The 288,358-nt window shown below is 47.0% G+C and overlaps 2 protein-coding genes and 1 long non-coding RNA gene across 3 annotated transcripts; 1 reads left to right on the top strand and 2 right to left on the bottom strand.

Annotated features, from left to right (window-relative positions):
• Positions 1–18,655: 18,655 nt before the first annotated feature.
• Positions 18,656–28,308, top strand: LOC116991871 (CD97 antigen-like). Its single transcript, XM_033050847.1, has 8 exons — positions 18,656–18,835; positions 19,802–20,005; positions 20,404–20,624; positions 21,136–21,236; positions 22,180–22,258; positions 23,418–23,586; positions 25,262–25,366; positions 27,971–28,308. Exons 1-8 carry the CDS (start codon positions 18,824–18,826, stop codon positions 28,019–28,021), a joined length of 942 nt encoding a protein of 313 aa, XP_032906738.1. The 5' UTR covers positions 18,656–18,823; the 3' UTR covers positions 28,022–28,308.
• Positions 28,309–97,784: 69,476 nt separating this feature from the next.
• On the bottom strand, positions 97,785–228,935 carry LOC116991870 (adhesion G protein-coupled receptor E1-like). Its single transcript, XM_033050846.1, has 12 exons — positions 228,878–228,935; positions 208,669–208,853; positions 205,105–205,263; positions 189,657–189,857; positions 177,785–178,005; positions 169,342–169,408; positions 168,670–168,761; positions 163,367–163,535; positions 147,141–147,230; positions 104,126–104,217; positions 99,561–99,729; positions 97,785–97,892 (listed from the first exon to the last, which is right to left on the bottom strand). Exons 2-12 carry the CDS (start codon positions 208,804–208,806, stop codon positions 97,785–97,787), a joined length of 1,506 nt encoding a protein of 501 aa, XP_032906737.1. The 5' UTR covers positions 208,807–208,853; positions 228,878–228,935.
• Positions 228,936–228,953: 18 nt separating this feature from the next.
• Positions 228,954–258,295, bottom strand: LOC116966055. Its single transcript, XR_004409885.1, has 3 exons — positions 258,262–258,295; positions 256,935–257,112; positions 228,954–228,997 (listed from the first exon to the last, which is right to left on the bottom strand). It is a non-coding gene; the product is annotated as an uncharacterized LOC116966055 (long non-coding RNA).
• Between the last annotated feature and the right edge of the window lie 30,063 nt (positions 258,296–288,358).

Here is a 288,358-nt window from a genome sequence, read left to right as displayed (position 1 = left end):
AGGTAAGGGGGGGGGGGGGGGGGGGGGGTTGATAAGCAACGTGGTTGGACAAAGGCCAGAGATGACAAGACAAAAGGTCTGAGATTATGATAGAAGTGTGAATTGTGAAGCTTGGAGTAGGGAGGTGTGTGATTGGAATCAACCTGCAGATCAGTGTAGTTTGTAAGAATGGGGCAAACTTATATATTTAATGTTTGTAATACATAGGTAATTGTATTCAACTGTGTAATTTGTAGTGAAAACATTTGTGAAGTGTATTGTGTTTTAATTAGGATTGTAAACATTAGACCTTGTTTAGATCTGTAATTTTAGAAATAACTTTCTTTCTGAGAATAGGGAACATGTGTTTTGTTTGTATGTATTGTATGATCGCTGTGTGTCTCTTATATTTTGAGGGGAGATCTCTGAGAATAGAGCCCACTTTTCTGTGTTTTCACTTTGTTGAAATGAAATGATTCTAAAACAAAGAAGGTAAAAACCACGAGACAAACCAAGGGTTGTAAATAGAGGCCAGAAAGGGGAGATTCATGTGACTACCACTGTTGTAAATCACTGAAAGGACTCAGTTGATTGGTTAATGCAAATAAGCTAATGTATAGTAAACCATAATGATTGGTTAATAGTTTGCTGCGAGATTTTGACTTTGCTGGGAGCGAGTTGAGCACAGGCTCTGAGAAGGAACCTGCTGGTGCTGTTTTACACCAAAGTGTTTGTTTTACACCGCACATATACAAAACGTTGGAGTAACTCAGCGGGTCGGACTTGTTGAGGGGCTTTAGCTGCGGGAAGTCGTTGGAGTCACTTCGGAGATTCTAGAGGCCCATGGCTTCAGAGAGCGGTGGGGCTGAGGGTGGTGGGTGGCAGACTGTAGGTAAGGAAAGGGGGGGCTCTAAGAGAGAGGCATCGAGCGAAAGACCCGAAATGTCAGGAGACGAAGGAAGTAAAGTTAGGAGAACTAGAATTATTGAAGAATTCGTCGTGCTGTTTAAAGTTAAAGGAGTAAATCAAGGAGATGCAGGATTTAGAGCAGTGAATCCATTATAAATTACCACCGCTTTGGAGAGCCAGATAGGCAGGGATTTTCAGGCTAAGATTCTGTATAATGGGATGTTAAGAGTTTGTTGCAAAGACAGAAAACAGTTTAATGATGCTAGGGGTGTGGGGAAATTGGTGGTCAAGGTGGAGAGTTTGGTCCCTAGAGGAAGACAGCAGGGAATAAAGGGAGTGGTGTATGGGATGTATGATGGCTTGTCTGAGAAGGAGATCTTAGAAAATGTTAAGGGGGCCCAGGCAACTGATGTTGTGAGATGTAAGAGTAGGATGGAGTCAGGTACCCGCCGGTCCTGCTTACGTTCAAAGATGGAGTACTGCCACAGAGAGTGTTTCTTGGGAGTATGGCGTATCAAGTGAGGGAGTACATTAAACCACCGTTGCGCTGTTATAACTGTCAGAGGTTTGGACATGTTGCTGGGTCTTGTCGGGGTAAAAGAAAGTGCGCAAAGTGCGGTGGAGATCATGTAATACAAAATTGCAAGGCAGAGGCTCCTAAGTGCCCTAACTGTGATGGGGATCATGCAGCAGGGTTTCATGGTTGTGAGCGCTTTGTTCAGGCGAAGCGAGTGCAGGAAGTGAAGGATCAGAACAACGTGTCATATGCAGAGGCAGCTCAAAGGGTGGCTAGAGAACGCGGAGATGTGAGCGCTGGGACTAGAGTGGTGCTAGGAAGCCAGATCACTGTGCCAAACTTGCCGTCGGCTTTTCCATCTGACATGTTGATTTTTAATAAGGAGTAATTTCTGTCTTTTGTTTCTGATGTGCTGGTAGGAGCTAAGAAAGCAGCTAACCGGTCAGATATCATCAGGTTAGTGGTGGGGGCAGCTGAAAGGTTCCTCAGTGTAAAGCAGTTGCCAGAAAAGTTGCATCAATACATGACAGAGAGTCAGTGTATGGAGAGGTCACAGTTGTCGAGAGCTAGCAGTATGGAGTATGTCAGTGAGGTGGATGATGGTGATCCTCATTAACACCATAATGTTTTATACACTTCAATGGAACGCCCGGAGTCTGATTGGAAATGGTCAAGAGTTAAAGAGATTTGTTGATGAATTTAAAGAAGCACCAGAACTAATATGTATCCAAGAGACATGGTTAAAGCCCTGTCTAGAATTTGTAATCCCAGGTTATGAATGTGTGCGATTAGATAGGTCTGATAGATCAGGTGGGGGTTGTGCAACTTTTGTTAAGACTGGGTTGCAGTATAGGAAAGTTGACATTAATTCTAATCTTGAGGTTTTGGCTGTGGAAGTTAGGAGCGGCCAGAATTCTATCACTGTGATAAATTATTATAACCCCTGTCAACCCTTGATATTGTCAGATTTTGATGAGATAATGGAGAAGGTAAGGTGTCCTGTTATATGGATTGGAGACTTTAATGCGCATAATCCTTTATGGGGTAGTGATCACAGGAATAAAAATGGTGTTATTGTTGAAGAATTTCTAGACAAGTATGAGTTGGTATTGTTAAATGATGGAAGGCCGTCTAGGTATAATATTGTGAGAAACACCTGCAGCCACATAGATTTATCAATTGCTTCATCAAATTTAGCAAGAATTGGTGAATGGGATGTAATGGATAGATATACACTGGGTAGTGATCATTATCCAATTTTATGTAGGTTTGGTAGGGATTTGAGGAGAGAAGTGGAAAAGAAAGTCCCTAGATATAACTTTTTTCAGGCCAAATGGGATAAATTCCAAGAGAAGGCTCAAAGTTTAGTTGGAGAGGTTAATAGTGAGGGTTCTGTAGATAGTTGGAATACTTCCATTAGCCTCATGATTCATGAGGCAGCTTGTTGTACTATTCCTGTGAAGCAGGAACCTAGGTCCCGTATGTCTGTTCCTTGGTGGAATAAAGAATGTGATGAAGCTGTAAGGAATAGGAATATAGCCTATCGAAAATTAAGAAAGTATCCAATTTTGGTCAATGCAATGGAGTACAAGCGGCTAAGGGCAGTAGCAAGACGAGTTGTAAAGGATGCAAAGAGGAATAGTTGGAGGAAGTTTTGTGGTACGCTAGGCCCGGAAACTCCAGTAAGGCACTTGTGGTCAGCTGTGCGTAGAATGTCAGGAGTATACAAAAGAAGTTTGTTACCAGTGTTGCAGAAGGGTGAGGTGGTAGCAGTCTCCAATAAGGAAAAAGCAGACATGTGTGTTGACAGTTTTCAAGCAGTGCATAGATCAGAGAGCATGGGAGTGGAGAGGTGTAGAAAGAGAACTGAGCTGATGGCAGTTAATCAGTGGAAGCTGGAGAGGAGTTTAGTAAATGATAATACCTTTAATCTGTTTTTTACCATAAAAGAGTTGAAGGATGCAATTATGTCTGGGGCAAATACCACCCCGGGGAGAGATAGGTTGTCGTATGAGTTATTTAAACATCTGGATGATATTGTACTTGATGAAATCTTAGCTTTGTTTAATACTGTGTGGGCAGAGGGTTATTTACCAAAGGAATGGAAACATGCAGTCGTGGTCCCTATTTTAAAACCAGGCAAAGAGGCATCTGACCCTAGTTCATATCGCCCTATAGCGCTCACAGCAGTGCTCTGTAAAATTATGGAGAGGATGGTAACCAACAGACTAGTTTATTTTTTAGAAACCAGAGGACTACTTGTTGATGTACAGAATGGCTTTAGGAATGGAAGGTCTACAATGGAGTCTGTATCAGTTTTGGATCAGGATATTAAAAGGGCATTTAGAAGCAAGGAAACAGTAGTGAGTGTATTCCTTGATATTGAGAAGGCATATGATTCTTTGTGGAAGGAGGGATTAATGATTAAAATTTTTGACTTGGGAGTCAGGGGACGAATGTTCAACTGGATTAAGGATTTTTTATTGAATAGAACAATACAAGTAATGGTTGGTAGTGTCAGCTCAGAGACTGTAGAAATAGAGAATGGAACCCCGCAGGGAAGTGTTATCAGTCCAGTTTTATTTAATATCATGATAAACGACATATTTTGTAAATTAGAGAGAGGATTTGGTCTGTCTTTGTTTGCAGATGACGGGGCCATCTGGAAAAGAGGTCGTAATGTAGAGTTTGTTTTAAAACAGATTCAAAGAGTGTTAGTGTCTGTAGAGGAATGGGGGAACACATGGGGCTTTAAAATCTCTGCCTCTAAGACTAAATATATGGTATTTGGTTTTAAAAGAAAGTTACCTAAGTTAGGGCTGTATATGTATGGGTCTCTATTGGAGAAGGTAAAGGTTTTTAAGTTTTTGGGTGTTTGGTTTGAAGAGCGTATGACTTGGGCTGTGCATGTAGGTAAAATTGTGTTGAAGTGTGGAAAAGTTCTGAATGTTATGAGAAGTCTGGTTGGGTGTGAGTGGGGGGCCAACAGGGAGACAATGCTGCTAATTTATCAGGCCATGATCAGATCTTCTCTTGACTATGGGTGTTTTGTGTATGGGTCTGTGTCTAAAACTGTTCTGGCTAGGCTAGATGTGTTGCAGGCAAAGGCTTTGAGGCTTTGCTGTGGAGCCTTCAGGACTTCCCCAGTCCCTGCCCTGATTGTTGAAATGGGAGAAATGCCCTTATGGTTAAGGCGCATTAAGCTAGGGTTACATTACTGGGCTAAACTCTGTGGGTGTAATGATACCTTCCCAGCAAGGTGTTTGTTGCAAGAGGTTGATGATGGTAACAAATATAACACATTTTTTGTCATTATAAATCAGTGGGCTAAGAAGCTGGGTTTGGAACAAGGGGGTATTATAGAGCATACAATATGGCTACCTGTGCCCTATTGGGTTCTTCCTGAACTGTTTATTGAGCTTGCTTTTCTTCAGGAAAAAGATAAGCGCGAGGTGACTCCAAGAATAGTGGAATATCTTAATTCAATCAGTGAGAGCACTTTGATTGTTTTTACAGATGGATCTAAAGATCCAGTTAGTGGGAGAGCTGGGTTTGGAGTGTATGTGGAGCAGCTTGGGTTGAAGATTGGCCGGCGCATTTCTGATGGAAGCTCTGTTCTCACGACTGAATTAATGGCAATTCAATGGGCTCTATGGTGGATTGAGGAAGCCTGTTTTAGTGAAGTCATTATCTGTTCTGATTCTGCAGCTGCTCTTGAAACTTTAAGAGTAGGGAAATCTAAAGTTCGTCCTGACATTCTAAATGAAATCATTAGTGTGTTTTCTAGAATTGGGTTTGCGTGTAACATCACTTTTTGCTGGGTTCCCGGGCATGCTGGGGTGAGGGGGAATGAGCAGGTGGACCTCATAGCAAAGGAGAGTTTAAGAAGAGAAATAGATATCCATGTATTATTGGGGAGAGTGGAACTGAGAGAAATAATTAAAGAGGGCTTAACAAAAGAATGGCAGAGAGGATGGGAAATGGAAGTCAGGGGTAGGCACTACTTTTCTATACAATCTGAAGTTAGGAAAATATGTTTCTGTACATCTCTGTCCCGTAGGGACTCAGTTAAACTGTGTAGATTGAGGTTGGGACACTGTGGGTTAAATTACTATTTGTGCATTGTAGGGAAACATGTTTCTGGCTTGTGTGAATGTGGGAGTAATGAGACAGTTAAGCATGTTTTCCTAGAATGTAAAAAGTACAGGGTAGAAAGAGAAGTATTGTTTGTTAGACTGACAGGACTTGGAGTTGAGGCTTTTTCTGTTTCATCTTTGTTTGGACACAGTGAGAAACATCAACTGATATCCAGGGCTGTTCTTCAATTCCTGCAAGTTACAGGACTGTATGTAAGGATTTAGTTCAAACTTTGACCTGTGGAGGGCAGTAATACGCTTAGCAGCGTCTAAACTGCCGGAATCCTACAAGAAGAAGAAGTATAGTTTGCTGCACCCTCTGTACCATGATTGTCTAATACCTATATAATGCCTTGATTTTGTACCAGAGAGAGAGTTCTCTTGACCTGCCATAGGGCTGTTGGCTCTGTGTTGGAGGATTCAGAGAATTATCGCAGCGCTGAAATAAAGAAATATTGCTGAGACCAGTGGTACACAAACTGCTGGAGAAACTCAGCGGGTGCCGCAGCATCTATGGAGCGAAGGAAATAGGTAACGTTTCGGGCCAAAACCCTTCTTCAGACCCTTCTTCGTGCTGAGACCAGTGTTTGAGTCAAGTTTTCTTGAACTAGATTGACTTAAAAGAATCCGATTTGTCAACCTCGGGTGCTGTGTGGTGTTTGCATATTCTCCCTGTGACAATGTAGGTTTCTCTGGGTTTTCTCCCACATTCTAAAGACATACAGATCTGTAGGTCAACTGGCTTCTGTAAAATGTCCCTCGTGTGTATGGGTGATCGATGGTCTGCGTGGACTCAGTGGGCCGAAATGTTCCATGCTGTATTTCTAAAATAATCAGATCGTAAGAAGAAAGGCAGGAATAGACATGTTTGTGTAAATTCCAATGTAAAAAGACCCATCAAATTTACTCTGCCATACAATCATGTCTGATCTACAGTGCCCTCCATAATGTTTGGGACAAAGACACATAACTTATTTATTTGCCTCTGTACTCCACAATTTGAGATTTGTAATAGCAAAAAATCACATGTGGTTAAAGTGCACATTGTCAGATATTATTAAAGGCCATTTTTATACATTTTGGTTTCACCATGTAACAATTACAGCAGTGTTTATGCATAGTTCCCCCCATATCAGGGCACCAGAATGTTTGGGACACAACAATGTCATGTAAATGAAAGTAGTCATGTTTAGTATTTTGTTGCATATCCTTTGCATGTAATGACTGCTTGAAGTCTGCGATTCATGGACATCACCAGTTGCTGGGTGCCTTCTCTGGTGATGCTCTGCCAGGCTCTGCAATGCAGCCATCTTTAGCTTATGCTTGTTTTGGGGGCTAGTCCCCTTCAGTTTTCTCTTCAGCATATAAAAGGTATGCTCAATTGGGTTCAGATCAGGTGATTGACTTGGCCACTCAAGAATTCGCTTTGAAAAACTCCTTTGATGCTTTAGCAGTATGTTTGGGATCATTGTCTTGCTGTAGAATGAACCGCCGGCTAATGAGTTTTGAGGCATTTGTTTGAACTTGAGCAGATAGAATGTTTCCATACACTTCAGAATTCATTATGCTACTACCATCAGCAGATATATCATCAATGAAGATAAGTGAGCCAGTACCTTCAGCAGCCATACACACCTAGGCCATAACACCCCCACCACTGTGTTTCACAGATGAGGTGGTATGCTTTGGATCTTGGGCAGTTCCTTCTCTCCTCTTTACTTTGCTCTTGCCATCACTCTGATATGTTAATCTTCATCTCATTTGTCCACAAGACCTTTTTCTAGAACGGTGGTTGCTCTTTTAAGTACTTCTTGGCAAACTGTAACCTGGCCATCCTGTTTTTGGAGCTAACCAATAGTTTGCATCTTGCAGTGAAGCCTTTGTATTTCTGTTCATGAAGTCTTCTGCAAGCAGTGGTCATTGACAAATCCACACCTGACTCCTGAAGAGCATTTCTGATCTGTCGGACAGGTGTTTGGGGATTTTTCTTTATCATGGAGAGAATGATTCTGTCATCAGCTGTGGAGGTCTTCCTTGGCCTGCCAGTCCCTTTGCGATTAGTGAGCTCACCAGTGCTCTCTTTCTTCTTAATGATGTTCCAAACATTTGATTTTGGTCAGCCTAAAGTTTGGCTCTAACAGTTTTGTTCTTGTTTCTCAGTCTCATAATGGCTTCTTTGACGTTCATTGGCACGACTCATGTTGATAAACAGCAATAAAAGTTTCCAAAGGTGATGGAAAGACCGGAGGAAAGATTAGGTGCTGAGAGCTCTCTTATACCTGGATTAAGGAGACAATTAAACACACCTGAGCAATTACAAACACATGTGAAGCTATGTGTCCCAAACATTACGGTGCCCTGAAATGGGGGGAACTATGTATAAACACTGCTGTAATTTCTGCATGGTGAAACCAAAATGTATAAAAATGGCCTTTAATAAAATCCGACAATGTGCACTTTAACCACATGTGATTTTTTTAAATATTACAAATCTCAAATTGTGGAGTAGAGGCAAATAAATAAATGATGGGTCTTTGTCCCAAACATTATGGGACTGTATCTCTCCCTCCTAACCAATTCTCCTGCCTTCTCCCCATAACATCTGACACCTGAACTAATCAAGAATCTATCTATCTCTGCCTTAAAAATATTCACTCTTGGCCTTTATAGTCTTCTGCATTCCACACATTCACCGCTCTCTGACTAAAGAAATTCCTCATCGCCTTCCTGAAAGAACGCCCTTTAATTCTGAGCCTGTGACCTCTAGTTCTAGACTCTCCCCCTCTTGTAAACATCCACTCCACATACACTCTATCCAAGCCTTTCACTATTCCGTATGACTCAATGAAGTCCCCTCTCATTCATCTAAATTCCAGCGACTACAGGCCCTTTGCCGCCACAAGCTCATCATAGGTTAACCTACTCATTCCTGGGATCATTCTCGTGGACCCTCTCTAGAGCCAGCACACCCTTCCTCAGATATGGTGCCCAAAATTGCTTACAATTGAATTGAAGTAAAATATTTGGAAAATTTGGGGTCAAGAAATGTTGTCTTTGCAGGAATTCAGATACTAAAGGGCCTGTCCCACCAGCATGCGTATGCATACGTCTAGCGCGACCAAACGTGGTCGCTTGAGGCGTACAGCCGCGCTGGGCCGGTCCAGCTTCGATCGCCGGAGGCGTATGGAGTTGTGCGGGGCTGGTCCAGACATCGCGCGGGGCTCCAAAATGCACTGTCCGAAAATCCCGCGTGCCAACGGCCTGTCGGCCCGCAGGCGCATCGAGGGCGTACGCAGCGTCTTGATGTCGTACGTAGCGTCTTGACAGCGTTCACCTAGCGCGTGGCGTTTCGCGATGACGTCACCGCCCGAAGCTGTGCGACGTCCAAATTCAATCGGCCTGCTTCCTGCCCAGCTGATTGGTGAGTATGATGTCGGGACCAGCCCCGCACAACTCCATTCACCTCCGCGGTTCGAATTGGGACCGGCCCCGCGAGGCCGTATGCCTCAAGCGACCGCGTTTGGTCGCGCTAGACGCATGCAATCGCATGCTGGTGGGACAGGCCCTTAATTCATTATTACTTTATTCAAATTAAGGTAATTAAAATTGCTTTGACAACCAAGTTCCCATTTTGTTGCATTATTTAAAATGCTGAAATTTAATTATGGGTATTTAAAAAAAATTAAAACCAGTTTATCAGTTAACCACACTGCTGAATACCATTCATGGAAAATAGAGGTTCAGTCATCAGATTTTATACATGGATATTCATTAGTCTTTCAGCATTGTGGTCATATACACAAATTGAATTAAACAACTGCAAATTTACCAATATCACAAAATGTGTCACTTGTGTCACCTTACCAGGTTATCTTTAACATCAAAGCTGCCTCATCTGCCTTGTGTGAAAAGGATAGTGGGGAGAGGACAAATGGTTATCAAAAATTACTGCAGGACCTTGATCAGCTGGGCAAATGGACTGAGGAAACACAAATGGAGTTTCAGAAAAGTGTGAGATGTTGCGTATTGGGAAGTCAAACCAGGGCAAGACCTTCATATAAATGGTACGGCCTTGGGGTGAGCTGCAGAGCAGAGTGGTCGAGGAGAACATGTACACAGTTCCTTGAAAGTGGAGTTATAGATTGGTAGAGTGGTGAAGAAGGCTTTTGGCACATTGGCCTGCATCAGTCATAGTATTGGATGAATATTATTAAGCTGGAAAGAGTGCAGAGCAGATTTATGAGAATATTGCCAGGATTCGAGGGCCTGAACTATATGGAGATATTGAGCAAACTAGAATTTTATTCCTTGGGGTGATCTTATAGAGATAGTGGTTGAGGAAGGGACTATAACTGCATTTAAAAGGCACTCAGACAGGTACATGGATAGGAAAGGTTTCGAGGGATCTGGGCCGAATGGGACTTGCTTAGATGGGGTATTGAATTGAATTGAATAAATTTTATTAACCAAATTTGTACGCAAGGAATTTGCCTTGGTGCTTTGCTCGCAACAACACGATATACAGTAGACAATTAAAAATTAAAAATTATAATTTAAACATGTGAAGAATTAAATAAAATACCAGAGCACATGGAGGCTACAGACTTTTGACTGTTGAGTATAGGTACTGCTCGTGCTAAAAAGCTGTTTTTATGTCTGGCTGTGGCGGTTTTGTGGAGGAATGTGCTTCAAACAGTTAATGGCCAGGGTGAGAGGGGTCAGAGATGATCTTACCCGCTCGTTTCCTGGCCCTTGCAGTGTACAGTTCGTCAATGGGGGGGAAGTTGCAGCCAATAACCTTCTCAGCTGATCGAATGATGCGCTGCAGCCTCCAGATGTCGTGCTTGGTGGCTGAGCCAAACCAGACCATGATGGAGAAGGTGAGGACAGACTCTATGATGGCCGTATAAAACTGGACCGTCATTGCCTGTGGCAGATTGTGTTTTCTCAGCTGCTGCAGGAAGTACATTCTCTGTTGGGCCTTTTTGACTGTGCAGTGTATGATGGCCTCCCATTTAAGGATACTGGAGATGATGGTTGCAAGGAACTTAAATTACTCCTCAGACGTGACTGTGATGTTGTTGATGGTGAGTGGGGGGAGCGCTCCTAAAGTCTACAATCAATTCCACCGTCTTAAGAGCATTGAGCTCCAGGTTGTTGCGATGGCACCAGCACGCCAGCTGTGACACTTTCTGTCTGAAGGCAGATTCCTCCCCATCCTGGATCAGTCCAATCGGGTAGACACAAAATGTTGGAGTAACTCAGTGGGTGAGGCAGCATCTCTGGAGAGAAGGAATGGGCGATGTTTCGGGTCGAGATGCTTCTTCAGACCCTTCTTGACCCAAAACGTTGCCCATTCCTTCTCTCCAGCGATGCTGCCCCTCCCGCCATGCCACTCCAGCATTCCGTGTTTACCCTCAAACCAGCATCTGTAGTTTTTTCCTATACATGGAGTAAACTCTATGTGCAAATATCTGTAACTCATCTATTTCCCACTGTACACTTTGACAGCCGTCTTCACTGACCACAACTCCATCAATTTTCGTGGCATCTGAAAACTTAGTAGCCAACCCATTTAAGTCTGCATCATTCATATATATATGTGTGTGTAAGAAAGAACTGCAAATGCTGGTCTAAATCGAAGGTAGACACAAAATGCTGGAGTAACTCAGCGGGACAGGCAGCATCTCTGGAGACAAGGAATGGGTGACCCTTCGGGTCGAGACCCTTCTTCAGATTGATGTCAGGGGAGGGGGCGGGACAAAGATAGAATGTAGTCAGAGACAGTAAGTTTAGTGGGAAAACGGAGAATGGGAAGGGGATGAAGAGAGAAACCAAGGGCTGTCCGAAGTTAGAGAAGTCAATTTCAAACTACCCAAGCGAAATATGAGGTGCTGTTCCTCCAATTTGTACTGGGCCTCACTCTGACAATGTAGGAGGCTCAGGACAGAAAGGTCAGATTGGGAATGGGAGGGGTAGTTGAAATGCTGAGCCACCGGGAGATCAGATAGGTTAAGACGGACTGAGTGGAGGTGTTCAGTGAAATAATCGCCGAGCCTGCACTTGGTCTCACCGATGTAGAGAAGTTGATACCTGGAATAGCGGATACAGTAGATGAGGTTGGAGGAGGTGCAAGTGAACCTCTGCCTCATCTGGAAAGACTGTTTGGGTCTTTGGAAGGAGTCAAGGGGGGAGGTAAAAGGACATGCGTTGCATCTTCTGCAGTTGCAGGGGAAAGTGTGGTTTGGGTGGGAAGGGACGAATTGACCAGGGAGCTTTGGAGGGAACGGTCTCTGCGGAAAGAAGAAAGGTGTGGAGATGGGTAGATGTGGCCAGTAGTGGGATCCTGTTGGAGGATTATAAGCTGTATGCGACGGCTGATGGGGTGGAAGGTGAGGACAAGGTGAAGACAATTTCCTTGTTACGAATGGGGGGAGGGGGAGTAAGAGCGGAGCTGCGGGATATCGAGGAGGCCCTAGTGAGAGCCTCATCTATAAAAGAAAAGAGGGGAACCCCCATTTCCTAATGAATGAGGACATTTCCGATGCCCTGGTATGGAACATCTCATCCTGGGAGCAGATACGGAGTACACGGAGGAATTGGGAGTATCCCTGATTTTCCTTCTTATCCACGGATGCACTACCTTCCCTGATTTACTCTTTTGCCAAACTGGGATGAACAATTGTTGTAGTTCATCCATGCAGTCCATGCTGGCAGACAGGAAGCAAAGAGTAGGAGTAAACGGGTCTTTTTCACAATGGCAGGCAGTGACTAGTGGGGTACCGCAAGGCTCAGTGCTGGGACCCCAGCTATTTACAATATATATTAATGATTTGGACGAGGGAATTGAAAGGTTCAAAAAAAAAGGTTCAAAGGTTATTTATTAGTCACATACACCTAGGTGTAGTGAAATGCTTCTTGCAACATCTCCAAGTTTGCGGATGACACGAAGCTGGGGGGCAGTGTTAGCTGTGAGGAGGATGCTAGGAGGCTGCAAGGTGACTTGGATAAGCTGGGTGAGTGGGCAAATGCATGGCAGATGCAGTATAGAAACATAGAAAATAGGTGCAGGAGTAGGCCATTCAGCCTTTCGAGCCTGCACTGCCATTCAATATGATCATGGCTGATCATCCAATGTGGATAAATGTGAGGTTATCCACTTTGGTGGCAAAAACAGGAAAGTAGACTATTATCTGAATGGTGGCCGATTAGGAAAAGGGGAGATGCAACGAGACCTGGGTGTCATGGTACACCAGTCATTAAAAGTAGGCATGCAGGTGCAGCAGGCAGTGAAGAAAGCGAATGGTATGTTAGCATTCATAGCAAAAGGATTTGAGTATAGGAGCAAGGAGGTTCTACTGCAGTTGTACAGGGTCTTGGTGAGACCACACCTGGAGTATTGCATAGTTTTGGTCTATTGATCGATATCTGGACTACTGACCGACATCTATTACAAACCTACTGACTCCCATAGCTATCTTGACTACACTTCTTCCCACCCTGCTTCCTGTAAAGACTCTATCCCCTACTCCTTATTCCGCCATCTACGCTGTATCTGCACCCAGGATGAGGTGTTCCATACCAGGGCATCGGAGATGTCCTCATTCTTTAGGAAACGGGGGGTTCCCCTCTTCCTAGCATAGCAAAAGGATTTGAGTATAGGTTCATAGCAAAAGGATTTGAGTATAGGAGCAGGGAGGTTCTACTGCAGGTGTACAGGGTCTTGGTGAGACCACCCCTGGAGTATTGCGTACAGTTTTGGTCTCCTAATCTGAGGAAAGACATTCTTGCCATAGAGGGAGTACAGAGAAGGTTCACCAGACTGATTCCTGGGATGGCAGGACTTTCATATGAAGAAAGACTGGATAGACTCGGCTTGTACTCGCTATAATTTAGAAGATTGACGGGGGATCTTATAGAAACGTACAAAATTCTTAAGGGGTTGGACAGGCTAGATGCAGGAAGATTGTTCCCGATGTTGGGGAAGTCCAGAACAAGGGGTCACAGTTTAAGGATAAGGGGGAATTCTTTTAGGACCGAGATGAGCAAAACATTTTTTTTTTTTTTAAATTATTTTTATTAGAAGTACGGTAAATTACAATAACACACAACACATATATCTTAATACATTTTTTGTACCGCTTCATTTTTTTTTTAAGCTTTAAGAAAAAGATAGAAGTAAGGAAAGTAAAGAAGGTGCGCAAGAGTCGTGAAGTGCAAGAGAGTGTTGGGAAAAGAAAGCCCCTTAGAAAAGAAGTTAGAGAAGGAAGTAAAGTAAGAAAGTAGACCCTAGAAAAGAAAGAAAAAGAAAGCAAAACATTTTTAACACAGAGAGAGGTGAATCTCTGGAATTCTCTGCCACAGAAGGTAGTTGGCGGCGCGACTCACCCGTTGCAGCGGCCCCTACAGCCTGTCTGTCTTTTTTTTATTTTTTGTCTAGTTAAATGTAGTGTTTGGTGTTTTTTAACACTGGTTTTAAATGTGTATATGTGGGGGGCGGGGAGGGGGAAACCGTTTAAAATCTCTTCCCTGTCTGTAGCAATGTTACAAAATTTTGAGATTTTAAAAATCAAGTCTGCAATTTATCCCATCAGATAAAGCATAAAAATAAGTTTAATTTGACACCTAATTCAATTTCATATCTCAAGTATTTAAAAAGTTATGGCCATTTTCATACTCGGAAATTAGCATCTTGTTCCCTATTGATTTTCTATGGAGATAACAAAAAAGTTGTGATCGTGGACAGTCAAAAGCCCATCACTTTCTTAAAAATTAAGGGAACTGAATGAAATTTTCAGTTATCATAGATTGAAGCATTCTGAAACAAATATAAAATAATCTTACTTGGATGACCTGAAATTAAAGCATATAATTAGTTAGTTACCCAATTGTAGCTAATTCCAAACTTCAATTACTAGATCTAAACATCTATCTATTTCTTAATAAATGATTAACATTTTTAAATAGCCTAAGTGTCCAAATAATATTCACAAATAATTCACAATAAAACATGATTTTTAAATCTCATTTACATTAATTTATAGGCCAAATGGAAGGAATTTAGTGTTCAATTGCTGTAAATTAAAGTCCATTTAAATCAGCTTTCTAGTGGGATCCTGTGAACGCGCTGGTTTAGAACGTTCACATTGCGGTAGATTTGTGCCTCAAATGCCCAGAAAAATACTGCGGGATATAATGGGCCCAAAATGAGCTTCTCGCAATATTAAACTTTGTATAAAGGGATCTTAAGAAGCCCTTTTTAACGTAAAAATAAGCAGCATACCTTCCGTTTTCCCCTGTATGAGATCCGTCCCGTTGTCGGCGGTCGGGGGTTTAGAGGTTAATATTTAAACTACTATAACAAGTAAGGAAAGCCCTTAAAACTAATAATAGCTCAAGCGAGGGAATCTGCCAGCAATTTTTCGTTAATAATTAACTAGGCTGAAAAACCGCGATTTGAACAGCCTAGGGAAAATCGCGTTTTAAACCCGCCCCCCTCTAAACGGCGCCAAAATCGCGCACACGAGCTGGGACAGATTTTCAGCGACGCTTCAGGTAGGCTTTGCAACATACCTACTGTCTGGGAGACCCGACCTTTTCCCTGTCGGGTCTCCGTTGTCGTTGGGGCCTAGCACCGTGGAGCGGCCTCCAGCCTGAACGACCCGGGAGCTCGGGAAACTGCGGAGCAGCGGACTACTCACCATCGTGGGGCTGGCCGGCCTCGGTGCGTGGGGAGCGGTGGTGACTCGCTGATGCGACTCGACTCCTGGGGCCCGGAGGCTCCAGCAACGCAGCCGCAGGTCCGGTGGACTGGGACATCGGGAGCTCGCGGGTCCGGGGGGAGAGAGAGGCCGCTTCCCGGAGCTCCCGCACTTCTCCAGCCCGTGTCGTGGGGTTGGAACGACCGGAGCGGGGTCATACATCGCCCGGCACGGCTTCATGGCCGTGGGACATTCCAGCGCCCGCCGGGGGCTCCAACTTTGTGACTTTTAGACCGGGAGCGGGGCCGTAAATCGCCCGGCACGGCCTAAAATGGCCGTGGGACTTATCATCGCCCGCCTGGAGCTTCGACATCGGGAGAGACATGGAGAACAGGGGAGAGAAAAGACTTTGCCTTCCATCACAGTGGGTCCACTGTGATGGATGTTTGTGTGAACTAAATTGTGTGTATGTCTAGGAATTGTCTTTGTTTGTATGGCTGTGGAAACAGAATTTCGTTTGAGCCTCACTGAGGCTCAAATGACAATAAATTGTATTGTATTGTATTGTAGTTGAGGCCAGTTCTTTGGCTATATTTAAGAGGGAGTTAGATGTGGCCCTTGTGGCTAAAGGGGTCGGGGGTATGGAGATAAGGCTACTGAGTTGGATGATCAGCCATGATCATATTGAATGGCGGTGCAGGCTCGAAGGGTCGAATGGCCTACTCCTGCACCTATTTTCTATGTTTCTATGTTTCTATGATTCTTTACAGGAAGCAGGGTGAGAAGAAGTGTAGTCAAGATAGCTACAGGAGTCGGTAGGTTTGCAGTAGATGTCAGTCAATAGTCTGTTTCCTGTGATGGAGACAGTGAGATCTAGAAACGGAGGGAGATGTCAGAGATGGTCCAAGTGAATTTGAGTGCAGGATGGAAATTAGTGGTGAAATTGATGGAAGTCAGTGAGTTCTACATGGGTGCAGGAGGTAGCACCAATGCAGTCGGCAATGAAGCAGGGGTAGAGTTCGGGGATAGGGCCAGTGTATGCCTGGAACAGGGATTGTTCGACATACCCTACAAAGAGGCAGGCATAGCTAGGGCCCATGCGAGTGCCCATAGCTACGTTGGTGGAGTTGTGGTCAGTGAAGAAGGCTGGCAAAGTGTAGAGCGGGAAATAGACAAATTACAGATATTGGCAGATCGAGTTTAATCGATGTATAGGAAGAAACTGCAGATGCTGGTTTGAGTCGAGGGTAGACACGGAATGCTGGAGTGGCTCGGCGGGAGGGGCAGCATCTCTGGAGAGAAGGAATGGGTCACTTTTCGGGTCAAGAAGGATCTGAAAAAGGGTTTCAACCCGAAATGTCGCCCATTCCTTCTGTCCAGAGATGCTGCCTCACCCACTGAGTTACTCCAGAATTTTGTGGAGTCTACCTTCGATTTAAACCAGCATCTGCAGTTCTTTCTTACACGTTCAGTCCAATCAGGGTTGTGTCATCCGCAAACTTGAGAAACTTGACAGAAGAGTGTGTGGGGGTGCAGTGGTTGGTGTAGAGAGAGTAGAGGAGAGGGGAGAGGACGCAGTCTTGCGGTGCTCCTATGCTGAGGGTCTGCGGGTCCGGGATAGAGAATTGGTTAGCAGACAGGAAACAAAGAGTAGGAACAAGAATGGGGTCCCTGTCAGAATGGCAGGCAGTGGCGAGTGGAGTGCTGCAAGGCTCAGCGCTGGGGGCACATCTATTTACAATATATATTAATGATTTAGATGATGGGATTAAAAGGTATACTCACAAATTTGCAGATGACGCAAAGCTGGGTGGCAGTGTGAACTGCAAAGAGGATGCTCGGAGGTTGCAGGGTAACTTGGGACAGGTTGAGTGAGTGGGAAGATGCATGGCAGATGCAGTATAATGTAGATAAATGTGAGGTTATCCACTTTGGCGACAAGAACAAGGAGGAAGATAATTATCTCAATGGTGTCAGATTAGGAAAAAGGGAAGTGCAATGAGACCTGGGTGTCCTTGTACACCAGACACTGAAAGTAAACCTGTAGGTATAGCAGTCAGTGAAGAAAGCTAATGGCATGTTGGCTTTCATAACGAGAGGAGTTGAGTATAGGAGTAAAGAGGCCCTTCTGCAGTTGTACAGGACCCTGGTGAGACCACATCTGGAGTATTGTGTGCAGTTTTGGTCTCCTAGTCTGAGGAAGGACATCCTTGCTATTGAGGTGGTGCAGCGTAGGTACACAAGGTTAATCCCTGGGATGGCGGGACTGTCATATGAGGAAAGGTTGGAAAGACTGCCCTTGTATTTACTGGAATTTAGATGGATGAGAGGGGATCTTGTAGAAACATATAAAATTATAAAAGGACTGAACAAGCTAGTTGCAAGGAAAATGTTCCCAATGTTGGGGGAAGTCCAGAACCAGGGGGCACAGTCTAAGAATAACGGGGAGGCCATTTAAAACTGAGATGAGAAAAAACTTTTTCACCCAGAGAGTTGTGAATTAGACACAAAATGCTGGAGTAACTCAGCGGGACAGGCAGGATCTCTGGAGAGAAGGAATGGGTGACGTTTCGGGTCGAGACCCTTCTTCAGACTTGGAGAGGTTGAGTAAGTTGAGACTCTACTCCTTAGAGTGCAGGAGGATGAGGGGTGATCTTACAAGAATGTACAAAATCATGAGAGGAATAGATCAGGTAGATGCATAGAGTCTCTTGCCCAGAGTAGGGGAATTGAGAATTGTGGTTTAAGGTGAGGGGAGGAAAGGTTTAATAGGAACCTGAGGGGTAACGTTTTCATACTGAGAGTGATGGGTATATGGACCGAGCTGCCAAGTAGAGGCAGGTACAATGACAACATTTAAAAGGGGTGGCACGGTGGCACAGCAGTAGAGTTGCTGCCTCACAGCACCAGGTTCGATCCTGACTACGGGTGCTGTCTGTACGGAGTTTGTACATTCTCCCCGTGACTTATGTAGGATTTCTCCAGGGAGCTCCGGTTTCCTTTCACACTCCAAAGACGTTCAGGTTTGTAGGTTAATTGGCTTTGGTAAAAATGGTAAAATTGTCCTAAGTTTGTGTAGGATAGTGCTCGCGTACGGAGTGATCGCTGGTCGGCGCGGACTCGGTGGGCCGAAGGGCCTGTTTCAACACCGTATCGTTAAACATTTGGGCAGGTACATGGATAGGACAGGTTTAGAGGGATAAGGGCCAAACGCGGACAGGTGGGACAAACATAGATGGGGCATGTTGGTCGGCATGGGCAAGTTGGGCCGAAGGGCCTGTTTCCACACAATGTGACTCTAAATGGAATCCAGTTTAGGATTGGATCTGCCTGGATAACATGCAGAACAATGACAGATAATGATAATAATAAGCCAATAATATTATTATTATTAATAACGCTGATGGTTTTCCTTCCCCCACTCTCGGCAGACCAACAAGGACAGTTTTTACATCACGTGTGTGTACTGGAGTCACAGCCGGGCTGGGAGTTGGTGGTCGACAGAGGGCTGTGACCTGGCCGGTTACAACGCCACACACACTGTGTGTAAAGCCAGCCATCTCTCCAGCTTTGCCATCCTCATGGCTCTCAAGGTAGGTGGGGTGGCAAGGAAACACGGGCAGTGGGGATGGAGGGGTAGGCATGGCGGGGGTGGGGGGGTGGGTCATCGAAACTAAATCAGTCATTGTGGTCACGGTGGCGCAGCGGTAGAGTTGTAAAATGCAGAGACCCGGGTTCGATCCCGACTACGGGCGCTGTCTATACGGAGTTTGTACGTTCTCCCTGTGACCTGCGAGGGTTTTCTCCGGGTGCTCCGATTTCCTCCAACATTCCAAAGACGTACAGGTTTGTAGGTTAATTGGCTTGGTAAATGTAAAAATTGTCCCTAGTGGGTGCAGGATGGTGTTAATGTGCGGGGATCGCTGGTCAGTGCAGACTCGGTGGGCCGAAGGGCCTGTTTCCGCGCTGTACCTCGAAACTAAACTAAAACTAAACTCAGGCAGCATCTCTGGATAGAAGGGACGGATGACATTTCGGGTCGAGACCCTTCTTCAGACTGGTTAGGGAAAAGGGAAATGCGAGATATAGTCGATGATGTAGCTCTAGAAATAAAGAGCAATGAATGAAAGATATGCAAAAAAGTGACGCAGATAAAGGAAACAGGCCATTGTTAGCTGTTAGTTGGGAGTAAACGAGACCTTTGTCCGCTCTAGAGCGTACCTCCACTTTCCAAACATGGCCGCTGCACCAAGATGGCAGCAGACGGAGGAGATTAGGGTTGCCGGGGTAACGGGCCTTCAAGGCCAAGATAAGCCTGCACTCAGGAGTGCAGTGTGGGGGACTCTAGAGCCCTCCGTGAACGCTGGTCGCCACAGGGGGTCGAACGCATTGTAGATCAAAGATGGCACGATTGTATTATAATGATTGCCTGATGTAATGTGACTATTGAACATTTTGTGGTGCACTGTAAAATGCAAATACTGAATAAAGTCCTTGTTACAAAGGGAAAAACAAACTGTGACTGACTGTGTGACGGTGTGTCTGTCGTGTGCCCACAGGAGCTGCCAGCCGTGTTTGAGGTGGAGATAATCACATACGTGGGTCTGAGCGCCTCTCTGCTCTGCCTGCTGCTGGCCATCGCCACCTTCTACATCTGCCCCTCCCTGAAGGACACTCGCTGCTGCATCCACCGCCACCTCTGTCTCTCCCTCTTCATGGCCGACTTCATCTTCCTGCTGGGCATCTCTCAGACTGGCAACCCGGTGAGTGGGTGGGTGAGGGCACCGTGCCCCATAATAGTGGGCATGAGGGGGGTGGGCAATACCCCCCTCCCAGGAGATACCCCTGGACATCCCCTCATGGAGACAGCGCTGGCCATCTGCCCCCTCCCCCCCCTTGCTCCCCTTCTCCCTGCACCCCTCTCTCCCTGTCCTTGGCACCTCACTCCCCCCTCATCCCTACTCCTCCCTCATCCCCACACCCGCCTCACTCTCACTCCCCCTCCCTCCCCCTTAAACCCCCCACTCCCCCTCTTACTCCCCCACTCCCCCCTCACTCTCCCCCCTCACCCTCTTAGACCCTCTTCGCCCTTTCTCCCTTGCTCCCCACCCCCCCCCTCCCCACTGTCCTGACCCCTTCCTCTCTCCCGTTGCCCCCACAGGTTCTGTGTGCAGTGATCGCCGCGACGCTGCACTATCTGTTCCTGGCGGTCTTCGTGTGGATGTTTCTAGAAGGCGTGCAGCTCTACCTGCTGGTGGAGGTGGTGTTCGCCACCAAGGTCCCATTCGAGCGCCACATCTACTGGATCGGCTACGGACTGCCTGCCGCCATCGTCGCCACCTGTGCCGGCATCTACGTGCACGGATATGGCACCCCCACCGCGTGAGTCTGCACTTTCACCCCACCCCCCTGGGGAACCTCGCATCCACAGTATCCACCCATCACTCTCATGGCTTTGTCCAACCCCTGGGAACCATTTTGCCACAGTGGGCGGCACGGCGGTGCAACGGTAGAGTTGCTGCCTCACAGCGCCAGAGACCCGGGTTCAATCCTGACTACGGGCGCTCGCTGTACGGAGTTTGTACGTTCTCCCCGTGACCTGCGTGGGTTTTCTCCAAGATTTTCGGTGTCCTCCCACACTCCAAAGACGTACAGGTTTGTAGGTTAATTGGCCTCAGTAATGTTGTAAATTGTCCCTAGTGGGGCGTAGGATAGTGTTAGTGTGCGGGGATCGCTGTTCGGCGCGGACCCGGTGGGCCGAAGGGCCTGTTTCCATGCTGTATCTCTAAACTAAAAACATAAGTCAGGGTGGTGGGATGAGGGGTTTGGAGGGGTACAGGGCAGTGCCAGCTGGTGCCCACGGTCCTGACCATCTGATGTCCTCTCGTTGCAGGTGCTGGCTCTCAACGCAACATTACTTCACCTGCAGTTTCTTTGTGCCAGCTATCTTCATCTGCGTCGTAAGTTGTACCCAAATGCCAACTACCGTGACCGGTATTGAGGGAGTGCAGCGTCATATGCTGAGAGAATGGTGCAGCTGGGCTTGTACATTCTGGAGTTTAGAAGGATGAGAGGTTATCTTATTGAAACATATACGATTATTAAGGGTTTGGACACGCTAGAGGCAGGAAACGTGTTCCCGATGTTGGGAGTGTCCAGAACCAGGGGTCACAGTTTAAGAATAAGGGGTAAGCATTTAGAACGGAGATAAGGAAACACTTTTTCACACAGAGAGTTGTGAGTCTGTGGAATTCTCTGCCTCAGAGGGCGGTGGAGGCTAGTTCTCTGGATGCTTTCAAGAGAGAACTAGATAGGGCTCTTAAAGATAGCGGAGTCAGGGGATATGGGGAGAAGGCAGGAACGGGGTACTGATTGGGCCATGATCACAATGGTCGACTCCTGCACCTATTGTCTATTGTCCCTGTGTGCTGGGCACGTCGGTGGAGGGGAGGGGGCAGGATGAAGGGACGGCTGGTTTAGAGGGTTCGCTGGAGGGAGGGGGGGGCAGAGGGCATTCGGAACATGAGGCTGCGACGGCGGAGAGGGTGAGTGTGAAAGAGGGCGAGGGAGAGGTGTGAGCGGAGGGGGAAGTGGAGGGATGGAGAGGGTGATGAAGGAAGACGGAGAGAGGGAGCTCGGTGGAGGGAGACAGATGGAGGGGAGAGGGAATGGCGGAGGGTGGTGACGAGAGGAGAGGGAGCAAAGGTAATGGGGGGAGAGGTGGTGGGAGGGAGGGCTTGTTTCTACACTGTATCACTCTATGACTCTTGTAGGGGGATTCAGGACCCACCAACACCTCCCCAGTGCCCTTGCCGGTGGTCCATTGAGACCCTACCTCTGCCTTCAGCCTGACCTCCCACAGCATCCATTGTAAATTGGGGGTTGTTAGTTTGGGATGTCTCAGATCATTTATTTATCTTTTTCTTTTCTCTGCAAGTTAACCTGATCATCTTGTGCAGAACGCTGATGAAATTGTCAAACTTTATTTCGGACCAGCCAAAATTGAACAAGAACAGGTAAATTGTAGACACTGGGAACTGCAGATGCTGTGTCTTACAAAGAAAGACACAAAGTGCTGGAGTAACTCAGCGGGTCAGGCAGCATCTCCGGAGGACGTGGATAGGTGACGTTTGGGGCCGGGACTCTCCTTCAAGCTGATTGTAGGAGGGGGGAGAAAGCTGGGAGAGAGATGGGGGCGGAACAAAGCCTGGTTAGTGATAGGTGGATACAGGTCAGGGGTTGTGATTGTAAATATGGAGATGAGAGTGTGATTGCAAGTGTGAGTGTGATTATATGGTGGCCAATTAGGAAAGGGGGAGATGCAACGAGACCTGGGTGTCATGGTACACCAGTCATTAAAAGTAGGCATGCAGGTGCAGCAGGCAGTGAAGAAGGCGAATGGTATGTTAGCATTCATAGCAAAAGGATTTGAGTATAGGAGCAGGGAGGTTCTACTGCAGTTGTACAGGGTCTTGGTGAGACCACACCTGGAGTATTGCGTACAGTTTTGGTCTCCTAATCTGAGGGAAGACATTCTTGCCATAGAGGGAGTACAGAGAAGGTTCACCAGATTAATTGCTGGGATGTCAGGACTTTCATATGAAGAAAGACTGGATAGACTCGGTTTGTACTCGCTAGAATTTAGAAGATTGAGGGGGGATCTTATAGAAACTTACAAAATTCTTAAGGGGTTGGACAGGCTAGATGCAGGAAGATTGTTCCCGATGTTGGGGAAGTCCAGAACAAGGGGTCACAGTTTAAGGATAAAGGGGAAATCTTTTAGGACCGAGATGAGGAAAACTTTTTTCACACAGAGTGGTGAATCTCTGGAATTCTCTCCCGCAGAAGGTAGTTGAGGCCAGTTAATTGGCTAGATTTAAGAGGGAGTTAGATGTGGCCCTTGTGGCTAAAGGGATCAGGGGGTATGGAGAGAAGGCAGGTACAGGATACTGAGTTGGATGATCAGCCATGATCATATTGAATGGCGGTGCAGGATCGAAGGGCCGAATGGCCTACTCCTGCACCTATTTTCTATGTTTCTATGTTTCTATAAGTGTGAATGTGATTATAAGTGTGAGTGTGATTACATGCGAGTGTGATTATAAGTGTGAGTGTGATTCTAAGTGTGTGAGTGTGATGTTCAACTGTTTTCTCACCATGGACCATTGTTTACAGAGTGTTTACCCTGACTGCCCTTGGGCAACTGGTGATTCTGGGCTCCACCTGGATATTTGGTGGATTATTCATTGAAAACGCAACCATCCCGATGATGTACATCTTCAGCATCCTCAATAGCTTCCAGGGGATGTTCATCTTCATCACGCACTGTCTCATGAGGAAGAAGGTATGGCCACAATCCCTTGAGTCAACTATCATGTGCTGCTTCCACACCAAGGTGACCGATCTACTGGGCTTTTGTGGCCAACTGCAGCTTGGTCTGTAAAATGGCGCCATGTTGGTGGCACAGCGGTAGAGTTGCTGTCTCACGGCGCCAGAGACCTGGGTTCGATCCTGACTACGGGTGCTGTCTGTACGGAGTTTGCACGTTCTCGTCACCTGCGTGGGTTTTCTCCGGGTGCTCCGGTTTCCTCCCACACTCCAAAGACGTACAGGTTTGTAGGTTAATTGGCTTTGGTAAAATTATAAATTGTCCCTTGAGCATATAGGACAGTGTTAGTGTGCGGGGATCGCTGGTCGGTGTGGACTCGGTTGGCCGAAGGGCCTGTTTTGTGCTTTATCCATAAACTAAACTAAATAAAAAACTGAACTTAATGGAGCATCTTGCATGTGAGCTGTTGTGTACAGTCTGTACTAACTGAGGGATGGTGCTTTTTTATAGTTTTGTTTGGAGATACAGCATGGAAACAGGCCCTTCGGCCCACTGAGTCCACGCCAACCAGCGATCCCTGTACTCTAACACTATCCAACACACACAAGGGACAATTTACAATTTTACCAAACCAATTAACCTGCAAACCTGCATGTCTTTGGAGTGTGGGAGGAAACCGGAGCACCCGGAGAAAACCTACGCAGGTCACGGGGAGAATGTACAAACTCCGTAGTCAGGATTGAACCCGGGTCTCTGGTGCTGTGAGGCAGCAACTCTACCGCTACACCACCGTACCACCCTCTTATGGTTCTTTGCTGTCGAGTATGCACTGCATGGTGAAATTCTGTAGCACAATCGACAGATGCATAGTCGCCATATTTTGGTGAGGTTTACAAACAAAAATGTCCAAATTCCAAAGTCGGGTCCATGTGCTGGATGTACTTGAACCCCCCTTCACCCCCCCCCCCCCCCCCCCCCCCCCCCCCCCCCCCTGATCCAGGTAAAATCATGAGAGGAATAGGTCGGATGGATACACAGAGTCTTCTACCCAGAGTAGAGGAATCGAGGACTAGAGGACATAGTTTCAAGGTTAAGGGGTATAGATTTAATAGGAATCCGAGGGGTTACTTTTACCACACAGAGGGTGGTGGGTATATGGAACAAGCTGCCAGAGGAGGTAGTTGAGGCTGGGATTATCCCATCGTTTAAGAAACAGTTGGACAGATACATGGATTGGACAGGTTTTGACAGTTATGGACCAAGAACAGGTAAGTGAGACTAGGATAGCTGGGACATTGTTGGCCAGTGTGGGCGAGGTGGGCCAAGGCCTGTTTCCAGACTGTATCACTCCATGACTAAGTAAGCCCCAGATAAGGCCAGGTAAGACCCAGGTGAGGCCAGGTAAGACCAGTTAAGCCCAGGTAAGGCTAGTTACGTCCAGGCAAGCCCCAGGTAAGACCAGGTGAGGCCCAGGTTGCTGCAGGCTGGCGAACCCACATCCCTCTCCTCGCCCGACCAATGTCCGGTGCTAGTCTCGCTGATCTGCGCCTATCTACTTTGTGATTATTGGCATGAAAGCTCATTGTTAACGGAACAAAAATACGAAGCTGAGGTCAGGATCGCTGGCCTGACCCTGCCTGGTGTTTGTCGGAGGCTCCAATATGAATCTTGTGTGTCTTTGTACCAACAGGTGAGAGAGTGCTACCAGCGGGGCTTCACAAAATGCTTCACGAAGTGCTTCGCTGGGCCGGTTAGATGGACACCAGTTGCTGCCTCCACCTCCTCCTCCAACCAGGTACAAGCTTGAAAGCTTTTGGTGCGGGAGAACTTTGAAGGCAGCCATTTTCTTGATTAGTACGGGTGTCAGGGGTTACGGGGAGAAGGCAGGAGAATGGGGTTCGGAGGGAGAGATAGATCAGCCATGATTGAATGGCGGAGTAGACTCGATGGGCCGAATGTCCTAATTCTGCTCCTATCACTTATGACCTTATCCATCTTTCTGTTCCTCTTGTCATCGCCAAGGCTTGTACTGAGGCCAAGGACAGTCACAAAATGCTGGAGTAACTCAGCGGGACAGGTGGCATCTCCGGAGGGAAGGAATGGGTGACATTTCGGGTCGAGACTGCTGCAATCTCCACCCCCATCCTAGTTCTCCGACTAGTTCTACTGTCCTCCTGATTAAATATTACTAGTTGTATGCCACATAGGCACCTTCCCCACAGCTAACAATGAACCATTCTACATTTCCTTATCACCATTGGCTTTGGTTTTTCTGCTGCAAAAACTGAAGGCAGAGGGTGAAGAGGAATCTTACTGCAACTAAGAATCTGCTTTTAAAAAAATCGGCAGGAAGAAGTCGACTGGGCTTATGTTCACCAGAATTTACAAGTATGAGAGGGGATCTTAAAGAAACATGGAAAATTCTTAAGGGATTGGACAGGCATCAGATGCAGGAAAAATGTTCCCCATGTTGGGAGAGTCCAGATCCAGGGGTCACACAGTTTAAGAATAAGGGGATGGCCATTTAGGACTGAAATGCAGAAAAACTTTTTCACCAAAAATTTGTGAATCTGTGGAATTCTCTGCCACAGAAGGCAGTGGAGGCCAATTCACTGGATGTTTTCATGAGAGAGTTAAGCCCCTGTCCCACTTTCCCAGGTTACTCTCAAACTCTCCCAAGTTTTCCCCTTGATTCGTACTCGGGGAATGTTGGTAGCGAGCTCATAGGTGCCCGTAGGAGTCCGTAGATGTTTCCTAGCGGCTCGTAATGCCAGCCGTAGGAACTCGGGGCATCAGGTAAGTCGAGACTTTTTTCAACATGTTGAAAAATGTCCACGAGTAAAAGAAATAGCCCCAAGTACCCACGGCTGGCTATTACCGTAATTCTCTGAGTTTGAATCAAGGGTAAAACTCGGGAGAATTCGTGGTAACTCAGGAAAGGGGGACAGGGCCTTTAGATTTAGCTCTCATGGCTAACAGAAACAAGGGATATAGGAAGAAAGCAGGAAGGGGGTACTGATTCTGGATGATCAGCCATGATTGTACTGAATGGCGGTGCTGGCTTGATGGGCCGAATGGCCTACTTCTGAAGCCTACTTTCTATGTTTCTTTCAAAGATACAATATGCCACACCATGATACAATATGCCAGCACTGTGAGATATTGTATCATGGTGTGGTCAGCAGCAGACAGGAGAGCCCTGCAGAGTGATTAAAACGGCCCAGAAAATCATCGCCTGCCCTCTGCCTTCCCTGGAAGACATCTCCAGCTCTCGGTGCCTCTGTAGATCCAGGAAAATAATCAAAGCCCCCCCCCATCCAGGACAGTTCCTGTTCATCCCCATGCCCTCTGGTAGGCGGTACAGGTGCGTCAAAAGCCGGACAAACAGACTCAGGAACAGGAAGGTAGACAAAAAAGCTGGAGAAACTCAGTGGATGCAGCAGCATCTATGGAGCGAAGGAAATGGGCAACGTTTCGGGCCGAAACCCTTCTTCTGACTCGGGAACAGTTTCTTTCCCTGGGCCATCAGAACTAAATTCCTCAAATATCCACACGTTATGAGAGATGCTGTCATCCATTCCACTATAAAACAGACCACTCAGCTAATATTTCTTCTTTCTTATTTCTTTTAAAGTATTTATTACATTTAAAGTGTAATATTCTCCCATTGCAATGTTCTACCTAGGTGTGACATATAATTTATCTACTATTTCAACCAGTTAAATAATGTATTGGATGTAACTGGATGTGTTTTTCACACAGAGAGTGGTGAATCTGTGGAATTCTCTGCCACAGAAGGTAGTTGAGGCCAGTTCATTGGCTATATTTAAGAGGGAGTTATATGTGGCCCTTGTGGCTAAATGGATCAGGGGGTATGAAAAGAAGGCAGGTATGGGATACTGAATTGGATGATCAGCCATGATAGAAACATAGAAACATAGGTGCAGGAGTAGGCCATTCGGCCCTTCGAGCCTGCACCGCCATTCAATATGATCATGGCTGATCATCCAACTCAGTATCCTGTCCTTGCCTTCTCTCCATACCCCCTGAGGGCCACATCTAACTCCCTCTTAAATATAACCAATGAACTGGCCTCAACTACCTTCTGTGGCAGAGAGTTTCAGATATGATCATATTAAATGGTGGTGCAGGCTCGAAGGGCCGAATGGCCTACTCCTGCACCTATTTTCTATGTTTCTATCTTGTTTTAACTGATCAGGAGTACCTCTCCAAATTTAGTTGTATTTCTAAGAACAATGACAATAAAGGCTTGTTATTGTTATTATTGTTATGATTATTAAACAGGGAACCGCAGATGCTGGTTTAAAAAAAAGGTGTGAAGGTTTGTAAAGTTGGATGGTTCCTGTCACACTGACCTGCTGCTTGTCTCTGTCCCCAGGTTAGGAGAAGTGTCCAGGAAACAGAGTCAACTTTGGGAGACCCCCAGTGAGGGGACGGAGGAGACGATGGAGCGTGGTGGGCCGTCCTGTGCCAGCCAACACCCCTCACCCGCGTATATCCTCGCATGCTCCCGCACCCTCACCCTCACCGGCCCATGGGTGCCCAGGGTCACACAGAGTCACTTCTCTTTAGTCGCTGTGTTGCTCCAGTTCCTGACCCCCCCCAAGCAGTGCCGCAGGGGTTTGGCGAGGAGTTCATCCGAGCACCCCTCTCCCCCACGTATCTGGGGCGACACGATGGCGCAGCGGTAGAGTTGCTGCCTCACAGCGCCAGAGACCCGGGTTCAATCCAGACGGTCTGTACGGAGTTTGTACATTCCACCCGTGACCTGCACGGGTTTTCTCTGAGATATTCTGTTTCCTTCCACAATCCAAAGACGTGCAGGTTTGTAGGTTAATTGGCTTGGTGTAATTGTAAAGTATCCCTAGTGTGTGCGGGATAGTGTTAGTGTGCGGAGATCGATGGCCGGTGGGCCGAAGGGCCTGTTTCCGCGCTGTATCTCGAACCTAAGCTAATACGTCATTCCACAGGGATGGAGACCAGAAACTTGAGCCACAACCCTTGACACTGTCTCACCAAGGCCAGTTGGACTAGACCATGGGCTAGACGACCATGTGGCCACCTTAGACCTCCCTGACCATTGAGATCTTGGCTACGTATCTCAAGATCCTCTAGTTCCTCATATTCCCAACTCACAAAGATGCCTGGCAAGAGACTATTTAACTATATAATTGCAGAGCACCTCACACCAAGGGACTAATCCTTCTTTCATCTGATGCTGGTTATTGGAACTACTGGGCTGTTTGTAAGAAAATAATTTTGCTGTGCATTTGTAACTGTAACAATATAGCACCATCGAACCATTGAGAACGGGAGCCTAATTGCAAACTTTAGTGACTTTAGCGAGACAGGCAGCATCTCTGGAGCAAGGAATAAGTGATGTTTCTTCAGAAGAAGGGTCTCGACCCGAAATGCACCCATTCCTTCTCTCCAGAGATGCTGCCTGTCCCGCTGAGTTACTCCAGCTTTTTGTGTCCATCTTCGGTTTAAACCAGCATCTGCAGTTCCTTCCGACACACATACTTTAATGGGTTTGTTTGACATACTCAGCATTTGGTCATGCCTGAACCATGGAAATCTCTTCCCTTCAGTGTAAGAGCATGGATCGCAGCAGATTTAATGACAACCGCTGATCAGATGAGCTGTGTTTATAAATTCAATTATAATTCTTCGTAGGCATGTTAAAAGTACATGTTGAATGTGAATCACTGAGAGAGGGGAGAGAGACAGAAGCAGAGAGGCCATTGAAGGGTTAAAAGAAAAAAAGACTATGTCGGAAGGAACTGCAGATGCTGGTTTAATCCCAAAGTGCTGGAGTGACTCAGCGGGACAGGCAACGTCTCTGGAGAGAAGGAATCGGTGACGTTTGGGGTCGAGACCCGTCCTCAGACCGAGAGTCAGGGGAGAGGGAAACTAGAGGTGTGAAAAGGTACATAACAAATCAGAGCCGGCACCGACGACCAAGGAAAGGTGGAGCCCACAATGGTCCATTGTTGGCTGTGGAAGAGGTGATAACGAAGGGACATGGACGGATTTCTCCAGAGATGCTGCCTGACCCGCGATGTTACTCCAGTTTATTGTGTCTGTCTTCAAAGAGGCTGTTTGGATTTCGAAGTAGAATTAGTCGGCTGTAAGAAGAACTAAAAACGTGTCTTTTACGGGGAAGGGTAAACTGAACTAAGATTAAAATGAATGAAAGAATGTCGTACGGGTAGCGTAAGAATGAACTTTAATATTGATGTATATATATGTTATAGAAGATTCTATGTTAAGATATGAGCTATTAAATATCACTAAAATATTGATCATGATTTAAAATATGCTTGCAGAATGAAATAAATATTTCAATATAAACCAGGTCATCATTATTTTACATGCCACAAGATGGTACGTACATGGTCATTGCATTATTGTATCCTCATAAGTTCATAGGCCATTCGGCCCATCAAGTCTACCCCGCCATTCCATCATGGCTCCTAACCCCATTCTCCTGCCTTCTCCCCGTAACCTCTGACACCCATACTAATCAAGAATCCATCTACCTCTGCCTTAAAAATATCCATTCTGTGGCAAAGAATTCCACAGATTCACCACCCTCTGACGAAAGAAATTCCTTCCCATCTCCTTCCTAAAAGAACGTCCTTCAATGCTGAGGTTATGGACTCTGGTCCTAGACTCTGCCTCTAGAGGAGAAAAGCTTTGTGTTGCATGCTGTCTAAACACATAAACATATAAATATAAGTGTACGGGTGATCGCTGGTCGGTGCGGACTCAGTGGGCCAAAGAGCCTGTTCCCACACAGTATCTACAATCAAGTCAAGTGTTTTATTGTCATGTGTCCCAGACAGAACAATGACATTCTGACTTGCAGCAGCACAACACAATATGGAAACAGTACACTGTGGACAATATAATAAACGAGAAATAAAAGGTGTGTCTGTATACACACACATACACACACACACTAGGGATAATTTACAGAAGCCAATTAACCTACAAACCGGCACGTCTCTGGAGTGTGGGACTCCTCCCCTCTCTCCATCTCCCCCTCCTCACCCCTCTCCCTCTCCTCCTCCCGCCCCCTCACTCACCCCCATCCCCCTCTCTGCCACCACCCCCAACCGCCCTTCCCTCTCTCCACCCACCCCCTTCCCCTACCCCTCTCTCCCCACTCTTCCACCACTCCGCCCTACCCTTCCCCACTCTTCCCCCTTTCTCCCCCTACCCCTCTCCCCTCCCTCCACTCGCCCCCTACCCCTTTCCCCCTCCCTCCACACTCTTCCCCCTTCCCCCTCTCCCTCCATCCTCCCACTCTCCCCACCCCTCTCCTCCTCCCGTCCCCCCCTCTCCATCTCCCTCTCTCCTCACCCCTCTCCATCCTCCCCTTCCACCTACTCCTCTCTCCCTCCTCCACCTCTCTCCCTCCCCCACCCCTCCCTCTCCCCCACCCCTCTTTCCCCCCTCTCCCACCCCCTACCCCTCTCTCCCCCCACCCACCTACCTCCTCTATAATCTTTCTCTCTCCCCCCCTCCCTCTCCTCCCCCCGCTCTCTCTCCCCCCCTCTCTCTCTCTCCCCCTCTACTGCAACAAGTGAAGGCTTCCACTGATTGTCGCCAGAAGCTTGTGTCCTTTTCAGGACGGACGATGACAGCGATGTCAACATTTGAAACATGGAAGATGGACACGAAAGAAGACTAATCTAATCCAACTTTATTCGCACCCAATTATTATCGAATCCCCTCTATTTCTAACATTCCACTTAAAGATGTGAAACAATAAATAGACCATAGACAATAGGTGCAGGAGTAGGCCATTCGGCTCTTCAAGCTAGCACCGCCATTCAATGTGATAATGGCTGATCATCCACAATCAGTACCCCGTTCCTGCCTTCTCCCCATATCCCCTGACTATCTTCAAGAGCCCTATCTAGCTCTCTCTTGAAAGTTTCCAGAGAACCGGCCTCCACCGCCCTCTGAGACAGGGAATTCCACAGACTCACAACTCTCTGTGTGAAGAAGTGTTTCCTCGTCTCCGTTCTAAATGGCTTACTCCTTATTCATAAACTGTGGCCCCTGGTTCTGGACTCCCCCAACATCGGGAACATGTTTCCTGCCTCTTGCGTGTCCAAACCCTTAATAATCTTATATGTTTCAATAAGATCACCTCTCATCCTTCTAAACTCCAGAGTATACAAGCCCAGCCGCTCTATTCTCTCAGCATATGACAGTCCTGCCATCCCGGGAATTAACCTTGTGAACCTACGCTGCATTCCCTCACATTTTATCGTTAGAATTTTCCACAAAGATGTTCGAGCAATTATTGGCGTTGAGCAGAGTAGACTTACCGAGGAGATGAAGCCAGTAAACTCACTTCATTCCAAAATCTCTCTGTCTCTCTCAGTCTCTCAGTCTTTCAGTCTCAAAGCCTCTCAGCCTCTCCCCGTCTCTCTCACTCAAAGTCTCTCAGGGTCCCAATCTCTCTCGGTCTCCCAGTCTCACAACCTCTCACAGTCTCTCCCAGTCTCACCGTCTCTCTGTCTCAGCCTCTCTCAATCTCCCCGTCTCTCTGTCTCTTCCTTGCCCCTGGTGTGATCACATGGAGGAGGCGATCAGTGGTGATCTCAGGGTCACCGCGGTGGGAGACTCGTGAGGGGGAGACTTCCCGCCTGGTTCTCTACGGGTTCATGAGTGGAGTCAACGTCTCCAAAATCTGAAGATCCATGTCCCCGTTGTACCACAACTGGTATTCCCAGTCCACAGACTTTAGAGAACTCCCACAAGCTTCACAACCCTGGACGTCCAAACGTGTCCTGTTCATAAGTGATTGGAGCAGAATTAGGCCATTCAGCCCATCAAGTCTACTCCGTCATTTAATCATGGCTGATCTATCTCTCCCTCCTAACCACATTTTCCTGCCTTCACCCCATAATTCCTGACACCCGTACTAAAGATAGAAACAGAGAGAGAGAGTTCCCCTTCTCCTGGCCACTAGGCAATGCCATTTCTGCGGTGGTGCAGCGGTAGAGTTGCTGCCTGACAGCGCCAGGGACCGGGTTCAATCCTGATTACAGATGCTGTCTGTGTGGAGTTTGTACGTTCTCCCCGTGGCCTGCGCCGGTTTTCTCCGGGTGCTCCGGTCTCCCACACTCCAAAGACGTGCAGGTTTGTAGGTTAATTGTCTTGGTATAGATGTAAATTGTCCCTAGGATAGTGTTAGTGTGCGGGGATCGCTGGACGGCGCGGACTCGGTGGGCCGAAGGGCCTGTTTCCGCGCGGTATCTCTACACTAAACTGAACTAAACTGACAGTGGCTTCACTCCGGATGCGGGAGTGGTACTGAGTGAGTGATGTTCACAGCCTCACTCACACAGCCACTCACTGAGCCAGTCTTTTGTGGTTTCTTTTGTAAACCAGCATCTGCAGTTCCTCATTTCTACAGTGATGTTTGTTGCTCAATATTAAAATTCCATCAGCAATAACCATCATCCAGAATCCATAACCCCCCCCCCCCACTGATAGTTTGGGTGAAGATACGTTAATATCTTAATACCGTAGATATGAAGTTTCAGTAATTAATATCTATGGGCCAGTATAAATGTAGCTGCAGAATGGTCTGTAGTGTTACTGACGCAGTGATAAACTGCAGCTCTGTACGAAAGGACTACCAACAGCATCAATCTTGTGTGAAGTTGTGGTCCCCCACATTACAGGAAGGATGTTTAGTTTGGAGATACAGCGCGGAAACAGGCCCTTCGGCCCACCGAGGCTGCACCGACCAGCGATCCCCGCACACTAACACACACTAGGGACAATTTACAATTTTACCAAGGCAATTAACCTACAAACCTGTACGTCCATGGAGTGTGGGAGGAAGCCGTAGATCTCGGAGAAAACCCACGCAGGTCACGGGGAGAACGTGCAAACTCCGTACAGACAGCACCCGTAATCGGGATCAAACCCAGGTCTCTTGAATATTAATGATTTGGACGAGGAGATTGAAGGATTTGTGACAAAGTTTGCAGATGATACGAAAATAGGTGGAGGGGCAGGTAGTGTAGAGAAAGCAAGGACTCTGCAGAAGGACTTGGACAGGTTGGTAGAGTGGGCAGATGGAATATAGTGGAGCAAAGTGTGGAGTCATGCATTTTGGTCGTAGGAATAAAGGCGTAGACTATTTTCTAAGTGGGGAGAGAATCCAGAAATCGGAGGTGCAAAGGGACTTGGGAGAGCTGGTGCAGGAACCCCAAAATGTTAATCTGCAGGTTGAATCTGTAGTAAAGAAAGCAAACTCATGTATTTCAAGAGGGTTTGTATACAAAAACGGGGATGTAATGTTGAGCCTCTATAAGGTACTGGTCAGGCCGCATTTGGAATTTTGTGAGCAATTTTGGGCACCATATCTGAGGAAGGATATGGTGGCTCTGGAAAGGGTCCAGAGGAGGTTTACAAGAATGATCACAGGAATTAGTAGGTTAACCTATGATTAGTATTTGTCGGCACTGGGCCTGTACTCGCTGGAGTTTAGAAGAATGAGGGGAGACCTCATTGAAATGTACAGAATAGCGAAAGGCCCGGATAGAGTGGATGTGGAGAGGATGTTTCCACTGGTGGGAGAGTCTAGGACTAGAGGTCTTAGCCTCAGAATTAGAGGACCCCTTGGACAGGTTGGGTGAGTGGGCAGATGCATGACAGATGATGTTTAATGCGGATAAATGTGAGGTTATCCACTGTGGTAGCAAAAACAGGAAGGCAGATTACTATCTAAATGGCGTCAAGTTGGGAAAAGGGGAAGTACAACAGGATCTGGGGGTCTTTGTACATCAGTCTATGAAAGTAAGCATGCAGGTACAGCAGGCAGTGAAGAAAGCGAATGGCATGTTGGCCTTTATAACAAGAGGAATCGAATATAGAAGCAAAGGAGTCCTTCTGCAGTTGTACAGAGCCCGAGTGAAATCACACCTGGAGTATTGTGTGCAGTTTTGGTCCACTAATTTGAGGAAGGACATTCTTGCTATTGAGGGAGTGCAGCGTAGGTTTACAAGGTTAATTCCCGGGATGGCGCGACTGTCATATGCTGAGAGAATGGAGCAGCTGGGCTTTTACACTCGGAAGTTTAGAAGGATGAGAGGATATCTCATTGAAACATATAAGATTGTTAAGGGCTTGGACACACTAGAGGCAGGAAACATGTTCCCGATGTTGGGGGAGTCCAGAACCAGGGGCCACAGGTTAAGAATAAGGAGTAAGCCATTTAGAACGGAGACGAGGAAGGAACGGGGTACTGATTGGGAATGATCAAATTGATTGGCAGTGCTGGCTCGAAGGGCCAAATGGCTTACTCCTGCACCTATTGTCTATTGTCTATTTCATGTTCCCTCGGGATTGGAGATAATTAGTGATAATAGTGGCACGGTGGTGGAGCGGTAGAGTTGCTACCTCACAGCGCCAGAGACCTGGGTTCGATCCTTACTCAGGATGCTGTCTGTATGGAGTTTGGTCGATGGCCCTGTGACCGCGTAGGTTTTCTCCATGTGCCCCAGTTTATTTATTTTTTATTAGAAGCAGTGTACAAAAATATAAGCATCGGCATATGACATAATACAGTTATTGTACAGCTTCGATTTTAATTTTTAGCTAAAGTTAAGAGAAACGTTTCTAAAGACGTTCAGGGTTGTAGGTTAATTGACTTCTGTAAATTACCCTGGCGTGTAGGATAGAATTAGTGTACGAGTTGGTTGATGGTTGGTGTGAACTCGGTTCACTGGACGTTCGCTGGTCAGCATGGACTCGGTGGGCCAAAGGACCTGTTTCCATGCTGTATCTCTAAATTAAACTAAACTAAACTAGTGTACGGGACGATCGCTGGTCAGCAGGGACTCAGTGGGCCAAAGGGCCTGGTTCCATGCTGTATATCTGAACGAAACTAAACAAAACTAAAATAACTATTCCACTCCAGTTCTGCTGATATCGAGGTGGCTCGAGGCTGACGTGAAACTTGAAGCACATGATTTCTGCTTTCCAGTTCAACAAACCTGCATGTTAGCTCCTGTTGTGCAATGTATCACTGATGGGGACGAGTCAAGTATAGAAGTGAGCTCGACCGATTGACCAAATGGTGCCAGCACAATAACCTGGCTCTCAACACCAGCAAAACCAAGGAACTGATTGTGGACTTTGGAAACGGTAGGATAGGGACACACAATCCCGTTTATGTTAATGGGATGATGGCTGGAGAGGGTCAAGAACTTCAAATTCCTGGGCGTGCATATTTCCGAAGATCTTTCCTGGTCCCAGCACACTGATGCAATTATAAAGAAAGCACATCAATGTGCTTCCTGAGAAGATTATGGAGTCGGTATGTCAAAGAGGACTCTTTCGAACTTCGCACAGAGAGCACTCTGACTGGTTGCAGCGTGGCTTGGTTCTGCAACTTGAGCGTCCCGGAGCGGAAAAGAAAGCAGAAAGTTGTGACCTCTGCCCATCATCATCGGCACTGACCTTCCCACCATTGAAGGGATATATCACAGTCGCTGCCTCAAAATGGTTGCCAACATCATCAAGGACCCACACCATCCTGGCCACACACTCATCTCTCCGCTGCCATCAGGTACAAGGTACAGGAGCCTCAAATCTGGTACATCCAGGTTCAGGAACAGCTACTTCCCCATAGCCATCAGACTATTAAACTAGCCATCAAACAAACTCTGAACTATAACAGCCTATTGCGCTTTATCTGTTTATTTATGTGTGTATATATACGGTCTATGCTATATAGACACTGAACTGTTCTGTATTTATGGCTACTATATTCTGTTGTGCTGCAGCAAGCAAGAATTTCATTGTCCTACCTGGGACACATGACCATAAACCATGACCTTGACTTGACCTGCCTGTTGGAGTGTTATTTGTAGAGCATCACCCTGGCGTGTAGGATAGAATTAGTGTACGAGTTGGTTGATGGTTGGTTGATGCATTCATTTGATGACGCTTGATGCATTCATTTGATTAACGTTCTCGCCCACTTCTGCTTTGCTAGCAAGACCTGAACGAATCTCCAACCATTTCGCCACAGAGCAGTCTTGCTCGAGAGATATAGTCCCATCACACTATGTGCCGCTTCTCGATCATTCTAGAAGCATCTAGAAGCTGCACTCCCACCCCAACGCAGAAGTAACGAGAAGACGTCGTCGTCGGAAGCTTCTGGAAGCTGAAAGCACCCGTCGTCTCTTTCGTTGGAGTGTGCACCATCCATAAAGCTTCAAGTTGTTATCACTGAGGTAACTCGCTCAATAAGTGACAATAAGTGACAATGACACTGTGCTGGCACCATTTGGTCAATCGGTTCGACCGGTGATGCTGAAGTTCTTGATCTGACCACAGTTAAAAACTAAATTCCAGCATAAACCCAGAGCACTAACATGGGCAGAAGCTGCACAGTGAACGGTAGGGCTCTGGGGAGGGTGTAGAGCAGGGGGGACTGGTAGTATAGGTAGACAAAATGCTGGAGTAACTCAGCGGGACAGGCAGCATCTCGAGAGACGGATGGGTGACGTTTCGGGTCGAGACGAGTCTTTAAACTGTTTGACAGGCGTGCTACTGGTACATAGTTCCTTGAAAGTGGCGTCACAATAGATAGGGTGGTCAAAAAGCCTTTTGGTTCAATGGCCTTTGTCCATCAGGGCATTGAGCATGGAAGTTGGGAGGTCGTGTTGCAGTTGTACAATATGTTGGTGAGGCCGCATTAAGAGTGCTGTGTTCAGTTCTGGTCACCGTGTTACAGGAAAGATATTGTCAATCTGGAAATGGTGCAGAGAAGATTTACAAGGATGTTGCCAGGACTAGAGGGTGTGAGCTATAGGGAGAGGTTGAGCAGGCTGGGACTCTATTCCTTGGAGCACAGGAGGATGAGGGGTGATCTTATAGAGGTGTCATGAGAGGAATAAATTGGGTAGACGCACAGAGTCTCTTGCCCAGAGTAGGTGAATCGAGGACCAGAGGACATGGGTTTAAGGTGAGGGGGGGGGGGGGAAGATTTAATAGGAACCTGAGGGGTTAACTTTTACATGCAACGGGGTGGGGCTGTATGGAACAAGCTGCCAGAGGAGGAAGTTGAGGCAGGGACTATCTTAACAATAATATAATCATAATAATATATCTTTTATTGTCATTGCACGTCAGTGCAACGAGATTTAGTGTGCAGCTCCACTGATGTACAAGAAAGGTAAATAAATACAATACATAAATAAACAAGCTGAATTGATTGACGTGACCATCTGAGGGAGACTGTCCAAAGGGGGTGGGTGGGGGGCACTCATTAGGGCCGGTTCAGAGCCGCTATAGCTCTTGGGATAAAACTGTTCCTGAGTCTGGAGGTTCGGGCGTAGAAGGCCTTGTAACGTCTGCCGGAGGGAAGTAGTTGAAACAGACCGTGGCAGGGGTGTGATGAGTCCTTATGGATGCTGAGGGCCTTCCTGAGGCACCGCGTGTGGTAGATGCCCTCCAAGGCTGGTAGCTCTGTCCCGATGATCCTCTGCGCTCTGTTGACGACGCGCTGAAGAGCTCTCCTCTCCGCCTCCGTGCAGCTGAGATACCACACAGAGATGCCATACGTTAGTATGCTCTCTGTGGTGCAGCGGTAGAACGTTGTCAGCAGCTGTTGGGGCAGACCAGTCTTTTTTAATGTCCTCAGGAAGAACAGTCGTTGCTGTGCCTTCATAACGTTGAAGGAACATTTAGACAGGTACATGGATAGGACAGGTTTGGAGGGATATGGACCAAGCGCAGGCAAGTGGGACTAGTGTAGATGGGGCATATTGGTCGGTATGGGCGTTGGGCTGAAGGGCCTGTTTCCACACTGTATCACTCTATGACATGGTGAAAACACACAACAGGTCAGGCAGACTCCATGGAGAGAGAAACAGAGATCATGCTTCAGGGTCTGAAGATGGGTCTCGACCAGAAACATCACCTATTCCTTTTCTCCAGAGATGCTGCCTGTCCCGCTGAGTTACCCCAGCATTTTGTGCCTATCATTGGTGTAAACCAGCATCTACAGTTCCTTCCTACACACTTCAAGTTTCAGGGCCAGCTTCAGAGCTGGGGAGTGGCGGAAACTAAGTTAGTAGCCAAGAAATCGGGCAGAGGGGTGAGAGGAATGAAGGGAATATCTTTGATGGGGTGAGACGGACAAGTAAATGTTTTGGTTTGAATGATTGGGATCAGTCTGAAGAAGGATCCCGACCTGAAACGTCACCTATCCACGTTCTCCAGAGATGCTGCCTGACCCGATGAGCTACTCCAGCACTTTGTGTCTATCTTTGGTATAAACCAGTATTTTCAGTTCCTTGTTTAAGAAAGAACTGCAGATGCTGGAAAAATCGAAGGTAGTCAAAATTGCCGGAGTAATTCAGCGGTGAGGCAGCATCTCTGGAGAGAAGGAATGGGTGACGTTTCGGGTCGAGACACTTCTTCAGACTGATGTTGGGGGTTTCTACATCCAGTAAACCTGCTTTGTTAACTGTTGCCGACCTGAGCCATTCTTATTTCCCACATAATGACGGAATGCAGTAACACAATCCAGTTTTGCAGGAAAAATATAACTGGAAACATAGATACTGTAATATAATTTGGTTTAGATAGACACAAAGTGCTGGAGTAACTCAGCAGGTCACTTTAGTCTATTAAAATAGGATCAGAATATGTTTCTTTGTGTTTAACTATACAGTATATCTGTCCAAATGTCTTGTGAAAGTCATATTTATATCAACAACTTCAGTTCACCCCAAAAATGTACAGGTTTGTAGGTTAAAATGGCTTGGTATCATTGTAAATTGTCCCGAGTATGTAGGATATAGCGTTCGTGTGCAGGTGGGATTGCCAACTGTCCCGTATTAGCCGGGACATCCCGTATATTGGGTTAAATTGGTTTGTTCCGTACGGGACCGCCCCTGTCCCGTATTTGACTGCTACTACTCGGGTCGAGGGGACTGTCGGGTCGGAGCGCTGTGTCCGGCCCCGCCTCACCCGTCCCGACGTAGTGCAGCCCATGGAGTGCAGCAGCAGCAGCAGCGCCTCGCCCGTGGCCTCGTCGGTTGGCAGCCCGGCCAGCTGTCCGACCTTCGGACCTTCGCTTACCGCCGACAACACCACCCCTCCTTCTCATGGCCGATCATCGGTTCATGAGTTGGATGGGGTACTGGACTTTGCTCGCAACGTCGCGTGGCTCGGGCCAAGGCTCCTCAGCTGACCTGCCGGCTGGGCTTTGTATGCAGTCCAGCATCCGGGCCAACTCATTCACACAGCCACGGCCGAGTCAGTCAACGAACGGCCGTTGGGTATTTGTCCCGTGTTTTGACCTTTTGTCCCTTATTTGGGAGTGAGAAAGTTGGCAACCCTATGTGCAGAGTTAGTATAGCTGGATGGCATGGACTTTGTGGGCTGAAGGGCGTATTTCCATGGTGTATCTCAAAACTAAACTAATCTAAGCTGCCTCTGGCAGCTCACTCCAGATACAGATTACCCTCTGAGAGAAAAAATTGCCCCTGATGCCACTCTAAGAGTGCTGTGTGTATTTGTGGTCACCCAGCTACGGGAAGAATGTCATTAAGTTGGAAAGGGTGAAGACGAGATTCACCAGGGTGTTACTGTACCTGAACTTGCGGGCTTGAGATATAGGGAGAGGTTGGATAGGCTGGGACTTTGTTCATTAAAGCGTAGGGGGATGTGGTGACCTTATTGAGGTGTACAAGATCATGAGGGGTATGAATAAATTGAACGGTAACATTATTTTCCCCAGGGTATAGGATTCTAAAACTAGAGTGTGTCGGCTTAAGGTGAGGGGAGTGATCCAATAGGGACTTCAGGGCAACTTTTTCACTCAGAGGGAAGTCCATATTTTAGTTTACTTTGGAGTTACAGTGTGGAAAGAGGACTTTCGGCCCACCGAGCCGGCGCCGACCAGCGATCCCCGTACATGAACACTATCCTACACACACTGGGAACATTTTACAATTGTACCAAGCCAGTGGGTGAGGGAAGGGAGGGGAAGGCAGGACTACATCTTGATTAGTGCGGGTGTCAGAGGTTATGGGGAGAAGGCAGGAGAATGGGGTTAGGAGGGAGAGATAGATCAGCCATGATTGAATGGTGGAGTGGACTTGAATGACCAAATGGCCTAATTCTGCTCCTATCACGTTTATATTCTTATAATCTTATAAAGTGTTTGTAGAAGTTACTAGCTGATAAACTGAGTTATTCAACAGTTTGAAGAAGGGTTCCGACTCAAAACATCACCTATTCCTTTCTGCAAAGATGCTGCCACATCTGCTGAGTTCCTCCAGCATTTTTGTCTACCTTCGATTTTTCCAGCATCTACAGTTCTTTCTTAAACATAGTTAGGGCATCTGAGTTAGCATGGCCAAGTTGGGCCGAGGGGCCTGTTTCTGTGCTTTATAGCCAATGAGAACTGACATCCTCTCCACATCCACTCTATCCAAGCCTTTCACTATTCTGTACGTTTCACTGAGGTCCCCCCTCATTCATCTAAACCCCAGCGGGTACAGGCCCAGTGCCGTCAAACACTCATCATAGGTTAACCTACTCACTCCTGGGATAATTCTTGTAAACCTCCTCTGGACCCTCTCCAGAGCCAGCACATCCTTCCTCAGATATGGTGCCCAAAATTGCTCACAATACTTCAAACGCCGCCTTGCCAGCACCTTATAGAGCCTCAGCATTACATCCCTGTGTGTTGTCAGTTTGCACTGCAAGCTTTGGGTGAAAGCACCACATATGATTCTGATAGATTCACTGATACTGAACTTGCATTTACATAGCGCCGGTCAAGACTTTAGAAGGACGAGGGTGGACCGCTTGAAACTTACCGAATAGTGAAAGGCCTGGATATATGAGATGAGGAGGAATTTCTTTAGTCAGACGGTGGTGAATCTGTGGAATTCTTTGCCACAAAAGGCTGTGGAGGCCAAGACATTGGGTATTTTTAAAGTGGAGATTGATAGGTTGTTAATTAGTACACGTGTCAAAGGTTATGGGGAGAAGGCGGGAGATGGGGTTGAGATAGAAAGATTGTTTAGTTTAGAGATACAGCACAGAAACAGGTCCTTCGGCCCACCGAGTCCGCGCCGAATATCGATCATCCGTTCACACTAATTCTATATAATCCCACTTTCTCATCCACCCCCTACACACGAGGGTACAATTTACTTGTACGTCTTTGGGATGTGGGAGGAAACCGGAGCACGCGGAGAAAACCCACGCGGTCACAGGGAGAAGGTACAAACGAGGTCGGGATTGAACCTGGGTCTGTGGCGCTGTGAGGTGGTGACTCTACCCACTGTGCCACGGTCACGGAGAGCCACCACAGTGTAGCCGGGCCACATTGAAGGCCGTATCCACGCCGCCCCCCCCCCCCCCTCCCCGTCACCTTTGCCGTGTCGGCGCTGGGCATCGCCGTGGGATGGGATTTGCTGAAATTCTTCTCAACCACCAGCAGGTCCGCGGTGATCCAGAGCCGGAGCCGGAGCCGCCTGGGAGGATGCGGAGGGAGAGTGGACGCCTGCTTCACGGTGAGTCAGCTGCTTCCCCACCCACCCCTCAATGCACGGCACCATCCACATATCCCTGCCCCATCGAAAAATAGTCCCGGAGAAACAGTCCTCCAGGTTTCCCAAAGCCCGTTATCACCACCCTTGGGTGGGGGGGTGGGACTAACCCCCCCCCCCCCCACCACAACCACACCCACACTCCCACCCACACCCCCACACCCACAACAACTCACACTCACACACCCCCATCCCCACACCCACACCCCCACCACAAACCTTTTCACCCAGTGAGTTGTGAATATGTGGAATTCTCTGGCACAGAAGTCAGTGGAGGCCAATTCACTGGATGTTTTCAAGAGAGAGTTAGATTTAGCTCTTAGGGCTAACAGAATCAAGGGGTATGAGGGAAAAAGCCGGAACGGGGTACTGAATTTGGATGATCAGCCATGATGATATTGAATGGCGGTGCTGGCTCGAAGGGCCGAATGGCCTACTCCTGCACCTAATTTCTATGTTTCTATGAGTTGTAGCACTGATGAATTTCATTGCAATAATAACTTACACAATACACTAATCTAATTTGAGCATTGTTTCCTCTATAATATTTTCTCTCATGATATGAATCATTCTACAAAGACAAGACGTGATGGATAGGCTTTGTGTTGCATCGAGCGAGCGTGAGACTGGTCAGCTCATTTTGCTCAGTGTCTTGTTCACACGATAATGTTGCAACAAGCGCTGTGTGGATTTCCTCCTTTGATGCGGGATAGTTATCTAAATCAACATGTAGAGGAACCAACGAGAGAGCAGGCTATTTTAGACTGGGTATTGAGTAATGAGGAAGGGTAGGTTAGCAGTCTTGTTGTACGTGCCCCCTTGGGCAAGAGTGACCATAATATGGTTGAGTTCTTCATTAGGATGGAGAGTGACATTGTTAATTCAGAAACAATTGTTCTGAACTTAAAGAAAGGTAACTTTGAGGGTATGAGACGTGAATTGGCCAAGATTGACTGGCAATTAATTCTAAAAGGGTTGACGGTGGATATGCAATGGAAGACATTTAAAGACTGCATGGATGAACTACAAAAATTGTTCATCCCAGTTTGGCAAAAGAATAAATCAGGGAAGGTAGTGCATCCGTGGATAACAAGGGAAATCAGGGATAGTATCAAAGCGAAGGATGATGCGTACAAATTAGCCAGAAAAAGCAGCATACCGGAGGACTGGGAGTAATTCAGAGACCAGCAGAGGAGGACAAAGGGCTTAATTAGGAAAGGAAAAATAGATTATGAAAGAAAACTGGCAGGGAACATAAAAACTGACTGCAAAAGTTTTTATAGATATGTGAAAAGAAAGAGATTAGTTAAAACAATTGTAGGTCCCTTGCAGTCAGAAACAGGTGAGTTGATCATGGGGAACAAGGATATGGCGGACCAATTGAATAACTACTTTGGTTCCGTCTTCACTAAGGAAGACATAAATAATCTGCCGGAAATAGCAGGGGACCGCGGGTCAAAGGAGTTGGAGGAATTGAGTGAAATCCAGGTTAGCCGGGAAGTGGTGTTGGGTAAATTAAATGGATTAAAGGCCGATAAATCCCCAGGGCCAGATAGGCTGCATCCCAGAGTACTTAAGGAAGTAGCTCCAGAAATAGTGGATGCATTAGTAATAATCTTTCAAAACTCTTTAGATTCTGGAGTAGTTCCTGAGGATTGGCGGGTAACAAACGTAACCCCACTTTTTAAGAAGGGAGGGAGAGAGAAAACGGGGAATTACAGACCAGTTAGTCTAACATCGGTAGTGGGGAAACTGCTAGAGTCAGTTATTAAAGATGGGATAGCAGCACATTTGGAAAGTGGTGAAATCATTGGACAAAGTCAGCATGGATTTACAAAAGGTAAATCATGTCTGACGAATCTTATAGAATTCTTCGAGGATGCAACTAGTAGCGTGGATAGGGGAGAACCAGTGGATGTGGTGTATCTGGACTTCCAGAAGGCTTTCGACAAGGTCCCACATAAGAGATTAGTATACAAACTTAAAGCACACGGCATTGGGGGTTCAGTATTGATGTGGATAGAGAACTGACTGGCAAACAGGAAGCAAAGAGTAGGAGTAAACGGGTCCTTTTCACAATGGCAGGCAGTGACTAGTGGGGTACCGCAAGGCTCAGTGCTGGGACCCCAGCTATTTACAATATATATTAATGATCTGGATGAGGGAATTGAAGGCAATATCTCCAAGTTTGCAGATGACACTAAGCTGGGGGGCAGGGTTAGCTGTGAGGAGGATGCTAGCGGACTGCAAGGTGACTTGGATAGGTTGGGTGAGTGGGCAAATGTTTGGCTGATGCAGTATATTGTGGATAAATGTGAGGTTATCCATTTTGGTGGCAAAAACAGGAAAGCAGACTATTATCTAAATGGTGGCCGACTAGGAAAAGGGGAGATGCAGCGAGACCTGGGTGTCATGGTACACCAGTCATTGAAAGTAGGCATGCAGGTGCAGCAGGCAGTGAAGAAAGCGAATGGTATGTTAGCTTTCATAGCAAAAGGATTTGAGTATAGGAGCAGGGAGGTTCTACTGCAGTTGTACAGGGTCTTGGTGAGACCACACCTGGAGTATTGCGTACAGTTTTGGTCTCCAAATCTGAGGAAGGACATTATTGCCCTAGAGGGAGTGCAGAGAAGGTTCACCAGACTGATTCCTGGGATGTCAGGACTGTCTTATGAAGAAAGACTGGATAGACTTGGTTTATACTCTCTAGAATTTAGGAGATTGAGAGGGGATCTTATAGAAACTTATAAAATTCTTAAGGGGTTGGACAGGCTAGATGCAGGAAGATTGCTCCCGATGTTGGGGAAGTCCAGGACAAGGGGTCACAGCTTAAGGATAAGGGGGAAATCCTTTAAAACCGAGATGAGAAGAACTTTTTTTCACACAGAGAGTGGTGAATCTCTGGAACTCTCTGCCACAGAGGGTAGTCGAGGCCAGTTCATTGGCTATATTTAAGAGGGAGTTAGATGTGGCCCTTGTGGCTAAGGGGATCAGAGGGTATGGAGAGAAGGCAGGTACGGGATACTGAGTTGGATGATCAGCCATGATCATATTGAATGGCGGTGCAGGCTCGAAGAGCCGAATGGCCTACTCCTGCACCTAATTTCTATGTTTCTATGTTTCTATGATGCAATCTTTGAAGTGTTGTAAGATGTAAACATGGTGATGGTTGTGAAATAGCCTCTGTGAGAAAATACAGTGAATCCTCGTTTTAACGCACCTCTATAGGACGGATAGGAAGGAACGTTAGAAGGATCACTGGAGTTTCGAAGGGTGAGGGGGGACCTCATTGAAATGTACGGAACAGTGAAAGGCTTGGATAGAGTGGATGTGGAGAGGATGTTTCCACTAGTGGGAGAGTCTGGGACGAGAGGTCGTGTTCTTGGTTTTGGTTTCTTGGTCCTCCAAAATATTCCAAATGGAATTTAAACTGGAGGTGGTGGAGGGAGGACTTAAGTCAGAAAGGGTTATTGGGAAGAAAGAGCTACTTTGAGGTCACAGCCTCAGAATTAAAGGACGCTCCTTTAGGTCAGTCAGCATGGACTCAGTGTACCGAAGGGCTTGTTTCAGTGCTGTATCTCTCTATCCACCTCTACCTTATTGCTCTCCAACCCACCAACTACGAGCAGCATGGTGGCGCAGCGGTAGAGTTGCTGCCTCACAGCGCCAGTGACCTGGGTTCCATCCTGACTATGGGTGCTGTCTGTACGGAGTTTGTACCTTCCTCCCTGTGACCATGTGGGTTTTCCCCGGGTGCTCCGGTTTCCTCCCACACTCCAAAGACGTGCGGGTTTGTAGTTTAATTGGCTTTGGTAAAAAATTATAATTGTCCCTAGTATATGTCGGATAGAGCCAGTGTGTGAGGATCGCTGGTCGGCACGGACTCGGTGGGCCGAAGGGCCTATTTCCGTGCTGTGCCTCCAAAGTCTAAAATAACTGAATCTTTGGCCTAGATCTTGTTGGTTAGGCTGTTGGTTTAGTTTAGAGATAGAGCGTGGAAAAAGGCTCTTCGGCCCACTGAATCCACACCAACCAGCGATCCCCGTACATCAGCAATACCTTACACACACTGGGGACAATTTTACATTTATACCATGCCAATTATCATACAAACCCGTACATCTTTGGACTGTGGGAGGAAACCGAAGATCTTGGAGAAAACACGCGGTCACGGGGAGAACGTACAAACTCCGTAAAGGCAGCACCCATAGTCAGGATCGAACACGGTTCTCTGGCGCTGTGAGGCAGCAACTCTACCGCAGAACCATTGGGCCGCCCTTGGGTATCTTCTATTGTTAAATTTTATATAAAAATACTTTAAATCTATCGTTTGTGAACTGTTCAGGTTGGATCTAAACTATCAATTTATTTTTCCAGCTATTTTCTATTTGATCATTTGGATTGAACACATTCTTCAATCTGGTGAGTTGAATGTTTGTCCCGACATCTGTGCTAACCTTCCTCGATGCCAAACTATGATGAACATTCTGGGATTTAATTAAATCATTTTAATTAACACAACAGCCCTTGAATTCTGATTCTGAATCTGATAAGGAGTAAGCCATTTAGAGCGGAGACGAGGAAACATTTTTTCTCACAGAGAGTTGTGAGTCTGTGGAATTCTCTGCCTCAGAGGGCGGTGGAGGTGGGTTCTCTGGATACTTTCAAGAGAGAGCTAGGTAGGGCTCTTAAAGATAGCGGAGTCAGGGGAAATGGGGAGAAGGCAGGAACGGGGTACTGATTGGAGATGATCAGCCATGATCACGTTGAATGGCGGTGCTGGCTCAAAGGGCCGAATGGCCTACTCCTGCACCTATTGCCTATTGTCCTTCCTCACAAATACAGTAACCCCTCATTGTAACGGCCTTCTTTATAACGGGTTTTGGTTACAGCAGACTGATCTACCGGCTACCTTCACTGCCCCGGTTCGTGCTGCCGCCGCCGGCCCTCACCGACTTCCCGGCCACTTCCACACTGTGCCCGCCACCAGCGCCGACCCCAACCCGCACTATGGCCACCCACGGGCCGTGACCATCCACTCCGCCGATCCTCGCCTCTCCCCCGACCACCATCAAAAGGCCGGTGGCGTCAACTCATCCAGACTCCAGGACCAGTCTGGGTACAGAAGTGTGAAAACCCACACCGCCAGATTCAGGGACCGTTTCTTCCCAGCTGTTATCAGGCAACTGAACCATCCAACCGCCAACTAGAGAGCGATCCTGAGCTACTATCTACCTCATTGGTGTCCCTCAGCGTATCTTTGACAATAGACAATAGGTGCAAGCCCTTCGAGCCTGCACCCCCATTCACTGTGATCATAGCTGATCATCCACTTTCAGTAGCCCGTTCCTGCCTGCTCACCATACCTGACTTTGCTATCTTTAAGAGCCCTATCTAACTCTTTCTTGAAAGCATCCAGCGAACTGGCCTCCACTGCCTTCTGAGGCAGAGAATTCCACAGATTCTCTGGGTGAAAAAGTTTTTCCTCATCTCTGTTTTAAATGGCCGACCCCTTTTTCTTAAACTGTGGCCCCTGGTTCTGATGAGCCTTTACTGGCTTTACCTTGCACTAAACGTTATTCCTTTATCATGTATCTATACACTGTAAATTGCTCGATTGTAATCATGCATTGTCTTTCCGCTGACTGGTTAGCCCGCAACTAAAGCTTTTCACTGTACCGAGGTACACGTGACAATAAACTAAACTGAACTTGACTGAACTGAGAAGTATCTCGACCCTAAATGACACATCCATCTTCTCCAGTAATGCTGCCTCAACCACTGAGCTGCCCCAGCATATTGTGTCATTTAGTGCATTAACCAGCAATGGCAGTTGTTTGTTGCTACTACTTATAATAATCTGAAGAAGTGTCTCGACCCGAAATGTCACCCATTCCTTCTCTCCAGAGATGCTGCCTGTCCCACTGAGTTACTCCAGCTTTTTTGTCTGTCTTCGGTTTAAACCAGCGTCTGCAGTTCCTTCCTACACTCTGTAATCTCTTACTCTGTTATAGTGTACAACCGGCAATAGCGGACATTCAATCATCCCCCCGTGGTTCATTATAACAAGGGTTTACTGTACATTAGATAAATTGATGACAAAACACATCTCAATTATCGTCCCATCATACCTGAGCCATCTCGGCACGGACTTTACCATCGTGGAGCTGCCTGCGGCCTTCGCCGAGGATCACCTGAAGAGGTGCCCCGACTGCTGGGCCTGTGGACTTGGCATCGCGAAGCCGCCGTCTCCGGTGGGATACGGCCGATTCGGGAATTCCGAGTCGCGGGGTGTTCCCGATCCGTCCCAACGTCGGAGTTTCCATCGTCCCGGCGAGAGGGCCTGTACATTTGGCCGTGCGTAGTGGTGACTGCGGAGGGTTCAGGGCCCCGACCACGGGTCCACAGAACGAGGAAGACTGACTGACTTAATGTTTGTGCCTTCCATCACAGCAGGAGGTGCTGGTCCCACTGTGGTGGATGTTCTGTGTGTTATGTTTATTTTTGGTTGTGTATTGTGTTCTTTCTTTCTTGCTGGGAGAGGACCTGCTCATCCACCCAGCTTGCCCTTGAGTAAAACTACACAATGCAGATGGCACCACTCAACCTCGATTGCTGTGAAAACCACTTAATGTAATGTAGACACAAAATGTTGGAGAAACTCAGCGGGTGAGGCAGCATCTGTGGAGCGAAGGAATAGGTGACGTTTCGGGTCGAGACCCTTCTTCAGACTGATTTGGTGGGGGGCAGGAAGAAGAAAGGAGGAGGCAGAGACAGCGGGCTGTGGGAGAGCTAGGAAGGGGAGGGAAAGGAGGGAGAAAGCAAGGACTACCTGAAATTGGAGAAGTCAATGTAATGTAATGACTGTGATTCTAACTGAACTGAAGGGAATGTCTGTCGCTTCTGCTTTACAGAGGAGTCACAGATCAGGGGAGTACTGGGGTCTATAGTCCCTCTCCCCTGCACGTACAGCGGTAGTGTACTGTACACAACCTGCTGGGGTTGAGGGAATTGTTCTTTGTTCCGCTGCTCCAACGAGCTTTTCCAATTTGAGGCGACAAGCACGATCCGTCCTGAATTATGCTCCAAATATGAACTGCGTGGAGACTTAAGGAAGGGCAACGTGTCCCTGATCATAAAGGACCTGGAGAAGAAGGATGAGGGAGTATACTGTTGCCGCATCATGGTATCTGGCCATTAACACTATCCTAAACATGAGGGACAATTTACAAATTTACTGAAGCCAAATAACCCACAAATCTGCACGTCTTTGGAGCGTGGGAGGAAACTTCAGCAGCCGGAGAAAACTTACGCAGGTCACAGAGAGAACGTGCAAACTCCGTACAGACAGCACATGTAGTCAGGATGGAACCCGGGTCTCTGGCGCTGTGAGGCAGCAACTCTACTGCAGCGCCACCGTGCCGCTCTCGATCCTGATATCTAAGGGGAGGTTGGTCTCACATCGGAATTTCAAACTTTAGGGGCAGTATGGTGGCACAGCTGGTTCCGACTACTGGCAGTCACGACCACCCTGCCACTGTACCCCCTGTCACTATGCCACTGTGTTACTGTGCCCCCTGTCACTATGTCACCCCAGCCACTGTGCCCCCTGTCACTATGCCACCCCAGCCACTGTGCCCCCTGTTACTGTGCCACCCCAGCCACTGTGCCACCCCAACTACTGTCATTGTGCCACCCCAACCACTGTGTCAATCTTACCACCATGCCACTGTGTTACTGCGCCCCCTGTCACCATGCCACTGTGTTACTGTGCCCCCTGTCACTGTGCCACCCCAGCCACTGTGCCCCCTGTCACTATGCCACCCCAGCCACTGTGCCCCCTGTCATTATGCCACCCCTGTCACTGTGCCACCCACAGCCACTATGCCACCCCAGCCACTGTGCCACTGTGTTACTGTGCCCCCTGTCAATCTTTCACTGTGCCACCCCTACCACTGTGCCACCCTACCACTGCCACCTTCACCACTCTGTCTGTGCCCTGGGGAATGATCCCATCCCGAGTCTAAATCCAAAATGCTTTCTTTGTTCTCCAGATGAAACGACTGTCAGCTATGGAACCATTAATGCCACCACGGAACAATCTACCAAAGCTCCCGATCAGGTGAGAACATGGCCACGATTCTCCCACCACCTCTCCAGCTCCCATCCTTCCCTCCCTCAGCCCCGGCATCTGTCCCCACCGTTAGAGTGGAGGCTGTGCAAGGAATCCTGTTGCAGTTGGCCTCAACATTTGATCTTCCTCCCGTCAGTACTCACTCCTCACGGTCTCAAGGCTCACTCCGCCGATACGCATAAAAACATAGACAATAGGTACGGGAGTAGGCCATTCGGCCCTTCGAGCCAGCACTGCCATTCAATATGATCATTGCTGATCATCCATAATCAGGACCCAGTTCCTGCTTTTTCACCCTTATCCCCTGATTCAGTTTGCTCTAAGAGCTAACTCCAACTCTCTCCTGAATACATACACATGCTTCTTGTTATACCAACTGACCAATTCACTGATTCTCAGTCCAATTGAGCAACAGCCAAGGAATTGCATTTGCTGGAATTTGGAGAAAAAATACAAAGTGCTGGAGGAACTCAGCGGGTCAGGCAGCATCTGTGGAGCCTGAAACGTCATCTATCCATTCCTTCCACAGATGCTGCCTGACCTACTGAGTACTTCCAGCACATTGTGCTTTGAGCATCTGGTTCTCTGCCCAGAATATCAAGAGCTTCCCCTACATTGTGCATCTACCCTCATCTTCCTTTTAGTTTAGTTTAGTTTAGTTTAGTTCAGTGATGCAGCCTGGAAACTGGCCCTTCGGCCCAGCGAGTCAGTGCTGACCATCGATCACTCGTTCACACACTAGTTCTATGTTATCCTACTTTCTCATCCATTCCCTACACACTGGGGGCCAATTAACCTACAAAACCGCACGTCTTTGGGATGTGAGGAGCAGACCGGGGAAAATCCACGCGGTCACCGGGAAAACGTGCAAACTCCGCACTGACAGCGCCCAAGGTCAGGATCGAACCTGGATCTCTGGTGCTGTGCGGCAGGGCTCTACCAGCTGTGGTGCTGTACTGAACCTTTAGGAGTAGCGTCTGACCTGTGCTATAATGCAACCCCCACCAATGCAACCTTCTGCAGCATGGGTGCCGGTCACGGGGAGAAAGAAAGTGATTAACACATTGTTTGCCTTGTTTAGCATAGTTTACTTTAGAGATATATTGTGGAAACAGGTCCTTCGGCCCACTGAGTCCAAGCTGACCAACAATCATCCATGCACTCGTTCCATCCTACACACTTGCGATAAGTTACAGAAGCCAATTAACCTTCAAACCTGCACGTCTTTGGAGTGTGGGAAGAAACCGGAGCGCCCGGAGAAAACCCACTCGGTCACGGGGAGAAGGCACAATCTTTGCACGGAAAGCAACCGTAGTCAGGATCGAACCTGGATCTCTGGCGCTGTGAGGCAGCAACTCCACGGTGACTAGTTTGTGTACAAAGTCATGAGAGGAATAGATCGGGTGGATGCACAGGGTCTCTTGCCCAGAGTAGGGGAATCGAGGACCAGAGGACATAGTTCAAGGTGAAGGGGAAACGATTTAATGGGAATCTGAGGGGTGACTTTTTTACACAGAGGGTGGTGGGTGTATGGAACAAGCTGCCAGAGGAGGGAGTTGAGGCTGGGACTAACCGAACGTTTAAGAAACAGTTGGACAGGTACATGGATAGGACAGGTTTGGAGGAATATGGACCAAACACGGGCAGGTGAGACTAGTGTAGCTGGGACATGTTGGCCGGTGGGCAAGTTGGGCCGAAGGGCCTGTTTCCATGAGTCTACCACCACACCACCACACTGCCCAAATGTATCTGGCCGATAAAGGTGGGCACGGGCAAAACCGATGCCAGGGCCGGCAAAAGGGAATGAATTAAAAATCCTCGGTCTATAGACACAACCAGCTGGAGTAACTCGGGTTGAGACCCTTTCTCCTGACATTTCTGGTCGGGCCACGTGACAACTCTCAGACACCTCCTTCTACCTATCCATGGACTCGCTGCTAATAGTAAGATTAAACGAGAACTTACCAGTTTGAAGTTTGATCTGTATTTTATGAGGAGTTACGATGAGGGATTACGTGAAGAACCCGCTCAGTGCGCAGGCGCGGCATACTTCCAAGCAGCGGTGTGGAATCACAGATAGACACAGTTATTTTGAAGTAAACATAGTAAAGATAAGGAGACATCAATTTATTAGTTTGATCCATATAATGAGGGTGGGAGCGGAGGGCACGTAATCCCTCATCGTAACTCCTCATAAAATACAGATCAAACTTCAAACTGGTAAGTTCTCGTTTAATCTTACTATTTTACTTCGGAGTCACGTGAGTGACTACGTGAAGATTTCAAAGCTCTGTGATTTCAAACCGTGTAACAGTTTCATTTCACTCACTGCCAAAGTTCTTGAGGGAGGAAGTGTTATCGTAATGAACCAATGAGTCTATTTGTAGAAAAAACACAATGGTATTTTTTAAACAATAACAACAAAGAATTAAGTTGCTCCCCTGGGCTTAAATTAAATATTTGCAGTTTGTAAATCTTTACTGCAAATAAACCAGGTTTTGCCAACGGCTTATTATAAAATTTCTGAACGGTCTTTTCCCTTCCCACCATCCTGCTGTAGCCAGGATGTGGTGTATAGGCATGTCCATTCTTTAGCCGTCGACATGGATGCTGCCCTGGTGGAATAAAATTTGTACATGTTAGTGTTTATCCCAGCAGTTTCTAGCACCTGCTTGAGCCATCTCGCAATGGTTTGGCTCGTACCCCACCATAAGGTTTTTGTGACTGACCCACAAGGCTTTTCATCTCCCTCGAATATTCTGGTTGTGTCTATGTAGGATAGTAGGTAGGTCATGGCACATAACCGTGGTTCTGGTGGGTAAGCCACGACTGGATTAGGTGTTCCTGGTCTGCTCTGTTTGACCAGTCGCTGGATAACGACAGATCTGGTCTGGAGCTGTGATCATGTTGTCCAGTCGCAATAGGTGTAGTGACTGGACCCTCTGAGCGGATACAAGTGCCATCAACATGAGCGTCTTTAGTGTAGCTTGCTCGAGGCCGGGGGATCTGGCTGGTGGCCATTCCCTGAGATATGTCAGGACCACACTGATATCCCAAATATGGGTATACCTGGGCTTAGGGCTTGATATTGTAAATGCCCTTCATCAGTTTTACCACCAGTGGATGGGATCCCATCGCCTGTTGTCCTGCCGCTGGTTTGAGATAAGCAGAAAGAGCACTCTGCGCTGTGTTGATGGCACTGTAGTTGATCCCTACATCGTGGTGTAGATGGCCAGGAACTCCAGTATGTTGGTGGCTGTAGCTGTTGCGTATGTTGTCCATGTTTCCTGGCAGTACTTCTCCCTTTTTTGATGCTGGTTAAGTACTGCCTCTTGGTGGATGTTCGAAGGGATGCCGACATGGTGGTGATGGTTTGTTTGGACAATCCCAGTTCCAGGTAAGGTCTGTTCAAACTTGCAACCCTGGCGTTTAATTTTCTCATGGCATGGGTGTTTAGCTTACCTGGTAGGTAAGTAGCTGATAGCCAAATATGTCTTTCGACATACCATTGCCAAATCATGTTGACCAATTTGTCGCATGATAATGATTTTATGCCACCCATATGGTTAATATAAGCCATCACCTGGATAACCCATCACCGGGTTATCAATTTGTAACCGAACATGCAAGTGCTGCATATTAGATACATATGCTTTTAAACCATAAAAGGCGCCCAACATCTCTAGATAGTTAGTGCCCAGTGTAAGTAGTAATGATGACTCTAGTTTAGTCCATCTACCATTTGTGCTGGATATGGAGTTAGTCGCTCCCCAGCCTTGAGCACTGGCATCTGTTTGAATAACTAAAGTAGGGTTAGTGATAAAGATAGGGCTGAAACTATGCCAAACGTTTTCTGCCCACCACTGTAGCTCTGATATAGCTTCAGTGGGTAAGTTCATGACACGATCATAGTGACCTGTATGTCGTTTTATTGCCCGTACCTTTGCTCTCTGTAAAAAAATATTATTTTTTTTTGATAGTGCAAAGGTCCGAATTGTGTAGCCGGAAATGCTGCTATCATTTCCCCAATTACTCTTGCTACTTGTCGAATAGTTGGTCGCTCGTTGACCATTAATTTGTTGCATGATTGTGCTAATTCAACCATTTTTGCCTTTGGCAAGGTAACAGTCATATGGACTGAGTTAATTGTGAAGCCCAGGTAGTCCATGATAGTGGATGGCTTCAACTTAGATTTATCTGGATGTAGGACGAACCCGAGTTTCGAGGAGCTGTTTTGTAGCTGATACTGCTGCCACAGCCAATTCCATCGTTTTCCCTACTATGAGAATATCCTCCAGATAAGCCATGACAATATGTTTTTGTTTTCTTAGTATTGCCATGGCTGGGTTCAATATTTTGGTGAATAATCTTGGGCTGAAGTTCGCCCATAGAGCAATGCTTTGTACCATCCAGATAAATTTTAGGTATCTGCGATGATCCTTGTATATGGGTACTAGATAGTAAGCATCTTTAAGATAAATGCTTGCCATGAAGTGTCCTTTGGAATTCAGTTGTTTGGCAGTAACATATGTCTCCATTTTGAAATGTATATACTTAACAAATTTGTTTAGTGATGTTAAGTCAATGATGATGCGACAGACACCATCTTTTTTGGTTTTAGTGAATATATTCGATACAATTTCCAAAGGTTCATGTTTGGTCTTTTTGATGACCCCCTTTGTGATAAGTCTCACCAGTTCAGCTTGTCCCTCACGTTTCTCTTTGACGGAGGGAGAAATACCCTTTGGGGCCATTGTTGAACTGGCGGCGTTTTTTCTGACATGAATTGTATTTTATATCCTGTAATGTTGTTGAGTATATACTTGTCACTCGTGACCATACCCCATGCTTCTTTAAACAAGTGTAATCTCCCCCCTGTTAATAAAGCACCCTTATTCTTTATATGCTGGTAGGGACCAGACCCACCTACCTCCATGGTTATTGGCGATTCTGTTTCTTCATTTTCCTGAAGATTTTGTTCTGACGTGCTGGCGATGTTGGGGGGAGGCACATTTTCCAGAGGGTCCGCTGCGGGCCCTGATCTGAAAGATCTTTGGGGATAATGTGCGGACCCCAAGCGTTCACCAGTCCCATATTGCGGAAGTCGACTGGTGGATGCCGTGGGGTGCTGCCACTTGGGTATCGGAGGTCTTGGTTTGCTCGTCCCGGGGCCTGCCCTCATTAGGCCGAAGGTTTTTGATGCTTCCTGCATCTCCTTCAGTTGTTATTGAAATCTTTCCCAAATGGCAGCGCGTCCGTCTCCGCAGCTGGGGCTTTACACAAGCCAGCAAATTTGGGATTGAGGGCAGGTCTTATGTTTCCCTCCAGCGATTGTTGATCTCAAATTGTGTGGTACACATTAATGCCAGCACATCCTGCTGGCAGGTATCCATCTCCGTGGTCTCCACGGAACGAGCAAAGGCTGTGATGGCTGACGTCAGGAGCCTTAGGATCCGCTGTAGCTTGAGTTCTTGGGTCTGGATGTGTGACCCACATGCCCCCAGATTTGGCTGTTGACACTTTTTACTTTGAGGGCCTCACCGTTTTCTGGTGCTGTGTTGTTTCAGCACCTCAGCGAGCACCTTTTCCAGTAATGGTTGATGCTGGCCGCCATTCTTGGTTCCAGCGGTGCTCCAGCCCGTGAGGTTGCTACAAGCGGTCCATCACACCCAACAGCTCTTCATGTTCCTGCACCCCTGGCATACTCCCGAATTCGTCCGCCTGCCCCTGTTCCAGACCAGCCCAGCCCTGGTCACCAATGCTAGCCTCCAGTAATGAGGGAGCAAAGGGCAGTGCATGAGGCACTGTGGAGGGTGTGCCTGACCTCCCTCCGCGAGAGCGCTCTTTCTGCGCATCTCGCTGGAGCTGCTCCAATTGCTGTTGGATGCAGCTCAGGCGGCTGTCTCTCCTCCATTTAGGTTGAGACATGTCCCCGTCCGACGAATCGGACGCCACCGGCCGGATGCCTGTTCGGATGGCTAGACATCCAGCCCGCAGTTCAGGCACTAGCGGGACTGGGCTCGGCGCGGTGATGGGGATAGCGGGGCGACCGGTAATTGTTCCTACCGCCTGTTGCTGCCCCCCCTGCAATGGAACGCTCCTCCGCTGGAGTCGAGCGGGGGACAGGTTCTTCTGGAGCTTTTGTGCCTTGTGTAGCGAGAGCGCCCCTCAAGCAGCGCGTCTCGCAGGCATCTGCTCCATGAGCCGCTCCAGCGGCTCAGGCGGCTCTCTCTCCCCCCCGTGCGGGTGGAGAGACGTCCCGTCCGACATAGGGAACACCTGCCGGATGCCTCTCGAGTGGCTATGCGTCCAGCCCGCTGCTTCAGGTACTAGCGGGCTGGCCTCGGCACGGTGTCGGGGAATTACGGAACACCGGGTCGCTCCTACCGCCGTTGCTGCCCCCCTCCCCAACGGGAAAACGGGGGACAGTTTTGTTCCAGAGCCTTTTTCTCTGCCTGTAAAAACACAAGCAGAAAAAGGCTCACCTGTAAAAGAAAACCCGACCTCAGGATACTCACCTGACGGTCCGGTTCATGCTGTAACGGGACAGCCTAGCTCCCGTTGCAAGCCGCTGTTGCACTGCTGGCGTAATGCCGCGCCTGCGCACTGAGCGGGTTCTTCACGTAGTCACTCACGTGACTCCGAAGTAAAATCCTCGGTCGAAACCTCTTACATGTATCCTTTCCCTCAAAACATCAGATAGACGCGGCCGTGATCCTAGATATCGTAATCGAGACCCGAAGCTTCAAGGAGAAAGCATGCATCAGATCTGCCGCAGGAGGACCGGACAAGGTGAGGTGACACCCTATCCTGCAGGATCTTTACACAGAGGCAACATTTCATTCTCAACCACATTTAATCGGCCAAGTGTCCATAACATCCTTCAACTTCACGGGAAGGAGAAGTGAACCAACTGCAGTGTTCGACACAAAATGCTGGAGTAACTCAGCGGGACAGGCAGCATCTCTGGAGAGAAGGAATGGGTGATGGGTCGAGGCCCGAATCGTCACCCATTCCTTCTCTCCAGAGATGCTGCCTGTCCCGCTGAGTTACTCCAGCATTTAGTGTCTACCTTTGGTTTAAACCAGCATCTGCAGTTCCTTCCCACACACACACAACATCAGTATTCTCTCCACGGCTGTCAATTTACATCAGACCTTTAATTTTAGATACAGTGTTTAATTTGGAGATACAGTGTGGAAACAGGCCCTTCAGCCCATCAAGTCCTCGCCAACCAGCGATCCCCAGCACTGTCCTACACACACTAGAGACAATTTACATTTATACCAAACCAATTAACCTGCAAACCTGTACGTCTTTGGAGTGTGGCTGGAAATCAAAGATTTCGGAGAAAACCCACGCAAGTCCCGGGGAGAACGTTCAAACTCTGTACAGACAGCACCCGCAGTCAGGATTGAACCTGGGTCTCTGGTGCTGTGAGGCAGCAACTCTACCGCTGCGCCACCATGACACCCATCTTCCTTATCATTTTCAAAGTTTTGTACAAATCTTACAATTGTTCCATGTTTTGTTTCCTCTAACATGGAAGAAGGACACGCAGGCTCCGCTCCCAGACATTGTAAAGAAGACTCAACTCTTCAAGGACAAAGCATGCAACAGTTCAGATGCTGGAATTGCAATGGAGGTGAGCTCTCTCTGCACGCACTATCCTGCAGCAGTTTTAGGCCAGGCACCATTTCATTCATTTAGTTTGAGAGATGCAGCATTCAAACAGGCCCTTCGGCCCATTGAGTCCATGCCGACCATCATCTCCTTTATACCCCCTTTAAACTTTGACCCTCTCACTTTAAAGCCATGCCCTCTAGTTTAGTTTAGTTCAGTTTAGAGATACAGTGTGGAAACAGGCCTTTCAGCCCACCGAGTCCGTGCTGACCAGCGATCCCCACACATTAACGCTATCCTACACACACTCGGGACAATTTTTACATTTGCCAGGCCAATTAACCTACAAATAACCTTCAAACCTGTACGTCTTTGGAGTGTGGGAGGAAACCGAAGATCTCGGAGAAAACCCATGCAGGTCACGTGGAGAACGTACAAACCTTGTACATACAGCGCCCATCGTCGGGATCGAACCGGGGTCTCCGGCGCTGCACTCAGGCTCCGCTCCCAGACATTCATTTAGTTTGAGAGATGCAGCATTCAAACAGGCCCTTCGGCTGTAAGGCAGCAACTCTACCTCTGCGCCACCGTGACCGCCCGTAGTCTTGGACATTTAGTCCGAGGGTCACCAATGAGGTAGATAGTAGGCTGATACAAAAAGCTGGAGTAACTCAGCGGGACAGGCAGCATCACTGGGGAGAAGGAATTGGTGACGTTCCGGGTCAAGACCCTCCCTCAGACTGAACCAGAGTTCAGGAGTGCTCTCTGGCTGGGTCATCTTGGTCGGCATGGACGAGATGGGCCGAAGGGCCACTTTCTGTGTCACGTGACTCTGTGACGCCAAGACTTTCAGCGCTCGGCACAATATGAAAGTGAAGCATGGCCAAAATTTTCAAGAGAGAGTTAGATTTAGCTCCTCGGGCAAACATAATCAAGCAATATGGGGAGTTAGCAGGAACAGGGTATTGATTCTGGATGATCAGTCATGATCATATTGAATGGTGGTGTTGGTTCGAAGGGCCGAATGGCCTACTCCTGCACCTATTGTCTGTGTTTCAATGAGGTGTATGATTCTGATGACCCATGGTCAGTCAGTCATGACTGAGGGGGGCCTACGAGCACTCTGATGAATTTCATTGCAATAATAACTCACACAATACACTAATAGACACATAGAAAATAGGTGCAGGAGTAGGCCATTCGGCCCTTCGAACCAACACCGCCATTCAATATTATCATGGCTGATCATCCCACCCAATATCCTGTACCTGCCATCTCTCCATACACCCTGATCCCTTCAGCCACAAGGGCCACATCTAACTCCCTCTTAAATATAGCCAATGAACTGGCCTCAACTACATTATGTGGCTGAGAATTCCACAGATTCACCACTCTCTGTGTGAAAAATGTTTTTCTCATCTCGGTCCTAAAAGATTTCCCCCTTATCCTTAAACTGTGACCCCTTGTTCTGGACTTCCCCAACATCGGGAACAATCTTCCTGCATCTAGCCTGTCCAACCCCTTAAGAATTTTGTAAGTTTCTATAAGATCCCCTCTCAATCTTCTAAATTCTAGCGAGTACAAGCCGAGTCTATCCAGTCTTTCTTCATATGAAAGTCCTGACATCCCAGGAATCAGTCTGGTGAACCTTCTCTGTACTCCCTCTATGGCAAGAATGTCCTTCCTCAGATTAGGGTTAATCTAATCTGATCATTGTTTCCACTAAAATATCTGCTCTTGTGATATGAATCATTCCGCAAAGACAAAGTGTGATGGATTTAAAAATGTTTTATGTTTATGTAACAACACGGCCTCTCCTCTCGCAAGGCGCTCAGTAATTTCTCCCAGTCGGTGTTGGCCAGCCCGGAGCTCCCTGAAGAAGCAGCAGCAGCAGGCAGCACTTGGACACCTGCTGCAGGCCATGGAGGTTGCCATCGCTGACGCTGCCCTCAACCTACTCCTCAACAACAAGACGCGCTATTCGTCGCCCACCATCGGTAAGGGCCACAGTGGCGCAGCGGTAGAGTTGCTGCCTTGCAGCGCCGGAGAACGGGTTCACCTGCACAACATCTGTCCATTGACTTATCTGTACAACATCTGTCCATTGATTGACCTGTACAACATCTCTCTATGTGTAGAAAAGAACTGCAGATGCTGGTTTAAATTGAAGACAGACACAAAATGCCGGAGTTACTCAGCGGGACAGGCAGCATCAGTCTGAAGAAAGGTCTCGACCCGAAACGTCACCCATTCCTTCTCTTCAGAGATGCTGCCTGTCCCGCTGAGTTACACCAGCATTTTGTGCCTATCTTCACTGCTGACTCACCTGTCCATCACCTCACCATTGACTCACCTGTCCAACTGCTCACCACGTGTAACCTGTCCCCTTTGCCCGCAGCGGTTGATGTGGCTTCTCTACAGAAGGACAAAGTGACGGAGAGTTCCATCACCTCCCTGACCGCCTACAGCAGCGTCTTGGTGGCCCGCTCCCTCTCGCTGTTGGGACAGGACGATCACGGTACCTGCCCGCTCTCCTTACCCCATCCGCAGAGCAGAGGGCAGCCTGCCAGCCTTCCCCTGGGTCGGATAGTAGGGGGTCAGATGAGGGGGGACCTCATTGAAACACACAGAATAGTGAAAGGCCTGGATAGAGTGGATGTGGATGTGGATATTTCCACTAGTGGGAGAGTCTTGGACTAGAGGGCACAGCCTCAGAATTAAAGGACGTTCTGTTCGGAAGGAGATGAGGAAGAATTTCTTTAGTCAGAGGGTGGTGAATCTGTGGAATTCTTTGCCACAGTAGGCTGTGGAGGCCACGTCAGTGGATATTATTAAGGCAGAGATAGATAGATTCTTGATTAGTACGGGTGTCAGAGGTTATGGGGAGAACGGGGTTAGGAGAGAGAGATAAATCAGCCATGATTGAATGGCGGAGTAGACTTGATGGGCTAGTCCTATCACTATGACCTTATGATCTTCTCACCTGGGCCAGCCCTGAGCTGCTCTGCTCACCGGGAAGTCCCATAATGCCGAGCCAGTCCAGGCCACAGCAGTGGAGACCGCCATCACTGTTCACCCACGTCCAGGCCCCTGCTCTGACCACGATGGACATCCGTGGACTGTACCAACTCGATTCAAAGGCAGAGTGAATGAATTTGGGAGGGGGTGAGCAGGGTGGGAGGGAGGCAGAGTTTCCGGGTGGAACCCAGGGACAGCTATGACAGCCCAGGAAGGGAGGTTATGGAGGGGTTGAATAGTGGATGGAGGTTGATGAGGGTCTGGTGGTAGATGCAGGAACCATGGGAGTCTGGTGGGATGAGGTGGGGATGGGGCGGGATGAGGTTTAATGAGGTTTGCTGAGGTTTGGGGTTGAGCATGAGGTGGGATGGGGATGGGGTGGGATGAGGTTTGATGGGATGGGATGGGTTAGATGGGATGGGTTGAGGTTTAATGAGGTTTGCTGAGGTGGGATGAGGTGGGATGATGTTTGCTGAGGTTTGGGCTTGAGCATGAGGTGGGATGGGGTGAGATGGAGATGGGGTAGGATGAGATGGGGATGGGGTGGGATGAGGTTAGATGGGTGGGATGAGATGGGGATGGGGTGGGATGAGGTTAGATGGGTGGGATGAGATGGGGATGGGGTGGGATGAGGTTAGATGGGTGGGATGAGATGGGGATGGGGTGGGATGAGATTAGCTGGAGTGGGGATGAGTAGTTTCGAGGTGGTAGTGCTTTCTACATGGAGCCCAATCAGACTTCCTCTCTCTCACACACGAGGTGGGACAGAGAACGCTCTCCTCACCTTCCTGGCTTACAGAGAGCTGGAGACCATCATGGAGCCAACGTTGGCGCAGGAGGGAGGCAGAAACTGCGCCAGTGTGAAGTTCAATTCAAAGGTGGTGACGGTGACCAAAGTGGGCGGCAAGAGGCAGGGTCTGACACCAACCCTCAACATCACCTTCCGTGTGAAGGAGGAGGTGAGCCCGCACTCAGCGGTGGGGCAAGGCAGACGGCAGTCACGGCGGACACTGAGATCCCTGCGCAATAAACCCATTCCACCATCTTCTATGCTTCCACCAGTGGGGGAGTCTAGGACCAGAGGCCACAGCTTCTGAGCGGTCACGGTGGCGCAGCGGAGACCCGGGTTCGATCCCGACTATTGGTGCCGTATGTACGGAGTTTGTACCCCGTGACCAGCGTGGGTTTTCTCCGAGATCTTCGGTTTCCTCCCACACTCCAAAGACCTTCAGGTTTCAGTGTGTGTGTAAAAATTGTCCCCAGTGTGTGTAGGATAGTGTTAATGTGCGGGGGTCGCTGCGGACCCGGTGGGCCGAAGGGCCTGTTTCCGCGCAGTATCTCTAAACTAAAAAAAGTAAACTAAAGCTTCAGATCAAAAGGTTGAACCTTTAGAAAGGAAATGTTGCTTTAAGTGTAGAGATGTAGAGATTTCAGATTGTGGAGCAATTGTAATATGCGACTGTAGATCTGCTTCTATGGACCAGCACTCAAATGCGCTTCACCCCCACCGTCCACATCTTTGGACACCCTGTGCGCAGGGGAGAGGGTAGGGCGGTCGAAGATGTCCTGGTTGGGTTGCACCTGGGCCTGGCCAAGCTGCGCCAGGCTGAAGAGGGCTCTGCCCGAGCCGGCTGCCTGCCCTTTTTCCGCGGTTACCTCCGCGCCCGGGTGGTGTTGGAGAGGGACTACGCGCTGTCCACGGGCACCTGGGGGATTTCCAGAACCGCTGGGCACCGCGGAGGGTGGAATGTGTCTTTAATAAGGATGGCGATATAGTTACTTGAAAATTGAGTGATTAGATAATTTGGTGATGTTGTATTATGCTGCTGGGTGCGTTACCACTGGTTTAGTTTGTAAAATATTATTTAGCACACCTGGTTTAGTTTGTAAAATATTATTTAATAATAAGTGAATAAATTATTTTTGATTTTTAAAACTATCGTCGCCTGGGTTGGATGCCAGCTTTGGAAACTTGTGCAATAAATCGATCTTCTATGTTTCCACTGGTGGGAGAGTCCAGGACCTCACCGCACGGTCATAGTGTGGGTGTGTGTGTTTGAGTGTGTGTATGTGTGTGTGTGTGTGTGTGTGTGTGTGTGTGTGTGTGTGTGTGTGTGTGTGTGTGTGTGTGTGTGTGTGTGTGTGCATGTGCGTGTGTGTAAGGGAGGTGTAATACTCAGGTGTGCTTGTTTCCAGCCGGGCGATGATGGCAATAGGAAGAGACACTGCGGCACCTGGATGGGCAACGGCTGGGCAACACAGCAGGAGAGCAGCGGCAACAAGACTCACGCCACCTGTACCTACAACACCCTGTCCAGCTTTGCCCTGCTGCTGGCTCAGTACAAAATGGTGAGATGGGTGGAGAGCGGGCATGGAGCTGGGCATCGGGCAGCCGCTTGGCCCACGGTCCGGCAGCGCAGGAACACAGGCAGCAGGCACACGGGCGCCACACAGTGGAGTAGCTGGTAGCGTTGCTGCCTCACAACGCCAGTGACACAGGTTCAATCCTGACCTCTGGTGCTGTCCCCATGTAAATACAGGGACACTTTAGTTTAGTTTAGTTCAGTTTAACTTCTTTTAATTTAGATGTTTCCTTTCTTTCAGTTTAGTTTAGTTTAATTTATTTTAAATTGGTTTGGTTTATTTTAATTTAGTTTAGTTTAGTTTAAATCATTTTATTTTATTTTAGTTTTGTTTAAATACTTTCACTTTTAGTTGAGTTGAGTTTAAATTTGTTTTGTTTATTGTCACATGCATCGAATAGCGTTTTTGTTGCGTGCTATCCAGTCAGTGGAAAGTCTTCACAAAAGTTTGCATGTTCACCCCGTAACCGCGTGGGTTTCCTCCGGGTGCTCCCGTTTCCTCCCACATCCCAAAGACGTGCGGGTTTGGAGGTTAATTGTAAATTGCCCCCAGTGTGTGAGATGTGAGAGTGGGATAACATAAAACTATTGGCCAGGTTCTATCGTGACCTCGGTAAGCTCGCTCTGTGGAGTTTAGTTTAAATTAGTTTCATTTAGATTAGTTTTGTTCCACATAGTTCCGTTTAATTTAGACAATAGACAATAGGTGCAGGAGTAGGCCATTCGGCCCTTCGAGCCAGCACCACCATTCAATGTGATCATGGCTGATCATCCACAATCATTACCCCGTTCCTGCTCTCTCTCCATATCCCTTGATTCCGTTAGCGCCAAGAGATAAATCCTGCCTTCTCCCCATATCCCCCTGACTCCGCTATCTTCAAGAGCCCTATCTAGCTCTCTCTTGAAAGTATCCCGAGAACCGGCCTCCACAGAGGAATTCCACATTCACAACTGTGTGAAAAGGTGTTTCCTCGTCTCCGTTCTAAATGGCCTACCCCTTATTCTTAAACTGTGGCCCCTGGTTCTGAACTCCCCCAACATCGGGAACTTGTTTCCTGCCTCTAGCGTGTCCAAACCCTTAATGACTTTATATGTTCAATGAGATACCCTCTCATCCTTCTAAACTCCAGAGTGTACAATTTTGTTCAGTTTAGTTTCATTTAAATTTGTTTCATTTCATTTTGTTACTTTTACAGTCAGTTGCCCATAGCCCACCGAGTCCACGCCGACTACTGATCACATGTACACTAGTTCCATGTTATCCCACTTTCGCATCCTACATTCCAGGGGCACTTTGAGGAAACCTACAGACCGAGACAAAATGTCACCCATCCTTTTTCTCTGAAGATGCTGCCGTTGAATTACTCCACAATGTAAACCAGCATCTGAGGAAGGATTTCGACCCGAAACATCACCAATTCCTTCGCTCCATAGATGCTGCCTGACCCACTGAGTTACACCAGCATTCTGTGCATATCTTCAGTGTAAACCAGCATCTGCTGTTCCTTCCAACACATTTCGTCTGAACTGCTGATACTGGTTTAGAAAATAACCTCACAAAGTACTGGAAGGTGGACAAAAATGCTGGAGGAACTCAGCGGGGAGGCAGCATCTACGGAGCGAAGGAAATAGGCGACGTTTCAGGTCGAGACCCTTCTTCAGACTCACAAAGTACTGGAGTAATTTGGTGTGGTTTGTGCTGCATCGTAAACTTGGACCATTTACATTGCGGTTGCCTGATGTTGATCTGTGTTGCCCTCAGGACCCGGTGCACAGTACCGCCCTCTGGTGGATCACTCTGCTGGTGCTGCCCGTATCTCTCCTCCTCCTCTTGTTGTCTGTAGCAACCTTCTTCTGGTGCAAGGCCATCCGCGGTCCCAACACGCTGATCCGAGCGCACCTCTGCCTCAACCTCTTCCTGGCCGAGCTGCTCTTCCTCATCACCATGTTCATCAAACGGCAATCGGTAACGTGTGGGTGACGGGTGCGGGGTGGGTGGGTGACGGGTGCGGGGTGGGTGAGGTGTGCGGGGTGTGTGAGGGGTGCGGGGTGGATGAGGGAAGGGTGTGTGGTGGGTGGGTGTGGGTGAGGGGTGGGTGTGGGGTGAGGGTGCGTGTAGGGTGAGGTGCATGAGGGGTAAGTTTGGGTGTGGGGTGCATGTGATGTGAGATGGGGTGGGTGTTGTGTGGGGTGAGGGTTGAGTGTGGGGTGAGGGTGCATGGGGGTGAGGTAGGTATTGGGCAGGGGGCATGGAGTGTGTTGGGTTGAGGGTGGGTGAGAGTGGGCAGGGATGGGTTGGCTGTTTGGGTGGGTGGCCTTGATTGGATGGGGGTGTAGGATTGGTGGAGTAGGTGAGGGGTGGGTGAAGGGTGGGTATTGGGTGGTCTCCAGTGGGCATGCAGTGACCACTGTTGTCTCTGCAGATGGTGTGTGCGTTGGTGCTGGGTAGTCTGCACTACCTGCTGCTGGTGGCGTTCAGCTGGATGCTGCTGGAGGCCGTACACCTGTGGCTGATGGTGCTCAACCTGAAGGTGGTGAACTTCACCCGCACACGCGTGATGAAGCGGCGATACATGTACACTGTCGCCTACCTGTGCCCCGCGCTGGTGGTGACCGTGGCAGCCTCTGTCAACATCTGCGGCTACTGGAGACATGACCGGTCAGTATGACACACACCGTCACACACGGTGACACACACGGTGACACACACGGTGACACACGGTGACACACACGGTGACACACACCGTCACACACGGTGACACCCACGGTCACACACGGTGACTCACACCGTCACACACGGTGATACACACGGTGACACACACGGTGACACACACGGTGACACACGGTGACACACACAGTGATACACACCGTCACACACGGTGACACACACCGTCACACACGGTGACACCCACCGTCACACACGGTGACACACACCGTCACACACGGTGACACACACGGTGACACACACTATCAAACACGGTGACACACACAGTGATACACTCCGTCACACACGGTGATACACACCGTCACACACGGTGATACACGGTGACACACACAGTGATACACACCGTCACACACGGTGACACACACCGTCACACACGGTGATACACACGGTCACACACGGTGATACACGGTGACACACACAGTGATACACACCGTCACACACGGTGACACACACCGTCACACACGGTGACACACACCGTCACACACGGTGACACACACAGTGATACACTCCGTCACACACGGTGATACACACCGTCACACACGGTGATACACACTGCCACACACGGTGCTACACACCGCCACACACGGTGATATACACCGCCACACACGGTGACACACCGCGCCACACACGGTGATACACACCGTCACACACAGTGACACACACTGCCACGCACAGACTGAAGAAGGGTCTCGACCTGTAATGTCACCTCTCCATGTTCACCAGAGATGCTGCCTGACCCGTTGAGTTACTCTGCGTCTATCTTCATTGCCGTTATCACCGTGGCTGTGAGAAGTTGTGATGCAAGACTTTAACAGAAGCCCCAGAAGATTATAAAAAAATACTCATTACTTTTGAAAATCCCTTTGATAGATGAAGAAATGTTTCTTTATTTACAGGTGTTGGCTGGATCCGGGGAATGGGTTTAGGTGGAGTTTGTTCGGTCCGATGTGCTTCGTGGCTTTGGTAAGGTTTGAAGGAGTGATACGGTAGTGGGAGAGTTGAAGGTGGTGCCTCCGTGTGTGTGACCCTCCCATGGCGGGTGACTGCCTGTGGTCAGTCCATGGGTGACCACTGTTTGGACATGTCACCGGCCATGATTGCACAAACTGCTGGCTGCTGGTCGTGTTCCTCTCTCCCGCCCTTTCATCGGCGGTCACTCGAAACGTGTATCACCGTGGAGGACTCCTGTGTGTGACTTTGTTTAACGTGGAGGGACTGGTGCTCAGACAGCCACCCCACGGTCCTTGACAGATCTGGGTCAGGATCCAACTAAACTCCCATAAAATCTCCACCAACTCTTTCTACACCATTTAAAGCATCTAATCTCCCCCTCACACTAGCCCCTGTCTTTTGGTCTGCTTTGGACTAAACCAGTACATTCCCTCCCTCTTTGGAAACTTGAATCCTCTTTTAACCCAGTCTATTATTAGCTACTTGTTGCACAGAGATTTTTATTTTTCATCGGGGTGAAGTTTGCACCAAGTATGTCTATGAGTACCCTGGTGTCATGTTGAATATTTCATTTGTGGACTGCTCCTCAGTCCATGTTTTACAGTGTATGAATGTGTATGTGAGAGTGTGTGTATGAGTGCGTGTGTGTGCGTGTGTGTGTGCGCGTGTGTGTATCGGTGTCAATAGACATTAGACAATAGGTGCAGGAGTAGGCCATTCAGCCCTTCGAGCCAGCACCGCCATTCACTGTGATCATGGCTGATCATCCCCAATCAGTACCCCGTTCCTGCCTTCTCCCCATATCCCCTATTGTATATGTTTCTATGAGTTGTAGCATTCTGTTGTTTCTATGTTTCTCTGATGAGGCAGAGTAAGTGGACCAGGCACGAATAGTATATCAAGGCCTGTCCATTGGGGCGGCTATCCCCCGCTATCTTTAAGAGCCTTATCTTGATCTCTCTTGAAAGTATCCAGAGAATCTGCCTCCACTTGAGGCAGATGTGCTGTCCGTACAGACAGCACCCGTGGTCAGCTTTGAGCCCGGGACTCTGGCGCTATCAAGCAGCATCTCTACCGCTGCGCCACCGTGCATAAATACAATCAAGCCAAACTCAAGTACAACAATACGAGTGAAGAGAAAACTACCAGAGTGCAGAATATAGTTTCTCAGCTTTGTAGTGTAGCAGTTCCACAATGAGATTGGAAGATCACACAGTACTCTTGCTTATGGAAAGACTGTTAATTAGTCTGATAGCAGAGAGGAAGAAGCTGTTCCTGAGTCTGGTGGTAGGTGCTTCATAGAACACAGTACAGCACAAGAACAGGCCCTTTGGCCCACAATATCTGTGCCAAACATGATGCCAAGACCAGCTCCTATCCACCTACGCATGCTCCATATCTCTCCATTCGCTCAGCATCCATTTGCCTGACCAAAAGCTTTTGTATCTTCTGTCTGACGGGAGTGTGGAGAATAAGGGAAGTGGAGGCTGGTGAATCTGTGGAATTCATTGCCACAGACGGCGGTGGAGGCCGAGTCAATGGATATCTTCAAGGCGGAGATAGATAGATTCTTGATCAGTACGGGTGTCAGAGGTTATGTGGAAAAGGCAGGAGAATGGGGTTAAGGAGAAATAGATCAGCCATGTGTAGGAAGGAACTGCTGATGCTGGTTTAAACCGAAGGTAGACATAAAAAGCTGGAGTAACTCAGCGGGACAGGCAGTATCTCTGGAGAGAAGGAATGAGTGACATTTCGGGTCGAGACTGGTGGAGGGAATCTAAAGAAGGGTCTCGACTCAAAAACGTCACCCATTCCTTCTCTCCAGAGATGCTGCCTGATCCGCTGAGTTACTCCAGCATTTTGTGTACATCTTCAATAGAGCAGCCATGATTGAATGGCGGAGTAGACTTGATGGGCCGAATGGCCTAATTCTGCTTCTATCAGATGAGCATGAAAGTTTACGATGGAACGACTAGGGTGGGAAAGGTGTTTGGAAAAGTATTGGAGTTATTGGAACTATAATTACGGTGCTGCTGTGTTGCAGGTTAACACGGTTTTGTTTGTCATGATCATATGGAACTTGAGGAATATCAAGACTGCCCTGAACACCAATGTTTCAACCGTCAATGATTCCAGGTACGTATGAAACCTCACAAGAAACAGGGGGAAACAGAGGCCAACCATCGTAGGGTTGCTGGGTCCACTCAGCTGCAGTGAAGATATTGAGCGCTAGCCAACAATAACTGAGGAGATACTCAGCGGGTCAGGCATCATTTCTAGAGAAGGAATAGATGACGTTTCAAGTCGAGACCCTTCTTCAGACCCTTCTTCAGGGGAAAGGGAAACAGAGATATTGATGGTGATGTAGAGAGATATAGATCATACTAGACTAAGCGGGCATGTTCACACGGGAGGGCTGGTCCCCCAATGCAAAATTCCACCTCTCCACCAATTCCAATATTGCTGGCCAGTGGGGGGAGTGGGTTCTGGAGCACTAGTGTGGGTATTGTGGGCTGAAGGGACTGGTTTCCAGAGGGCTAGTATGGACATCATGGGCCGAATGGATTCCTGGACTGGCAGCTCAGTCACTCAGGTCCGGTGGGCAGGCAGCTCAGTCACTAAGGCCCGGTGGGCTGGCAGCTCAGTCACTCAGGTCTGGTGGGCTGGCAGCTCAGAAACTGCCAGAAATTCTGCCCAAAACAAGTGAGAGACTCTGTGAGAGCGAGAAGGGGGAGAGGGTGGAGAATCAATTTTAGACATTTTTCAGCTTTTTCTGCAAATCACAGCAATGAAGGAGGAAAGTCTATCCTGGCCTGGATCGCACAGGGCGCAAATGAAGGGAGGGAGAAAAATACTGGGGTGGGGTTTAATACTTGCAGGAGGAATACTTACTGATGGGCCGAAGGGACTGCTGGGCTAGTACAGGCCTGTTGGGCCGAAGGGGGTCTCCTAAAAAAAATCTGATTGAAATCTCAGTGAAAGGCACTTTTTCTGGGCTTTTCCTGGCCTGGCACGGGCCTTTTGGCCCAAATGCTCCTCCTGGGCTAATACGGGCATTTTGGGCAAAGGGGACTGTTTTCTCGGCTTATAGGAGCCATGTGGGCTGAAATTAGTGGTTTCAGGCAGGCTAAACAACTCATTTCATTTCATTTCCAATTGCATTGCAGTTTCAAGCACAGGACGGGCTGAATAGCTCATTGCATTTTCATTTTACATTCATTGCCATTGCAGTTTCAAGCACAGGGCAGGCCAAGCCAAACAGCTGATTGCATTTTCACTTCATTTCCATTATTGCACTTTCAAGCACAGGGCATGGTCACCAAACAGCTGATTGCATTTTCATTTCATTTCCATTGCCATTGCACTTTCAAGCACAGGGCAGGCCAAGCCAAACAGCTGATTGCATTTTCACTTCATTTCCATTGCCATTGCACTTTCAAGCACAGGGCAGGCTCAAGCCAAACAGCTCATTGGATTTTCACTTAATTTCCATTGCCATTGCAGTTTCAAGCACAGGGCAGGCCAAACAACTCATTTCATTTTCATTAATGGCTAACAAATCATTTATTCACGTGCATTGCATATTCACAGTGTTCTGTAGATTCCCAGCTCAGACAGAGAGTCGTGACCTCTCCCTCACTATCTTGCAGACAGACTGAGCCATGCCCACACTTCCGGGTTTTATAGCCCCTCCCCTCCCACCGGAAGGGGTTTGGCCTTCATGGCGGTGATTGACAGGATAGAGAATCTCAAGATTTTTTAAACACTAATATGTCTTTTATTTTTCATCGATGGGAAAAATCCTCGGGGCCTGCGCAGCGGAGGAGGACTCTGAGTAAGATGGCCAAAAAAATCACAGCCATATGTGGTAGCGTTTTTTCTAAAATCAAAGCACAGTGCAAACAGGAAGTGGTCAAGATGAGATTTTTAATTATATAGATATATAGAACATATATAGATCGCTTCGCCCAACACCTCCGCTCAGTTCGCAATAACCAACCTGATCTCCCGGTGGCTCAGCAGTTCAACTCCCCCTCCCATTCCGAATCCGACCTTTCCGTCCTGGGCCTCCTCCATGGCCAGAGTGAGTCCCACCGCAAATTGGGGGAGCAGCACCTTATATATTTGCTTGGGCAGCTTACACCCCAGCAATATGACCATTGACTTCTCCAATTTCAGGTGGTCCTTGCTTTCTCCCTCCTTCCCCTCCCCTTCCCAGCTCTCCCACAGCCCACTGTCTCCACCTCTTTTCTTTTTCCCGCCCCCCATCCCACATCAGACTGAAGAAGGGTCTCGACCAGAAACGTCGCTTATTCCTTCGCTCCATAGATACTACCTCACCCGCTGTGTTTCTCCAGCATTTTTGTCTACCTTCGATTTTTCCAACATCTGCAGTTCTTTCTTAAAAATAAATAGAACAAATGAATGATATGCAAAAAAGTAATGATGATAAAGGATACAGGCCATTGTTTCCTTCTCTCCAGTGATGCTGCCTGATCCATTGAGTTACTCCAGCTTGTTGTGTCTATCTTTGGTTTAAACCAGCATCTGCAGTTCCTTCCCTCATGTTCCCAGTTCAGTTTAGTTTATTGTCACGTGTACCGAGGTACAGTGAAAAGCTTTTGTTGCGTGCTATCCAGTCAGCGGAAAGACAATACGTGATTACAATCGAGCCATTTACAGTGTACAGATACATGATAAGGGAATAACGTTTAGTGCAAGGTAAAGCCAGCAAAGTCCGATCAAGGATAGTCTGAGAGTCACCAGTCAGATAGATAGTAGTTAGACACAAAATGCTGGAGTAACTCAGCGGGACAGGAAGCATCTCTGGGGAGAAGGAACGGGTGATGTTTCGGGTCGAGACCCTTCTTCATACTTGGTGTGAGTGACCACTTCTTTAGACTGAGAGTCGGGGAGAGGGAGACGAGAGAGAGGGGAAGGAATGTAGGGGGTCGAGGGGATTTTGGGCATGGTTCACTGCTGGGTTGAGGTCCTCACCCTGTCTTTGTACATCACCAGGATACGGACCTTCAAGGCCATGGCCCAATTCATTGTGTTGGGCTGCTCATCGGATCTTTGGACTTTTCCAGCTGAACAAGGACGCCAGTAGTATTGTCGTACATATTCATGGTTGTAAACGGCTCCCAGGGAGTGTACATCTTCCTGGTCCACTGCCTGCTGAACCAGCAGGTAATCTGCTCTCACCCTCACGCTATTCTACTCTGACCGTAACACTCACAGCATTCGGTACATTGTTCACTACATTCTACAGCTTTAGTTTAGTTTGCTTTAGAGATACAGTGCAAAAACAGGCCCTTTGGCCCATCCAGTCCACGCTGACCAACGATCAACACCAGCACGCTATCCTAGCATTACATGGATAGGACACAGAGAGTGGTGAGTCTGTGGAATTCTCTGCCTCAGAGGGCGGTGGAGGCAGGTTCTCTGGACTCAGTCTTGAATGGTGGTGCTGGCTCGAAGGGCTCAAAACTCCTGCACCTATTGTCTATTGCCTATTGTCTATTGTCTATTGACAGGGATATGGACCAAACGCGGGCAAGTGGGACGAGTGCAGCTGGGACATGTTGGCCGGTGTGGGCAAGTTGGGCCGAAGGGCCTGTTTCCACATATATCACTCTATGACTCTCTGATTCTATCCAAAGCATTAGGGACAATTTACATTTTTTACTGAAGCCAATTAACCTACAAACCTGTACGTCTTTGGATTGTGGGAGGAAACGGGAGAACCCGGAGAAAATCCACACGGTCACTGGGAGAATGTGCAAACTCCGTACAGACAGCACCCGTAGTCAGGATCGAACCCGGGTCTCTGGCGCTGTGAGGCAACAACTCTACCGCTGCACCACCGTGTCGCCCTTCACCGACAACAGAATTCATCAGTTCATGAGAACAGAATTAGACCATTCAGCCCATCAAGTCCACTCTACCCTTCAATCATGGCTGATCTACCTTCCCACTTGACCCCGTTCTCTTGCCCTCTCACCATAATCTTTGATCCCCATACTAATCAAGAATCTGTCATTCTCTGCTTTAAAAATAACCAATGTCTTGGCCTCCACAGCTGTCGGTGTCAACGAATTCCACAGATTCACCACCGACTAAAGAAATTCCTCCTCATCTCCTTCTTAAAGGAAGGTCCTTTAATTCTGAATCAATAGTTTGGAAGTATATAGTGGCAATGTAGGTAGGATGACACAAGGACTCAGCGGGTCAGGCAGCATCTCTGGAGGACGTGGATAGGTGACCGTTAGGGGCAGAAAACTGGAAGAGGTAGGAGGCAGGACATGTACAATACATGTACCACATGTTTGGCGGCACAGTGGCGCAGGAGTAGAGGCACCGCCTCATAGCCCAAGAGACCCGGGTTCTATCCTGACCTCAGGTGCTGTCTGTGTGGAGTTTGCACGTCTCCCTGTGACCGCATGGATTTTCCTCCGGCTGTTCCGGTTTCCTCCCACATTTCAAAGACGTGCGGGTTTGTAGGTTAATTGGCCCTCTGTAAATTGCCCCATAGTGTGCAGGGAGTGGTTGAGAAAATGGGATAACAGAAATGGTGTGAACGGGTGATCGATGGTTGGCATGGACTCAGTGGGCCGAAGGGCCTGTTTCCCCGCTGCATGTCTAAACTTTACCTTGCACTAAACACTAGTAGTTCCGTGCGGGGATCGCTGGTCGGCGTGGACTGGTTGGGCAAAAGGGCCTGTTTCCACGCTGTATCTCTAAACTTTTCCTTGCACTAAACATTATTCCTTTATCATGTATCTTTACACTGTAAATGGATCGATTGAAATCATGTATTGTATTTCCGCTGACAGGAAAGCACGCAACAAAAGTTTTTCACTGTACCTCTGTACACGTGACAATAAACTAAACTGAACTGAACTAAAACATTAAGTGGGCAGCACGGTGGCGCAGTGGTACAGTTGCTGCCTTACAGCGTATGCAGCATCAGAGACCAGGTTCCGATTTCAACTACGGGTGCTGTCTGTACGGAGTTTGTACATTCTCCCCGTGACCCGCGAGGGTTCCTCCCACACTCCGAAGACGTGCAGGTTTGTAGGTTAATTGGCTTGGTGTATGTGTAAATTGTCCCTAGTGTGTGTAGGATAGTGTTAGTGTGCGGGGATCGCTGGTCGGTGCGGACAGGGTGGGCTGAGGGGCCTATTTCCGCGCTGTGTCTCTAAACTAAAAGACTAAAGAACAATAATAATCTACGGTTCGCTTTCACGTCGTCAGTGTACGGTCTCGTGGCGATGTTTTTGTGCTGATTTGTTTATTTACGCTACCTTCTGTGGGCAGGTGAGGAGAGAATACAGCAACTGGTTCAGCCGTATGTGCCGGAGGAAGAAGGCAGAAGCGGCAGACATCCCCTCCCCCATCGCCATGAGTGGCGGTGAGTGCCGATGACCAAACGCGCATGGTGCATTGCCGCAGCGAACCCCAGCCAGCTGCTGTGACAAGCGCTGCACTGATGCCCCCCTCCAATGCTCCAACACACCCCTCCATTCCTTCCTCCCCTTCCTGCACCATGGTGCAGCGGTAGACTTGCTGCCTCACAGCGCCAAAGACCTGTGTTCCATCCTGACTACGGATGCTGTCTGTACGGAGTTTGCATGTTCTCCCTGTGAACACGGCGGTTTTCTCCAGGTGTTCCGGTTTCCTCCCACATTCTAAAGACGTGCAGGTTCGTAGGTTAATTGGCTTTGGTAAAAGATTGTAAATTGACCCCAGTGTGTGGGATAGTGTTTGTGTACGGGGATCGCTGGTCGGCGCGAATTCGATGGGCCGTAGGGCCTGTTTCTGTGCTGTATCTCTAAACTAAACATCCTCGTAAATCTTCTCTGTGCTCGGATTATTATGATGCTTGGACATGGCAGGTAAAATCTGTCACGTTACATTAGAATTTAGAAGATTGAGGGGGGGTCTTATAGAAACTTACAAAATTCTTAAGGGGTTGGACAGGCTAGATGCAGGAAGATTATTCCCGATGTTGAGGAAGTCCAGAACTAGGGGTCACAGTTTAAGGATAAGAGGGAAGTCTTTTAGGACCGAGATGAGAAAATCATTTTTTACACAGAGTGGTGAATCTGTGGAATTCTCTGCCACAGAAGGTAGTTGAGGCCAGTTCTTTGGCTATATTTAAGAGGGAGTTAGATGTGGCCCTTGTGGCTAAAGGGATCAGGGGGTATGGAGAGAAGGCAGGGATGGGATACTGAGTTGGATGATCAGCCATGATCATATCGAATGGGGGTGCAGGCTCGAAGGGCCGAATGGCCTACTCCTGCACATATTTTCTATGTCATTTGGTTTTATTCGAAGGTAGACACAAAATGCTGGAGTAACTCAGCGGGACAGGCAGCATCTCCGGAGAGAAGGAATGGGTGACGTTTCGGGTCAAGCCCCTTCTTCAGACTGATGTCAGGGGAGTGGGCGGGACAGATAGAATGTAGGCGGAGACAGTAAGACTGGTGGGAGAACTGGGAAGGGGAAGGGGATGGAGAGAGAAAGCAAGGACTATCTGAAGTTAGAGAAGTCAATGTTTAAACCAGCATCTGCAGTTCTTTCTTACACATATTTGGTTTTATTCTCAGGTTTTGAAGACTGTGAATAGTCAGACAACTCAGTCGGACATTTAGTGGGTGAATATGGACTCTGAAGGATGAGCCAGTCTGCGTCTTCAGCTCTAGACTCTTCCAGCAGTGAATTATCATTTTGTACCAACCATCCATGAATCCCACGGAGTTCAAACAAACATGCAGATGCTGCTAGTCTGAAATAAACACCGGAAATACACAACAAGTCAGGCAGCATCTGGAGAAAGAGGAAAGGTTAGCGTTTCAGGTTGAAGACTCTTCATAGAGTCATACAGCATGAAAACAGGCCCTTCGGTCCAACTCATCCATGCTGACCAAGATGCCCTATCTAAGATCGTTCCAAATGCCCATGTTTGGCTCTTATCTTTCTCAATCTAAATCTTTCCTATCAATCTCTCTCTCTTTCCCTCCCTCCCACTCTCCCTCTCTCCTGTCTCTCAGTCTCTGTCTTTCTCTCTGTGTCTCTCTCCCTCTCCCTCCCAATCTCTCTCGCTCTTGTTCTCTCCCATTCTCTCGTTCTCTTATTCTCTCTCTCTCCCCCCTCCTTCTCTCCCCCCCAACCTCTCCCTCTCTCACTCACTCTCTCCACCCTCTCTCTCTGTCTCTCTCTCTCTCTCCAGAGATGCTGACTGACTTGTTGAGTAATCCCAGAATATTCAGTGTTTATTTCAGACAGGTTTAAATTAATGGCCTTCTCCTGTCTTGCTGGAGCCGGTACCTTGAGTGAGTGTTCCCTCTGTATCCTGGCATTCCCTGGAGTCCATTCCCAAGCGATCATTCCCTCAGTATCCCGACAATCCGTGGAGCCAATTCCTGAGTGATCATCCCCTCAGGATGCTGGCGCTCCGTGGTATTTTCTGAAGCCGTCTTGTTAATTAATCTTCGTGTGAATGGGTGGTTTCATAAACTCATGTGATAGCAGCAGAATGTGGCCATTCGGCCCATCAAGTCTACTCCGCTATTCAATCGTGGCTGATCTATCTCTCCCCCCCAACCCCATTCTGCAGCCTTGTCCCCATAACCCCTGACACCCGTACTAATCAATAATCTATCTATCTCTGCATTAAAAATATCCATTGACGTGGCCTCCCCCGCCGTCTGTTGCAATGAGTCCCACAGATTCCCCAGCTTTGGTGTGGCTCATTAACTGTAGCTTTACCTGGTTAATCTCCTCCTCGGCATCTCCTGAGCTTCCATTCAATTGACCACACAAACACAAGGAATTGCAGATGCTGGAATCTTGTTAGATACAACGTGCTGGAGTAACACAACGGATCTGGCAGCATCTCTGGAGGACATGGATATGTAGCGTTTCGCTTTTAGTTGAGTTGAGTTTAGTTTAGAGATGCAGCGCGGAAACAAGCCCCTCGTTCTCCCCGTGACCTGCGTGGGTTTCCTCCCACACTCCAAAGACGTACAGGTTTGTTGATTAATTGGCTTGATGGAACTGTAAAAACTGTCCCTAGTGTGGTTAGGATAGTGTTGGTGTGCGGGGATTGTTGGTCGGTGCTGACTCGGTGGGCCGAATGGCCTTATTTCCATGCTGTATCTCTAAACTAAACTAAACTCGAAACGTCACTATCCATGTCCTCCAGAGATGCTTCCTGACACGTTGCATTACTCCAGCGGTTTGTGTTCTAACAAGATTCCAACATCTGCACTTCCTGGTGTCTATGTGGTCAATGGTGACCATGCCCCCGTAGTCAGGATGGAACCCGGGTCTCTGGCGCTGTGAGGCAGCAACTCTACCGCTGTGCCACCGTGCCACCTAGTAATCAACTTCTATACTCAATATCCTGACTGATGAAGGCCTGCATGGCAAAAGCCTTGTACGCCACTCTATCCACAGTACCTCTGACACCACTTCCAGAGAAGTCCAGATCAGAGTTCCGATCACCGGCGTGGGGGAAGCTGAGATCCCCCCCCCCCCCCCCCCCCCCCCGATGCAGGAGCTTGATCGCCCCGACGAGGAGGGCTCGACCGCTGGTTACGGGAGCCAAGATCTTCCCGTCAGCGGAAGGCTCGAGGCCCCCGACCGCCGGAGAACAAAGAAAGGAAAAGATTGAACCTTCCATCACAGTGAGGAATGTGGAGGAGTCACTGTGGTGGATGTTTATGGTGAAATGTATTTTGTGTGTTGTGTTGCTTTTTATTGGTATGACTGTATTTCAAATGAAATTCCGCATATGTTGCAAATATTGTATTGTATCTACGCGTACTAGCAAGTCCCACTGCTCCATAACCCATCCCAGAAACCTAGTGTTTACTGAGAAAGATGAAAACGGTCTTGACCTACCACCTACATTTGCAAAACCTGATTGGAGATCCACAGTATATATTTTATTAGACATTACTTGCACTAAACGTTATTCCCTTTATCTTGTATCTGTACACTGTGGACGGCTTGTTTGTAATCATGTACAGACTATTCGCTAACTGGATAGCACGCAACAAAAAAGCTTTTCACTGTACCTCGGTACACGTGACAATGAACTAAACTAAAGCTATCCTGGTTTGTCTATGTTTAGGAAAGAACTGCAGATGCTGGAAAAATCAAAGGGAGCAAAAAATGCTGGAGAAACTCAGCGGGTGAGGCAGCATCTATGGAGAGAAGGAGTAGGCGACGTTTCGGGTCGAGACCCTTCTTCAGACAGAACTGTCTGAGGTTATGGGGAGAAGGCAGGAGAAGGGGGTTAGGAGGGAGAGATAGATCGTGGAATATAAGCCATGATCTTGGTGAATGTTCTAGACCAGCCATGATTGAATGGCGGAATAGACTTGATGGGCCGATTGGCCTATGAACGTCTTCTTTGCCACAGAACCCCCGTTCCATGAAGAATGAGGACATCTCCGATGCCCTGGGTTGGGAAACCTCATCCTGGGTGCAGATGTGACGTAGACGGAGGTGTTGGGAGTATGGGATGGAGTCCTTACAGGAAGCAGGGTGGGAAGAAGTGTAGTCCAGATAGCCATGGGATTCAGTGGGTTTATAGTAGATGTCGGTCAGTAGTCTATCACCTGTGATGGAGATAGTGAGGTCTAGAAATGGTAGGGAAATGTCGGAAATGTTCCGGGTGTATTTGAGTGCCGGATGGAAGTTAGTGGTGAAATGGATGCAGTCAATGAGTAGCGTGTGGGTGCAGGAGGTAGCACCAATGCAGTCATCGATGTAGCGGAAGTAGACTTTGGGGATAGGGCCATGGTACGCCTTGAACAAGGATTGTTTGACATACCCAACAAAGAGACAGGCATAGCTAGGGCCCATGCGCATGCCCATAGCTACGCCTTGTATTTGGAGGAAATGGGAGGAGTCAAACGAAAAGTTATTAAGGATAAGGACCAGCTCTGCTAGGCGGAGGAGAGTATCAGTAGACGGGGAGGTGTGGTCTCACTAGGACTCTGTACAACTGCAGAGGACCTCTTTGCTCCTATACTCAACTCCTCTTGATATGAAGGCCAACATGCCATTCGCTTTCTTCACTGCCTGATGTACATGCATGTTTAAGAAAGAACTGCAGATGCTGGATAATCGAAGGTGAACAAAAATGCTGGAGAAACTCTGCGGGTGAGGCAGCATCTACGGAGAGAAGGAAATTGGCGACGTTTCGGGTCGAGACCCTTCCTGCTGTACCTGCATGCTTACTTTAATTGACTGATGAACAAGGATCCCCCAGATCCCGTTATACTTCCCCCTTTCCCCAACTTGACACCATGTATACAATAATCTGCCTTCCTGTTTTTGCTACCAAAGTGGATAACCTCACATTTATCCACATTAAACTACATCTGCCATGCATCTGCCCACTCACCCAACCTGTCCAAGTCACCCTGCATTCTCATAGCATCCTCATCACAGTTCACACTCATCGCCGATCCCCAGTTTTGTGTAATCAGCAAAATTGCTAATGTTGCTTTGATTCCCTTCATCTAAATCATTGATGCATATTGTAAATAGCTGCAGTCCCAGCACCGAGCCTTGCGGTACCCCACTAGTCACTGCCTGCCATTCTGAAAGGGACCCGTTAATCCCTACTCTTTGTTTCCTGAACCAAAATTTTGCCCAATAATCTCCTATGTGGACCCTTATGAAATGCTTTCTGTAAATTCAGGTACACTACGTCCACTGGCTCCCCCTCGCCCATTTTCCTTGTCACATCCTCAAAACATTCCAGAAGATTATTCAAGCATGATTTTCCCTTTGTAAATCCATGCTGACTCAGACCGATTCTGCTATCCAAATGTGCCGCTATTTCATCTTTTCTGATTGACTGCAGCAACTTCCCCACCACCGATGTCAGGCAAACTGGTCTATAATTCCCTGTTTGCTTTCTCACACCTTTCTTAAAAAGTAGGATAATATTAGCTACCTTCCAATCCACATTGACTGATCGTGAATCGGTAGAACATTGGAAAATCAACTCCAATGCATCCACGATTTCTAGAGCCACTCCTGATGTACCCTGGGATGCAGACCACCGACCCTGGGGATTTATCAGCCTTCAGTCCCATCAGTCTACCTAACACCATTTCCTGCCTAATGTGGATTTCCTTCAGTCCCTCCGCCACCCCAGATCCTCTGGCCAATAGTACATCAGGAAGATTGTTTGTGTCCTCCTTAGTGAAGACGGATCCAAAGTCCATGTTCAACTCATCTGCCATTTCCTTGTTCCCCATAATAAACACACCCTTTTTCAGTCTTCAAGGGTCCAACTTTGGTCTTAACTACGTGTTTCCTCTTCACATACCTAAAAAAGCTTTTACTATCCTCCTTTATATTCTTGGCAAACTCAAGTGTGAATGGATGCTGCACGGCAGCCTTTGCTGACTGCTGTCGCCGATGTCGCTTCTTTCCTGAAATACTTTACTTCCAGCAGGTTACTTCAAGGGAGAAGTAAGGAAAAGCAAAGCTGTGGTAATGCAACTATTATTTATTCATGCACACTTTATTACCGATACTATCCCGATCCAATATATTTGCAACATCTTAAGTCATCGTATCAAGATCCGATTGACATAGAGTTTTGGGGGCAATCCTTCTGACACACTCCATGTTTAGTATGCACTGCGCTATGGGGCATAAAATGAAATCATTTTATTTACATATGCAGAGAAATACTATGGAAGCGTTGAGTAACATATTGTGTGCAATGCAGAAAACACAATTCCTGGTGACTAATAGCATCTAAATAACCCTTCCCCTTGTTCACGATTACAACGGAATGAATAGAATCTAGTCAATGCAGAATGTTTGCATTTGTTCTTGAAGGTTCAAAGGGAAGGACGGCTGTATTTGGCAGAAAGTCTCAGCGAAGGAGGAAATATTTTGATACAAGGTACACAAAAAAGCTGGAGAAACTCAGCGGGTGCAGCAGCATCTATGGAGCGAAGGAAATAGGCAACGTTTCGGGCCGAAACCCTTCTTCAGACGATATTTTGATACAGTTCGGGGAACATTCACTGGAATGATACATTATCTGTATTAAGAGAGATGGATGCGTTCATAGAAAAATAGAAACATAGAAAATAGGTGCAGGAGTAGACCATTCGGCCCTTCGAGCCTGCACCGCCATTCAATATGATCATGGCTGATCATCCAATTCAGAATCCTGTACCTGCCTTCTCTCCATACCCCCTGATCCCTTTAGCCATAAGGGCCACATCTAACTCCCCCTTAAATATAGCCAATGAACTGGCCTCAACTACCTTCTGTGGCAGAGAATTCCACAGATTCACCACTCTCTGTGTGAAAAATGTTTTTCTCATCTCGGTCCTAAAAGACTTCCCCCTTATGCTTAAACTGTGACCCCTTGTCCTGTACTTCCCCAACATCGGGAACAATCTTCCTGCATCTAGCCTGTCTAACCCCTTAAGAATTTTGTAAGTTTCTATAAGATCCCCCCTCAATCTTCTAAATTCTAGCGAGTACAAGCCGAGTCTATCCAGTCTTTCTTCATATGAAAGTCCTGCCATCCCAGGAATCAGTCTGGTGAACTTTCTCTGTACTCCCTCTATGGCAAGAATGTCTTTCCTTTGCACCACAGTTGCCCAGTCGTCCTTTGAAATGACAATTTAAACAATTATCTTTCTTAAAATGCATGGACATTGCAATACGTTTGCCCATTGTAACACGTTTGCCCATCGCTTCTCTTCGGTTCAACCCGCTTTTGAGTAATGTGAATCCAGTAAATCCTTTCACGTTCCACACTGAACCAATTAAGCCTCCATGTGTGTGTTTATTCGTTGGTGTGTGTGTGAGTGTGTGTGTGTGTGGTAGAGCCTTGAACGCTCTTTTCATGGACTGCACACAATATTATAGAGCACAGCTTTAAATCAACACTCTCCAAACACCATCCATGTGTGGAGTATGTGTGCACAAATGTTTATCGTCCCTTACCATAGTCATATTTCTGTGCGATGACACGATGAGCCAGGAGCAACACTACAAATATTATAAGAAGCACGGATCTCATCTTCGCTTCCCAATCAGGATCAAATAATGCGCGGAGACATTGTGTCTGATGGTAGACTTTGCTCTATATGTATTGTGGGGCGGTGCCTTGAGTTGGCGAGCATGGTGGTGCACGCGTGTGGTTGATTTGTTCCATGAAGCGCCCGCCAGTCTGACTATTCCTCACTGGCTCAGGAACATTGAGCAGATGCCAGCGTGTGTTACCTAGCTGACATGAAGTGGTCAGCAATAAATATGTGTCCTTGTTCCACATTTCAAGATTGGCCCGTCACACCAACTCCAGCCGCTAAAAGAGCCCGAACGTCAAACATCCAGACACGACTCCTTCCGCACAGCATTGGTGTCCACATGATTCTTGCAACGTGTCCGGGCGCAATGAATTAGATCTTCAACAAGAATATTAGAACTGTTCTCAATTCATACAGCAGTACATACAACACAGCACACTTCCCATTGCATTGTATTTGCAAAGGACTTTAGGCCAAAGATGTGCATTCTTTAGCAGTGCTTCTCCGCTTGTGTTTATCGTAATCGTCAGATGTATTGCCAGTGTGTTTCACACTAAATAACATACACAGAGAGTCACAAAGTGTACAGAAAAGCACGAAAAGCACCTGGACCCGATGGTATACCCGGCCGTGTTCTAAAAACCTGTGCGGACCAACTGGCGGGAGTTTTCACGGACATTTTCAACCTCTCACTTCTGAGGTCTGAGGTCCCCACCTGCTTTAAAAGGGCATCAATTATACCGGTGCCCAAGAAGAGTAAGGTGACGTGCCTCAATGACTATCGACCAGTAGCACTAACGCCGGTGGTGATGAAGTGCTTTGAGAGGTTGATCATGGAGCAAATCAACTCCTACATCGACAAAAACCTGGACCCACTGCAGTTCGCGTACCGCCACAACAGATCAACGGTGGATGCGATCTCGCTGGCCCTCCACTCCGCACTGGACCACTTGGACAACAAAAACTCATATGTCAGGCTGTTATTCATTGATTACAGCTCGGCATTTAACACAATCATCCCCTCCAAACTGGTTACCAAACTCGCAGAACTGGGTCTCTGCGCATCCCTCTGCAACTGGATCCTCGACTTCCTCGTCCACAGACCACAGTCTGTTCGTATTGGTGGAAATGTGTCAGCCTCAATAACAATCAGCACGGGAGCACCTCAAGGCTGCGTGCTCAGCCCCCTGCTGCACCCACTCTATACCCATGACTGCGTAGCGAACCACAGTGCGAACTCCATCATCAAGTTCGCTGACGACACCACTATTGTGGGGCGTATCACTGATGGGGATGAGTCAGAGTACAGAAGAGAGATCGAGCAACTGTCCATATGGTGCCAGCGCAATAACCTGGCCCTCAACGCCAACAAAACCAAGGAACTGATTGTGGACTTTGGAAGGAGTAGGAGGGGGACCCACAGCCCCATTTATATCAACGGGTCAATGGTTGAAAGGGTCAAGAACTTCAAATTCCTGGGGGTGCACATCTCTGAAGATCTTTCCTGGTCCGAGAACACTAACGCAATTATCAAAAAAGCTCATCAGCGCCTCTACTTCCTGAGAAGATTACGGAGAGTTGGATTGTCAAGGAAGACTCTCTCTAACTTCTACAGGTGCACAGTCGAGAGCATGCTGACCGGTTGCATCGTGGCTTGGTTCGGAAATTTGAGCGCCCTGGAGAGGAAAAGACTACAAAAAGTAGTAAACACTGCCCAGTCCATCATCGGCTCTGACCTTCCTTCCATCGAGGGGATTTATCGCAGTCGCTCCCTCAAAAAGGCTGGCAGTATCATCAAAGACCCACACCATCCTGGCCACACACTCATCTCCCTGCTACCTTCAGGTAGAAGGTACAGGAGCCTGAAGACTGCAACAACCAGGTTCAGGAATAGCTACTTCCCCTCAGCCATCAGGCTATTAAACCTGGCTCGGACAAAACTCTGATTATTAGCAACCACTTTCTGTTATTTGCACTACCAGTTTATTTATTCATGTGTGTATATATTTATATCATGGTATATGGACACATTTATCTGTTTTGTAGTAAATGCCTACTATTTTCTGTGTGCTTAAGCAAAGCAAGAATTTCATTGTCCTATACAGGGACACATGACAATAAACTCACTTGAACTTGAACTTGAATGTGGCCGATTGGCTCACAATTCCAAGGCCATGATAACTTTCCTTCTGCTGTGGTCCTATTTACTAGCACTTGATCCACAGGGCTATGTGTTGGCACTTCCAGTGGTCGGATCAAGTGGAGTGAGAATGTCTGCCTCCACTACCCCTCATTCTCTGTTTTCCAGTTACCAATATTTCACACTTTCATATCCCCTCCCCCCCCCCAACCTTTGATTAAAGCTGTCACGTTGAATACCTGCCAAGTTTGTAAGTTGCCCAACTTACCGCCATGCCCATTTTCGCCACCTCCAACGGGATCCCACCACTGGCCCACATCTTCCCATCTCCTCCCTTGTCTGCTTTACGCAGAGACCGCTCCCTACATAACTCCCTGGTCAATTTGTCCACCCAAACCACCCTCTCCCCAGGTACTTTCCCTTGCAGCCGCAGGAGATGCTACACTTGTCGCTTTACCTCCCCCCTTGACTCCATCCAAGGACCCAAGCAGTCTCTCCAGGAGTGGAAGAGGTTCACCTGCACCTCCTGCAACCTCATCTATTGCATCCGCTGCTCTAGATGTCAGCTGCTCTACATCGGTGAGACCAAGCGTAGGCTTGGCGATCGCTTCGCCCAACACCTCCGCTCAGTTCTCAATAACCAACCTGATCTCCCGGTGGCTCAGCACTTCAACTCCTCCTCCCATTCCAAATCCAACCATTCTGTCCTGGGCCTCCTCCATGGCCAGAGTGAGCCCCACCCTAAATTGGAGGAGCAGCACCTCATATTTCGCTTGGGTAGTTTACACCCCAGGGGTATGAACCAGACACCTCTCATGGCCGAAAGTGTTACTGAACGCTGGGGAAACATGTCATGGTATGATTTATTCCTGGGGCCCCTGAATTTAGTGGACAGGCTGAAAGATTATCCGGTCCCGGTGGTTCTTCATCCATCGAGACCTTGTGTCATTTTCTTGCCAAAACTGATTCCACTCCGTCCTCCCTCTCACTATATCCTGCGTTTCGAAACATGACCGGATTCTTTGTTTCTCCTGATCTGTTAATGTAGAACCAAAACAATGATGTAATTATCTCACATTTCTGCGCCCGATCGGTAGTGAGTTCGCGTTTGAATTTCCTCCAAAGTTCATGTTAGTGTGATATTGTCACTGAAGGATGAAAACTCAATTGCCACTTGGAACATGTTTTCTTTCGCGGGTAAATACTGAAGGTAGATTTATAGGAGGTTTGTGCACTGAAGATGATCCATAAACTGTACGGAATGTTCTGTGATGTAATTAATACAATTTAGTTACTATGCAACAAATAGCTGGAATAAACTTCCTGAAGATTTAAGACTTGCCTCAACTTTGACCACTTTTAAAACAAGACTGAAAACTTTTATGTTTACTTTAGCTTTCAGCTAAATCTTAACTACATTGCACTCTTAACTTTTGCACTTTTTATAAAGCATTTTTAATTTTGCTTTATTTTCTTTTAATTCTTCTATTTTATTTCATTTTATTATTTCATTTTATTGTATGACATGTTTTTATGTGAAGCACTTTGAGTCTGCCTCGTGTATGAAATGTGCTATATAAATAAAGTTGCCTTGCCTTGCCTTGCCTAGTAATCTCCCTCTCGACCCACGTGCCAGCCATGTTTCTGCCTCTGATTGTGTAATATTACTCATTAACTGTAAACTCCATCTGTCGCATCTTCATCGTCAAGATACATCAATGACTGATATCATTAGAGAGGACCCAAAGAGGAGAGAAGTATTGCTAAGGTGTGCATATCAGTGAGGAGAGGCGAAACACTACTGCGCCTACTACAAACCCAATGCTACATACAGTTACATTGACTACACCCGTCTCTTGCAAGAATAGAAACATAGAAAATAGGTGCATGAGTAGGCCATTCGGCCCTTCGAGCCTGCAATGCCATTCGATATGATCATGGCTGATCATCCAACTCAGTATCCCATCCCTGCCTTCTCTCCATACCCCCTGACCCTTTAGCCACAAGGGCCACATCTAACTCCCTCTTAAATATAGCCAATGAACTGGCCTCAACTACCTTCTGTGGCAGAGAATTCCACAGATTCACCACTCTCTGTGTAAAAAATGATTTTCTCATCTCGGTCCTAAAAGACTTCCCTCTTATCCTTAAACTGTGACCCCTAGTTCTGGACTCCCCCAACATCGGGAATAATCTTCCTGCATCTAGCCTGTCCAACCCCTTAAGAATTTTGTACGTTTCTATAAGATCCCCCCTCAATCTTCTGAATTCTAGCGTGTACAAGCCGAGTCTATCCAGTCTTTCTTCATATGAAAGTCCTAACATCCCAGGAATTAGTCTGGTGAACTTTCTCTGTACTCCCTCTATGGCAAGAATGTCTTTCCTCAGATTGGGAGACCAAAACTGTACGCAATACTCCAGGTGTGGTCTCAGCAAGACCCTGTACAACTGCAGTAGAACCTCCCTGCTCCTATACTCAAATCCTTTTGCTATGCTACCCATTACTCCGTTGTGGAGGGATCTGGATCAATCTGCACGTCCCCCCACCCTCAGATAGAAATGTCCAGTGCTCCTGTTCTTTCAACCTTGCAGCCACTATCTCCAATACATCGTTCTCCGACAGTTCCGCCACTCTATCGTGATTCCAGCATCACTCACATCTTTTAAGATTAGCTGGCACCTTTTCCGCTGCAGCTCATGGTTTCATAGTCCCCTTCTTCCCAAATACTACTTCCCAGTTACTTGCCCTTTAAACACAGGAGATGTGGCAGCTGCCCCGGCACCTCCTCCCTCATCTCCATCGAGCTACCACATCAAGCCTACTGTGCATGACTGATGATCACATGCTCCTCCGTCAACCTCCTCTACTGCATTTGGTCCTCCCCATGTGGCCAGCTTTACGTCAACCAGACAAAACGTAAGGAGGGGATGGATTCGACGAACAGTAGCGCACAATTCTCCAACCTCTCCTGCCTGACAAATCTACTGGACTTCTTTGAACAATTAAATAGCAGGACAGACAAGGGAGAGTCAGTAGATGTTTTTTTCTTAGATTTTCAGAACGCCTTTGATAAGTTGTCACGTTAGGCTGCTTGGGAAGACGAGAGCACAAGGTTTCAAAGGGCAGGTACTAGCATTGATAGCAGGTTGGCTGGATGGCAGAAGACAAAGTGTGGCACTAAAGGGGGGGGGGGGGGGTTAGTCTGATGTGCTGCCAGTGAGAGTGGAGTTCCGCAGGGGGTCCGCTACCCTTTACATTATATTCAGGAAGAAAGGTGTGGTCTATTTATGAAGTGGGGAGAGAATCCTGAAATCGGAAGTGCAAAGGGACTTGGGAATGCTGGTGCAGGATTCCCAAAAAGTCAATCTGCAAGTCAAATCAGTAGTAAAGAAAGCAAATTCAATGCTAGCATGTATTTCAAGAGGGTTTGTATACAAAAGCCAGTATGTAATGCTGTGGCTCTCTTAGCTAGTGGTAAGGCCACATATGATATATTGTGACCAATTTTGGGAACCATATCCGAGGAACGATGTTCTGGCTCTGGGGACTGTCCAGGTTTACAAGAATGATCCCATGAATGAGTTGGTTAAACTATGATGTGCGTTTATGCACTCACTGGAGTTTAGATGAATGACTGGAGACCTAATTGAAACATACAGAATAGTAAAAAGCTTGAGTGGAGTGGATGTGGAGAGGATGTTTCCACTAGTGGGAGAGTCTAGGACTAGAGATCGTAACCTCATATTTACAGGACGGTCTATTAGGATGGAGATGAGGAGACACTTCTGTTGTCAGAGGGTGGTGAATCAGTGGAATTATTTCCCACTCAAGGCTGTAGAGGCCTTGTCAGTGGATATTTTGAAGGCCGACACAGAAAGATATCTAATTAGTACAGTTGTCAGTGGTTATGGAGAGAGGGCAGTTGAATGGGGTTAGGAGGAAGAGATAGATCAGCCATAATTGAACGGGTGCAGACTTGATGGACCGAATGGCCTAATTCTATTCCTATCACATGTCCTCATTAACTTATGTCTTATGACTTTCCTATTTGAGAGCTGCCAGGTGTCTTAACATTGTGAGTCACTTTGTCTTCTTTCTCATGGTACCTTTTCCCGAAATCTGAATCTTGATAGATATGGTGGTTTATCGTAATACCTGTATCTGTATCGCTGCATCTCAATAGATATGGATATGTTTGCTTTTGGGTAGACGGAGGCTGATGAGGGCTGGATTACCTGTTTTGGTCATGTGATGGAGTTTTGTGAAGATTCACGAGGGCAATGTCGTGGAAATGGCTTTGTGTTGCGAAGCTGAGGGTTACAGGTCACGTCTCTTTTCCGGATGCTTTTGAGTAGTGGTGCCGAAGGGATTAGTTCTGGGTCCATTGCTGTTTGTGATTTAGATCAACTATTTGGATGCAACAGTACAAGACTCGATTAATACTTTGGACTCGATTATAAAATAGTCGGTCTGTCAGCTGGGCAACTGGGCTGAAGAGTGGCAAATGGAGTTTCATGCAGATAATTGCAACATGTTGCAGTTTGGGAAGGCATACCGGCCCACGTCCTTCATAGCGAATGGGAAGGCATTGGAGAGTGTTGCCCAAATTCAGTTGCCCAAATACATAGATGCCCAGAACTGTCACCAATGGTAGGTAATGTGCTAAAGAAGGCATTGGTACATTGACCTTCCTTCATCAGTCAGGATATTGTATAAAATATACCGCTGATGTGGTGAAATGCGATACTCCTTTCACCACATTAACAATCGCATGCAACACATCATCCTCTAACGTTTTCGCCAATTCAAACAGGATCCTATCACTAGTCACATCTTCCCATTTCTACCCCTTTATGTTTTCCGCAGCTACAACAACTCCCTGGTTTACACAACCCTCCCTCTCCAAACCACACCCTCCCGGGAACTTTGTCCTGCAAATGCAGGCGATACAACATGTGTCCATACACCTCCTCACGCGACTCCATTCAGAGACCCTGACAGTCCTGTCACATGTCATAGGCTCACTCGGATTTCCTCCAACCTCATCTACTGTATCTGTTGTTCTTGTTGTGGGCTCCAATATGTCCCCACGACCATGCACACGCTGGGCAATCATTTTGCTGAACACTTACGCCCCGGTCCACCTTGGTCTACATGATCAGCTGCATGCCAAACAATTTAACTTCCCTTACCTTTCTGTCCTGGGCCACTTCCACTTTAGGGCACTAAATCTGTAACCTCCCTTTGATCTGGTATTTTGTTGGTTCACATGCTTGATCAATGGTGTTTTATCACTAATGTCTTATTATTATTAGTGTTTAGTGTTTTCTGAGTCATTCGTAACTGTCGATGCAGGAAGATTGTTCCCGATGTTGGGGAAGTCCAGAACAAGGGGACACAGTTTCAGGAAAAGGGGAAATCTTTTCGGACTGAAATGAGAAAAACATTTTTTACACAGAGAGTGGTGAATCTCTGGAATTCTCTGCCACAGAATGTAGTTGAGGCCAGTTCATTGACGATATTTAAGAGGGAGTTAGATGTGGCCCTTGTGGCTAAAGGGATCAGGGGGTATGGAGAGAAGGCAGGTACAGGATACTGATTAGATATTCTGGTTGAAGATCTAATTCATTGCGCCTGGGCACGTTGCAAGAATCACGTGGACACGAATGCCGTGTGGAAGGAGTCGTGTCTGCTAGTTTGACGTGCGGGCTCTTTTAGCGGCTGGAGTCGGTGTGACGGGCCAATCTAGGAATGGGGAACAAGGACACATATTTATTGATGACCACTTCATGTCAGCTAGGTAAAAGATGCTGGCATCTGCTCGGTGTTCCTGTGCCAGTGAGGAATAGTCAGACTGGCGGGCGCTTCATGGAACAAACCAACCACACGCGTGCACTATCATGCTCGCCAACTCTAGGCACCACCTCACAATACATATAGAGCAATGTCTGCCATCAGACACATTATTTGATCCTGATCGGGAAGCGAAGATGAGATCCGTGCTTCTTGTAATCTTTGCAGTGTTGCTCCTGGCTCATCATGTCATCGCACAAACTAACTTCGGTAAGGGACGATAAACATTTGTGCACACATACTCCACACATGGATGGTGTTTGGAGAGCGTTGATTTAAAGCTGTGCTCTATAATATTGTGTGCAGTCCATGAAAAGAGCGTTCAAGGCTCGACCACACACACACACACACACACACACACACACACACACACACACACCAACGAATAAACACACACATGGAGGCTTAATCGGTTCAGTGTGGAACGTGAAAGGATTTACCGGATTCACATCACTCAAAAGCGGGTGGAACCGAAGAGAAGCGGTGGGCAAACATGCACGTGTCCACATAAACATAATATATTACAATTTCCATGCAATTTAAGAAAGATCGTTGTTTATATTGTCATTTCAAAGGGCGACTGGGGTGCAAAGGAACGCATCCATCTCTCTTAATACAGATAATGTATCATTCTATTGAATTTTCCCCGAACTGAATCAAAAGATTTCCTCCTTCGCTGAGACTTTCTGCCAAATACAGCCGTCCTTTCCTTTGGACCTTCAAGAACAAATGCAAACATTCTACATTGACTAGATTCTATTCATTCCGTTGTAATCGTGAACAAGGGGAAGGGTTATTGAGATGATATTTAGGAAACCCGAACGGAAACCTCTGGAGACTTTGCGCCGCACCCAAGGTTTCCGTGCGGTTCCCGGAGGTTGCATGTGGTTGCCGGAGGTTGCAGGTAGTGGAAGCAGGTAGGGAGACTGACAAAAACCTCCGGGAACCGCACGGAAACCTTGGGTGGGGCGCAAAGTCTCCAGAGGTTTCCGTTCAGGTTTCCTAAGTGGGACAGGGTTGTGTTGTGTTTTCCGCATTGCACACATAATGTTATTCAACGCTTCTATAGTATTTCGCTGCATATGTAAATAAAATGATTTACCGACTATTTATTCAGCTTTCATTTTCTTCCCTACAGCTGAATGCATTGGTTGGCATGGATATTGTATGACGTATTGCCCCGATTACACTAGGCAAATCGGATATTGCGACACCACAAGATGTTGCAAATATATTTGATCGGGATAGTATCGGTAATAAAGTGTGCATGAATAAATAATAGTTGCATTACCACAGCTTTGCTTTTCCTTGCTTCTCTTTTGAAGTAACCTGCTGGAAGTAAAGTATTTCAGGAAAGAAGTGAACATCGGCAACAGCAGTCAGCAAAGGCTGCCGTGCAGCATCCATTCACATTTGGCTTTGCCAAGAATATAAAGGAGGATAGTGAAAGCTTCTTTAGGTATGTGAAGAGGAAACACGTAGTTAAGACCAAAGTTGGACCCTTGAAGACTGAAAAAGGGTGTGTTTATTATGGGGAACAAGGAAATGGCAGATGAGTTGAACATGGATCCGTCTTCACTAAGGAGGACACAAACAATCTTCCTGATGTACTATTGGCCAGAGGATCTGGGGTGGCGGAGGGACTGAAGGAAATCCACATTAGGCAGGAAATGGTGTTAGGTAGACTGATGGGACTGAAGGCTGATAAATCCCCAGGGTCGGTGGTCTGCATCCCAGGGTACATCAGGAGTGGCTCTAGAAATCGTGGATGCATTGGAGTTGATTTTCCAATGTTCTACCGATTCACGATCAGTCAATGTGGATTGGAAGGTAGCTAATATTATCCTACTTTTTAAGAAAGATGTGAGAGAGCAAACAGGGAATTATAGACCAGTTTGCCTGACATCGGTGGTGGGGAAGATGCTGCAGTCAATCAGAAAAGATGAAATAGCGGCACATTTGGATAGCAGAATCGGTCTGAGTCAGCATGGATTTACGAAGGGAAAATCATGCTTGAATAATCTTCTGGAATCTTTTGAGGATGTGACAAGGAAAATGGGCGAGGCGGAGCCAGTGGATGTAGTGTACCTGGACTTTCAGAAAGCATTTCATAAGGGTCCACATAGGAGATTATTGGGCAAAATTTTGGCTCAGGAAACAAAGAGTAGGGATTTACGGGTCTCTTTCAGAATGGCAGGCAGTGACTAGTGGGGTACCGCAAGGCTCAATGCTGGGACTGCAGCTATTTACAATATGCATCAATGATTTAGATGCAGAGATTCAAAACAACATTAGCAATTTTGCTGATAACACAAAACTGGGTGACAGTGTGAACTATGAGGAGGATGCTATGAGAATGCAGGGTGACTTGGACAGGTTGGGGGAGTGGGCAGATGCATGGCAGATGTAGTTTAATGTGGATAAATGTGAGGTTATCTACTTTGGTGGCAAAAACAGGAAGGCAGATTGTTATCTAAATGATGCCAAGTTGGGGAAAGGGGGAAGTACAACAGGATCTGGGGGATCCTTGTTCATCGGTCAATGAAAGTAAGCATGCAGGTACAGCAGGAAGGGTCTCGACCTGAAACGTCGCCAGTTTCCTTCTCTTCTAGATGCTGCCTCACCCGCTGAGTTTCTCCAGCATTTTTGTCTACCTTCGATTATCCAGCATCTGCAGTTCTTTCTTAAACATGCATGTACATCAGGCAGTGAAGAAAGCGAATGGCATGTTGGCCTTCATATCAAGAGGAGTTAAGTATAGGAGCAAAGAGGTCCTTCTGCAGTTGTACAGAGTCCTAGTGAGACCACACCTCCCCGTCTACTGATACTCTCCTCCGCCTAGCAGAGCTGGTCCTTATCCTTAATAACTTTTTGTTTGACTCCTCCCATTTCCTCCAAATACAAGGCATAGTTATGGGCATGCGCATGGGCCCTAGCTATGCCTGTCTCTTTGTTGGGTATGTCAAACAATCCTTGTTCAAGGCGTACCGTGGCCCTATCCCCAAACTCTACCTCCGCTACATCGACGACTGCATTGGTGCTACCTCCTGCACCCACACGCTACTCATTGACTGCATCCATTTCACCACTAACATCCATCCGGCACTCAAATACACCCGGACCATTTCCGACATTTCCCTACCATTTCTAGACCTCACTATCTCCATCACAGGTGATAAACTACTGACCGACATCTACTATAAACCCACTGACTCTCATGGCTATCTGGACTACACTTCTTCCCACCCTGCTTCCGGGAAGGACTCCATCCCCTACTCCCAACACCTCCGTCTACGTTGCATCTGCACCCAGGATGAGGTTTTCCAACCCAGGGCATCGGAGATGTCCTCCTTCTTCAGGGAACGGGGGTTCTGTGGCAAAGAAGAAGTTCATAGGCCAATCGGCCCATCAAGTCTACTCCGCCATTCAATCATGGCTGATCCAGATCATTCACCAAGATCATGGCTCATATTCCACGATCTATCTCTCCCTCCTAACCCCATTCTCCTGCCTTCTCCCCATAACCTCAGACAGTTCTGTCTGAAGAAGGGTCTCGACCCGAAACGTCGCCTACTCCTTCTCTCCATAGATGCTGCCTCACCCGCTGAGTTTCTCCAGCATTTTTGTCTACCTTTGATTTATCCAGCATCTGCAGTTCTTTCCTAAACATAGACAAACCAGGATAGCTTTCGTTTAGTTTATTGTCACGTGTACCGAGGTACAGTGAAAAGCTTTTTTGTTGCGTGCTATCCAGTTAGCGAATAGTCTGTACATGATTACAATCAAGCCGTCCACAGTGTACAGGCAGAAGATAAAGGGAATAACGTTTAGTGCAAGTAATGTCTAATAAAATATATACTGTGGATCTCCAATGAGGTAGATGGTAGGTCATCTTTCTCAGTAAACGCTAGGTTTCTGGGATGGGTTGTGGAGCAGAGGGACTTGGTCGTACATGTAGATACAATACAATAATACTTTATTAGCCAAATATGTTTTGCAACATATGCGGAATTTCATTTGCAATACAGTCATACCAATCAAAAGCAACACAATACACAAAATACATTTCACTATAAACATCCACCACAGTGACTCCTCCACATTCCTCACTGTGACGGAAGGTTCAATCTTTTCCCTTCTTTGTTCTCCGGGGGCCTCGAGCCTTCCGTTGACGGGACGATCTTGACTCCCGTAACCAGCGGTCGAGCCCTCCTCGTCGGGGCGATCAAGCTCCTGCATCGGGGGGGGAGGGGGGGTGGGATGGGGAATCTCAGCTCCCCCGCACCGGCAATCGGACCCCCGATCGGGGCTTCCCTGGAAGTGGTGTCAGAGGTACTGTGGATAGAGTGGCGTACAAGGCTTTTGCCATGCAGGCCTTCATCAGTCAGGATATTGAGTATAGGTTGATTACTAGGTGGCACGGTGGCACAGCGGTAGAGTTGCTGCCTCACAGCGCCAGAGACTCGGGTTCCATCCTGACTACGGGGGCATGGTCACCATTGACCACATAGACACCAGGAAGTGCAGATGCTGGAATCTTGTTATAACACAAACCGCTGGAGTAATGCAACGTGTCAGGAAGCATCTCTGGAGGACATGGATAGGTGACGTTTCGAGTTTAGTTTAGTTTAGAGATGCAGCATGGAAATAAGGCCATTCGGCCCACCGAGTCAGCACCGACCAACAATCCCCGCACACCAACACTATCCTAACCACACTAGGGACAGTTTTTACAGTTCCATCAAGCCAATTAACCAACAAACCTGTACGTCTTTGGAGTGTGGGAGGAAACCCACGCAGGTCACGGGGAGAACGAGGGGCTTGTTTCCGCGCTGCATCTCTAAACTAAACTCAACTCAACTAAAAGCGAAACGCCACCTATCCATGTCCTCCAGAGATGCTGCCAGATCCGTTGTGTTACTCCAGCACTTTGTGTTCTAACAAGATTCCAGCATCTGCAATTCCTTGTGTTTGTGTGGTCAATTGAATGGAAGCTCAGGAGTGCCGAGGAGGAGATTAACCAGGTAAAGCTACAGTTAATGAGCCACACCAAAGCTGGGGAATCTGTGGGACTCATTGCAACAGGCGGCGGGGGAGGCCAAGTCAATGGATATTTTTAAGGCAGATATAGATAGATTATTGATTAGTACGGGTGTCAGGGGTTATGGGGACAAAGGTGGAGAATGGGGTTGGGGGGGAGAGATAGATCAGCCACGATTGAATGGCGGAGTAGACTTGATGGGCCGAATGGTCTCATTCTGCTGCTATCACTTATGAATTAATGAAACCACCCTTTCACACCATGAAGATTAATTAACAAGACGGCTTCAGAAAATAGCTCGGAGCGCCAGGATCCTGAGGGAATGATCACTCAGGAATTGGCTCCACGGATTGTCGGGATACTGTGGGAATGATCGCTTGGGAATGGACCAGGGAATGCCGGGATTCAGAGGGAACACTCACTCAAGGTACCGGCTCCAGCAAGACAGGAGCAGGCCATTAATTTAAACCTGTCTGAAATAAACACTGAATAATCTGGGATTACTCAACAAGTCAGTCAGCATCTCTGGAGAGAGAGAGAGAGACAGAGAGAGAGGGTGGAGAGAGAGAGTGAGGGAGAGAGAGGTTGGGGGGAGAGGAGAGAGGGAGGGGGAGAGAGAGAGAGATTGGGAGAGAACAAGAGCAAGAGAGTTTGAGAGAAAGAGGGAGAGGGGAGAGAGATGGAGAGAGAAAGACACTGAGAGACAGCAGAGAGGGGGAGAGAGAGAAAGAGAGAGAGATTGCTATAGGCCGTGGGCCGAGCATCAAAAATGTGTCGATAAATCAAATTTTGTGACCCATGTCTCGGAACTACATAAAGTTTTGCACAGATTTAGATGAAATATAATTGGGAAGGAAGTCATAACTCGTCAGTGGCAAAAATTGCACATTAATTAATTAAACTAATTAGAAAATGAGATCAGAAAAGTAAGCGCCATCTAGTGTCCAATGCCCATATTACTCACCGGCCTACGACAGGCCCAACCGACCGACCGACTGACCCTGACCCTAACACTAACCTTACCCTGACCCTAACCCTAATCCTGACCCTAACCCTAATCCTAGCCCAGCTGTACATTTGTTATTTATCATTTTTATTTAACAGTTCACATCATGACTTTATAAAGATAAATCAATTGAAAAACAAATTGATCAGCAAGGTGAGCATTACCTTTATTCCTTGGAAACCTTATTATTGCTACTGATGTAATGAGGAGGCAGCCATGATCCCAGGGTCCTCGCTGCCTTGCGACCATAAAACAAAGCGCGGGATTGGTCAATTTGTGTCCGACCTCAATGTCAAACGTGCATTGATTGGACAATTACTACTCTGAAAATTGGAAGTTTTAGTCATATTTAAACAAAATGTGCAGGTTTTGTTCTTGACGAGTTTCAGGTATGATTTATATAATATTTTTACACAATATGTGAAAAATTCAGGTAGTTCCGTGAGTTGGGTCACGAACCTGAAGGAAAAAACTCCTCGGCCCACAGCCTAATAGGAACGATTTAGATTGAGAAAGATAATTGGGCAATTGGGATGATCTTAGATAGGGCATCTTGGTCAGCATGGATGAGTTGGGCCGAAGGGCCTGTTTCCATGCTGTATGACTCTATGAAGAGTCTTCAACCTGAAACGCTAACCTTTCCTCTTTCTCCAGACGCTGCCTGACCTGTTGAGTATTTCCGGTGTTTATTTCAGACTTGCAGCATCTGCAGGTTTGTTTGAACTCCGTGGGATTCATGGATGGTTGGTACAAAATGATGATTCACTGCTGGAAGAGTCTGCAGCTGAAGACGCTGACTGGCTCATCATTCAGAGCCCATATTCTCCCACGCAATGTCCGACTGAGTTGTCTGACTATCCACAGTCTTCGAAACCTGAGAATAAAACCAAATATGTGTAAGAAAGAACTGCAGATGCTGGTTTAAACATTGACTTCTCTAACTTCACATAGTCCTTGCTTTCTCTCTCCATCCCCTTCCCCTTCACAGTTCTCCCACCAGTCTTACTGTCTCCGCCTACATTCTATCTGTCCCGCCCACTCCCCTGACATCAGTCTGAAGAAGGGGGCTCGACCCGAAACGTCGCCCATTCCTTCTCTCCAGAGATGCTGCCTGTCCCGCTGAGTTACTCCAGCATTTTGTGTCTTCCTTCGAATAAAACCAAATGACAGACTTTACCTGCCATGTCCAAGCATCATAATAATCTGAGCACAGGGAAGATTTACGAGGATGTTTAGTTTAGAGATACAGTGCGGAAACAGGCCCTTCAACCCACCAAGTCCATGCCGACCAGCGATCCCCGTACACAAACACTATCACACACACTAGGGTCAATTTACAATCTTTTACCAAAGCCAATTAAGGATGTGGGAGGAAACCGGAGCACCGGGAGAAACCCATGTGTTCACATGGAGAACATGCAAACTCCGTACAGACAGCACCCGTAGTCAGGATGGAACTCGGGTCTTTGGCGCTGTGAGGCAGCAACTTTACCGCTGCACCACGGTGCAGGAAGGGGAGGAAGGAATGGAGGGGTGTGTTGGAGCATTGGAGAGGGGGCATCAGTGCAGCGCATGTCACAGCAGCTGGCTGGGGTTCGCTGCGGCAATACACCATGCGCGTTTGGTCATCGGCACTCACCGTCACTCATGGCGATGGGGGAGGGGATGTCTGCCACCTCTGCCTTCTTCCTCAGACACATACGGCTGAACCAGTTGCTGTATTCTCTCCTCACCTGCCCACAGAAGGTAGCGTAAATAAACAAATCAGCACAAAAACATCGCCACGAGACCGTACACTGACGACGTGAAAGCGAACCGTAGATTATTAATGTTCTTTAGATTTTTACTTAGAGATACAGCGCGGAAACACTCAGTCCTTGTCACTTGAAAATCTGAGTCCTTGTGTCATCCAACCTTATAGAAACTTACAAAATTCTTAAGGGGTTGGACAGGCTAGATGCAGGAAGATTGTTCCCGATGTTGGGGAAGTCCAGGACAAGGGGGTCACAGTTTAAGGATAAGGGGGAAATCCTTTAGGACCGAGATGAGAAAAACATTTTTCACTCAGAGAGTGGTGAATCTCTGGAATTCTCTGCCACAGAAGGTAGTTGAGGCCAGTTCATTGGCTATATTTAAGAGGGAGTTAGATGTGGCCCTTGTGGCTAAAGGGATCAGGGGGTATGGAGAGAAGGCAGGTACAGGATACTAAGTTGGATGATCAGCCATGATCATATTGAATGGTGGTGCAGGCTCGAAGGGCCGAATGGCCTACTCCTGCACCTATTTTCTATGTTTCCATGTTTCTACCTACATTGCCATTGTATACTTCCAAACTATTGATTCAGAATTAAAGGACGTTCTTTTAAGGAGATGAGGAGGAATTTCTTTAGCCAGAGGGTGGTGAATCTGTGGAATTCATTGACACACACGGCTGTGGAGGCCAAGACATTGGTTATTTATAAAGCAGAGAATGATGGATTCTTGATTAGTATGGGGGTCAAAGGTTCTGGTGAGAGGGCAAGAGAATGGGGTCAAGAGGGAAGACAGATCAGCCATGATTGAATGGTAGAGTGGACTTGATGGGCCGAATGGTCTAATTCTGTTCTCATGAACTGATGAATTCTGTTGTCGGTGAAGGGTGGCATGGTGGCACAGCGGTAGAGTTGTTGCCTCACACGCCAGAGACCCGGGTTCGATCCTGACTACGGGTGCTGTCTGTACATTTTCTCCGTGACCGTGTGGGTTTTCTCCAGGTGCTCCTGATTCCTCCCACACTCCAAAGACGTACAGGTTTGTAGGTTAATTGGCTTCGGTAAAAAATGTAAATTGTCCCTAATGCTTTGGATAGAATCACAGTCATAGAGTGATACAGTGTGGAAACAGGCCCTTCGGCCCAACTTGCCCACACCGGTCAACATCTCCCGGCTACACTCGTCCAACCTGCCCATGTTTGGTCCATATCCCTGTCAATAGACAATAGACAATAGGTGCAGGAGTAGGCCATTCGGCCCTTCAAGCCAGCACCGCCATTCAATGTGATCATGGCTGATCACCCACAATCAGTACCCCGTTCCTGCCTTCTCCCCATATCCCCTAACTCCACTATCTTTAAGAGCCCTATCAAGCTCTCTGTTGAAAGCATCCAGAGAACCGGCCTCCACCGCCCTCTGAGGCAGAGAATTCCACAGGCTCACCACTCTCTGTGTCCTATCCATGTAATGCTAGGATAGTGTGCTGGTGTTGATCGTTGGTCAGCGTGGACTGGATGGGCCAAAGTGCCTGTTTTTGCACTGTATCTCTAAAGCAAACTAAACTAAAGCTGTAGAATGTAGTGAACAATGTACCGAATGCTGTGAGTGTTACGGTCAGAGCAGAATAGTGTGAGGGTGAGAGCAGATTACCTGCTGGTTCAGCAGGCAGTGGACCAGGAAGATGAACACTCCCTGGGAGCCGTTTACAACCATGAATATGCACGACAATACTATGGTGTCCTCGTTCAGCTGGAAAAGTCCAATGACCCATGAGCAGCCCAACACAACGAATTGAACCATGGTCTTGAAGGTTCGTATCCTGGTGATGTACAAAGACAGGGTGAGGACCTCAACTCAGCAGTGAACTAGGCCCAAAATCCCCTCGACCCCCTACATTCCTTCCCCTCTCTCTCGTCTCCCACTCTCCGACTCTCAGTCTGAAGAAGTGGTCACATACACCAAGTATGAAGAAGGGTCTCGACCCGAAACATCACCCGTTCCTTCTCCCCAGCGATGCTTCCTGTCCCGCTGAGTTACTCCAGCATTTTGTGTCTAACTACTATCTACCTCACTGGTGACTCTCAGACTATCCTTGATCGGACTTTGCTGGCTTTACCTTGCACTAAACGTTATTCCCTTATCATGTATCTGTACACTGTAAATGGCTCGATCGTAATCACGTATTGTCTTTCCACTGACTGGATAGCACGCAACAAAAGCTTTTCACTGTACCTCGATGCACGTGACAATAAACTAAACTAAACTGGGAACATGAGGGAAGGAACTGCAGATGCTGGTTTAAACCAAAGATAGACACAACAAGCTGGAGTAACTCAATGGATCAGGCAGCATCACTGGAGAGAAGGAAACAATGGCCTGTTTCCTTTATCATCATTACTTTTTTGCATATCATTCATTTGTTCTATTTATTTTTAAGAAAGAACTGCAGATGTTGGAAAAATCGAAGGTAGACAAAAATGCTGGAGAAACACAGCGGGTGAGGTAGTATCTATGGAGCGAAGGAATAAGCGACGTTTCTGGTCGAGACCCTTCTTCAGACTGATGTGGGGTGGGGCGGGAAAACGAAAGGAAGAGGTGGAGACAGTGGGCTTTGGGAGAGCTGGGAAGGGGAGGGGAAGAAAGGAGAAAGCAAGGACTACCTGAAATTGGAGAAGTCAATGTTCATACCGCTGGGGTGTAAACTACCCAAGCAAAATATGAGACGCTGCTCCTCCAATTTGCGGTGGGACTCACTCTGGCCATGGAGGAGGCCCAGGACAGAAAGGTCGGATTCGGAATGGGATGGGGAGTTGAAGTGCTGAGCCACCGGGAGATCAGGTTGGTTATTGCGAACTGAGCGGAGGTGTTGTGTGAAGCGATCTATATTACTAAAACTCTGATCTTGACCGCTTTTGGCCCACTGTGCTGCCATTTCCAACAGAACGCCGCCACCTACGGCCGTCATTTTTGGCCACCTCGCTCAGAGCCTCCCTCCGCCTTCCGGGTGTGGAGGGTTTTTCCCATCGATGACAAATCAGAGAGATACTAATGATTTTAAAAAAGCACCGTTCTCTCTGCTGCCCCTGCTGGAGGGAGGGGGAGGGACTATAAAGCCAGGAAGTGTTGTACCTCACTCAGTCTCTGCAAGCTGGAAGAAGCCAAGGGTCACGTCTCTCTGAGCTCTGAATAACACTGAACAAATGTCTACACAACTGTGTACCCTTAATGTGGTTTGAAAATGAAAATATGGTTTGTTTCAAGTAAAAAGACACTGCCTGCAAATGGTTGTTTGGGTGCTTTGGCTTGAAGTTGAAAGGCACTACTTACTGCAAATGGTGGCTTGGGTGCTTTGGCTTGAAGTTGAAAGGCACTACTTACTGCAAATGGTGGCTTGGGTGCTTTGGCTAGAAGTTGAAAGGCACTACTTACTGCAAATGGTAAAATGAGGTTGAAAGGCGCTACTTACTGCAAATGGTGGCTTGGGTGCTTTAGCTTGAAGTTCAAAGGCACTACTTACTGCAAATGGTGGCTTGGGTGCTTTGGCTTGAAGCTGAAGCACTACTTACTGCAAATGGTGGCCTGTGTGCTTTGCTTGAAATTGAAAGGCACTACTTACTGACAATGGTGGCTTGAAGTTGAAAGGCACTACTTACTGCAAATGATGGCTTGGGTGCTTTGGCTTGAAGTTGTAAGGCACTACTTACTGCAAATGGTGGCATGAGTTGAAAGGCACTACTTACTGCAAATGGTGGCGGGTGCTTTAGCTTGAAATTGAAAGGCACTAATTACTGCAAATGGTGGCAGGTGATTTGGCTTGAAGTTGAAAGTCACTACTTACTGCAAGGTGGCTTGGGTGCTTTGGCTTGAGGTTGAAAGGCACTACTTACTGCAAATTATGGCTTTGGCTTGAAGTTGAAAGGCACTACTTACTGAAAATGATGGCTTGGGTGATTTGGCTTGAAGTTGAAAGGCACTTCTTACTGCAAATGGTGGCTTGGGTGCTTTGGCTTGAAGTTGAATTGCACTATTTACTGCAAATGGTGGCAGGTGATTTGGCTTGAAGTTGAAAGGCAATACTAACTGCAAATGGTGGCATGAAGTTGAAAGGCACTACTTACTGCAAATATTGGCAGGTGATTTGGCTTGAAGTTGAAAGGCACTAATTACTGCAAATGGTGGCAGGTGATTTGGCTTGAAGTTGAAAGGCACGAATTACTGCAAATGGTGGCAGGTGATTTGGCTTGAAGTTGAAAGGCACTAATTACTGCAAAAGGTGGCTTGAGAGCTTTCGTTTAAAGTTGAAAGGCACTACTTACTGCAAATGGTGGCTTGGGAGCTTTGGCTTGAAGTTTAAAAAAAATCACCATTTTCTCTGCTGCACCTGCTGGAGGGAGGGGGAGGGTCAATAAAACCAGGAGGCGGTGTGCCTCACTCAGTCTCTGCAAGATAGATGAAGCCATGGGTCACGTCTCTCTGAGCTCTGAATAACACTGAACAAATGTCTACACAACTGTGAGCACCCTTAATGTGGTCTGAAAATGAAAATATGGTTTGTTTGAAGTAAAAAGGCAATGCCTGCAAATGGTTGTTTGTGTACTTTGGCTTGAAGTTGAAAGGAACTACTTACTGGAAATGGTGGCTTGGGTGCTTTGGCTTGAAGTTGAAAGGCACTACTTACTGCAAATGGTGGCTTGGGTGCTTTGGCTTGAAGTTGAAAGGCACTTCTTACTGCAAATGGTGGCTTGGGTGCTTTGGATTGAAGTTGATTTGCACTATTTACTCCAAATGGTGGCTTGGGAGCTTTGGCTTGAAGTTTTAAAAAATCGCCATTCTCTCTGCTGCACCTGCTGGAGGGAGGGGGAGGGACTATAAACCAGGAAGTGGTGTGCCTCACTCATTCTCTGCAAGATGGATGAAGCAAAGGGTCAAAACTCTATGAGCTCTGAATGACACTGAACAAATGTCTACACAACAGTGAGTACCCTTAATGTGGTTTGAAAATGAAAATATGGTTTGTTTGAAGTAAAAGGAACTACCTGCAAATGGTTGTTTGGGTGCTTTGGCTTGAAGTTAAAAGGCACTACTGCAAATGCACTTACTTACTGTTTGCACTGTATATTGATTTAAGATAAAATGCTACCACTAACGGCTGTGAATTTTGGCCATCTTACTCAGTCCCCCCTTTGCTGAGCAGGTGCAGAGAATTCTTCCCATCAATGAAAAATAAAAGTGTTATTAGTGTTTAAAAAATGTTGAGAATCTCTCTCCTGTCAATCACGCCCTGAAAGCCACACCTTTTCCGGTGGGAGGGGGAGGGGTTATAAAACCCGGAAATGTGGGTGTGGCTCAGTCTCTGCATGATGGGGGAGGAAGAGGTCATGACTCTGTCTGAGCTGTGAATCAACTGAACACACTGAATGTCTACTGAACTGTGAGTTTGGTGTTTTGTGTGGTTTTATAGTGGTTTCACCCTGCATGAAATGGTATGAAGCTGCATTTGAATTTGGTGGCCTTCGACCCTGCTTGAAGTGGAATGAAACTGCACTTGAATTTGGCGGCCTTGCATCCTGCTTGAAGTGGTATGAAACTGCACCTGAATTTGGTGGCCTTGCACCCTGCTCATAGTGGTAAGAAACTGCACTTGAATTTGGTGGCCTTGCACCCTGCTTGAAATGGTAGGAACATGGATTTGAATTTGGCGGCCTTGCACCCTGCTTGAAATGGAATTTCAAGGAATAGTCATGAGTCAACTGCCAGCCCATCAGCCGTGAGTTAGCTGCCTGCAGATCAGGCTTAAGGGACTGAGCTGCCACCCCAAGAATCCATACCAGCACTCCAGAAAGCGCCCCCACTGGCCACCAATATTGGAATTGGTGGAGAGGTGGAATATTGCATTGGGGGACCAGCCCTCCCGTGTGAACATGGGACCCAACGGGTCCCACTTAGTCTAGTATGTTCTATATATATGTTTTATATCTCTCTACATCACCGTCTATATCTCTCGTTTCCCTTTCCCCTGAATCTGGGTCTGAAGAAGGGTCTCGACTTGAAACGTCACCTATTCCTTCTCTCCAGAGATGATGCCTGACCCACTGAGTATCTCCTCAGTTATTGTTGGCTAGCGATCAATATCAACACTGTAGCTGAGTGGACCCAGCAACCCTACGATGGTTGACCTCTGTCTCCCCCTGTTTCTTGTGAGGTTTCATACGTACCTGGAATCCTTGATGGTTGAGACATCGGCGTTCAGGGCAGTCTTGATATTCCTCAATTTCCATATGATCATGACAAACAAAACCGTGTTAACCTGCAACACAGCAACACTGTAATTATAGTTCCAACTAGACCAAGTGGGACCCGTTGGGTCCCATGTTCACATGGGAGGGCTGGTCCCCCAACGCAATATTCCACCTCTCCACCAATTCCACTATTGGTGACAGGGGTGGGGGGGGGGGGGGGTCTGGTGGTTTCTGGAGCGCTAGTATGGGTGTTATGAGCTGAAGGGACTGGTTTCCATAGGGCTAGTATGGACATTGTGGGGCGAATGGCTACTTGGGCTGGCGGCTCAGTCACTGAAGCCTGGTGTGCTGGCAGCTCACTCACTCACGGCTGATGGGCTTGCAGTTGACTCACGGCTATTCCTTGAAATACGATTTCAAGCAGGGTACCAGGCCACCAAATTCAAATGCAGCCTCATACCATTTCAAGCAGAGTACAAGGCCACCAAATTCAAATGCACTCATACCATTTCAAGCAGGGTGCAAGGCCACCAAATTCACAATTAAGTCTCGTACCATTTCAAGCAGGGTGCAAGGCCACCAAATTCAAATGCTGTATACCATTTCAAGCAGGGTGAAACCACCATAAAACCACATAACACACCACAAAACCATATAAAAAACACATAAAAACCACACACAGTTCAGTAGACATTCAGTGTGTTCACTTGATTCACAGCTCAGACAGAGAGTCGTGACCTCTCACTCCCCCATCTTGCAGAGACTTAGCCACGCCCACACTTCCGGGTTTTATAGCCTCTCCCACCAGACGGGGCGTGGCCTTCATGGCATGATTGACAGGAGAGAGAATCTCAATATTTTTAAAACCTTAATAAGTCTTTTATTTTTTATCGATGGGAAAAATCCTCTTGTCCTGCACAGTGGAGGGGGACTCTGAGTAAGATGGCCCAAAATCACAGCCGTAAGTGGTAGTGCTTTTTCTGAAATCAATATGTGCAAGGGAATGAATGATGTTTCGGATCGATACCCTTCTTCAGACTCACTCCATCAGTCTCAACCCGAAATGTCACTCATTCCTTCTCTCCAGAGATGCTGCCTGTTCCACTGAGTTACTCCAGCTTTTTGTGTCTACCTTCGGTTTAAACCAGCATCTGCAGTTCCTTCCTACACATGGCTGATCTATCTCTCCTTCCCATCTCTCCTTCCATTCTCCTGCCTTCTCCTCATAACCTCTGACACCCGTACTGATCAAGAATCTATCTATCTCCGCCTTGAAGATATCCATTGACTTGGCCTCCACCGCCGTCTGTGGCAATGAATTCCACAGATTCACCAGCCTCCACTTCCCTTATTCTCCACACTCCCGTCAGACAGAAGATACAAAAGCTTTTGGTCAGGCAAATGGATGCTGAGCGAATGGAGAGATATGGAGCATGCGTAGGTGGATAGGAGCTGGTCTTGGCATCATGTTTGGCACAGACATTGTGGGCCGAAGGGCCTGTTCTTGTGCTGTACTGTCTTCTATGAAGCACCTACCACCAGACTCAGGAACAGCTTCTTCCTCTCTGCTATCAGACTAATTAACAGTCTTTCCATAAGCAAGAGTACTGTGTGATCTTCCAATCTCACTGTGGAACTGCTACACTACAATGCTGAGAAACTATATTCTGCACTCTGGTAGTTTTCTCTTCACTCGTACTGTTGTACTTGAGTTTGGCTTGATTGTATTTATGCACGGTGGCGCAGCGGTAGAGATGCTGCCTGATAGCGCCAGAGTCCCGGGTTCAAAGCTGACTACGGGTGCTGTCTGTACGGACAGCACGTCTGCCTCAGGGGGCGGTGGAGGCAGGTTCTCTGGATACTTTCAAGAGAGAGCTAGATAGGGTTCTTAAAGATAGCGGAGTCAGGGGATATGGGGAGAAGGCAGGAACGGGGTACTGATTGGGGATGATTAGCCATGACCACATTGAATGGTGGTGCTGGCTCGAAGGGCTGAATGGCCTACTCCTGCACCTATTGTCTATTGACACAGACACACGCACATGCACACGCACGCATTCACACACACACATACACTCACACTCATACACACACTCTCACACACACTCACGCACACACACATGCACACACTCATACATTTGCAGACACGCACACACACACACCTCTCTCTCTCATGTACACACACACACAGAGGTACATGGATAGGACAGGTTTGGAGGGATATGGGCCACACGTGGGCAGGTGGGACTAGTGTAGATGGGACATGTTGGTCAGTGTGGGCAAGTTGGGCTGAAGGGCCTGTTTCCACACTGTATCACTCTATGACTGTATAACATGGACTGAGGAGCAGTCCACAAATGAAACATTCAACATGTCACCAGGGTACTCATAGCCCCTGCTATTTCTACACTAACTTCCCTCAATGTCCTAGGGAATATCCTGTCAGGACCTGGAGACTTATCCACTTTAATATTTTTCAAAAATGTCAGTACTTCTTTTACTTTGAAACTCATAGTATCCATAACTACTCTGGGAAGCTACTACAAGGGAAATTGGACACTTGGTTCAGAAAAAGAGAGAGATCTACAATAATTATAGGGAGCATGGAGTAATGAGGTGCTTGAGGAGTATAAAGAATGTAAAAAGAGTCTTAAGAAAGAAATTAGAAAAGCTAAAAGAAGATATGAGGTTGCTTTGGCAAGTAAGGTGAAAGTAAATCCAAAGGGTTTCTACAGCTATATTAATAGCAAAAGGATAACGAGGGATAAAATTGGACCATTAGAGAGTCAGAGTGGACAGCTATCTGCAGAGCCAAAAGAAATGGGGGAGATATTGAACAATTTATTTTCTTCGGTATTCACCAAGGAGAAGGATATTGAATTATGTGAGGTAAGGGAAACAGGTAGAGTAGCTATGGAAACTATGAGAATCAAAGAAGAGGAAGTACTGACACTTTTGAGAAATATAAAAGTGGATAAGTCTCCAGGTCCGGACAGGATATTCCCTAGGACATTGAGGGAAGTTAGTGTAGAAATAGCAGGGGCTATGACAGAAATATTTCAAATGTCATTAGAAACGGCAATAGTGCCGGAGGATTGGCGTACTGCGCATGTTGTTCCATTGTTTAAAAAGGGTTCTAAGAGTAAACCTAGCAATTATAGACCTGTTAGTTTGACGTCAGTGGTGGGAAAATTAATGGAAAGGATACTTAGAGATAATATATATAAGCATCTGGATAAACAGGGTCTGATTAGGAACAGTCAACATGGATTTGTGCCTGGAAGGTCATGTTTGACTAATCTTCTTGAATTTTTTGAAGAGGTTACTCGGGAAATTGATGAGGGTAAAGCAGTGGATGTTGTATATATGGACTTCAGTAAGGCCTTTGACAAGGTTCCTCATGGAAGGTTGGTTAAGAAGGTTCAATGGTTGGGTATTAATGGTGGAGTAGCAAGATGGATTCAACAGTGGCTGAATGGGAGATGCCAGAGAGTAATGGTGGATGGTTGTTTGTCAGGTTGGAGGCCAGTGACTAGTGGGGTGCCACAGGGATCTGTGTTGGGTCCACTGTTGTTTGTCATGTACATCAATGATCTGGATGATGGTGTGGTAAATTGGATTAGTAAGTATGCAGATGATACTAAGATAGGTGGGGTTGTGGATAATGAAGTAGATTTTCAAAGTCTACAGAGGGATTTATGCCAGTTGGAAGAGTGGGCTGAAAGATGGCAGATGGAGTTTAATGCTGATAAGTGTGAGGTGCTACATCTTGGCAGGACAAATCAAAATAGGACGTACATGGTAAATGGTAGGGAATTGAAGAATGCAGGTGAACAGTGGGATCTGGGAATAACTGTGCACAGTTCCCTGAAAGTGGAATCTCATGTAGATAGGGTGGTAAAGAAAGCTTTTGGTGTGCTGGCCTTTATAAATCAGAGCATTGAGTATAGAAGTTGGGATGTAATGTTAAAATTGTACAAGGCATTGGTGAGGCCAATTCTGGAGTATGTGGTACAATTTTGGTCGCCTAATTATAGGAAGGATGTCAACAAAATAGAGAGAGTACAGAGGAGATTTACTAGAATGTTGCCTGGGTTTCAGCAACTAAGTTACAGAGAAAGGTTGAACAAGTTAGGGCTTTATTCTTTGGAGCGCAGAAGGTTAAGGGGGGACTTGATAGAGGTCTTTAAAATGATGAGAGGGATAGACAGAGTTGACGTGGATAAGCTTTTCCCACTGAGAGTAGGGAAGAGTCAAACAAGGGGACATGACTTGAGAATTAAGGGACAGAAGTTTAGGGGTAACATGAGGGGGAACTTCTTTACTCAGAGAGTGGTGGCTGTGTGGAATGAGCTTCCAGTGAAGGTGGTGGAGGCAGGTTCGTTTTTATCATTTAAAAATAAATTGGATAGTTATATGGACGGGAAAGGAATGGAGGGTTATGGTCTGAGCGCAGGTATATGGGACTAGGGGAGAATACGTGTTCGGCACGGACTAGAAGGGTCGAGATGGCCTGTTTCCGTGCTGTAATTGTTATATGGTTATATGGTTATACTCTACTAGTTTCCCTTACCTCACACAATTCAATATCCTTCTCCTTGGTGAATACCAAAGAAAATAAATTGTTCAATATCTCCCCCATCTCTTTTGGCTCTGCAGATAGCTGTCTACTCTGTCTCTCCAATGGACCAATTTTATCCCTCGTTATCCTTTTGCTATTAATATAACTGTAGAAACCCTTTGGATTTACTTTCACCTTACTTGCCAAAGCAACCTCATATCTTCTTTTAGCTTTTCTAATTTCTTTCTTAAGATTCCTTTTACATTCCTTATACTCCTCAAGCACCTCATTTACTTCATGCTGACTATAATTATTGTAGATCTCCCTCTTTTTCCGAACAAGATGTCCAATTTCCCTTGAAAACCAGGGCTCTTTCCAATTTTTACTGTTTCCTTTCAACCGAACAGGAACATAAAGATTCTGTACTCTTAAAATGTCCCCTTTAAATGTCCTCCATTTCTCTTCTACATCCTTCCCATAAAACAAAATGTCCCAGTTCACTCCTTTTAAATCATTTCGCATCGCATCAAAGTTAGCTTTTCTCCAATCAAAAATCTCAACCCTAGGTCCAGTTCTTACCCTCTCCATAATTATATTGAAACTAATGGTATTGTGATCACTGGACCCAAAGTGCTCCCCAACGCATACCTCCGCCACCTGTCCCGTCTCATTTCCTAACAGGAGGTCCAGCACTGCCCCTCCTCTAGTAGGTACCTCTATGTATTGCTGCAAAAAAACTATCCTGCACACATTTTACAAACTCCAAACCATCCAGCCCATTTGCAGAATGTGTTTCCCAGTCTATGTGTGGAAAGTTGAAATCTCCCACAATCACTACCTTGTGCTTACTACTAATATCTGCTGTCTCCTTACATATTTGCTCCTCCAATTCTCGATCCCCATTTGGCGGTCTATAATACACCACTATAAGTGTTGCTACACCTTTCCCACTTCTCAGTTCCACCCAAATAACCTCCCTAAACGAGCCCTCCAATCTATCCTGCCAAAGCACTGCTGTAATATCTTCCCTGACAAGCAATGCAGCACCACCACCTCTTGCCCCTCCAATTCTATCACACCTGAAGCTACAAAATCCTGGAATATTTAGTTTCCAATCACAGCCCTCCTGCAACCATGTTTCACTGATCGCCACAACATCATACTTCCAGGTGTCTATCCAGACTCTAAGCTCATCCAAGGTACACAAAAATGCTGGAGAAACTCAGCGGGTGCAGCAGCATATATGGAGCGAAGGAAATAGGCGACGTTTCAGGCCGAAACCCTTCTTCAGACTGGACCCGAAGTGCCTGGACCCCCCATCTAAGCTCATCCACCTTTCTTACAATGCTCCTAGCATTAAAATATGCACATTTAAGAAGCCTCTTATTCTCTGTTTATTTCCTTTTTCTTCTTTCTCCTCTTGTGTCCGAGTGCTTCCCTTTTCTGCTTCCTGCCTCCCATTCTGTCTACTAGCTTTCTCTATTTGAGTCCCTCCCCCCAACCATTCTAGTTTAAAGTCTCCCCAGTAGCCTTTGCAAATTTCCCCGCCAGGATATAGGTCCCCCTCGGGTTCAAGTGCAACCCATCCTTTCTGTACAGGTCCCACATTCCCCAAAAGAAGTCCCAATGATCCAGAAACCTGAATCCCTGCCCTCTGCACCAGTCTTTCAGCCACGCATTTATCTTCCACCTCGCTCCATTCCTACTCTCACTGTCGCGTGGCACAGGCAGTAATCCTGAGATTGTTACCTTTTTGGTCCTTTTCCTTAACTCTCCTCCCAACTCCCTAAATCCTCCCTACAGGACCTCCAGGGAGGCAGACCACCATCCTGGTCTCCCGACTGCATCCACAGAATCGCCCATCTGACCCCCTAACAATAGAGTCCCCAATTACTATTGCCCTCTTCTTTTTGTCCCTACCTTTCGGAGCAACAGGGCCGGTCTCTTCGCTGGAGGCCCGTCTGCTGTCGCTACCCCCGGGCAGGCCGTCACCCCTATCCATACTCAAACAGGAGTACTTATTTGCAAGGTGTACCGACATTGGAGTACTCACTCGTCCCTGCCTCTGCCCCTTGCCCTTCCTTAGCATGACCCACATGTCTCTCTCCCGTGGTTTTGGAGTGACCACCTCCCTTTTACTCCTCTCTATGACATCCTCACTCTCCCTGACCAGACAGAGGTCATCGAGCTGCTGCTCCAGGATCCTAATACGGTCCCTTAGGAGCCCCATCTCGATGCACCTGGTGCAGATGTGGACGTCTGGAGGGCCATCCGACACCATGACCTCCCACATCTGACATCCAGAACAGTACACTGCTCTGGCTGTCATTCTCCCGCCTTACCCTGGATCCGATACAAGTATAATACAATAGAAACTGCTGGGAGAAATCAGCAGGTATCTGACTCACAACAGCTGCTCCCTCTTGACCTTTAAACTGTACCTTTATTATATAAACAAAAAGCACTGTACCTTTACTAAAGCACTGTACCCTTAGCCCACTGTACCTTTACTAATGCACTGTACCTTTAGCCCACTGTACCTTTAGCTCACTGTACCTTTACTAATGCACTGTACCTTTAGCCCACTGTACCCTTGGCTCACTGTACCTTTACTAATGCACTGTACCTTTAGCCCACTGTACCCTTGGCTCACTGTACCTTTACTAAAGCACTGTACCTTTAGCCCACTGTACCCTTGGCCCACTGTACCTTTACTAATGCACTGTACCTTTAGCCCACTGTACCCTTGGCTCACTGTACCTTTACTAAAGCACTGTACCTTTAGCCCACTGTACCCTTGGCCCACTGTACCTTTACTAATGCACTGTACCTTTAGCCCACTGTACCCTTGGCCCACTGTACCTTTACTAATGCACTGTACCTTTAGCCCACTGTACCCTTGGCTCACTGTACCTTTACTAATGCACTGTACCTTTAACCAGAAAGCAGAAATGCTAACCTGAGGTTGCACCCAAACAGCTGCTTCCTCTAGTCTGCTTCCCCCAATCAGTGGCTTCCACCAGAACCCTCGCTATGGAGTGTGGAACGTTACGGATGTTGGTAAAAGCCCTGACCCTCCTCCACTCGCTCCAACGGTTCCCGGGCCTCTGTGAAAGAAAGCCCCGCGCTCGATTTAAATACTCACAACCCTGACCCTCCTCCACTCGCTCCAACGGTTCCTGGGCCTCTGTGAAAGAAAGCCCTGCGTTCGATTTAAATACTCACAGACCTGACCCTCCTCCACTCGCTCCAACGGTTCCCGTGCCCCTGTGAAAGAAAGCCCCGCGCTCGATTTAAATACTCACAGCCCTGACCCTCCTCCACTCGCTCCAACGGTTCCCGTGCCCCTGTGAAAGAAAGCCCCGCGCTCGATTTAAATACTCACAGCCCTGACCCTCCTCCAATCGCTCCAATGGTTCCCGTGCCTCTGTGAAAGAAAGCCCCGCGCTCGATTTAAATACTCACAGCCCTGACCCTCCTCCACTCGCTCCAACGGTTCCCGGGCCTCTGTGAAAGAAAGCCCCGCGCTCGATTTAAATACTCACAGACCTGACCCTCCTCCACTCCCTCCAACGGTTCCCGGGCCTCTGTGAAAGAAAGCCCCGCGCTCGATTTAAATACTCACAGCCCTGACCCTCCTCCACTCGCTCCAACGGTTCCCGGGCCTCTGTGAAATAAAGCCCCGCGCTCGATTTAAATACTCACAGCCCTGACCCTCCTCCACTCGCTCCAACGGTTCCCGGGCCTCTGTCTTGCTCACCCAAATGGTGGAGGGTATATGGATAAGCTGCCAGAGGAGGTAGTTGAGGCAGGGATTATCCCAATGTTTAAGAAACAGTTAGACCGGTACATGGGGAGGACAGGTTTGGGGAGATATGGTCCAAACGCTGGCAGGTGGGACTAGTGTAGCTGGGACATGTTGGCCTGTGTGGGCAAGTTGGGCCGAAGAGCCTGTTTCCATGCTGTATCACTCTATAACTCTATAACATTGTGGAGTACATGACCCAATCAGCAACAATGATGCAAGAATAGAAATGGTTGAGAGCTTCCTTGGCATAAATATTATCAACGGTCTGCCATGGACCAACCACATTGAAATGACAGCCAAGAGGGTACACCAAGGCATCTATTTCCTCAGGAGACTAAGGAAATTTAGTATGTCTCCAATGTAGACATTCTTCTATAGATGGATCACAGAAAGCATAATGTTGGGTTGCATCACAGCTTGCTTTGTTAACACCTCTGTCCACGTCCACGAGGTCACTTGCACTTTCTCTAACCTCATCTACTGTATTCGTTGTTCAAGATGTGGACTCTTTTAAATCAGCAAGAACAAATGTAGAATGGGCGATCGTTTTACGGAACACCTTCGCTCAGCCCGCCTGAACCTACCTGATCTCCTGGACACTTTCATTCTCCTTCCCATTCCTACACTGACCTTTCTGTCCTAGGTCTCCTCCATTGTCAGATTGAGGATAAACCAAATTGGAGGAACAGCATCTCATATTTCGCTTGGCAGCTTAGTGGTATGAATATTGATTTCTCTCACTTCAGGTAACCCCAACATTCCCTCTCTCTCTCTCTATCCCTCCCCCACCCATCGCACTGGGTTCTCGTTTTCACCCGACAAACAACAGCTTGTTTCCTTTATCATCGTTAATTTTTTGCGCATCTTTTATTCATTGTTCTTTATCTCTCTACATCATCGTTTATATCTCTCGTTTCACTTATCCCTAACCAGTCTGAAGAAGGGTCTTAACCCAAAACGTCACCCGTTCCTTCTCTCTGGAGATGCTGCCTGTCCCGCTGAGTAACTCCAGCTTTTTGTGTCTATCAAGATATTATGGAGAATTATGGAAGTAGCTCAATCCTTCTCACGGACTACACTTCCCATCACGGACTCCATCTACACTTCATGCTGTCTCAAAAAAGCAACATTCATAATCAGACTTGGCCCGCTGTATAAGTAAAACCTTTAGTATTGCAAAGCCTAATGGGATACTTGGCACAATATTGTGCAACTTGGGTGATTGATGCAATCTCAGCAATGCAATTAACACATTGATCTACAGAAATTGTCATCTGTGTGCATTACGTCCAGACCATTAAAAGTCGTCTTTGTTGTATATTCCACATTGAACTACTTAACATCATCAATAATCATCTTGGTGTATAAATTTCCTGTTGTTTTCAACTATTGTTGGAGATGTGATCACAGCCTTTGACTGAGACGCATCTCCCCATGCGCAAGTAAAATAAACCAACTGTTGATGGTTAATGATTTGAGTCCTTGCATCTTATTACGGGTCCAGACTTCAAGACCACCTTGGTCATTCCTCCTTATCCCACTCCTGACAGGTGAAAGATACAGAAGCTTGAAAATGTGAACCACCAGACTCAGGAACAGCCTCTTCCTCTCTATTATCAGGCTACTGAATGCTCCTTCCATAATTCACCTGTACCCCATTGTGGATATTGGACTTTGTCTCTTAATCTGTGGCGCTACATTGCTGAGAACTTGTTTCTGCATTCTGTATCTTTCTCTTCACTCTACCTATTGTGCTTGAGTTTGGCAAGATAGTGTTGATGTACAATATATTCTTATTTGTAAGACAGCATGTAAAACAAAGTTTTTCACTGTTCTTCAGTACACGTGACAATAATAAATCTAGACTTAAAGCTAACTCGCCTCATATTCTACCCTTCACCCACACACTGAAGACAATTGCATAGTAGCCAATTAATCTACCGATCTACACATATTTACGATGTGGGAGGAAACTGAAACACCGGGTGTAGTCTATACAGTCATAGGGAGAATGTGCAAACTCCACGCAGTCAGTGCCAAGGAATGGATCAAACCTCTATCCCCTGTGCCTCCTGAGCTCCCTAGATGCATGGTTCAGTGGCGATGCCACCATCTTTACTCCTCTCCAAGTCACATCCTATCTCCAATGGGAAGCATAACCACAGTCATTCAATGACATCCTGGAAATTCTACTGCAGTAGAACCTTCATTTCACAGAGATCAGTGACCAGAGAGGCTGATTCTACAACCCATAATTAGCCATCGTCATCAATCCCAGCATTGCCCATGACACCTGCATCCTAAATATACTCACTCTGGAGCAAACATAATCGGATTGTTGTCGACGGCAGTAGGAAGGGCTCTTCAATGCAAGTGGGTAAAGCTGAGGTGGAATATTGTGCAGGGGGGAAAACTCAAGAAATCACCTCAAACATGTCCAAAAGATCTATAACAAAGTTCATTTTAAACAATGATGCCAATTTTGATGTGTAGGAAGGAACTGCAGATGCTGGTTTAATCCGAAGATCGACACAAAAGGCAGGAGTAACTCAGCAGGTCTGATAGCATCTCTGGAGAAAAGGAATAGGTGACGTTTCGGGTCGAGACTGGTTCACTAATCTTCTTCAGGAAGGAATCTGTTCTTGTTACCTGGGCTGGGTTTGTGAACCCATACCCACAGTAATGTACACAACACTTATCCATCGGGTGGCGCCACCGTTGTGGCTGCCTCGCCAACAGTCTGTTCATCTACTTCTCTGTTTCATTATTTTAAGTATGTCTTGAATGTTTGTTTTAATGTTTCTTGGGATGTCTTATGTGGGGGGGGAACTTTTTCCAATCCCTTACCTCGACAGAGATGCAATTTATCTCCGTGTCACATCTCCGTCCCCCCTGCGGCCTAACAACGTGGAATGGTACGGCCATTCCTGGAGTCCGTCTCGGGGCTTCAAGCCGCGACTTACCATTGTGGAGACTGGGATCCTTTGCCGAGGATCGCCAGTGAAGGATCTCCGACCTGTGGACCCTGTGGACTTTAACACCGTGAAGCATCGGTCTCCGGTAAGAAGAGGCCGACTCGGGAGCGTTCCGTTCGATCCTGATGCCAGAGTTTCCATCATCCTGACGAGATGGCTTGAGCAGTGGACCGTCGGCAGCAGCAAGTGTGGAGGGTTCAGCCCCGATCACGGGTGAACAAAGGAGGAAGATGACTGAACTTTATTGCCTTCCATCACAGTGAGGAATATTGATTCCACTGTGGTGGATGTTGATGTTAAACTTTATTTTATGTGCTGTGTGTATTTTTGTTTTTTCACTTATTATGGCTATATGGTGACTCAAATATCACTGTACCATAATTGGCGCATGTGACAATAACTATGAACTTGATATTGAACTTGAAATTGAACATAAATGCTTCCTAGGTTCTAGGGCAGGTAGTGAAGGAAAACTGATGTTGCCATGCCAGTGACATGCACAGTGACACGCAGCACAAACTCCCAGATGGCCTCAGCCTTTCCCCAGCTGAGCACAAGACCCGGCAGACCACGGCCTGCAGGAGGAAGCTTGGTGGCCTGGTGAACTGTGGCCTGGAAGGGGGAGCCTGCCGAGCTGTCCCCTGCTCATCCCCCATAGACCAGAGACAGAGAGGATGGAGCCGGTGATGAGGATGGACGTGAGGGGCGAGGAGCAAGGCTGGTAGGAGAGGAGAGGGAACGGAGGTCTGGCCTATCATGTCCTCAAGGCCGGCTGCTGTATTTGCATGTGAACAATAAAATAACAATTGAACCATTGAATATCCACCTTATAATCTGTTGGTAGTTGAACAACAGACATTGGGCTAGTTACCTGCCCTGTTCTGTAGCCCTGGTGATGTGGGATCTCAAATAAACAGTCCTCAATTTCACTTCATAACACTTCAAATTCCTAAGAGTAAATAGTAAGATTAAACGAGAACTTACCAGTTTGAAGTTTGATTGTTATTTTATGAGGAGTAACGTTGAGGGAATATGTGAAGAACCCCGCCAGGACGCATGCATGTCATTCTTCAAAGCAGCGGTGTGAAATCACGGATAACTGTAATGACTAAACCTAGTAAGATTAGAGAATATATACCAGTTGAGTATATGATCAAGGGTGGGAGCGGAGGGCGCGTATTCCCTCAACGTTACTCCTCATAAAATAACGATCAAACTTCAAACTGGTAAGTTCTCGTTTAATCTTACTATTTTACTTCGGAGTCACGTGAGTGACTACGTGAAGATTTTAAAGCTCTGTGATTTCATGCCGTGGAAACGAGTCCATGCATCACATCTGCCTTGTTTATGGGGAGAATAGAGTTAACATAATTAGACATCAATACGATATTGAGAACCCAACGATAAAAATATTAACACCAATTATTGCCCCTATTTATGGGGTAAATGATATTACAGAACTTAAATTTGTTTCTGCAAATGTTCCAGGTTCAATGACTGGTTTGTTATAACGTCGTTGGAAAGATTCCTCCGTTGACCATCCTGCTGTCTTGAGGATTTGGTCCATTGGAACGTCCACCTTCATAGCTGCCGATGTAGCTGCAGCCCTGGTGGAGTGAGAGTTAAAAATGCTAGTGTTTACTCCAGCCTTTATTAGGACCTGTTTTAGCCATCTAGAGATGGTCTGGACTGTCACTGTTTTGAGTGGCTGTTTGTAGCTGATTAAAGTGACATATCTACCCTCTGATGATCTTAGTATACTCCATATATAATAGTAAGTGTGTTACAATACAGAGACTACCATCTGTCGGGTAGGCCCTGCATTCTGTTTTTTAGGCCTGCTGACCTGTCTGTTCTGTTTGACTATTTCATAGATGTGAAAAGTTAAATTTCCAGATGAATAATCATGTTGTCCAACCTTTGTTTCTGTAGTGACTGGACCCTTTGTGCCGTGACCAAGGCCATCAGCATGACTGTTTTCATAGTCAGTTTCTGTAGGGACAGAGCTATAGCTGAAGACCAGTTTCTTAACATGGTCAGTACAATGCTCACATCCCATATTTGGGAGTACCTGGTTCTTGGGGATTAATATTAAAATGCCCCTCATGAATTTGGTTACCAGGGTGTGTCCCAACAGAATGCCGCTCTGTTCCTTGTGACAGGTATGTTGACAGAGCACTTCTGGTGCAGTTGATGGCACTATGACTGAGCCTCTCATCGTAATGGAAGCTTGCCAGGAATTCCAGAACAGACGGGATGTTCTTAGATCTGTGGGTGATGTTTATTGTTGTGACAGTATTTCCCATTCCTTGATGACACCAAGTACTGATTTTTTGGTGGACTGTCTGTGGCCCGCTGAAATAATTCCACATTCGGTCCGTCAGGCCCAGGTGTAGAAGAGGTGCTTTCAACTCTATAAATTAATAGGTTTATATATAATTATGACATGGGTAACTCCCCTTGTAGCGGGAAGAACCAGTAAATTAGGTCTATGATGGATGGTGATGCATGGTTCTAAAACCATGTCGATACCACCGGAACCCATGGTTGAGTTGGCCAATCAGGTACTATCAAAATACCAGACGCGGAGTCTACTGTTTATTCCTAAATACCCGACTGATGAGGCAGAAGGAGGGAATGCATAAATGATCCCCCAAAGCAGCGAAGATGCATCTGAAGCCACTGCCCCAGGTTCCGGTTCCCAAGAACATAATTCGATAACTGGTAAGAGCATGGATGTGAATAGGTCGTTATCTGGTGTTCCATACCGTGCTGTTCCAGCAATACATTTTTTTATCCAACATCCATACAGTGTTTCTAGACTTAGCGTGACCTGTTGTCTGCCACTAAATTCAGTTTACCTGGTAAGTTGGTAGCTGATCCCCAAATATCTATCTGGATACACTATTGCCAAATTGTGTTGGCCAGATAGTCACATGATGTCGATATGTTTCCACCCATATGGTTGACATATGCTACCACGGTGGTGTAGTCAATTAGTAGTCTAACATACTGGTGATATAACACAGAACAATATGACTTAAACCCATGGCATGCACTCATTTCCCCAGGTATTTATGCCCAGCATTTGTAATGATGCCTCCTGTGCATTCCATCTCCCCCACAGCTGGAGATGGAATTAGTAGCATCCCAATCCAAGTGCCCATCAGTATGTAGTTCCATACTGTAGCTGTTAATGTTTGGATTGGAACAATGCCTAATGTTATGTTTCCACCATTTTAGTACCATAGTGGCCTCTGTCGGTTGCTTCATTGGTCTGTCAGAATGACCCCCATAATTTTTGAGTGATGCATGATTACACTCAGTAATTTGATAATGTAAAGGTCCGAATTATGTGGCTGGAACACAGCCACTAATGCCAATTATTCTGCTACCAGTCTGATGGATGGCTTAGTTTACTGCAAGCCTCCATTAAGGCTGTACCCTTTCTTACGGCAAAGTCACTGACATGTGAACTGTGTTAAGGGTGAACCGCAGATGATCTATTGTGTTAAATACATCTGTGGTCACCTCCAATGAGTACTGTATAGCAAGCATATTTTAATACGATGCTTGCCATGTAGTACCCTAGGATCTATACCTTAGTTGCAACAGAGGTTCCCATCTAGTAATGAATATAAATTACGAAAGTATTCAAATGAGTCAAATCTTATGATGATGTGGCAACCACCATCTATATTATGATAAAGATTTTTGGACACGAATTCCTGTGATTCGTGTTGGATGTCCTCCATTACTCCTATTTTATATGGGCACCCCTATACTTCTGAAATATAAGTGTCGGTAGTTATATATTCTATGCATCCAGATAGAACTGTAATCTCCCACCAACCTCATAAGGAGTCAGACCCCCCTCCCTCCATGGTTACTATTAGTAGGTTTGTTACTATTTCGGCATCCTCCGTGGTCGTTGAGGTGCCGGTGTCTGGATCTGTTGTTGGGTCTGTGTTGAGGGTTAGCGCATTCCCCAGGAAGTAGTTTTTAGATATTGCTTAATGTGCCCCAGTGTTTCCCTCTATGTCAAGTTCTTTACCTGTTAAGATAAGATGCCTCCAATTTTTAATATTGGAGGTTTGGAGGTTCCAGGCTTGCATAGGCCTGCAAATTAGGGTCTAAAGCCGGTTGGATGGTACTTCTTCCTAATGCTGTTACTCGTATTGGTAGTTAGCAATATAAGGCCAGTGCATCCTGGTGATCTAGTGTCATGTCTTTTTGTTTATTGTGCAGGTGAACCCGTCCCGCTGTTAGGACTTTTAGAACTTTCTTTAATTTCAATTCCCTGCCCTACCATGTTTTCAAATACACTGGTTGATACTGGGAACATTCAGTGTTTTGCAGTTCCCTGATGGTAAGTGTCTTCCAATAGGTTTTCTGCACCCTATGTGTACTAGGGGTATGTTCTGCTCCCCTGTTCAGGTGCAGCCCAGAATTGACCCCCTATACTCCCCTCTGATGAGGGAGAACACTGTGCAGCCCTACAAGAGGTACTGCTGTAGGACTTACTAGCTGCCCCCTGTGACTAGTCTCCATCTCATGGAGCCTGCCACTTACCTGCTCCAACAGCTGCTCCAGCTGGCTCCGATGCTCTCGGGCACCCAACCGGCTCCAATGCACATGGTCACTGGCCATCGCGGCTGCTCCTAAAGCCGCCACTCCTGAGGCCGCTCCTGCTCCAGTTCCTGCAGCCACTCCACCCGGCTCCAATGCTCATGGGCACTGGCCGTCGCGGCTGCTCCTGAAGCCGCTCCTGCTCCAGCTCCTGCAGCCAGCCCAGGATTGACCCTCGGTGTTCCACTCTGATGAGGGAGAAACACTGTGCAGCCCTACACCAGGTACTGCTGTGGGGCTTACTAACTGCCCACTGTGGCTAGCCTCCATCTCCTGCCACTTTGGGGTATTTCCTCCAGCAGCCGTTCCAACTGGCTCTTATGCTCTCGGGCATAGGCCACTCCCGGCTGCTGTTGATCCTGCAGCCGCTCCAACCGGCTCTAATGCTCTCAGGCACTGGCCGTCGCGGCTGCTTGAAGATGGTCCTTCCTGCAGCCGCTCCAACCGGCTCCCGTGCGCACGGGCACTGGCCGCTCGCGGCTGCTCCTAAAGCCGCTCCAACCGCCCCCCAGTGCGCACGGGCACTGGCCGCTCACGGCTATTCAGAGTCGGACTCCTCGGAGCCAACGACCCTGTTATTTTTTGCTTCCCTCTCCCGCCCGGCCGGGGCTGGCGCGGGTGCGAAGTCGGGCACGGCTGTTCCCATTACGGGAGATTAGCGTGCCTTTGGCTGCTGCTGCCGGCTGCCCGCAACTCCGCGGTTCTCCCCCGCCAGCTTTCCCGCAACCTTCGTGGATCCGGTCCATGTCTCCACCTAAAAGGTAAGTGGAAGGAACGCAGAGTCTTCTTACCTGCTGTTCCCAACTTTCAAATTCTGGAACGCAGAGTCTCCTTACCTGCTGTTCCCGGCTTTCAAATTTTGCCGCTAAGGGAACGTCGTTCCCCCTGCTGTGACTCATTGCAATGCGTGTAGCGATATGACACGCATGCGTCCTGGCGGGGTACTTCACGTAGTCACTCACGTGACTCCGAAGTAAAATCAGCAACCTGTCTTGGAGTAGTCACAGCAAAGCAATGGCCAAGAAAAGCACTCCAACCCCTCTGCTTCCTTAGGAGGCTTAGGAAGTTCAGCATGTCCCCAACAACTCTCACCAACTTTTACAGATGCGCCATCAAAAGCATTTTATCGGGATGCATCACAGCAGTTTGTGAACAGCTCCATCTAAGACTGCAAGAAATAACAGGGAATTGTGGACATAGTCCAAACCATCACACAAACCAACCTCCCTTCCATTGTCTCCATCTACACTTCCACGCTTCCTCTGCAAGGCCACCAGCATAAACAAGGCCAAGTCTCACCCTAGACACTGCCTCTTCTCCCCTCTCCCTTCAGGTAAAAGGTACATAAGTGTGAAAACACATACCTCCAGATTCAGGGTCAATTTATTCCCTGCTGTTGTGAGGCAACATAACCATCCTATCACCAACTGGACACCAACTGAGCTGACATCTACCTCATTGGAGATGCTCAGATTATCATTAATCGGCCTTTACTGGACTGTCATGTACTAAACCTTATTCCCTTTATCCTGTATCTGTACACAGTGGACGGCTCGATTGTAATCATATGTAGTCTTTTTGCTGTCTGGTTAGCATGCAACAAAAAGCTTTTCACTGTACCTTGGTACACCTGACAATAAAGTAAACTAAAACTAAGCTTCTTGCATATGTCACTGAGGTAGCATTTGGGTATAGTAGATAAGCAGTTAAGAAGGCTAATGTCTGTTGGCTTTTATTGCATGTGCATTTAAGTAGCAGGATAGAAAGAGGACAGGTTAAAGGATAGAAAATGTTTAGAGGAATATGGGCCAAACGTGGGCAAATAGAACTAGCTTAGATGGGACACCTTGGTCGACATGCACTAGTTGAGCTGGAGGGCCTGTTTCTGTGCTGAGTGACTCTACAAATAGAAAAAGCACCCTGCTCCAAACCATCGCCTGTCCATCCCCCCCACAGATGCTGCAATGACCTGTTGAGTTCCTCCAAAACAGTGTTTTGTTGAAGGTTGCAGCATCTGCAGTTTTTTGTGTCTGGAACTTTTTCTTCCCCGCTGTTATCAAGAAACTAAAATGGTTAGAACTGGTGAGCGGTCCTGAGATACTATTTGTCTCATTGTAGACCATCTGATTATCGTTAATCGGACTTTATCATGCACTAAACGTTATTTCCTTTATCATGTACGTGTGATAACAATCTAAACTCTACCCACCAGGTGGCAGTATACTCCATCAGCTGGAGGCTCAGATGGTGAAGCTCCCTCGTGCATTGAGAGCTCCCACCACGTCTCTTGGACAAACTTGCTGCCATGTAACCAGTACGTTAGCAATGACACCTCACTGGGAGCATTGTAGATACATGTGGTTCTGTGCAGGACAAAATAACAGGAGTCCACTAACCATCAAACACTAATCCAATATTAGACATAGACATATTAATCCCTTTTATTTTAATTCTCCCCATATTCTCACCAACTCCCCCCAGATTCTATCATTCACCAATCACTCAGGGTAATGTACAGAGGGCCATTAACTTACAAATCCATACATCTTTGGGATGCGGGAAGAAATCCGAGCTTCCAGTTTGGGTTTTGTGAAGTCTTTACCTGAGGGCAGCAAAATGGTGCAGTTGGTAGTGTTGCTGTGTCACAATGACGTCAGGTGCCGCCTGTGTGGAGTTTGCTTGTTCTTCATATTACTGTGTAGGTTTCCTTCATTATCCCAATGACGTGCAGGTTTGTAGGTTAATTGGCCTCAGTAAATTGACCCTTAATGTGTAGAGAGTGAATGTGAAAGTGTAATAACATAGAACCAGTGTGAACAGATGATCAGTGTGGACTCGGTGGGCCAAAGGGCCTGTTTCCATGCTGTATCTTTCAATCAACTATCACTTACTCCAGATCTCATCACAGTCTTGGTCAAAACAGGAATCCGGGAGCTGAATTCCAGAGTGAACTTCCAAAATCCGACTTCCTCACCCATTCTCAAAGCTCCTCATGCTGATTGGATTTGAGGAACGTTTAAACCATCAACAATATAATTTAGGTTCTTGAGATGTAAATAACTGCTCAACATTACATTGGGGATGAATAGACTGAGATGAACAATGATGCTTCCTCTCTGCCACTAATCCAGGTTTGCTTTGGAAGTGAATGTTGTGTGCTTTCCTTCATCTGCCTGGACTTGGTTCACACTGACATGGCTGACATAAAGCTGCCTCTCCAATAGCCCGGCACCAATTCAGTTGTTTGGTGCAACCAGTCATAGAGTCATAGAGCAGAGAAACGAGCACTTCAGTTCAATTCATCCATGTCGACCACGATACTTCATTCAAGCTAATCCCATTCACCCATGTTTGGCCAATATCACTTTAAACCTTTCCTATCCATATTCCTGTCCAAGTGTTCCTGTTATTGTATCTGCCACAACTACCTCCTCTTGCAGCTCATTTGGAGCCACCACCCTCTGGGTGATGATTAAAAATAATGCGGTGCCTTCTGCTCTGATTCACAATCGCAGCAGTAACTGAATGTCTCAGTAAGGCTCTTTAAAGCAGACTTAGATCAGAGTTGTACGAGGATGTTTCTCATTATACAGATGGTCACCTATGACTGACTTCTATTGTTTTTACAGAGGAATTCAAGGTCTAGGTGAGTGTGGAGAGACTGGGTGCAAAGGATGGGGAATTGTTTTGTGGATATAGAAGTTGTATTGCAAAGCTCGTTGAGGGGAGATTAAAAAAATGTCTTCAAAAGCACAGTTGATAGAATGAAGATGGGGAAGCTTACCTGTGATTGAGGGTTAGTTAGGAATTTGTGGCACCAGAGATGAGATCGGTAATTTGCGTGGAGTTTGAGGACACAGTTGGTTAAGTTCTCTGAGAAATTGTGCTTGTCATGGTAGTGGTTGGCCTTTAATTTCTGAAAATATCCCTGTAACACTATCAAGCAAAGGTATCAGATGGAGACCAGAATTGAATGAGAGCAGGACCGGGTTTAATGCAGGAGATTTCAAAACTAATTTCCGTGTAGAACAAAAGCCTTATCTCCCGACATTGAGAAGATCATGTTGGTTCTTTTGGGTAATTAGACCGTTTATATTTAATTTTTTAAAAATGTTTTTAAGGAGATTAAGACGTTGCCATGATTCACGGACCTGAGCAATAGGGAGAGGTTGGGCAGGCTAGAATTTTATTCCTTGACCTGTGGGATGATCTTGTAGGGGTGTGTAAAGTCATGAAGGGAATAGATTGGGTGAATGTACACTTTTACCAAGAGTAGGGGAATGAAGAATTAGAGTTCCTCATTGTTTCATAGCTTCATTGACATAGGTTTAAAATGAGAGGGGAAAGATTTCATAGCAACCTGAGGGGCACACTTTTGCACACTAAGAATGGTGTGTATGGAATGACCAGCCAAAAGAGGTTGTTGAAACAGTTAATATAACACCATTGAAAAGATATTTAGACAGTTACATGGATAGGAAGAGTTTAGTGGGATACGGACCAAATGCAGGGAGGTGGGACTAGTGTAGCTGGGGCATCTTGATCGGCATGGGCAAGTTGGGCCGAAGGGAGTGTTTCTGTGGCATATGACGTGATTACCTATTGTGCATGGAAACAAGCCCTTTGGCCCATCATGTGCATCCGACCAAGTTTGCAGACTAGGTTATTTTCATTTGCCTGCACTTGGGCCAAACACATTTAGTTTAGTGATACAGCATGGAAACAGGCCCTTTGGCCAACCCAACCCATGACTTTCATCAATCACCCGCTCACACATGTTCTATGTTTTACCAGTTTCTCATCCACTCGCTACATATTAGTGACAATTTAAAGCAATTAACCTACAAATCCACACATCTTTGGGATGTGGGTGGACACCAAAGCACCTGCAGGAAACGCACACAAACTTTCTGGTGCTGTGAGGGAGCAGCTTTACCAGATGCCCCACTTTAACCTTAAACCCACCATAGCGAAATAGCTGTCCATATATCTATTAGAAGGAGTCATTGTTTCTGTAACGACCACTAATCTAAAAAAAAAACACAAAGTGATGGAGTAACTTAGCAGTGACAAATATGCAGTGCTGTTCCTCCAGTATGCATGTGGCCTCACTCTTGTAATGGAAGAGGCCCTAGACATATTGTAGTACTATGTTTAATTTTGGCCACCCTGTTATTTAGAAAGATGCCAATTGCCTGGAAAAGGTGCAGAGAAGACAATAATAGTTATACCATCAAATGTCAAGTTGAGGAATATCGATCCTACATTGTTGGACTTGGTCAGTGTCTGACAGGTTTGTGGTTTCCGGATTGGTAAGAGATCTAGGGGTTGCATTCACCTAGGCAAATGGAGAGGATCTGTAATCCTCTTTGGAGCAGATGCGGTGGATATGCAGAAATTGAGAGTAGGGGATGGCAGGGTGGAAGGAAGTGTAATCGATATAACCGTGGGTGTCAGTGGGTTTGTGTTAGAGGCCAGTCAATAGTCAACCCCTTGTGAAGCAGACACTGATTAAGAAAGTGGAGAGGGGTGTCAGAGATGGATAAAATGCATTTGAGGCCAGGGTGGAAGGTAGTGGTCAAGTTAATGAAATCGACAAGTTTTGCATGGCTGCTCTGATACGATCAGTAATGTAGCAGAGAAGGAGTTGGGCATTGGAAACTAACCTCATCTATCTGCATGTGATTCATATCCCTCCACATGCATGTGCCTATCTAAAAGCCTCTAAAATGCGAGTCTTGTACCTGCCTCCACTACCACCCCTAATAGTATGTTCCAGATATCCACTACTCTCACTTTTGTTTTACACAAAAAACTTGCCACACATGTCTTCTTTAAACTTTGCTCCTCTTGCCAATCGTATGTTAAGATCCAAGCAAATCCTTCCTTGTATGAATCATAAAAAAGTCATGTTTGGCACATTGCCATAATTGCCATATTCACATTCAAAATGTCAGCTACAAACCAAGGTTACACAGAGTTTCAGACAACTAGTTGGCAGAACTTGTAAGTTCAACATAAGTAAAATAAATCCTATTGCAAATGAGGTGATGTACTGGCCAGGACAGAATGTGGTGGCAATGTGAAGGCAGTTGCTGGTTCTGATGTACCTCACACATGACAAAGTGACGCAGAGTTAGAGTTGCTGCCTTACAGTGCCAGAGAACCAGGTTCAATTCTGCCTATGGGTGCTGTCTGTACAGAGTTTGTATGTTCTCCCTGTGACCACATAGGATTTCACCGGGTGCTCCGGGTTTCTCCTACATTCCAAAGATGTCCAGGTTTGTATGTTAATTGGGCTCTTTAAATTGCTCCTCGTGACTAGGATGGAACTAGTGTACAGGTGATTGTGCATTGGCTCGGACTCAGTTGGACGAAGGCTCTGTTTCCGCGTTGCAACTCTGAACTAAACTAAACTAAACAGTAATTGAAGCCTGTCACCATAGACAGCCAAAGCACAAGTAACAACGGTGCCCTCTAACCTGCGCAAGTACTCGGAAGTGGAGAAGGGCTCGTGGCCACAGAGCCTGAGTAGATATGCTGCTCACCACTAGAGAGTCTCAAACACTTTCTACCAGAATTCTGCCTGCATTAGAAGGTCTTAGCTGCAAGGAGAGATACTCTGGGTAAAAAACCTGTGCCTTCACCCAATCTATTCCCCACAAGATTGTATGCACCTGTGTAACAGCACCCCTCAGCCTCCTGCGCTCCAAGTAAGAAATCCTAGCCTGCCCACCCTCTCCCTATAGCTCAGGCTCTCAGGTCCTGGCAACATTGATGTAAATTTTCACGGCACTCTTTTCATCTTATAAACATCCATCATATAACAAAGTGAACAAAACGGAACACAATACTCCAAATGCAATCTCACCAACATCATGTACAACATCCCAACTTCTATATTCAATATCCTGACCGATGAACGTCAATATACTGAAAGCCTTCTTAACCCACGTGTGGTCACACATTATGTGTGACTGACTTTGGTGCCTTCCCTCACAGTGGGAAACTTTGATTATGCTGCGTGGGGATGTTTTTATGTTGAATTCTATCGTGTGTTGTGTTCTTTATTTCTACTGTATGGCTGTATGGTAATCACATTTCACTGTGCCAACATGTGACAAATAAATGTATCTTGTATCTTGTGTGATGCCACTGATAAGGATATAGGTCCCTGCACTCCATATCATTCTGTTCTGCAACACTCCCAGGGCTCTGCCATTCACTGTGAAGGCCCTGCCCTGGTTTAACTTGCCTCAGACTTATCTGCATTAAACTCCATTAACCTCAGCCCACTTGTTCAACTGATTGAGATCCTGTTGTAATTTCTGATAACCTGTATGTTCTATGTTTTTGCTGCACTTGCTAGGGGATTTCTACTACCTCCCCTTCTATGCCCGATTCTTCACTGTGGTATAGTTTTGTTTAGCTTTGAGATACAGCTTGGAAACAGGCCCGTCGGCCCACCGAGTCCGCACTGACCAGCGAACCCCGCATATTAAAACTATCCTACACACACTAGGGACAATTTACACTTGTACCAAGCCAAATAACCTACAACCTTGTACGTGTTTGGAATGTGGGAGGAAACCAAAGATCTCAGAGAAAACCCACGAGGTCACGGGGAGAATGTACAAAGTCTGTACAGACAGCACCCATAGTCAGGATCGAACCCGCGTCACCGGTGCTGTGTGGCAGCAACTCTACCGCTGCGCCACTGTGCCACCGTGGTTATAAATATTGAGAATAACTCAATGTATTGATAAGTCAATGTACAATGTTGATGCCACATCTAATGTGTCTGTAAAGATGCAGCAAGTAAGAATTTCATTGTTCCGGTTCACATCCGTTCCACTTGACAATTAAACACTCTTAAGTTTATACAAAACATAAAATGCTGGAGGAACTCAGTGGGTCAGGAAGCACCTTTGATGAGAATGGACAGACAACATTTCGGGCTGGGTCCCTTCTTCGGACCGTGTGTAGTAGTGTGGAGAAAGCAAGAAAGGTCAAGGTGGGTGGGAAAGGGTTAACAGAAGTGAGAACAAACAAGCTGTGGAAAGTAGCTGAAGGAAAGCAGATTCACACAAGCTGAAGCAGCAGTGGAGGCGGGGGAAGGGTGTAAATAGGGGAACTGGAGCTGTGACCTCTGGGGCACCGGGAAGGGAGGGAGGGAAAGGATGGGGTTGAGTGGGAAAGCGGAGAAGGTTGGTGTTGAGAGGAGGTAGGTAAGGGGGAGGAGAGAATGGGTTTGTTGAGAGAGGGGGAGGAGCATGAGAGGACAGAGAAGGCTGGTGTAGAGAGGGGTATGGGGAGAGGAGGGGATTGGTGTTGGAGGAGGAAGAGGGGGAAGGTGAGGAAGTTGGTGTTGAGAGGAGGGTATGGAGAGGGGGTGGGTGTTCAGTGGGAGAGAGGGGAAGTGAGGGGGGTCACAAATGCGAGGAGGGGTGAGGAAGGGGAAGAGGTGACCGGCAGAGAATGCTTGAAAGCCGTCTTTTCCACAAATGGGTTCCTGGCTCTCAGTTTGCTGGAGAAATGGTCTCAACTGGAGCGGGGGGTCAAGCATCAAACTCCATCGGTTTAGGTCACTGTATACGCAAGGTTGCCCTCATGGATAATATTTGGACCGGCCAGTGATTGGCAGCAAGCAGCTTCCTGCAATGGTGATTTTCAAACTGGAGTCTTGGGACTAAATTAAATGTTTTTGTACATTTGGATTTGGCATTGAGTCGCTGGGGCAGTCAGCTGATCGAGCTTGGCCAGCCTCTGGAACTCTGAAGGGCTGTGGTGGAGATGGAGTGACTTGCACTGTGATATTTGAATGTCATGGAGATTAAATCAGAGTCTGCATCCAAAATCATACTGACATCAGTCTCTGTGTTCAAGAAGGAACTGCAGATGCTGGAAAATCGAAGGTACACAAAAAAGCTGGAGAAACTCAGCGGGTGCAGCAGCATCTATGGAGCGAAGGAAATAGGCAACGTTTCGGGCCGAAACCCTTCTTCAGACTGACATCAGACTGAAACCCGACATCAGTCTCTGTCGGTTATGGAGGGAATCCTGTTGCAGCAACATTTTACTCTTTACCCCACTGCCCCTGATTCCTCACAATCATCCCTGGGTCCTGGCCACTGGGCTCAGCCTGGCCAATGCCAGCAGCCACCTCACTCAACTGATCATTTATTACATCACAGCCACCAACATGTGTTTCATCAAGAAAATGAAGCTGGTCTCACATCTCCAGCATATCGTCAACCTGAGCCTGAGCCTGGAGAGGGTTCATGTGATGTGGAAGACGTACTGCCCGGACCCTGTATAAAAGAGGACGTGTCCCAGCTCCTCCAATGACCACAGACCAGTGGTGCTGACCTCACTCATCATGAAGTCCCTGGAGAGGCTGGTCCTCAGTCACCTGCGACCCCTGGTTAAACCCTACCTTAACCCCCTGCAGTTCACTTAACAAACAAAGGTAGGGGTGGAGGTCGCCATCATCCACCTGGTCCATCATTCCTATGCTCACCTGGATAGGTCCTCTGTCCCTTCTTGTTCACCATCTACACCTCGGACTCCAGATACAATTCAGACTCCTGCCACCTGCTGAAGTTTTCAGATGTCTCTGCAATTGTGGGCTACATCAGTGAGGGAAGGGAAGCTGAATACAGAGGTGTAGTCAACGACTTTGTTGAGTGGTGTGGGCGGCATCACCTGCAGCTCAACACCGACAAGACTAAGGAGTTAGTGGTGGACTTTAGGAGGAGAGGAACACCCCTGCCCCTGTCTCCATCATGGGTGTGGATGTGCATTTTATCTAGGAGTACAAGTACCTTGGAGTGTTCCTGGATAGTAAACTGGACTGGTCCAGGAACGCTGAGGCACTGTATAAAAAGGGTCACAGCCATCTGTACTTACTGATGAGGCCCCACTCCTTCAACATCTGCAGTAAGATGTTGCAAGTGTTCTACCAATCTGTGGTGGTCAGTGCCATCTTCTACGCTGCCGTGTGCTGGTGTAGCAGGGCAAAGGCTTTGGATGCAAACAGAATTATCAAGCTCATCAGGAAGGCTAGCTCCATCCTGGCAGTGGAGTTAGATTCATTGGAGGTTGTCTTGGAGGGGAGGACGCTCCTCAAACTGCAGAGCATCTTGGACAATACAGCTCACCCCCTCCATGGCACACTGGTCATCCTGAGGAGTGCCTTCAGCAACCGATTGGTTCCACCAAGATGCAGCACAGAATGCCACAGGAGATCCTTCTTCCCTGTGGCTATCAAACTGTACAACTCCTCGCCCTTCTGTCATGGGGTAGACTGACTCCAACCACCCCCCCCCCCCCCCCCCCCACCCACCCCATCCCAATATTTGCGCATCATCTATCCTGGACTTTCCACTCGTCACTTTAATTTCATGTTTCATGTATCTTGTGTTTCAGGACTGTTGGCAGACCAATTCCCCCCCCCAACTCTCCCCCCCCCCCCCCCCCCCGCATTTCATTCCATCTTTCCACCGCCGTCTCCTCCCCCCACACAATTCACTCCTGTTCCCATCTTATCTGACAGGCTTTTCGTCTCCTTTTCATCTCTTTCATTTACTGCATTCATCTGCCAATCACCCCACCCCCACATATATCCACATCACTTGCCAGGCCCCACGCCTATCCATCTTTTCCAACTTTCTCCCCACTACTCCATCAGTTTGAAAGGTCACGACCTAAAATGTCATCTGTCCAATCCCTCCACAGATGCTGCCTGACTCATTGAGTTGCTCCAGCACTTTGACTTCTGTATTTGACAGTTTTAGTAACCATGTACGTGATGACCTGTAGGGATACTAAAGTCAATGAGCAAGACCCACAGAAGGGCCGGTCAGTTCCGAGTGCGTTAAGTAGACATCATGGCTGGTTCTTCATGGAACTCTGGCCTTCTGGATTCAGACACTGTTAACATCTTTACATTGGCACTTTTCACAAATGGACCCTTGTAAAATCACACAGGCCTCTCGCAGAGAATTATTTTCGATTGAATTTAAGGAAGGCACATTGGCTGGGCATGGTCTCTGCACCGAGTGTAAGCCACAGAGCTGAGATTAGTTGGAGTTGGGCGATTATCAGCACATCATCACTTAGGCAGAGAGAATCTGGTAAGCATGATAACAGACATGGTAAGAATGTTTATTTAGAGATACAGGGTGGAAACGGGTGCTGATTTCGTAAGAACTGGGAAATTCATGAATTTGAAAGATCGATTCTCTTGTAATAATAGAAAAAAAAGTATAGTCAAACCGCAGAGCAAAGTATTGGGAACCAGCAGAGAACAGGACCCTCTTGCCACCCCTGTCCCCCACGATCACACTGATCATGATGCCGATCTATGCTGATCCCAATTACCTGGATGAAGCCGGTATTCCCTTACATCTTTCCTTTCCAAGCACTTGTCCAAACCGATTTAAACATTGTAATTTCTCCCCTCTCATCTTAAATCAAAAGCTTAAGTTGTATATTCAACAGCCTTGTGGAAAAAGACTGACTCAGGCATTCTCCGTGGAGGGAAATAGAGAGACAACATTTTGGGTCGGGACCTTTCTTGCACAACATCCTGGTTAACCTTTACTGCACTCTCACCATTACTATAACATTCTTTTGCAAGTTTAGTTGAGTTTACAGATACAGTATGGAAACAGGTCCTGTGGCCTATTGAGTCATGCTGATCATCAATCAATCACCCTTTCACATTAGTTCTATATTATCCCATTTTCTCATCCACCTTACACACTCGCGACAATTTACAGAGGCTAATTAACAAGTCTTTGGAATGTGGGAGGAAACAGGAATACCTGGAGTAAACTCAACTTATCTTTGCTATAGCAGTGTTTTCAAAACTCAACATAATAATTCAAATGCAATAATCTGTAAATTATTAAATCTATAGACATTTTCATCAATTGGGATCAAACCTGCTGAAGCCGCTTCCCATGGTCATAGAACATAGAGCATGTCTGCACGATGCATATTCCTGTATTCCCTGCATAACCATGAGCCTATCTAAACCCTCTTATACACCACAATTGTATCTGCCTCCAGCACCAGTCCTGGCAGCAACGTTCCAGACACCCAACACACTGTTAAACAACTTGTCCCGCGCATCTTCTTTAAACTTCTCTATAAACTATTGCCCGCTCACCTTAAAGCTATCTACACAAAAAGCTGGAGCAACTCAGTGGGACAGGCAGCATTTCCGGAGAGAAGGATTGGGTGACGTTTCGGGTCGAGACCCTTCTTCAGTTTGGTTAGGGATAAGGGGAATGAGAGATATAGACTATGATGTAGAGATAAAGGTATGAATTAAATATATGCAAAAAACTAACAATAATACAGGCCATTGTTAGGTGTTTGTTGGGTAAAAAACGGAAAGCTGTTATGACTTGGGTGGGGGAAGGATAGAAAGAAAGGCAATGTCAGGGTTACTTGAAGTTAGATAAATCAATATTCATACCACTGGGCTGTAAGCTGCTCAAGCGAAATATGGGATTTGCGTTTAGCATCACCCTGACAACGGAGGAGACCTTGGACAGAAAGGTCTGTGTGGGAATGGGAAGGATAATTAAAGTGTTTAGCAACCGGGAGATCAGATCTTAAAACGATGCCCTCTCGGCTTTGGCATTTCCACCCTGGGGAAAAGGTTCTGATTGTCTACCCTATCTATGCCTCTCGTTGTTTTATACAGCCATAATGATCAGTCAGAGTCTGCGAAAGCAAGCCCCTGACAGTCTGAAGAAGGGTCTCGACCCGAAACATCCCCCATTCCTTCTCTCCATAGATGCTGTCTGGCCCGCAAACTCCAGCTTTTTGTGTTTATCTTCGGCGAAAGCAGAGGCGACATTGCGGCGACACAGCAGCGGAACATGTGGGACTCACTCACGCCTTCACTAATGGTCTTCGAGCAGCGCGCACCTTTTCAAACTAATATTTTTAAGACAGCTTCATGTACCAGCTTTTCCCCACGTACTATTGAGTCTACAATTGTCTTGTATTCACGAATGAGCTTCCACAGATCAAGGCGATCACTTTCTGTATTGCAACATTGCAGAGAGAACAATTTCACGGTGCGCTGACCGCTACAACTGCCAGCAAGCTGTGGGCTTCTTGGAGACTCGCACCACTGTGCGAGTTAAACCACGATAGTTTTCAATGTACAGGTCTGCTCCGGAAGCTCGTGAAAACATTCACTCGCTCGGGAGAGAGTGCGGAAAATGGAATGTGCAGAAACGGAGTTACCCTGAGATGGGGCAGAGAGAGAGAGGAAAAGTCACCACGATGAATAAAGATTAAATCAACGATAGATGGAGAGATATCGATAAGGTGGTGGTGACAGGGAAAGAGACTTGGAATAACAACCTCGACACGTTGGGAGAGTCAATTAAAAATGTAAAGGAAGGTCCCGACCCGTTCATTCCCTCCACAGATGCTACTCGATCCAGCACTTTGTGTTAGCCACAAGTCTAATTATCCGGTGTGAACATTATTTAAGAGGTAAGAGAAGGGATCCTTTTCTATGTATATGAAGGAAGGAAATCGTAAAGCTGAGAAGACCATGAGTAATTCTTACAGAAAAATATACGTTTAACTGTATAAACATGGTGAGACGGCGTGTTACACGGAGATAAATATCACTTCACATACCCAATAGAAGGCAGCTGTACACGGCTCGCATCCTGCTCTCAGAAAGATCGAACAGTGACTGCACAATAATGACCTCGTTCAGGCTTTTGTACGACTCACATCGTCCGACAGAACTTCAGCAGCTGTACAGAGGCACGCCCCACTGAGGAGGACATGAAATTCAGATCTGGTCAGTTCCCAGACCTATCAATGCACCGGACGTTAACCCTGGAGGAGACACACGAGGCTGCAGATGCTGTAATCTGGAGCGACAAACAAACTTCTGGAGGAACTCAGCGCAGAGAGCAGCGTCTGTAGGGCAAAAACGGTTCAGTTTGAGTCGATAATTTGTGTGTCCCACCCCCCACCCATCCTTGCTCATCGGAATTGAGCAAGGAGAAAGGCATAGGTGATGGTGAGATTAGTGAGTGTTTAATATTCTCGGGCATGTCCATATTAAGGAAGAGCAGCTATTGTGTGTTTTGGACAACATTAAGGAAGTCAAGGCCATGGAGTATGATAGTATCTATCCAAGGATACTAGTAGAGGCAAGGGAGGAGATACTCGAGGCCTTGGCCTGGATAATCTGGGAAACTATAGGCAAGTAAGACGCCTGCTGTGGTGGCAGGCGCGGCCAGGGTGCCGGCTGTGGCAAAGGCAGGGACCGCGTGGGAACAGCCCAAGGGCTGCTAGCCATGGCGATGGTAGGTGTTGCCGGAGCGGTGGTGGTGGTTGCGTTGCTAACAGCAGGAGAGGCGCCACAAGCCAGTGGTGTAAGATTGAAGAAGATTTTTAAGGACAGGATTTGGTATTTGCATTTGGGAAATCATGGATTTATTAGCAATATTCAGAGTGGCTCTATGTGGGGCAGGTCCTAACTTACAAATTTGATTGAGTTTATCGAGGTGACGACATTAAGTGATGAGTGTACACAAAAATGGTGGAGAAACTCAGCGTGTGCAGCAGCATTTGTTTCTCTTCAGCTGAGTTTCTCCAGCATTTTTGTGAGCCTATCTCCTTCGCTCCATAGATGTTGCTGCACCCGCTAAGTTTCTCCAGCATTTTTGTGTACCTTCGATTTTCCAGCATCTGCAGTTCCTTCTTAAACATTAAGTGATGAGTGTTGGGTAATGGATGTAGTCTGCATAGATGTAGTTAGTAAATCATTTGACAATGTTCTTCATGATAGGTGGGTTTAGAAGATTAAATCACATGGAATTCATGGAGATTTGATCCATATTGGCTGGGTCACAGACGACAGAGGGACTTGGGGATGTGTTTCTCTGACTGGACGTCTGTGAGCAGTGCTGATCTGTAAGTAGCAGTGCTTTGTCCAATGATTTTGATGAAAATGTAAGGGAGCTGAATAATAAGTTTACAGATGACAAGAAAATTGGAATTGTGGAGAGTGAGGAAGGTTGCTAATGAAAGCAGCAGGATATTTGTTCAATTGTTGGGTATTAATGGTGGATTAGCAAAATGGATTCAACAGTGGTTGAATGGGAGATGCCAGAGAGTAATAGTGGATGGCTGTATGTCATGTTGGAGGCTGGTGACTAGTGGGGTGCCTCAGGCAGGGCCGGCCTTAGGGGGTGCGGGGCCCAATTGGGAACAATTTTGGTGAACCCCAGATTCCCAGCCAAGGTCTGTCAGCCCAGTTATTTAGTATATATTATGAAATTGTACACTAGGTGCTATGGATTATACACTGTGTGAATCTCTCCTGCTCTCGTTTGACTGTCAGTAGCTCCGCTGGCTTCCAGCCTTTACCGTAGCAGCTAATTACCATTAAACTGCATTATGTGATTGGACACAATGGCCTTGGAGACAGCGGCTGATTGGACGGGAAGAGACCTATTTGTTGATTGGACAGGAATTTTAAGGCAAGCTGGTTGGTGATTGGATGCAACCCCCTTAGAGACAGCGATTGATTGGTCGCTAAATGTAATTATTAAACAGGAAAACAAAAATCGCTGGTCGGTGCGAACTCAGTAAACTACCTGGTTGTATCTCCAAACTAAACAGTATAACATGCAGGTACATTCATTTAAAATTAAATTCAGTCATTATTTCACATGATTTCTCACTGTGTAAAGCTCAGTATCTGACCTATTTCTGTTTTACACGTTTGGTCTGCCGTGAGCATTTTTCTCTCCCAATACAGTTAATATCTAGCAAACCGATCAACGAACCAGACAGCAGTTGGACGCAGTCATAGAAACATAGAAACATAGAAAATAGGTGCAGGAGTAGGCCATTCGGCCCTTCTAGCCTGCACCGCCATTCAATATGATCATGGCTGATCATCCCCAATCAGTACCCTGTTCCTGCCTTCTCCCCATATCCCCTGTAATTCCCCTTTTCTCTCTCCCTCCTTTTTTTAAAAGTGGGGTTACATTAGCTACCCTCCAATCCTCAGGAACTTCTACAGAATTTAAAGAGTTTTGAATAATTATCACTAATGCATCCACTATTTCTGGGGCTACTTCCTTAAGTACTCTGGGATGCAGCCTATCTGGCCCTGGGGATCCATCGGCCTTTAATCCATTCAATTTACCTAACACCACTTCCCGGCTAACCTGGATTTCACTCAGTTCCTCCATCTCATTTAACCCCTGGTCCCTTGCTATTTCCGGCAGATTATTTATGTCTTCCTTAGTGAAGACAGAACCAAAGTAGTTATTCACTTGGTCTGCCATGTCCTTGTTCCCCATGATCAATTTGCCTGTTTCTGCCTGCAAGGGACCTACATTTGTTTTAACTAATCTTTTCCTCTTCACATATTTATAAAAACTTTTGCAGTCAGTTTTTATGTTCCCTGCCAGTTTTCTTTCATAATCTATTTTCCCTTTCCTAATTAAGTCTTTTGTCCTCCTCTGCTGGACTCTGAATTTCTCCCAGTCCTCTGGTAGGCTGCTTGTTCTGGCTAATTTGTACGCTTCATCTTTTGTTTTGATACTATCCCTGATTTCCCTTGTTATCCACGGATGCACTATCTTCCCTGATTTATTCTTTTGCCAAACTGGGAAGAACACTTGTTGTAGTTCATCCATGCAGTCTTTAAATGCCTTCCATTGCATATCCACCATCAACCCTTTAAGAATACTTTGCCAGTCTATCTTGGCCAATTCACGTCTCATACCCTCAAAGTCACCTTTCTTTAAGTACAGGACCCTTGTTTCTGAATTAACACTGTCACTCTCCATCCTAATGAAGAACTCAACCATATTATGGTCACTCTTGCCCATAGAAACAAGGTGCAGGAGTAGGCCATTCGGCCCTTCGAGCTTGCACAGCCATTTAATATGATCATGGCTGATCATCCAACTCTGTATCCTGTACCTGCTTTCTCTCCATACCCCCTCATCCCTCTAACCACAAGGGCCACATCTAACTCCCTCTGAAATATAGCCAACGAACTGGCCTCAACTACATTCTGTGGCAGAGAATTCCAGAGATTTACCATTCTCTGTGTAAAAAATGTTTTTCTCATCTCGGTCCTAAAAGATTTCCCATTTATCCTTAAACTGTGACCCCTTGTTCTGGACTTCCCCAACATCGGGAACAAACTTCCTGCATCTAGCCTGTCCAACCCCTTAAGAATTTTGTATGTTTTTTTATAAGATCCCCCCCTCAATCTTCTAAATTCTAGCGAGTACAAGCCGAGTCTATCCAGTCTTTCTTCATATGAAAGTCCTGACACCCCAGGAATCAGTCTGGTGAACCTTCTCTGCACTCCCTCTATAGCAAGAATGTCCTTCCTCAGATCAGGAGCCCAAAACTGTACGCAATACCCCAGGTGTGGTCTCACCAAGACCCTGTACAACTGCAGTAGAACCTCCCTGCTCCTATACTCAAATTATTTTGCTATGAATGCTAACATACCATTCGCTTTCTTCACTGCCTGCTGCACCTGCGTGCCTACTTTCAATGACTGGTGTACCATGACACCCAGGTCTCGTTGCAACTCCCCTTTTTCTAATCGGCCACCATTTAGATAATAGTCTACTTTCCTGTTTTTGCCACCAAAGTGGGTAACCTCACATTTATCCACATTATACTGCATCTGCCATGCATTTGCCCACTCACACAGCCTATCCAAGTCACCTTGTAGCCTCCTAGTTTAGAGGGTTTTAAACAGTTTAGAGATGTTTAAAGGGCTTCAGATGGGTTCAGAAGTGTTCAGAAGTGAGGGGAATAGGGGGAATAGAGGGGGTTTAGAGGTGTTCAGAGGGTCTCAGAGGGGTTTAGAGACGTTATAAGCCCCCCGTGAGAAATTGTATTTCTCTGAAATTGAAGATAGACATAAAGCTGGAGTAACTCAGCATGACAGGCAGCGCTGCGACTCTGGAGAGAAGACCCTTCTTCAGACAATCACAAGTACTCTCACCGACGAGAGTTCAGTTCAGTCTGAAGAAGGGTCTCGACCAGAAATGCAACCCTCTCCCCAGAGCCGCTGCTCGTCCCACTGAGCCACCTTCAACTTCAGAGCCAAACAAAAAACACAGAGTGCTGGAGGAACTCAGCGGGCAAGGCGGCTGCCTCACCCACTGGGTTTCTCCAGCATTTTTGTCTATCGTTAAACGTCAATGATTCCGGGAATGCCGAGGCGACAGGGTGAGAGAGAGGGAGTGGGAGAGCTAGAGAGAGACGAGATGGAAAGAGAGACCGCGAGAGAGAGAGAGGGAGGGAGAGAGCAAAACACAGAGAGACACAACGTGGGTCGGTAGGTGAATGACTAACCTGCACACCAGGAAGAAGCCCCTTCTCGCGGTCCGGGACCCTCACTCATGATGGTGAGTTTAAAGAAATTCTCAATGTGTCATCGATCTACATTCCTCAGTAAATGTAATTGTGTTTTAAACAAGTATTTATTGACGCCGCGTAAATTTTATTCAAAGGAACACGGCGTCATTAATATTTATTCAAAACACAATAACATTTACTGAGGAATGTGGATGGATGCAGATTGATGACCTTGTATAACAACTTGTTAACTACTTGCTGTTAAGAAGTGCTAACAGTACGAGTTAACAAATCGTTTGTGTCTGATGGCCGTGCAGCGGTTGTTATACATGTTCGTTTAAAAAAATAAATCCGGATGGCGAATTAAAAAAAAAACTTTATTTAACAAAGAGAATTCGTATTTCTGTACAAAATACGGAACATTAGTGCGGGGCCCCCATTAGGCGTGGGGCCCAATTGGGAGCAATCAGTCAAATCGGCTTAAGGCCGGCCCTGGCCTCAGGGATCTGTGTTGGGTCCACTGTTGTTTGTCATATACATAAATGATCTGGATGATGGTGTGGTAAATTGGATTAGTAAGTATGCAGATGATACTAAGATAGGTGGTGTTGTGGATAATTAAGTGGATTTTCAAAGTCTACAGAGAGATTTAGGCCATTTGGAAGAGTGGGCTGAAAGATGGCAGATGGAGTTTAATGCTGATAAGTGTGAGGTGCTACATAGAAACATAGAAAACAGGTGCTGGAGTAGGCCCTTCGAACCTGCACCACCATTCAATATGGTCATGGCTGATCATCCAACTCAGTATCCTGTACCTGCCTTCTCTCCATACCCCCTGATCCCTTTAGCCACAAGGGCCACATCTAACTCCCTCTTAAATATAGCTAACTCCCTCTTAAATATAGCTACATCTTGGCAGGACAAATCAAAATAGGACGTACATGGTAAATGGTAGTGAATTGAGGAATGCAGTTGAACAGAGGGATCTAGGAATAACTGTGCATAGTTCCCTGAAGGTGGAATCTCATGTAGATAGGTAGTAAAGAAAGCTTTTGGTGTGCTGGCCTTTATAATCAGAGCATTGAGTATAGAAGTTGGGATGTAATGTTAAAATTGTACAAGGCATTGGTGAGGCCAATTCTGGAGTATGGTGTACAATTTTGGTCGCCAAATTATAGGAAAGATGTCAACAAAATAGCGAGCGTACAGAGGAGATTTACTAGAATGTTGCCTGGGTTTCAGCAACTAAGTTAATCGGGAAGGTTGAACAAGTTAGGTCTTTATTCTTTGGAGCGCAGAAGGTTAAGGGGGGACTTGATAGAGGTCTTTAAATGATGAGAGGGATAGACAGAGTTGACGTGGATAAGCTTTTTCCATTGAGAGTAGGGAAGATTCCAACAATAGGGCATGATTTGAGAATTGAGGGAGAAACGTTTAGGGGTAACATGAGGGGGAACTTCTTTACTCAGAGTGTGGCAGCTGTGTGGAATGAGCTTCCAGTGGAAATGGTGGAGGCAGGTTCAATTTATCATTTAAAAATAAATTGGATGGGTATATGGACGGGAAAGGAATGGAGAGTTATGATCTGAGTGCAGGTAGATGGGACTAGGGGAGACTAAGTGTTCGGCATGGACTAGAAGGGCCGAGATGACCTGTTTCCGTGCTGTAATTGTTATATGGTTATATGGTTATATAGTTCAGCTGGAAATTTGGACTGAGAATTTCCAGATGGAGTTTAATCCAGACAATTGTGGGCTGGTTGGTACATTCTAGAAGCTCAATGCAAGATCATGCATCCAAACACCACATGCCATTCGCAGTGTTAGCCACCCCCAGCTCATGTTGCCGCCCTGGCTGCCCGCAGTGCCATTCACCCACGCCTTCTTCACCGTCCACAGCGCCGGCCACCCCTGGCTTCCAGCGCCTCTCCTGCTGCTTGCAACGCTACCACCACCACCGCTCCGGCCACACCTACCATTGCCATGGCTAGCAGCCCCTGGGCACGCGGTCCCTGCCTCACCCTGCCACACTTGCCACCACAGCAGCCACCACCACCATCTCCACCACACACATCATTCCCATGCCGTGCCTACTGCTCTTGGCACCGAAACCACCGCCATGGCCAATCCTTATCTGTGCTCTGGATTCTCCTCACTTCACCCCTGGCTGCCACAGGCCAGGGCCATCAACTCACCTGGATTCCAGCTCCTGTTCCAGACCAAGAGTCTGAAGAAGGATGTCGACCAGAAACGTTGCCTATCCATGTTTTCCAGAGAAGCTGCCCGACTTGCTGAGTTACTCCAGCACTTTTTGTCCATTGTGTATTAACCAACATCTGCATTTGTTTGTTTCTACTATTTATACAATGATATTACCTTACTTGGTTATAGTGGACATACGGCAATAACGGATACCAGCAGTATGAATCTTGATTTCTCCAACCTTGCTTTCCCTCTCTCTCCATCCCTCCCGCACAATAGTTCTCCCACTAGTCTCACTGTCCTCCTGATTAGTTTTACTGATTGTATGCCTCCATGCTAACTTTCCCTCAGCTAACAATGAACCATTCTACTTCTTTATCATTGTCTGTTTGATCTGTCATTGTCACACCTTACCCTTCCATATCTCTAGACTCCCTCTCCCCTCACTTGGTCTGAAGAAGGGTCTTGACCCAACATGTCTTGCATTCCTTCTCTCCAGAGATGCAGAGATACAGCCTCTCTCGCTGAGTTACTCTAGAATTTTGTGTCTATTCAGGATTTACTGTATTTGGGCATATTTGGAGTATATTGTGCATTCTGGTTGACACACTGTAGGTAGGATGTGGAGGCTTTAGAAAGGATGCAGAATATTTCACCAGTACGTTGCTTGCATCGGAGGCTATAAGCTCTAATGAAACATAGAAACATGGAAACATAGAAAATAGGTGCAAGAGTAGGCCATTTGGCCCTTCGAGCCAGCACCGACATTCAATGTGTTCATGGCTGATCATCCCCAATTAGTACCCTGTTCCTGCCTTCTCCCCATATCCCCTGGCTCCGCTATCTTTAAGAGCCCTATCCAGCTCTTTCTTGAAATTATCCAGACTCCCCCTACATCGGGAACATGTTTCCTGCCTCTAGCGTGTCCAAACCCTTAAAAATCTTATATGTTTCAAGAAGATCCGCTCTCATCCTTCTAAACTCCAGAGTATACAAGCCCAGCTGCTTCATTCTCTCAGCATGTGACAGTCCCACCATCCTGGGAATTAACTTAGTGAACCTACACTGCACCCCCTCACTAGCAAGGCAGTGGGCACTAACTGTGTAGACAGGTGTACATTGGTGTAGACAGTCGGCAGTCTGTAGACGGTGGTGTAGACAGTGTTCACCAACCACAAATGTCCTAGCAAGTTCTGAGTAATTGATGCATGTGGCCAAGTGCAGGAAGGAATCTCAGTCCTGGGTTTTAGGAATGACTTCTTGTTTCCCAGGGCATAAGACCATAAGACATTGGAGAAGAATTAGGCCATTCAACCCATCAACTCTACTCTGTCATTCAATCATGATTGGTCAATTTTTCTCTTTCATCCCCATTCTCCTGCCTTCCTGTAACCATGGATTTCAAAGGCACATTTGGTCTAAACCGCCCTTGCTCAGTATCACTTTGAATATTTCACATTTAGACCACACCTTCTTACAAGTTATGAGAAATAATTATTAATATGAGGAATGTGAACATATTAACAAGACACACAGATCAGGATGAAACTTTTATTAAATGAAGGCCTGGCATATTTAAAAAGTTTGTATTTCTACATATCAGTACACAGTAACAAGGTGTAACCAGCTTGCCCTTCCTGCTTCCTCCGTATGAGCCGGTGAAACATCCTTTGTCTCACCTGCGGCAGTTACAGGGCAAACCCGGGGCACTGGGATCCACAGCCATGATCAGCACTGGCTGCATTTTCATTCATCAGCCTCAGGCAAAGGCAGGGTTGAGTGTTCCGTGCCACACTGTCTTTGAGAGGGTGACAATGGGAGGTCCATCCATGAACCACTCCACCCAGATAATGTGGTGGTGAGATGGTAGTGGGTATCACTCAATGGTGGTGGCTATTAGTTGGTGCCGAGGGGCTGAAGGGAACTGGGAGGAGATGGGGTCCCGTGTGAAGGCTGCCTCGTGCTGATTCTCTGCTGAGGAACTTGCACTGGGCCTGACTCAGGGCTGAGCAGCGGCCTGAGCCAGACTCTGGCATCTCACCTGGTGAATGGTGTGTCCAGTTCAGGCTTTCTTACCCTTCGGCCTTTCACCCCTGACACTGGCTAGAGAGAGAAGCTCATCTGTGCCTCACATGTCCCAAACCAATCAGGAGATGTGGTTGTCAGTGGCATTTACAACCTGCTTTTTGTTGGCTCTTGAAAAGCCCCAAATAATGATGGGCGGCGATGGGGAACGGCTTTGTAGCTCACATGCACTCTTGTCATCATATTGTGTCACCAACCCAACAGCAGGCAAAAGCCAGTCTGGGACACACCCTCTGTCAGCTTACAAACTCAACACTAACTAAACTCTAAACCTGCTAGACATCCACCCTGCCCATGTTGGACCCCAAGCAAACTCCTTCCAAACTCACGAGCACTCATTGACCTGTGCTGCCCGTGCTCGCCTTCCGATGGCTGAATCCTGGTTTGTCACCTTGCCAACCACTGTCCAATAGCCAACAATTAGAGGATCACCAAATCAAACAACCTTAAAGCCAGACGGACATCATCCCATCTGCCCAGGAAGGTGCTTGAAGTGAAAGGCAACTCTTCCGTTCCCCAGAATCCAGGCTAGATGCTACCGTGCTTATTATTGGACAGTCTGTTCAACAATGTAGAAGCTATGAACTCCTGCTATGTACATGCTCAATAGAAGCAGAGAGCTGAAGCAGCTGCAACTTCTCGCCTCTTTCTACTGAAGTTTGTAGCAGATTGAAACAGAGCGATGGAGGTAAGAATGGGGAGAGGGTGGCAACAGCAATGGGGCAGTCACAGTGGAGAGGCGAGTTACAGTCCCAAGCAGAGAGTATGTGCGCTGTTGCTCTTGTGCTTTGTGTCTCTTGCTTTAGAAGCAGCTGTAGCAAGCTCTGCAGGGCTCTCGTGCTTTCAATCACATTACTGTCTCATGAACGCTTCTCGGGTCCTGTAAGGAAGCAGACAAGACATCGAGATCAGAAACTAACCACGTGGCAGCTTGTCGGAGCCAGAGCAACTGCTGGCTTTGGCTGAGGCAGCAGAGAACTAATGTTCTCACGAGCAGGACATCAGCACATCAGCCCTGCCAACCCACACCATGGCACAGCAGGCAACACCACGAGAGCCAACACAGACCATCACTGCACCTGGGGCTGTCTGAGGGGATAGATGGGGGCAAAGGGTGAGGAGAGCGAGTGTCTTGATGTGTGGGTGCAGTGAGTGGCTGAGTTGGAGGATGCATATTTGGGGACATGTTTACAGTTTGCGGAGGGGGGGGGGGGGGTGGGTGAGCGAGTGTGGGGAGTGTGTGTGACAGCATGTGTGACACTGAGTGGGTGGATATATATCCAAATGTATGTGTGTGTGTGTGTGTGTGTGTGTGGGAGGCAGTGTATGGGCTAATGTGTGGGGAATGGCTGGTGATGCTGTGTAGCACGAAAATGTAACCTGATCTAGGCCATGTGGGCAATGACCGGGCCAATGGGTGGAGCATTGGTCAGGTTCATTGAGAATTGGGTGAGTGCTGACTTGTGTATAATTGTAGGGTGGTGTGCGGATGGAGTGAGCCCCTTACTCCAACAGCCACAGGACAATGTGGCATTGTGGGTGTCAGATCCCTGGTAAAAGAAAAAACAATGACCAGGGAGGCACAGCAATGCAGCGAGTAGAGCCGCTGCCTCAGTGCCAGAGACCCGGGTTCGATCCTGACCTCGGGTGGTGTCGGTGTGCAATTTGGATGTTCTTCCTGTGACTGCATGTGTTGCCTCCGGTTACTCCACATTTCTCCCCTACCCAAAGACTTGTTGGTTAATTGGCCGCTGTCAATTTGCACTTAGCATGTAGGATGCGCAAATGGGATAACATAGAATATAGTATGAACGCGTGGTTGATGGTCAGTGTGAAATTGGTGGGCCGAAGGGCCTGTTATCTGCTGCATCTTTCAATTCTGTCAATCAAGATTGATTCTGGAAGATTCGGGTTCCATCGAAGTGGATACAGCTAAAAACAGCCCATTTAAGTAGGAGATACAGGTGAAAACAGGCCACTTAATGGGTACAAGTCCTGGTACCAGTCCAACTAGAATGGTTGAGGGGAGCGACTCAATTATTTGGTCTCCATTTATCAACTTCTTACAAGCATATGGTGCAACATAACCGTAGAAATTAACTGTTTCAGGATCGGGTGAAGGGTGGTCAAGAATAATAAATAGCTATTTCTCCTTCAATCTCCTGTTTTCTATCTCTTCTTTTTCTCTCTATTTTCTCTCTTTTCTCCATTCCTTCTTCTCACTTTTTGGTATCACGCACTTCTCTATTTATCTACTATTCTCTTTCTTTTCTTTCTTTTACTACTAAAAAAAAAATAAGAAGTTGTATATAAAATGTAACATGTCAATATATATTAGATATCTATGGTACCACATTATTGTACTTACTTCTGATAAAATAAAATTTACAAACAAAATAAAAATAAGATTGATTCTGGAAGATTCAGGTTCCATCGAAGTGGATACTGCTAAAAACATCCCATTTAAGTAAGATACAAGTGAAAACAGGTCACTTAATGGGTACATGTCCTGGTACTAGTTCAACCAACTAGAACGGTTGGGGGCAGGGACTCAAATAGAGAAAGCTAGTAGGCAATGTGTGAGGCAGGAGGCAAAGAAGGGAAGTACTCGGGCCCAAAATGTAGAGGATAAAGAAGAAAAAGATAATAAACAGAGAATAAGAGGTGGGGGGGGGGGGGGGGGGTTTCTTAAATGTGTATATTTTAATGCAAGGAGGATTGTAAGAAAGGTGGATGAGCTTAGAGCCTGGATTGACACCTGGAAGTATGATGTTGTGGGGATCAGTGAAATATGGTTGCAGGATGGCTGTGATTGGAAACTATATATTCCAATATTTCGTTGCTTCAGATGTGATAGAATTGGAGGGGCAAGGGGTGGAGGTGTTGCATTGCTTGTCAGGAAAGATATTACAGCAGTGCTTTGGCAGGATAGATTAGAGGGCTCGTCTAGGGAGGCTGTTTGGGTAGAACTGAGAAATGGGAAAGGTGTAGCAACACTTATAGGGGTGTATTATAGACCGCCTAATGGGGAGTGAGAATTGGAAGAGCAAATATCTAAGGAGAAAGCAGATATTAGTAGTTCGCACAAGATAGTGATTGAGGAAAATTTCAATTTTCCACACATAGACCGGGAATACATTCTGTAAAAGGGTTGGATGGTTTGGAGTTTGTAAAATGTGTGCAGAATAGTTTTTTTGCAGCAATACATAGAGGTACCTACTAGAGAAGGGGCAGTACTGGACCCCCTGTTAGGAAATGAGATAGGTCAGGTAGCGGAGGTATGCGTTGGGGAGCGCTTAGGGTCCAGTGATCACAATACCATTAGTTTCAATATAATTATGGAGAGGGTCAGGACTCAGGTGACTCCGAAGTAAAATAGTAAGATTAAACGAGAACTTATCAGTTTGAAGTTTGATCTATATTTTATGAGGAGTTACGATGAGGGACTACGTGCCCTCTGCTCCCAACCCTCATAAAGGTTATCTGGTAGTTCTAGTCTTCTCTCATCTTACTATGATACTTCAGTCACTGTTATTCTGTGATTTCACACCGCTGCTTTGAAGATTGACGCGCATGCGCACGAGTGGGGTTCTTCCTCACGTAGTCCCTCATCGTAACTCCTCATAAAATAAAGATCAAACTTCAACCTGGTAAGTTCTCATTTAATCTTACTATTTTGGTCGCCTAATTAGAGGAAGGGTGTCAACAAAACAGAGAGAGTACAGAGGAGATTTACTAGAATGTTGCCTGGGTTTCAGCAACTAAGTTACAGAGAAAGATTGAACAAGTTAGGTCTTTATTCTTTGAAGCGCAGAAGGTAAAGGGGGGATTGATAGATGTCTTTAAAATGATGAGAGGAATAGACAGAGTTGATGTGGATAAGATTTCCCATTGAGAGTAGGGAAGTTTCAAACAAGAGGACATGACTTCAGAATTAAGGGATGGAAGTTTAGGGGTAACATTAGGGGGAACTTCTTTACTCAGAGAGTGGTAGCTGTGTGGAATGAGCTTCCAGTGGAAGTGGTGGAGGCAGGTTCGATTTTATAATTGAAAAATAAACTGGATAGGTATCTGGAAGGAAAAGGAATGGAGGGTTATGGTCTGAGTGCAGGTGGATGGAACTAGGGGAAAATAAGTGTTCGGCACGGACTTGAAGGGCCGAGATGGCCTGTTTCTGTGCTGTAATTGTTATATGGTAATATGGTTATTATAGTCACATGTACAGAGATGTAGTGAGAAACGTTGTTTCTGTGCTATCCAGTCACATCACACTGTACATGACTACAATCACTCCCCCATGACAGACACGGCACTAGACCAATCGTAACCATACCCGAGTAGAAGAAGTTGAAAACTCAGAGTACTTTGAGTCTTTCTTCAATCGGTAGAAATGGTGGAAGAAGTTGTCATACTCATCCCTCACCTGAAAGACAAGGTGACATGGAGTGTTTACAATCCTGTCCACACCATTGCCAGTGGCCATTACACCAGGGCTGTCCATGGAGTTCACAATCCAGGCCCCGAGCTGCAGGCTTCTGGCTACCTCACTCTCATTGCCAAAGCAGAAGGCAAGAGATCAGCACCAGGACAAAGGGTTACTCCAGCTTTATCTGCAGTGAGTGGATTTGTCAGCAACACCACACAGGAAGCTCCTGCTCCAGTCTCCACCCCGCACCTGACACCGTTCTCAGTTCTACAACTGAACTCAGTTTTGGTGGCCCAGTGGTTGTTAATATCTGCCAGACCCTGGAACTCTGAATGGATTAAAGGCCGATAAACCCCCAGGGCCAGATAGGCTGCATCCCAGAGTACTTAAGGAAGTAGCCCCAGAAATAGTGGATGCATTAGTGATAAATTAGTGGAGAAATTCAGAGTCCAGCAGAGGAGGACAAAGGGCTTAATTAGGAAAGGGAAAATAGATTATGAAAGAAAACTGGCAGGGAACATAAAAACTGACTGCAAACGTTTTTATAGATATGTGAAGAGAAAAAGATTAGTTAAGACAAATGTAGGTCCCTTGCAGTTAGAAGCAGGTGAATTGATCATGGGGAACAAAGACATGGCAGACCAATTGAATAACTACTTTGGTTCTGTCTTCAATAAGGAAGACATAAATAATCTGCCGGAAATAGCAGGGGACCGGGGGTCAAATGAGATGGCGGAGCTGAGTGAAATCCAGGTTAGCCGGGAAGTGGTGTTAGGTAAATTGAATGGATTAAAGGCCGATGGATCCCCAGGGCCAGATAGGCTGCATCCCAGAGTACTTAAGGAAGTAGCCCCAGAAATAGTGGATGCATTAGTGATAATTATTCAAAACTCTTTAAATTCTGGAGAAGTTCCTGAGGATTGGAGGGTAGCTAGTGTAACCCCACTTTTAAAAAAAAGGAGGGAGAGAGAAAAGGGGAATTACAGACCAGTTAGTCTAACATCGGTAGTGCGGTAACTGCTAGGGTCAGCTATTAAAGATGGGATAGCAGCACATTTAGAAAGTGGTGAAATCATTGGATAAAGTCAGCATGGATTTATGAATTTATGGATTTATGACTTGACTTGACTGAAAGGTAAATCATGTCTGACAAATCTTATAGAATTTTTCGAGTATGTAACCAGTAGAGTGGATAAGGGAGAACCAGTGGATGTGTTATATCTGGACTTTCAGAAGGCGTTCAACAAGGTTCCACATAAGAGATTAGTATACAAACTTAACGCACATAGTATTGGGGGTTCAGTATTGATGTGGATAGAGAACTGGCTGGCAGACAGGACACAAAGGGTAGGAGTAAATGGGTCATTTTTAGAATGGCAGGCAGTGACTAGTGGGGTACCGCAAGGCTCAGTGCTGGGACCCCAGCTATTTACAATATATAATAATGATTTGGACGTGGGAATTAAGTGCAACATCTCCTATTTTGCAGATGACACAAAGCTGGGGGGCAGTGTTAGCTGTGAGGAGGATGCTAGGAGGCTGCAAGGTGACTTGGATAGGCTGGGTGAGTTGGCAAATGCATGGCAGTATAATGCATGGCAGTATAATGTGGATAAATGTGAGGGTATCCACTTTGGTGGCAAAAACAGGAAAGTAGACAATAATCTGAATGGTGGCCAATTAGGAAAAGGGGAGGTGCAATGAGACCTGGGTGTCATGGTACACCAGTCATTGAAAGTAGGCATGCAGGGGCAGCAGGCAGTGAAGAAAGCGAATGGTATGTTGGCATTCATAGCAAAAGGATTTGATTATAGGAGCAGGGAGGTTCTACTGCAGTTGTACAGGGTCTTGGTGAGATCACACCTGGAGTATTGCGTACAGTTTTGGTCTCCTAATCTGAGAAAATACATTCTTGCCATAGAGGGAGTACAGAGAAGGTTCACCAGACTGATTACTGGGGTGTCAGGACTTTCATATAATAAAGACTGGATAGACTCGGCTTGTACACGTTAGAATTTAGAAGATTGAGGGGGGATCTTATAGAAATTTACAAAATTCTTAAGGGGTTGGACAGGCTAGATACAGGAAGATTGTTCCTGATGTTGGGGAAGTCCAGAACAATGGGGTAACAGTTTAAGGATAAGGGGGAAATCTTTTAGGACCGAGATGAGAAAAACATTTTTCACATGGAATTCTCTGCCACAGAAGGTAGTTGAGGCCAGCTCATTGGCTATATTTAGAGGGAGTTAGATGTGGCCCTTGTGGCTAAAGGTATCAGGGGGTATGGAGCGAAGGCAGGTACAGGATACTGAGTTGGATGATCAGCCATGATCATATTCAATGGCCTACTCCTATGGCCTATTTTCTATATTTCTGTTTCTATGTGGCATCTACAGATTCCTCTGTGATATTCAGCTGTGTAGATATTGTGGTTAATAATGTTGTCCATCATTGTCATAGAGTCTAAGAAATATGGAAACAGGCCATTCGGCCCACGATATCCATGCCAACCAGTGGGCACCAGTTTTCCCCTTGGTTTCACTTGGATACAGTTGGTCAGGTAGCTTTATTAGACTTCGGTGAAGCAGAATTTGGAGTATTGTGTGCATTTTCTTGCCTCCCCATTACACAAAGGATGTGCAGGCTTTGTAAAGTGTGCAAAGGAGGTTTACATGAAAGATGCCAGATTAGGGAGTATTTGATACAGGGAGAGGTAGGACAGACATTACTTGTTTTTTTTGCTGGAGGTTTTGGGGAGACCTGGTAGACGTATATAAAATAATGAGAGGCATATATAGTGCAGACCGTCAGAAACTTTCTCCTAGGAGGGTAAAATAGTAAGATTAAACGAGAACTTACCAGTTTGAAGTTTGATCTGTATTTTATGAGGAGTTACGATGAGGGATTACGTGAAGAACCCGTTCAGCACGCATGCGCGGCATACTTCAAAGCAGCGGTGTGGAATCACAGATAGACACAGTTATTGAAGTAAACATAGTAAAGATAAGGAGACATCAGTTTATGAATTTGACCCATATTATTGAGGGTGGGAGCGGAGGGCACGTAATCCCTCATCGTAACTCCTCATAAAATACAGATCAAACTTCAAACTGGTAAGTTCTCGTTTAATCTTACTATTTTACTTCGGAGTCACGTGAGTGATTCCGTGAAGATTTCAAAGCTCTGTGTATCAAACCGTGTAACAGTTATTACTACATCACTGCCGAAGCCTTTGAGGGAGGAAGTGTGTTATCGCAACCAACCAATGAATCTGTTTGTAGAAAAACACAATGGTATTTTTTTAACAATAACAACAAAGAAATTAAATTGTTCCACTGGGCTTAAATTAAATATTTGCAGTCTGTAAAATCTTTCCTGCAAATAAAACAGGTTTTGCCAACGGCTTATTATAAGTTTTCTGAACGGTCTTTCTCCCCACCATCCTGGTTTATAGGCACGTCCATTCTTTTAGCTGTCGACGTGGATGCTGCCCTGGTGGAATGAAGCATGTACATGTTAGTTTTTGCCCCAGCAGCTTTTAGCACCTGCTTGAACCATCTCGAAATGGCTCGTCACCCTACCATAAGGTTTTTTATGACTGACCCACAAGGCTTTTCATCTCCCTCGAATATTTTGGTTGTGTTTATGTAGGATAATAGGGTCATGGCACATAACCGTGTTTCTGGCGGGTAAGCCCGGAATTCCACGACTGGATTAGGTGTTCCTGGTCTGCTCTGTTTGATCATTCGCTGGATAACGACAGAGATCTGGTCTGGAGCTGTGAGCATGGTGTCCAGTCGCAATAGGTATAGTGACTGGACCCTCTGTGCAGCTACAAGTGCCATCAACATGAGTGTTTCGAGCATAGATGGTTTCAGGTTGAGGGATCTGGCTGGTGGCCATCCCCTGAGGTATGTCAGGACCACACTGACATCCCATATATGGGTGTACCTTGGTCTACGGGGTTAGAGTTGTAAATACCCTTCATTAGTTTGACCACCAGCTGGTGGGACCCCATGGCCTATTGTCCTGGAGCTGGTTTTAAATAGACAGGCAGGGTAATTCTAGCTGTGTTGATGGCTCTGTAGCTGAGTCCTTCATCGTGGTGAAGGTTCGCCAGGAATTCCAGTACGTTGGTAACTGTAGCGGTTGAGTAGGTGGTCCCTGTATCCAAGCAGTACTTCTCCCATTTTTTGATGCTAGACAAGTGCTGTTTTTTAATGGATGTTCGGAGGGATGCTGGCATGGTGTCGACGGTTTGTTCTGATAATCCCAGTCCCAGAAGTGGTTTGTGCAGCATCTGCAACCCAGGAGTTTGATTTTTTCATGGCACGGGTGGCTTGTGCCTGACATTGGGTGTTAACAACTCTGGGTCACTGGGGAATACCATCGGAGTTTCAACAACCATGTAATGGAGTTTTGGGAACCATAGCTGTGTAGGCCAGTCGGGTACTATCAAAATACCTGAAGCAGAGTCCATTTTTACTGTGCGTAGTCCCCGACTTATGAGGCAGAAGGGAGGAAATGCATAGAAGAAAAATGTCCCCAATCCAGCGTGAACGCATCTACCGCTGCTGCCTCAGGGTCTGGTTCCCCAGCGACATACATAGGTACCTGGTGATTTAGCCTTGATGCAAATAAATCGATATCTGGCATACCATATTGTTTGATAACTTGTGTGAGAAAAAAATAAATATGTTTGGGGTTTTAACATCCATTCGATGTTGTCATTAAATTTACGTGACCTGGTGTCTGCCACCATATTTAGCTTACCTGGCAGGTAAGTTACTGATAGCCAAATATGTCTTTGGATACACCATTGCCAAATTTTACTTCGGAGTCACATGAGTGATACGTGAAGAACCCCGCTAGGACGCATGCGTGCCATATCGCTACACGCTTTGCAATGAGTCACAGCAGGGGGAGGACGTCCCCCTTAAGCGGCAGAATCAAAAAGCCGACAACAGCAGGTAAGGGACTCTGCGTTTTTTCCAACTTACTTTGCAGGTGGGAAAAATGGACAGAGTGACCAGAAGGAAGGCTGCGAAAAAGCTGGAGGGGGAGAACTGCAGAGTTGCGGGCAGCCAGCAGCAACAGCAGCAGCTGACGGCACGGGAATCTCCCAAAGTGGAATCAGCTTTGCCCGATTTCGCTCCCGCACCGGCCAAATCCACTCCTCGGCCGGGCGGGAAAGCGAAGCAAAAGACGCATCGAATGCCAGACTCAGACGAGTCTGACTTTGAGCAGCCGCGAGCGGCCAGTGCCCGTGAGCACCGGGGCCGGTTAGAGCGGCTGCAGGACGAAGAACAACCGCGAGCGACCAGTGCCCGTGAGCACCGTGGTCGGTTCGAGCGGTTGGAGTATAATGAGCAGCCGGGAGCGGCCAGTGCCCGAGAGCATTGGAGCCGGTTGGACCGGCTGCAGGATGAGGAACAGCCGCGTGCGACCAGTGCCCGTGAGCACCGGGGTCGGTTGGAGCAGTTGCTGGAGGAGATCCTCCAAAGTGGCAGACTCCGGGAGATGGAGGCTAGCCACAGTGGGCAATCAATAAGCCCCACAGCGGTACCCCTTGTGGGGCTGCATAGTGTCTCTTCCTCATCAGAGGAGAACACGGAGGATCAGTTCTGGGCTGACCCTGAACAGGGCAGTGAACAACATACCCCCAGTAAGCCTGGGGTGAAAGAAAACATGCTGGACATGGTAACCCAGTTTTTCCAACCAGACCAAACTGGGCAAGACCTGGAGCCGAAGATAGCGGCTAGCATTGATTATATGTAGTTTAATCAATTACAGGCACTGGCTCTATCAGACACCATGGCACGGCATTTACCTCCAGGTAACTGCAAGTCATTAAATGTTCCGAGTGTAAACCAGTGCATCTGGAAACATGTGGAGACAGCAATTCGAACCAGTGATTTAAAAATTCAAAAGGTCCTAAAAGTATTAACGGAAAAGGAATAACAGCTTTTGCCCGTACTTTGAAGGAGCAAAACATGACCCAAGACCACCAGGATGCACTGGCTTTACTGTGCAACTCACAGTATGAGTTGAATAACATTAGAAAAAGTGCAATCCAACCAGCATTGGACCACAAATTTGCCTGCCTCTGTAAACCAGGAACCTCCAAACCGCCAATTCTATTGTTTGGAGGGGATTTACCCAAACAAGTCAAGGAACTTGATGAAGAGGCGAAAACACTGGGGCTCATAAAGGCAGCAACCAAAACATACTTTGGCAAAAATATCAGCCCTACGGACCTCCCAGACGAGGAACATACAGCGCAGGGAGCGCAAAAACCAGGGGCACCCAACAGCGGTCTTTTTTAGGATATGGCCCAGGACGACCGCCCTGGAAAATGCGCCAGCCTCAACCCCAACAGCAGAAAGCAACGGAGCCTCAACATCCAAAAAAGACAACGAGGAAATAACACACCCACCACCGGTAACCATGGAGATAGGTGGGTCTGGTTCTTTTAAAATGAAAGGGATCACGGACATTGTAGGTTACGATATCACTTGGATGCATGGAATAAGATAACTCTAGACACTTACATTCTAAGCAGTATCCAGGGTTATACCATAGCATTTATACTAAAACATTACCCTCCGGTACAGCATGCACCGGACCGAACGTTCGTGCTCACAGAAATAGAACAATCTAAAGCACATACAGAATTACAACCACTATATAAAAAAGGAGTAATTGAACATACAGAACACGAATCACAGGAATTAGTGTCAAATATCTTCATAAAAAACAAGAAAGATGGTGGTTGCCGTATCATCATCGATCTGACAACTTTAAATACATTTGTTCAATATATTCACTTCAAAATGGAAACCTTTGTTACTGCAAAGCAATTAGTTTCAGCAGGCTACTATATGGAAAGCCTCGATTTAAAAGATGCTTACTATACAGTACCCATCAGAGGTGAACACAGATGTTATTTGAAATTCAACTGGATGGGACAGTAATGGCAATACAGGGCACTGCCAAATGGCCTAACTTCAGCCCCCATGTTATTCACAAAAATTTTGAAACCAGCCTTGGCGTTACTGCGAAAACAAAAACATATGGTAATGGCATACCTGGATGACATATTTATTGTTGGCAAAACTTACGAATTGGCTAAACAAGCAGTAACAGCACATAAACAACTGTTCGAAGAACTGGGGTTCATCATCCATCCAGTTAAGTCTAAATTAACGCCTTCAACTAAAATGGATTACCTTGGGGTTCACCATAACACGGTACATATGTCAGTGACTTTGCCGATAGAAAAGGCTACAGCCTTACAAGAGGCTTGCAGCGAAATCATTGACATCACCAAACCCTCCATTAGACTGGTAGCCAGGATAATTGGGAAAATAGTGGCCGCATTTCCAGCCACACAATTCGGACCTTTACATTATCGAAATTTACAGAGAGCGAAAATTAGAGCACTCAAAATTAATGGGGGCCATTTTGATAGGCCAATGGAACTACCTACAGAAGCCATTATAGAACTAAAATGGTGGGAACACAACATCAAGTATTGTTCCAACCCACTAATTATCAGCAACCCGTCTATGGTACTACAAACTGATGCCAGTGCACTTGGTTGGGGAGCCACCAATTCCATCTCGAGCTGTGGAGGGAGATGGAATGCACAGGAAGCGTCATTATTAAAAACGTGGGGTATAAACTACCTGGAAATGTTAAGTGCATTCCATAATACATTTATTTATTTATGGGCGCCTTTCAAGAGTCTCAAGGACACCTTACAAAAATTGAGCATGTATAGGAAAAACATGTAAGGGGAATGAAATAAATAGTAGAGACATGACTAGTAGGCAACTTTATTTATATAGCACATTTCATACACGAGGCAGACTCAAAGTGCTTCACATAAAAACATGTCATACAATAAATGAAATAATAAAATGAAATAAAATAGAAGAACTAAAAGAAAAGAAAAACAAAATTAAAAATGCATTATAAAAAGTGCAAAAGTTAAAAGTGCAATGTAGTTAAGATTTAGCTGAAAGCTAAAGTAAACATAAAAGTTTTCAGTCTTGTTTTAAAAGTGGTCAAAGTTGAGGCAAGTCTTAAATCTTCAGGAAGTTTATTCCAGCTATTTGTTGCATAGTAACTAAATCCTGCTTTCCCATGTTTTGTATTTACTCTGGGAATCACTAGCAGATTGGTTTCAGAAGATCTTAGCGGTCTAGAAGGCTTATATAGTGGAAGCATGTCAGTGATATACTTTGGCCCTAAACCATGTAGTGATTTATAGGTGAGCAGCAGGATTTTAAAATCAATTCTCTGACATACAGGGAGCCAATGTAAGGATTTAAGAATTGGTGTAATATGCTCAAATTTTTTGGTCTTTGTTAGAACTCTAGCAACAGCGTTCTGAACAAGCTGTAGCTGCCTGACAGTTTTTTTTGGAAGACCTGCAAGGAGACCGTTGCAATAATCTAGCCTACTATTAATAAAGGCATGTACAAGTTTTTCTAAATCTTGAGCTGACATGAGTCCTCTTAATCTTGCTATGTTTTTGAGGTGATAGTAGGCTGATTTTGTTACTGATTTGATGTGACTGTCGAAATTTAAATCTGAATCCATAATGACCCCAAGATTTCTGGCTTTGTTTGAAGTTTTCAGGGACAGAGAGTGAAGGTGTTGGGTTACTTTAAGCCTTTCTTTTTTAGCACCAAAAACAATTATCTCCGTTTTGTCCTTATTTAGTTGGAGAAAATTTTGGCACATCCAGTCTTTGACTTGCTCAATGCACTGGCACAACAGATCTATGGGGCGATAATCATTTGGTGATAGCGCTACATAGATTTGAGTGTCATCGGCATAGCAGTGGTGGTCAATATTATTATATCGCATGATTTGCCCTAGTGGGAGCATGTAGATGTTGAATAAAGAGGGCCCTAAGATCGAACCTTGCGGTACTCCACACGTCACGTTGGTTGGTTCTGATACAAAGTCTCCAATGGAAACAAAATAGTTCCTATCTTGTAAATATGACCTGAACCAACTTAAGACTGTGCCTGAGAGCCCCACCCATTTTTCCAACCTGTCCAAAAGTATTGAGTGATCAACAGTGTCGAATGCAGCACTGAGATCTAATAGCATTAATATTGAAACTTTGCCAGAGTCTGTGTTAAGACGGATGTCGTTTACAACTTTAATAAGAGCGGTCTCGGTGCTATGAAGAGGTCGAAATCCTGACTGGAAGTTGTCGTAGCAGCCAGTTGAAGCCAGGAATTGATTAAGTTGCTGGAGGACAACTTTCTCAATGATTTTACTTATGAAAGATAGGTTTGAAATTGGTCTATAGTTGTTAATAATAGAGGCATCTAGGCTCCGCTTTTTTAAAAGAGGTTTAATAACTGCAGTTTTCAAGGCTTTTGGGAAATTGCCTGATTGAAGAGAGCTGTTAACTATTTGCAGTATGTCTATTGCTAGGCAGTCAAAAACATTCTTAAAGAAGTTGGTAGGTAAAGCATCAAGGCAGCAGGTGGATGGCCTTAGTTGTGTCACCGTTTCCACAAGAGTTTTAGAGTCTATGACATTAAAGCATGTCATCATTGCCACGTTACCTTTGCCTAAACAGGGTGGTGATCCAACATTTTTGTTTGAAGCGGTGATATTGATGGCACGTCTGATGCCTTCAATTTTATCTGTATAGAATAATGCAAACTCATTGCATTTCTGCGTGGAATGGAGTCCAGGTGGTAATTGTGTTGGGGGGTTGGTCAGTCTGTCAACAGTTGCAAATAAAAGGAAGGTACAAACTTCATTCACACAAGATGAATGGCAGTAGACCATTGGAAAGTAATTACCCAGATTAGATTTATCTTGCCTGTTTTTGATAATGACTTACCTAGAAAATGTATCATCAGTGCTGTATGTTTAATCTGGATGGGTATAATAAAAATAATAATAATAAATTTTATTTATGGGTGCCTTTCAAGAGTCTCAAGGACACCTTACAAAAATTTAGCAAGTAGAGGAAAAACATGTAAGGGGAATGAAATAAATAGTAGAGACATGACTAGTACACAAATTAAAGACAGAATTCAATTCAAAATGAGGCAATTCAAGCACAGATGTAAAGGGAGGGGGACTTGGGGCTAAGGATAGGCAGAGGTGAAGAGATGGGTCTTGAGGCGGGACTGGAAGATGGTGAGGGACACGGAATTGCGGATCAGTTGGGGGAGGGAGTTCCAGAGCTGCCCTGGAGAAGACTCTGTCCCCAAAACTGCGGAGGTTGGACTTGTGGATGGAGAGGAGACCGGCTGATGTGGATCTGAGGGACCGTGAGGGTTGGTAGGGAGAGAGGAGGTCAGTGAGATATGGGGGGGCCAGATGGTGGAGGGCTTTGTAGGTGAGGACCAGGATTTTGTAGGTGATCCGGTGGGAGATGGGAAGCCAGTGAAGTTGTTTGAGGACTGGAGTGATGTGATGCCAGGATTTGGTGTGGGTGATGAGTCGGGCGGCTGCGTTCTGGACCAGTTGGAGTCGGTTGATGTAGGTGGAGCTGATGCCAAGGAGAAGTGAGTAGCAATAGTCCAGTCGGGAGGAGATGAAGGCATGGATGAGTCTTTCAGCAGCGGGAGGTGTGAGAGAGGGTCTGAGTTTGGCGATGTTGCGGAGATGAAAGAAGGAGGTTTTAATGACATGGCGGATGTGAGGCTCAAGGGAGAGGGTGGAATCAAAGATCACGCCAAGGTTGCGGGCCTGGGGAGATGGGGAGACAGTGGTGCCGTCGATGGTGAGAGTGGGGTTATTGATTTTGCTGAGTGTGGCTTTGGAGCCTATGAGGAGGAATTCTGTCTTATCGCTGTTGAGTTTGAGGAAATTATGTTGCATCCAGGTTTTTATAGCTGACAAACAGGAGTTGATATGGGATAGGGGGGGGGGGTTGTGGGGGGATTTGGTGCCAAGGTAAATCTGGGTGTCATCAGCGTAACAGTGGAAGTCCAGATTGAATTGGCGGAGTATCTGACCAAGGGGGAGGATGTAGATGATGAAGAGGAGGGGGCCGAGTACGGAGCCTTGGGGAACGCCTTGAGTGACTGCGGCTGTAGCAGAGGTGTGGTTGTGGAGAGAGATGAAGTGGGATCTGTTGGAAAGGTAGGAACGGAGCCAGCTGAGTGCAGAGCCTTCAATGCCGAGGTCCTTGAGTCTGGTGAGCAGGATGTTATGGTTCACTGTATCGAAGGCTGCGCTCAGGTCGAGGAGGATGAGGATGTTGAGGGAACCAGTGTCAGCAGAGGTGAGGAGGTCGTTGAGGACTTTGAGGAGAGCAGTTTCTGTGCTATGGAGGGGGCGAAAGCCAGATTGGAGGGGTTCAAGTAGGTTATACGCAAGGAGGTGGGAATGAAGTTGCGACGCAACGATACGCTCCAGGGTTTTTGAAAGGAAGGGGAGGTTTGAGATTGGGCGGTAGTTAATGAGAGAGGAGGGATCAAGACCAGGTTTCTTTAAGATTGGTGTAACGGCAGCAGTTTTGAAAGCGGAGGGGACAATTCCTTGGGACAATGAGGAGTTGAAGAGATTAGTGAGTAGGGGCAGAGTACGGGGAGGCAGGACTTCAACAGGGGAGTGGAGAGAGGGTCGAGGGAGCAGGTGGTGGGTTTGGAAGAGCTGATGAGTTTGGAGTATTCCATGGCCTTAAGTCATATTGTTCGGGGTTAAATCACTAGCATGTTAGACTACAAATTGACAACACCACCGTGGTAGCATATATCAACCATATGGGTGGAAATAAATCGACATCTTGTGACAATCTGGCCAACACAATTTGGCAATGGTGCATCCAGAGGAATATTTGGATATCAGCTACCTATTTACCAGGTAAACTAAATTTAGTGGCAGACACCAGGTCACGCAAATTCAATGAAAACACTGAATGGATGTTGGATAAAAATGTATTTGCTGAAATTACAGCACGATATGGAAAAACAGATATCGATCTTTTCGCATCCAGGCTAAATCACCAGTTACCAAGTTATGTTTCATGGGAACCAGACCCTGGGGCAGTAGCTACAGATGCATTTTCGCTGCATTGGGGGAAATTGTTTATTTATGCATTCCCTCCTTTCTGCCTCATCAGTCGGGTACTAAGGAAAATACAACAGGATTCTGCATCTGGGATTCTTATAGTACCCGATTGACCTACTCAACCATGGTTCCCAGTGATACTAGACATGGCACTAGAACCGTGCATCACAATTCAACATAGACCAAATTTGCTGGTACATCCAGTAACACAGGAAAGTCACCCCTGTCATAAACATACCAACTTATTAATTTGTAGAGTCTGAAAGCGCCTCTACAACACATGGGACTGACGGACCGAACTATGGACATGATTGCATCGGCCCACAGACAGTCCACCAAAAATCAGTATTTGGTGCACATCAAGAAATGGTGAAAGTACTGTCACGACAATAACCTCAACCACAGATCCAATAATATTCCGTCTGTTCTGGAATTTCTGGCCAGTCTACACTACGATGAGGGGCTCAGCTACAGTGCCATCAACTGTGCCAGAAGTGCTCTGTCTAATTACCTGTGGCAAGGAACAGAGCGGCATTCTGTAGGGACACACCCCCTGGTAACCAAACTAATGAGGGGCATTTTCAACACGAATCCCCCTAGAACCAGGTACACCCAAATTTGGGATGTGAATATAGTTTTGACCATGTTGAGAAACTGGTCTCCACCAACAGCTCTGTCCCTACAGAAACTTACTATGAAATTGGTCATGCTGATGGCTTTGGTCACGGCACAAAGGGTCCAGTCGCTACAAAAACTAAGGCTGGACAACTTGACCATTTCATCAGGGAATATGAATTTTATAATCCATGACTTAATAAAACAGAACAGACCAGGAACAACAGGGCAAAGAATAGAATTCAGGGCCTACCCGACGGATGACCGCCTCTGTGTAGTAACTCATTTGCTACTATACATTGAACAGACAAGAATCGTCAGAGCGAAAGAAATGGCACTGTTAATTAGCCACAAACAGCCACATAAAAAAGTAACAGCCCAGACCATCTCACGATGGCTAAAACAGGTCTTAATGAAGGCAGGAGTAGATACTAACGTTTTTAAATCTCACTCCACCAGGGCTGCAGCTACATCAGCAGCAAAACTATTGGATGTTCCTATGGACCAAATCCTCAGGACTGCAGGATGGTCAACGGAAAGAACGTTCCAACGATTTTATCATAAACCGGTCATAGAACCTGGAACTTTTGCAGAAACACTTTTACGTTCTGTAATATGATTTACCCACAAATAGGGGCTATGATTTGGATTTAATTTAAAAATTTTTCGTTGTTTCAAGATCGTATTGATATCTAATGATGTTAACACTATTCTCCCCACAATCAAGGCAGAAGTGAAGCATGGACTCGTTCCACGGCATAAAATCACAGAGCTTTAAAATCTTCACGTAGTCACTCACGTGACTCCGAAGTAAAATAGTAAGATTAAACGAGAACTTACCAGTTTGAAGTTTGATCTTTATTTTATGAGGAGGAACGTTGAGGGAATACGTGCCCTCCGCTCCCACCCTTGATCATATCCTGAACTGGTATCTCTTGTCTAATCTTACTATGTTTAGTCATTATAGTTATCTGTGATTCCACACCACTGCTTTGAAGAATGACATGCATGCGTCCTAGCAGTGTTCTTCACGTATTCCCTCAAAGTTCCTCCTCATAAAATAAAGATCAAACTTCAAACTGATAAGTTCTCGTTTAATCTTACTATTGTATTGACCAACTTGTCGCATGATACCGATTTTATGCCGCCCATATGGTTAATGTAGGCCACCACCGTAGTATTATCTATTTATAACCGTACATGCAAGTGATGCATATTTATGCATATGCTTTTAAACCATAAAAAGTCACCCAAACATCTCTAGATAATTATTGCCCAGTGTAAGTGGTAATGATGATTCTGGGTTAGTCCATCTACTACTTGTGCTGGATATAGAGTTAGTTGCTCCCCAGTCTTGAGCACTGGCATCTGTTTGGATAACTGACGTAGGGTTAGTGATGATAATAGGTTGAAACTATGTCAAACGTTTTTTTGTTGTTGTTTTATTGCCCACCACTGTAGTTCTGATATTACCTCAGTGGGTAACTTCATGAAACGATTATAATGACCTGTATGTCGTTTTTGGTACAAAGGTCCGAATTATGTAGCCGGAAATGCTGCTGCCATTTTCCCAATTACTTTGTTACTTGTCGAGTAGTTGGTAGTTTGTTGACCATTAAATTGTTGTACGATTGTGCCAATTCAACTATGTTGTCTCTTGGCCATGTTACAGTCACGTAGACTGAATTAATTGTGAAGCCCAAGTAGTCCATGATAGAGGATGGCTTCAAATTAGATTTATCTGGATGTAAGACAACCCCAGGGTTTCGACTAACTGTTTGGTAGCTGAACAGCTAACATAGTCAAATTCATGGTCTTGCCTACCATTTAGGATATCATCAAGATATGCCATGACAATATGTTTTTGTCTTCTGAATATTGCCAGAGCTGGTTTTAGTGTCTGGGTGACACTTGGGCTGATGTGAGCCTATTGGGTAACGCTTTAAACTGCTATAACTGCTCCATCCAGGTAAATTTCAGGTATCTGCGATGATCCTTGTGAATGGTACTAAATAGTAAACATCTTTAAGATGAATGCTTGCCATTAAGTATCCTTTGGAATTTAGTTGTTTGGCAGTAACAACCGGTTCCATTTTGAAATGTATATACTTAACAAACATATTTAGTGAAGTTAAGTCAATGATGATGCGACATCCACCATCTTTTTGAGGTTTAGTGAATATATTTGATATGAATTGCAAGGGTTCAGGTTTTCCCATGACACCCTTTGTAATTATTCTCACCAGTTCAGCTTGTTCCTCTTGTTCCTAAAACGGAGAGGGGAAAAATACCCTCTGGGGTGAATGTTGACCTGGTGGCAATTTTTCAAGTATGAATTGTATTCACTAATGCCATTGAGTATATACTGATCACTCGTGATAGACTCCCATGTGTTAGTATTACTCTATATACTGGTAGGAACCAGACCCACCTACCTCCATGGTTATGGGTATTCTTCTGTTTCCTGCCGGTCCAACGAGTATTGCACGTCGTCTGACGTGGCGGTGACGTTGGGGGGTGGCACATTTTCCATGGGGTCCGCTCTGGGCCCTGGTCTAAGGAAGACTTTCGGTGATAGATGCGGACCCCGAGCTTTCATCAGTCCGATATGGTAGACGTTGACTGATGGACGCGATGGGGTGCTGCTGCGTAGGAATTACTGTTTTTGGTTACTCGTCCCGGCCCTGCCCTCATGAGCCGAAAGTTTTGTAAAACCTCTTGCATGTCCTTCATATGCTTTGTGAGGTTTTTGCCAAAGAGCAGTGGGTCTGGCTCAGTGGCTGGGGTATGCACAACCCCGCAATGTAGGATTTTATGGCAGGTCTTATGACTTGTTTACGAAGGTTGTGGTCATCTCCGCATTTGCCCATGGAACGAGGAAAAAACGATGTGATGGCTGTCGTCAGGCTTTTAACGCCTCCTGCACGTGGGGTTTCCACGTAGCTGTCCACCACACCTAGCAGCTCTTCCTGTTCCTGCACCCCTTGCATACTCCCGAGATCTTCAGCCATTGCCCCTGTTCTTGACCAGCCCAGTCCTGGTCACCAAAGCTATCCTCTGGAAAGGAGGAAGCAATGGACAAAGCACAAGGCACTGTGGAGGGAGTGCCTGACCCCCCTCTGCGAGAGCGCCCCTCCTGGGGTGCACCTCGCTGGAGCTCCTGCACCAAGAGCCGCTCCAAGTGGCTCAAGCGGCTGTCTCTCCCCCGCCTGTTCGATTTTATCATTTAAAAATAAATTGGATAGGTATATGGATGGGAAAGGAATAGAGGATTATCGTCTGAGTGCAGGTAGATGGGACTAGGGGAAAATAAGTGTTCGGCACGGACTTGAAGTGCCGAGATGGCCTGTTTTCCGCGCTGTCATTGTTAAATGGTTATATGGTTATTGCCCTCTCTCTGGTTGGCCATCTACATACTGTTTGAGTGAACGTTGCTGAACAAATTCAAGGGGACTTACCTGCTTGTTAAGGAGGCAGTGCAGGATGAAGATGAACATTCCTTGCATGCTGTTGATCACAGTGAAGATGTAGGCCATGACAATTGTTTCCTTCTGGAAGTGCAACATGCCAAATATCCAAGTACATCCCAGGAGGCAGAGCTGAGCGACAGCAGTGAAGGTAAAGACCCTAAAACAAGAGGCACGAGAATCTGAATGCAAGACAATACTTTACTTTGTGTTACTCACTACAGTGCATATTTTAAGGTGCAATATAAACTTCCTGCTGCTTCTAACCATATAACCATATAACAATTACTGCATGGAAACAGGCCATCTCGGCCCTTCTAGTCCGTGCCGAACACTTATTCTACCCTAGTCTCATCTACCTGCACTCAGACCATAACCCTGCATTCCTTTCCCGTACATATAACTATCCAATTTATTTTTAAATGATAAAATCGAACCTGCCTCCACAACCTCCACTGGAAGCTCATTCCACACAGCTACCACTCTCTGAGTAAAGAAGTTCCCCCTCATGTTACCCCTAAACTTCTGTCCCTTAATTCTCTAGTCATGTCCTCTTGTTTGAATCTTCCCTACTCTCAGTGGGAAAAGCTTTTCCACGTCAACTCTGTCTATCCCTCTCATAATTTTAAAGACCTCTATCAAGTCCCCCCTTAACCTTCTGCGCTCCAAAGAATAAAGACCTAACTTGTTCAACCTTTCTCTGTAACTTAGTTGCTGAAACCCAGGCAACATTCTGGTAAATCCCCTCTGTACTCTCTCTATTTTGTTGACATCCTTCCTATAATTAGGCGACCAAAATTGTACACCATACTCCAGAATTGGCCTCACCAATGCCTTGTACAATTTTAACATTACATCCCAACTTCTATACTCAATGCTCTGATTTATAAAGGCCAGCACGCCAAAAGCTTTCTTTACCACCCTATCTACATGAGATTCCACCTTCAGGAAACTGTGCACAGTTATTCCTAGGTCCCTCTGTTCAACTGCATTCCTCAATTCACTACCATTTACCATGTATGTCCTATTTTGATTTGTCCTGCCAAGATGTAGCAGCTCACACTTATCAGCATTAAACTCTATCTGCCATCTTTCAGCCCACTTTTCCAAATGGCCTAAATCTCTCTGTAGACTTTGAAAATCTACTTCATTATCTACAACACCACCTATCTTAGTATCATCTGCATACTTACTAATCCAATTTACCACACCATCATCCAGATCATTGATATACATGGCAAACAACAGTGCACCCAACACAGATCCCTGTGGCACCCCACTAGTCACTGGCCTCCAATCTGACAAACAGCCATCCACCATTACTCTCTGGCATCTCCCATTCAGCCACTGTTGAATCCATCTTGCTACTCCATCATTAATACCCAACAATTGAACCTTCTTAACCAACCTTCCATGAGGAACCTTGTCAAAGGCCTTACTGAAGTCCATATATACAACATCCACTGCTTTACCCTCATCAATTTCCCGAGTAACCTCTTAAAATATTCAAGAAGATTAGTCAAACATGACCTTCCATGCACAAATCCATGTTGACTGTTCATAATCAGACCCTGTTTATCCAGATGCTTATATAATTGAATGACTTGAGAATTAAGGGACTGAAGTTTAGGGGTAACATGAGGGGGAACTTCTTTACTCAGAGAGTGGTAGCTGTGTGGAATGAGCTTCCAGTGAAGGTGGTGGAGGCAGGTTCGTTTTTATCATTTAAAAATAAATTGGATAGTTATATGGATGGGAAAGGAATGGAGGGTTATGGTCTGAGCGCAGGTATATGGGACTAGGGGAGATTATGTGTTCGGCACGGACTAGAGGGGTCGAGATGGCCTGTTTCCGTGCTGTAAATTGTTATATGTTTATATGGTTATATATATTATCTCTAAGTATCCTTTCCATTAATTTGCACACCACTGACGTCAAACTAACAGGTCTATAATTGCTAGATTTACTCTTAGAACACTTTTTAAACAATGGAACAACATGCGCAGTACGCCAATTCTCCAGCACTATTCCCGTTTCTAATGACATTTGAAATATTTCTGTCATAGCACCTGCTATTTCTACACTAACTTCCCTCAATGTCCTAGGGAATATCCTGTCCGGACCTGGAGAATTATCCACTTTCATATTTTTCAAAAGTGTCAGTACTTCCTCTTCTTTGAATCTCATAGTTTCCATAACTACTCTACTTGTTTCCCTTACCTCACATAATTCAATATCTTCTCCTTGGTGAATACCGACGAAAATAAATTGTTCAATATCTTCCCCATCTCTTTTGGCTCTGCAGATGACTGTCCACTCTGACTCTCTAATGGACCAATTTTATCCCTCGTTATCCCTTTTGCTATTAATATAGCTGTAGAAACCCTTTGGATTTACTTTCACCTTACTTGCCAAAGCAACCTCATATCTTCTTTTAGCTTTTCTAATTTCTTTCTTAAGATTCTTTTTACATTCTTTATACTCCTCAAGCACGTAATTTACTCCATGCTGTCTATAATTATTGTAGATCTCTCTCTTTTTCCGAACCAAGTGTCCAATTTCCCTTGAAAACCATGGCTCTTTCCAATTTTTACTATTTCCTTTCAACCGAACAGGGACATAAAGATTCTGTACTCTCAAAATTTCACCTTTAAATGTTCTCCATTTCTCTTCCACATCTTTCCCATAAAACAATTCTAGATCCTCTCTCTTTCAATTATTTGTGTTGACTGGGTTAAAGTCCTGAAATCACCATTACACCAAACAGTGAGACTTCAATGCACAGACTGCAGCGATAGAGATATCAGCCAGTCAGCTGATACAATAAGTGAGCTATGACTTGTGGCACACCAAACGTTAAAGGATTTGTTGTAAAATAAAAAATGATTATGTTGGCCTCTGCTGAGAAACGTTTGTTTCAAACAGAATAATGCAAAGCTGATTCCTTCTCACACTGATGTGTAACCAGAGAATCCCCACCCGCTAAACACATTCAGAAACCTCAACAGATAACAGGACAGGAATGGCATCTGAGTGATTCTTACATGCTTGACCTTACACGTGTGGTACCAACCCTAATACCCTGGAGCCGACAGTTCGCTCTATCTGGTCCACTGTATCTGCCTGATCTCCCTTTTGGTAAGTTTGGAAAGGGCCCAGCTATCAGTGCGTGAATCCCAAATCGGAACAGCAAACGGGAATGGCTTAGATGGAGCATCTTGGTCAGCATGGACGAGTTGGGCCAAAGGGCCTGATTCCATGCGGTATGTCTCTAGGACCTGTTAGCATCAGCAGCTTCATGTGATTTCATTCCATAAAGGAAGAAAAATTCAAAGGGGAGTAGGAGGCAATCGTGGCTGACAAGAAACGTTAGGGATAGAATAAAACTAAAAGAAAAGATGTATAACACAGCAAAGAGTAGCTGGAAGCCAGAGGAATGGGAAATTTCATAGGACAACAGAAGGAAATAAAACGGGCAATATGGGCTGAAATGATGAAGTACGAAGGGAAGCTGGCCAGGAATATAAAGAAGGATAGTAAAAGCTTCCTTAGATAAGTTAAGGGAAAAAGAGTAGCAAAGTCAAATGTGGGTTCCTTGAAGGCAGACACGGGTGAAATTATTATGGGCAACAAGGAAATGGCAGAAGAGTTGGATAGGTACTTCAGATCTGTTTCACTAAGGAAGACACAAACAATCTCCCAGATGTACTGGAGGACAGAGGATCTAAGGGGGTAGAGGAACTGCAATAAATTTTCATTAGGTAATGTTATCCCACTTTTCAAGAAAGGAGCGAGAGAGAAAACGGGGAATTACAGACCAGTTAGCCTGACTTTGGTGGTGGGAAAGATGCTGGTCAATTATTAAAGAGGTAATAATGGGGCATTTGGATAGCAGTAAAAGGATTAGTCCAAGTCAACATGGATTTATGAAAGGGAAATCATGCTTGACTAATCTTCTGGAATTTTATGAGAATGTGACAAGTAAAATGGATGAAGGGGTGCCAGTGGATGTAGTGTATCTAGACTTTCAGAAAGCCTTTGATAAAGTCCCGCACGGGAGACTGGTGAGTAAAATTAGAACACATGGTATTGGGGGTAGGGTGTTGACATGGATAGAAAATTGTTTGGCAGACCGGAAGCAAAGAGTAGGAGTGAACGGGTCCTTTTCAGAATGGTAGGCAGTGGCTAGTGGAGTGCCGCAAGGCTCGGTGTTGGGGCCGCAACTGTTTACCATATATATTAATGATTTGGAAGAGGGAATTAGGAGCAACACTAGCAAGTTTGCGGATGACACAAAGCTGGGTGGCAGTGTGAACTGTGAAGAGGATGTTAGGAGGTAGCAGGGTGACCTGGACAGGTTGAGTGAGTGGGCATGTGTGGCAGATGCAGTATAATATAGATAAATGTGAGGTTATCAACTTTAATGGCAAAAACAAGGGGGCAAATTATTATTTCAATGGGGTTAGGTTTGGTAAGGGGTAGCTGGGCGTTCTTGTATACTGGTCACTGAAAGTTGGCTTACAGATACAGCAGGCAGTGAAGAAAGCTAATGGAATGTTGGCCTTCATAACAAGAGGATTTCAGTATAGGAGCAAAGAGGTTCTTCTGCGGTTGTATAGGGCTCTGGTGAGACCACATCCTGAGTATTTTGTATCGGTTTGGTTTCTTAATTTGAGGAAGGACATCCTTGTGATTGAGGCAGTGCAGCGTAGGTTCACGAGATTGGTCCCTGGGATGGCGGGACTGTCATATGAGGAAAGTCTGAAAAGACTTGGCTTGTATTCACTGGAGTTTAGAAGGATGAGGGAGGATCTTATAGAAACATATAAAATTATAAAAGGACTGTACAAGCTAGATGCAGGAAAAATGTTCCCAATGTGGGGCGAGTCCAGAACCAGGGGCCACAGTCTTAGAATAAAGGGGAGGGCATTTAAGACTGAGGTGAGAAAAAATTTTTCACCCAGAGAATTGTGAATTTATGGGATTCCCTGCCACAGAGGGCAGTGGAGGCCAAGTCACTGGATGGATTTAAGAGAGAGTTAGATAGAGCTCTAGAGGCTAGTGCAGTCAGGGGATATGGGGAGAAGGCAGGCACGGGTTACTGATAGGGGACGATCAGCCATGATCACAATGAATGGCAGTGCTTGCTCGAAGGGCCGAATGGCCTCCTGCACCTATTTTCTATGTTTCTAATAATGGGAAAGGATGGGAACGGGATAAGTGCTGGCCATTTGCATGACCTGGATACCGTATCAACCAAGGAAGGTACCAGCAGCCACACCAGTTGTTCTCACCTGATTTCCTTCAACTGGCCCATATCAGGATTGACACTTGAAAACTTTTCAGCCAGTTTCAACACAGTGATAATAAAAAATCCTCCATTGACCTTTCAAGAAAAGAAAAAGCCACATTAATCCAAATAAGATAGTGGTCTATTGAAATAATATTTTCTTGATGTTATCTTTAATTCATTTACATTTCCATTGAAACATCTTGCAGTGCATAAATAGTTGCATTTGGACATGTTTGCCTCTACATTGATCTTCAACATTCATTTTAAAATAGACAGTGATGTAGATATAACCGTGGTGTTCCATCAGCCCTGAGTGGATGACTTCAAATCTTCTCGTATGCATTGTGAATCTGTAAATGTTTATGGACGGTCTAAAGATTTATCACGAAAACCAGTGATAAAGGACATAATCTTTACCAATGCTCTTTCAAGAAATTTCATCCAATCCGATACTGCTAAATATTAATATCCAAGATGACAGCACAGGTTAACCTGACAGCAAGTTCAGTAGCTGTCACCATACCGGATCTGTGCCATGCTCCAAGGCCCCTCTGTTCCTCCGACCTGCCATACATGGTTGATGTCCTCTCCTCATTAGTGGTTCCAAAACCCATCAGCTCACATTTTCCTGAATTCAACAGACATTCTCTGTTTCATATTTTTCCAAACTTACCAGAATAATCACACAGACCGGAGCCAGGAAAGCCCAGAGGAATCCCGACTTTAGATCCAACCAACAACTGGGGAAAGAGGCAAAAAATGTTATTTCCAAATGACACTGTAGAATGTTTACACTTTGCACACACACGTACAGGTATGTTCCCACACCAGTAACATTGTTGCTCAGATGGCCTCCCTGCCATGTGTGAGGCTCGGCAGGAATCGACTACTCCCGTCACGGGTACATTGCTACATCACTCAATGCTGTGTGGACCCAGCTTGGCACTGTTGGTCTTCATAATCATTATCATACATTATCAGCCACATACGAGGAATTTGATTTGCAATACAGTCATACCAATAAAAATCACCTAGACACACAAAATACATTTTAACATAAACATCCACCAGTGACTCCCCCTCATTCCTCACTTTGATTGAAGGTGAAAAAAAGTTTAATCACTTCCCTTCTTTGTTCTCCTGCGGTCTGGGGGCCTCGAGCCTTATAACCATATAACAATTACAGCACGGAAACAGGCCATCTCGACCCTTCTAGTCCGTGCCGAACACGTATTCTCCCCTAGTCCCATATACCTGCGCTCAGACCATAACCCTCCATTCCTTTCCCGTCCATATAACTATCCAATTTATTTTTAAATGATAAAAACGAACCTGTCTCCACCACCTTCACTGGAAGCTCATTCCGCACAGCCACCACTCTCTGAGTAAAGAAGTTCCCCCTCATGTTACCCCTAAACTTCTGTCCCTTAATTCTCAAATCATGTCCCCTTGTTTGAATCTTCCCTACTCTCAGTGGGAAAAGCTTATCCACATCAACTCTGTCTATCCCTCTCATCATTTTAAAGACCTCTATCAAGTCCCCCCTTAACCTTCTGCGCTCCAAAGAATAAAGCCCTTCTGGTCTTTGTCCTTGTGCTGCAGGGAGTTGTGGCTGGGGAAGGCTTTATCATTTTTAGCTATAATCTTTCCCTTGATTATTGTTCAGTGACCTTACCTTATCCATCGTTACTGCACCCCTCGTATCTGCCTCTCAGTCTCCCTATCCCACCCCAACTCACCTCCCCCTGAGAGAGGCCACGTGTGACCTCCTTGAGGTCAAGTTGGGGCTGTTGGTGAAAGCTCTTGCTCCATCCCCGGTAGACTATATTTACACTATACAACATATATTAACGATTTAGACAAAGGAATTAAATGTAACATCTCCAACTTTGCGGATGACCCAAATCTCGGTAGCAGTGTGACCTGCGAGGGGGATGCTATAGCGAGAAGATTTGAGTACAGGAGCAAGTTGGTTCTACTGCAGTTGTATAGGGCCGTGGTGTATTGTGTGCAATTTTGGCCTCCTAATTTGAGGAAGGACATTCTTACTATTGAGGGAGTGCAGTGTAGGTTCACCAGGTTAATTACTGGGATGGCGGGACTGACAGATGATGAAAGATAGGATCGACTGGGCTTATATTCACTGGAATTTAGAAGGTTGAGAGGGGATCTTATATGAAATTCTTAAGGGATTGACCAGGCTAGATGCATGAAAAATGTTCCCGATGTTGGGGGAGTCCAGAACCAGGGGTCAAGAAAAAGAGGTAGGCCATTTATAACTGAGATGAGGATAGACTTTTTCATCCAGAGTTGTGAATCTGTGGAATTCTCCGCTGCAGAAGGCAGTGGAGGCCAATTCACTGGATGTATTCAAGATAGAGTTGGATATAGCTGTTAGAGCTAATGGAAAAGGGATATGGGGAGAAAGCAAGGATGGGGTACTGATTCTGGATGATCAGCCATGCTTATATTCAATGGCAGTGCTGGCTCGAAGGACCAAATGGCCTACTCCTGCATCTATTTTCTGTGTTTCTAGACAAACCACTGGAAGTTAATGTGCTGGCGCAGGGGGAAGTCAGGATGTAACCCATATGGACTTTAGCAAGACATTTGACAAAGCACCACATGGTAGGCTGATCCAGAAGATTAAATTACGTAGGTCGCAGGCAAGCGGAACTATTGTAGCTGGGACATTGTTGGCCGGTTTAGGCGAGTTGGGCCGAAGGGTCTGTTTCCACGCTGTTTCACCCTATGACTTTATGACTCTGTCTGGGGCATAGAAACATAGAAAATAGGTGCAGGAGGAGGCCATTCGGCCCTTCGAGCCAGCACCGCCATTCATTGTGATCATGGCTGATCGTCCCCTATACATAATTCGTGCCTGCCTTCTCCCCATATCCCTTGACTCCACTAGCCCCTAGAGCTCTATCTAACTCCCCCTTAAATCCATCCAATGGTGAATGAGGTGTTTCTGACTGGGTGTATATAAAGTGTTGCACCATAGGGATAGGTTCTGGGACCTTTGTTTGTAGTAAATAAATAGGCCTAGATGGATACAGCACTAATGCAGACAAATGGCATTCTTGTATTGTAGATGGATAAATAGTTTGGCACAGACATAAAACATTGAACAAAGAACAGTACATCACTAAAAGATTCCTTCATCCCACCATGTCTGTGCTGGTCATGATGAAAGATTGAAAACTCCCATCTGTCTGCACATGGTCTGTATCCCACCATTCCCTATCTTCTCATGTATTTGTTTCAATGCCCCTTAAACATGCTATCAAATTTGCTTCCACCACCTCCCCTGCACAAAGTACCAGGCACCCACCACATGCTGAATATAAAGGAGATCTTTTGTGAGAACAGGTGACCAAAACTGAACATAATTCTCTAAATGTCTTGTACCAATGTCTTGTACCAGTGCATTTTTTTTAATAAACATCTTCACTATGTATTATATCACTCAGTTTAGTGTCATCCACAAACTTACTCAGCATGCCTTCACAATTCTCTAGCATGCCACTAGTCACAATGCTGAATGATAAGCTTCCACCATCACCCTCTGCTTCCTTTCACAAAGCTAATTCTCGATCCAGTCAGTTGGCTCTCTCTGGATGTCATGTGATCGAATGATCAAGTGCAGCCTACTATGTGGAACCTCATCAAATCTCTTGCTGAAGCCAATGTAGACAATGTCTATGGCTTTGCTCTTTTCAGCCTCTGATTACTTCAAAATATAATTTGATTGGTAAGTCACACTCACAGCCTACCATGCTGACTAGCCCTGATTAGCCCCTGTCTAATGCATATACATCCTATCCCTCAGAATATTCTCTTCCTTCGAGCCCTTCTTGAATAGAGGCACACCCTTCAGCCTTGCGGCACCTCACCTGTGTGGTGAGGTGTTGGGACTCGAGGCCCTGAGCTGCAGGGAATGGTTGAGCAGGCTAGATCTTTATTCCTTGAAATTCAGGAGGTAGAGAGGTGATCTTGTGGAGGTGTATGATAACATGAGAGGAATAGGTAGGGTGAAAGCATATCTAGAGTTTATCTAGATTACGAGAATCAAGAACCAGGCAACATTTGTTTAAGGTGAGAGGGGAAAGATTTAATAGGAACCTGAGGGGACTTTTCGCCGAGAGGGTGGTGCTTACATACACCGGCCTGCCAGAGTGGAGAGTTGAGACAGGTACTGTAATAAAAAGTAAAAGACATTTGGACAGGTGCATGGACAGGAGAGATGTGCCAAACATGGACAGGTTGGACCAGTGTAGATGGGGCACCTTGGCTGGCATGGGGTAGTTGGGCTGAAGGGCCTGTTTCTTTGCTGTATGACCCTCTGACTCCAATATCAACGCACCCCTCCTGAATCTCAACATCATCCATGCCCTTCCTCTTGGGGAATGCTAATGTTAAGTACACATTAAGGACCTTGGCCACTTCTCTGACTTCACGCATAAATTCCCATCTTTGTCCTGGAGTGGACCTACCGTTTTCCAAGTAACCCTTTCCCCTTACATACAAAATGCCTGGAAACTCTCCTCGACCCTATTTGCCAAGCCTCCTCCTAATTTCTTGTTTAAGTGTTTTCCTGATTTCTTCATATTCCTCAGGAACCACGACTGGGCCAAAGGTCCCATTTCTGTACAAGGATGGTATTTCCCCTGGCAACCGGAGATCATAATTAGAGTGGCTAATGGAACTGTTGCCTCAGTTCCAGAGACCTGGGTTCGATCCCGACTTTGGGTGATGCATTTGTGGAGTTTGCACGTTCCACCTAAATCCACACAAATTCCCTTTGGGTGCTGCAGTCTCCATCAACATCCCAAACACATGTAGGTTGATAGGTAGCTGTAAATTATCCCATGAATGATAGCATAGAACATGGAACAGTACAATACAGGAATGGGACTTGGGGATCTGGAGCAGTTGATGGAGATTTTGGGAAGTGAAAGAGGGATCGATGTAGGATTGGGGTAAAAGGGTGCTTGATGGTTGACCTCATGGGATGAAGGACCTGTTCTCATGCTGCATGTGGAGATGGGAAGAAATATCTTCACTTAGTGGGTGGAGAACCTTTGCAATCCTCTCCCCAAGTGGGTTTTGCAGGCTCAGTGGCTGAGTGTTTTCAGACAGAGATGAATATCAAGGATATGGGGAAAATTAAAAAAGACTGGTCTGCCCCAACAGCTGCTGACAACCTTCTAACGCTGCACCACAGAGAGCATATTAACGTATGGCATCTCTGTGTGGTATCTCAGCTGCACGGAGGTGGAGAGGAGAGCTCTTCAGCGCGTCGTCCACAGAGCGCAGAGGATCATTGGGACACAACTACCAGCCTTGGAGGGCATCTACCACACACGGTGCCTCAGGAAGGCCGTCAGCATCCATAAAGACTCCTCACACCCTTGTAATGGACTGTTCGAACTACTTCCCTCCGGCAGACGTTACAAGGCCTTCTACGCCCGAACCTCCAGACTCAGGAACAACTTCATTCCTAGAGCTAGAGCGGCTCTGAACCAGCCCTGCTGAGTGCCCCCCATCCCCCCTGGACTGTCTCCCTCGGATGGTCACGTCACAGACACATCTGCACTTTAGTCTGTTTGAACAGTTTTGACTGTTTTACTGTTCTTTTTACAATCCATGTTCACGAGATATCTAAATCCCAATTTTATTAGTTACTAGACCAAGTGCAGACCCATTGGGTCTGTTTCCCCAACGCGGGGGGGGGGGGGGGGGGGGGGGGGGGGGCTGCGACCTCACACTCACACTAACCACCTCACATAATACAGGTGGGGGGAGGAGGGAGGACGGGGTGTGGAGAGGGGAGGGAGGGGAGAGGGGGAGGAGGAAGGAAACGGGGAGAGATTTGGGAGGGAGAGGAGAGCGGGGTAGGGGGAGAGAGAGGGGGGTGGGAAGGGGAGGAGAGTGGGGAGTGGGAGAAGAGCGGGGAGGGCAGGAAGTGGGGGAGAGGGCAGGAAGGGGGGAGAGGGGTAGGGAGGTGGGAGTGGGGTAGCGGGGAGTGGTGCAAGAGAGAGGGGAAGGGGGTTGGGGGGGAGATGGGTGTGAAGAGGGGTGGGGGAGGGGGTGGGAGGGGAGGAGGGAGAGGGGTGAGAGAAGGTGGGGGGGGAACAGGGTGGGGTGGAGAAAGAAGAGAGGGAGAGGAGGATGGAATGGAGGGAGGAGGGAGAGGGGGAAGAGTGTGGAGGGAGGGGGAGAGGGGTAGGGGGGCGAGAGGGGGAGGAGTGTGGAGGGAGGGGGAGAGCGGAGAGAGAGGGAGTGGGGAGGGAGAGGGAAGGGAAGGGGGGGGGAGAAAGAGTGGTGGGGAGGGAGATGGGGCAGAGGGCGGGGGATGGGGCAGATAAGTAGAAGAATGGGGAGGGAGGGGAAAGGTGTAGGGGAGTGGTGGAAGGGGGAGAGGGAGGGGGAGAGGGGAAGGGGCGAGTGTGTGGAAAGAGGGACAGAGGGGTAGGGGAATGGTGGGGGAGCGAGGGAGGGGTTGTGGAGGAGGGTGAGAGCGGAGAGATGGTGAAGAGTGGGGAGCGAGAGGGGAGGGGGAGAGAGAGGGGTGGGGGAGGGAGAGAAGTGGGTTAAGGGGGAGAGAAGGGGAAGAGTGGGGAGAGGGGGGGAGAGATGGAGGGCGTGGGGGGGAGAGAGGGAAGGGGTGGAGAGAGAGGGATGGGGTGGGAGCAGGGGGAGGAGAGGGAGAGGGGTGAGGAGAGGGAGATGAAGAGGGAGGAGGAGAGAGGGGTGGGGGAGGGAGGAGGGAGGGGGAGAGAGGTGGGGGGGGGAGGAGGGGAAGGATGAGGTGGGGGGGGGAGAGAGGGGGAAGAGAGGGGGAAGAGTGGGGAGGGAGGTGGAAGAGTGGGGAGGGAGAAGGGGGGTGGGGGAGAGAGGGATGGGTGGAGGGGTGGAGGGGGAGCGGGGTGAGGAGAGGGCGGGAGAAGGGGGGAAGAGAGGGGTGGGGAGGGGGAGGAGAGAGGGGGTAGGGGAGAGAGGGGGAAGAGTGTGGAGGGAGTGAGAAGGGCAATGGGGGAGAGAGGGATAGGGGTGGGAGGAGGAGAGGGAGAGGGGTGAGGAGAGGGAGATGGAAAGGGGGAGGGAGAGGGTGGGGGGAAGGGGGGGGGGAGGGGAGGAGGGGGGGGATGTGGAGGGGGAGAGAGGTGTGGGGGAGGGGGGATGGGTGAGGAGGGAGATGGGGTAGGAGAGGGCGTGGAGGAGGGAGATGGGGTAGGGGAGAGTGGACGAGTGTGGAGGAAGGGGGAGAGGGGTGGGGGGAGAGAGGGGCAAGAGTGAGGAGGGAGAGGGGGGGGAAGTGGAAGTGGGGAGGGAGGGGGATAGGGGTAGGGGGAGTGGTGGAAGAGGGTCAGAGGGGTAGGGGGAAGAGGTGGGGGAGGGAGGGGAGAGAGGGGGCAGGGAGGGGGAGAGGGAGGGGTAGGGAGGGAGGGAGGGGTTAAGGGGGAGGGAAGAGTGGGGAGGGAGGTGTAGGGAGAGTGGTGGAAGGGGGTCAGTGGGGTAGGGGGAAAGAGGGAAGGGGTGGGGTCGAGACTCGAGGGAGTGGGGAGAGAGGGATGGGGGTAGGAGGAGGAGGGGGAGGAGAGGGAGAAGGGTGAGGAGAGGGAAACATAGAAATTAGGTGCAGGAGTAGGCCATTTGGCCCTTCGAGCCTGCACCGCCATTCAATATGATATTGGCTGATCATCCAACTCAGTATCCTGTACCTGCCTTCTCTCCATACCCCCTGATCCCTTTAGTCACAAGGGCCACCCACATCTAAATATAGCCAATGAACTGGCCTCAACTACCTTCTGTGCCAGTGAACTCCAGAGATTCTCCACTCTCTGTGAAAAATGTTTTTCTCATCTCGGTCCTAAAAGATTTCCCCCTTATCCTTCAACTGTGACCCCTTGTTCTGGACTTCCCCAACATCGGGAACAATCTTCCTGCATCTAGCCTGTCCAGCCCCTTAAGAATTTTGTAAGTTTCTATAAGATCCCCTCTCAATCTTCTAAATTCTAGCGAGTACAAGCCGAGTCTATCCAGTCTTTCTTCATATGAAAGTCCTGACATCCCAGAAATCAGTCTGGTGAACCTTCTCTGTACTCCCTTTATGGCAAGAATGTCTTTGGCAAGGGAGATGGAGAGGGGGAGGGAAAGAGAGAGAGGAGGGGGAGAGAGGTGTGGGGGAGGGGGGAGGGAGATGGGGGAGGGGAGAGGGGGGGAAGTGTGTGGAGGGAGGGGGAAGATTGCGGAGGGAGAAGGGGGTGGGGGAGAGAGGGATGGGGGTGGGAGGAGAGCGAGATGGAAAGGGGGGGGAGAGGAGGAGAGAGCGATGGGGGAGGGGAGTGAGGTGTGGGGGATGGGGAGGAGGGAGATGGGGTAGGGGTGGGAGGGGAAAGATTGCGGAGGGAAGGGGGTGGGGGGAGAGAGGGGAAAGAGTGGGGATGGAGAGTGGGGGGGGGAGGGGGAGAGAAGTGGAAGAGTGGAGAGGGAGGGGGATATGAGGGGTGGTGGAAGAGGGGCAGAGGGGTAGGGGAAGGGGTGGGGGGGAGAGGGGTGGAGGGGAGGGGTGTGGGACAAGGGGGAGAGAAGTGGAAGTGGGGAGGGAGGGGTAGGGGGAGTGGTGGAAGAGGGACAGAGTGGTAGGGGGAAGGGGGGGTGGGTGAGAGGGAAGGGGTGAGGTAGAGAGGGCAGGGGGGGAGAGAGGGATGGGGTGGGAGGAGGAGGGAGAGGAGAGGGAGAGGGGTGAGGAGAGGGAGATGGAGAAGGGGAGGTGAGAGGGATGGGGAGGGGGAGAGAGGGATGGGGGAGGGGGAGAGAGGGATAGATTTATGTTATGACATCGGTTGGAAGCTGCATACAAAATCTCGTTGCACTTATGTGCAATGACAATAAAATATATTATTATTATATTATTATTATTATTATTAAATAGGGTCAGTGCAAAAAAATGGTCCTGAGGTTGTAGGTTGGTCATGGTCCAACTGAATGTTAGTATAGGTGCAAGGGGTTGAATGGCCTCGTCCAGCAACCATGTTTATTCCTGTCACAGAAACTCAATGTGCTCTGAGTGCAATGTCTGCAAATAAATCTGCAGTTTTCGTACTTACTACTTCTCTGTTCCATATCCCTGGGAATACACGGCTGCTGAGATGCCAACAGTAATCAGGGGGAAACCGTAGCCAAACAAGCACATGTACGTTGGTCTCATACTCTTTGCATTGAAGACTTTCACCAGCATGAGGTAAAGCTGCACACCTTCCAGGAGCATCCAGGAAAAACAGGCCAGGAAGAAATAATGCAGGAATCCAGCGATGACGGCACAAAGAGTCTGGAAGTGATGCAAGAGAACAACAAAGGATTAATGAGCCTGAGCTGGGCTGCACAGGGTGGTACACTGGCTGGTTTACTGGGCCTGCGCGCTGTGTCAGTATATTGGGTTGGTATACTGGGCCAGTACACTAGGTCATTACACTGGATCAGTGCACTGGGCCAGGACACTTGGTTGGTTGTACACTGCAGTTTCAGTTTAGTTTATTGTCACGTGTACCGAGGTACAGTGAAACACTTTTGTTACATGTTAACCAGCCAGTGGAAAGACAATACATGATTACAATTGAATCTGTACACTGTGAGCCATTGACAGTGTGTGGATAAATGATAAGGGATATAAGGAATAATGCATTGGTACGAAGATACATTTCACCGACCACTCAAGTTAGACTAACTGCCTGCAGTTTCCTATCATCTCCCTTGCTCCTTTTCTAAAGTAGCATGGATTCTGTTTGGTGCCCTCCAAAGTGGCAACTCCATTATGTTGAATTCTGAAGACAGCATCAATACACGCACTATTTTCCCTATGACTTCCGTTGGTCTGTTTCCGTGCTGGATGGAAGAAGCTGTTCCTGGACGTGCTGGTCCGGCAACGGAGAAATCTGTAGCGCCTCCCGGATGGTAGGAGGGTAAACAGTCTGTGGTTGGGGTGAGAGCAGTCCTTGGCGATGCTGAGCGCCCTTCGCAGACAACGCTTGCTTTGGACAGACTCAATGGAGGGGAGCGAGGAACCGGTGATGCATTGGGCAATTTTCACCACCCGCTGCAGTGCTTTCCGGTCGGAGACAGAGCAGTTGCCATACCATACTGTGATACAGTTGGTAAGGATGCTCTCGATGGTGCAGCGGTAGAAGTTCACCAGAATCTGAGGAGACAGATGGACCTTCTTCAGTCTCCTCAGGAAGAAGAGACGCTGGTGAGCCTTCTTGACCAGAGTTGAGGTATTGTGGGTCCAAGAGAGGTCATCGGAGATGTTGACCCCCAGGAACCAGAAGCTGGAAACACGTTCAACCTCCGTCCCGTTAATGTGGATGGGGGTGTGCGTGCCGCCCCTAGACTTCCTGAAGTCTACAATGAGCTCCTTGGTCTTCTTGGAGTTAAGGGCCAGGTTGTTGTCAGCGCACCATGCTGCTAGGAGCTGGAACTCCTCCCTATAGGCCGACTCGTCGTTGTTGCTGATGAGGCCAATCACCGTTGTATCATCTGCATACTTGATGGTGGTGTTAGTACCATGTACAGGTGTGCAGTCGTAGGTGAAGAGGGAGTAGAGGAGGGGGCTCAGCACACAGCCCTGTGGAACGCCGGTGTTCAAGGTGAGGGTTGAAGAGGTGTGCTTATCTAACCTAACAGACTGGGGTCTGTTGGTTAGAAAGTCCAGTATCCAGTTGCAGAGGGAGGGGTTGATGCCCAGGTCACCGAGTTTGGTGATCAGTTTAGAGGGTATAATGGTGTTGATCTGGAGTATTGTGTACAGTTTTGGTCCCCTAATTTGAGGAAGGACATCCTTGTGATTGAGGCAGTGCAGCGTAGGTTCACGAGATTGATCCCTGGGATGGCGGGACTGTCATATGAGGAAAGATTGAAAAGACTCGGCTTGTATTCACTGGAGTTAGAAGGATGAGGGGGAATCTTATAGAAACTTATAAAAGGACTGGGCAAGCTAGATGCAGGAAAAATGTTCCCAATGTTGGGTGAGTCCAGAACCAGGGGCCACAGTCTTAGAAAAAAGGGAGGTAATTTAAGACTGAGAAAAAACTTTTTCACCCAGAGCGTTGTGAATTTATGGAATTCCCTTCCACAGAGGGCAGTGGAGGCCAAGTCACTGGATGGATTTAAGAGAGAGTTAGATAGAGCTCTAGGGGCTAGTGGAGTCGAGGGATATGGGGAGAAGGCAGGCACGGGTTATTGATAGGAGACGATCAGCCATGTTCACAATGAATGGCGGTGCTGGCTCGAAGGACCGAATGGCCTCCTCCTGCATCTATTTTCTATGTTTCAATAAATTACAAAAAAACAATATTAGTGCAAAACAAAAACTGAAATAACTTGGTGCAATCAAGACAGTTCATAGTTTGTAGTTTAGTTGGAGTTTGTGGTGTTCAAAAGCCTGAAGGTTGTTGGGAAGAAGCTGTTCCTGAGCAGCCTGAGGTCATAGTTTCAGACTCCCAAACCTTTTCCCAATGGGGAAAGTGAAATGAGAGTGTGGCCAGGTGGTGTGGGTTCTTGATGATACTGGCTGCCTCTTTGAGGCAACGCCTCCTATAGATCACGTCATTGGTGGGGAGGTTGGTACCCATGATGGACCAGGACGTGTTCACCATTATTGTGTTCTCCTTCCTTCCTAGGTGTTCAAATTGCCGAACCAGTTCATAACGCAACCAGACAACTTCAGGAAAGCTAGAGATCCATGAACCCGTCTTCATTAACGGGACAACAGAACAAAGAGTCAACAGCAGACACAAAATGCTGGAGTAACTCAGCGGGACAGACAGCCCAGGAGCCGTTGGTGAGGGAGGAGCGACGTCCGAGCGATGAATGTAAATACCCAGCGCGGGGCTTGCTTCAACAGAGGCCCAGGAGCCGTTGGTGAGGGAGGAGGAACCAAAATCTGCAACGTTCCATTCGCAGATCACACTTCAAATTATGTGGGCTTGAGGAAGCCGCTGATTGGTGGAAGCGGACTAGAGAAAGCAGCTGATTTGGCTTGTATCCCAGGTCAGGCTTTGTTTTGTATCCAGGAAAAGGGGGGACAATGAGGGCCAGGGCAGTTTACTGTTCTGGATGTCAGATGTGGGAGGTCATGGAGTCTGATAGCCCTCCAGACGTCCACATCTGTGCCAGGTGCGTCGAGATGGGGCTCCTAAGGGACCGTGTTAGGAACCTGGAGCAGCAACTCGATGACCTCTGTCTGGTCAGGGAGAGTGAGGAGGTCATGGAGAGGAGTTATAGGGATGTAGTCACTCCAAGACCACGGGAGGCAGACAAGTGGGTCACTGTTAGGAGGGGCAATGGGCAGAGGCAGGGACTCGTGAGTACCCCGGTGGCTGTACACCTTCAAAATTAACTCATGTTTTAGTACGGTTGGCGGAGACAGCCTACCTGGGGGTAGCGGCAGCGGCCGGGTCTCTGGCACAGAGACCGGCCCTATTGCTCAGAGGGGTCAGAGAGGTAAGGAAAAGAAGAGGAGGGCAATAGTAATAGGAGCTCTATAGTTAGGGGGTCAGATAGGCGATTCTGTGGACTTGTGGGGTACCGCAAGGCTCAGTGCTGGGACCCCAGCTATTTACAATATATATTAATGATCTGGATGAGGGAATTGAATGCAATATCTCCAAGTTTGCAGATGACACGAAGCTGGGGGGCAGTGTTAGCTGTGAGGAGGATGCTAGGAGGCTGCAAGGTGACTTGGATAGGTTGGGTGAGTGGGGAAATGCATGGCAGATGCTGTATAATGTGGATAAATGTGAGGTTATCCACTTTGCTGGCAAAAACAGGAAAATAGACTATTATCTGAATGGTGGCCGATTAGGAAAAGGGGAGATGCAACGAGACCTGGGTGTCATGGTATACCAGTCATTGAAAGTAGGAATGCAGGTGCAGCAGGCAGTGAAGAAAGCAAATGGTATGTTAGCACTCATAGCAAAAAGATTTGAGTATAAGAGCAGGGAGGTTCTACTGCAGTTGTACAGGGTCTTGGTGAGACCACACCTGGAGTATTGCGTACAGTTTTGGACGTCTAATCTGAGGAAAGACATTCTTGCCATAGAGGGAGTACAGAGAAGGTTTACCAGACTGATTCCTGGGATGGCAGGACTTTCATATGCAGAAAGACTGGATAGGCTCGGCTTGTACAAGCTAGAATTCAGAAGATTGAGGGGGGATCTTATAGAAACTTACAAAATGTTTAAGGGGCTGGACAGGCTAGATGCAGGAAGATTATTCCCGATGTTGGTGAAGTCCAGAATTAGGGGTCACAGTTTAAGGATGAGGGAAGTATTTTAGGACCGAGATGAGAAAATCATTTTTTACATAGAGAGTGGTGAATCTGTGGAATTCTCTGCCACAGAAGGTAGTTGAGGCCAGTTCATTGGCTATATTTAAGAGGGAGTTAGATGTGGCGCTTGTGGCTAAAGGGATCAGGGGGTATGGAGAGAAGGCAGGGATGGGATACTGAGTTGGATGACATGTCGAATGGCGGTGCAGGCTCGAAGGGCCGAATGGCCTACTCCTGCACATAATTTCTATGTTTCTATATTTCTATGACCCGGATGGTAGTTTGCCTCCCTGGTGCCAGGGTCTGGCATGTGTCTGAACGTGTCCAAGATATCCTGAAATGGGAGGGAGAGCAGCCTGAGGTTGTGGTACATATAGGTACCAATGACATAGGCAGAAAAAGAGAAGAGGTCCTGAAAGGAGAATTTAGGGAGTTGGGAGGAGAGTTGAGGAGAAGGACCAAAAAAGTAACAATCTCAGGATTACTGCCTGTGCCACGAGACAGTGAGAGTGGGAATGGAATGAGGTGGAGGATAAACGCGTGGCTGAGGGCCTGGTGCAGAGGGCAGGGATTCAAGTTTCTGGATCATTGGGACCTCTTTTGTGGAAGGTGTGACCTGTACAGAAAGGACGGGCTGCACTTGAATACGAGGGGGACCAATATCCTGGCGGGGAGATTTGCAAAGGCTACTGAAGAGACTTTAAACTAGAACGGTTGGGGGGATGGACTCAAATAGAGAAAGCTACTAGCCAGTGTGTGAGGCAGGAGGCAGAGAAGGGTAGCACTCGGACCCAAAATGTGGGGGAGAAAGAAGAAAAAGATAATAAACATAGAATAAGAGCGGGTGGCTTTCTTAAATGTGTATATTTTAATGCTAGGAGCATTGTAAGAAATGTGGATGAGCTGAGAGCCTGGATTGACACCTGGAAGTATGATGTTGTGGCGATCAGTGAAACATGGTTGGTTGCAGGAGGGCTGTGATTGGAAACTAAATATTCCAGGATTTCGTTGCTTCAGGTGTGATAGAATTGGAGGGGCAAGAGGTGGAGGTGTTGCATTGCTTGTCAGGGAAGATATTACAGCAGTGCTTTGGCACGATAGATTAAAGGGCTCGTGTAGGGAGGCTATTTGGGTGGAACTGAGAAATGGGAAAGGTGTAGCAACACTTATAGGGGTGTATTATAGACCGCCTAATGGGGAGCGAGAATTGGAAGAGCAAATATGTAAGGAGATCGCAGATATTAGTAGTAAGCACAAGGTAGTGATTGTGGGAGATTTCAATTTTCCACACATAGACTGGGAAACGCATTCTGTAAATGGGCTGGATGGTTTGGACTTTGTAAAATGTGTGCAGGATAGTTTTTTGTAGCAATACATAGAGGTACCTGCCAGAGAAGGGGCAATGCCTGACCTCCTGTTAGGAAATGAGACAGGTCAGGTGGTGGAGGTATGTGTTGAGGAACACTTCGGATCCAGTGATCACAATACCATTAGTTTCAATATAATTATGGAGAGGGTCAGAACTGGACCTAGGGTTGAGATTTTTGATTGGAGAAAGGCTAACTTTGAGGAGATGCAAAAGTATTTAAAAGGAGTGAATTGGGGCATTTTGTTTTATGGGAAGGATGTGGAAGAGAAGTGGAGGACATTGAAAGGTGACATTTTAAGAGTACAGAATCTTTATGTCCCATCAGTCTGAAGAAGGGTTTCGGCCCGAAACGTCGCCTATTTCCTTCGCTCCATAGATGCTGCTGCACCCGCTGAGTTTCCCCAGCAATTTTGTGTACCTTCGATATTCCAGCATCTGCAGTTCCTTTTTGAACATCTTTATGTCCCTGTTCGGTTGAATGGAAATAGTAAAAATTGGAAAGAGCCATGGTTTTCAAGGGATATTGGACGCTTGGTTCAGAAAAAGAGAGAGATCTACAATAATTATAGGCACAATGGAGTAAATGAGGTGCTTGAGGAGTATAAAGAATGTAAAAAGAATCTTAAAGAAATTAGAAAAGCTAAAAGAAGATATGAGGTTGCTTTGGCAAGTAAGGTGCAAGTAAATCCAAAGGGTTTCTACAGCTATATTAATAGCAAAAGGATAATGAGGGATAATATTGGTCCATTAGAGAGTCAGAGTGGACAGCTATCTGCAGAGCCAAAAGAGATGGGGGAGATATTGAACAATTTATTTTCTTCGGTATTCACCAAGGAGAAGGATATTGAATTATGTGAGGTAAGGGAAACAAGTAGAGTAGCTATGGAAACTATGAGATTCAAAGAAGAGGAAGTACTGACACTTTTGAAAGATATAAAAGTGGATAAGTCTCCAGGTCCTGACAGGATATTCCCTAGGACATTGAGGGAAGTTAGTGTAGAAATAGCAGGGGCTATGACAGAAATATTTCAAATGTTATTAGAAACGGGAATAGTGCCGGAGGATTGGCGTACTGCGCATGTTGTTCCATTGTTTAAAAAGGGTTCTAAGAGTAAACCTAGCAATTATAGACCTGTTAGTTTGATGTCAGTGGTGGGCAAATTAATGGAAAGGATACTTAGAGATAATATAAATAAGCATCTGGATAAACAGGGTCTGATTAAGAAGAGTCAACATGGATTTGTGCCTGGAAGGTCATGTTTGACTAATCTTCTTGAATTTTTTGAAGAGGTTACTCGGAAATTGATTAGGGTAAATCAGTGGATGTTGTCTATATGGACTTCAGTAAGGCCTTTGATAAGGTTCCTCATGGAAGGTTGGTTAAGAAGGTTCAATTGTTGGGCATTACTGGTGGAGTAGCAAGATGGATTCAACAGTGGCTGAATGGGAGATGCCAGAGAGTAATGGTGGATGGCTGTTTATCAGGTTGGAGGCTGGTGACTAGTGGGATGCCACAGGGATCTGTGTTGGGTCCACTGTTGTTTGTCATGTACATCAATGATCTGGATGATGGTGTGGTAAATTGGATTAGTTAGTATGCAGATGATACTAAGATAGGTGGTGTTGTGGATAATGAAGTAGATTTTCAAAGTCTACAGAGAGATTTAGGCCATTTGGAAGAGTGGGCTGAAAGATGGCAGATGGAGTTTAATGCTGATAAGTGTGAGGTGCTACATCTTGGCAGGACCAATAAAAATAGGACCTAAATGGTAAATGGTAGTGAGGAGATTTACAAGAATGTTGCCTGGGTTTCAGCAACTAAGTTAGAGGAAGGTTGAGCAAGTTAGGTCTTTATTCTTTGGAGCGCAGATGGTTAAGGGGGGACGTGATAGTGGTCTTTAAAATGATGAGAGGGATAGACAGAGTTGACGTGGATAAGTTTTTCCCACTGAGAGTAGGGAAGGTTCAAACAAGAGGACATGACTTGAGAATTAAGGGACAGATGTAACATGAGGGGGAACTTCTTTACTCAGCGAGTGGTAGCTGTGTGGAATGAGCTTCCAGTGGAAGTGGTGGAGACAGGTTCAATTTTATCATTTAAAAATAAATTGGTTAGGTGTATGGATGGGAAAGGATTGGAGGGTTATGGTCTGAGTGCAGGTAGATGGGACTAGGGAAGAATAAGTGTTCGGCACGGACTAGAATGGCCGAGATGGCCTGTTTCCGTGCTGTAATTGTTATAAGGTTATCTCTGGATAGAAGGGATAGGTGACATTTCGGGTTGAGACCCTTCTTCAGACTGAAGGGTCTTGACCCGAAACGTGAATATCAAATGTTAAATAATGTTATGTTGTATTCTTATTAACGTGCTGCAATGGCAACTTGAATTTCACTTGAATTGGTGTATGTGACAATAAATAAACCTTTGAACCTTTATTGTATCTGTCTCAACCACAAACCCGGGCAGTGCATTCCAGGCACTAACCACCCTCTGTGTAAAACAAAAGTTGCCCAGTGGATCTGCTTTAAATTTTGCCCTATCACCTTAAAGCTCTGCTCTCTAGTATTTGATTTCTTTCATCCTGGGAAAAGGGTTCCGACTGCCTGCCCTATCTATGCCTCTCATCATTTTATGTACATCCATCAGGTTTTCCCGCAGCCTTGGCATTCCAGAGAAAACAATCCAAGTCTGTCCAACCTCTCCATGTAGCTAATACCCCCTAATCCTGGCAACAATCTGGTAAACTTCCTCTGACCCCTTTCCAAAGCCTCCACATCCTTCCTGCAATAGGGCGACCAGAACTGCACACAATATTCCAAATGTGGCCTCACCAAGGTCCTATGAAGCTGGTCCATGATTTTGTGACTCTTATACCCAATGGCCTGACCTATGAGGAGGTGACATACGTGGTTGATAAGGGTAGGGTGGTGGATGTTGTCTACATGGATTTTAGTAAGGTGAACTTGTACTTGGGCATTGTCTTCAGTTTAGGAAAGATTTCATTAAGCTGACGCAAGATAGCAAAGTGGGTTTATGAGGATGTTGTTGGGACCCAAGTTCTAGAGCTACAGAGAGAGTTGGGCAGGCTAGGACCTTAATCTTTGGAGCGCAGGAGGCTGACGGGTGATATTACAGAGATGTATAAAGTCATGGGGAGTAGATAGAGTGAATGTATAGTTGAGTTTAGAGAAACGGAATGGAAACGGCCCTTCAGCTCACCGAGTCCACATCGACCAACGATCATCCCTACGCTAGTCCTATGTTATCCTACACACTAGGTGGAATTTACAGAAGCCAATCACAAACGTCTTTGGAAAGTGAATGGAAAGCGGAGCACCCACGCGGTCACAGGGAGAGCGTACAAACTCCACAGAGACAGCACTCGTTGTCAGGATTAAACCTGGGTTACCGGCGCTGTGAGGCAACAGCTCTAACGCTGCACCATTGTGCTACCCCTGCACAGTGTTTTTCCCGTCAGGCATTTAACAACTAGAGAGCTTAGGTTTAAGGAGGGATGGGAAAGAGTTAATAGGAAACTGAGGGACAATGATTTCACACAGAGGGTGCTGGGTATATGGAATAACTGCCAGAGGAAGTGGCGAGGCAGCATTTATGAAACTCAATATCCTTTCATAACTGTGCTGGGATGTAGCAGGCACATGCTGCTGACCACAGTTCAGTACAATATGGGCGAGGACAACTTTCTCTCACTTGCCTTCTCTATCTCTACAGCTGAGTTGGTTTGTGCACACGTGTGGTTTTCACCAGTTCTGTTCTGACAGTTCTATATCTATGGTCTATTTTGAGAGACGGAGAAAGTGAGGTCATCATCCTGGGTGGACCAAACCATACACTAAATAAAGCTTGCTACTTGCTGTATAATCTTACAGATCGCTTGGAGAATGCAGAGAAAATGAATAGTACTGAACCAGATCCTTTTATGATTCAGCATGTTGCTGAAAGACAACACATATCTTCATATATGTAGTACTGCTGATTTATAGACACATCTCTGAATCACTCACAGTAGACTGAAAGAAGTTCAACAATGTTTCTCACAGATTTTGGGACAGTTCAAGTCATGGAGTCGTAGAGTCGTACAGCACTGAAACTGGCCCTTCAGCCCAACTTGCCCATGACCACCCAGATGTCCTATCTGCACTTGTCTCACTTGCTCACATTTGGCCTATATCCCTCGAAACCTTTCCTATTCAGGTAACTGTCTAAATTGTGTTCAAATGTCGTTACAGTATCTGCCTCAACTACCCCTCTGGCAGTCCGCTCCATATATCTACCTCCATCTGTATGAAAAAGTTGCCTTCTAGATTCCTATTAAATGCCCATCTAATCTGAAAACAATATCCTCTGGTTTTTGATTCCACTACTCTGGGGAAAAGACTGTGCATTCATCTCTATTTCCCCCATGATCTTATACACCTCCATAAGATCACCCCTCAGCCTCCTGCATTCCAAGGAATCAAATCCGAGCCAGCCTAACTTCCCTCCATAGCTCAGGCCTCCGTCCTGGCATCATCCTTGTAAATTCTCTCTGCACTCTTTCCACTTTAACGACATCGATCCTATGCTGACAAAAACTGCACACATCTCTCCAAATGTGGCCACACCAACATCTTGTACAACTGTAATATAGACACTGTCCCCTACTGCCAATTTCTCGCTAAATCAGCTCCCAAGAGGAGGCTTTCCATCCTAGGACATCCGAGATGTCCTCTTTCTGTAGTAAATGTGGATTCCCCCTGCTGTCATATACCTCACCTGCGCCTCCTCAGTGTCCCGTAGTTTTGCTCTTCCCTCTCCTTCCCCCCAGACTGAACAAGAATAGAGTTTCCCTGGTCCTCACCTTTCAACCCACCAGCTTCCACATCCAACACTTATTTCTCTGACATTTCCACCACCTCCAATGTGATCCCATCAGTAGTTACATCTTCCCATCTCCACCCCTTTCTGCCTTCCACAGAGACAGCTCCCTCTTTTATTCCTTGGTTCACTCATCCCTTCCCATCCAAATCACCCGTTTCACAGGTACCTTCCCCTGTAACCGCAGGAGATGTAACACCTGTCCCTATAGCTCTTCCCTCACATCAACCCAGGAACCCAGCAATCCTTTCAGTTGAGATGAAGTTGAGTCATGTGACCAACCTTATCTTCTGTGTGTAGGAAGGAACTGCAGATGCTGATTTGAACCGAAGATATAAACAAAAACATCACCCATTTTTCTCTCCAGAGATGCTGCCTGTCCCGCTGAGTTACTCCAGCTTTTTGTGTCTCATCCTCTGTGTTCCAGATGTGGCCTCCTTTACATTGGCGAGACCAAGTGTAGAATCGGCCGACTGTTTCGCTGAACACTTGCGCTCGTACTAAACCATGGCAAACTGGATTTCCCGGTTGCTAACCATTTTCACTTCCCTTCCTGTTCCTACACTGACCTTTTTGTCCTGGGCCTCCTCTATCACCATCTGGTTCTTGATTCCCATATTCTAGATAAAATACTATGTAATAAAACTCCATTAACCATTCCTTGGTCCCACTTACCCAGCTGATCATTCACAACCTTATTTACCACCTGTTTTTATGGCATCTTCAAACTTACTAATCAGGCCACACTTAGAATAAAGGGGAAGCCATTTAATACTGAGGTGAGAAAAAACATTTTCACCCAGAGAGTTGTGAATTTGTGGGATCCTTGCCACAGAGGGCAGTGGAGGCCAAGTTACTGGATGGATTTTAGAGAGAGTTTGATAGAGCTCTAGGGGCTAGTGGAATCAAGGGATATGGGGAGAAGGCAGGCACGGGTTATTGATTGGGGATGATCAGCCATGATCACAATGAATGGCGGTGCTGGCTCGAAGAGCCAAATGGCCTCCTCCTACACCTATTTTCTATGTTTCTATGCCTTGCTTATTTTCATACAAATTGTTCATATAAACATCTTTAGACTGGTCTCAATCTGAAATGTTACATATTCCTTCTCTCCAGAAATGCTGCCTGTCCCGTTGAGTTACTCCAGCTTTTTGTGTCTATCTTCGGTTTAAACCAGCATCTGCAGTTCCTTCTTACACACAAATGGATTGGTACATTGGGTTGTACACTGGATGATGCATTGGATTATACACTGGGCCATTACACTGTCGGCGCCAAACAGTAGCATGTGTTGAGTGCAGTAATGAACAGTGATGTGGCTCACTGCCCATCTTGGTGTTGTGCACCAAGGCCTGTTCCTGAGTGAGATCAACGGGAGAAGTGGTCACCATTATCTTCACCTACCCGATATTCGGTCTTGTCTATTCCAAAGATGAGCAGCAGTTCTGCCAAAAAGAGGCTGATGCACAGGTGAGTGTGGATGGTGGTCCTGATACTTTTAAGGGCCCGACACAGGGTGAAGGTGAGGACTGACAGCGCAAGGCAAACCAGAGAGACAATAACGCCGACCAGAGTGATCAGATGTAGATTGTGAGCATCATTCCCCTGAGGAGAAAAGAGCCATTGTAAATGAGAGCAATGTTTGAGGCATTCACAGACACATGAACAGTGGGGATGTCTGGTTACAGACCACATGTGGGGGATGTGTGGTTTAAATTGGTATCACAATCGGCACTGACTTTGTGGCTGCAGGACCTGTTTCTGCACTGTTTTAAATTGTACTAGACCAAGTGCAGACCCGCTGAGTCTGGTTGCGGGAGGGACACTGTAGATTTACACGCACACTAACAACACCCCACAGACACGGGGGGGGGGTGAGAGGAGGGGGAGAAGAAGAGGAGGGGGAAAGGGGCTAAGAGAGGGGGGAGGGAGAGAGAGGAGGGAGAGAGAGAGAGGGGGAGAGAGAGAGAGGGAGGGGAGGAGGAGGAGGAAGAGAGAGTAGAGGGGAGAGAGGAGGTTGGGAAAGAGGAGCAGAGAGGAGGGGGAAGCAAGGGGGGTGGGGAGAGAGGGGGGAGCGAGGGGGTAGTTGGTGGAGGGGAGAGGGGTTTGGTGGAGGGGAGAGGGGTTTGGTGGAGGGGAGAAGGCGGTTGGAGGATGGGAGGAGGGTGGAGGAGGGAAGAGGGGTGCCCGAGGAGAGAGGGGAGGGAGAGAGAGGGAAGTGAGGGGGAGGGGAGAAATTGATGGGGGGCAGAGGGGGGCAGAGGGGGGAGTGGGAGAGAGAGGTGGGGAGAGTGGGGACGGGGAAGGAGGGGAGGGGAGGAGAGGAGAGGAGAGAGGGGGAGAGGGTCGCGTCCATTCAACGTACGGTTGCGGGTGGGGGGGGGAGGTTGCAGCATCACAAACACACACATTCACCACCACCCTCCCCACACACACACTGACCACCACCAGTGGAGAGAGAGTGAGGGGGAGAGTGAGGGGGAGAGAGGGGGAGGAAGAGGGGGAGGAAGAGGGGGAGGAAGAGGGGGAGGAAGAGGGGGAGGAAGAGGGGGAGGAAGAGGTGAAGGGAGAGAGGGCGAGAAGGGAGAGAGAGGGGGGAGAGGGAGAAAGAGAGGGAGAGAGAAGGAGAGAGGGAGAGGGAGGGAGAAGGAGCTAGGTTGATTGCATTTGTGAGACCACATGAAGGTTGCAATTTCCCACCCCTGTCCCATTGTGCTGTCATATGTAAATGAGATCCATTGTGATTGGACATCTGTGAGATGGCACTGTGACTCATGCAGCAGTTTGATTTAAATTTGTTTTAATGTTTTTTACTAAAAAACCATGGAAATAATCAACCAAATGCTCTAATTTTCGAAACACCATCTTCATAAGGAAAAACCCTGCAGGAATATGTAAATATTTCTCCTATATGACAAAGTTTGGAGGATGAGTAGGAAAAATGGGTAAAATGAACATTTGCGAATTAGACTGTGAACGGACGTTCGAACACAAGAGTTTTAATAGTTACTAGACAAAGTGCACCAAGTTACTAGATCTGTTCCTCCAACTTGCGTTTGTAGGGGGTGGGGGGGCTACAGCGTCAAACACACAATAACTGAGAGATGGATGAGGGGAGATTGGTGATGAGAGAGGGGTGATGAGAGAGGGGGGGAGAGGATGAGAGAGGGAGAGAGGGAGAGAGAGAGAGGGGAGAGAGAGAGAGAGGGGAGAGAGAGAGGGGGGGAGAGAGAGAGGGAGGGGAAGAGAGAGAGAGGGGGGGAGAGAGAGAGAGGGAGGGGTGGAGAGGGGGGAGAGAAGGGGAGAGAGAGGGAGAGAGAGAGTGAGAGAGAGGGGGAGAGAGAGAGAGAGGGGGGAGAGAGAGCAGAGAGTGGGAAGGATGAGCTGTATGGCACGAGAGATTCGAGGGGATGAGGAGAAGAGATGAAGAGGAGAAGAGATGAATGGGGGAGAGAGGAGAGAGGGGGAGAGAGAGGGGAGAGAGAGAGAGAGGGATGAGAGGGAGAGAGGGGGAAGAGAGAGAGAGAGGGGAGGAGGGGGAGGGAGAGAGAGAGAGGGGGAGGGAGAGAGAGCGGAGAGAGGGGGTAGAGAGAGGGAGAGACAATCAATCAATCAATCAATCAATCAATCAATCAAGCACTTTATTCATCCCCGAGGGGCAATTTAAAGGGCGCATTACAGTAGCTTTTTAAAAGAAAGGGACACAATCAACGAAGAGACAAACATTCAAAGCTACTCTCTGCACCAACCGGTCGACCGCACGAGCAGTGACCCGGCAAGGATTGGGTTGTCAGCAGCGATACAATAATAAAGAACACACAAAATGCAACACAAACATCCACCACAGCATTCATCACTGTGGTGGAAGGCACAAACATTTGTCCATTTCCCCGCCGTGGACAGGACCAGAGTCCAGAGTCAGTCCAGGATCGGCTCTTCCTCACCGAAGACCGCGGTTTTAAGTTGTTGTAGGCCGCAGGCCGGCGGTCAAGATTTAAAGTCCCCGTCGCAGCCAGAAGAACCGTAGACTGCAGGGCCGGTGGTCGAAGCTCCCCTCCAGGGGTGATGGTAAGTCCATGCCGGCCCCGCGGTAGAAGTTGGCCGCGGGCTGGCAGTGATGGCTTCTTCTTCCCCCGGGTCCCCTACGAGGGATCCCGGGCAGTAGACGCCGCACCAGCTGGAACTCTGCAGACCGCGACTTCAGGCTGCCGGCTGCCCCGGGCCAGCGAAACGGAGCGCTCCCCTCCAGCGAGGGTTGCCCGCTCCACGCCGAGAGTCCACGCTGCGCCCGCTGCTGAAGCCCCGGGCGCGTCTCCGGGAAAGGCCGCGCCGATCCTTGATGTTGGGCCACGGGGGAGGCGACCTGGAAAAAGTTGCCTCTCCATGGAGGAGGCGACCGAAGCGGTTTCCCCCTTACCCCCCCCACACCCCCCCCCCACACACAAACACATGAAGGAACATTAAATACATACTTTAAAACAAACTAAAAAATAAAAACTGACGCGCTGCTGACATAGCTGCTGCCAGAACAGCGCCCCCGGAGACAGAGAGAGAGGAGCGGAGAGAGAGAGAGGGAGGTAGAAAGGGGGAAAGAAAGGGAGGGAGTGGGATATGTAAATGAGAACCATCTATACCCCACTCCCTATCACACGACACTAAGCACCCCACACACACACAGGGGGGGAGGGGTTGGATGGTGGGTGAGAGGGGGGTGGGGGTAGGCAGGGTGGCGGGAGGGAGGGGAGGGGAGACCGTTGTGTCCTGTACCCTCACCATATGGTGCAGGGGAGGGAGGGGCTTGCGGCTTCACAAGCACACTAACCACTTCCCACACACACACAAGGGGAGGGGAGAGGGGGATGGTGATGGAGGAGGGGGATGGGGGGGGGGGGATGGGGGGGGGGAGGTGTGGTGGGGAGAGGGGCGGGAATGAGAGGGGGAGAGGAAGGGGAGAGGAGAGGGGGAGAATGAGTGGAGGGGGGGGAGTAGGGGAAGAGAGTAGAGGGGAGAGAGGAGGTGGGGAGAGAAGTGGGAGAGTTGAGGAGAGAGGGAGGAGTGGGAGTGGCGAGAGAGGGGGGAAGGGGTTGGAGGTGGGGAGAGGTGGTTGGAGGAGGGGCGAGGGGGATGGAAAAGGGGAGAGGGGGTTCGAGGAGGCGAGAGGGGAAGGAGAAAGGGAGAGAAGGGGAGGGGGAGGGAAGAAGAGAGGGGGAGATGGAGAGGGGGGTGGGGGGGAGAGTGGAGAGGGGGGTGGGGAGAGAGTGGAGAGGGTGAGGGGGAGATGGGGTGAGAGTGGGGCGGGGAAGGGGGGGGAATGGGGAGGGAAAGGGAAAAGTAGAGACGGGGTGTGGAGGAGAGCGGGGAGGTGGAGGGGCGGAGGGAGGGGGAGGGAGGGAGGTGGAGGGGGTGAGGGGGCGAAGGGAGGAGAGAGGGGTTGGAGAGAGGGGTGTGGAGAGAGGGGGAGGAGAAAGGGTGGAGATGGGTGGAGAAAGGAGATGGGGAAGGGGGAGAGAGGGGTAGGGTGAAGGGAGGGTGGAAAGAAGGGAGGGGGAGGGGGGAGGGAAGGGTAAGAGTGGGAAGAGAGGGGGAGAAGGGTAGGGGGAGGGTGGAAGTGGAGGAGGAGGGAGGAGCAGGGAGAGGGGGAGGAGATGGGGAGATGGAGAAGGGTGATGAGAGAGGGGAGATGAGAGAAGGGTGAGGAGAGGAGTGAGGAGAGTGGTGATGAGAGAGGGGTGAGGGGAATAGGGGAGAGAGGGGTGAGGAGACAGGGGCAAGGAGAGAGGAGTGAGGGGAATAGGGAATGGGGGGAGGAAGGATTCCGGAAGTGGCGGCACTGCCTTGCAGCTGCGGCTCACCTGCAGTCCGTTTGTCTTTTCTGTTTTTTTGTTTTCTCTTGTCCCGTTTTTACAGTTTATTTCGGTTTATTTAGTTGTGTGTGTGTGGGGGGGTGGGTGTAACATGTTTTTTGACTCTTCCTTCGGGGGGGATGCGACCTTTCCTGCCGTATCCCCCGTCTCCGTGTCCGTCTGCGCTGAGGCCTATCGCGGAGCTGGCGGCCTCCAACTGCGACCGACCTCGAGGCTGCGGAGGCAGAGCCAGGACTTACCAACGAGGTTGGCCGACTTCGGGGCTGTGGTTGCGGGGCGACCCAACTTCCGACCTGACTTTGGAGCCTCGGAGGCTCGGCCAGTGGGCCAGTGGACGACATAATCGGGAGCTCGAGTTCTGTTTTCCGGAGCTCTCGCAACTACAGCTGCGTCCGCTGGACTGGAGGACGGCAGCTTCGGCAGCTTCGACCGCCCCGGGCCGCGGAGTTTGAAACGGCCCGCTTGCGGAGCACGGATTCAGCCGCAGGACTTATCTACCATCACCCGGCGGGGTCACAACATCGGAGGCTTGGATTGCCTCAGCGCAGAGGGAGAGCAAGGAGGGAAGAGACAATGACTTTGGGACTTAAACTATGTTGAGTGTTTGTTATTTATTCTATGTTATGACTGCAGGTTAAACCATTTTGTTGCACTGAAAAGTGCAATGACAATAAATTGAATCAAATCAAATCAAGGAGGGGCGAGGAAGGGGTGACGAGAGAGAGGTGAGGAGAGAAGGGTGAGGAGAGAGAGGTGAGGGGTGAGGAGGGAGGAGTGAGAAGAGAGGGGTGAGGAGAGGGGTAAGCAGAAAAGGGAATGGGGAGGAGAGAGGGGTGGGGCTGTGGGTGGGGGAGAGAGGGGAGGAGGGAGATGGGGTATGGGAGAGGGGGGACGTGTGTGGAGGGAGAGGCAGAGAAATGGGGGGAAGAGTGGGGAGGGGGAGGGGAAGGGGCAGTCCATCTATTCTCCACTCCCTATCAGCCCCACTCCTCTCCTCTATTCCCACGCTCGTGATCACGCGCTTCGACAAAGGCTGCGGGGGGCGGGGCTGGGGCTGGAGCAAAGGCATATGTAAATTGGTTGCATTGCGATTGGACATCTGTGAACATTGGGCATTGTGACATCACACGATGGAATGTTTGTCAACATTCTATGGGCGAGAAGATGTTGGTTTTTTGAAATGTTTTATGTTTTTTACTGAAAAAGCAGTGAAAGGATGAAACGAATGTTGTAATTTTCGAAAATAAAATGTAGATGAGGAAAACCCCTCCGGGAATATGTAAAAATGTCTCTGTCGCGGCAAAGGGCGGAGGAGCGAGTTCACATACGACTCACATCTCTCGGAAATCGCAGCACAGATGGCAAAAAACGGTCAAGAACAAACTTTTAGTAATATAGATTACTAAGTCTGTTCTTGACCGGTTTTGGCGTTCTGCGATTTCCGAGAGTACGTCGCCACCTACGGCCATCATTTTTGGCCACCTCCCTCAGAGCTCCCCTCTGCCGCATGTGTGCCGAGGATTTTTCCCGCCGTCCCCCCCTCTCCTCCCCCCCCCTCTCCTCCACTCCCTCTCCTCTCCTCTCTCACCCCCTCTCTCCCCTCTTTTTCTCCCCCTCCATCCCCTACCCCCTTCCCTCCACCCTCCCTCCCCCTCCCTGCTCCGCACCTCTCCCCGCCCCTCATCTCACCCCCCTCTCAGCACTCCCCTCTCTCCTCCCCCCCTCCCCCCCTCTCTCCCCTCCTCCCCTCCATTAGTGTGAGTGGGGGGGGGGGGGGGGGTAGTTAGGGTGTGACACTGCATGCCGCCTCCCCCCCCCCCCACAACCGCACATTGGGGGAACAGACTCAACGGGTCTGCACTTGGTCTAGTTAATATTAATAATTTGCTCCTTTTTCCCCATAACCACCCTATCTACTGACGCATAGCCCTTAACTTGCAGTCAAATCTAGAGAGGGAGAGGGGGAGGGGGAGGGGGGGCAGGGGTAGAGAGTGAGGGCAGAGAGAGAGAGAGAGACAGAGACACAGAGAGAGGGGAAAGAGGGAGAGGGGGGTGGAGAGGAGGAGAAGAGGGAGTGTGGGTGAGGGGGGGGGGGGAAAGGTGGGGGAGGAGGGGAGGAGAGTGTGAGAGTGAGGGGGAGAGAGAGGGGGTGCTGAGGGGGAGGGGGTGGAGGGCAGAGGATAGGGGTGTGGAGGGTAGGGGTTTTAGTGGTGGGAGGGTATGGATGGGAGGAGGGGAGAGAGAGAGGGGGAGGGGGGGAGGAGAGAGGGGGAGGAGAGAGGGGGAGTGTGGGGGTGTACTGAGAGGGGTGTGAGGTGAGGGGAGGGGGAGAGGTGGGGAGCAGAGGGAGGGAGGGTGGAGGGAAGGGGGTATGGGTGTGTGGAGGGGAGGGGGGTTTAGGGGAGGGACAGTGGGGGAAGGGGAGGAGGGGGAGAAAAAGAGGGGAGAGAGACGAGGGAGGAGAGGGGGTGGAGGTGAGGGGGGAGAGGAGAGGGGGCGGAGGAAAGAGGGGGAGAGAGGAGATGAGAGAGGAGGAGAGGAGAGGGGGGACTGGAGAGGGGGGACTGGAGAGGGGGGGAGAGGAGAGGGGGGAGAGGAGAGGGGGGAGAAGAGAGGGGGGGAGGAGAGGAGGGGGGAGGAGAGGAGAGGGGGGGATCAGTTCTTGTGGATTGGAGGGTAGCTAATGTTATCCCACTTTTTAAGAAAGGCGGGAGAATTAAAACGGGGAATTATAGATCAGTTAGCCTGACATCGGTGGTGGGGAAGATGCTGGAGTATTATAAAAGATGAGATAGCCACACATTTGGATAGCAGTAACAGGATCGGTCCGAGTCAGCATACATTTACGAAGGGGAAATCATGCTTGACTAATCTTCTGGAATTTTTTGAAGATGTAACTAGGAAAATGGACAAGGGAGAGCCAGTTGATGAAGTGTACCTGGTCTTTCACAAAGCATTTGATAAGGTTCCACATAGCAGATTAGTGGGCAAAATTAGGGCACATGGTATTGGGGGAAGAGTGCTGACATGGATAGAGAGGTGGTTGGCAGACAGGAAACAAAGAGTAGGGATTAACGGGTCCCTTTCAGAATGGCAGGCAGTGACTAGTGGGGTACCGCAAGGCTCGGTGCTGGGACCGCAGCTATTTACAATATATATTAATGATTTGGATGAAGGGATTCTCAGTAACATTAACAAAATTGTAGATGACACAAAGCTGGGTGGCAGTGTGAACTGTGAGGAGGATGCTATGATTGGTTTCATGCTATACTGACTTGGATAGGTTGGGGGAGTAGGCAGATGCATGGCAGATGAAGTTTAATGTGGATAAATGTGTGGTTATCCACTGTGGTAGAACGTGGACGACAGATGGCACAATGGGCTAAGTGTTCGGCTGGCAACCGGAAGGTAGCTGGTTCGAATCCCGCTTGGAGTGCATACTGTCGTTGTGTCCTTGGGCAAGACACTTCAAGTTCAAGTTCAAGTTCAAGTTAGTTTATTGTCATGTGTCCCTGTATAGGACAATGAAATTCTTGCTTTGCTTAAGCACACAGAAAATAGTAGGCATTTACTACAAAACAGATAAATGTGTCCATATACCATGATATAAATATATACACACATGAATAAATAAACTGATAGTGCAAATAACAGAAAGTGGTTGGTAATAATCAGAGTTTTGTCCGAGCCAGGTTTAATAGCCTGATGGCTGAGGGGAAGTAACTATTCCTGAACCTGGTTGTTGCAGTCTTCAGGCTCCTGTACCTTCTACCTGAAGGTAGCAGGGAGATGAGTGTGTGGCCCGGATGGTGTGGGTCTTTCATGATACTGCCAGCCTTTTTGAGGCAGCGACTGCGATAGATCCCCTCGATGGAAGGAAGGTCAGAGCCGATGATGGACTGGGCAGTGTTTACTACTTTTTGTAGTCTTTTCCTTTCCAGGGCGCTCAAATTGCCGAACCAAGCCACGATGCAACCGGTCAGCATGCTCTCGACTGTGCACCTGTAGAAGTTAGAGAGAGTCTTCCTTGACAATCCGACTCTCCGTAATCTTCTCAGGAAGTAGAGGCGCTGATGTGCTTTTTGCCCACCTTTGCCTGTGTGTGTCCTTGGGCAAGACACTTCACCCACCTTTGCCTGTGTGTGTGAATGTAATTATGTGAAGCACTTTGGGGTCAATGCAAGTTGACTAAAAATGTGCTATATAAATAAAGAAATTTAATTTAATTTAACAGGAAGGCAGATTACTATCGAAATGGCGTCAAGTTTGGAAAAGGGGAAGTACAAATGGATCTGGGGGTCCTTGTACATCAGTCTACGAAAGTAAGCATGTAGGTACAGCACGCAGTGAAGAAAGTGAATGGCATGTAGGCCTTTCTAACAAGAGGAATCGAATGTAGGAGCAAAGTGGTCCTTCTGCAGTTGTACAGAGCCCTCGCAAGACCACACCTGGAGTATTGTGTGCAGTTTTGGTCCCCTAATTTGAGGAAGGACATTCTTGCTATTGAGGGAGTGCAGCGTAGGTTTACAAGGTTAATTTCCGGGATGGCGGGACTGTCATATTCTGAGAGAGTGGAGCAGCTGGGCTTGTACACTCTGGAGTTTAGAAGGATGAGAGGGTATTTCATTGAAACATACAAGATTGTTAAGGGCTTGGACACACTAGAGGCAGGAAACATGTTCCCGAATATTGGGGGAGACCAGAACAAGGGGCCATAGTTTAAGAACAAGGAATAAGCCATTTAGAACGGAGGCGAGGAAACACTTTTTCTCACAGAGAATGGCAAGTCTGTGGAATTCTCTGCCTCAGAGGGAGGCAGGTTCTCTGAATGCTTTCAAGAGAGAGCTAGATAGGGCTCTTGATAATAGTGGTCAGGGGATATGGGGAGAAGGCAGGAACGGGGTACTAATTGGGGAATCATCCATGATCACATTGAATGGAGAGGAGAGGGGGGCTCGAAGGGCCAAATGGCTTACTCCTGCACCTATTGTCTATTGTCTAAATAAGCCCTTCGGCCCACTGTCAGTGATCACCTCGCACACCAGCACTATCCTAGACACTAGGTAAAATTTACACTTTACAGAAGCCAATTAACTTACAAACATGTACATCTTTAGAGTGTGGGAGGAAACTGGAGCACCCAGAGAAAACCCATGCAATCATAGGGAGTATGTACAAATTCCAAACAGACAACTCCCGTAGACAGGATTGAACCTTGATCTCTGGCGATCCCAGCTCAACTAGATCTCTGGCAATCCCAGCTAGACCTAGATCCCAGCTCAACATTGCTGAGAGACTGTGCTGCCCCTTAATATTTTAATTTAATAACCCAGTCAAGCTTGTTTCCCAGCACCAGGCAACCTGGAATCCCCTTGAGTTGGACTCTCAACATACTCTTGGATACTCCTGTAAATTCTGCCTCACCTGAAGCTTTTGAGCAATTCCCAGTTAATATTGGGGAAGATAAAATCACCCACAACGCCAACTTGTTGCTTTTGCATCCTTCTGTAAACTGTCTATGCATCTGTTCCTCAATCTCCCGCTGACAGAGTGGTGGCACTTTTCTCAATAGCAAAATCTAACTCTCTCTTGAAAACATTCAGTGAATTGGCAGCCACTGCCTACTGTGGCAGAGAATTCCACCCTCAGCCAACTACAAAAAGCCCCGTTTATTGCCACTCTTTGTCTTCTGCCATCCATCATCATCATCATTGAAAACATTAGTGACGCAGTGGTGCTGGTTTCCGACTGGCACGGTGATGGATGCACCACACATCTCTGTCCTCCATGCAGCTGGCAAGCTCCTCTTTTGTCTCTTCACATGCGTCTTCCATCAACGTCTTCAGCATCGTCTTGATTGGCCGTCCCAGGTCACGTCTTCCATGCATGGGTTCCCACAACACAACCTTGTTTGCTGGCATTTCTGGGTGGCGGTGGCAGTGACCAGCGAGCCTCATCCTTCTCATTCTGATCTTCTCGGTCAGAGGTGGAATCTCCCCATAGAGCAGGGTGTTAGTGATGTGGTCCCTCCAACTACATTCGGGTGGATGTACCATCGAGAGACTTGGACAGTGCTCGAGTGAGAGTCCATGCCTCACACCAGTACAATAATATGGTCTCTACAGTTACAGAATCTCAGTTTGAGACGCTTAGACATCCGAGGCATCCAGATTTTCGTCATGCTATTGAGGGCTTTCAATGCAAGGGCTTTCCGGACCTTGACGTCATTCTCTGAGCTCTGCATCCTCGCTCCCAGGTACTTGAAGTCCTCCACTTTCTTGAGACATTCACCGCCACTAGTCTTGAGAGGCTCATGGTCACCAACGTTGAACACCATGTACTCCATCTTCTTGGCATTGAGGTGTAGGCCCATTTTCTCACACTCTGTCCCGAACCTGCCGAGCAGCTCCCGTGCCTCACTAATCTGGTCTGACAGCATGACAATGTCATCAGCGAAGTCGAGGTCTGACAAGTTATTGGCCCGATTCTTCTCGAACTCCTTGGGGTGATTGTGAAGCCGAGGTTCTCATGTTCCTTGAGCGCCTGCCTCATGGCATAATCATGGACAATAATGAAGAGACAGGATGCCAACGTGTCTCCCTGTAAGACCCCCGCGAGGATCTCGAGCACTTTGTTCTCGCCATCCGGGGTGACAACCTTGGTTGTGGTGCCCAAGTGCATATCCTCAATTCCTCTAAGGAGACGAGGAGGGATACCTCGATTCATCATTTTACATCGATGAATCGAGTCAAATGCCTTCTTGAAGTCTATGAAGGTTTAGACGGCTGGCAGGTTGTTATTCTTCAACTCCTCAAATATTCTTCGGAGGGCAAGGATCTGTGTGATCGTGTTCCTCTTCTCTCTGAAGCCGTTCAGATTGTAATGTAGCTTTGGGTCGATGACAACTCTAATCTGGTTGAGATTCAAGCGGTTGTAGATCTTGGCCAAGACACATGTCAGGTCGGGGGGAAGTTCCCCCCCACCACAGGTACCAAGTAATCCCGTGCTACCTGCTGCATAGTCGGATAGTCGGCCCCACCTGGTTTGTCAGGTGAGGAGCGGGTTGTGGACACCCAGCAGGACCAAAAACAAGACCTGTCAAAGGGCGAATGAGCTCCTAGCAAGCCAACGGCCATCGACACTTAAGTAGAAGTTGCGATCACTGTCGTACATAGCATTGTAAGGAATGATGATAAAGCACACACAACAAAATCCTATACTTCCAGCAGCAGGAACTTTGCAGCTGTTCGAGGTTCTGGCCTATCTATGCACCATGACGACGGGTCTTTAAACCCTGGACACACCCCAGGGAGGGATCAGTCCGACTTCAGGACTAAAGCGGCTGCACCCGTTCTAAAGTGCAAGAAGTTATTGATGTTTTCATCTTTCAACGCTTTAACTATTCGTGAAGAGTCAAGGTCTACCCAGATGGCAGCGTGTAGTCGGAGATGCAGGGTTGACGTCCTGGGCATTCAAGAGCATCGTCGTGTCCACCGAGACATGGAGATCAGGTTTGGCAAAGCGGATGGCATGGACCTCATCACATGGTCCTGTAAACAACTCTGCTCAGGGAGGAGTGGGTCTGCCATTGAGTCAGAGAGCAAGAAGGGTTCTGCAGGGTGTCCACTCTGTCAATCCTCAAGTCCTTATTGCTGAGTTCAGTGGTAACCCTGTCACCACTGTCATAGTAAGCTACTCCCCTCACAACAGCAGCCCTGAGGCCAAAGTGGAACAATTCTGCTCTGTTCTCCAAGTTGCGATGGAGCGAGTACATGTGCACAATTTTCTGGCTGTGTTTGGGGACTTCAATGTCCGCCTCAGACCGGAGGATGCCTGTTACATCTATCACACTGGTGACACTAATCGGAATGGTCAACAACTCGGCAGCTTTCTCCAGGAGTATAGACTCCTAGCAGCCAACATCATGTTCAAAAGACGCCAAGGAAAGTTGTGGACACATCAGGACCGGAGCACAGAAGAAAAGTGCCAGCTAGATTACATCCTGGTGCGACGTAAATGGTACAACAGTGTCATGGACGCTGAAGCGTACAGCACAAGCCGAGTGTCTGGAGCCGTAAGGCAGCAACTCTACCCTTGCATCACTGTGCCACCCGTGTAATTGGCAAACTTACTAACCAACCAATCTATGTTTATGTCCAAATCATTTATGTATATCGCAAACACCAGGGCTGCAGGGTGGCGGCGTTACAGCGTAGTTAGAGTTACTGCCTTACAGCGCTCGCAGTGCCGGAGTTCCGGGTTCGATCCCGACTATGGGTGCTGTATGTACAGAGTTTGTACGTTCTCCCCTGACCTGCATGGGTTTTCTCTGAGATCTTCGGCTTTCTCCCGCATTCCAAAGACGTACAGGTAAGTAGGTTAATTGACTTGTTAAATGTAAAAAATATCCCTAGTGTGTGTAGGATAGTGTTAATATGCAGGGATCTCAGGATGCAGGGTCAGCATGGCCCCGGCGGGCCGAAGGGCCTGTTTCATCACTGTACCTCTAAACTGAACTATAAACTAAACACCAGATGTCCCAGCACGGTTCCCTGTGGAACACTATTGGTCACAGACCTCCAGCCTCTCCCCATAACCCTCTGTCTAAATCTCTTCCTGCCTGTCCTTCCATGAAGATTTACTGGTCATAACCTCGATCTTCCCATCACTTCTTCCGTTTGCAGATCCTCTGCCCTGGCTACCACAGCTGTGCACAGTTTTTGCTTCCTTTATTTAAAAATGATCCAGTGGTATTAGAGACAGTCCAAGAAAAAGTTCATGGGTATTATGCAGGAAGGTGGAGATGCTGGTTTACACTAAAGATCGACACAAAATGCTGGAGTCACATCACACCCTTCCATATCTCTATGTCTCCCTCTGACTCTCAGTCTGAAGAAGGGTCACAAACCGAAACGTAACTCCCGCTGAGTTACTCCAGAATTTTGTGTCTATCTAAAGAGTTAATGGATTGGTTCTCTGGGAGGGTTGTTATTATAAGCAGCTAAAGAAATTGAATCTGTACTGGGTGGAGTTGAGAAGAATGCCAGCTGATCGTATTGAAACGTTCATTATCCTAGGGGTGTGACAGGCAGCCATTTAGATGTTTCCATCAGTGGGGAGACATGAATAAGGAGACATAGTTATATGACAAGGGGCACCACTTAAAGCTAAGTTGCTTGACATTTCTTCTCACAGAGAGTGGCAAGTTCCCGGATTTCTTTGTGGGAATTCCCTGGAGAGAAGGGTTGGACTGGCAGCTCAGTGTGTACAGGAAACAGATGCTACTGAGCTGATAGAGATGCAGAAAAGAGAGGAGTGTAGGAAAAGTTGCCTTTTTGATCAGGGAGGAGATAACTACAGTGCTTAGAGACGGTAGTCTTGGGGTTATCGTATAGTGAGGCTATATGGGTCAAACTTAGAAATAGGAAGGGAATGATAACTTTGATGGAACAGTATTATAGGCCTCCGATAGTCAATGGGAATCAGTGGAGATGTGTTGGGAGATTGCAGATGGCTGTAAAAATAATAGGATTGTATTAGTGGGAGATTCCAACTTCCCTATTTGACTGGGTTTCCCATTGTGTAAAGGGTCTGGACAGGATTGAATTGGTTAAATCTGTCAAAGAAAGCCCTATGGAGAGGGCAAAACACTGGACTTCCTCTTCATGTTTCAGTAGTGGTGGGGATGGAGGGGAGACTTTAGGACTATACTTCTATTAGTTTTAAAGTAGTTATGTAGGACTACTTAAAAGTTAATTGGGACATGAGGTGATAACTTGCAGAGGTCAATGGGGAGAATTTGTTTGCAGGTAAGGAGAACTGGCAAGTGGGAGGCTTCCAAACGTGAGATAGCAAGAGCACAGGGGCAGCATGTTCCTGTTGGGATGAAGGGCAAGGCTTGTGACCACTCCCCCACCCATCTTTATCCATAACTATTTTGAAGCTAAAAGAACATCTTGGTGAATGGTTCCTTGAGAGTAATGGTTCAGGTTGATGGGGTAGTGAAGTAAACATTTGGCACGATTGCCTTCATTGGGAAGGGTATTCAGTACAATGGTTGGTTTATCATGATACAGCTGTACGTGTCGATGGTGAGATCACAAATGGAATACTCTATGCAGTTCTGGTTGCCAGCTACTGGAAGGATGTCACTATGTTGGAAAGGGCACAGAAGAGATTCTCCAGGATGTTGCCTGGACTTGTTGGCTTGAGATATAGGGAGAGGTTTGAGAGGCTGGGACTTTTTTCTTTGGAGTGTCGGAGGCTGAGAGGTGACCTTAGTGGCTCGGTCTTTCTCCCAAGATAAAGGATACTAAAACTAGAGGGCATAGGCTTAAGTTAAGAGGGGAGAGGTTTAAGAGGATCCTCTTAGGCAGCTTTTTCACTCAAGTGGGTGTCAGTATCTGCAACAAGCTGCCAGAGAAAGCAACAGAAGTGGACACAATTAGGACTTCCAAAAGGGTTTTGGACAGATATAAAGATAGGAAGGGTTTAAGAGTGCTGTGGGCCATATTTAAGGAAATGGAACTAGCCCCAAATACCAAGCTGGTTGGCATGGACAATGTAGGCTGAACAGCCGGTTTCCATGCTGTATAGCTCTATCACTCTATCACAAAGGTTCATGGAGCCATACAAAAAGGAAACAGGAACTCCAGCCCAACTTGTCAATGCTGACCATGCCTAACTAAGCTAGTCCCATTTGCCTGTGTTTGCCCATATTCCTCCAAACCTCTCCTATCCAAGTACCTGTATGTGTCTTTTAAGTAGCATACTTGTACCTTCCTCTACCACTTTCCCTGGCAGCCTGTTCCATAAGTACACCGTCGCCCTTCATGTCTCATTTCAATCTATGCCATCCCCCCTTTAAGCCAGTGCGTTTAGGTTTAGACTCCCCTACCCTGGGGAACGGTCTGTGGCTATTCACCTTAACTATAGCCCCATGATTTTAGACACCTCCCACTCACAACCCCGGCTCGTGCGGACTGTACCTCTATTACATCCAGGGCCATGAGCACCGCAAAGCTTGTCAGGTGCGTACAGTTGCACACTGTGTATGTTGCGTTGAACTCGACTAATTGGCAGCCTTGAGTGGACCAGCTGAAGGTTGAACTGTTCCAGAAGACACACTTGGCTCTTTTATCATTGAGCTGGTGAGAGAGAAAAAATATTTAGCATCAACGAGATCAAGTATAGATGAGATGATCGAATCACTGCACACTTACACCCGGTCCACCAAGAGTGGATCTCCCAGTTCTAACCATATTAACTTCCCTTCCCATTCTACATACTGACCTTTCTGTCCTGGGCCTCATCCATTGCCAGATTAGGGCCACATGCAAAGTGGAGGAACAACACCTCATATAAGTATGAATAAGTGTTCTGACCTGAAATGTGACCTGTCCGTTCCCTCCAAAGATGCTGCCTGAACTGCTGAGTTACCCAGCACATGTGTTTTACTCAAGTTCACAGCATCATTTTTCTGAGCTCCCTAGTCTTTTGCTTTTTCTCCAGGGTAAAAACAGAGGTGAAATATTTATTGAGGACCTCTGCCATCTCCTGCGGCTCCACACATAGATGTATACGTTAGTCTTTGAGGCTCACAATTCTCACCCAAGTTACTCTTTTTATCATATTTAAATTTATTCTAGAAACTATTTGGTGTCTCCTTAATCTTCTCCACCAAACCTATCGTATTGCCCCTTTTTGCCCTCCTCATTTCCTTGAGTGTACTTCTGCACCCCCTGTACTCCTCCAGGTGTTTCCTCGATTCCAGCTGCCTCCAGCTGACCTATGCCTCTTTCTTTGTTTTGACCAGAGCATCAATATCTCTTGTCATCCAGCGTTTCCTACTTCTGCCACCCATGCCCTTCACTCTGACAAGAACAAGTAGACCTTTAACTCTCGCTAGGTAGACAAAAAATGTAGGAGTGCTTTCTCTCCAGAGATGGAGGCAGCATCTCTGGAAAGAAGGAACAAGCAGACCTTGAAGTCTCGCTACCTCAATTTTATAAGTTTCTTTATTGATAAGATTCAATAACATTGGAGTGGGTGCTGTGAAGACTCACCAGGATGTTGCCTGGGATTAAGTTTCAGTTCTGAAAGACTGGAGAGACTACATATGTTTTTTCTCATAATGGAACATCACTGAGGTATTATGATTTATGAGGGATGTTTCAAGGGTCGGCTGCAGGAAACTATGATAGATAATAATGGAGAACATTGTTCATGTAAAATTTAACATAGACCAACGGGATCTGAGGGGAGCCATTTTAGAGAGTGGCACACACTGCCTGAGAGAGTGGTGGGAGCAGAGTCACTGTTGCATTTCATGAGTAGAGAGAGACAAATTGTCGGAGTAACTCAGCATTGCCAGGCAGCATCTCTGGAGAAGTTGCACATGTGATGTTTTACATAGAAACATAGAAACATAGAAAAAAGGTGCAGGAGTAGGCCATTCGGCCCTTCGAGCCTGCACCGCCATTCAATATGATCATGGCTGATCATCCAACTCAGTATCCTGTACCTGCCTTCTCTCCATACCCCCTGATCCCTTTAGCCAAAAGGGCCACATCTAACTCCCTCTTAAATATAGCCAACAAACTGGCCTCAACCACCTTCTGTGGCAGAGAATTCCAGAGATTCACCACTCTGTGTGAAAAATGTTTTCCTCATCTCGGTCCTAAAAGATTTCCCCCTTATCCTTAAACTGTGACCCCTTGTTCTGGACTTCCCCAACATCGGAAACAATCTTCCTGCATCTAGCCTGTCCAACCCCTTAAGAATGTTATAAGTTTCTATAAGATCCCCCTCAATCTTCTAAATTCTAGTGAGTACAAACCGAGTCTATCCAGTCTTTCTTCATATGAAAGTCCTGACATCTCAGGAATCAGTCTGGTGAACCTTCTCTGTACTCCCTCTATGGCAAGAATGTCTTTCCTCAGATTAGGAGACCAAAACTGTACGCAAATTTTGGATCAGGACCCTTCTTCAGACTGATTGTAGTCGGGTGAGTAGGGAAAAACCGGTAAGCGAAAAATCAGAGACAGCAACAGCTGATTGTAGGCTGGAGATAGGTCTGAAAACAAAAGGGATACATAGTTTTCAACTGCGGGGCTGGTTAATGGACCTTTAGTGGAGGAAGTGGGGGGGGGGGGGGGGGGGGGCGGGGTGGGGGGGGGGGCTTGAAGGGGAAGTGGGAGTGAGGTGTTTATATACTTTACATAAAATTAGATAATTCAATGCTTATACCATTGGATATTAAGCCACCCAATTTCCTCCAGTTTGTATGTGGCCTCACTCTGGCAGTGGAGGAAGCCTAGGGCAGAAAGGTCAGTTGGGAAGGGGAAGTCCAGGTGATCCAGCAGGCCGTGCACAAGTGTTCAGTGAAACAGTCGCTGAGTCTACACTTGATCGTGCAAATGTTCAGAAGCCCACATTGGGGGGGACAACGGATGCAGTAGATGAGAATTATAGCATTTAATAAATGTTTGGATGAGGACTTCAAACACCAAGGTAGAGCAGGTTATAGGCCAAGTGCTGGGAATGGGATGTGAACCAGATGTGTAGCCACTGGTCAGTGAGGGTGCAGTGGGCTGAATGGCCTGTTCTTATGCTATATGAATGTGTGATCATAACCCACTTAGTGACTCACCTCCTGGCACCCATCTACCTCAAAGCAATTAACTCCCCCTCAACTCCAGAAGTGGTCTCACCTGGACACAGTTGAGACTGCTCACCTGGACACAGTTGAGACTGCTCACCTGGACACAGTTGAGACTGGTCCTTCTGCAGTTGTACAGGGTCCTGGTGAGACCACATCTGGAGTATTGTGTGCAGTTTTGATCTCCTAATTTGAGGTAGGACATCCTTGCTATTGAGGCAAGGTAGGTTCACGAGATTAATCCCCGGGATGGCGGGACTGTCATATGAGGAAAGATTTGAAAGACGGTGCTTGTATTCATTTGAATTCATAAGGATAAGTGGGGATCTTATAGAAACATATAAAATTATAAAAGGACTGGACAAGCTAGATGCAGGAAAATGTTCTCAATGTTGGGGTAGTCCAGAACCAGGGGCCACCGTCTGAGAATAATGGGGAGGCCTTTTAAAACTGAGATGAGAAAAAACTTTTTCACCCAGAGTTGTGAATTTGTGGACTTCTCTACAGAAGGCAGTAGAGGCCAATTCACTGGATAAATTTAAAAGAGAGTTAGATAGAGCTCTAGGGCTAGCCGAATCAAGGGATATGGGGAGAAGGCAGGCACTGGTTCCTGATTGTGGATGATCAGCCTTGATCACAATGAGTGCTCATTGGACCAAATGGCCTCCTCCTACACCTATTTTCTGCCAACCCTGTTCCAGTCAGAAGGACAAGGGCACAGGTTTCCTTCCACAACTCATCCACTCCCTGCTATTCCACCTACATCATGGAATTCCAAACAATATTGGGAAGTATTAGCTCCTTCCTCTCCACAGATTCTGACTGACCTGCTGAATAATTCCAGCACTTTCTACATTGATTTCAGATTCCCAGCGGCTGCACTTGAACAAACCTTCTTGTTGCTGAAGGTGAGAGTGACTGGTCCCAGGAGGTGGCTCCTGCCTGTGTTCGTTACTGTGGCAGTCACAACTTCTGAGTTCAGCCCCAGCTTGTTTTCATTCTCGCAGCCTTCCATAAGGTTCGGTTCCATAAGAGAGTCCAGATATTTATAGGAGATAAGGACAACGGCAGCAACATCTGTACAAAGGAAATGTTAAACAATGAGCGCTTACCCTCATCGCCATGGCAATGGGCAGACATCAAGTGTGATTCAGGAGCAGAGACGCAAAGATTAATTTCCTGGTCAATGTCAGCAATTGGGAATAAAATCCTTCAAATGGATCCTTTTCTTTTCTACTTTGGAGAAATGTATTTGTACCAGTTAAATGTGATCAGAGGTGAGTTCAGGCTGATGATTGATTGGTGGCCTTGCCTTCCTTCCGATGCATTCTGGGTGTGTCACGTGACACGGGGCAGCAGCGTGGGTCTGGATGGATGTGGCAGCTCATGTGATGAAACAGTGCGTAGTGTGGGGAGCCACAGCTATGACTGGAGGATGATGGGTGTCGGAGCAGATGAAGCAAACATTTATAGTTGGCAAGCCAGCAACTGGAATAACCTGTCCAAATGTTTCCATTCAATATACATGTGGCATTTACCCTGATCATAATCCAGTGCTGAGCTGATGGAACCTGCTCAATACTGGAGGTGGATTTACTCTAGATCACCTGGAATGCATTTGATCTGCTCTCCTCAATGTCTGGGATTGAACTGGCTTCAAAACGTGGAACTGGATGAATATGCTCTTGGGATTCAGGATTGGTCTGGAATTTTTCAACACCAATCTCTCAGGACTGGTGACGATCATTATGATGTTTTCCATTGCCCCTTACCGTGTGAATCTAATACACCAGAATTACACCAAATTGGAAGACACAGAAACAGAAGCAGGAGTAGGCCATTTAACCCACATGTCTACTCCACCATTCAGTAATACTGTCCTTTACCTCAGAGACACTTACCTGCACCAGCCCAGAATCATTATGTAATTCCCTGGCATTGTCTAGAGACCAACCCCGTTAGTTCATGGTGGTGGTGGCACTATCGTAAACTATGCAGCCCTGTTGAAGGGGCTTCCACAGTGTTTGATCAAATTGATTGAAAGATACCGCATGGAACAGGTCCTTTGGCCCATCGAGTCCTCGCCAACCATCGATCACACTAGGTTCACACTAGGTCTATGTTATCCCACTTGCACATCCATTGACTACACACTGGGGACAATTTACTGTCCAATGAACCTACAAACCAGCACTTCTTTGGGATGTGGGAGGAAACTAGAGCACCCGGAGAAAACCTATGTGGAGAACTTGCAAACTCCACACAGACAGCACACAAGGACAAGATCAAACCCGTGTCTCTGGCATTGTGAGGCAGTTGTCCTACCAACTGCACCACTCTACTACCCACATGCCTGCTGCTGAGAAGAAGTTCTCAGACTTAGACCCAGTGATGAAGCTTTGCTTAATTCACTGAAGGTTATTCCCAAGTCAGGAGGGAGTGTAATTTAGACAGGGACAAAAGTTGTCATGTTCCCATGTGCTTGAAACCCTTGTGCTTCTTGGTGGTAAAAGCCATGGGTTTGGAGCAGCCTGGGTGAGTATCTAATGAATGAAACTCAAATCACTAGACACCAATAGTGGAGAAAGTAAGTGTTCAGTGTGATAGGTGGGATACTAATCAAGGGGATTGCTTCATCGTGGATGGTGTTAAACTTTTGACAGATGTTGGCCATGTATTTGCCCACATTCCTGACTTGTCCCTTGTAGATGGTAGAAAGGTTTTGTGGTGTCCAGAGCTGATACAGGTGCCAGGAGATGTCTAGCCAGGTGGTTTGACTGGAGACAGTCATTACCAGCCATTTGTGGTGTGAATGTCATGTGACATTGAATGTTGTCTACACCTTGCTGCCTGCAGCCAGGGGCCGCTTCATTAGCTGTGGAGTTGTCACAGGAATGGGACATTGTGCATTCATCAACAAACATTCCAACCTCTGATCTCCTGATGGAAGCAGCTGAGATGGTTGTGCCGAGGATACTGCCCTGAGCAACTCCTGCAGTAATGCCCCTGGGGTGGGATTATTGACCTCCAATGACCACAGCTGCCTTTCCACGAGTGAGATCTGACTCCATCCATTGGAATATTTTCCTTTTGATGCACACTGGCCTGGTTTACCAGATGCTGCTTAATGCCACACTCCATCAAATACTGCGTTGCTGTCAGGGGCATTCGCTATAGGCGTCTTTGCTCCATCCTTGGGTTTGTGAATCCCAGAGTGGGAATCAGCTAGTGAGTGATTGATGGAAGCACCTTCTATGTCTCCTCCCATCACTTTGATGATGATCGAGCACCAAGTAGCTGTATTCATTTGTCCTGCTTTTTGTGACAGGACATCACCTGGGCAATTCACCTCACTGGTAGGGTAGATACCAATGCTAGACTTACACTGGGTCAGTTTGACTACAGGCACAGCTTGTTTTAGAGAGCAGCTCTTTAATACAGCAGCAAGGATGTTATCTGATCACCCAACCTTTACTCTGCCCAATGCTTACAGCCATTTCTTTATCAGCTCGAGTGAACTGAACTGGCTGAAGACCAGCTTCTGAGATACTGGAGATCTCAGGAGGAACTGAGATGCATCAGTCACTTGTTACTTCTGACTGGGTCTGGCGCAAAGCTTCAGCGTTGCCTTCAGCACACTATTCATGAGCATCATTCATGACTAGGTGTGGTAGGGATGTTGATCTCCAGAAAGATCGAACCCGGGTCTCAGGCACTGCAAGGCATCCACTCTATCGCTGCGCCACTGTGCTGGGCACTTGATCTCCACAAGGACAGTGTTGGTCACTTGTACCAATGTTATTGTGGACAGGTAGATAAGGTGGAGAACAAGGTTGATCCCTCACATTGATCCGTTCACTATTCACAAAGACACAATATAGCAGCAACATCCCTCTGGACCTGACCAGTCACAGCCTTCATTAGACAGGAACTTCTGAGGCTGATGACCTACCGCTTGAAGACATTTCTTCTCATTCTTGCTCTGACTGGATACTCTCTGAATTTGAAAATAATACTAATGCATCGCACTGTGGTGCATCTGGTAGAGTTGATGCCTCACAGCGCCAGAGACCTGGGTTCGATCCTGATCCTGGGTGCTGTCTGTGTGGAGTTTGTCCGTTCTCCCTGTGACTGTGTGAGTTTCCTCTGGGTGCTCCTGCTATTTCCAATATTGCAAAGATATGCAAGTTTGTAGGTTTATAGGTTGTAGTTTACTGCTGAGGGTGGTGGTGGTGGAAGCAGATACAAAGAAGGCATTTAAGAGACTTTTGCATAGGCACATGGATATGCAGGGAATGGAGGGATATGAATTATGTGCAGACAGATAAGTGTCTTGGCATCATGTTCAGTGCAGACATTGTGGGCCAAAGGGTCTCTCTTGTGTTGTTTTGTTGAATGTTGCATGTTAATCAGTCTTCATACATTGCCCCTGTAGGTAGTGGATGCAAAAGTAGGATAGCATAAAACTAATGTGAATGGATGACCAATGGTTAGTGTGAACTTTGGATATTTGAGATTGGATTGGATTTAATTTCTGTCAACAGGAAGGGCAAACATTGAATATAGTTACTTGTAGGGAGACACTGTGGTGGAAATAGGACTGACTAATCCAAACTCTCAACATCAAACCAAGTAACAGAGCATGGTGATTTTATTTCAGTCATGTGAGTGACTACGTGAAGAAGCCCGCCAGGCCGCATCCGCGTCAATGCGTCTAGCGCACGGCGCGAGCCGGAGCAGTTTTCGCACTGCTCTGCAAGGTAAATCAATTTTCTTCGGGCCGCTGTACAAGCGTGCCCAAAGTAGCATGGAAGCAGCTGGGGTTCAGCCGCCATGGAAGCTCCATTTGGAGCTATAGTAAGAAGAATTTTGCGCCGCAGTTTGAGCTCCCCAACGGGAGCAGGCGGCTATTATTGCAAACCAAGGGTCAAATGGGTGACCAGCGTGAGTCTCCATAACGAGCCGGGATCACGGTGGCCGTTTTAGCTCTGCACGGTAGCAGACTATTCAAATGGGAGACCAGCGTAAAACTCCATAAGGGGCTGGGTTTGTGGCTGTGACCGTTATAGTCGGCACGGTAGAAGACTACCCAAACGGAAGATCAGCGTAAGCTCCATAAGGGGCTGGGTTTGCGGCTGTGGCCGTTATAGTTGGCACGGCAGCAGACTGCTCATATGGGAGACCGCCAGCTACGTTAAGTGAATACAGCTGCCGGTATCAGTGCTCCATACGGGAGCAGGCTGCTTGAGTCGGAGGCAGCGTAGGGTTCTGTAAGGAGCTAAAATTCATAAATTACGGCTGCTGGTAGCCAGGTCTATTTTCACTGCAGGAGATTCCAGCAGCAGGTGAGTTTAAAGTAGCCGTGGCTGGTAAGCTCAGCTGCTGCAGCACCAAACAATTTTATCAGTTACTGCTGCAGCTGCAGCAGCAACATATAGTGTATACTTTATTTTTGGAAGCTATACTAGAGTTGGCATTAATAACTGTTGCCACTGGATCACGTTAGTGACTATCATAGCCGATAGCATTCTAAAGTCATGTTTTAATTTTGGCAATATCACAAATATATATGTTTATCATGCCAATAAAGTTTATGCTTTAGAAGAGATAATTATAGAGGACATTTTCACTTACACCTATGGCATACTGGAATAGGACTTGCCATTACAGTCCAGAGCTCCTGGCTTGAGAAGCCTTGTTTGAGCTGTGCCTATCAGTCACCTGTGGGTGCTACACCAGGTGGCGTCATGGTAATTTCCGCTCATTAGAGGTGATTGTGGTAGATTATTTTACAAAAGACGCCAACTATATGCATATCTATAAGTAAACAAATCTCTGATTTCATAGGGATAGGTTTCTTTTTATCATATAAACGTCATTGCCTATAACAACACCTGGCAGGGTTGCAGTATTTCTCCCACTCTGTCTGACATAAGGGGGCCAGAGGTGCACCAGTCCTTCCCTGTAATATTTCCATTGGCTCCGGAAGAGAGCAAGGACTCGGAGTCACTAGTAGGTGCAGTCTGTGTTAATAATCATGATAACAACATGTGCTGTCTAGTCATTTTTTCACTGTCTCTAGGATAAGATCAGGTTGATGTAGAGACATTGGCAAAGTGCCTTACACAGTAACCTCTGTAAGTTCTGAGTAGGAACAGTTTGGTTACCCTAAATCGGGGTAGACCATCATGAAACTGGCTGGCCATACAAGTCATAGTGACCTGAGAAGCTGCTTCATCATCTATGAGAGGTATCTGACTGGTCAATAGAATAAAGTAGTTGATGTTTTTCTCACCATATGGTTAATTTCTCCTCCGTTAGATGAATTACTGGTTCATTGGAATCATCGTTGCCATCCTCTCGAGTTCCTCTTGGTTAGATGCAGACCATTCTATCTGCCCAGAGAGTTCACCTCCACTGTTGTGACTGCAGCCTATATCCCTCCTGATGCTAATGCAAAGCTTGCAATGAAAGAGCTGCATACTGCCATTAGCAAACAACCCCGAGGCAGCCTTCATTGTTGCGGGTGACTTCAATCACTCCAACCTGAAGACTGTACTCCCCAAATTCCACCAACATGTATCCTTCGCCACTAGAGAAGACAAGACACTGGACAAAGTCTACACTAACATGGCTGAAGCTTACAAAGTCGTCCCTCTCCCTCACCTTGGTCAGTCTGATCACCTCTCATTGTTCCTGCACCCTAAGTACTCCCCACTCATCAGACCCACTGTGAGGACAGTTAAAGTCTGGTCAGAGGAAGCGGACTCCACACTTCAGCAGTGTTTTGGAAACACTGACTGGAAGGCGTTTGCAGCCCAGGCCACCCTTGACTCCCACACGGACATTGATTCCCACACATCCTCTGTTCTGGACTTTATAAACTCCACCATCAATAGTGTCACCTACCTCAAACGGGTGACCATATTCCCGAATCAGAAGCCATGGATGAACAGCGAGGTCAGGCTACTGCTGAAAGCACGGGACACCGCTTTCAGGTCAGGCGAACTCAGGATTCAGGAGCACTTCAACAATAACTCCGACCCCCGACGCATGTGGCAAGGCATCCAGGCCATCTCGGACTATAGACCCACCAACACCACCCCCACATCCAGCGGCGCCTCCTTCCTTGAGGAGCTTAACCACTTCTATGGCCACTTCGACAGGGACAATCTAGAGACAGCCATCAAGGCTGTGCTCCCTGCTGATCACCAACCCCTCACACTCACCCCCTACGACGTATACGTGGCACAGAGTAGGACTAATGCACGTAAGGCTGCTGGCCCTGACGGCATCCCCGGGCGCGTCCTCGGGGCCTGTGCTGCGCAGCTGACAGACGTCTGGACTGACATCTTCAAGCTGTCACTTGCCCAAGCAGTTGTCCCCACGTGCCTTAAAACCACCTCTATCGTGCCGGTGCCAAAACACTCCACTGCGGCAAGCCTCAACGACTTCCGCCCAGTTGCACTTACCCCCATCATCACCAAGTGCTTCAAGAGGCTGGTCCTGGCACACCTCAAAGGCTGCCTACCCCCACATTGGATCCCTATCAGTTTGCCTACCGCAAGAATAGGAGTACGGAGGATGCCATCTCAACGGCACTTCACTCCGCCCTCTCCCACTTCGACAACAGAGACACTTACGTAAGAATGTTGTTCATCGATTACAGCTGAGCATTCAACACCATTAAACCCTCTAAACTGATCACCAAACTCGGTAACCTGGGCATCAACCCCTCCCTCTGCAACTGGATACTGAACTTTCTAACCAACAGACCACAGTCTGTTTGGTTAGACAAGCACATCTCTTCAAACCTCACCCTGAATACCGGCGTTCCACAGGGCTGTGTGCTGAGCCCCCTCCTCTACTCCCTCTTCACCTACGACTGCACACCTGTACATGGTACTAACACCATCATCAAGTTTGCAGGTGATACAACGGTGCTCATCAGCAACAACGACGAGTCGGCCTATAGGGAGGAGGTCCAGCTCCTAGCAGCATGGTGTGCTGACAACAACCTGGCCCTTAACGCCAAGAAGACCAAGGAGCTCATTGTAGACTTCAGGAAGTCTAGGGGCGGCACGCACACCCCCATCCACATCAACGGGACAGAGGTGGAACGTGTTTCCAGCTTCTGGTTCCTGGGGGTCAACATCTCCGATGACCTCTCTTGGACCCACAATACCTCCTCTGGTCAAGAAGGCTCACCAGCATCTCTTCTTCCTGAGGAGACTGAAGAAGGTCCATCTGTCTCCTCAGATCCTGGTGAACTTCTACCGCTGCACCATCGAGAGCATCCTTACCAACTGTATCACAGTATGGTATGGCAACTGCTCTGTCTCCGACCGGAAAGCACTGCAGAGGGTGATGAAAATTGCCCAACGCATCACCGGTTCCTCGCTCCCCTCCATTGAGTCTGTCCAAAGCAAGGGTTGTCTGCGGAGGACGCTCAGCATCGCCAAGGACTGCTCTCACACCAACCATGGACTGTTTACCCTCCTAGCATCCGGGAGGCGCTACAGGTCTCTCCGTTGCCAGACCAGCAGGTCCAGTAACAGCTTCTTCCCTGCGGCTGTCACACTGCTCAACAATGTACCTCGGTGACTGCCATTCATCCCCCCCCCCCCCCCTCCACGGACACTCCTCCCACAGGAAAAACACTATGTCTGTATACATGTAAATAGTTTTATTTATTGAAATCATATTCCATGTCGCACTTCCAGGGAGATGCTAACTGCATTTCGTTGTCTCTGTACTGTACACTGACAATTAAAGTTGAATCTGAATCTGAATCTCTGGGGCAGGTAGTTACCAGCAGAAAGCTCGTCTGGCACACATTATAACGTTATCTGACCTGCAGGTTCATGTTGTGAATCAACAATGTATTCATATAACCCATAGGTTCTCAATGCCACTATTCCCGATTGAGTGGTGGGTCGAAGAAATTGTGTTATGCACTCTGGAGATAGACATGTGGTCTCAGTCAAAGGACTGCGGGGTATTCCTGATGCAGCCTGGCATTATACTAATCTCCATTCTGAAGGAAAATGATATGTATTCATGGTGACTCTTAATCAAGAGTTGACAGGGATTCTCACATCTATGTGAGACTGTGGTTTCAGCTCTAGTCATTAGCTGCTGATTTTACTTCGGAGTCACGTGAGTGACTACGTGAAGAACCGTCCAGCACACATGCCCGACATGAGCATTCACGCAGTGCAACAGCGACGAACGGGAGTACAGGGCGCTCCCGCTACAAGCTTAAAAAAGACGGACCATCAGGTAAGTTTATTCTGAGGTCCTATTCGAAAACGTTGCTTTGCTTTGTCTACACCAGGTCGAGACAACTGGGAAAAATGAGCAAAGCAAAGCAAGCAAAAAAGAATGCCCCCCGTTCGACTCCAACAGAGGAGCGTTCCATCAGTGGGGGGGCGAGACGCTGCGGTCCGCTATTTCTGACACCGAGCTGAGCCCAGTGCCGCTAGCGCAGCCTGAGCAGCGGGCTGGAAGTAAATCAACACGGAAGACAAACCGGCCGGTAATGTCCGACATCTCCGACGAGGACATCTCGCCACCCGACAGCAGCAGACACAGCCGCCTGAGCTGCATGGAACACCTTGTGGAGCAAATACTCCAGCGAGACTTGCTTCGGGAGCTGGAGCAGTCTCGCCAAGGGAGTTCAGGCACTCCCGCCACAGTGCCTTACAGTGCCTCAGCCGAGGGCAGCGTTGACGACCAGGGCTGGGCTGGTCAAGAAGAGGGGTCACTGGCCGAAGATGTCGGGAGTACGCTTGGGGTACAGGACCAGGAAGAGCTGCTGGGTGTGGTCAACCGCTACGTGGCTACACCACGAGCAGGACGGCCATTAGAGCCAAAACTGGCGGCAGAGACTACCTGTCCTTCAAACCCCTACAAGAGCAGGTAGTCAATGAGGCACTAGAGCTGTATTTGGCCCCAGAAAACTGCGCCTCGCTCAACGTGCCGGCCGTCAACAGCCAAATCTGGGGGCACGTTGGGCAGAACATCCGCAACCAAGAATTAAAATTACAGCGGATTCTCAGGCTCCTGACGTCAGCCATTACATCTTATGCTCGTTCCGTGAATGGGGTGGATATGACCACAAACCAGCAAGATACATTAGCTCTGCTGTGCAACACCCAATTCGAGATAAACAACCTCCGTAAGGAGATAATAAGACCTGCCCTCAACCTGAAATTTGCAGGATTGTGCAAAACAGAGCCACAAATCCTGCTCTTTGGTAAGGACCTTTCTAAAAAAGTGAAGGACCTGGAAGAAGAGTCCAAAACATTTGGCCTCATGAGGGCAGGCCCCGGAACAAGCAGACCCACAAGACCCAGACGGCAGTACCCCACTGCGTCCACCAGTCGACGTCAGCCTCATGGGACTGGTGAAAGCTCGGGGTCCACATACCATCCCCGAAAGCCTTTTTTAGGCCAGGGCCCAGAGCGGACCCCATGGAAAATGCTCCACCCCCAACCAGCAGTACATCAGACAACACATCGTCCAACGAAGAAACAGAAGAAACACCCATAACCATGGAGGTAGGTGGGTCTGGTTCTTACCAGCATATAAAAAGTGGGGGATCTATACTAACAGGGGGGAGATTACACCTGTTTGTGCAAGCATGGAGGTCTATCACGAATGATAAATATATACTCAACAGTATTCGTGGATACAAAATAGAATTTGTTCAAGAAAACATGCCACCAGTTCAGCATACACCCCAAAGGGTCTTTACCCTCTCAGTTAAAGAAAAACTAGAGGGTCAAGCAGAACTGGTGAGGCTACTTAAAAAGGGCATCTTTGAGAAAACCAAACATGAACCCTTGGAATTTGTCTCAAATATATTCACTAAAGCCAAAAAGGATGGTGGATGTCGCATCATCATTGACTTAACCTCACTAAATATTTTTGTTAAGTATATACATTTCAAAATGGAAACATTTGTAACTGCCAAACAACTGATTTCCAAAGGATACTTCATGGCAAGCATCAACCTAAAAGATGCTTACTATTCAGTTCCCATTCAAAAGGATTATCGCAGATACCTGAAATTTACCTGGATGGGGCAACTAAGGCAGTTTAAAGTATTGCCTAATGATTAACATCAGCCCCAAGATTATTTACCAAGATATTAAAACCAGCCTTGGCAATATTAAGAAAACAGAAACATATTGTCATGGCATATCTTGATAATATCTTAATAGTAGGCAAAACCATGGAATTGGCTAAATCAGCTGTGTCAGCTACCAAACAATTGTTTGAAACCTTGGGATTTGTCTTACATCCAGATAAATCCTAGTTGACACCATCCACAACCATGGACTATCTGGGATTCACAATTAACTCAGTCCACATGTCTGTAACGTTGCCAAAAGAGAAAGCAGCAGAATTGGCACAAACATGTAACAATTTAATGGTCAACGATCAATCAACCATTCGACAAGTGGCAAGAGTAATTGGCAAAATGGTAGCAGCATTTCCAGCTACACAATTTGGACCTCTGCACTATCAAAACTTACAAAGAGCAAAAGTACAGGCATTAAAACGACATGCAGGTCACTTTGACCGAGTCATGAAATTACCCATTGAAGCAATATCAGAATTACAATGGTGGGTAGGGAACGTTTGGCATAGTTCCAGCCCTATCGTCATCAATAACCCAATGTTAATTATTCAAACAGATGCCGGTGCTCAAGGCTGGGGAGCAACTAATACCATATCCAGCACAGGTGGTAGATGGATTAATCTAGAGTCATGTTTATTACAGACACTGGGCATAAATTATCTGGAAATGTTGGGTGCATTATATGGTTTAAAAGCATATTCAACAAATATGTACCACTTGCATGTTCGTTTACAAATAGATAATACCACGGTGATGGCCTATATTAACCATATGTGCGGAATAAAATCGATATCATGTGACAATTTGGTCAACACAATCTGGCAATGGTGTGTCGATAGACATATTTGGCTATCAGCAACTTACCTACCAGGTAAGCTAAATACAGTGGCAGACACCAGGTCACGCAAATTCAAAGATAACACCGAATGGATGTTAAATCCCAAAGCATTTGCTAAAATTACAAAGCAATATGGCACGCCAGATATCGATCTGTTTGCATCCAGACTAAATCACCAGGTACCAATGTATGTCGCTTGGGAACCAGACCCTGAGGCAGCAGCGATAGATGCATTCGCGCTGGACTGGGGAAAATTCTTCTTTTATACTTTTCCTCCCTTTTGCCTCATCAGTCGGGTACTATGCAAAATACAGATGGAATCTGCTTCAGGTATTTTGATAGTACCCAACTGGCCTACACAGCCATGGTTCCCAGTGGTCCTCGACATGGTCATCGAAACCCCAGTGACTTTTCCCATTAGCCCAGACTTATTAACTCACCCGGTATCAGGCATAAGCCATCCATGTCACAATAAAATTAAACTACTGGGTTGCAGATTTTGAAAAGACCACTGCTGGGCCTGGGATTGTCAGACAACACTATCAACACGATGACAGCATCCTACCGCATGTCCACAAGGAAACAATACTTGTCAAACATCAAGAAGTGGGAAAGATACTGTTCGAATACAGGAACTACATATTCAACTACTACAATAACCAATGTACTGGAGTTCCTGGCAGGCCTTCACCACAATGAAGGACTCAGCTACAGCACCATTAATACAGCCAGAAGTGCTCTGTCAGCCTACTTAATTCAGACACCAGGACAACAGGCCATAGGGTCCCACCCGCTGGTGATCAAACTTATGAGAGGCATATTCAACTCTAATCCCCCCCAGACCAAGGTACACCCAAATCTGTGATGTCAGTGTGGTCCTGACATACCTTAGGGGATGGTCACCAGCCAGGTCCCTCACCCTGGAACAGCTAACCCTGAAGACGGTCATGCTGATGGCACTTGTCTCAGCACAAAGAGTCCAGTCCCTCCATCTACTACGGTTGGACAATATGGTTATAACACCAGACCGTGTCTCATTTACCTTTCAGGGGCTGGTAAAACAGAGCAGACCAGGAACATCAGGTCCAGTCATGGAATTCCGGGCTTACCCACCTGAACCACGGTTATGTGTCATGACCCACTTATTGAATTACATCGACACAACAAGAAATCCCCGAGGGAGAGAAAAAGCCTGCTGGGTCAACCACAAGAAACCTCATGGTCGGGTGACGAGCCAAACTATCTCAAGATGGCTCAAGCAGGTGCTGGGAGCTGCTGGAGTAAATTATAACATGTATAAATCTTACTCCACCAGGGCAGCATCCACATCGGCGGCTAAGAGGATGAACGTGCCTATGGACCACATCCTGGCTACAGCGGGGTGGTCTAGGGAGAAAACGTTCCAAACTTTTTATCACAAGCCGCTGGCAGAACCTGTATCATTTGCAGAAAAAGTATTAGAATCTGCAAATATATAATTTAAGCCTGGGGGAGCATTTTTGTTTTTGTTATTGTTTAATAAACACCATTATTGTTTTTACAAACATATTCATGGTTGATTATGAGAACATACTTCCTCCCTCGAATGACTTCGGCAGCGAGTGAAGTATGAACTGTTACATGGTTTGAAATCACAGAGCTTTAAAATCTTCACGTAGTCACTCACGTGACTCCGAAGTAAAATAGTAAGATTAAACGAGAGCTTATCAGTTCGAAGTTTGATCTGTATTTTATGAGGAGTTACGATGAGGGAATACGTGCCATCCGCTCCCTCCCTCAATTATAGAGATCAACTAGTATTTAAGTTCTCCGTTTCTTTACTATGTTTGTTTCCATTATTGTGTCTTTCTGTGTTTCCACTCTGCTGCTTTGAAGCATGTCGCGCATATGTGCTGGATGGGTTCTTCACGTAATCCCTAATCGTAACTCCTCATAAAATACAGATCAAACGTTTAATCTTATTATTATATATTATATATATATTATCAGCGATATGTATGAATAGGTAGATAATCTGGTTCCACGGGTATGAAAGCCAAAAAAATTTAGTCCCTTGGATCAATAGAGGTACAGCAGTTCCGAGGGCAATCAGGGACAACTCATCCGAGGATGAGTGGTCTGGCCAAGGACTAGAGGGGTATGTTTCTTAAATTACAGAAATATGGTGCAGGCCGAATCAGGTCAGCATTAGGCTAATCAAATTGTGTGTTTACTTACCCAGTTTTAGATGGATGATTGGGTATCTGCAATTTAACTGGCTCAGAGAATCGATCTTGTAGTTGCATACTCTGTCATATCTATATCTGTCATATTTAAATTTAAATTTATACACATAATGCACAGTTTCTGCTGTTTAATAACAAAGCTAGTGGTGAAAGTCTATCTCAGATTAAGGGCATTATGTCATCGAGTTTTAGGTATTATGTAAAATTGCAAATAATAAATCTTATGGGTTGCCGGTAGATAACCTTGGCGATATTACATTAAGGCAACATGGAATTTAACAGTACCAATTTGCCTTTTCAGTCACACCATGGTAGGCGGCTGAAGCAACTCTTATTTACTCATTTACGTGTGACGGCTGGGACAGCCTGTCTTTTCGGCCAGCTAGCTCTGCACGATTGTATGAGAAGCTTGTGAACAACATATGTGAATCAATTCTATACGGAAGTAACAGAGGTTGTGTGGCTTTCAGTTTGAACTTAGAGAAACTTTATGGGACAGCACAATTGACATTGCCTGTGCAGCTTTATCATCTCTGCAATACCATGTGGGACATAAATGATTAGTTCTTCATCCACTATTCTCTAACGTTATGCAGGGTGTCTTTTATTTACCCTAGGACATTGAGGGAAGTTAGTGTAGAAATAGCCGGGGCTATGACAGAAATATTTCAAATGTCATTAGAAACGGGAATAGTCCCCGAGGATTGGCGTACTGCGCATGTTGTTCCATTGTTTAAAAAGGGTTCTAAGAGTAAACCTAGCAATTATAGACCTGTTAGTTTGACTTCAGTGGTGGGCAAATTAATGGAAAAGATACTTAGAGATAAGCATCTGGATAAACAGGGTCTGATTAGGAACAGTCAACATGGATTTGTGCCTGGAAGGTCATGCTTGACTAATCTTCTTGAATTTTTTGAAGAGGTTACTAGGGAAATTGACGAGGGTAAAGCAGTGGATGTTGTCTATATGGACTTTAGTAAGGCCTTTGACAAGGTTCCTCATGGAAGGTTGGTTAAGAAGGTTCAACTGTTGGGTATAAATGCAGGAGTAGAAAGATGGATTCAACAGTGGCTGAATGCGAGAAGCCAGAGGGTAATGGTGGATGGCTGTTTGTCGGGTTGGAGGCAGGTGACTAGTGGGGTGCCTCAGGGATCTGTGTTGGGTCCTTTGTTGTTTGTCATGTACATCAATGATCTGGATGAAGGTGTGGTAAATTGGATTAGTAAGTATGCAGATGATACCAAGATAGGGGGTGTTGTGGATAATGAAGAGGATTTCCAAAGTCTACAGAGTGATTTAGGCCATTTGGAAGAATGGGCTGAAAGATGGCAGATGGAGTTTAATGCTGATAAATGTTGGGTGCTACACCATGGCAGGACAAATCAAAATAGGACGTACATGGTAAATGGTAGGGAATTGAAGAATACAGTTGAACAGAGGGATCTGGGAATAACCGTGCATAGTTCCTTGAAGGTGGAATCTCATATAGATAGGGTGGTAAAGAAAGCTTTTGGTATGCTGGCCTTTATAAATCAGAGCATTGAGTATAGAAGCTGGGATGTAATGTTAAAATTGTACAAGGCATTGGTGAGACCAAATCTGGAGTATGGTGTACAATTTTGGTCACCCAATTATAGGAAGGATATCAACAAAATAGAGAGGGTACAGAAGAGATTTACTAGAATGTTGCCTGGGTTTCAACAACTAAGTTACAGAGAAAGGTTGAATAAGTTAGGTCTTTATTCTCTGGAGCGCAGAAGGTTAAGAGGGGACTTGATAGAGGTCTTTAAAATGGTGAGTGGGATAGACAAAGTAGATGTGGACAAGCTACGACAGGCTACTCGTAGGGGGGCGATGCTCTGGCAGCAGCCATGTCAGCAGCGCGTCATTTTTTTCAAATTTTTTACTATGTTTTAAAGTATGTGTTTAATGTTCCTTTGTGTGGGGGGTGGTGTGGGGGGGTGAGGGGGAAACCGCTTCGGTCGCCTCCTCCATGGAGAGGTGACTTTTTCCAGGTCGCCTCCCCCGTGGCCTAACAACAAGGATCGGCGCGGCCTTTCCACGGAGACGCGCTCGGGGCTTCAGCGGCGGGCGCAGCGTGGACTCTCGGCATGGAGCGGGCGAGCCCTCGCTGGGGCTCGCTGGAGGGGAGCGCTCCGTTTCGCAGGCCCGGGGCAGCCTTAAGCCTGAAGTCGCGGTCTGCAGAGTTCCAGCTGGTGCGGCGTCTACAACCCGGGATCCATCGTGGGGGACCCGGGGGGGGAAGAAGAAGCCACCACTGCCGGCCCGCGGCCAACTTCTACCGCGGGCCCGGCATGGACTTCCCATCACCCCTGGAGGGGAGCTTCGACCGCCGGCCCTGCAGTCTACGGTGCTTCTGGCTGCGACGGAGACTTTAAATCTCGACTGCCGGCCTGCGGCCAACAACAACTTAAAGCCACGGTCTCCGGTGAGGAAGAGCCGATCCTGGACTGACTCTGGACTCTGGTCCTGTCCACGGGGGGGAAATGGTGGAGGACTGGCCAAATTTTGTGCCTTCCACCACAGTGATGAATGCTGTGGTGGATGTTTATGTTACATTTTTATTGTGGTTGTGTGTTCTTTATTATTGTACCGCTGCTGATAACCCAAATTCCACCGACCCTGGTTGTGTGGTAATAAATTCTATCTTCTTCATCTTCTTTTCCCTTTGAGAATAGGGAAGATTCAAACAAGAGGACATGACTTCAGAATTAAGGGACAGAAGTTTAGGGGTAACATGAGGGGGAACTTCTTTACTCAGAGAGTGGTAGCGGTGTGGAATGAGCTTCCAGTGGAAGTGGTGGAGGAAGGTTTGTTGGTATCATTTAAAAATAAATAGGATAGGCATATGGATGAGAAGGGAATGGAGGGTTATGGTATGAGTGCAGGCAGGTGGGACTAAGGGAAAAAAGTTGTTCGGCATGGACTTGTAGGGCCGAGATGGCCTGTTTCCGTGCTGTAATTGTTATATGGTTATATGTTATATGTTATTTGACCACTCCAATAGCCTACACTCATTGTAATGTGCGATGTATATCATTAACTTGTTATGCAAATATTCCTCAAAAAGTTTCCTAATGGGACCAGTATCTTAAGATGATTATGCTTTCAGCAGCTGATCTCAGCATAAAGAACACAGCCTTACTCAATCTCTGGCTTAGTCTTCACGTCATACTGACATTAGGGTAGCTTGGTAGACACATAATCTCATAAGCAACAAGCAGGATTGTGTGCATTTGAGGTTGACAGCATACCCACCATAGCAGAGATCAGGGATGTCATTAGGTATACAAGTGCACTCATTGCTAGTGCCTATGAAATGGAAGATAGTTATTTTCTTTCAATAGTCTCAAGATATTGCTGATGGCTCATTAGCAGCCAATACAATGGTTGCCCTTTCATCATACCGCATGAGGTTTACATAGTGCAGCTTAATAAATTATAAAATTTGGTGGAATATGTCTGGATATTTGCAGATAGAATTATGCACATTGGTGCATAAATTATTGTCTAACAACAGTCTATTGGGACTACAGGCCAGTTTAGAGCAATGGCCATGCATGCAAGTTAGCATCATGATATTAATAACTCATGTTTTCCTACCATTAATAGTTTATCTGTTTTAGTGTTTCACACACAGATTATGTCTCTGTATGAAACCACAGAGCTTTGAAATCTTCACATAGTCACTCACTTGACTTCGAAATAAAATAGAAAAATTAAACGAGAACTTACCATTTGAAGTTTGATCTTTATTTTATGAGAAGTTGCGATGAGGAATTACATGCCCTCCACTCCCGACCCTATTCTCATAAAGATAATTCGGTAGTTCTAGCCTTCAATCTTTCTATAGCTTAGGTTAGCAACTATTCTGTGGGTTCATACAGCTACTTTGAAGATTGACGCGCATGCGGTCTGGAGGGCTTCTTCACCTAATCCCTCATCGCGACTTCTCATAAAATAAAGTTCAAACTTCAAACGGTAAGTTCTCATTTAATCTTTCTATTTATGTGTAGGAAAGAACTGCAGATGCTGGTTTAAATCGAAGGTAGACACAAAATGCTGGAGTAACTCAAGGGACAGGCAGCATCACTGGAGAGAAGGAATGGGTGACATTTCGGGTCGAGACCCTTCCTCAGACTGCTGTCTCGGGAGGGGGCGGGACAAAGAAAGAATGTTGTTGGAAACAGTAAGACTAGTGGGAGAACTGGGAAGGGGAGGGGATAGAGAGGGAAAGGGAGGGTTATCTGAAGTTAGAGAAGTCAATGTTCATACCGCTGGGGTGTAAGCTACCCAAGCAAAATATGAGGTGATGTTCCTCCAATTTGCGCTGGGCCTCTGACAATGAAGGAGGCCCAGGACAGAAAGGTCAGATTAGGAATGGGAGGGGGAGTTGAAGTGCTGAGCCACCGGTAGATCAGGTATGTTTAGATGGACTGAGCGGAGGTGTTCAGCGAAACACCTGATCGCCGAGCCTGCACTTGGTCTCACTGATATAGAGAAGTTGACATCTGGAACAGCGGATAAAGTGTATGAGGTTGGAGGAGGTGCAAGTGAACCTCTGCCTCACCAGGAAAGACTGTTTGGGTCCTTGGATGGAGACAAGGGGGGAGGTAAAGGGACAGGTGTTGCATCTTCTTCGGTTGCAGGGGAAAGTTTCTTGGGAGAGGGTGGTTTGAGTGGAAAGGGATGAGTTGACCAGGGAGTTTCGGAGGGAACAGTCTCTTCGGAAAGCAGAAAGGGGTGGAGATGGGAAGATGTGACCAGTAGCGGGATCCAGTTGGACGGGGGAAAATGTTGGAGGATTTATGTGTTTAGTAAAGACAACTTCTGATGGTTTGGCCCTATCCCCGAACTCTCTCTGCTACATTGATGACTACATCGGTGCTACCTCCTACACCCATGCAGAGCTCACTGACTCCATTAACTTTACTACTAATTTCCATCGTGCTCTCAAATTTACTTGGATCATCTATGACATCTCCCCACCATTTCCTGATCTCACCGATTCCATCGTAGGAGATAAACTATCAACAGACTATCAACAGACATTTATTGTGAACCCACTGACTCCCACAGCTATCTTGACTACAATTTTCTCACCGTGCTTTCTGTAGAGACTCTATCCCCTACTCCCAATTCCTCCATCTACGCCGTATCTACACCCAAGATGAGGTGTTCCATACCAGGAGATCTGAGATGTCCTCATTCTTTAGAGAATGGGGGTTCCTCGCTTCAATCATTGATGAGTCTCCTCAATATCCTGCAGCTCCGTTCTTGCTCCCCCCCCCCCCCCCCCCCCCCCCTCCCAGTTGCAACAGGGACAGAGCCTCCTAGTCCTCACCTTTTAACCCAACAGCCATCACATAAACAGCACATAATCCTCGGGCATTTTCGCCACCTCCAATGTGATCTCACCAATAGCCACATGTTCCCATCTCCACCCCTTTCCGCTTTACATATGGACCGTTCCCTCCACAACTCCCTGGTTAACTCGTCCCTTCCCACCCAAACCAACCCCTCCCCAGTTACCTTCCCCTGCATCCGCAGGAGATGCAACACCTGTCCCTATACCTCCCCCCTCGACTCCGTCCTCGGACCACGACAATCTTTTCAGGTGAGGCAGAGGTTCACTTTTTCCTCCTCCAACTTCATCTTCTGTACCCACTGTTCCAGGTGTGGACTGGTATATATTGACGAGTCCAAGCGCAGACTCGGCGATCGTTTCACTAAACATCTCCGCTCAGTCCACCTAAACTTACCTGATTTCCCGGTTCCTAAACACTTTAACCCTCCCCCCCATTCCCACGCTGACCTTTCTGTCCTGGGCCTCCTCCATTGCCATAGTGAGGCCCAGCGCAAATGAGAGGAACAAAAACTCAGATTTCACTTGGGCATCTTACACGCCAGTGGTATGAATATTGACTTCTCTAACTTCAAGTAACCTTTGCCTTCCTTCGCCCTCCATCCTTCCCCCCTTCCGACCAGTCTTACTGTCCTTGTTCACATTTTATCTCTGGTTGCTTTGTTGTTAACTTCTCCTAGCTAACATTGATCTATTCTACGTTGCCCTTGATCTCCATCACGTTTGTCTCTTTTTCACATTTTACATTTCCTTATCTCCCCTGATCGTCTCGACCCGAAATATCACCCATTCCTTCTATCCAGAGATGCTGCCTGTCCCGCTGAGTTACTCCAGCATTTTGTGTCTATCTTCGGTTTAAACCAGCATTTGCAGTTCCTTCCTATAACATCCAGATTATCTCCAATCTGATCTATTCCTACATTAACCACTTCATAGAGTCATACAGTACAGACACAAGCCCTTTGGCCCGTCTTGCCCATACTGACCAAGAAGACTGATCTATGATAGTCCCATTTGCCCACACTTGGTCCATATCCCTATTCACTGTTTTTCTATCCAGGTATCTCTCTAAGTCTCCATTAAATGTTGTTATTCTTCTTGCCTCAAGTACCTTCCCTGGCAGCTCATTCCATGTACTCACCACTCCTCTTAGTGAATAGGATGCTCTGCAGGTTCCAATAAAATCATTCCCTTCTCACCTTAAACCCATGTCCTCTGGGTAAAAAGACCCTGGGTAAAGGGGCTTGTTTCTGAAATCTCCTAAACATGTCCTGTACATCATAAAAGATGCTCCATAATATCAGGATATTATTGATGTATAATGAGGTATTTATATTGTGCACTCTGTTTCCCATTATCTGGAAGTTTCCCCCCCCATGTAATAGGAGTAAAGAATGAGGCATTCACCTGTCTAACAAAGGAAACTTCATCAAAAGTAATACTTTAGCTTACAATGAGATGGCAAAAAGCCATGAATAGGGTTGATGCTGCTCTTGGACTTACCAAAATTCTCTTTCCCTGCCACGCTCTTCCAGCCAATGTTCAGGCTGTTATTGGCAGTGGATAAATGTAATCTGTTAGCGTTTGGGATTGTGCTGTTCCGGATTGCTTGCATAACGATTTCTTTAAAAATGGAGAAACAGGAAAGTAAGCAGCAGCATTAAAAACACGGAATAAAATGTCACACAGCTTCAGTAACTTGTCATGTTTGCGGAGCTTGGATTCAGCCGCGGGACTTGCACACCATCATCCGGCGGGGTCACAACATCGGAGGCTTGGATTGCCTCGGCGCAGAGGGAGAGCAAGGAGGGTCTTCCTTTGACTTTGACAATGACTTTGGGACTTTAAACTGTGTTGAGTGTTTGTTTTGTTATTATTCTGTTATGACTGCAGGCTAAACCATTTTGTTGCACTGAAAAGTGCAATGACAATAAAATTGAATCCAATCCAATCCAATCCAATATCTTTGTGTAGTAATATTTCCAATGGTTCTCAATCCTATCTCTCTCCAGAAACCCAATGAGTTGCTCACAATACCCTGTACACAGAGATTGTCAATGTCTTTTTTACGAGTGGAGCATGGTCTTTAAAAGAAGAAACGTCACCCATTCCTTCTCTCCAGAGTGACTCCAGCTTTTTGTGTCTATCTTCTTTAAACCATAAAGGTCTTTCTTGAAAACTTTCACAAAAAATACATTAATAATCCAGCAGATAGACACAAATAGCTGGAGTAACCACCGGGTGGTGCCAACAATGGCTGCCTCGCCAACAGTCTGTCTTGTCCCTTCCTTCTTTGTTGTTTTCTTAGTATGTGTGAAATGTATGTTTTAGTGTTCTTTAGCTTAGCTGATGTGTGGGGGGTGGGGCAGTGTTGGGGGAACCTTTTATAATCCTATCCCGACGGAGAAGAGATTTTTTTCCATATGATATCTCATTCCGTACTGCGGCCTAACATCGAGGTGCCGGTGGCCTCTGCTGGAGACCGACTTCGGAAGCTCCAACCGCGAGAGCCTGCAGGACTAAACATCGTGGAGCTCACGGTCCCTGGTTAGAGAGCAACTTCGGGAGCTCCAAGCCACAGGAGCTTCGACCGCCCCGACGAGGGAGCTAGGATTGCCCCAACGAGGGAGCTTCGTTTGCCCTAACAGTGCAAAAAGACCAAAGGCAAGACTGCGACACGGCAAGGACGACTACAGGAAGAAGCTGGAGCTGAAACTTCAGCAGAATAACATGAGGGATGTGTGGTATGAAGAGCATTACAGACCACAAGAAGACCAGTGGCCCGGGGAGGGAAAGCAATCAGGATTGGGCCAATGAGCTAAACCTGTTTTTTTTAATGGGTTTGATGGTCGGGTCTCTGCCCACCCACTCCCCCCTGTCCCCTGACAGGCTCTCCCCCTCAACCCCCCTGGTCCACTTATAGAGTCATTGAGTCATACAGTCATAGAGTGATACAGTGTGGAAACAGGCCCTTCGGCCCAACTAGCCCACACTGACCAACAATGGCCCAGCTACACTAGTCCCACTTGCCTGAGCTTGGTTCATATCCCCCCCAAACCTGTCCTATTCATGTACCTGTGTTCAAGAAGGAACTGCAGATGCTGGAAGATCGAAGGTACACAAAAATGCTGGAGAAACTCAGCGGGTGCAGCAGCATCTATGGAGCGAAGGAAATAGGCAACGTTTCGGGCCGAAACCCTTCTTCAGCCTGATGGGGGGTGGGGGGGAGAAGGAAGGAAAAAGGAAGGAGGAGGAGCCCGAGGGCGGGGGGATGGGAGGAGTCAGCTCGAGGGTTAAGGAAGGGGAGGAGACAGCAAGGGCTAGCAAAATTGGGAGAATTCAATGTTCATGCCATCGGACGCAAGTAACCCAGGCGGAATATGAAGTGCTGTTCCTCCAATTTCCGGTGTTGCTCACTCTGGCAATGGAGGAGACCCAGGCCAGAGAGGTTGGATTGGGAATGGGAGGGGGAGTTGATGTGCTGAGCCACCGGGAGTTCAGGTAGGTTATTGCGGACTGAGCGGAGGTGTTCGGCGAAACAATCGCTCAACCTCCGCTTAGTCTCCCCGATGTCAATCAGCTGACATCTAGAGCAGCGGATGCAGTAGATGAGGTTGGAGGAGATACAGGTGAACCTTTGTCGCACCTGGAACGACTGCTTGGGTCCTTGAATGGAGTCGAGGGGGAAGGTGAAGGGACAGGTGTTGCATTTCTTGTGGTTACAACAGAAAGTGCCCGGGGAGGGGGTGGTACTGGAGGGAAGGGAAGAATTGACAAGGGAGTTGCGGAGGGAGCGGTCTTTGCAGAAGGCAGACATAGGGGGAGATGGGAAGATGTGGTGAGTGGTGGGGTCACGTTGGAGGTGGCCGAAATGGCGGAGGATTATTTGTTGTATTTGCCGGCTGGTGGGGTGAAAGGTGAGGACTAGGGGGACTCTGCCCTTGTTGCGAGTGCGAGGATGGGGAGAGAGAGCAGTGTAGCGGGGTATGGATGAGACGCTGGTGCGAGCCTCATCTATGGTGGCGGAGGGGAATCCCCGTTCCCTGAAGAACGAGGACATTTCCGATGCCCTGGTGTGAAACGTCTCATCCTGGGAACAGATGCGGTGTAGGCGAAGGAATTGGGAGTAGGGGATGGAGTCTTTACAGGGGGCAGGGTGGGAAGACGTGTAGTCCAGATAGCCATGTGAGTCAGGTGACCCGCGCCACTCCACTCCCCTCCAGCAACCCGCAGCCGTCGCCTTACCTGGAGCCTGGACTCTGCACTGGGCCTGAAGCCTCCACGCTGCTCACTCCCACTCTCCTGGGCTTAACTCCACTGGGTCCTAGTGCCCGTCTGCCCAGCCTTGCTAACCTCAGTGGCTGTTCCACTGACCCTCCCCCATCCCCCCCCTCCAACTATGTCACCCCCTCTCTTCCCCACCCACATTACAGCCCTCTCACCCCCCCACCCCATTGACCACCCACCACCCCTCCAACACCCACACCCCCCCCCCCCCTACACATCGCCCCGTCCCCAGTCCACCCACCTGCCTTCCTCTGGTCCCAACTCCCATCCCTGCCGGGTGTTCACCATCCCCCCCGACCTCCCCCTCTCCCACACCGAACGGTCTGTCCTCAGCAGAGGTCTCACCTTTGTCCCCCTCCATCCCCATCTCAATGAGTTCCGCGCCCATCATGACGGAGCGTTTCTACCGTCGTCTCCGCCTCACAGCGCACTTCCATGGGAAGGAGTCCTCGCCCCCCAATGATGACCCTTTTTCCCGTCTCCAACGCACCCCCTCCTCGTGGAACCCCTCTTGTAATGTCCCGGCTCTGGAACTCTTTATCCAGAACTGCCGCCGCGACGTCAACCGCCTCAACTTCTCCACTCCCCTGTCTCACTCCAATCTCTCCCCCCCTGAACGCACTGCCATTGAATCACTCCACAAAAACCCAGATTGGGTTGTCAAACCAGCCGACAAGGGAGGTGCCGTGGTAGTCTGGCGCGTAGATCTCTACAAAGCTGAGGCCACGCGCCAACTCTCGGACACCTCCTCCTACTTACCCTTGGACCATGACCCCACTGACGAGCACCAGGCCACCATATCTAGCACCATCACCGACTTCATCAATTCCCACGCCCTGCCCGACCAAGCTTCCAACCTCATCGTTCCCTAGCCCCGCACGGCCCGTTTTTACCTTCTCCCCAAAATCCACAAACCCGGCTCTCCCGGCAGACCCATTGTCTCTGCGTGTTCGTGCCCCACCGAACCCATCTCCACATACCTTGACTCCATACTATCCCCCTTGGTCAAATCCCTTCCCACCTATGTTCTAGACACCTCAGACACTCTCTGCCGCCTCCGCGCATTCCACTCTCTAGGCCCTCACCCCCTCATCTTCACCATGGATGTCCAGTCACTCTACACCTCCATCCCCCACCAGGATGGCCTCAAAGCCCTCCGGTTCTTCCTCGACCAGAGGAGCAACCTATACCCAGCCACTGACACTCTCCTCCTTGGTCCTCACCCTCAACAACTTTGCGTTTGACTCCTCCCATTTCCTCCAAACACAAGGCGTAGCTATGAGCACACGCATGGGCCCCAGCTACGCCTGCCTCTTTGTCGGGTACGTTGAACAATCCTTGTTCCATACGTACCAGGGCCCCATCCCCGACCTCTACCTCCGTTACATTGACGACTGCTTTGGGGCCACCTCCTGCACCCACACACAACTGTCTGACTTCATCCACTTCACCACCAACTTCCATCCGGCACTCCAATACACCTGGACCATTTCCGACACTTCCCTACCATTCCTTGACCTCACCATCTCCATCGCAGGGGACAGACTTCTGACCGACATACACTACAAACCAACTGACTCACATGGCTATCTGGACTACACGTCTTCCCACCCTGCCCCCTGTAAAGACTCCATCCCCTACTCCCAATTACTCCGCCTACCCCGCATCTGTTCCCAGGATGAGACGTTCCACACCAGGGCATCGGAAATGTCCTCGTTCTTCAGGGAACGGGGATTCCTCTCCGCCACCATAGATGAGGCTCGCACCAGGGTCTCATCCATACCCCGCAACACTGCTCTCTCTCCCCATCCCTGCACTCGCAACAAGGGCAGAGTCCCCCTAGTCCTCACCTTTCACCCCACCAGCCGGCAAATACAACAAATAATCCTCCGCCATTTCCGCCACCTCCAACGTGACCCCACCACTCGCCACATCTTCCCATCTCCCCCTATGTCTGCCTTCCGCAAAGACCGCTCCCTCCGCAACTCCCTTGTCAATTCTTCCCGTCCCTCCCGTACCACCCCCTACCCGGGCACTTTCCATTGCAACCGCAAGAAATGCAACACCTGTCCCTTCACCTCCCCCCTCGACTCCATTCAAGGACCCAAGCAGTCGTTCCAGGTGCGACAAAGGTTCACCTGTATCTCCTCCAACCTCATCTACTGCATCCGCTGCTCTAGATGTCAGCTGATTTACATCGGGGAGACTAAGCGTAGGTTGGGCGATCGTTTCGCCGAACACCTCCGCACAGTCCGCAATAACCTACCTGAACACCCGGTGGCTCAGCACTTCAACTCCCCCTCCCATTCCCAATCCGACCTCTCTGTCCTGGGTCTCCTCCATTGCCAGAGTGAGCAACACCGGAAATTAGAGGAACAGCACCTCATATTCCGCCTGGGTTGCTTGCGTCCGATGGCATGAACATTGTAATTCTCCCAATTTTGCTAACCCTTGCTGTCTCCTCCCTTTCCTTAACCCTCGAGCTGTCTCCTCCCATCCCCCCGCCCTCGGGCTCCTCCTCCTCCCTTTTTCCTTCCTTCTCCCCCCCACCCCCCCATCAGTCTGAAGAAGCGTTTCGGCCCGAAACGTCGCCTATTTCCTTCGCTGCACCCGCTGTGTTTCTCCAGCATTTTTGTGTACCTATTCATGTACCTGTCTGTTTCTTAAACGATGGGATCGTCCCAGCCTCAACTACCTCCTCTAGCAGCTTGTTACATACACCCACCATACTGTGTAAAAAAGTTACCCCTCGGATTCCTATTAAATCTTTTCCCCTTCACTTTTAACCTATCTCCTCTGGCGCTTGATTCCCCTACTCTGGGCAAGAGACTCTGTGCATCAGCCCAATCTATTCCTCTCATGATTTTGTACACCTCTACAAGATCCCCGTCATCCTCCTACGCTCCTTGGAATAGAGACCCAGCCTACTCAACCTCTCCCTATAGCTCACACCCTTTAGTCCTGGCAACATCCTCATAAATCTTTCCTGAACAGTTTCAAGCTTGACAATATTTCCCTGTAACATGTTGCCCAGAACTGAACACAATATTCTAAATGCGGTCTCACCAACATCTTTTACAACTGCAACATGCCCTCCCAACTTCTATATTCAATATTCTGAATGATGAAGGCCAAAATCCTTTTTGAGTACCTGCGACTCGACCTCCAAGGAACCATGCACCTGTACTCCTTGATCCCTCTGCTCTACAACACCACCCACATGCCTACTATTTACTGTGTAGGTCCTGCCCTTGTTCGAATTCCAAAAATGCAACACCTCACACTCCTCTGTATTAAATTCTATCAACCATTCCTCCGCCCACCTGGCCAATCGATCCAGATCCTGCTGCAATCTTTCACAACCATCTTCACTATCTGCAAAACCACTCAATTTTATATAATCAGCAAACTTGCTAATCTTGCCCTGTATGTTCTCACACAAATAGTTGATGTAGTTGACAAACAGTAATGGGCCCTGCACCGAACCCTGAGGCACACCACTAGTCACAGCCCTCCAGTCCGAGGAGCAATCTTCCACTATCAACCTCTGCTTCCTTCCATGGAGCCAATTTGCTATCCATTCATCTATCTCTCATTGGATCCCATGCGATCTGACCTTCCAGAGCAACCTACCATGCGGAACCTTGTCGAATGCCTCACTGAAATCCATGTACACAACATGTTTAAGAAGGAACTGCAGATGCTGTAAAATCAAAAGTAGACAAAAATGCTGGAGAAACTCAGCGGGTGCAGCAGCATCTATGGAGCGAAGGAAATAGGCAACGTTTCGGCTCGAAACCCTTCATCAGATTGAAACGTTGCCTATTCTATTCGCTCCATAGATGCTGCCTCACCCGCTGAGTTTCTCCAGCATTTTTGTCTACCTTCCATGTATCCAACATCTACTTCCTCTGCCCTTTCTTTGTGGCACCTGACCATCAAGGTTGAGCTGATGAAAAAAGAGCTGAGCAATCTTCTCTGGCAAAGCCACGGGTCCTGATGGTGTCAGCCCTAGAGTACTCAAGGCGTGAGCCAACCAGTTGTGCGGAGTACTCCAGCATATCTTCAACCTGTGCCTTGAGAAGGTTCCTGTGATGTAGAAGACATCCTGCCTGGTTCCTGTACCAAAGAGGACAGAGCCCAAATCCTGCAATGGCTACAGACTGGTGGCACTGACTTCACACATCATGAAGTCCCTGGAGAGGCTGGTGCTCACTCACCTGTGACCCCTGGTTACACCTTACCTGGACCCTCTGCAGTTCACTTACCAAACAAAGATGGGGGTTGAGAACACCATCATCCACCTGCTCCATCACCTGGATAAGCCAGGAAGCAATGTGAGAGTCATGTTTTTTGACTTCTCCAGTGCTTTTAACACCATCCAGCCTGCACTGCTAGGGAGCAAACTGGTGAGGATGCCGGTGGATGCTCCATTGGTGTCCTGGATCACCAACTAACTGACTGGCCGACCACATTGTGACAGGCTATAGAACTGTGTTTCGGACATGGTAGTGAGCAACACAGGGGCCCCATAAGGGATGGTCCTCTCTCCCTTCCTGTTCATCATTTACACCTTGGATATAAACCGGAATCCTGCCACCTGCAGAAGTTCGTATGTCTCTGCAATTGTGGACTGCATCAGTGAGGGGATGGAAGCTGAATACAGAGGTGTAGTCAACGACTGTTGAATGATGTGGGCTGAATCACCTGTAGATACGGACATGGACACAGACGGACACACGGGCACACGGATGGCAATAGGATCAACAAACTCATCAGGAAGGCTGGCTCCGTCCTGGAGGTGGAGTTGGGTTTATCGGAGTTAGTCTTGGAGGGGAGGATGCTCCTCAAACTGTGGAGCATCCTGGACAATACAGCTCACCCCCTCCATGACACACTGGTCAACCTGAGGAGCACCTTCAGCAACAGACTGGTTCCACCAAGATGCAGCACAGAACATAGAAACATAGAAACATAAAAAATAGGTGCAGAGTAGGCCATTCGAGCCTGCACCGCCATTCAATATGATCATGGCTGATCAACCAACTCTGTATCCTGTACTTGCCTTCTCTCCATACCCGCTGATCCCTTTAGCCACAAGGGCCACATCTAACTCCCTCTTAAATATAGCCAATGAACTGGCCTCAACTACCTTCTGTGGCAGAGAATTCCGGAGATCCACCTCTCTCTGTGTGAAAAATGTTTTTCTCATCTCGGTCCTAAAAGATTTCCCCCTTATCCTTAAACTGTGACCCCTTGTTCTGGACGTGCCCAACATCGGGAACAATCTTCCTGCATCTAGCCGGTCCAACCCCTTAAGAATTTTGTAAGTTTCTAAAAGATCCCCCCTCAATCTTCTAAATTCTAGCGAGTACAAGCTGAGTCTATCCAGTCTTTCTTCATATGAAAGTCCTGCCATCCCAGGAATCAGTCTGGTGAACCTTCACTGTACTCCCTCTATGGCAAGAATGTCTTTCCTCAGATTAGGAGAACAAAACTGTACGCAATACTCTAGGTGTGGTCTCACTAAGACCCTGTACAACTGCAGTAGAACCTCCCTGCTCCTATACTCAAATCCTTTTGCTATGAATACTAACATACCATTTGCTTTCTTCACTGCCTGCTGCACCTGCATGCCTACTTTCAATGACTGGTGTACCATGACACCCAGGTCTCGTTGCATCTCCCTTTTTCCGAATCGGCCACCATTTAGATAATAGTCTACTTTCTTGTTTTTGCCACCAAAGTGGATAACCTTACATTTATCCACATTATACTGCATCTGCCATGCATTTTCCCACTCACCCAGCCTATCCAAGTCACCTTACAGTGTCATCCGCAAACTTGGAGATGTTGCATTCAATTCCCTCGTCCAAATCATTAATATATATTGCAAATAGCTGGGGTCCCAGCACTGAGCCTTGCGGTACCCCACTAGTCACTGCCTGCCATTGTGAAAAGGACCCATTTAATCCTACACTTTGCTTCCTGTCTGCCAGCCAGTTCTCTATCCACATCAATACTGAACCCCCAATACCGTGTGTTTTAAGTTTGTATACTAATCTCCAATGTGGGACCTTGTCGAAAGCCTTCTGAAAGTCCAGATATATCACATCCACTGGTTCACCCTTATCATATAATGGAGAACCAGTGGATGTGATATATCTAGTTACATCCTCGAAAAATTCTATAAGATTCGTCAGACATGATTTGCCTTTCATAAATCCATGCTGACTTTGTCCAATGATTTCACGACTTTCCAAATGTGCTGCTATCCCATCTTTAATAACTGACTCTAGCTGTTCCCCCACTAACGATGTTACACTAACTGGCCTGTAATTCACCGTTTATCTCTCTCACTCACTTTTTAAAAAGTGGGGTTACATTAGCTACCCTCCAGTCTTCAGGAACTACTCCAGAATCTAAAGTGTTTTGAAAAATTATCACTAATGCATCCACTATTTCTGGGGCTACTTCCTTAAGCACTCTGGGATGCAGCCTATCTGGCCCTGAGGATTTATCGGCCTTTAATCCATTCAATTTACCTGACACCACTTCCCGGCTAACCTGGATTTCACGGCACAGGAGATCCTTGTTTCCTGTGGCTATCAAACTGTACAACTCCTCCCCCTTCTGCCGTGGGGATGACCGAGTGACCCCCCCCCCCCCCCCATGCTTCCCCAATCTCTGCACATCCCTAGTCTTTTCCACTTTAATTTCATGTTTCATGTATTTTGTGTTTTTATGACTATTTGGCAGATCAATTTCCCTCCTGGGATAAATAAAGTTCTATTAGACAATAAACAATAGGTGCAGGAGTAGGCCATTCACCCTTCGAGTCAGCACCGCCATTCAATGTGATCATGGCTGATCATCCCCAGTCAGTACCTCGTTCCTGCCTTCTCTCCATATCTCCTGCTTCTGCTATTTCTAAGAGCCCTATCTAGCTCTCTCTTGAAAGCACCCAGGGAACATGCCTCCACCGCCCTCTGAGGAAGAGAATTCCACTGACTCACTGTGAGAACAAGTGTTTCCTCATCTCCGTTCTAAATGGCTTCCTCCTTATTCGTAAACTGTGGCCCCTGGTTCTGGGCTCCCCCAACATTGGGATCATGTTTCCTGACTCTAGCGTGTCCAAACCCTTAACAATCCTATATGTTTCATGAAATACCCTCTCATCCTTCTAAACTCCAGAGTGTACACGCCCAGCTGCTCCATTCTCTCAGCATATGACAGTACCACCATCACGGGAATTAAACTTGTAAACCTACGCTGCACTCCCTCAAAAGCAAGAATGTCCTTCCTCAAATTAGGGGACCAAAACAGCACACAATACTCCAGGTGTGGTCTCACTAGGACACTGTAGAACTGCAGAAGGACCACTTTGCTCCTATATTTGATTCCTCTTGTTATAAAGGCCAACATGCCATTCGCTGCCTGCTGTACCTGCATGCTTACTTTCATAGACTGATGTACAAGGACCCCCAGATCCCATTGTACTTCCCCTTTTCCCAACTTGATGGCATTTAGATAGTAATCTGCCTTCCTGTTTTTGCTACCAAAGTAGATAACTGCACATTTATCCGCATTAAATTTCTTCTGCCATGCATCTGCCCACTCCCCCAACCTGTCCAAGTCACCCTGCATTCTCATAGCATCCTCCTCATAGTTCACACTGCCAGCCAGCTTTGTGTCTTCTGCAAATTTGCTAATGTTACTTAGAATCCCTTGATGCAAACCGCAGCTATTTACAATATACATCAATGATTTGCATGAAGGGACACGTTAATCCCTACTCTTTGCCTCCTGTCTGCCAACCACTTCTCTATCCATGTCAGCACTCTACCCCACCAATACTATGTGCCCTAATTTTGCCCACTAATCTCCTATGTGGGACCTTATCAAATGCTTTCTGAAAGTCCAGGTATACTACATCCACTGGCTCTCTCTTTTCCATTTTCCTAGTTACATCTTTAAAAAATTGCAGAAGATTAGTCAAGCATGACTTCCCATTCGTAAATCCATGCTGACGCGGACCGATTCTGCTATCTGCTATAGTTACTGCTGTCCAAATGTTCGGCTTTCTCATCTTTTATAATTGACTCCAGCAACTTCCCCACCACCGATGTCAGGCTAACTGGTCTATAATTCCCCGTTTTTCTCTCCCACCTTTCTTAAAAAGTGGGATAACATTAGCTACCCTCCAATCCACAGGACCTGATCCTGAGTCTATAGAACATTGGAAAATTATCACCAATGCATCCACGATTTCTAGAACCATTTCCTTAAGTACCCTGGGATGCAGACCATCAGGCCCTGGGGATTTATCAGCCTTCAGTCCCATCAGTCTATCCAACACCATTTCCTGCCTAATGTGGATTTCCTTCAGTTCCTCCTTCACCCCAGATCCTCAAGGCCACTACTATATCAGGAAGATTGTTTGTGTCCTCATTAGTGAAGACAGATTCAAAGTACCTGTTCAACTCATCTGCCATTTCCTTGTTCCCCATAATAAATTCACCTTTTTCGTTCTTCAAGGGTCCAACTTTGGTCTTAACTATTTTTTCCTCTACACACACCTAAAGAAGCTTTTACTATCCTGCTTTATATTCTTGGCTAGCTTACCTTTGTACCTCATCTTTTCTTCCCGTATTGTATTTTTGGTTATCTTCTGTTGTTCTTTAAACATTACCCAATCCTCTTGGTTCCCGCTCATCTTTGCTACGTTGTACTACTTCGCTTTAATTTTTATACTGTCCCTGACGTCCCTTGTCAACCATGGTCGTTCCTTTCTCCCCTTGGAATCTTTCTTCCTCCTTGGAATGAACTGATCCAACACCTTCTGTATTATTCCTAGAAATGCCTGCCATTTTTGTTCCACTGTCATCCCTGCTAGTGTGTCTTTCCAGTCAACAAGATGATGCGGTGCTGTCCAGTTGCCATCGTGGCAGCTCCGTGGAAACTGCGTATTTTTAACTTTCATGTTCTTTTTTAATTTATTTCTATGTTCTAACTCCCTAGTACTAACAAAGTATGGCAGGGAAACTCTCTTAAATCTAAACCATAGCGTAAACGGAGACTCTTTCAACGCTCGACTTACCGATCCAGCTTGGCCAGCAGAGATCAACAGAGAGCGCCGCGGCAACAACAATGGGAGCGCGGCTCCAAGGAAAACCCAGAGAAAACATTGGGGTAAGCGGGGGGCGGGTATTCCGAATAGGCTGAGAGCCCAAGTCTTTCGTCCTCCTCTGCCCAGCATTCTTCTGGCGAATGTCCAGTCCCTGGAAAACAAGCTGGATGACCTCAGGGCGAGGGTCAGATTCCAGCGGGGCATAAGGGACTGCAACATCCTCAGTCTGACTGAAACATGGCTGACCTCGCTGATTCCGGATCAGGTAATCTGCCCAACCGAGTCCTTCACTGTCCATCGTGCTGACAGAACAGAAGCATCAGAGAAATCCAAGGGTGGAGGAGTCTGCTTCATAACCAATAACAACTGGTGCAACCCTGCAAATATCAAGATGCTTTCCCGTTCCTGATCGCCGGACCTGGAGCTCCTGACAATCTCATGCCGCCCATTCCACTTTCCCCGGGAGTTCAGCTCAGTGATCATCACAGCCGTCTACATTCCACCGCAGGCAGACACCGACGTGGCACTATCGGCCCTACACGATGTGCTATGTCGACATCAAAACAAGAAACCGGATGCGGCTATGGTGGTGGCTGGAGATTTTAATAAATCAAATCTCAAGAAGGTCATGCCGAACTTCTACCAACACATCACGTTTGCCACCAGGGGGAGAGAACATTGGACCACTGCTATACAACGTTCCGGAAGGGCTACTAGACCGTTTCACTCCCTCCCCTAGGAAAATCTGACCACGCTGCCATTTTCCTGCTGTCGGAGTATAAACAGAGGATAGTTCGGGAAGCGGTAGAGATGAGGGACATAAAGCGGTGGTCCGACCAGTCAGAGGCCATGCTGCAAGATGCACTGAGCGATGTCGACTGGAATATGTTCCAAGAAAGTTCCAGTGACGTCAGTGAGTTCGGGGAAGCAGTCACGGACTTCATCGCTCTAATAGCCGACAACATCGTCCCCACGGTAAGGGTTAGCACCTTTCCGAATCAAAAACCCTGGGTAAACAGGTCAGTTTGTGTTGCCTTGAATGCTCGCACCGCTGCCTACAACTCTGGCCTGGCACCCGGAAAGAGGGCTCTGACACGAGTGAACACGAGGAAAGCTGTAACCCCAGGTTGCACCTCAGGGCGAGTACATAAGTGTTGTGCTATGCAACTAGCTCCGGTGCTCACTACAATATTCAACCTCTCCCTGGCCAAGTCCATAGTCCCTGCCTGCTTCAAAAGATCCGTCATTGTACCTGTACCAAAAAATGCCTCCCCAGCTTGTCTGAATGACTACCGTCCGGTGGCCCTCACTTCGGTAGTCATGAAATGCTTTGAGAGGCTGGTGAAGAAACACATCTGCGCCTCCCTCCCTCGCAACATGGACCCGCTACAATTTGCATACCGTCCAAACAGATCCACAGACGATGCGGTCTCCCAGGTTCTGCACACCGCTCTCTCTCATCTTGACAGCCAGAAGGGGGGCTATGTGAGGATGCTGTTTATAGACTTCAGTTCAGCCTTCAACACGATAGTCCCCACCAGAAGCTGCTGGAATTGGGGCCCAACACCAACTGGGTGCCTGGGTCCTGGACTTTCTCACCGCCAGGCCCCAGGTCATCAAGATGGGGCAAAATACATTGAAGTCCCTCACCCTGAGCACAGGATCCCCCCAAGGTTGCGTCCTCAGCCCCCTACTGTACACACATGACTGTGTAGCTAGGTTCAGCTCCAACTCCATAATCAAGTTTGCTGATGACACTGTGGTGGTATGCCTGATCTCCGAGAACAATGAGAAGGCCCGATGAGGCTGATCTGGCATCTGGTGTCAGGACAACAGCCTCCATCAAAAAATCCAAGGAGCTGATTGTGGACTTTAGGAGGGCACATCATCCGAGGACGTACACAGCATTGAAGATAAATGGGGATACTGTGTATAGGGTGAGCTGCTTTAAATACCTGGGAGTCCACATCTCAGAGGATCTGACATAGACATCACACGATGCAGTACTGGCGTGTAAGGCAAGGCAGTGACTTTACCACCTCAGGCAATTGATTGAATTCTCTGAGGATCCTCGAGTGCTTCTACTCAGTTGCTGTGGATAATTAATAGTCCATTATCTGTAATTTGCACCATCAGCTTATTTATTCATGTGTGTATATATTTATATAATGGTATATGGACACACTGATCTGTTTTGTAGTCAATGCCTACTATGTTCTGTTGTGCTGAAGCAAAGCAAGAATGTCATTGTCCTATCACGGACACATGGCAATAAACTCGCTTGAACTTGAACTTGGAATGCATCTTGTCCGGAAACATCACAATTTGGTTTGTTAACTGCTCTGCTCAGGACAAGAAGGCTCTGCAGAGAGTAGTGCGTTCAGCCGAACGCACTATGGGAACTACACTCGCCCCCCTCTGTAGGAACTATACATCAGAAGGTGCAACTCCAGAGCCAACAAGATCAATGGACTGTTCCATCTGCTACGGTCAGCCAAATGCCTCCGTTGCCATGCTGTGAAAATGGAGAGGATGAGAAGGAGTTTCTTCCCAGAGGCCATTGGGACTGTAAACTCCTATCTCACCAGGGACTAACTTTACTGTAGCATTTTACTGTTGTGTGGTGACTTTTAAAAATTGCTGGTTTTTTTTCTTTTTTTCCTCCCACAAATATGTAATATGTAAATATGTGGTTTTACTTTGGAGTCACGTGAGTGACTACGTGAAGAACCCGCCAGGACGCATGCGTGTCATATCGCTACATGCATTGCGAAACGACAGGCGGGGTGGAACGACGTTCCCCCCCCAGCGGCAAGTTTAAAAACCGGGACCGACAGGTAAGTGGTACTCTGCGGTCTTTAGTGTTCCCATATTGTTCTACAAGTGGGGATACGATGGACAAATCGAAGAAGTCAACCAGAGCTGCGACAATGCTTGCAGGGGAGGACCGTGGAGTTGCCGGGCAGCAAGCAGCGGCCGGCGGCACAGGAATCACCCGTAATGGGATCAGCTGTGCCCGACTTCACCCCCAAACCGGCCAGATCAACACCGCGGCCGGGCGGGAAGGCAAAACGAAAATCAAATAGAGTCGTTGACTCTAATGAGTCCGACTTTGAGCAGCCGCGAGCGGCCAGCGACCGTGAGCGCTGGAGCCGGATGGAGCTGCTAATGGAGCAAATGCTCCAGCGTGACAGACTCCGGGAGATGGAGTCTAGTCACCATGTCACCGTGGGTCATATAAAACACCCACAACAGCACCTTACATAGGGCTGCACAGTGCATCTCCCTCGTCAGACGGGAGTACTTGGGGTCAATTCTGGGCTGACCCTGAAGAGGGGTTTGACGAACAAACTTCAAGTGTGCAGGGGGTGCAGGAAGGAGAAAATCTACTGGACATGGTGTCCAACTACATACAGCCAGATCAAACTGGATAAAACCTTGAATAGAAACTAGCTGCCAGCATTGATTTCCTGTCATTTAAGCAGCTACAGGAACAGGCTGTGATGGACACCACTGCAAAATATTTGGCTCCAGGAAATTGCGTATCCCTGAATGTTTCAGTCATGAATAATTGTATCTGGAAACACGTCGGAGCAGGAGTTAGAAGCCTGGATGTAAAACTCCAGAAAATACTAAAGCTTCTAACAGCGGGGATTACAGCATTCGCCCACACAGTGGATGGGAAGGAAATGTCGCAAGAGCAACAGGATGCACTGGCACTATTCTGCAATACGCAGTTTGAAATCAATAGCATGAGAAAGAGTGCCATCCGATCTGCCTTAAATGCGAAATTTACAGGCCTGTGCAAACCTGGAGACACAAAGCCACCAATTTTATTATTTGGGGGAAACCTGTCCAAGCAGGTTAAGGAGCTGGATGAGGAGGCAAAAACCCTGGGGCTCATAAAGGCGACAACAACAAGGACCTCCTACAGCCAAAGACAGCACCCTTATGCACCCACCAGCAGAACAAGAGAAGCTGGTGAAAGCTCAAAGGCCGGGCATACAGGACAGCTGTCTTTTTTATGGCCATGGCCCAGACAGCCCTTCATGGAAAATGTGCAAACCCCAACCCCAAACCCAAACCCAGACACCGGCGCCTCAACCTCCTCGAAGACTACACAGGAAGAAGTAAACCTTCCACTGGTAACCAATGGAGTGTGGATAATACACATATCGGTGGGAGATTACACTTCTTTTGGGATGCATGGAGTACATTAACTACAGACACTTATATCCTAAGCAGTATCCAGGGATATACCATTGAATTTGTGCACAAAAATAGCCCCCCAGCTCAGCATGTACCGAACCGAGCGTTCGTGCTTTCACGAAAAGAAAAATTAGAAGCACATGCTGAACTGGTGCGACTTCACGCAAAAGGGGTAATTGAAATTACCCAACATGATTCTCTGGAATTTGTGTCTAATACCTTTACCAAAAACAAAAAAGATGGTGGTTGTCGCATCATCATAGATTTGACCAAATTGAATACATTTGTACAATATATTCATTTCAAAATGGAAACCTTTGTTACTGCTAAGCAATTGATTTCCAAAGGCTACTTCATGTCTAGCATCGACTTAAAAGATGCTTACTATTCAGTGCCTATACGGACTGACCACAGACGTTATTTAAAATTCAACTGGATGGGGCAGTCATGGCAGTATAGAGCTCTACCAAATGGTTTAACATCAGCCCACAGTCTGTTTACAAAAATTTTGAAACCAGCCCTAGCGTTTCTTCGGAAACAAAAAAATATGATCATGGCCTATCAAGATGACATATTAATTGTGGGCAAAACTTTGGAATTGGCCAAACTAGCTGTATCAGCCACCAAACAATTGTTTGAGAAACTGGGGTTTATCATCCATCCATATAATCTAAACTAACGCCTTCCACCATAATAGAGAAATAGAGAAAGCTAGTAGACAGAATGGGAGGCAGGAAGCAGAAAAGGGAAGCACTCGGACACAAGAGGAGAAAGAAAAAAAGGAAATTACAGAGAAGAAGAGACGGGGGGTTTCTTAAATGTGCATATTTTAATGCTAGGAGCATTGTAAGAAAGGTGGATGAGCTTAGAGTCTGGATAGACACCTGGAAGTATGATGTTGTGGCGATCAGTGAAACATGGTTGCAGGAGGGCTGTGATTGGAAACTAAATATTCCAGGATTTCGTTGCTTCAGGTGTGATAGAATTGGAGGGGCAAGAGGTGGAGGTGTTGCATTGCTAGTCAGGGAAGATATTACAGCAGTGCTTTGGCAGGATAGATTGGAGGGCTCATCTAGGGAGGCTATTTGGGTGGAACTGAGAAGTGGGAAAGGTGTAGCAACACTTATAGGGGTGTATTATAGACCGCCAAATGGGGAACGAGAATTGGAAGAGCAAATATGTAAGGAGATAGCAGATATTAGTAGTAAGCACGAGGTAGTGATTGTGGGAGATTTCAACTTTCCACACATAGACTGGGAAACACATTCTGTAAATGGGCTGGATGGTTTGGAGTTTGTAAAATGTGTGCAGGATAGTTTTTTGCAGCAATACATAGAGGTACCTACTAGAGGAGGGGCAGTGCTGGACCTCCTGTTAGGAAATGAGATGGGACAGGTGGCGGAGGTATGCGTTGGGGAGCACTTCGGGTCCAGTGATCACAATACCATTAGTTTCAATATAATTATGGAGAAGGTCAGAACTGGACCTAGGGTTGAGATTTTTGATTGGAGAAAGGCTAACTTTGATGAGATGCGAGATGATTTAAAAGGAGTGGACTGGGACATTTTGTTTTATGGGAAAGATGTAGAAGAGAAATGGTGGACATTTAAAGGGGAAATTTTAAGAGTACAGAATCTTTATGTTCCTGTTCGGTTGAAAGGAAACAGTAAAAATTGGAAAGAGCCCTGGTTTTCAAGGGAAATTGGACATCTTGTTCGGAAAAAGAGGGAGATCTACAATAATTATAGGCAGCATTAAGTAAATGAGGTGCTTGTGGAGTATAAGGAATGTAAAAAGAATCTTAAGAAAGAAATTAGAAAAGCTAAAAGAAGATATGAGGTTGCTTTGGCAAGTAAGGTGAAAGTAAATCCAAAGGGTTTCTACAGCTATATTAATAGCAAAAGGATAACGAGGGATAAAATTGGTCCTTTGGCGAAACAGAGTGGGCAGCTATCTGCAGAGCCAAAAGAGATGGGGGAGATATTGAACAATTTATTTTCTTCGGTATTCACCAAGGAGCAGGATATTGAATTATGTGAGGTAAGGGAAACGAGTAGAGTAGTTATGGATACTATGAGTTTCAAAGTAAAGGAAGTACTGACACTTTTGAAAAATATAAAAGTGGATAAGTCTCCAGGTCCTGACAGGATATTCCCTAGGACATTGAGGGAAGTTAGTGTAGAAATAGCCGGGGCTATGACAGAAATATTTCAAATGTCATTAGAAACGGGAATAGTCCCCGAGGATTGGCGTACTGCGCATGTTGTTCCATTGTTTAAAAAGGGTTCTAAGAGTAAACCTAGCAATTATAGACCTGTTAGTTTGACTTCAGTGGTGGGCAAATTAATGGAAAAGATACTTAGAGATAATATATATAAGCATCTGGATAAACAGGGTCTGATTAGGAACAGTCAACATGGATTTGTGCCTGGAAGGTCATGTTTGACTAATCTTCTTGAATTTTTTGAAGAGGTTACTAGGGAAATTGACGAGGGTAAAGCAGTGGATGTTGTCTATATGGACTTTAGTAAGGCCTTTGACAAGGTTCCTCATGGAAGGTTGGTTAAGAAGGTTAAACTGTTGGGTATAAATGCAGGAATAGCAAGATGGATTCAGCAGTGGCTGAATGGGAGAAGCCAGAGGGTAATGGTGGATGGCTGTTTGTCGGGTTGGAGGCAGGTGACTAGTGGGGTGCCTCAGGGATCTGTGTTGGGTCCTTTGTTGTTTGTCATGTACATCAATGATCTGGATGAAGGGGTGGTAAATTGGATTAGTAAGTATGCAGATGATACCAAGATAGGGGGTGTTGTGGATAATGAAGAGGACTTCCAAAGTCTACAGAGTGATTTAGGCCATTTGGAAAAATGGGCTGAAAGATGGCAGATGGAGTTTAATGCTGATAAATGTGAGGTGTTACACCTTGGCAGGACAAATCAAAATAGGACGTACATGATAAATGGTAGGGAATTGAAGAATACAGTTGAACAGAGGGATCTGGGAATAACCGTGCATAGTTCCTTGAAGGTGGAATCTCATATAGATAGGGTGGTAAAGAAAGCTTTTGGTATGCTAGCCTTTATAAATCAGAGCATTGAGTATAGAAGCTGGGATGTAATGTTAAAATTGTACAAGGCATTGGTGAGACCAAATCTGGAGTATGGTGTACAATTTTGGTCGCCCAATTATAGGAAGGATGTCAACAAAATAGAGAGAGTACAGAGGAGATTTACTAGAATGTTGCCTGGGTTTCAACAACTAATTACAGAGATAGGTTGAATAAGTTAGGTCTTTATTCTCTGGAGCGCAGAAGGTTAAGGGGGGACTTGATAGAGGTCTTTAAAATGATGAGAGGGATAGACAGAGTTGACGTGATCAAGCTTTTCCCTTTGAGAATAGGGAAGATTCAAACAAGAGGACATGACTTCAGAATTAAGGGACAGAAGTTTAGGGGTAACATGAGGGGGAACTTCTTTACTCAGAGAGTGGTAGCAGTGTGGAATGAGCTTCCAGTGGAAGTGGTGGCGGAAGGTTCGTTGGTATCATTTAAAAATAAATTGGATAGGCATATGGATGAGAAGGGAATGGAGGGTTATGGTATGAGTGCAGGCAGGTGGGACTAAGGGAAAAAAGTTGTTCGGCACGGACTTGTAGGGCCGAGATGGCCTGTTTCCGTGCTGTAATTGTTATATGGTTATATGGTTATAATGGATTATTTGGGGTTCACTATTGACTCAGTTCACATGTCGGTGACTTTACCAAAGGACAAGGCTACAGTCTTAGCTGAGGCCTGCAACAACCTCATTGACATCAGTGAACCAGCTATCAGATTGGTAGCAAGGGTAAATGGCAAAATAGTGGCTGCTTTTCCAGCCACACAATTTGGACCTTTGTATTACCAAAATTTACAAAGGGCAAAAGTACAAACACTCAAAATTAATGCTGGTCATTTCGACAGACCAATGAAGCTACCAATCAAAGCAATTATGGAATTAAAATGGTGGAGGGATAACATTCGGCATTGCTCCAAACCTATCATTATCAGCAACCCTTTAGTGGTGCTCCAAACTGATGCCAGTGCACTTGGTTGGGGTGCTACCAATTCCATCTCCAGCTGTGGAGGTAGATGGAATGCACAGGAGGCATCATTACTACAGACACTGGGCATAAACTACCTGGAAATTTTGGGTGCGTTCTATGGCCTAAAGTCGTACTGTTCTGGAATATATCACCAGCATGTTAGACTACAGATTGACAATACCACCGTGGTGGCATATATTAACCATATGGGTGGAATCAAATCGACATCATGTGACAATCTGGCTAATACAATTTGGCAATGGTGTGTCCAGAGAAATATTTGGATATCAGCCACTTACCTACCAGGTAATCTAAATTCAGTGGCAGACACCAGGTCACGCAAATTCAATGAAAACATCGAATGGATGTTGGATAAAAAAGTATTTGCTGACATTGTAGCACGGTATGGAACCCCAGATATCGATCTATTTGCATCTAGACTCAATCACCAGTTACCAAACTATGTTTCTTGGGAACCAGACCCTGGGGCAGCAGCAACAGATGCTTTTTCGCTGCATTGGGGGAAATTGTTTTTCTATGCATTCCCTCCTTTCTGCCTCATCAGTCGGGTATTACGTAAAATACAACAAGACTTGGCGTCTGGTATTTTGTTAGTGCCCGATTGGCCTACTCAACCATGGTTCCCTGTGATACTCGACATGGTCTTAGAACCATGTATCACCATCCTGAAACGACCAGATTTATTGGTTCATCCCGTAACAGGGGATAGCCATCCATGTCATAATCCAACAAACTTATTAATTTGTAGAGCCTAAAGAAACCTCTACTGCAACTGGGACTGACGGACCGAACATTGAACATTATCTCAGTGGCCCACAGACAGTCCACCAAAAAACAATATCTGGTATACATCAGGAAATGGGAGATATATTGTCACAGAAACAACATCACCTACAGCTCGATGAACATAACGTCTGTTCTGGAATTCCTGGCAGGCCTCCATTATGATGAGGGGCTCAGTTACAATGCCATTAACTGCGCCAGTAGTGCCCTTTCAACATATCTATGGCAAGGATCAGAGCATCATTCTGTTGGGACTCACCCCCTGGTAACCAAACTTATGAGGGGAATTTTACTTCGGAGTCACGTGAGTGACTACGTGAAGAACCCCGCCAGGACGCATGCGTATCATATCGCTACACGCATTGCAACGAGTCACAGCAGGGCAACATTTGAAAGCCGGGAACAGCAGGGAAGACGACTCTGCGTTCCAGAATTTGAAAGTCGGGAACAGCAGGTAAGAGACTCTGCGTTCCTTCCACTTACCTTTCAGGTGGAGACATGGACCGGATCCACGAAGGCTGCGGGAAAGCTGGCGGGGGAGAACCGCGGAGTTGCGGGCAGCCGGCAGCAGCAGCAGCAGCAAACGGCACGCTGATCTCCCGTAATGGGAACAGCTGTGCCCGACTTCACTCCCGACTTGGCTCCCGCGCCGGCCTCGGCCGGTCGGGAGAGGTAAGCATAAACAGTGTCGTTGACTCCGAGGAGTCCGACTCAGAATAGCCTCGGTTGGAGCGGCTGGGAGCAGGGAACCAAGCAGCCGCGAGCGACCAGTGCCCGTGTGCATGGGGGTCGGTTGGAGCGGCTGCAGGAGGATCCAAGTAGCCGCGAGCGACCAGTGCCCGTGTGCATGGGGGTCGGTTGTAGCAGCTGCAGGAGGTACAAAGCAGCCGCGAGCGACCAGTGCCTGTGTGCATGGGGGTCGGTTGGAGCGGCTGCAGCAGAAACAAAGCAGCCGCGAGCGGCCAGTGCCCGAGAGCACGGGAACCGGTTGGAGCGGCTGCAGGATGGGGCAACAGCCGCCGGGAGTGGCCTATGCCCGAGAGCATAAGAGCCAGTTGGAACGGCTGCTGAAGGATATACCCCAAGTGGCAGGAGATGGAGGCTAGCCACAGTGGGCAGATAGTAAGCCCCACAGCAGTACCTGGTGTAGGGCTGCACAGAGTTCTCACTCATCAGAGGGGAACACCGAGAGTCAATCCTGGGCAGGCTGCAGGAGCTGCAGCAGGAGCGGCTTCAGGAGCAGCCGTGACGGCCAGTGCCCGTGAGCATTGGAGCCGGATGGAGTGGCTGCAGGAACTGGAGCAGCCTCAGGAGTAACGGCTTCAGGAGCAGCCTCAGATGTAACGGCTTCAGGAGCAGCCGCGATGGCCAGTGACCATGTGCATTGGAGACGGTTGGGTGCCCGAGAGCATCGGGGCCAGCTGGAGCGGCTGTTGGAGCAGGTAAATGGCAGCTCCATGACATGGAGACTAGTCACAGAGGGGCAGCTAGTAAGTCCTACAGCAGTACCTCTTGTAGGGCTGCACAGTGTTCTCCCTCATCAGAGGGGAGTATAGGGGGTTCACTTTTGGGCTGCACTTGAACAGGGGAGCAGAACATACCCCTAGTACACATAGGGTGCAGAAAACCTATTGGAAGCCACTTACCATCAGGGAACTGCAAAACCTGAATGTTCCCAGTATCAACCAAAACATAGTAGGGCAGGGAATTGAAACGAAAGAAAGTTCTAAGTCCTAACAGCGGGACGTGATCGGCCGCACTATAAACAATAGACATGATACTAGATCACCAGGATGCACTGGCCTTATATGTTAACCTGGATCCTCCCAACCTCCAATATTAAAATTTGGAGGCATCTTATCTTAACAGGGGAAAAAATTTCGCATAGAGGGAACTCTGGGGCACATTAAGGAACGTTTTAAAAACTACTTCCTGGGAAATGCGCTAACCCTCATCACAGACACCGGCACCTCAACGACCACGGAGGATGCCGAAATAGTAACAACCTACTAATGGTAACCATGGAGGAACGTGGGTTTGACTCCTTACGAGGTTGGTGGGAGATAACAGATCTATCTGTATGCATAGAATTATTACTACCGACACTTAAATTTCAGAAGTATAGGGGTATACCTTAGAATTATTCATTACATTATCCTCCAGTTCAGCATGTACCGAACTGAACGTTCATGCTTACAGGGGAAGAAACAAACTAAAGCGCATACTGAACTACGTACCCATATAAATAGGAGTTATGGAGGACATCCAACACGAATCACAGGAATTCGTGTCCAAAATATCCTTATCATAATTAGAGGTGGTTGCCACTTCATCTTAGGTTTGACTAATTGAATACTTTGTACTTTATATTCATTACAGATGGAAACCTTTGTTGCAACTAAGGTATTGATCCTAGGGTACTACATGGCAAGCATCGTATCAATATATGCTTGCTATATAGTACTCATTGGAGGTGCCCACAGATGTATTTAACAACAGATCATCTGCGGTTCACCGTTAACACAGTTCACATGGCAGTGACTTTGCCGTAAGAAAGGGTACAGCCTTAATGGAGGCTTGCAGGGAACTAAACTATCCATCAGACTGGTAGTAGAATATTGGCATAAGGGGCTGTGTGCCAGCCAAATAATATCGGACCTTTACATTATCAAATTACTGAGCGCAAACACGCGTCGTTCAAATATTTATGGGGGGTCATTCTGACAGACTAATGAAGCAACCAACTGAGGCCACTATGGTACAAAAATGGTGGGTACATTCATTAGGCATTGTTCCTAACCTAACATTATCTAGTTACCCGTCTATGGAACCACATACTGATGGGCCTTGGATTGGGATGCTACTTATTCCATCTCCAGCTGTGGGGAGATGGAATGCACAGGAGGCATCACTACTAACGTTGGGCATATATACCTGAGGAAATGAGTGCAAGCCATGGCTTTTAGTCATATTGTTCTGGGTTATATCACCAGTTGTTAGACTACTAATTGACTACACCACCGGGGTAGCAAATGTCAACCATATGGGTAGAGACATATCGACACCATGTGACTATCTGGCCAACACTATTTGTGAATTGAATTGAATTGAATTGAATTCTTTATTTGTCATTCAGAGCTTTCGGTCTGAACGTAATGTTGTTGCCTGCAGCCATACATGGAATAATAACAACACACTATAAACACAAATTAACATCCACCACAGTGAGTACACCAAACACCTCCTCACTGTGGTGGAGGCATAAGTCTTAGAGTTACTGTCTCTATTAATCTGGATTAATAGCGTATCCAGATAGATATTTGGATATCAGCTACCACCTTACCAGGGTAACTGAATTTAGTGGCAGACATCAGGTCACGCTAGTCTAAAATCACTGTATGGATGTTGGATAAAATATGTATTGCTGGAACAGCACGGTATGGTACACCAGATAACGACCTTTTCTCATCCATGCTCTTACCAGTTATCAAATGATGTTCTTGGGAGCCAGAACCTGGGGCAGCGATTCAGATGTATCTTCGCTGATTGGGGGATCATTTAAGCATCCCTCCCTTTGCCTCATCAGTCGGGTATTTAGGAAGAAACTATAGACTCCACGTCTCGAATTTTGATAATACCTGATTGCCCTACTCAACTATGGGTCCTGGTGATATCAACAGGGGTCAGAACCATACATCACCATCCATCATAGACCTAACTTACTGGTTCTTCCCGCAACACGGGGAGTTACCCATGTCACTATTATATATTAACCTATTTATTTTAGAGTTGAAAGCACCTCTTCTACACCTGGGACTGACGGACCGAATGCGGAATTATTTCAGCGGATCACAGACAGTCCACCCATACAACAGTACTTGGTATCATCTAGAAATGGGAAGTACTGTCACAACACTAATCATCACCCACAGATCTATGAACATCCCATCTGTTCTGGAATTCCTGGCAAGCCTCCATTACGATGAGAGGCTCAGTCATAGTGCCATCAATTGCGCCAGAAGTGCTCTGTCAACATACCTGTCGAAGATACAGAGCGGCATTCTGTTGGGACACACCCTGGTAACCAAACTCATGAGGGGCATTTTAAAATTAATCCCCAAGAACCAGGTACTCCCATAAATGGGATGTGAGCATTGTACTGACCATGTTAAGAAACTGGTCTCCAGCTACAGCTCTGTCCCTACGGAAACTGACTATGAAAACAGTCATGCTGATGGCCCTGGTCACGGCACAAAGGGTCCAGTCACTACAGAAAATAAGGTTGGACAACATGATTAATTCATCTGGAATTTAATTTTCACATCAATGCAATAGTCAAACAGAACAGACAGGTCAGCAGGCCTAAAAAACAGAATTCAGGGCCTACCCTACAGATGGTCGTCTCTGTATATAACACACTTACTATCATACATGAAGTAAACTAAGATCATCAGAGGGAAGAAATGTCACTTTAATCAGCTACTAACAGCCACTCAAAACAGTGACAGTCCCGATCATCTCTAGATGGCTAAAACAAGTCCTAAATAAGGCTGGAGTGGACTCTAGCATTTTAAATCTCACTCCACTAGGGCTGCAGCTACATTGGCAGCTATGAAGTTGGACGTACCAATGGACCAAACCATCAAGACAGCAGGATGGTCAACGGAGGAAACTTTCCAACGACTTTATAACAAACCAGTCATTGAACCTGGAACATTTGCAGAAACAACTTTAAGTTCTGTATATAATTTACCCCATAAATAGGGGCAATAATTGGTGTTAATATTTTTACAGTTGGGTTTCAATATCGTATTGATGTCTAATGATGTTAACTCTATTCTCCCCAAAATCAAGGCAGATGTGATGCATGGACTCGTTCCACGGCATGAAATCACAGAGCTTTAAAATCTTCACGTAGTCACTCACGTGACTCCGAAGTAAAATAGTAACATTAAACGAGAACTTACCAGTTTGAAGTTTGATCTTTATTTTATGAGGAGTAACGTTGAGGGAATACGTGCCCTCCGCTCCCACCCTTGATCATAGCTTGAACTGGTATCTCTTCTCTAATCTTACTATGTTTCGTCATTACAGTTATCTGTGATTTCACACCGCTGCTTTGAAGAATGACACGCATGCGTCCTGGCGGGGTTCTTCACGTATTCCCTCAACGTTACTCCTCATAAAATAAAGATCAAACTTCAAACTGGTAAGTTCTCGTTTAATCTTACTATTTTTAATATCAATCCCCCAAGAACCAGGTACTCTCAAATATGGGATGTGAGCATTGTCCTAACGTTGCTAAGGAACTGGTCTCCAGCAACAGCTCTGTCCCTGCAAAGACCGACGCTCAAAACAGTCATGCTGATGGCCTTGGTCACAGCACAAAGGGTACAGTCGTTACATAAGATAAGGCTGGACAATATGACTTCTTCAACAAGAAATATAACTTTTCATATTCACAAATTAGTCAAACAGAACAGACCGGGATCAACAGGCCTCAAAATAGAATTTAGGGCTTACCCTATAGATGATCGTCTCTGTATAATAAGACATTTATTGTTATATGTGAAGAACACCAAAAACATCAGAGGTAATGAGATGGCACTACTAATCAGCCACAAGCAACCCCACAAAAAAGTGTCGGTTCAAACTATTTCCAGATGGCTGAAACAGGTTTTAACAACAGCTGGGGTGGATACTAACATATTCAAATCTCATTCCACCAGGGCTGCAGCTACATCGGCAGCTATGGAGTTGGACATACCGATGGACCAAATCCTAGAGACAACAGGATGGTCAAGGGAAAAAACGTTCCAACAATTCTACCATAAACCAGTGGTTAAACCTGGAACTTTTGCTGAATCAATTTTAAGTTCTGTAATATGATTTCACCCCATGAAATAGGGGCTATAATTTTTTGTTAATACATTTAACATGGATTTCAATGTCGGATTCATGTTTAAACATGTTAACACAATTCCTCCCTCAGTCAATTAAGGCAGATGTGATGCATGGACTCATTTCCACGGCATGAAATCACAGAGCTTTGAAATCTTCACAAAGTAAAATAGTAAGATTAAACGAGAACTTACCAGTTCGAAGTTTGATCGTTATTTTATGAGGAGTAACGTTGAGGGATTACGTGCCCTCCGCTCCCACCCTTGATCATAAAGTTCGACTGGTATCCTCTTCTCTAATCTTACTATGTTCAGTCATTACTGTTATCTGTGATTTCACACCGCTGCTTTGAAGAATGACACGCATGCGTCCTGGCGGGTTCTTCATGTAATCCCTCAACGTTACTCCTCATAAAATAACGATCAAACTTCGAACTGGTAAGTTCTCGTTTAATCTCACTATTGTGTTCCATTCTGTTTTGTAGGGTTTTTTTTGCACAATCAGCAAGCATTGCCACTTTTCATTTCACTGCACATCTCATATGCATATGTGATGAATAAACTTGACTAGAACTTTGGCCAGCTCCCCCCTCATGGCCCCATAGTCCCCTTTATTCAACTGCAACACTGACACCTTCAAACTACCCTTCTCCCTCTCCAACTGTAGATTAAACCTGACCATGTTATGGTCACTGCCTCCTAATGGCTCATTAACCTCAAGGTCCTTTATCAAATCCGGTTCATTGCATAACACTAAATCCAGAATTGCCTTCTCCCTGGTAGGCTCCAATACAAGCTGCTCTAAGAATCCATCACAAAGGCACTCTACAAAGTCCCTTTCTTGGGGTCCAGTACCAACCTGATTTTCCCAATCTACCTGCATGTTCATATTGTATTATATGAGACCAGCACTTTCTGTAATTGTCTTTGTTCCTGGATGTTTGAGTTGCAGAACCAGGCGGTGATGAATTTCAGTCAACATTGACGTGTTACCCATGAGAAAGATCATTGCTTCCAGCAGTACTCCAATTTCCTCCTTCACTGCCAGACCTAAACAGTTTCAATGGCTGCTGGTACCAACTGTCTACCTTAAACCAATGGCTAAAACAGAACTTTATTGAACACCACTAGAAAAACAAGATTGTTACATTACCCAAGTTATTGGAAGAGAAGTTTGCCTTTTGTTGGTGATGTAATTTCCGGGCAGCAGCAATTGTATAATTTTCCATAACTTCCATGAAATTGGAAACCAACTTCAAGAATTCTTTTGAACTTGTGTTGCGAAACTTTAACAAACTCGTGGTGGAAACCTCAGCAAATAAACCAATATCCTGTTGGTATAGAGACAGTGCCTTTATCACCACTTGATCAACCTTTAAGCACATGTGAACATGCACTCTATCCATCCTCTACACCGCTCTATATCCTTCAATTTATTGCATATTCTCTTACTCATTTGCAATCATCTCCCTCCTTCCATCCAATGTACAAGCATTGAAATGTTGTTCAGTGTGGACTTGGTAGGCCGAAGGACCTGTTTCCACGCTCTATCTCTAAAGTCTAAAAAACAGGCACTATGGCCCAATTTGTTCATGGTGACCAAGTTGCTCCAACCAAGCTGGTCCCATTAATGTACATTTGACCCATGTCCCTCTGAAACTTTCTAGTCTGTGTACCTATCCAAATGTTGTTATAACGTCTCGCTGAATTATTTTCTCTCGCAGCTCGTTCCATATATGTACCACCCTCTATATGAAAATGTTGCCCCTCAGGTTCCATCTTTTTCCTCTCAACATGTTCTCTAGTTCTTAATTCCTCAGCCCTGGGGGAAAAGAACTGTGTGCATTCATCCTATCTATAACCCTGATGATTTTATACACCTCTGTAAGATTACCCCTCATTCTCCCACACTCCTTGCCTGCCCAATCTCCCCCTATAGCTCACACCCTCAATTTCCAGCAACATTTGCAGAAACCACTCCCTCCGCAAACCTTGGTTCCTTCATCCCGTCCCACCTAAACCGCACCATCCTCAGTTACATTCCCCTGCAACAGCAAGAGATGTAACACTTGGCCTATACCTCCTCGTTCACCACCATCCAAGGACTCCAGCTGTACTTTTAGGTGAGATGATGCATCTCCTCTAATCTCATCTACTGCATTCAGCATTACATTACTGGTGTCCAGTGAGACCAGGTGCAGTTAAAGGGATCATTTCACTGAACACTTGCACTTGGTCTACCAGCTGTTAACCATTTTAACTCCCCTTCCTATTCTCGTATCAACCTTTCTGTCCAGGGGCCTCCTGCATTGTCAGAATAAAGCCACACTCAAACTGGAGGAACAAAGCCTCATATTTTGCTTGGGTAGTTTGCAAGTCAACAGTATGAACATTGAATTCTCCAATTCATAGCAACAACCCAGTTGATTTTTTCTTCCTCCCCCTTTTCCAGTGCGCACCGTTGAAAAACATGAGCTTACCGCAAAAGATGAACTGTTCGGGCGAAGATTTATCAAATCTGTGAAGAGAACAGAAAATAGTTGATAAAAGATACAAAATGCTGGAATAACTCAGCAGGTCAGGCACTATCCCTGGAGAATTTAGACCAGAGGCATTTCGGTTTGGGACCCTTCTTTGGACCGATCGTATGGGGGGGGGGGGGGGCAAAAAATGCTGGAAGAAAGGAGGGACAGGACAAAGTGTGGTTGGCGATGGGTGAACACTGGTAAAGGGGTTTTGATAGGCAAATGGTTGGACAAATGGGGGGGCTGGGAAGAAATAGGTACATGGCCTGGTGGGACTCAGAGGAATCCCCTCCCCTTTCACCCCCAGCCACCCCTCTTTCATCCTCCCTCTGCTGGCCTGGGCCACAACTGGCCGTGCACCTATTACTCCTCTTCCCCTCCCCCGACATTTCTTCCTCCAGATTCTTAAATCAGAACTCTTTAATATTGTCTCACACCCTGTGTGTTTTCATCTCTGGCCTTTGTCCACCCATCTGCCTATCAACCCTCCCTCGCTTGTGCTTACCTATTACCTGCTATGCTTTGTCCTGCCCCTCCTCTCTTCCACTTTTCATCTCCTCATCTTACAAACCGTCTGAAGAAGGGTCCCAACCAGAAATGTCACCTTTGCATATTCTGCAGGGATGCTGCCTGACCCACTGAGTTACTCCTGCATTTTGTATCTATTTTTGGTAAACCAGCATCTGCAGTGCTTTGTTTCAACAAGAAAACAGCTGCAGCAGCTGTCAGGAGGATATGTTGTTACAAAGGACCCTACACCATCACCATCTGCTTACTGAAGGATACTAGTATTGTGAGCAATTTTGGGTACTGTATCTGAGGAAGGATGTGCTGGCCTTGGAGAGGGTCCAGAGGAGGTTTACAAGAATCATTCCAGGAATGAGTGGCTTAATGTATGATGAGTGTTTGATGGCATGGTGCCTGGAGTTTAGAAGAATGAGAGGGGACCTCATTGAAACGTACCAAATAGTGAAAGGCTTGGGTAGAGTGGATGTGGAGAGGATGTTTCCACTGGTGGGAGAGTCGAGGACCAGAGATCATCGCCTCAGAATTAAAGGACGTTCCTTTAGGAAGGAGATGAGAAGTAATTTCTTTAGTCAGAGGGTGGTGAATCTGTGGAATTCTTAGCCGCAGAAGGCAGTGGAGGCCGTCAATAGATATTTTTAAAGCAGATGTAGATAGATTCTTGATTAGTACGGGTGTCAGGGATTATTGGGAGAAGGCATGAGAATGGGGTTAGGAGGGAGAGATAGATCAGCTATGATTGAATGATGAAGTAGACTTGCAGATGGGCCGAATGACCTAATTCTGCTCCTATCACATAGGGCTTCATGACTACTTTCATGAAACCTTTATCTTTACATTTAAGAGAAACGTGCTCCTTCCCTACTGCAGCCAATGACCTAGGGATGGTCCTGACCAGTGAAGATGGTGGAGTTTGCACCTTCTTCCTGTATCCACGTGGTCTCCTCTCAGGAAACCAATTTTCCTCCCTTTGAGAAGGGTTGTGCATTGTAGGCTGCTTTGGAAGGTGAGATTGCTGGGGGAACTACCCAACTGGATATAGAATATGCTTCATGAAAGGAAGCAGATAGTGGTGGTGGAAGCTTGTTTTTCGCAATGAATGCCTGTGGCTAGTAGTGTGCCTCAGTAATCAGCGCTGTGTCCATTGCTGTGTGTGTTTTTAATCAACAATTTGGATAGAATGTACAAGGCATGATTAGTACAAGGCATGATGCAGTTGAACAGATTGATCTAGGAATAACTGTGCATAGTTCCCTGAAGGTGGAATCTCATGTAGATAGGGTGGTAAAGAAAGCTTTTGGTGTGCTAGCCTTTATAAATCAGAGCATTGAGTATGGAAGTTAGGATGTAATGTTAAAATTGTACAAGGCATTGGTGAGGCCAATTCTGGAGTATGGTGTACAATTTTGGTCGCCAAATTATAGGAGAGATGTCAACAAAATAAAGAGAGTACAGAGGCGATTTACTAGAATGTTGCCTGGGTTTCATCAACTAGGTTACAGAGAAAGGTTGAACGTTAGGTCTTTATTCTTTGGCGCGCAGAAGGTTAAGGGGGGACTTGATAGAGGTCTTTAAAATGATGAGAGGGATAGACAGAGTTGACGTGGATAAGCTTTGCCATTGAGAGTAGGGAAGATTCAAACAAGAGGACATGATTTGAGAATTAAGGGACAGAGGTTTAGGGGTAACATGAGGGGGAACTATTTTACTCAGAGAGTGGTAGCTGTGTGGAATGAGCTTCCAGTGGAAGTGGTGGAGGCAGGTTCAATTTTTTCATTTAAAAATAAATTGTATAGGTATATGGATGGGAATGGAATGGAGGGTTATGGTCTGAGTGCAGGTAGGTGGGACTAGGGGAGAATAAGTGTTCGGCACGGACTAGAAGGGCCGTGATGGCCTGTTTCCATGCTGCAATTGTTATATGGTTAGATATGGTTATATGCTAAGCTTGCAGAGGACACAAAAGTAGGTGGAACTGTGGACGGTGGCCATCATCAGTCAGAGTTGGGATGCACAAACTCTATTGGAAGGATTAGATTAGATTAGATAGCCTTTATTGTCATTCAGACCGAAGTCTGAACGAAATTGAAGCAGTCATACATACAATACAATACAATAAAAAACAACAATAAACACATATCAACATCCACCACAGTGAGTCCACCCAACATCTCCTCACTGTGATGGAGGCAAAAGTCTTAGGTCTCCAGTCTCTTCCCTCCTCTTCTCCTTCTGCGCTGAGGCGATACCCCCCGGGCGATGTTACAACTGTCCCGCGGCTCAAACACCGCGGCCCGGGGTGGTCGAAGCTGCCGCTCACCAGTCCTGCTGACGCAGCCGCTGGCCCGCGGCCGAACCCCGGACTCAGGCCACCGCCGCCAGAACACCGTGCAAGCCACCGGAGCATCGTTCCAGCCCCGAGCCGGATCGCCCTCACGTGAGTGCCGTTACCGTCTCAGCCTCGGGCTGGGCCGCCCCGACCGGGCACCGCTCCTCCCTCGGGCTGGGCTGCTCCGACCGGGCACCGCTCCTCCCTCGGGCTGGGCCGCCCCGACCGGGCACCGCTCCTCCCTCGGGCTGGGCCGCCCCGACTGGGCGCCGCTCCTCCCTCGGGCTGGGCCGCCCCAACTGGGCGCCGCTCCTTCCTCGGGCTGGGCCGCCCCGACCGGGCACCGCTCCTCCCTCGGACTGGGCCGACCCGACTGGGCGCCGCTTCTCCCTCGGGCTGGGCCGTCCCGACCGGGCGCCGCTCCTCCCTCGGGCTGGGAACGCCGTACCTCCCCGAGCTCGGCCACTCCGACGGGAGCACCGTTCCTTCCTCGGGCCGGCCGTCCTCACGGTAGCGTCACAGCCCCTCACGGAAGTCCTGTTCCAGCCCCGAGCCGGGCTGTCCTCACGGGAGCGAGCTCAGTGCGAGTCCTGGCGGGCTCTGCCTCCTGAGCCTCGAGGTCGCCAGCTCCGCCATTAGGCCTCAGCGCAGACGGAGGCAGAGATGGGGAATACGACATAAAAGTCGCATTCCCCCGCAGGGAGAGACAGCAAGCCCCGTTTCAACCCCCCCCCCCCAAACAGAAACTAAAAACCAAAACTAGACTAACCAAAACGAAAATAAACAACCCAAAAAACACAAAACAAACAGGACTGCCGGAGAGCCGCTGCAGCCAGAGCCTCGCCGCCACTAGGAGACTATTGGGTTAGAAAGAGTGCAGAGAAGATTTGTATTTTCAGAAAATCAGAAGGGTGGCAACAGTGGAGCAGCGGTCTAGTTGCAATCTTACAGCGCTTGCAGCACCGGAGTCTCGAGTTCGATGCTAACTACGGCTGCTGGCTGTATGGAATTTGTATGTTCTCCCCGTGACTGCGTGGGTTTCCCCCGAGATCTTCAGTTTTGTTCCACATTCCAAAGACGTACAGATTTGTAGGATAATTTGCTTGGTGTGTGTGAGCAAATTGTCCCTAGTGTGTGTAAGCTAGTGTTAATGCGTGGGGATCACTGGTTGGTGCGGACTCGGTGGGCCGAAGGGCTTGTTTCCACCCTATATCTCTAAACTAAACTAAAAGAGCTGTAGGGAGAGGTTAATTCTTTATTCTTGGAGCACATTAGGCTGAGGAGTGATCTTATGCAAATATCATGAGGGTAATAGATAGGTTGCATGCACAGAGTCTTTTACCCAGAATAGGGCAATCCAGAATCAAAGGACATAGGTTTAAAGTAGTAATGGAAAGATTTAAAGGGAACCTTAGGTGCAATTGTTTTCACACAGATGGTGGTGGATTTTTGGAACAAACTGCCAGTGTGTAAGAAGGAACTGCAGATTCTGGTTTAATCGAAGGAAGACACAAAATGCTGGAGCAATTCAGCGGTTGAGGCAGCATCTCCGGAGAGGAGGAATGGGCGATGTTTCAGGTCGAGACCCTTCTTCAGACTGATGTCAAGGGAGGGGGCGGGACAAAGATAGAATGTCAAAGAACAAGCTGCCAGAGTAGGTAATTGAGGTACATCCTGTAGCATTTAAAATGCATTTGGACAAGTATGGGATAGGAAACGTTTACAAGGACATGGGCCAAACGCGGGCAGATGGCCCTAGTCTAGATGGGGCATTTTGATCAGCATAGTAAAGTTGGGCCGAAGTGCTTCTTTTAATGCTGTAATACTCGCACATCCCAAAAATATGAGGATTGCTAGGTTAATTGGCAAATGTGTATTCCTCCGATTAGTCTATAGATTTGCACAGTAGCACAGAATAGGAACAGGCCCTTTGCACAAACTCATGCATAACTCAGCCAGGAGAGGCTGCAGCTAGTGCCTCTCCCCCTCTTAGACAGACAGGTCTGCTGCTCTGAACCCTGTCGGGGACAAGAGCCTCTCAGAGGCAGCAGCAGCAGCCATGTCGGTGGCACCAGTGTCTGTCACTGTGTAAAGCAGGGTAGGGCAAGGACCAGGGGAGCAATAGTGAGACGGGACTGTCTAGTCAGAAGCACAGACGGGCGTTACTGTGGCTGCGAGCCAGGGTCATGGATGTCTGAGTGGGCACAGGATATTCTGAAAGAAAGGGTGAACAGCCCAGTCCACAATGGCACCGACAACATAGGTGGGGAGGCGGATGAGGTTCTGCCAGATCTCCTGGGGAGTCTGGTGGTAAATTGAAAAGCAGCATCTCTGGGCTTGTAATCTCTGGATTAGACACTGTCCTGTCGAGCGAGGCAAGCAGTAAGAAGATGGCTGGGATAAATGTGTAACAAAGGGGCAAGTGCAGTGGGGAGGGCTTCACATACATGGATCATTGGGCTCACTTCCAGGAAAGGGACCTGTACAAGAGGGACAGGTTGCACCTGAACGGGAGGGTCACTAGTATCCTGGTGGAGAGATTTGCTTTGTCTACTTGGGAAGATGTAGGCAAGTATGACACCAGGCTGGGACTCAAACCAATAGTGTGGCCAATAAGCAAATAGAGCGTGATATAGTGTTGAAATATGTGAGGCAACGGAAATTTTTTATCTTAATATCGTGTTCGACATTGTGTGAGAAGGGCCTGTTCCTGAGCTGTACTATTATATGCTCTGTGTTTTGTGAAAATCACAAACAAATCCTATGTCATCTAATTACTCCCACTTCAGTACCTTGTCTCAGTAGCTGTGTAATGTGGAGGCAGACACAAAATGCTGGAGAAACTCAGTGGGTGAGTCAACATCTATGGAGAGAAGGAATTGGTCATGTTTCGGGTCAAGACCCTTCTTCAGTTCAGCGGAGGGGATTTGGACAAAGAAAGAAAGTGGGTGGAGGCAGTGGGACTAATGGGTGGACTGGGAATGGGAGGGGAAGGGGTGGGATAGCAAGGGTTACCTGAAGTTAACCTCCTCCAAACAGCACCTCATATTCCACTTGGGTATTCTACACCCCAGCGGTATGAACATTAACTTCTCTAACTGCAGGTAGCCCTTGCACTCTCTCTCTCCTTCCCCTCCCCTTCCCTGTCCTCCCACTAGTCCCACTGTCTCCACCCACGTTCTTTCTTTGTCCTACCTCCTCCTGACATCAGACTGAAGAAGGGTCTCGACCCGAAACATCACCAATTCCTTCTCTCCATAGATGCTGCCTCATCCGCTGAGTTTCTCCAGCATTTTGTGTCTACCTTTGATTTTACCAGCATCTGCAGTTCTTTCTTAAACAGCTGTGTAATTTGTTTTGTTCTAAGGAATAATATGAAACCAACTGACAGGCTGGTCCTTTGTGAATTCTCCACATGTTGTGCAACTTCAATTATTTACTGTAAGAGAGGTGAAAGGTTTGGATTTGCAACCTCACAGAAGTCTGAAGAAGGGTCCTGACCCAAAATGTCTTTCCATGTTCTTCAGTGATACTGCCTGACCCACTGAGTTACTACAGCACTTTACATCCAATTTTGTAAACCAGATCCTTGTTTCTACCACAGTCGTTACCTTGACACTGGGATACTGTTTTATCAGTGTTGACGACAAATCCGTTCTTACAGGTGCACTGATAACTTCCCCGAGTGTTGGAACACGTTGCATCTGGGCCACAGATGTTTGGGTCGGCCACACACTCATTGGCATTGTAGTAGAAACAAAATCTTAAAATGTGGCTGAAAACACTTTGTGCACTGATGATCTCTCACACCTTCTTGCCTGTCCCTGACATGAATTCCTGTGACATCTATCACCATGTCATGATGCAGTAACTGGAGTAATGATGCTCAGATAACACATAGAAACATAGACACATAGACAATAGGTGCAGGTGTAGGCCATTCAGCCCTTCGAGCCTGCACCACCATTCAATATAATCATGGCTGATCATCCAACTCAGTATCCTGTACCTGCCTTCTCTCCATATACTTAATCCCTTTAGCCACAATGGCCACATCTAACTCCCTCTTAAAAATAGCCAATGAACTGGCCTCAACTACCTTCTGTAGCAGAGTTCTATACCAGAATCTGTACCACAGATTCACCACTTTCTGTGTAAAAAATGATTTTCTCTTCTCGGTCCTAAAAGACGTCCCCCATATCCTGAAACTGTGACCCCTTGTTCTGGACTTCCCCAACATCGGGAATAATCTTCCTGCATCTAGCCTGTCCAACCCCTTAAGAATTTTGTAAATTTCTACAAGATGCCCCCTCAATCTTCTAAATTCTAGCAAGTACAAGCCGAGTCTATCCAGTCTTTCTTCATATGAAAGTCCTGCCATCCCAGGAATCAGTCTGGTGAACCTTCTCTGTACTCCCTCTATGGCAAGAATGTCTTTCCTCAGATTAGGAGACCAAAACTGTATGCAATACTCCCGGTGTGGTCTCACCAAGACCCTGTACAACTGCAGGAGAACCTCCCTGCTCTTATACTCAAATCCTTTTGCTATGAATGCTAACATACCATTTGCTTTCTTCACTGCCTACTGCACCTGCATGCCTACTTTCAATGACTGGTGTACCATGACACCCAGGTCTCGTTGTATCTCCCCTATTCCTAATTGGCTACCATTCAGATAATAGTCTCCTGTTTTTCCCTCCAAAGTGGATAACCTCACATTTATCCACCTTATACTGCATCTGCCATGCATTTGCCCACTCACCCAACCTATCCAAGTCACCTTGCAGCCTCCTAGCATCCTCCTCACAGCTAACACTGCCCCCCAGCTTCATGTCATCCGCAAACCTGGAGATGTTGCATTCAATTCCCTCATCCAGATCATTAATATATATTGTAAATAGCTGGGGTCCCAGCACTGAGCCTTGCGGTACCCCACTAGTCACTGCCTGCCATTCTGAAAATGACCCGTTTACTCCTACTCTTTACTTCCTCTCTGCCAGCCAGTTCTCTATCCACATCAATACTGAACCCCCAATACCGTGTGCTTTAAGTTTGCATACTAATCTCTTTTGTGAGACCTTGTCGAAAGCCTTCTGAAAGTACAGATATAACACATCCACTGGTTCTCCCTGATCCACTCTACTAGTTACATCAACACAAACAATATCCTGTGCCCGAAGCATCAGAGGGTGCTGGGAGATGATACCAACGGCATCTACGGTGGCTCATAGAACAGTACAGCAAAGGAACAGACCCTTCGACCCACAATGTCTGTGCCGAACATGATACAAGTTAAACAAATCGCCTCTGCCTATTGAAGAATCATATCTCTGCTTATACACGTGCCTATCTAAAAGCCCCTTAAATATCACTAATTTATCTGCCTCCAGCACTACCTCTGGCAGCATGTTCCAGGCACCCACCACTCTCTGTGTAAAAAACTTGCCCCGCATGTCTCCTGTAAAATTTGCCGCTCTCACCTTCAAATGGTGCGTCTAGTCTTTGACATTTTCACCAACAACCTGTCCTGGACCAAGTACATTGAATCTATCACAAAAGAGCACACCATTGTCTCCATTTCCTCAGGACACTGAGGACATTCAGCATATCTCCAATATCTCTCACCAACTTTAAGAGTTTTAGATGTAGCACAGTCCATCACACAGAGCAACCTCAATCTACACATCACCCAGCCTCACGACAGCAGCCAACGTAATCAACACCTAGTCACACCAGGTCACTCACTCTTCATCCCACTCCCATCAGGCAGAAGGTACAGAAGCTTGAAAGCAGTTACCACCCTGCACAGGAACAGCTTCTTCCCTTCTTATCAGATTATGAACAGTAATTTAGGGAGTAATCCAGATCTTACAACCTAAACCACATTGCTTATATCGGACTTTTTCTCTGTAAATGTGACGCTACAATGCTATCAAACTATATTCTATATTCGGGTATTTTCTCTTTGAACAACCTGTTGTATTTGTGTGTGAGATAACTGTATTCATGTATAGTATTATCCAATCTAATCTGCACCAGTGTAATCCAGTGGTGTTTCCAATCTCATTCAAGGACAAACTCACCGAAGGTGGTACAGTCATACACAGGTGGGTCTGGGTGTAGAATATGGTAGTGTGATAAATGAGGGCAGTTGGTGGGGAAAGTACCTGATGGCTTGGATGGGAAGGGATGTGAGCCAATGCTTTGTGGAGAGAACAGTCTCTGTAGAGGATGGAAAGAGTGGGGATGTGAAGATGTTATAATAATGTTAGACAGTAGAAACCGCCATTAATGTTTAAATATCTCATCATTCCCTGACAGTGATCTACGACTGTTGAATATCTCACCAGCACCATACTAGAACTAGGGTGAAGGAAGGGGACAAAGAGAGAGGGGGGAGTGGAGAGGAGTAAGTTGAAGTTACTTAAAATGAGAGAATTCTATGTTCATACTGCTGGGTGATAAGCTACCCAAACAAAGTATGAGGTATTGGTCTTGCGATTTGCATGTGGACTCACTCTAGCAATAGAGGAGGCTCAGGTCAGAAAGGTGAGTAAGGAAATGGGAAGGGGGGTTGAAATAGTTAGCAACCTGAAGATCTTGCAGCCAATATAAGTAAGGCTGCTCTAGGGGAGCGGCCTTGTGAGGGAAGTGCCTTGAGAGAAAAGTGTGAGTCTTTGGCTCAAGAGTCTTCGGCGAGGAGGCTGAGGAGACGAGACTACGCAAAAAGCTGGAGAGGACAGGACGTGGTGAACACATGACGGGTAAGATGAGACAGTATGATGCTTGCAGGATGTGGGAGGCCAGGGACACGGATGGAGCCTCTGGCTAATACAACTGTAGCAAGTGTGTCCATGTTCAGCTCCTGAAGGACCGTGTTGGGGCACTGGAGAAGCAGCTGGATGACCTCAGGGCCATCCGGGAAAACAAGAGTTTCCAGGACAAGATCTACAGTGAGGTGGTCACGCCCAAGATACAGGAAGAGTGAAGGTGTGTGACTGTGAGAAAGAGGAGTAGCCGTGGAGTGCAGGAGACCCAGGTGGACACGTCAGTGTTCCCGATGTTGGGGAAGTCCAGAACATGGGGTCACAGTTTCAGGGTAAGGGGGAAGCCTTTTAGGACCAAGAAGAGAAAATCATTTTTTACACAGAAAGTGGTGAGCGGTGGACATGTCGATGGATCCAATCCTAAATATGGGACTCGACCAGAGAGACCGACATCGGGCAGAGCTATAGTGGTGGGTGACTCCATTGTCCGAGCTGCAGACTGGAGATTCTGTGGCGGAAGGTGAGGTGCGAGGATGGTCTGTTGCCTGCCTGGTGCCAGGATTCAAGATGTCACAAACCAAATTCAGAACATCCTCAAGAGGGAAGGTGAACCGACGGCAGTAGTTGAGCATGTAGGCAGCAATGACATTGAAGAAGAGGAAGGAGGTTCTGCAACGTGTGTTCAGAGTAAGGAAGAAGCCTGAAAAGCAGGACTTCTAGGGTGGTTATCTCTGAATTGCTTCCAGTACCTCGTGCTAGTGAGGACAGGAACAGGGAGATAGGGGATCTGAATGTGTGGCTGAGGGGCTGGTGCAGGGAGCAAGGATTTAGATTTATAGACCACTAGGATCTCTTCTGGGGTAGGGCTGACCTGTACAAAAGGGACGGGTTACAGCTTAACTGGAGGGGGACCGACGTTCTGGTGGGCAGGTTTGCTAGGGCTACACGTGTGGGTTTAAACTAAGTAGTGGGGGGGAGGGATTGACATATTGGGAATATAAAGATGGAGATGAAGGGGAAGTGGCTGCAGGAAAAGTTACAAAATACGCCAGAATTAATGGGAAGCAAAGTTCGAGAAGGGATAAGAGTAAGGTCAGGGCCAATTGTGAGCGGTGTGAGAGGGGAGGTGAATACTGAGGTCAAAGTGTTGTATATGAATGCGTGAAGTATACAAAATAAAGTGGATGACCTTGAGGCTCAGTTAGAAATTGGCAAGTATGATGTTGTGGGTATTACTAAGATATGGCTGCCAGGGCTGGGAACTGAATATTCAAGAGTATACCTCCTGTCGAATAGACAGAGAGGTGGGCACAAGGGGTGGAATAGTTCTGTTGGTGAGGAATGAAATTCAGTCCCTTGCAAGGTGTGATATTGAAACAGGAGATGTGGGGTCAGTATGGTTAGAACTAAGGAATTGTAAAGTTAAAAATATCCTAATGGGACTTATCTACAGGCCCCCAAACGGCAGCCTGGATATAGGACGCAAGTTGAATCAAGAGTTAAAATTGGCATGTCGTAAAGGTAATGCTACAGATGTTATGGGAGATTTCAACATGCAGGTAGACTGTGAAAATCAGGTTGGTACTGGACCCCAAGAAAGGGAGTATGTGGAGTGCCTCTGTGATGGATTCTTTGAGCAGCTTGTACTGGAGCCTACCAGGGAAAAGGCAATTCTGGATTTAGTGTTATGTAATGAACCAGATCTGATAAAGGAACTTGAGGTTAAGTAGCAATTAGGTCCTAATATGGTCAAGTTTAATCTACAATTGGAGAGGGAGAAGGGTAAATCGGAGGTGTCGGTATTACTATTGAATAAAGGGGGCTATGGAGCCATGAGGGAGGGGCTGGCCAAAGTTGATTGGAAAGATACCCTAGCACGGATGACTGTGGAACAATAATGGCAGGTATTTCTGGGAATAATACAGAAGGTGCAGTTCATTCCAAAGAGGAAGAAAGATTCCAAGGGGAGTAAGGGGCAACCATGGCTGACAAGGGACATCAGGGACAGTATAAAAATAAAGGAGAAGAAATACAACGTAGCATAGATGACCGGGTAGCAAGAGGATTGGGTAATGTCTAAAGAGCAACAGAAGTGAACTAATAAGGCAATATGGGGATAAAAAATGAGCTACGAAGGTAAGCTAGCCAAGAAAATAAAGGAGGATAGTAAAAGCTTCTTTAGGTATGTAAAGAGGAAACAATTAGTGCAGACCCTTGAAGCTTGAAAAAGGTGAATTTATTATGGGGAACAAGGAAATTGCAGATGAGTTGAACAGGTACTATGGATCCGTCTTCACTAAGGAGGACACAAACAATCTTCCTGATATACTAGTGGCCAGAGGATCTGGGATAACAGGAACTGAAGGAAATTCACATTAGGCTGGAAATGGTGTTGGGTTGACTGATGGGACTAAAGGCTGATGAATCCCCATGGGTCTGATGGTTTGCATCCCAGCGTACATAAGGAAATGGCTCTAGAAATTGTGGGTGCATTGGTGATAATTTTCCAGAGGTTTATAGATTCAGGATCAGTTCCTGTGGATAGGATGGTAACTAGTGCCTCCCACTTTTTAAGAAAGGCGGGAGAGAGAAAACAGGATATTATAGACCAGTTAGCCTGACATCGGTTCTGGGGAAGATGCTGGAGTCAATTATAAAAGATGAAATAGCGGCTCATTTGGATAGCAGTAACGATCGTTCTGAGTCGGCATAGATTTACGAAAGGGAAATCATGCTTGACTAATCTTCTGGAATTTTTTGAGGAAACTGGACAAGGGAGAGCCATGTGTACCTGGACTTTCAGAAAGCATTTGATAAGGTCCCACATAGGAGATTAGTGGGCACAATTAGGGCACATGGTATTGGAGGTAGAGTGCTGACATGGATAGAAAATTGGTTGGCAGACAGGAAACAAAGAGTACTGATTAACAGGTCCCTTTCAGAATGGTAGGCAGTGGCTCGGTGCTGGGACTGCAGCAATTTACAACATACATCAATGGTTTAGATGAAGGGACTCAAAGTAACATTAGCAAATTTGCAGGACACAAAGCTGGCTGGCAGTGTGAACTGTGAGGAGGATGCTATGAGAATGCAAGGTGACTGAACAGGTTGAGTGTGTGGGCAGATGCATGGCAGATGCAGTTTAATGTGAATACATTTGAGGTTATCCACTTTGGTAGCAAAAACAGGAAGGCAGATTACTATCACAATGGTGTCAAGTTGAGAAAAGGGGAAGTACAACAGGATCTGGTGGTCCTTGTTCATCAGTCATTGAAAGTAAGCATGCAAGTACAGCAGGCAGTGAAGAAAGCGAATGGCATGTTGGCCATTATAACAAGAAGAGTTGAGTATAGGAGCAAATAGGTCCTTCTGCAGTTGTATAGGGTCCTAGTGAGACCACACCTGGAGTATTGTGTGCAGTTTTGGTCCCCTAATTTGAAGAAGGGCATTCTTGTTATTGAGGGAGTGCAGCGTAGGTTGACATGGTTAATTCCCGGGATGGCGGGACTGTCATATGCTGAGAGAATGGAGTGGCTGGGCTCCTATACTCTGGAGTTTAGAAGGATGAGAAGGAATGTTATTGAAACGTGTAAGATTATTAAGGGTTTGGACCCGCTAGGGCAGGAAACATGTTTCCCATGTTGGGGGAGTCCAGAACCAGGGGCCACAGTTTAAGAATAAGGAGTAAGCCATTTAGAACGGAGACGAGGAAACATTTTTTCTCACAGAGAGTTGTGAGTCTGTGGATGCTCTGCCTCAGAGGGTGGTGGAGGCCGGTTCTCTAGATACTTTCAAGAGAGAGCTAGATAGGGCTCTTAAAGATAGCGGAGTCAGGGGACATGGGGAGAAGACAGGAAAGAGGTACTGATTGGGGATGATCAGCCATGATCACATTAAATGGCTCGAAGGACCGAATGGCCTATTTCTGCACCTATTGTCTATTGTTTGTTGTCTATTGATTTTCCAATGCTCCTCTAGGTAACTGCTATGGCCTGGCCTCTTCACATTCATGCCAAGTTCAATGCACAAGCTCCTCAGTGAGGCAAAACAGTAAAGTATTAAATACCAAAATATGAGTGACAGCACCCACCTTCGCAGCTTCTGTCGTCTGTGAAGTTACGTTCTTTGCTCGGGTTGAAATATCCTGCCTTACAGGCACAGTAGAAGCATCCCACTGTGTTGTGACAATCAGTGTTGTTGCCACACAGTGTTTGTGCAGAAGTTGCATTACATTCATCGTCATCTGGATGGAGGAGGAGAAAAAAGATCCATGCTTTACATAGAAACATAGAAACATAGAAAGTAGGTGCGAGAGTAGACCACCAGGTCCGTCGAGCCCGCACCGCCATTCGCTCATGGCTGAACACTAAACAGACACACTTACCCACAAACAGTAGACACAAGACACAGAACACAAGACACTACCCTCCCCTTTATACCGCTATCACCCCTCTCCACCCCAAGAACCGCATGATCTCCTGGGGGAGGCAAAAAAACGGATAAAAACCCAGGTCCAATTCGGGGAAAAAAATCCGGGAAATTCCTCTCCGACCCCAATCCAGGCGATCGACACTTGTCCAGGAGATCACTCAGGTCTTACTATACTAACCATACCTAGGTCCATATCCCTGCCCTCTCCCCGTAGCCCCTTATCCCCTTGGCAGCTAAAAAACCATCTATTTTAGACTTAAATATATTTAACGTTTCTGCTTCCACTGCTCCCTGGGGCAGTGAATTCCACAAACTAACCACCCTCTGGGTGAAGAAGTTCTTCCTCATCTCAGTTTTATAAGAGCCCCCCCTCACTCTGCAACTATGTCCCCTAGTTCTAGCCTCCCCGATCATTGGGAACATCCTCGGTGCATCCACCCGATCAAGGCCCCTCACGATCTTATATGTTTCAATGAGATCGCCTCTCATTCTTCTAAATTCCAAAGAGTAGAGTCCCAGCTTACTTAACCTTTCCTCATATGTCAATCCCCTCATTGCAGGAATTAATCTTGTAAACCTTCGCTGCACTGCCTCCAGGGCTAGTACATCCTTTCTTAAGTATGGACCCCAGAACTGTACACAGTATTCCAAATGTGGTCTCACTAATACCGTGTACAGCTGCAGCAAGACCTCCGTGTTTTTATACTCAATCCCCCTAGCAATAAAGGCCAAAACTCCATTGGCCTTCCTGATTGCTTGCTGCACCTGCATACTGACTTTTAGTGATTCATGTACTAATACCCCTAGATCCCTTTGCGTTGCATTACAACGCAGCTCCTCCTCATTTAGAAAATAACTTGCCCTATCATTTTTTTCCCCAAAGTGAATGACTTCACATTTATTAGTATTAAATTTCATCTGCCAAGTTGTTGCCCACTCACCTAGCTTATCTATATCCTTTTGCAGACTCTTCCTATCCTCCTCATCCCCTACTTTCCCTCCCATTTTTGTATCGTCCGCAAATTTTGATATATTACACTTGGTTCCCTCCTCCAAATCATTTATATAAATTGTGAACAACTGGGGTCCCAGCACCGACCCTTGCGGAACCCCGCTAGTTACCGGTTGCCATCCCGAGTATGAACCATTTATCCCCACTCTCTGCTTCCTATTTGTTAGCCAATCCTCTACCCATGCTAATATATTACCCCCAATCCCATAATTTTTCATTTTTAGCAATAGTCTCTTATGTGGCACCTTGTCAAAAGCCTTTTGGAAGTCCAAGTATACCACATCCTCCGGTTCCCCTTTATCCACCCGGGTTGTTACTTCCTCAAAGAATTCGAGCAGATTCGTTAAACACGATTTCCCCTTCACAAAACCATGCTGGTTCTGTCTGATGAAGTCATGTTTATCCAAGTGCCCCGTTAGTGTTTCTTTAATAATTGTCTCTAACATTTTACCCACCACCGATGTTAGACTAACCGGTCTATAGTTACCCGCTTTAATATAAACCAAGAAGGGATGAGTGGTCTGTTGCCCATGCCAGCCCTCACACTCCACAGCTGATCATTCCTGGTCCTATCGTGACCTGTCCCTCCATCTCCACCATCCCTTGATTCAACCAACATTCACAATGTTAGCCTGGTTTGTCCTCAACAACTGTGGCTCCACAGTGAGGAACAGGAAGACTCACAACCTTCTGAGCAAAGGGACCTTTCCTCAGCCCAGGCCTAAACGGACAAAGCCGCTGCCTCTCTACTCCTCTGTTACTCCCACATCTACATCAGCAAACTTAGATTCTTTCTGCTTTTTGTGAAGTGTGTTATGTCATTACAAGGAGTCTTGCCTACCCCTGCTTCTCACAATACCCCTCACTCCTCCCCCCACCTACCCCATCAGGGGGTCCACTGGCCATCACCACACATCCCTCCCAGTGGAACCCCTCCCCCCTCCATTGTTCCCATCCCCCACTACTCTTCCTATATTGATTCACTCTTCACCTTGCTTTCCTACCAAATTCCAGAATCCGCAGCCTTTTCTTGTTTCCACATCACCTCCTGGTCCCTGATCTATCTCCACCCTTCCCTTCCCCACCTCACTCTATCTGCAAATTCCTCATCTGTATCCACCTGTCACTACCACACTTGCCCCAAGCCCTCCCCGACTCTTTGCAGTGGCTATCTCCCTTCTATTCTTTCTGCCCACATGAAGGTTAACACCTGTCCATTTTCCACCAGAGATGCTGCGTGACCCACTGACAACTCTCCTTTTTTGTCCCAGATCCCAGCATCTGCGATCTCTCGTGCCTCCGAGAAGTGGATGATCTTAGAGCCTGGATTGACACCTGGAAGTATGATGATGTGGCGATCAGTGAAACATGGTTGCAGGAGGGCTGTGATTGGAAACTAAATATTCCAGGATTTCGTTGCTTCAGGTGTGATATAATTGGAGGGGCAAGAGGTGGTGGTGTTGCATTGCTTGTCAGGGAAGATATTACAGCAGTGCTTTGGCAGGATAGATTGGAGGGCTTATCTAGGGAGGCTATTTGGGTGGAACTGAGAAGTGGGAAAGGTGTAGCAACACTTATAGGGGTGTATTATAGACCGCCAAATGTGGAGCGAGAATTGGAAGAACAAATATGTAAGGAGATAGTAGATATTAGTAGTAAGCACAAGGTAGTGATTGTGGGAGATTTCAATTTTCTACATATAAACTGGGAAACACATTCTGTAAATGGGCTGGATGGTTTGGAGTTTGTAAAATGCGTTCAGGATAGTTTTTTGCAGCAATACATAAAGGTACCTACTAGAGAAGGGGCAATGCTGGACCTCCTGTTAGGAAATGAGACAGGTCAGGTGGCGGAGGTATGCGTTGGGGAACAGTTCGGGTCCAGTGATCACAATACCATTAGTTTCAATATAATTAGGGAGAGGGTCAGAACTGGACCTAGTGTTGAGATTTTTGATTGGAGAAAGGCTAACTTTGATGAGATGCGAAAGGATTTAAAAGGAGTGAATTGGGACATTTTGTTTTATGGGAAGGATGTAGAAGAGAAATGGAGAACATTTAAAGGGGAAATTTTAAGTACAGAATCTTTATGTCCTTGTTCGGTAGAAAGGAAATAGTAAAAATTAGAAAGAGCTATGGTTTTCAAGGGAAATTGGACACTTGGTTCGGAAAAAGAGAGAGATCTACAATAATTATAGGCAAAATGGAGTAAATGAGGTGCTTGAGGAGTATAAAGAATGTAAAAAGAGTCTTAAGAAAGAAATTAGAAAAGCTTAAAGAAGATATGAGGTTGCATTGGCAAGTATGGTGAAAGTAAATACAAAGGTTTTCTACAGCTATATTAATAGCAAAAGTATAACAAGGGTTAAAATTGGTTCATTAGAGAGACAGAGTGGACAGCTATCTGCAGAGCCGTAAGAGATGGGGGAGATATTGAACAATTTATTTTCTTTGGTATTCACCAAGGAGAAGGATATTCAATTATGTGAGGGAAGGGAAACAAGTAGATGGCTATGGATACTATGAGATTCAAAGAAAAAGAAGTACTGACACTTTTGAAAAATATAAAAGTGGATAAGTCTCCAGTTCCTCACAGAATATTCCCTAGGACATTGAGGGAAGTTAGTGTAGAAATAGCAGGGGCTATGACAGAAATATTTCAAAAGTCATTAGAAATAGTGCCCGAGGATTGGCATACTGCGCATGTTGTTCCATTGTTTAAAAAGGGTTCTAAGAGTAATCCTAGCAATTGTAGACCTATTAGTTTGACCAGTGGTGGGCAAATTAATGGAAAAGATACTTAGAGATAATATATATAAGCATCTGGATAAAGACGGTCTGATTAGGAACAGTCAACATGGATTTGTGCCTGGAAGGTCATGTTTGACTAATCTTCTTGAATTATTTGAAGAGGTTACTGGGGAAATTGATGAGGGTAAAGCAGTGGATGTTGTCTATATGGACTTTAGTAAGGCCTTTTACAAGGTTCCTCAAGGAAGGTTGGTTAAGAAGGTTCAATTGTTGGGTATAAATGCAGGAGTAGCAAGATGGATTCAACAGTGGCTGAATGGGAGATGCCAGAGAGATTCAGATTCAATTTTAATTGTCATTGTCAGTGTACAGTACAGAGACAACGAAATGCATTTAGCATCTCCCTGGAAGAGCGACATAGCAAATGATTTGAATAAATAATAATAAGTGTCCGGGGGGGGGGGGGGGGGGGTTGATTGGCAGTCACCGAGGTACGTTGTTGAGTAGTGTGACAGCCGCCGGGAAGAAGCTGTTCCTGGACCTGCTGGTCCGGCAACTGAGAGACCTGTAGCGGCTCCCGGATGGTAGGAGGGTAAACAGTCCATGGTTGGGGTGAGAGCAGTCCTTGGCGATGCTAAGCGCCCTCTGCAGACAACGCTTGCTTTGGACAGACTCAATGGAGGGGAGCGAGGAACCGGTGATGCGTTGGGCAATTTTCACCACCCTCTGCAATGCCTTCCGGTCTGAGACAGAGCAGTTGCCATGCCATACTGTGATGCAGTTGGTAAGGATGCTCTCGGTGGTGCAGCGGTAGAAGTTCACCAGGATCTGAGGAGACAGATGGACCTTCTTCAGTCTCCTCAGGAAGAAGAGACGCTGGTGAGCCTTCTTGATCAGAGTTGAGGTATTGTGGGTCCAAGAGAGGGCATCGGAGATGTTGACTCCCAGGAACCTGAAGCTAGAAACACGTTTCACCTCTGTCCCGTTGATGTGGATGCGGGTGTGCGTGCCACCCCTGGACTTCCTGAAGTCTACAATGAGCTCCTTGGTCTTCTTGGAGTTAAGGGCCAGGTTGCTGTCAGCGCACCATGCTGCTAAGTGCTGGACCTCCTCCCTGTAGGCCGACTCATCGTTGTTGCTGATGAGGCCAATCACCGTTGTATCATCTGCATACTTGATGATGGTGTTAGTACCATGTACAGGTGTGCAGTCATAGGTGAAGAGGGAGTAGAGGAGGGGGCTCAGCACACAGCCCTGTGGAACGCCGGTGTTCAGGGTGAGGGTTGAAGAGGTGTGCTTGTCTAACCTAACAGACTGAGGTATGTTGGTTAGAAAGTCCAGTATCCAGTTGCAGAGGGAGGGGTCGATGCCCAGGTTACCGAGTTTGGTGATCAGTTTTGATGGTATAAAGGTGTTGAATGCTGAGCTGTAATCGATGAACAGCATTCTTACGTAAGTGTCTCTGTTGTCGAGGTGGGAGAGGGCGGAGTGAAGTGCCGTTGAGATGGCATCCTCCGTACTCCTGTTTTTGCGGTAGACAAACTGATAGGGATCCAGTGTGGGGGGTAGGCAGCTTTTGAGGTGTGCCAGGACCAGCCTCTCGAAGCACTTGGTGATGATGGGGGTAAGTGCAACTGGGCGGAAGTCGTTGAGGCTTGCCGCAGTGGAGTGTTTTGGCACTGGCACGATGGAGGTGGTTTTAAGGCACGTGGGGCCAACTGCTTGGGCAAGTGACAGGTTGAAGATGTCAGTCCAGACGTCTGTCAGATGCGCAGCACAGGCCCTGAGCACGCGCCCGGGGATGCCGTCAGGGCCAGCAGCTTTACGTGCATTAGTCCTACTCAGTGCCACGTACACGTCGTAGGCGGTGAGTGTGAGGGGTTGGTGATCGGCAGGTAGCACAGCCTTGATGGTTGTCTCTAGATTGTCCATGTCGAAGCGGCCATAGAAGTGATTAAGCTCCTCAAGGAAGGAGGCGTCGCTGGATGTGGGGGTGGTGTTGGAGGGTCTGTAGTCCGTGATGGCCTGGATGCCTTGCCACATGTGTCGGGGGTCGGAGTTGTTGTTGAAGTGCTCCTCAATCCTGAGCTTATGGCAGTGCTTGGCCTTCTTGATGCCCCTCTTCAGGTTAGCCCTGGCTGAACAGTAATGGTGGATGGCTGTTTGTCAGGTTGGAGGCCGGTGACTAGTGGGGTGCCTCAGGGATCTCTGTTGGGTCCACTGTTGTTTGTCATGCACATCAATGATCTGGATGATAGTGTGGTGAATTGGATCAGTAAGTATGCAGATGATACTAAGATAGGTGGTGTTGTGGATAATGAAGTAGATTTCCAAAGTCTACAGAGAGATTTAGGCCATTTGGAAGAATGGGCTGAAAGATGGCAGATGGAGTTTAATGCTGATAAGTGTGAGATGCTACATCTTGGCAGGACAAATCAAAATAGGATGTACATGGTAAATGGTAGTGAATTGAGGAATGCAGTTGAACAGAGGGATCTAGGAATAACTGTGCATAGTTCCCTGAAGGTGGAATCTCATGTAGATAGGGTGGTAAAGAAAGCTTTTGGTATGCTAGCCTTTACAAATCAGAGAAGTTGCGATGTAATGTTAAAATTGTACAAGGCATTGATGAGACCAATTCTGGATTATGGTGTACAATTTTGGTTGCCCAATTATAGGAAGGATGTCAACAAAATAGAGAGAGTACAGAGGAGATTTACTAGAATGTTGCCTGGGTTTCAGCAACTAAGTTACAGAGAAAGGTTGAATAAGTTAGGTCTTTATTCTCTGGAGCACAGAAGGTTTATGCGGCTTTTTCACGGGGCGACTTGACGCAAGATGTAACCAGAGTGAAGTGGTCGTGGTCTAGCACGATATCACACGATATAACGGGGGGTAGATAAAGAGTTCCCATGGTACTCGGCATTTCTTTTATTTGTGCGAGTGACTTGTCCGTCTCCCGAGCTTTCCCGTTAAATCTTGAATGAACATTGTGAAGTGTTGTTAAATCATCACGTGGCACAAATGATGTCACTTTTTTTTCACACACTATAAATATCCTCCCTTGGTTGAATTGGCTCATTTGGAGACATGTTTTACTGTGTATGTGGGAGACACAAATGGACTGAGCACAGTACCTCAGTCTTACTGTGTGTGGGAGAGGGGGAGAAAGAGACGTACACTCACAGAGGCAGAGTCTCTCAGCCTGTGTAAGAGGGAGGGAGGGAGAGAGAGAGAGAGGCACACACAAGGTGGATGTGAAATCTCACCTGTCTGTTTCAGTGACAGACACCCGCCGCCAGTAAATGAAGACACCCCCATCTGTCTCCCCCTCCTCTCCCTCGACTCCCCCACCTTTCCCTCCCAACTACAGTCCCGTCCCGACCCCCTGGGAAACTGAATAGAGTAACAATCAACTGCTGCCTCTGCGCTGATATGACAATAAAGGCTACTTTACTTTACTTTACTTTACTGAGTTAAAGAGTTCCCACGGTAGACTGTAAAACTGGGACCCTGGTTCTGGACTCCCCCAACATCGGGAACATTCTTCCTGCATCTAGCCTGTCCAATCCCGTAGATACTGAATAGAGCGGTATCTATTTATTTACTTTATTAATGATTTCAATTAAATATTGGGAACATCAGGCCGCAAACGTTATTTCTTGAGTGTTAGTGCTGGACTTTGACTCGACCTTCCTAGTTAGCCGGCGCCTGAGACTGAGCCAAGCAATGTCCAGACCTGACTTCAACACAAAGTGATGGTCAAAGGGTCAGGCTCGTCCAACGCTCTGTGTTTTGCTCGTGATTCCTGCATCTGCAGTTCCTCATGTCTACAGACCAGAGTTGCCATTTGACTCCGAGATGACCATCACAGAGCATACGGGAGATAGACACGAAATGCTGGAGTAACACAGCGGGACGGGCAGCATCTCTGGAGAGAAGGAATGTGTGACGTTTCGGTTCGAGACCCTTCTTCAGAGTCTCGTCCCGAAACGTCACCCATTCCTTTTATCCAGATGCTGCCCGTCCAGTATTTTATGTCTGTCTCCAGTATTACTGTGTCTATCATCGGCGCAAACCAACATCTACAGTTCTTTCCGACACATTAGAGGATACCGTCTCGCCATCACTCGGATTACCCGCTTCATTTCCATAACGTTGCCACCTCTCTTTACTTTGCTTACTGAAGCCTGATCCTTGTCACACCCAGTGCTCTATCGCCCAGCCTCTCATCTTTCAATCGGGTTCGGCCAGGAAGGAACTGCAGATGCTGGATTAAAACAAAGATAGACACAACATGTAGCTCAGCGGGACAGGCAGCATATCAGAAGGGTCTCGACCCGAAATGTCACCCATTCCTTCTCCCCAGAGATGCTGCCTGTTGCGCTGAGTTCCTCCATTTTGTGGCTACCTTGGGTTTATCCAGGATCTCCCCGTTGATGTTCTAACTCGCTTTGGTTTGTTATTATTGTCTCATATCGAGAACCAGCAGATACAGGTTTAGGTTCGGGGGGAATGATTTAATGAGAGCTTAAGGGGTAACTATTTTACGCAAAGGGTGGTGGGTGTATGGAATGAGATATCCGTTAAGGTAGTTGAGGCAGGTACTGTCGCAATGTTTAAGACACATTAGACTGAAGCATGGATAGGATAGGTTTAGATGGTTATGGGCCAAACGCGGGCAAGTGGGACTAGTGTAGATGGGACATATTGGTCGCTGTGGGCAAGTTGGGTCGAAGGGCCTGTTTCTACGCTGTATGATTCTATGCAGGGAATAAACTTTTGTTTGCGTGCTATACAATCATATCAGATAATGCTATACATGAATATAACCAAGCCACGTACAGTCTGAAGAAGGGCCTCGACCCGAAACGTCACCCGTTCCTTCTTTTTAGAGATGCTGCATGTCCCGTTGAGTTACTCCAGCATTTTGAACCGTCGAGTTACTCCAGCATTCTCTTTAAACCGGCATCTGCTGTTCCTTCCGACACATGCACAAGAACACCAGGTAGAGCGAAGAGGAAAATACCAGAGTTCAGAATATATGTTTTCAGGACAGTTCCAGGGGGGAAAAGTCCAATGTCCGAATTGAGGTACGTTGGTAGGTCGGGTCAGTGCCCAAACGAATGGAAGGAAGAACCGTTCTGAAGCCGGATAAGAATAGGTGGTCGGCGCGGACTCGGTGGGCCGAAGGGCCTGTTTCCGCGCTATATCTCTAAAATCTGAAGTTAGGTAATGTCTAAAGGAACTGCAGACGCTGGTTAATGCTGGTTAATACGCACAAAAGGACACAAAATGTTGGTGTAACTCAGCAGGTAAGTCAGATCTGGGAAGAAAAACATAAAAAGCTGGAGTAAGTCAGTGGGTCAGGCAGCATCTCTGGAGAAAAAGAATAGGTGGCGATTCGAATCGGAACCCTTCTTCAGACATCCTAATGGGAATTGAGTCTGAAGATGTGTCTCGTCCCGAAACATCAGCTATTTTTCTCCAGAGATGCTGCTTGACTCGCTGAGTTACTCCAGCTTTTTGTGTCTGTCTTCGGTTTAAACCAGCATGTGCAGTTCACTCCTTACACGGGTCTCTAGAGAACATTGATTGGTAGCGTTCCGGACCCTGCTTCGGAAAGGCATCGATCGCTAGTCGGCGAGGACTCCGAGCTGTATCTCTCAAAGAAGTACATGTGAAAAATTTCTCACGGACCATAAAAATGCGGGACCTTTCAGTAAAGTCCCTTTAAAAGTCCCTTTTAAAGATTATAATTATTTTCTTGAATCTCATTAACATAACTCATGAATAAGTTGATGTCCATATGCGGATGCAAATCTTTATTTTTTAAATTCAATCCCACAGAAGACAATTTTTACTCACCTTCTGCCCCTCTGTCCAGCTTCCGGGTTCACCGTTCGCAGGAGTTCCCACGGTAACCGCAAGAGTTATTATGGATATCGCACGGATATCGCACTGGCCACTACGTTCATATAATGTTGCAATGCTCAACCACAAGTGTACAAGTCACTCTTGGAGAAATTCAAACTTGCTTGAATTTTCTCCCGAGTGACCAAGGTACACGATTACCTGCCGTTAGCACCACGGTGGTCCACGGTGGTCCACGAATGCCGTACTGTTATCGCACGAGGTTCCCACGATGTTAAACTCTGGTTAACTCTTGCGTCAAGTCGCCCCGTGAAAAAGCCGCTTAAGGGGGGACTTGATAGAGGTCTTTAAAATGATGAGAGGGATAGACAGAGTTGACGTGGATAAGCTTTTCCCATTGAGAGTAGGGAAGATTCAAACAAGAGGACATGATTTCAGAATTAAGGGACAGAAGTTTATGGGTAACATGAACTTCTTTACTCAGAGAGTGGTAGCTGTGTGGAATGAGCTACCAGTGGAAGTGGTGGAGGCAGGTTTGATTTTATCATTTAAAAATAAATTGGATAGGTATATGGATGGGAAAGGAATGGAGGGTTATGGTCTGAGTGCAGGTAGATGGGACTAGGAGAAAATAATTGTTTGGCACGGACTTGTAGGGCCGTGGGCCTATTTCCGTGCTGTAATTGTTATATGGTTATATGGTTATACCTCATGTTTCTCTCTCATTCAAATATTCATCACTAGAGAAATAGAACAATTTGCTTGGTCTTTTCACAACTGAAGGCTTAGGTGCAATCTGAAAGTAAGGGCGGTTAGATTTGTCCAAGCTTCCATCGCTGATACACTGGCTCTTGAGGCAATGTGATTCTGGAATTAGCAGTCTGCCCTTGATAGGGTTAGAGACACGTGGTGATTGAAGGTGGGGAGACTGGGAAACTTGAGGCTGAGTGAGGTACCCTGACTTTGTCTCAGCTTTCCCCATCTTGGCGTCATGGATACCCATTGAACCTTCCGTCATTCAGGAACTGCAGATGCTGGCTTATAGAAACAGACACAACGTGCTGGAGTAACTCAGCAGACCAGGCAGCATCACTGGAGAACAGGTACAGGTGACATTTCGGGTTGTCGTGGGGGGCGGGGTGGGGGGCGGTGACTGGGGGGGGGGGGGGAGAGAGAAAGCTAGAAGAGAATGTGGGGTAGGACAAAGCCTGGCAAGTGATATGTAGATACAAGTGGGGAAGGGGCTGATTGACAGATGATTGGACAAAGGCCAGGCATGAAAAGCCAAACAATGTGAGATGAGGATAGAAAAGGTAGAATGATAAATCCATAGATAGATATATAGATGGAAGGGGATGGAGGTGGAGAAATAGGAGAGAATCCGGCTTGGCCACAGGGAAGAGAGGGGGAATAAAAGAGGAGGTGAATAAGGGGGAGTGGGGTTGTTTTTGGATTAGTTACATCATATTGGAGAACTCAATGTTAATGCCATTGGATGGTAAGTTAAAGGCGTATATGAGATGCTGTTCCTGCAGTTTGCACATGGCCTCAATCTGGCAACGGAGGAGGCCCAGGACAGGTCAGTATGGAAATGGGAAGGGGAGTTAAAATGGTTAGCAACCAGCAGACAATGCCCGAGGCCAGAATCTAACTCGGGTTCCTGGCGCTGTGAGTCAGCAGCTCTGTCAGTCGTGCCACTAATAAACTATATCACATGTGCTGATATACGATGAAAATCGCTGTATCATCGGTTATCTAGTCTTCTTCTTTCGTGTGGCGTGCACAGCCTAAAGTTATAGGACAACGTGTTCTATTAGATCTTCTTTTTTTGCACGTCGAGTTGATTGCATTAGTTGAAACAGGGCGGACCACGTGAAGGTTGCAATCTTCCACCCCGGGTTATCTAGTCAAATCATATCGTACATAGGTACAACTGGTAGTGCAAAAAGAAAAAGAAAACAGAGTGGTGAATATAATTATACAGATGTAGAGAAAGTGCAGCCAAGAAAAAGTGCAAGAGCTGCAACAAGGTGGAATGTGTTTCAGGCAAAAAACTTGCCATGCGCATCTCCTTTAAACTTTGCTTCTCTCACCTTAAAGATATGCCCTCCAGTATTTGATATTTCCATCTGCCATTTCTCCCCAGATCCCTGTAGCTGACCAATATCCACTGTATACTTTGACAGCCTTCCTTACAGACTGTGACCCTTGCAATCTTGGTGTCATCTGCAAATTTACTAAATACCCAATAACATTCACATCCAAGTCATTTATATATATCACAAACAGCATAGGTCCCAGAACAGATCCCTGTGGAACACCACTTGTCACAGACCTCCAACCTGAATATTGTTTCCACCACTGTCCTCTGTCTTCTAACTGTAAGGCAGTTCTGAATCCATATGACCAGGTCACTGTTTATCCCATGCATCATAATGTTCTGAATCAGCAAACCATGGGACCTTTATCAAATGCCTTACTAAAATCCATGTAGACAACAACCACTGCTCTACCCTCATTAATCATCTTCATAATAATAATAATAATAATAATAATGATAATAATAATAAATACTTTATTGATCCCCTCAGGGAAATTCAGATGTCCAGAAGCTCCCAACCAACAAACTCACAGATTCAAAACGAACACAGACAGAAAATACATAAATACAATGTGGACACTACCTGAGAGCAATAAATACTTAAAAAGACCAATAATTAACAGTTAAAAATTAATAATTGCAAAATGCATCCCCCTACAGCCTAGCGGTCCGAATTATAAAATCTAATGGCTGCAGGGGTGAAGGATCTCCTGAACCGCTCCGTTCTACAGGGCAGGGAGAGGAGCCGGTTGTTGTTCCGAGTGCTCTTTTGACTCTCCAGAATTATATGGAGGGGATGCCCGGGGTTTTTCAGGATGACCTGCACCTTGTGCCTCATACGCCTCTCAAGCACCTCCATCCCAGAGTCTACTCTCCCCTCCAGCACTGAGCTAGCTCGTTTAACCAGTTTGACCAGCTTCCTATTGTTTTTTGCACTAATGCTGTTGCCCCAGCAGACAACAGCGTAGAAAATAACGCTTGCAACCACTGTGTTGTAAAACATGTGCAGCATATCCTTACACACATTGAAGGATTTGAGCCTTCTGAGGAAAAAGAGTCTGCTCTGGCCTTTTTTGTAGAGGGAGTCAGAGTTGACAGACCAGTCCAGTTTGTTGTCAAGGTGCACTCCAAGGTATTTATATGTCTGCACCACCTCAATGTCAGCCCCTGCAGCGTTGACCGGCTGAAGGGGGAGCTTGGACCTGCCAAAGTTAACCACCATCTCTTTAGTCTTTGTTGTGTTCAGGGTGAGACAGTTCTCTTCACTCCAGGCACAAAAGGCACTGGTCAAGTTCCTGTATTCCTCCTCCTGCCCGTTCCTTACACATGCCACAATCGCTGTATCATCTGAGTATTTCTGTACGTGGCATGTGTCAGACTTATAGTTAAAGTCTGCTGTGTACAGGGTGAAGAGGAACGGGGCCAGAACCGTTCCCTGTGGGGCTCCAACATTGCACACCACTGTGCCAGACACACTGTCCCCCAGCTTGACAAACTGTGGTCGACCCGTCAGGTAGTCGTATATCCAGGAGATAAATGTGGAATCCACCCCCATCTTCTTAAGCTTGTCATTCAGAATCAGGGGTTGGATGGTGTTGAACGCACTTGAAAAGTCGAAGAACATAATCCTCACATAGCCACCGGGTTTGTCCAAAAAGGAGTAGATCCGGTGCAGCATGTAGAGGACTGCGTCATCCACCCCAATGTTCTCCTGGTATGCAAACTGTAGTGGGTCGAGTGCGTGCTGGACTTGTGGTCTCAGGAGACGAATGAGTAGTCGCTCCATTGTTTTCATAATATGGGACGTAAGGGCCACCGGTCTGTAGTCGTTGATCTCGGTCGGCCGCCCTACTTTGGGAACCGGCACGAGACATGATGTTTTCCACAGACCTGGTACCCTCCCTGACTGGAGGCTCAGGTTGAAAATGGTCTGGAGCGGCTCCGCCAGCTGAGCCGCACAGTCTTTTAGTAGCCTGGGACATACACCATCAGGGCCAGCTGCTTTACCAGGGCGCAACCTCCTCAGCTCAGCTCTCACCTCGTCCGCCGTGAAGAACAGTTGAGGAGATGCCGGCATAGGAGGTGCTGCAGCTGTGGTGTTGGGGGGGCTGCCTCGTGGAGGTGATGGTGGGGGAGAGGCTGCACCTGTAGAGGTGGGAGGGGATACCAGATCAAACCTGTTATAGAACAGGTTAAACTCATTGGCCTTGTCCACGTCTCCTGACGGCTGGCTTCTCTTCTCCTTGAAGCCAGTGATGGTCTTCATTCCTCTCCACACCTCTTTGATGTTGTTGTACTGCAGTTTCTTCTCCACTGAAAGACTACATCAAGTTAGTAAGATACAATCTAGCATGAACAAAGCCATGCTGACAGTCTATCTTACCCATTCTCTTCCAAATGGGTGTAAACCGATACTGAAAAATTCTCTCCAATATCTTCCTCGCTGATGTGAGGTTTATTGAGCTACAATTCCCTGGATTCTCTATACTTCCCTTCTTACACAAAGGAACAACATTAGTGACCCTTCAGTCTTCAGGGATGTCGTCTGTGCTTAGAGAAGATGCAAAGATCTTTGTTAAGGCTCCTGCTCTCTTGTGACTTTCAATAACATGGGACAAATCCTATCAGGCCCTGAGTATTCATGCATCTTAATGGTCTTTAAGAGTCTCAACATCACCTTTTTCTTAATCACAAACTGCTCTTGCATATTAGTATTCTCCACACTGATGCTCCATGTTTTTAGTGAAAAGAGATACAATATAGTTGTTTTTTTACCTGACCCTTGACCAAGCACAAGTTCCCTCCCTTATCCTTGAGCGGCCCAACCTAATCCCTACTTACCCTTGTTTTTAAAATGTAGGTACAAAATGTAGGATTTTACATCTGAGTCACATGAGTGACTACGTGAAGAAGGGCCGTCCATCTGCGTGCGCGTCATTACGTCTGAACGCAACGCACACGACAGACTGGCAGAGGCACTGCATCCACCCAGCCGTCGGGATGGGCAGGTAAGGAAAGTTGAACTACTTACCTGCGTTTTTTTGGGCTGGAACCTTTTTGTAGTTTCAGAGCCCAGATGTCGAGGAGACGGTCCGTAGGGAAGTCGGCTGCCGAAGACCGCAGCATTCCCAGTAGCTGGCGACGGTCTTGTTCTCGACATTAGCGCCGGCAGCAGAATCGGCAGGAGACTTGGTGCAGGAGGAGGAGCTGCGGGACGTAATACCACACGCAAGTCTGACAAATCCGTTGACTCAGATGAGTCTGGGGAAGAGGGATACCCTCCCTCAACGGAGAGCGTCTGAGGACGACTCTCCCACATGAAGCAACTTATGGAGAAGTTGCTCCAACAATGATCTGCTCCGAAGGAGGGAGCGGTATCAGCACGGGCCCTACAGCAGGCCGTGCCAGCAGCCTCGCACATGGGGCAGCTCAATGTCTTCCCCATTGGAGGGGGAAGTACAGATGGAAGAAACCACTCTGAATCAGAGTACAAAAGAACAGGGGGGGAAACCTTCCCTGGGACAAGCAGAAGAAAGGAAGTAAGTAAGTAAGTTTTTCTTATATAGCACTGTTTAAGTCAACTCGCATTGACACCAAAGTGCTTTACATAAAATGAATAATAAGCTTCCATACAAACAAAAGAAAAGAAGTACTTCTGCATTCATCCAGGTTCCACTGGGTGCTTCCCTGGATGGAGATCTAGCTAATTGACAGCCTGGGTATTATGGAGAACCCGCAGGCAGCGGCACCTGTTTCAGGGCTGCACAAATGTCTCCTGCTCTGACGAGAGGAGCATCCACGGTCAGATTCAGTCTGACCTAAAGCAAGAACCTCATTTAGGTCCGCTGGAGGGGCCATGTCAGCGCAGGTACCCTCAGGGGCCTGCGGCAGCACCTGTTTTCAGGGCTGCCTACAAATCTCACTCTCAGTGGAGGGGAGTGCGAGTGACCAGTAGGTAACTGATCTCAAATTTAAAGTATGAACATACTGAAGCACATGCATATGCCGGCAAGGGAACAGCGCTATCAGGGTGACTTTGGAGAAACCAGCCGCCGAATCCTCTCTTCAGGTAAGACCAGAAGAAGGAAGCAAAAGCTGTCGGACCAATCAAGGTACCAACGACAAGCAAAACTTCATCAGTAGGTGACAACACACCCCACCATTCCATTAGTGGTCCACTGAAGCCGGCGGTAGCTTGAAAGCTGGGCATAGAAATATGATCAGAGTCGTCTTTCAAGGTAGACTCAGAATTATGGCCAGAAT

The sequence above is a fragment of the Amblyraja radiata genome, chromosome 35, assembly GCF_010909765.2.
Source record: "Amblyraja radiata isolate CabotCenter1 chromosome 35, sAmbRad1.1.pri, whole genome shotgun sequence".
Taxonomy (NCBI): domain Eukaryota; kingdom Metazoa; phylum Chordata; class Chondrichthyes; order Rajiformes; family Rajidae; genus Amblyraja; species Amblyraja radiata.
This window is presented reverse-complemented; position numbering and strand designations above follow the sequence as displayed.

Bases quoted from the DNA above. Each gene is read 5' to 3' on its own strand.
- LOC116991871 (XM_033050847.1), top strand. The intron at 20,006-20,403 runs GTGAGTGGGTGG...TTGCCCCCACAG, and splicing joins TCTCTCAGACTGGCAACCCG to GTTCTGTGTGCAGTGATCGC. The intron at 21,237-22,179 runs GTATTGAGGGAG...TTTCTCTGCAAG, and splicing joins AATGCCAACTACCGTGACCG to TTAACCTGATCATCTTGTGC.
- LOC116991870 (XM_033050846.1), bottom strand. From the start codon at position 208,806: ATGGAACCGAACCTTATGGAAGGCTGCGAGAATGAAAACAAGCTGGGG. The intron at 169,409-177,784 runs GTAAGTACGAAA...CTCTTTCCCCAG, and splicing joins GGATATGGAACAGAGAAGTA to TTGTTGGTTGGATCTAAAGT. The intron at 163,536-168,669 runs GTGAGAACAACT...CTCTTGTTTTAG, and splicing joins GGCCAGTTGAAGGAAATCAG to GGTCTTTACCTTCACTGCTG.